This window comes from Styela clava, chromosome 1, assembly GCF_964204865.1.
Source record: "Styela clava chromosome 1, kaStyClav1.hap1.2, whole genome shotgun sequence".
Classification (NCBI taxonomy): domain Eukaryota; kingdom Metazoa; phylum Chordata; class Ascidiacea; order Stolidobranchia; family Styelidae; genus Styela; species Styela clava.
In genome coordinates this window covers 31,780,554-32,006,941 of record NC_135250.1, presented here as the reverse complement: position 1 = coordinate 32,006,941, position 226,388 = coordinate 31,780,554, and the positions used below count along the sequence as shown (strand labels likewise).

Sequence of the window (226,388 nt, the reverse complement as noted above, 5' to 3'; positions counted from 1 at the left end):
ACCAAGTGACTCACGTAGTATTCGTATCTGAAATTATGGCCTAACTTGGTGCACATACTTCTTTCCGCTGTCCGCCATTTACTTCGGGAGTACCAACGTAGTTATACTTTTCTCAAGATACTAATTCCAACATCAATCCTCATCTCAGTGGTTCGTTGCCAGACTTTTCCCTACATTCGTCTCCCTTTGGCCATTTCGAGATTTTTAATTCCCCCTCACTCGACATAAAAGCTAAATTCGGTTCATTGTTCAATATTCAACAGACCATTAGCTGATAGTTCTCAGGGGTAGCAGTTTCCTGCTACCCGGGACGAGTTTCTGATAATGCTTCCCCTTAAACCTAACTTCAAAAATAATTCGAGGGATAAACAAAATATAGATGTTGTTATACACGAGAATGAATAAATTAAATGTCAATTAAGAGTGAAATGTTCGTAATATTATTATTTAAAAAACAAATCCACCCATACAACGTGCTCCCCTTTGTCCCGCTTTCACTAACCCCCTCAAAAAAATCATAATTCTTCCCGTGTGAGGAAACGCTCGGTTACCTGCATTTGTCTAACTAAGTGAAATGAGCTGTCACTCACAGGCTTATGACGTAACAAACGTTTTTTTCAATCAACGCCGTCAACAAACACACTGTGAAAAAGATAGTTCACCTAACTGGAATTTTACAGTTACTAATTATATTTGCAATTTAAAGTCGTCTTGAGATATTTTTGCCAATGATTTGAATCACAGTAAAATTCGTTTATATCGACGATTCTTTACATAAGCAAATGCTTATTTATAACTAATATAATGTTTTTTAGGTATGGCCAAGCTTGGTAGACGATAAAACAGAAAACAGACATTATCTAAGATTCATGTAAGGCCGACGCTAAAATTCACGTTGCGGAATAACGCTTTTTGATTGGCCAATTGGAATTTGATATCAGGCCGCTCGAATTCGCTGTCGCTCACAAGCTTAGAACGGAAACTCCCGTGGGATCCATATCAGGATACCTCTAATATAGCAATGCCCACTTCGAAAAAGAATTTTGATGTTTGTTGATCGCCAGTCGAAAACTGATGATGCTTAAATGCCACATTTCCTATTCCAGGGCTACTCAACTATTTCCACCAAAAGTCCGTTTACAAAACTTCAAAATTACTGGGGTCCGGACATTTCATAAAATTTATTTCATCAAATAAACGAAACTTCAAATGCAATATCAAATTAAATACAAGACCAATGTATGGCTCGCAAATATGGACACAAATGTCGCACAACGGTACAAGTACAACAAACTGTATAGCTGTATATTTAAATTGTATCAAAAATCATCTAATCATCATGAGACAGGTTAGTTTTACCCTACTGATGTAGTGTTGTTGCGATAGTAATTCTGCTCAGTACGAGAGGAACCGCAGATTCAGACATTTGGTTCATGTGCTTGGCTGATAAGCCAATGGTGTGAAGCTAATAGGCTCTAATTTGGGGAATGAAATGGTCTCGCCCACCTCTTCATGCACCCAATTCTGACAAGTTTGGTTGGGCAACTTGGCATTTGACTCCAACTATAATCAGCTTGGCAATATGTTTTCAATAGAATCTTCCTTTTATATCTTAATTAACGATTAGAAGATCGATCAATTTGGCAATGGCAACCATTACAAAAATATCAATATGGTGTGGCAGATAATTTTTTTCTTTTCTAGTATTTATTTTTGTTTACTGTATAGTATACCCTAAATTTATGGCGTTTTATTCTTACTTAAATAAGTTCTCAGTGGTTGTGTGTGTGTGTGGCTGGTGGGTGCATGTGAGCGTGTGTGAAATAACTTAATAATTTTAGGTGAGTAAACACGTACCACTTCCTCTTGGCAAAACCTTCCTTCTTATATTTTGTACGTTATAATCTGTCAAATGTATCGTTATGCTGATTATGGAGTCGAAATAAACTTATACTTATACATCATCAGAAAATCATCTGCCAAAATAAACAAGCAGATGCGGAAACAAATTGAATGGTCGAAAGGTCCGAATTCGAACCGCGGTTGGCCAGTTAAGTAGCTTTGCCCCAGACCAGAGTTTCTCAGACTGTATTCCGCAAAACACTGCTATACTGCGAGCTCCTTCGTTCCACAGAACAGGAATCAAAATTGCGACTAAATTGGTCGCCATGGCGATCTCGGTCGTACTGCGTCGACTCTGGGTCGTGAATTTGTCTCCAAACAGGCGGACAAACTCTGTTATCTGAACGGGGTGACAGGCCTCGTGCCAGTATGGAAACATGGTCAACCGTTCAATATCGTTTACCGTTGGCCTAATTTTTTAATCGTAAAGTCTACAGCAAACTTTTTAATTTCACCATAGGCTAAACTTTTTGCTAACAACTCGTCAATTTTACCTTCTAATTTCTTGGTGTTCTACAAGGCGAGATATAAAGCGTAGGCCTTCCGGGGCAAAAAAGTTTGGGAAACGCTGAACTGGACTATCTCAAATCTAACTCGAAAATACAAAAAAAAAATGAATAGAGCACAAAATGATTTCAGATTTTCATACTTCATGAACGATAATCGCCGTATCTTATGTTTTCTTCCATCATAATGCCTATGCAGGAACATACAAATTCCCAAGAGTGAACTTTGAACCTTGGGTCAAAAGTCATGTGAAAGTTGACAACAACAAGAAGCGAATAATTGTGTAACTACATCGAACTTCTTTAACAAGGTGCGAAATGAACATGGATATCGCGTTTTCGAAAAAAAATTACAAACTAAAAAATGAAAACTAAAAACTAAAGAAGGACATATAAAGTTAACAGTTTAGAGCAGCGGTGGGCACGTATTTTGGACAAGGGGTCAAACGTTTTACTCGCCGACTACTGGCGGGCTATGTAAGCGTGACGTAAAAAGTAACACGTGACGCACAGATCAAGCACACGAGGCAAAAGAAAGAGGTGTAAAAATCACGCCGTCGAATCGATTGAGCGAAAAAATTTGAAGATTTGTTAAAGTCCCCATAAAGTGAAAATCTGTGGCAACCTAAAATACGAGAATATCGGTCAGAGACCGAAGACTTATCGATCGAGAGTTAGGGGATCCCTAAAACAGCGCCCTTCCTCCATAGTGACACCTTGTGTCCCATCACTAATTAATTAATAACTCGCTAATTATACTACATAATTCATCCAAAATCAATGGGCTTCTGGTACGACATATGATGAATGCACATGCAAAATCTGGAGCAGATTCAACCACGCCTTCGTGAGATATCGCGTGCACCTAACAGACAAACAGATACCTATCAACATACTTACCCATTAAACTCGATAAGTAACAACTTACACAGACTGCGATCATAATCTAGCAAGTCTAGTGCGAGGCCAGATTGAAAAACCAAAGGGCCAATATAAGCCCGCGGGCCCTAGCTTGGCCGCGTGAGTTTTAGAGTCTGAACTGCAAAAGCGAGTCAATGAATTCACCGAATCAAAACCGAATATTTATTTAAGTGTTTCGAACAAACGTAGCAAACTGTGGACACGTCAGTCAAACTTATTTGCACCACAGAGGCGACCACAGATATTTGCGACCATAGAATTCTCAGGAGAGGTTCCTAAGTGATTCTAAAGTCTTTGAGGTTAAAGGTTAAATGAAATCTGACACCTCAAAACCGGAGATGATATTTATAGACTCCGTCATTCTAAAGATGACTCAAACCAACGCAATGGGAAAACTGGACCGCAAAAATTTGGTGCCTAGGACAACAGTGTGCAACTTTTTTAGCTTGCGGACCGGTAAACCTTCAGAAATTTCCCACATAAGTAAGTTGGACAAAAAATCAACAGTAATTTAATGGTTTTGTCACTGAGGTCAGGATATTCTTTTCAAGCGATATCCAAAACTGTCACAATGTCAAGTAGTCTTCATGCTTCGTGCCTGGGGTGTGCAACCTTCAACACAGGAGGGCCAGATCAAATAACTGTATTTAACATGGGCTTTCTTGTAGTTGCAGGCAGAAAATATTGGTTATCAATCTTATGACATGCGGCGTACACTTATACACGCATAAGCTAGCTGTTATAGATAACATTGTAACGTCATAGGCATAGATTGAAAAATTATCCAAAAGAAGATTATTTTCTTAAAGTTGTTTTAATGCAGGTTGGAGGGTTATAAATATCTTGACTGGGTTGAGGAACATTTTTCAGAGATGAAACCTTTCGGCGATGAGTTTTCTGGGTGCATCATTTTGAATATTTATCAACGAGATCTGTCTGTTAGCTACCCAGTTGTATATAGAAACAGTGGCCTTCGTTATATTCATCGTTCTGGTGAAGTTTGTCTGTATAGACCAGCGGCTAAGAAAAATTATTTTCTTAATATTCCTACGAAACGGAAATGAAACGACAATTACGTTGCATTCGAATTTACCAAAGTTAGTCTATAATGTTCGCAATGCGTGCATTTCTCGTATTATTAAAGTGGTGAATAGAGGGGCCACTAGAGCTAAAAGCCACAAGCCATAGACGATTGGAAACCACTGGTATGAACATTCGAAACGTTGGCCAAACCTACGTTGCTTCCTACGAGTTGCGCATGTCATGCTACGAATATCCCTGACAGCAATCACTCGATATATTCTTGTAGCCCGTAGTTTTTACTATTCTTTCACGTTGAGACATTTTTTACCTACTCCCCAGACACGGTTCAGTGGTTTTGGTTTATTGCAGGAAGAGAAAATCACTAAAAACCAGACTACCTGAGTCGCAGTAATATATAGGGTGTCCGTCAAGTCCTAAATTGTTTTAAAATTGCAAAGAAAAATTCATCAATACCATACATTGTTTTGGCCCTCACAGATGTATTGAATAAAGTGAAAATACTTGTTGAAAATAATTATTGATTAAAAAACAGTAAACCTGATCAATATATAATTAGAACTGACTTTATTACAAAATTGAAAATTGTAAAGAGACTTTATGAACATCTCGTTCATCCAACCCCTTGCGCCAATCTCCTCATTCTAATACTCATGTACACTTAACGCATCAAGGCAGCATTGGCCCAATTTTTTTTCTGCATGTATCCACAATTTGTCTAAAACTGCAAGTTTCTATTTATGCAAATGTAAAGAATAGTGTTGATTTTCCTAATTTCCTCCTAACGAGATTATGGTACGTCACTGTTCATGTACTATTAAAATGAATCTACCCTGTTACGCATAGCAAGTTTAACACAAGAATACAACAATACCAACAAAATAAGGATGACCAATGACTAACAAAATCGAAACGAAAATTTAGAACGCTACTGAACCTTCACGCTAATCTTACAAACAGAAAAAATACAAAATAAACTGAAAATACAAAAAAATCAAAAATATCGGACTCAAGATAGGTAACACCAAATATCCATACAACTCCAGTAATGTAAACCAGGGTTGTGCAACCGGCGACACGCGGGTCAAATGCGGCCTTCAAGAATAATTCATCCGACCCACGGAAAAGCGCCAATTTTGAAATATGTGCGAACCGCGAGACGAGTTATCTATTCAATTTGGTACTGGCGAGTAATTGCAATCTCTTCGCTTTGCGGAGCCTGTATACCTGAGTTTGATTTATCTATGCCTATGACGTCACAATGCCCTAACAACTAGCTTGTGCGAAGCGAAAAACGCATGCCACGAGATCTTCTTTTTTTGTCTGCAACTACTAGAAAGCCTATGTTAAATACATGTGCGGGCCGCGGTTTCACTAAGTTATTTGTATCTGGCACTTCTGTATTAAAGTTTGCACACCCCCTGTAAACTAATAATCAAAATAAAAGCGGTTTGTACGTTTAGTGAAGGTGCTTCGTAAGAAAGCGCACTACCCTTTGACAAATACCTAGCGCCGTATGACTTCATAAGACGACGCCTTCTTCCGTATTGAGCTACTAATTCCCTAAGGTGACCTCTGAACTTTGCGGTCAAAGGTCACGTGAAAGATGACACCAACAACGAGCGTCATTTCTATCCCGGAACGTATTCGCAAAAGCATTGGCCATTGTAGGTCTTTAACGCAATGCTCTGCTCAGAACAAGACTCTGTATAAGAATCACTTGATATGTAATGAGTAGGTAATGAGTAGACCAGTTAATCGGTTAACCGATTTCAGATGGTTAACGGTTACGATTTATTTTAACCGTTAACTGATATCTCGGGTACAAATCATCTTCATAATGTATAATTTGTTCAAAAATGATTGCGTCATCGCAAATTTATCTCCTGTGGCGTTTAATTTAAAAGAATATCACTAACTGTATTGGTAAGGACGCAATAAATGTGAAAAATAATTATCTCAGAGAAGAATTTGCACTTCAAACACTGAAAATTTGTCGCATAAATGATATTTAATAACGGATTCGGGTTCTACTAAATTACTTCCATATGTCCGAAACACTATCTTCATTCGTGAATAATTTTGAGCGATACCGGGATAAGATCACCCGAAATTGCTTTGTGACCATGAGTGACGTAACAAGCTAAAATTTTTTAATTATTACGTCAAACGTCACGCTGCAATTAACCGGTTAATTTTACCCGGTTAACGATTAAAGTGTTTCCCTGAAATTCCCAGCTCTACACATACTACTATAGTTCGGAAGTGCGGGATCTATCCCATCCGACAGGTGCTCCCGAAGTATGCGAACCAAGATGGCGGACATCGGAACGTAACATGGGTAACAGGTTAGGGTTAGGCGATAATTTTTTTTCCAATTTTTCCCTATTTTAGTCCTATTATCAGTTCGAAGACTAGCCAAGAGCCTCCCGTAGTATTTATACCTAAAATTATGGCCTAACCCTAACCTAGTACACATATTACATTCCGATGTCCGCCATCTTGGTTCGCATACTTCGGGAGCCCCACCCGACATTATTACAATGCGGGTGAAGACAGGGGCGTGGCCAAGTTTTTCAAAAGGGGCGCGGTGAAAATTACCAAGTTAGATCGTAGCAGCTTGCGGGTCCGCGAAAACGTGAGATTTCGGACTCTTGAGCGTCCGAAGCTACTAAAAATTGCTATGTGTGATACATTTTTTTTTACATTTAAAAAGGGGGGGGGGGGGTTCCAATTCACCCAAATAGTGTTAACTGTATTATTACTTATCAATCTTAAGATCGGTAAGTATGTTGATAGGTATTTGTCTGTTTGTATGTCTGTTACATGAACGCGATATCTCAAGAAGGCGAGGTTGAATCTGCTCCAAATTTTGCATGTGCATTCATCATATTTCGGACCAGAAGCCTATTTTGGATGAATTATGTCGTATAATTAGCACATTATTAATAAGTTAGTGATGGGACACGCGGTGTCACTATAGAGTCATGAATCGAAACCGCAGTTTCGATCGATAAGTCTTCGGTTCCGACCGATATTCTCGTTTATTTTCTTACAAAAAATTTATTCCTTCCTTTATCCGAACTTGTAAGTGAACTAAAATATGAAAAATCGGAATAAAATTATGCCCTAACCCTAACCTGGTACACTAACTACTGAAGTACTCAATATATTACTCCCTCTGTGTGGGTTACCTCGAAATTGCCAATAATTTTGATTAATTTTTTAACAGGTTCATACGGTCGTGGGAAGAATTCCAAAACATTTTGGGGGAATTCGACCTTTGACCCTGTTTTGGGGGATTAAATTGTTTGTGGTAGTTTGTCACGTGATAATATTACATCATCTCCATGGCGACACTTCATGAAAATACGCGAAAGTTTAACGGTTCGAAGGTCTGTACTGCGTATCTGAAAGCGCAACAAGGTCAACTCTAATATTAGTTTACACCAGTAGTTCTCAAACCTTTCAAGCCACGCCCCCTTTTTTAGAATTTGTCAAATCTCGTGCCCATCCTCAAAAATAACTATGGCTAACAATAAGCTACAAATGCAACGTTAAAATACGTAGATGGGACGTAAATAATGAATGAAAAATTTTGAAACAAGCAAAACTTATCACAACAGCTAGCTCTCTGCAATCTCTAAACAACAAAGAAATGTAAATACCCAAAATAAGGCTGGCAAGATCAAATCTAGCAAATATTTTAGTTTTATTTCTCTTCACGGCTCTTCAAACAATTGTATACGCCCTTTTGAAGCGTGCCCTGCCGTTTGAGAACAACTGCTTTAAACTTTGCTCAGAAGTAAAGAACCCATGCCTGACCAAAATTACAAAGTATTCAAGCGGTTACTATTAGAAAAAGTACCGACAACTATTTAACAGCTTTTTAGAGGCATTTGTCGTTGAGCAAAAATAAACTAAAAATTTTTTGAACATAAAATGGACATTGAGTTATTTGTTCCAGTATATTCCCCAGTTTTTTATTTTATTTTAAGAGCGGTGTTCCTTCCCTAATTTAGAGGGTGGTGAATATTTTGGTATTAGTGATAAAACCATTTGTAACTTCGAAATCACGAATAATTACTGATAAATAGATACCAAGTTTCAAAAACAAAGTGGATGAGCGTAACTTTGCTCGAATATGAGTCTCCTTTACCTTAGAGTGAGTGTATGTTCCCTTGCTTCGAGTAAATTGAAATAAACGAAATTGGGTTTTTTGAATTCTCGCAAAACATGCTCGATAACACGCTCTCGTCTGTTTGTATCGCTTAAAAGTAATTCAATCCTCATGCACTTAAGCGGGGGCTTCACGGTTCACTGGAAGAACGCAGGCTCAAGTCCAAGTGTCTTTGCCAATATTATGTTGTGTCTGGCACAGCGCCGACACCGTTAAAATTGAGCAGCGAAAACAACTTGAATTTATGAGTAAGTGTGACTTGAAATTCTAACACGAAACGCAGTCGCGTATCTAATATCTCGGTGGATGAATTGTCCTTGATTAAAAATAAACAAATATGAAGGCACAATACTAAAAAATGACGTCATAAGTCATAATACAGTTTCGAACCATTAAAAGATTATCTTATAACGCGAACAGCTTCAGTCTCGCGTTAGACTTATTTGCTGGCGCGTGAGCCTCTTTTACTTCTGAATAAATGTGCGTAACGAGGTTTAGAGGCAAGCCTTTTATATTTGTGCGCGTGGAATCGTTTTGAACCCTTTTCCTTTCGAAAACTGAGATAAATTATTGGGCACGCCAAAGACACTAATTCCAAACCAATAGCATTACAGAATAGGTGAAGTAAAGACAGAACGTAGTTTTTAATACGGCCTTTGATACTCGCTGAAGCATGGATAGAACGCGTCTCGCGGAGGCACGATGTCACGTTTGAAAATTCGAAAAGTCCAAGATCTCACGGTAGCAACAATCGCGGTAATCGTTATTTTCTCCAGCTTTTAGGGGGGGGGGGGGGGTATTTCCAATTTTAGGGGGAGGTAGATATTATGTTATTCGTGGTAAAACTGTTTGTAACGGTGACCGTACATTTGAACCCATGTACATTTGAACCCATGCGTATATCCACGGGTTCAATCTATATGCGGGTGCTAAAACCCATGGGTTAGTATGGGTTTAACTATCTGTGGAACAAAAAAAATTCCATAGGTGCAATAGCATACAGGTGCAATTGCCATGGGTTCAAATGTACGTGGGTTCAAATGTAATGGAACCGTTTGTAGCTTATGAAAACGTGTTATGTATTGGACTGATTATTTTCACCGTCATATGACCAACTTTCTTCTGGATATTCAAATACATTTTTATCTACGTTAAGAATTGAAGTATGGTGTCACACCTAAATATTAGTGGGGTGCTTAAAATTTTAGGGGGGTAGGGAAATCACTGACGATAGCCCATCGAAAAATAGGGGATCAAAAGCCCCCTTTCATATCTAAGCCCGAGTGCAAGAAGATGAACCTTATTTCGCATTCGGTAAACGTAATAGGACTAAAACCATGAGCCTTGCAGCGGGTGTTATTAATTGGTTGGCAATGCTGGCCCGAAAAGATATCAGTCCTCACAAAAATAGCATCTACGCCTTATATAGAGCCTAGTTCGGAGTGAGGGCGCATCATAAAAAAAAACATCCGTCGAAGAATCCGATTCTTTAGATCTACCTACACAGGCACATTCATTTTCGCTCTTCTTGATAATTACCGTACCTTCTGATTTCTATTAGCAGAACGATAGCTCCCGGAAATAAATTACCTTATAATTACACTATAAATCAGGGAAAGAATACTGGTTTGTCACAGTTAGACCAACTGTATCTGCCTTTTTTTTTTTTATCTGCGATACAAGGCTAGCACAGCAGCGCCTTTGCTTTTACATGCTGCAATATACTGCGATGACCTTTCCGGACATTTTCCAGTTAACCCCCACTCATATCCATAATTCTTTTATTTTTGCTCAATAATGCGGAAATGCTCAATAATGTGGAAATTTTCAAAAATCTGGTCAAACAAAAAGAAGAATGGGCCCCATAAATAAAATACTTCCATTGGTGAGTGTGGGTGTTCATATGTTAGTGCGTGAATGACTGGAAAAAGTCCCGTTTCCCAATCAGTCATGAAATGCCAGTCTAATTGCCATGGCTACCATGAAGCATTTGCCAACTTTAAGTTGACTAGCTTCCAGTAGAAATCTTCCAAACTTGCTGGCTATAAAATTGCCTATTATGTACAAACACTACATTGTCACTGTCGTACACTGTTTTTCTGGTGTTTTCCTGGTGTTTTTCCTGCTTTAGCCTCAAAAATAAGTTCAAAATTTTCAATAAAACGCAAAAATTGTTTGGAAATTTGCCCATTTTGCGGCTAAACTCACTCTATTCTTTGGCATCAGCGACGCTGAATTGATTGAACTTGTCTGGCAGACAACCAAGTGATTGTGCATTATTGCCGCACAACCGCACACACAATTGCTTATCGTAGCCAGTTATGACGAAATAGACGGCAGACGAAAATCCCGTATGATACGGCGAGATGGATCAGACGATAAAATTGCTGCTAAGGTTCACGAGGGTTGAGTTTGTCGAAATATCTTCAGCATTTATTAGTTAAACATAAGCATTTATTAAACATAAGCTTTCGGATTCTTCCTATAACTTAACTTAACATAGCAAAATTTTGGATGCCTATTTCGCAAGTGTTTTGGAGAGTTGACGCTCACAAACTGATTTACATGCTCAAAACTATTATTTTTATTATCATATACAACCACGTGGCTAATGTTAGCCCAGTCTATCGTAGCTTTTCCGGAGTGATTCTTTGGTATTGCAACTAAACTAAAGCTCATCGGAAGACATAATGACAATCTTTTACAACTATTTTTCGAAACATAACTGAAAACTGACAAATAACTCGCAAAACTACGTAAACAATTCCATGTTTACAACCAAGCTTGAATATCTGTCTGAGCGAACAAAGTGTCTTAGCGGCTGCAAAAATTCTAATTGTAATGTCATCGTTGACTTTTGTTGATTGGTCATTGTTACAAAAATAAACAAGTAAATCGATGCTCGGGAAACATCCATCACTCGAGAAAACATCTATATATATATGTTGAAGCGAACCGACATCGCCCATCCCGTTTAGTTCATAATCATATGGTGACGGGATTAAGGATAACAAGCAAGAAAAGTCAAATTTCAGTAAATAGTTTAAGAATAGAGCGAAATGGTGTTGGAGAAAGCGTACGAATTTGTGTGTCTCTGTGAATGCCGCAAAATCTCTTTTCAAAAAAAAGTTGCAAATTCCAGGGCTGGCCTATGGAATAGTAGTCTTATCCGACTGTCTTCTCCTCCAGCCAAATATCCTAAATTACCAAAGAATTGACGGTACACAAGCTGTAATCGTTGAAGCAAACTAAAAAGACTACAAAATCATATAGTCAGTTTGAGCCTCCAACCGCACTCTTGATGTTCTAAATTAGGGGTTCTTAAACTTTTGGTGTTACGGAGCCCGTGAAGCGGAAGATTACTATTTATGGAGTCCCGCAAATTTGACACTTGACAAACATATTGATGAAGTAGTGTCGAAATGTGGCAACAAGGCTGTAATTGAAATATGGCGTTATCAATTGAAACTTATAGATAATCATATCCGAAAGACCGCTTCGTTGCCATATTTCGACGCTACCGTTGTCACATTTTATTAATGCCGTTATTTATTTTTATGTTAGACTACAATTTTTCAGTATTTTAATAAGTGAACGAATAGCTCGCGGAACCCCACGAAGATTTTTCTCACAGAGCCCGGAGGCTTTGAGAACTTTCTAAACAGCCATGGTCACTTCCCCTTTCCAAGAACAATAAAACAGCTTTACTCTCTCCCCGGGAAAACCTATGCAGTTGGTTGAGGCTTCCGTCATCATCAAGTCCATGCATTCGAAAACTAATAACTTGCTGACAAATCCCATACCCGACATGGAAAGGTAACTGGACGAGATACTGTGGTTCGTCATATGATTGAGCCGTCCTATCGGCTTTCCTCTCCCCCGGGATGAATATGTAAATCCTATCCGAACATTGGCATCAAAGATGCAATATTTTGCGGGTTACAAAAAACATACCATATTGTGATCAAATAATATATTTTGCTTATGATGTCACATCAGGATGAACGAACAAAAATAAACGCTTATACAATACATGCATTCACTGGCCACATACGGCCCGGGCATAAAACAAACTAGGTTAAGAATTCATCGTATTTTTCCGGAATGGTAATTGTATTTCCAAACTCCTAAGAATTGAACGAAATATTTTTGATTCTCTGAGCCAGAAAACGTTCATTTTATTAGAACATTTGTATTTGCTTGAAGCAAGGTTGATCGTTCTCCCTCAGAAGTCAAGAAAACGCATCTCCGTGCATAAGTTGCAGGAGGCCATTGAAAAACCAAGAGCTTCTGAAACTATGGGTGTGCCAGAAATTGCGAATTGACATGACACTAGCGGTTAAGAAGGTTGAACTGGGTTTGAATTTTGTTAAAATGAAGCCAAGGGACTGTTTCCTTAAAGGTTCAGAGTATGGGATCAAAATCTAGAAAAAAAATGGTAATTTTCTAATTTTGGGCTTATTTTCAAGTATTTTATTTGAAAATATGCAATTCTTCGCATTTTTGTAACACATATGGCCGTAGGATAATGCAAGCTTATTAGACTAAATAATAATAAAATGATTTGATCATACGTAAATAAGCATGGTCTTTAGATAACACGAGCCATTATACAGTGATATAACAAGCATGGACCTAATATAAATCAAGCTAAATGTAAGCTAGGCAACTGTAATATAAAATTTGGTAGTCCCATAGTATGTGTACCAGGTTAGGGTTAGGCCATAATTTTATTCAGCTTTTCCTTATTTTAGTTCTATTACGAGTTCAGAGACTGCCTGTGTTGGCCAAGTTTATATACCCCCTGCCCATAGGCTTCAGTTCCTTTACACAACTTGATGTAAAGTAGGCAAACAGAATTAGTTATCTCCATATTGGTACACACACTTCTGGAGTGCCCAAAATCGTGCTTGGGCCAGACATCAATATACAATAATAATTCATAGAAAGAAAAGTACCAGTGAGATGGGATAGTTGAAATATATCAAGGAAAGGTTCCATCAAGAATATTTACATTCAAAATTAATTCTAGCTGATCTCTTCCAAACGAAGTACTAGGATTTATTAACACTAGGGGCATAGCCAGGAATTTTCAAAGGGGGGAGGGAGGTTATAAAATTTGTGAAAATAAAGTTAGACCTTACAAGTAAGGGTCCTGTCAGAGTGCTAAAATCGTGGGTTCCCAAGAGTCTGAGAGTCCGAAAAACATTTCAAGCTATGAAATAAACTTCTACGTATGATATAGAAAAATGCTTTTTTTACATATCAAAAAGGGGGGTTTCGACCCTCAAACCCCCTAATGGCCACACCCCTTATTAGAACCCCTAGTAACGATGTGGGGTAATTTACAATGGCGCATCCCCCTCCCCCAAGGTTGTCAAACCCAAAGCATGATTGGCATGTTCTTATTTAAATCTGGTGTTACATTTCCCAAAGTCTTTAATAGTGATAAAAAAAATTTCTCAACTCTTGACTTGATTGTAAATTTTTTACTCCCCAAATAAAAAAAAAGTTCTCAATGGAATAAAAGCGAGCATGGAAAATAGCTAGATTATATTTTTCTTCAAATTTGCCATGTTTTAAATGATTATCTACTTTGGGCATCGATAACCAGAATCAACGAAGCATGACTAGTCAGAATAAATCACTCATGAAAGAAGTGTACCAATTCCGCCAGGTCACACTTCATTAATTTTTGAAACTAGGATAGAATCCTAAATCATGTGCGACTGGCCAGAATATAGTGCCAGTGCTGTCAGGTCACGCTCCATTGATTCTGCAATTAAGTTGAGCTGTACAAAGGTATCCTACTAACTAACAATATAAATACAACTGCAAATGAATTGATAAGATAAAAGAGTTTGTCTGAAACAAACATGTCAAAGCCCACAATCTGGACCGAATAACTGTTTAATACGAGAAATAGGCTGGTACGTGCCAGTCTACTATTCTCCATCAAGACATAGGCTAGGAACCGGGTAAGAAATGGCGTTTGCCATAGTATTTATTACTACCTTTCCATACTCCAAGACAGTGTTTACCAATTTATGGATCGCTTGAAATTTCTTTTGGGTCACTTGTTTTTGAACAAAAACAAGTGTTGCTGGAGAGTAATTGTATATATGTGAGAATATCACAGCATAAAAATTTTGATTGAAGCAACACCACATGAAGGCGAACAATTGCAGCTTAGTCATTTAATTTTGCGACTATAAAAGTATTACATGTCATTTAGCATATCCTTGCACCGCAAGATTTTACAAAAATTTTTTTTTAGAAAATTTGGGTTGCTTGAAAAAAGGATTGGATACCACTACCTTTATGCCAATATGGTCTGGATAGATGTGTATCAGTATGTGTACCAGGTTAAGGTTAGGCCATAATTTTATTCCGATTTCCCTTATATTAGTTCTATTAGGAGTTCGGGGACTGTCTGTGTTAGCGAATTGAATAAACACCTGCTCATAGGTTTCAATCACTTTACACAACTAGATGTAGAATTTAAGGCAGTCAGATTTGGGATAAAAAATATTCCGGTAGTCTAAGTTTCCGTGACAGCAATGACTTGAAATACCTCCAAGTCTAGTATCATTCAGTACATACAGGCATCTCTACCAAAACCTTGAACAAAACTCTAAAGAGTGCTTTCTTCAATATACCTATTTAACTCATTTTTGTTCAAGTTGTTTCAGAGTTTGACTTAATATTGTTGGCATTGGAGGTTAAGAATTCGAGGATCCAAGCCAGTGATTCTCAACCGCGTTTCCTCACCATTCTCCAGCGGTTCTCATTATCCTTAAAAAATGGGGGCTCCCGAAGTATGCGAACCAAGATGGCGGACATCGGAACGTAACATTGGCAACAGGTTAGGCGATAATTTTTTTCCAATTTTCCTTTTTTAGTCGTATTATCAGTTCGAAGACTAGCCAAGAGCCTCCCGTAGTATTTATACCTAAAATTATGGCCTAACCCTAACCTAGTACACATATTACATTTCGATGTCCGCCATCTTGGTTCGCATACTTCGGGAGCCCCAAAAAATGTAACTTTTCCCCGACGATCCTCCTACTTCCAATAGAGAGTTTAGGACCTTGCTTCGAACTGACTTGCATAAGAATTATTTCCAAAACAACAATTATAAATGTGTAATGGCTGTAAACAAATTTTACAGAATAAAATTTTTATTTTGCAACGAAGGGCAGCAGATTTTAGATTGATGGGCCCCAAAGTTGATTGACTGGGCCACCAAATTTAGAAGCGGAAGGATATTCGCGGGTCGGAAGGGAGAATTGCCATCAAGGGGCCTGTACATAAAATACCGGTATAAATGAATTGTTACTGCTGATGGAAACGTTAGAAACAGTCAAAACTAACTATTTTCAAATCAAATCTTTTCCAGTGAGAACTTCCAAGTAGATAAAGACTGACAAAACATTCAATTGCACAATTTCAAAAACTGTATAAATCAGGGAATTTAAAAGATGGAATTTTTTATTTTTTGAGGTGAAAAACCAACATTTTTCAAACAGATATCCAGATCATACAACACCATATAAAATTAACGCTAATAATAAATACAAGGGGGTGTTAAAAAACTCTCTCACCCCAGCTTGAGGTGACTAGCAGATAGCTTATTTGCTTCAAGTTTATATATTATTATAATATTTATTTTTATGCTTCGCCATTTTGCTGGAGAGGAGCGGCAACTTCAGTTGGGGCTTGGGGCTCGGAAACCGCAGGTTGGGGCAAAAGTGGGGTCATTTTCGGAAGGGCTGCATTCAGACTGTCCAGAGATGGCAGGGTGACCTGGCCCGCAGCTGGCATTGGGGTGATATTAATTGGGTCAGTTGCAATGGGGTTTGATAGGGTTGGCATTGCGTAACTTGTGGGTAAAAGTGGGACTTGGCTAACTCCTACAAGTGGGGGTAAATTCAGGGGTGGGATGGTTAAATTAGGGGGCATTGTCAGGTTAGGGAGTTGTGGCATAGGGGGGAGGCCCGCGGGGAGTGAAATAGGGGGAATCCCCGGTATAGAACTCGTAGCCGGTTGTAGTGGTGCTTGCATCTGTGCAAGTGTTGGTACGTTGAGATCAATGTTGTTGCCGGGTAACATTGAAGCGGTCGTTGCCATAGGAACAGACACTAGAGGTGGCACTGAGGCATAGTGAGCCGTGGACTGCCCAGGCAAGGAGGAACTGAGAGAAACCTGTAAAATAGAGTTAGACTTTCTGTTCGAGATATTTATCTGTAAAATAAATGGGGCATGTTGCCATATACCCAGGAATTTTATTTGAACATAATTCGAATTAATGCTATCTGAAAAAGCCTTGGTCTGTCACATAATTCAGCAAAGTAGTTTTCTCCCACCCTGAGAATGTCAAAATTAAAGCCTAATGATTCAAATATGAGTAATTAGAGTAATTATTTGCCCTCCGTACATCGATGACCAAAGTCTAAAACTAAAAAAATTTGGTACTCCTGAAGTATGCACACCAAGATGTCGCATAACCTGAACCTTAACCTGGTACATAACCTGAGTTCAGGTTGTGCGCCATCTTGGTGCGCATACTTCAGGAGGTCAAAAAAATTTATTATTCCATATACATACGAAGATTCAATTTAACAACATGGAATATCAAATATTCTAAAATCGGGCCATGCTCAGCAGATCAATTTCGACTGAGAAGTGAGAACTTCAGAATATCAGAAGCTGAAAAAACTAATTTTTCTGTCAATTTTAAACAATTCAAATTATTCCGAAATCTGGAAAACCAACTATATCGAATAGAATATAGTCAATTTTAAATGTATACGATTATATACATAAGGCGTATCGGGTTATAAAACACAACGGTTTTTAAAAGCAATTATCAGATTTTGAGAGAAGGTGATAAAGCACTACCAGATCCATACATTAGACTTATAAGGCCACAATCAATTTTTGAGAAAAATAAAGGATTTTAAGTGAGCCGTAATGTCCATAAAATATGGCACTATATACTCGAATTATTGATCGTCCATCACTAATGTTAACTGTATATTTATTGTATTTCTGGCAACTTGCATTTTACCAGATGGCCGAGCATGACCTGTGATGTCATTAAGTCACAGATGACTGATTATGACCAACCAGCTGTGAAGGTGAAGTAGCCATATGCTTGAGGGCACATTCCTGTTTGTGTATCTTGGGGGTTACTTTGGTTATGTTTTGGGCATTTATTAGTTATTATACGCAGGGATGGCCAATACCGTTACCGAATAGTCCACTATTTTGAATACAGTTGAAATTATTATTTTTGAAAATGAAATTTCGAATAGGAATTTAATTATAACCGGGCAGTTTACCACACATTGCCGTGCTATGTTAGAGTATAAATACTTTTATTATTTTGTAAACACAAAAATATGAATCATAAATTATTGATAATCAGGCAATTTACCACACATTTTATGTCCACAGATTGTTGATGCAACCATGAGTAACATTGGACAAAATTAAATTAATAAAATTAATAATAATTTTGAATGATGGCATCGGATACGGATATGAATACTTTGACTAATGACTTTCACTATCATCATCAAAATTATTAGCCAAAAAGCCGACTTGCGACAATTAATTGGTATCATAACAATTTCAACACTAAATAATTTTCACGTAAGAGAAATGAATGTGTAAATTAGAAGCCTTATATGGAAAGGGCGGCAATGTCCACCATGCGACTATGCAAATGTGTCGCAACAATATGCGTGATGAAGCGCAAAAATTCTGTATCATTCGGAATTATTTGAAAATCAGCCTTTAATTTGATACTTCAATATTCGAATATTTGATTCGTTTTGGACAACCCTGATTATAGTTTATACTGAGTTAACACTGATGACTCACCTCTGAGAACCCGTCCACTGGTTGTACTAACTGCTGGGCTGGTACAGCAGGGGCCACAGCTACTGAGCTGAGAGTGCCAGGATCTGTCTGTTGAGATGGATCTATAGGTGAAAAAATAGTTTGATTTAGTATAAGGTAGGACAACGTTTCCCAGGAAGAGAGGAATTTTCCTGCCCAAGGAGGCTTTTGATGTTCGTGGGGAGGAAATATGATAGAAAAAAATCATCTACTGAATATACAATTGCAATGGATGTTAGCTTGAAATGATCGGAGTCAATACTTTTCAATATGACATTTACTGCATCTTAAAACAACCCCTTCTAGGTAAAAAGCAACCGTTATTTGAAACGACAAGATTTTTTTTTTAATTCAGCATTACCTGTCCAATTTATAACACCAGTGAAGTGGGGGCCGTGGAATTTGAGCCCAAAATTCATGACCTATAATGCCAACTTATTTGAGAGTTCATAGCTTTGACAACGTTTCCCAACCAGTAAGAACTTTACCCTAAGGAAGAATTTGAATGTTTTTACTTTCTATACATTAGTTTGCATCTAGCATTACTAATATTTTATACCTTTCAGTATCATCGAAATGCATATAGAAGCAGACATCGTAAACCATTGAAAATGTACAAAAATTGTTAAGTTGCACGTATTGCAAGGCAAAGTCTCAGATAAAGATAGCATAACAATTGAAAACAATGTTTTTATGCATAGCTTGGGGGATCAGGAAATTAATAGTAGACAAGGGAGGAACGTTTCAAAAAATGTTTGTTTCAAAAAACCACTTTGCAATCTCACTTATGCTGTACAGAGAACTACCTATCCTGAATTCAATTCAAAAATTTTGAAGGAAAGACAAACCTCTTGCAACCGTCGGTATCCTATGCAGATATCCGTAGCCAATTCCACAACCAAGGTTGCCTTCCCCTCCCCACGCACTATTGGGAGTTATAACAACTTCTCTGAAACAAGAAGGCGAAGTTAATATCCAAAAAAGCACATAAATTATTCTAAAACCCCTTGGTTTCGCATAGGATTAACCTACTCAAAGCAAGTCAATGGCACTCATTCAGAAGTAAAGTAGACTCATCTCTGAGCAAAGTCAGGGACTCGCTCGAAGAAGATTTAACTTTGAGCAAAGTAACTGGCACTCGCTCAGAAGTAAAGGAGACTCATCTCTGAGCAAAGTTATGGGCACTCACTCAGAAGTAAAGAAGACTCATCTCTGAGCAAAGTCACGAGCACTCACTCAAAAGAGTAAAGGAGGCTCATTTCTGAGCAAATTTACGGCCACTCATTCCAATGGAGTGGACTCATCTCTGAGCAAAAGTACCTGCCACTACTGGAATGTCGAGATTTACACAAAAAATATAGATCTTTGGTGGTGCATTACGCAACAGTGAATGTCTCAAATTTTGACTTTATTAATAACTCAAAGCTCAACATTTAGTCCTGCTTTCAAACTCCAAAATTCAAAAACGTGACGGCAACTCGAATAAAACAGTTAATTACCGGCAATCATAAAATGTTTTTTCAGAATAAAAATTCGAAAAATTGTGATACCTTGAACTGTCTGTGTCACTATTATAAACGTATAACTTCAATTGCTTTCCATCATGCGACTCGATCAGTGAAAATAAATCGTCCTGTTCGTTCAGAAGAGAATCTGCTCCAATGATGTAGTCAGAATAAGGACGAAGTCCTGGATAAAAAGAGAGACTAGGATTAATTTAAGGTTCTGAAACTGAGCACCCCGAGCGGTTTTCTTAGGGCCACGAGCCCTTCACAGGATATTCGTTGCGACTACATCAATTTAATAAAGTAAAGTGACAATAATTTATTCATTCTTTGCTTTCGTTTGTTGGTTTTTTTAATATTTAATGTGGTGCATTGAATAACTGATGAAACGTATCATTAAAAGCAAAGCTGAGTGTTTTTATAGAATTATGTAGTGACGCAAGCGTTTATAGTTTGGAAGGTGGCAAAAAATCACCAAAGGTTCCTGAACATTACAAACTTATGACATATTTACTTGGTGTAATGAAAATCACAAACAAATTGAAATAAAAATTTGACTTTGTTAACACTGAATTATGAAAAGAAAAGGATCTATCCATACTTTATGTGAATTTTGTCAATGCCATCCCATATTATGTGAGCTTGTTTTTGTGCACAAACGACCACATAAGTTGGCATATTCACAAATTTAAATTTAAAATCGGGGCTGAGTCAGATACTTAATTTTGAAGCTAATTTCATTTCCTATGAAACAATATAAGAGCGGGCTTTATACGACACTGAGAAGTACAAAACTTTGTGCACATTTCAGGCTTATAACTTTTGAGCTGCTATGGCTAAAAATCCAGAAAATGCCAATATTCGAATAGTAAAATCCGTATGCAATGACTGCAAGAATATTGTAGACAACCTGCCCACATTATTGGGCCGACCAATGTCTAAAAAACTGACAGAATTAAAACACTCTATTAATAATAGGATTATTCTGTCAACTTTTTTGATGCTTCAGAAGTGTGTGTACCAATATGGAGATAACTAATTTTGTTCGCCTACTTTACATCAAGTTGTGTAAAGGGACTGAAACCTACTGGCAAGGGGTATGTATATTCACTTAGCTAATATAGACAGGCCCCGGAACTCGTAATAGAACTAAAATAAGAAAAATCGGAACAAAATTATGGCCTAACTTGGTACACAAACTACAGGAGTACCATTTTTTGCACTACATTTATATAAAAATCTCACCAGCTAAATAAGCAGGTGAATTCGGTTCAACATCCAAGATATGCCAGACGTTCTCGTTTGCTCCTTCAAACGAGCAAAACCTAATTGATACTCCGAGTAGACCCTGTCCTCCCCAAACACTACTAGGAGTGAGAGTGACTTCCCTCAATTGTAAACTTTTACTGCTGTAAACGAGCATTTTTATCGGTTTCTCAACGTTCGCTCGCAAAATGTCTTTCAATCTGTCATCGTCTTGATTTAATCTTGTGTTTCCGATCATTACGATAAAATCGAAGAACGGTTCCAAACCAGCACGATGGCCGGGTGAATTTTCTTGGACACGTAAGACATGGTAACCTTCGGTGCCTCCACCAGGGATTTCAATACTACTCCCCGCTCCCATTATTATTTAAAGTATTTGAAGTTCTATAAACAAAACGAAAATAATAATAATTAAATCATAGAATTCAGTATAATCATGAGGGGGCTGATAAAATGACATCATCATAAGATGTCATTTTTTATATTTCTCTTGGGAGAGAGGAAGCTAGTAAGATGATTCATTCACATTATATGATATTGTATGTTCAGTTATCATTCCTTGTCGATATGGGAATAAAGTTGTGAGAAATTAAATTTCTATAAAAATAGGTTGGCATTCGGTGCAATGTAACAAACACTTGATTTGTTTCCGAAACATGACAGCATGCGTGTCAGATCGCGACATGCTTGTCTCAATAATTATCTTAATCAATCGCAGTGTGCGCCGATCGTTACGTGGCCAAAACTGTGTTTTTTGTTGGTAAAGCGGATTATTTTTTTCAGTGAAATTCAGGACGACGTTTTTAGATTGCGCTCTCTTTTGTCTTGCGCATGCGCAATATCGGTTTACCAATTATTGTCCATATACAGATACAACTGTATAAAGACCCAGACATCTCATAGAGGAAGGGTTAGAATTCACTGTTATAATTGATGTCTTTCAATATGGGGCCTTCTATTCTTGGAATTGGAGAACTGTGCCCCACTGCAAGTGTAATCAAGCTCGACTAGTCAGAAGGGTCATTATGGCAGTACCGGTATGGTTGAGCTGTATTACAGTATAGCCGTACGGTACGCTATATAAATAAGCTGCCTTATCCTCTCCCCCAGGATAAATATGTAAATCCTATCTTATAGTCCTAGGTCTGTAGGTTGACTAGACCAGTTCTTTGATGTTACATATTTCAGCTTTTAAAAGATCAGAAGATAGGCACTCGACTACAGACTAAAAGAGCTCACTTGCAATATTTGTAAAATTCTCGACTTGACTGTTACAGTCATTAAAATTAATGTACATAACATTCTAATACATAATTCCATAACCCGCCGGAGGCAATCTCCAATTCGCGATCCGTGAAAAGCCACGCGGCAACAGAAACAAGAAAGCGAGACGTGTAGGCTACAAAGAAGCCGAAAACAGGTTTCGAGAAACTTACCACCAAAAATCCATGCATTATCCGATACCTAAAAATGATTTTTAGCACTTTGACGTAATAAAAAGTCCTAAAAAAGAATGAATTCGCTCAAAATATTTCCGAAAACTTGAAAAACCGTTGTCGAAAACCTGAAATTAACTTGAAAATTGTTTTCGCTACTGACGTGGCTGTTCGCTCATGCGACGCGACCTATTTTATATCCGGTTAAAACCGGATTACCGTAGTTGACTCATTTGCGAAGGTATTCTTATAATACCAACGACTAACTATAATACGGAGGAGAAGATTTGAGAAACCAATTTTTGATTGAATAAATTATAAGACAGAATTTTGAAAAAAAGTTATACGCTTATACCTTTTTCAAGTCTATACAAATGGGGCAATACCCGATTCGGTATTTTCATACCCGACACGTTTCCGGACGAGAGGTTGTGATTCCATATGTAATTAAGCCGTCTTAATGCCTTTCTTTTCCCTCTGTATAACTATTAAAAATACTGCTGCATTGTATTAAATTGAAATTTAAAATACTCTAAACGTTGGAATGCATCATTGTTCACTTGTTTACAAACAACGGTAGGGTTAAATTTCTCAAAGAAACAAGTCAGCTTGTGGGTTTATTGAGAAAATGCGTCTTTCGCAGCTTACATGTAGTGAAGTCGGGGTTGCGCGCGGCTAATTAGCTATCATTTTTCAATGCTTTTGGACTTGTGGATCCGTATCCTCAAATTGTAGGTTGTTGTAGCAAGAGTAAAGATTACAATTCCAAAATGTTAGTCAGTTATTTGTTTTTAGTTTAGATGCAGGAACTTGATTGTGGAGGAATCAGGTTTATTTGCCCAAAAATTCAACAACATCTGCGTGATAAATAAGCATCAAACCAGATTCAATAGCCTCACTAAATACCAACACAAATATTTTTATGTAACATTACTCCTGGCCAAATTTGACAAAGCTTAAAAGCTAATGTTATCTTCGCCATGTCCTAGATTCCTTTATCGAAGCTTGGTATGTAAACGATAAGCTGCTTCGCTTGATCTTGTTTGCGTTGTGTCGCTTGTATTCATCAGTTGCCCCCAGCATCAGCAGTAGATCTCAGAAGTATCTCGTCATCTCCCCTTCCACTTAACACTTCCCAATACCTGTTTTCCTAATGCTTTTTGCACTCGCCGTTTTCATGTCTTCATCCCGATAAAAGGTGACTATTCTCAAAATCAGACTCTTTAAGACAAGCAGAACGCGAGTACTGCTTGTCTGAGGAAGTCTGATTTTGGTCAGACGGAACGTTACAGAAATAAATTTGTGTTAGTGTGCAGCAGAACTCTTGAATTGTATAGTAAAATATTTTTATTCCTGCTACAGCATCCTTGTATTATACGCATATTGGATCCACTAACGAAAATACATAGCCCGTAGAGTGAGGATTGGGAGTTATTCTCGCGTAACATCTACTGATAGTTATTCTAAGTATGTTCGTATGTATGTATTTACCCAAAATTGTAAAGCAAAAAAACACTATAACATATTTGAGAGCCTTGCTGCGTACACTTATATTTATATAGCGTTTTTTCTGACCGACAACATACAAAGCATAAATACAAATAATCTTTTCGCTACGGCCTAGATTCTTTTATCTAGACTTGGAATGTAAATAATATCGCCAACAACAGCGTTCTGAGTCGTTGGTGCGTCGCTTGGTCTTGTTTGCGTTGTTCCGCTGATCTTCATCCGTTGTCCGTTATTACAGACACTTAATTAGTAATTCGATCCAGATATATGAACTTGGATGTTAGAGGGAGCCATAACAGACCAACGGCGGTTACGTGAACCAGGAATTAAGCATTCATCTTATTAACACCGCCGTGGGCAGGACTATCGTCTTTTTCGACACTATTTTGCTCTATTTGTGAGCGATTCACTGATAACCCGGTGTTTTTGGCTTTTAATATCAATCTCTCTTCCAATTGAGATATATGAAATTGCTCTTGTATATGGCTTGGATAACCTCGGCGGCGAGATAAGTCTGTGAAGAGCCTATTACTCATCGATTTCGATCGGTAAGTATGTTGTTAGGTATTTGTCTGTTTGTCTGTCTGTCTGTATGTCTGTCTGTCTGTCTGTTAGATGCACGCGATATCTCACGAGAGCGAGATCTGCTCCAGATTTTGCATGTGCATTCATCACATCTCGGACCAGAAGCATATTGATTTTGGGCGAATTATGTCGTATAATTAGCGAGTTATTAATTAATTAGTGATGGGAAACAAGGTGTCACTATGGAGTAAGAGCGCTGTTTTGGGGGATCCCCTAACTTTCGATCGATAAGTCTTGGGTCTCTGACCGATATTCTCGTTTGTCTGCCTTTCTATTAAACACTTTCGTATGTTACGCGATATCTCACGAAAGCGAGGTTGAATCTGCTTCAAATTTTGCATGTGCATTCATCATATCTCGGATCATAAGCCCAACTTCCGATCGATAAGTCGTCGATCTCCGACAGATATGCTCGTTAAAGGTATTATTAGATATCAGTGGCTTCTTGTATCTTTTGTACCTTGGCTTCTGGGGCGAAAGACGCGAGTAAGCGTCGTATTAAAATGTTGTTGAGCTGGTTACCGTCTGGCTTGAATATAATTCTTTAACAGAATTCAACCTTCAACCTATGAGCGTATTAATCAAGTCGCGAACACGGCCTCTCGCTCAGTTGTTGAAGGTACAATAGGGCGGGATTACTCATAAATTATACTGTATATAATGAATTATTTTAGCAGTGAGCCCACACGGGCATTTCTGGCGCCATCATTCTACTAATCAGTATCAGTAGTAACTTGCCATTTCATTGGTTGCCCGTGATTTGCCAAGAGATGAGAAGAGAATATTTTAGAATGAGTCACAAGATCCAATTTTCTGAACATTTAACCCGTATTTAGCACTTGACATAAAATAAGTGAATCTGTTCTAATTAACGTTGAGAGAGAAAGTACGACTTGCGATATGGAGCACTCAGTCACTTGCTTCATTATCGTCTCGCTCTATTATCTCATATTGATTAAACGTGTGTATATTTCTTTTAAAATTTTCTTCTATCGTAATTTAATGTTAATAAAGTAAAATTTTCGGAGCTTTTTGTACACTAATGCAAAAATGTGATATTTGAGAAAAACATCCCCGCCACGTTTTAAAATAACAAACGAGAATATCGGTCAGAGACCGAAGACTTATCGATCGAAAGTTAGGGGATTCCCCAAAACAGTGCTCTTACTCCATAGTGACACATTGTGTCCCATCATTAATTAATTAATAACTCGCTAATAATACGACATAATTCATTCAAAATCAATAGGCTTCTGGTCCGACTTATGATGAATGCACATGCAAAATCTGGAGCAGATTCAATCTCGCTTTCGTGAGATATCGCGTGCATCTAACAGACAGACAGACCTATTCATAACTTACCGATTAAAATTGATAAATAATTAGTAAATATCCAGTCAGGGTCAGAGTTAGAAATGAGTTAAAAATTTGAATCACAGCCCAATCTGCTATACTAACCCCAACTGGATAATTATTGATTCTCTTATTTTGAGCATTGGCGGGGGTGTTGTTTTTGGCGGGTGGCTTTGATCATAAAAATCCAAATTTTCTTTTATTACGTCGTTACTTGCATCACAGAAAGTGAATCAGTCGTGAGTTAGATAACTTAGGGAAACCCCTTGATCTGAGTAATCATTGATTAACTTTTAAATTTACTGAATAATCTTAAAAGCGCCATTAAAAGCAATCAGCATTATGACATTTTCTTCTGATAAATAATTTGCGAGGTCTGTGGAGCGTCAAAGCCACGTTTTTACGACGCTATTAAAAATAAAATCATTAACTGTTATTTCACGGTATAAACATTCACGAAGAATTATCCCACTTTCCAAATTTACTAACTAACTAGATTAGCAACCAAACGAGAGGCCGTGGTTTGTCATACGATTAGGACGTCTCGTCGGCTTTGCTTTCCGAGAAAAATACAAGAAATTCACTGATAAGAGTGCCAACACAATAGGCCATCCGTTACGTCTCTGAACAAGATGGCACATTGAAGGTACAAAAGGGCGGGATTACTCATAAATTCTACTGTATATACTGAATTATTTTAACAGTGAACCCACACGGGTAATTTCACTTCAATGGGCGCAAATTCGCCCGTTTTGCGGCTTCAATCGTTTAGTGTGGTAATATTGTTGCGTATGAATGCGTCGGTCTTATCCAATTATGACGACGTAAATGATTTGATTTTAAACTTTTGTCGCGTCACAAAGCTTGTTTGTGCTCCATCGGGAATAAATATTTTGTCATCAGACGAAAGTTTGAGCGAGTCGCTAGTTAGTCTCAGAGAATTCAGGGAAGAATATGAAAGGTACAGGAAGCCCTTTGGTGATATAAATAAACTTTCAGTTTAGCGCAGGAGTGGGCAGGGTTTTTGAACCAGGGATTTAAAATTTTGCTCACCTAGACTGGCGGGCCGTGTAAGCGTGACGCAAAAAGTTACAATATATAAACAATATTTACAGTGTTTCAAAAATCAAAAGTAGAAAACAATGAGCATCATGCCAAAACTAAATTTTATCGCAATTTCAACAAATTCCTTCATTCCTATTTTATAGCTAAAACATTGGAATTTGGGTTTAGTTTGGCTGGCCGTGTCAGTGTCAGGCGAGACAGATTGAAGTACCCAACGGGCCAGATTTAGCCCGCCGGGCCGTAGTTTGCTCATTTCAGATGTAACGTCCTTTCTTATGGGCATCTTCGTAGTGTTTAAAAATTAGTTTTGCTAGTCCAATCTGAATGTGACAAATAAACAGTACAAACGGACGGAATACTCTTGCTCCTTCATTGCTCCGCGACTCTATCGCTTCGTGATATCACATAATATGTTCCAGAATCCCTAGTTTTGTTACAATGCTTGTCTGGCAATTTTTGCATAACATATACATGCGCTGAGCGCTCGCTGTTTAACTGTTGGCAAATTTTCTGCCAATTTTGGTTATAAAAGAGAAACCTGGTAACAATAGTGAACTTAGCCTTAGAATATTGTATTTTTCTGGGAGCCATATGCCGTCACCAAAAGGGCCATATATGGTTCCCGTCTAGTCCAAAGTAATATTGGAGGAGTGACATTTAAGGAATTCCACCACTCAATCAGATTGTGACGTAATATTTCACATTGCTCATGAAGTCACGTAGTCATATAACTGGATTTCTCTGAAATACATATTACATCATACCCCGTATGTTAGGTTATAAGCATCCAAAAATTTTTCTATATAGGTAAAGTATAGGAAGAATTTTCTGGGGTCAAGGGTCAAGGAAATATCTTCACGATCAAGGAAACATCTATGAAATAGTGAATTCCGCATAACCAAAGTTTTTTGAAACACCTATTACATCATATCCCGTATATTAGGTTAACAATCCGAATGCTTCGACCTCAATACCTTTGATGAGTTAGGTCGTTTATGGAAATGGCTTTCTCGCATTTTCAAATGCGTTCGCCATTTATTTAGAGGAATTTGTGGTTATTGAGTGGCTCATAATGCAATTTGAAACGATTTTTTATTCGTTTCCAAGAATTTAAGGTTTCCAAAATTGATTAGGGTGCAGATTATACCGCCTGTCATGTATAATGTATTATTGCAGTACGTGAGATCTCCAACTGTTTCCGTAAGAGGATATATTTATATTTTTCAAGTCTCTTCTTAATCGGTGTCTCACCTCATATTTCCATGGAGTTCCAATATATTGTGGTATTTTAGTGAATGTCCTTATCCGTTATATTATTTAGAAAGGAGCGTCTTCTGGCACAGACACAGGAGTGAAACTTATTCTCGTTCTCGTTGATAGAAGTGTTATCGTCTTGTTCAGGTTTTGTTTTAGGAGGCCCGCGATAGAATTAAAAATGAATTTTTAGGCATTTCCTAAGCTTAGGTTTCGCATTGAGTAAAATTCCGTCTTTTTTTTTGTGTGTTGGTTGTTCGACTTATTTTCGACAACTCGACTTATTTTACCCTCTGAAAAAAACGTTAATAAATGTGAACTTAACGAACTTAACACTTCTAACCCCTGACGCAAGCATAGACAAAGTCACTAGCTTCCTGTGAGGCAAAAATACACAAAAAACCTCGCTTATCGAAGTTACCTCAAAATGCATGTGATGGATTAGAATTACAGCAGTATCAGACAGTAATTATACTCTCGCCATGTTGAAAATGTACATACGTGCCCATCAACAACGTATTTTAGTCTTCATGCAAGCTTGATCGAATATAAATGGGTATAATTCTAATTCATGAGCTACTAACGAGACATGCGATTAATTAAACGATTGCGGAGGGCTTAGATCCCCATGATCGAATTGTAAAACTTCAAGAAGAGACAAAGTTTCGACATGGTTACCGCCATTGCAGGGTAGAGTCGGTTTCGATCATAAGCAGCATGTGTCGCAGTTTTCATGGATAGTCTTTATTTGATCTACGGTCATTACGAACCAATGGACATCACTCAGCCTGGGTTTAGAAAAAAATTTACATATTTATCCAGCGAGAAAGAAAATCCGACTAGACGATAATACTATCAAAGTAGATTATGTCATAGACTTTATTTGATTCTTATGAACCAAGGGCCATTCTGGGTTAAAAAAGGATATGATAGCGAACCACGGCCTCTCGTCCGGTTACCAATTCATGGTGGGAATGGGATTAGTTAGCCAGTTATTCGTTTCAGATATATAAACGTGTTGGTGGAGGAAACAGATTTTGCTCTATTGTTACCATAGTTCTTCGTAAAAATGACTGTTAACTGCAACTATCAGTAATTATGCTATGGGTGTGTAATAAAACGTTCCCTAAAATTGAACCAAAATAACGTAAAACGTTCTCAATATATTTCTATCAACGTGCGCAATACTCTTCAATTGCATAGAATAGTTATCTTCACCTTGCCACTGCCACCTTGTATTATATGCATACGAATCCGCTTGCGCAAAGGTATAGAAGAAGGAGTTAGTTCCGCAGAAATAATCTATGTTATGCAGCAAGACTCTTGAATCGCTCAATATAATCGTGTTCACTCATTTAATTTGGCAGCATGGTTTAGATTCCAAGTGATTTACTATAGATGAAGCTTGTATGAGGAAGTCTGACTCTGTGCAGACAAAAACGTTATAGAAATATATCTGTGTTAATAAGCAACAAGGCAGTTAAGTAACCCATTCTTGCTATAACATACTTTGGGTGAGCATCCAATGATTCCTAAGATAATGACGTTCAATTTATTACAAGCCTTGAGAAGGGCGGAGGCACTAAGGCTGAAAAGAATTCTGGAATACAGGGGTGCATTTCGTGTTGGGAAAAATATTAATTTATTTTTATTTTCTCAGCTTATGTATACTTATACAGTAAATGCCCCAATATGTCTCAGCCGAATGAAAACTCACAAGTGTTGCCTCAATTCCGGGTTAGTATATTCATCTTTCTCTGTTTTTGTCGAAACGTTTAACTCAGTAATTGGGATGCGAGTCACCGTTATAAAATCGAATTTAACGATTCATTTTTCTTCTCCATACCTTCTCCTCAATATAGCTTTAAACGACAGACACTGATACGTAAGCGTGTCAGTACTTCATGCTTGTAAATTAGATTCTATTCAACTCGTATTGGGGTCCACATAGCTTAGACCAGGGGCTCTCAACCTTTTTTTATTCGTGGCCCACTTTCTCTGCACAAAAATTCCGTGGTCCACTAACATTTTCATGCGGAGGAAAAACTTCAAGAAAAAAATAGAATTCTTTCTGCAAAAATAGACATTTTTAATATTAATTGGAAGAAAATTATCACCCTGTCACAAAAAAACTGCATTATCCACTACTGTTACCACCAAATTTAACTAACTCGACAACTCTAGAAATTTTAATACGTCTGTGGCCCACTTAAAAATGCTCCTGTGGCCCAGCAGTGGGCCATGGCCCACTTGTTGAGAACCAGTGGCTTAGAGAAGGGGTCGGCAACCTACGGCCTGCGGGCCGGATCCGGCTCGCGTAACAATATAATCCGGCCCGCGACGCTTCACTAAATTATAGCAACCAATTATAGCTGTTTTGTCGATTATATTCTTTACGCAGAAGAATTTACGTGTAGACTAAATTATATTATAACGTGACAAGTATATAATTCACAATTACTCGTTTAATGAGATTATAATTTAAATATAATTTAGACCAGGGGTCTCAAACTCGCGGCCCGCGGGCCAGTTGCGGCCCGCAGGACGATAGTTTGCGGCCCCCGCCTGGGTATGAAAGTTTAATGTTAGTGCGGCCCGCAAATCACTCAACTCAGTTAGAATGATTGACGCATTTAATATATGATCAGGACAAGTAGAGCGAAACAAAATATTTTATAATCTATCCCCCGAAAGGAATATGCGGTACGGTAACCTACTAGTACCGTACCTGTGGGCATGATATTTGATGGACCTTTGACCCCGAAGAAAACTTCTTATCCTTACCATTGCAAATTCTTGGTGCTTATTTTAGAGGTGGCTTCGCGAGTTAAACCCTATAAACTGGGTTATATGTTTCACGACATCATTTTGATTCAAAACATTCAACTACCTGTTTTTTCAACAGTACGGTACCGGTAGAAAAGTTTAGCCTAGTCTATTACAGCTATTTCTAAACTAATTTTTGATTACAGCTATTAAGCTACGACGCCCAAGCAATCAGAATGATCATTGAGTTCTTTGATTCATACTTGAATTTCTGAAACACAACCCAAAACTAACAAATAGCATGCAAAAACGAGGTAATGTTTACAAACAAACATGCCTGAAAATCTTTCTGAGTGAAAAGTGTCTGAGCGTTTGCGAAAAATTCTATTGTTACGTCACTTTTTGCACCTTGCTGATTAGCCCATGTTATGGAATAAACAAGGAAGTAGATGCTCGGGGAAAGGTCCGTCTCGGCGCCCCCCAGGTAAATTGAGTTTGTGACCCCTGATTTAGACAAAAGACAACAAAACAAAGAAAAGTTGATGCTAAGTGCAAATGGTTTAATTAATGGCGCAAAAAATATTCAAATGGTCAGTCTTCACGCGCTGATTTACATCTAACTACTGATCTGTGTGATATAATGTGATTCATCGGCCATCCATTCGATTTTTAACATTCTAAAAATATGTGAAACCCGCCAATGACTTGCATCCTTTAATTTTGGCCCGCGAGCGACAAAAGGTTGCCGACCCCTGGCTTAGAGACTTAGGGTGATCCAAGGTTATTTTTTCATTGTTTGCGGGCCACAATAGTGCCAAGAATAGGTGAACGATGCAATACAAAACAAACACTTTTATTTTGCAAACACATAGTTATCAGACATAGCCATCACAGGCTAATAGAATCCGCATTTGATTTTTCTATGATGCCTATATTGTTAGCATATATTCCCGACCAAAAAGATAGAAAGCCATATTATAATTTAGACTAGCCAAGCACATCATTCAACTTCGCTATATGCCTCGGCTAGCCATAACACTAGTCCTGGGGTGTGCAAACTGCGGCCCGCGGGCCAAATGCGGCCCGCAAGAAGAAGTTGTGCGGCCCGCGGAGAAATAACAATTTCGAATGGTGTACCCGCAAAACGAGTATTTATTCTTTTTCGTCGCAAAGCCCATACCAGTTATATTAGCAAAACAAGCTAGCAAAACTCTGTTGCAAAATACACGATTTATATTACAAAAACGTGTTTCTCACTGCATTCGTTTGAAGTCGGTGTGACAAAAAATTTAAATAGCAGTTTCTTCAGAAGTTTATGCGCTTTAAATCTACTATTTCTGCAAGAACCCCTAATAATGCCGTAAGATCAATAGCAAATATAGGCAATTTTTGTGCTTGCAACTACCAGAAAGCCTGAATTTAATAAAGGTGCGGCCCGCGGCTTCACCCAGTTAATTGTATTTGACCCGCCAATAATAAAAGGTTGCACACCCCTGCACTAGTCAATTCAGTGACATTAGTGATGTAACAATATGTCAGAAGATTTTTCTTATTAATTTCATTACGAAACAACACGGAATGTGATTTATTGATTACTCGCCGAATGTGACGCGGGCCACAGATAATGAAGCGGCGGGCCACATGTGGCCCGCGGGCTTGGGTTTGGACCATCCTGGCTTAGACCAGTAGGTTCATCAAACTTTCATGTTATCTCTTCCAAAGACTTTTAACACCGCTTTGTGATTCTGTATGAATGCTCCGTTTTGGTTTAATATGTTTCGGTCTGTTTTTTTATTCTCTAATTATTCTAAAAAAAAACGACAAACGAAATAAAAACAACAAACTCATTACAGTCAAAGAACTGAACAACTCACAGTTAATTTAATGCAGACATCGCGAATCGTACATTGTGAAGGTTTTTTCTTGTTACCCCCAGAATATTTCTGCTACGGTTTCCATCTGACACGGGCAAATCCGGCCCGTTGGATAATTTAATCTGGCCCGCCTGATGTTGTCGCAACCAAACTAAAACCAAATTTAGATGTTTTTGTTAAAAAAAAAAGCTTAAGAAATTTGTTTACATTGTGATTAAATTTAGTATTAGCACGAAGCTTATTGTTTTCCACTTTTGCTTTTGTAACACTGTGAATATTGTTTATGAAATGTAACTTTTACGTCACACTTATATGGCCCGCCAGTCTGGGTGGGCAAAAATCTTGGCCCCTGGTCCGAAAACCTTGCCCACCCCTGGTTTCCATGGTTACTCGCATATTGGCGCTTGAAGTCGCTATCCAGTTCCGTTTGGATCGTGCGTCTTCTAGGTATAGCCAGGTCGCCTCGACGTCGTATTTTGACGTAAACTTCTTTTAATAAGCATTGTTTGATTTATTCATTACTGTTAGATTTAAATAAGGGTGTCGCTGCTTGATAACCAGTATTGTTTTCTCTCGCCTTCTTGCACCCAAAAATACCGGCGTCGCAGAAGTGCGTGTAGCAATATGGAGGTAACTAGTTTTGTTCGCCTACTTTACATCAAGGTATGTAAAGCGACGGAAACCTATGGGTAGCGGTATATTCACTTGGCAAACACAGACAGTCTCGAACTTGTGATAAAACTAAAACAAGGAAGATCTGAATAAAATTATGGCCTAATCCAAACCTGGTACGCATACTATACGGAAGTACCAAAACCCCCTTTTTTAGAATTTATATATATTCTGTTAAATATAATACAGGACACAAAACTCGGTAAATTTCGCATCGGGAAGTCCAGCAGCGGAGGCGGCTTCTACCTTCAATATGATTGGAAGATTATCGTTCTATATCTGGCTGTGAATCTCGCCTTCCTTACAATGAGTCTGATTTTACTTATTGGGGTGAAAGTGTATGTACCCGGATGGGTTGTATTGGGTGAGTGTATTTTGCTTTACAGAATGTTGGGGCGTTATGACCTATAGCGCAGCGGTTCACAAACTTTTTTATCAATGCGGCGTCAAATTATAAGGGAATCAACTCATGGCGCACTTACGCGAAAAAAAAGTGCTTTCAAACATGTTCCCCTGAGGAATAAAGGCAAAAGGAATAGATTTTCAATCGACAATGCCCTTCATTCTCAAGTGCCATATTTGGACACAAAATGTGGTGCACTTGCTAAATTGTTATTTTAGTTTTCTTATTGTTGTTGTTTTAAAAATTTGTTTTTCTCCGCAACTATTGCGCCAATTGATTATGAGTATTGGTATTTAAAGTAGGGCGCTCTGGAAGTATGTGCACCAAAGTGACACACATCCTGAATACACATATTATGTTCAGGTGTTGCGCCATCTTGGTGCACATACTTTGGGATCACCTAAAGAAGAAAAAAGAGACAATTATGATTTTAATCTAAATTTGTCCATATTTCCAGGCATCTGGGTTGTCCTCACAATTTGCGGAATCATTTGTGTCGTCATAGAATACTATAGGTCGAGGAAACACGCTTCAAAATCGAGTAAACAAGAAAGGATCGAGATGGAACTGAAGGTAAGAACAATCTAAAGTAATAGAAAACATTTCACTCACTTGGTGGAGAAGCCCTAACAGACCAGCGTTTACCTAAAACAGGGGTGTGCAACCTTTAATACAGGAGGGAAAGATACAAATAACTGGGTGAACCGGGCCGCAACTTTATTTAACATAGACTTTCTAGTTTCGGCACAAAAATTAGGTTTATTTATCTTATGACATGCGTTGTTTGCTTCGCACTAGCTGCTATGGCATTGTAACGTCATAGATAATAAATTGGACTCAGCTACAGGCTTTGCAAGTTGCAATGCAAAGGGATTGGAATTATATATTCACACATACTTTATCCAACTAAATTCAAAACTTATTTCGGGCCGTAAATCATTCAAAATTGGCCCTTCTACGCGGGCCGCACTGTTTTTCTTGTGGGCCGCAGGTTGTATGCATGACGTAAACTATTCACAGCGAGTAATGCAGCAATTCTATCCTTGTCACACATAATTATCTTCCAGTGGGATTCGAACCAGCACAGGGCAATCAGAGGTGCGATGGCAAGCAAATTTCTAAGGATTAGCACGATGCGACAGTAATTAGTTTTCTTTTTTCACAATCATGTAAATACACTTTGTACAAACACAACGTAAAAATGGTATCTGAGGTTTAAGGGTCGCGCGAAAAACCAGTACTGATTATCAAGCAGTGGCACTCGTAAGAAAGTCAAGCATTGTATCACTAAAAAAAGCGTTCGAGCTTAACTTGATTCCTTTTGATATGTATATCTTATCTCATTAGTGGTTGCTTACAGCTTACTTTGTGCAATCTCACACAGAAATAAATAAAGTATTCTTTTCACAGGCAACACAGAAAGAGAGTCTCTCCAATTTTCCGTGCGATCCAGTGATGAATCGGGCGATAACAAATCTAGTGTTCCATGGACAGGGTGACTGCGATGAATGCAGGTGTGTACGCCAGTTATTGGGGAATTGTCATTTGTAAGATTGAAAAATGTAGGTTTTCTTACATTCCATATGTGCATACCTTACATATGTGCTACTCAACTGGCGGACCGTTGTCCGAATCCGGACCTTTCGAGTATTTGAGTCGGATCGCACCACGATCTTTATTTTCGATCATTAGCGCCACTTTTGAAGTTTCATCTCATAAAAATAACTTTTATAGTTTTGATTACAATATGAAAAGAACTATAACACCATAATAAAAAATCTTGATTAGCTGATAATCCTTAGCCGGTCGATGAAGTGTGCTTTTAAGGATGCCGAAATATAATTTCTGGAAAGACCGGACCCAAATAATTTTGAAGTTTTGTATGCGGATCTTCGGTAAAAATTGTTGAATAGCCTTGTCTTACACCAGTGATTCCCAACCTCTTTGACACGTTCTTTCTTCGCCTCCATTTTAAGCTCATAATTCCTCCTCCACTATGCATTAAAAACCCTATTTGCATTTGTTACGATTACGATACGCACATTTGCTTGCGATAACTGATATATCTCATATACTCTGGATTTTGTACATTTTGAATAGTTCACAATGCACATTCAAATATAACCAATGCAACATAGGTTCCCAAATCTCTCCGTACTAACCCAGTGCCGCGAGCTATCCGTTTACTCATAAGAATACAAATTATTTTTTAAATACAAAGCAGCAAGTACATTCTAGTCAATAAATAGAGAAATTTTAATTTACTCAGGGAAATTAGCCACTGATCAACAATGCGGGTTTTTATTTTTATAAACTCATTATGGGGCTCCGTAAATAACAAGAGAGCTATGCTCAAGTATATGGACACGTAGAGCCACATAATTTTGATGACGTCATAGCGAAAAAAAGTAATAGTCTTTTAGAGAAAAATTCTATCTTCAACCACTAAAAATTTTAAAGAAATTGGTCCAGTAATCAAAGAGAGAAACGATTTTTTCAAAACGTGTCAAAGAAGAACAAGACTAGGAACAACATAACAACAAAACGATTGCTGTGTCCACTACGTGTCCAATAAATAACCTCTTCACGGGCTCTGTAACACCAAAAGTTTGAGAACCCTTTCTTTACAACAATAAGTGAAAAATAGTAATATTACACGAAAATACAAAGTGAAATTACTTCCTCCAAAATTTTTAAATTCTCCAGGGATTGGGAAACGTTTCCCTAGGTCATATATGCCACGGCGATAAAAATTGCTGTAGCGAATTGGTAAATTAAATGCTTAGTGTTTATGTTTTCACTTCATGTACATCAGAATAGTCCTCCTCTGAGGAGTTTTCGAAAATTCAATTTTATAGTATTTTCAGAAAATTACAAATTAATGTTCAGGTTATTACGTCACAGAGAAGATTACAATGCAACTCAGAGAATGACGAGTTATCCGAGCCCGACACCAAGCACAGGTAAATAAAGTCATTACTGTAGTTTATTGGACACGTCAGTGGACATAACAATCGTTTCGCATTTTATGCTGGCACTCTTCTTCTTCTTGTCTTGTTCTTTGATACGTTTTTAAAGTCGCTTTTCTCTTTGATTACTGGACTAATCTCTTTAAAATTTTCAATGCTTGTAGATTAAATTTTTCGCTAGGAGGCTATTACTTTTATTTATTTCAAATATTTCGGTAAACTGTAAGGAATTCGTTTTTTTGTGTGTGTGCTATGACGTCACCCGAGTTTGACACTAGGTCGCGCTACGTGTCCATATATTTGAGCGTAGCTTTCTTGTTTCATTGAGCCCCTTCCCGGCTATTTCTGATACCATTACGTTTTATTACTTTTTGAGCTTTTTTAATTGTATTCAATATATTGTGACGTCATAAATTTCCACATTTTACAACCGAATGCTAACGTACGCCACTGACAGGATTGGTTACTACATATATACGAATCGGGGATTCTACAACATGCTTATATCATCCAATTTAAGACACACTAACACGAATGTATTTCTGTAACGTTTCGTCCGACCAAAGTCATACTTGCTCAGACAAGCAGTTGGACTCTTTAATTGGATAGAATAGTCATGTTTATTGCGGCTACAGCATTCTTGCAGTATACGAATGAGGATCCAACTTTTCTGCGTTTTGTTGCCATTTGTCTAATTATTTTTAAATTATATGCTCAATAAACGAGCAATTGTGAATTTTATATTTGTTAGGTTATAAGGTAATTTAGTCTGCACGTGTCTAACAATAAATTCTGTTACGTAAAGAATATAATCGTCAAAAGAGCTGTTTTGTTACTATGTTTCAGTAGAGCGTCGCGGGCCGGATTCGGTCCGCGGGCCGTAGGTTGCCGACTCCTGCACTAGCATGAAGGCATATAGGTGAGATAGAGGGTTAGTCTCACGCAGCCCAATTCAAAGATACATATCTCACTCGGTTTTCCCTCTCCTATAATTACTTGAAATCATTTCCCATCATAACAAGCCTGATTTACATTTCAGGCAAAGTGTTTCCAAAGCTTTCAACTCCGATCCTCGCATCAGGAAGTATCAATACCAGCTATCAAACTTCTCCTGCACATTCAGGTCAAGCGCATCTACATGGGTTCCAACGACCGATGCCAGGTACTGGTGTGCTGGCGTCGAGCAAAGCTGGTCATACTTTTTAGAGCCCTAAGCCAGGGACCAAGGGCCAAAAAATTTGCCCACCTAGACTGGCGGGCCATGTATGTGCGACGTGAGAAGTTTTATGACCAATATTTACAGTGTTAGCAAAAGCAAATAACAATAAGCCTCGTGCCAGAACTAAATTTGATCGCAATCTCAACAAATTCCTTGAGGGGCTCACGAAGTATGCGAACCAAGATGGCGGACATCGGAATGTAATATGTGAACTAGGTTAGGGTTAGGCCATAATTTTAGGTATAAATACTGCGGGAGGCTCTTGGCTAGTCTTCGAACTGATAATAAGACTAAAATAGGGAAAATTGGAAAAAAATTATCGCCTAACCCTAACCTGTTACCCATGTTACGTTCCGTTGTCCGCCATCTTGGTTCGCATACTTCACCTTCCTTGAGCTATTTTTTACCTAAAACATCTAAAATTTGGTTTTGCTTTGGTTGTGGCAACATCAGGCGGGCCAAATTGAATTACCCAACGGGCCTGTAGCAAAAAATAATATTAACAAAACTGGTGTTCTATGTTATCTGAAATTGAATAAGTAAGTTTCAATATATTCATTACTAATCGAGGGCAATTTACGAATAATTTACAACATTTCTCATACTTACAAACATTGATAAAGAGGTTTAGGATGATAAGCTACTTGAGAACTTTATTTCAACCAGGCCAATATTGAGGTAGCCTATGTCACTTATGTGTTTTAATCAACACTGCAGAACAATTGAAAATTATCTATGAAAATTTTAATGTTACCCCCATTTTAGAAATATAGGTTAAACAATGTCTTTCAGGCCAGGATAGTTTCTTTCGCTATTCATTACGATTTAAACTTGGATGAAATGGGTGCGGTTTATAGAGTATGACCAGACATCTGATGCTGTATTACTTTCTGCATTTTTCGACAAAAGTCGAAAAGTCGCTTACATTTTTGAAAAATTACGTAGCCATGGCGTCATCTATTTACACCTACATCACACACAAAATCAGTCAAAATAAAGTCAAAATAAGTCGATTATTTTGGATCCCCATCAGGATTCAAACCCTAAATTTTTACTTTTTTTTTATACTGTACCCTCATTTTTACACTACAGGTCCCAGCAAGATTGAAGTTCGTGCTGTTGTTGAACGAAGTCGCTTCAGTGAGACGCAGACGAATTTTTCAAGTGATTATTATGACGAAATAGACGATGATGATGATGTTTTTTATAACGCAAACAATAATAATAATAACAACAGAAAAACTAAAGTAAACACGAAAATTTTAATCGAAAACGAGAAAATTTCTACTAATTCAAGAAGCAAATTTACTGGAATCAAAACAAACACTGAAAATTCTTTTTTATCCAGTACTTTCGGTACAAGAACCGCCATTGATCGCGTTCCACTAGTCTACGAATCTCTTTCGAACGATTCATTTGTGTCACGTGGTACGAATAGCAGACGACAACAGCATAGTGACGTAACTATCGGAAGACGACAATCTAAAAAACGACGAAAGACTAGCCGTAGGAGCGTGGTTGTTAGAAAATATTCGAGCAATTCAATAAGAAGAAACGATAATAGACGTAAAAAGAAAACTCCTCCTCGCCAGAAAGCGAAAGATTCGACGAGTTCTTCAGCTCAAAACTACGGATCAATGGACAACCGATCTGGCATTAATGACAGACGAACCAACCAAGGAACAAACGACATTATGATGTCACTACATTCGACGGCACAATGACGTAATTATTTTGTCACTTTTTATTTGCCAATAAAACAAATACAAAAATTTCTTTCCGTCTAGCGTGCACGGCGGCCAACGGTTAAAAACTATGTTGGCGTAGAAAACTAAAGTATAGGATTCCAATTTCATGCCCAACGTCTCACTCACCGTGTAATAAACTGGATAGGCCAGCGGTTCTCAAACTTTTTGTTTCTAGGCGTACCCACACAAAAAAATCGCAAATTGGGCATCGAAATCCGCCAACAAAGCAGCAATTCAACAATGACGTTATCTATAAGTTCCGACAGATAATTTTTACAAACTTCATTGATAATTGTCAACCTCTTCAGGGGCTCCATAACGCCGAAAGTTTGAGAACACTCGTCGTAGACCAGTGGTTGGCAACGTTTTTTAAGTGAGGCCCAAATAGTAAAATGAAAAAGGTTTCAAGGCACAATTTAAACCAGGGGCGTGTAACCTTAATAGACGAGGATAGAAATAACTGGGTGAAACCGCGGGTTGCACCTTTATTCAACATGGGCTTACTAAGTAGTTTCATCCTACAGGCACAAAAAGTTGGTTATTGATCTTATGACGTGTTGTTCGCTTCGCACAAGTTAGCTGTTAGGGCATTATAACATCATAGGCATAGATCAGGGGTCGGCAACCTACGGCCCGCGGGCCGGATCCGTAACAAGTATATAATTCACAATTACTCGTTTAATAAGCCTATAATTTGAATATAATTTAGACAAATGACAACAAAACGCAGTAAAGTTGATGCTAAGTGCAAATGGTTTAATAGCGCAAAAAACATTCAAATGGTCAGTCTTCGCGCGCTGCTTAAATATTAACTTCTGATCTGTGACTCATCCATTCGATTTTAAACATTCTAAAAATATGTGCGGCTAGTCAATGACTTGCAACCTTTAATTTTGGCCGCGAGCGACAAAGGGTTGCCGACCTCTGGCATAGATAATAAATTGGACTCAGGTACCGGTATAAGTTTCCTAACCAAATGGGTTTGAAATTATCGCGCGTACCAAACGAAATTAAAATCTTATTTCGTGGACCGCACATCGTTCAAAATTGGCACTTCTCCATGGGCCGCACAAGTTTTTTGTGAGGGCCGCATTCGGCCCGTGGGCCACAGGTTGCACACCATGATTTAAACACGGCGGGGCGGTGTGGCTCAACGGGCTAAGCGTTGGGAATACGCTCGCCACCGCACCTCTAACTACTCTGCGTGGGTTCGCAGGTTCGAATCCCATGCAGGGATGGTTATGTGCGAGAGGATTGCTGGACTCCTCGCCGTCGTTGGGTAGTTCACGTATCCGCTGGTCGGTTACGGCTTCCTCCACCACCAAGTCCATGCTTCCGAAAACAAACAATACAGTAAAACTAATCCCATACCCGACTTGAAATGGTAACCGGACGAGAGGCCGTGGTTCGCCATATGGATAAGCCGTCTTATCGGCTTTCCTCTCCCCCGGGATAAATATGTAAATCCTATCCTATCCTAACACATAACTTGTCAAGGGACATTTTAGTTGAAATGAACGTAATGTATGACCGGTTTGATGTATGAAGAAAAATCATTCGGAAGAAAATTTAAATGTAATGTCGGATATATTTTGGGTACTCCCGTAGTATGTGTACCAGGTTAGGGTTAGGCCATACTTTTATTACGATTTTTCTTATTTTATTTCTATTACGAGTTCGGGGACTGTCTGTGTTGGCCAAGTGAATATAACCCCCTGCCCATAGGCTTCAGACCCTTTACACAACTTGATGTAGCGTAGGCGAACAAGGGGTGTATGCTGCACATTTGTTTTTTAGGCCAATATGGTCTTGTGCATACATCCCGTCTTCAGTATTTATAATTACTTACTCTTTTACATTGCTTCTACGAGACGAATAAACATACATACATACATACAAAATTAGTTACCTCCATATTAGTGCACATACTTCTGTTGCGCCCTTTTTTGTGTAAAGCCGTGGTTCTACTAGTAATCTACCAAATCATCTTATCGGCTTTCCTCAATAGACCTCAAAAATTTTCAAAGACGCAAAACTCATATATTAAGAATTTCGCACCAACGTTCGAACAAAATCAGAAAAAAATAGAAATATAGACCAATGCTCAAAGGTTTATTACGAATGAAAGTAATATAAATAAATAAGTCAAGTTTATTTTTTCCAACCAGTAAAAAAATTATCACAAGCCCAAATTATGACAAAATGATAATTTACAGTTTTACTGGGGAAGGGAACTTGTGGGGAACCAAAGCTGGTCATCGAGCGGCGACACCTGAGGCTCGAATATCTAATTCAAAAATTTAGAACTCTAGAGCAGGGCTACTCAACTGGCGGACCGCGGTCCGAATCCGGACCTTTCGAGTATTGGATTTGGACCGCACCTAATTATTTATTTTGGATCATTAGCCCCACTTTTTGAATTTCCTATCATAAAATGACTTTCATAGTTTTGAATATATACGAAAAGAAATATAACACTATAATAAACAATTTTAATATGCTACTAATCATTAGTCGGTCGAGGAAATGCTCGTTTAAGGATGCCGAAATATCAGTTCTGGAAAGACCGGACCCAAATAATTTTGAAGTTTTGTTTGCGGACCTTCGATAAAAATAGTTGAGTAGCCCTGCTCCAGAGTTAGAGACTGCTGATATTGATGGTTAGTACCGTATGGATTATCTAACTAACACTGCTTACCAGATATTGTATAGCAGAGATCAATGCAGTTTGCTTTCTATCATACAAAGTCTATGCAAATGGTTGAAAATATGTGGGCTGATAGACATATTTGTATTAGTCCCCCCCCTTCCCCCTTTTGAAAAGTAAAAAAAAAATACACAAAAAGTCATTTTTCAGTTCAATACCTAGCAATTTTTTTGTGACTTGAAATGCTTTTAGACCCTCAATACTTTTCTAAATCCAGGAAACGCCATCTGTTGCTATCTAACTTGGCAATTAAAAATTTTAGAACTTCCCCTTTTGAAAATTTCTGGGAACACCCCTGGTATGATAGTAAACTAAATAGTGAAATGGGTCTGTGGTCATTTGTCAGCGTAACACAGGTGACCGTACATTTGAACTCTCGTACATTTAAACCCATGTGTATATCCGCGGGTTCAATCTATATGTGGGTGCTAAAACCCATGGGTTAGGGTTAGTATGGGTTCAAATATCCTTAAAACAAAATAAAATTCCATAGGTACAATAGTATGCAGGTGCAATTATCGTGAGTTCAAATGTAATAGGTTTAAATGTACACGGGTTCAAATGTAATGGAACTCGTAACACAATATCTCATTTATAGAATAAGGAAAAACAACAATACATCGTCCATACATTTAGGTAGCTGTCCATGTACCAAGGCTCTCAAGTGCCCTATACGGAGCCCAAAGGCTCTGTGAGAGAAACCTAGGGGGGCTATCCGTTTACTTATTGAAATACTGAATGTTTTTTAAATACAAAGAAGAAAACGAGAAGATCTGTCAGAGACCGAAGACTGATTAATCGAAAGTTACGGGATCCCCTGAAACAGCGCTTTTACTCCATAGTGACACCTCGTGTCCCATCACTAATTAATTAATAACTCGCTAATTTTCGACATATTTCGCCCAAAATCATTGGGTTTCTGATCAGCGATATGATGAATGCACATGCAAAATCTGGAGCAGATTCAATCTCGCTTCCATGAGACATCGCGTGCATCTAACAGACAGACAAATCAACATGCTTACTGATTCTAATCGATAAGTAAAAAAGATTGAATAAAGTAATTTTATTCTACCATTATACATTAAACGATAAATAAAAATAAAAAAAATTTTCTTCAATACAGTATATTTATTTTGGGGCTCCTAAATGAGGGATCCATAACACCAAAATGTTGGAAACCCCTAAAATAGAGAATACTTGGTTTCCTACTTGCTAGGAACGTTAAAAATAATGCTGATGGCAGTTGGTACTTCATTGGATGGCAGTGTAATGACCAATTTTCAACATAGTTGAGTCACAGACTGATTTGTTTGAGTGCATGCGGTAAAAATTACATATTCAAATTAGATGTGGACGTTCGCCACAGCGTAACACGAGGTCTTCTTTATAGGATAAAAAAAACGGCAGTCACTGATATGCTAAAGCTTGGGTGCTCCTGTAGTATTCGTACCAAGATGGCGCACAACCTGAACATAGTATGTGTACCAAGGTTAGGGTTATCAGGTTGTGCGCCATCCTGGTACAAATACTATGCGAGCGCAAAAGATTGTTTTGAATAGAAAAGCATAGATTGGCAGTTTTTTGTTTAACTGTACATAATATTGAACATTTAAAATATTGCTGATGGCAGTTGGTCATACCTTGAATGGCAGTGTATTTTCAACTCAAGTCGAGGACGTGAGCGCCTCTAACACTTGTCTCGATTGGAGGCAGTCGATCGACTAATTTTCTCATGTATTCAAAAAAAACTAACAGATTTTGAAATAAAGTTAGTTAAAAATTAAATGAAGTCTATTTTGTGTCTGAATATCAGTTAAAATAATCAAGAAAAAAAATTGTGAATGAAAATATTTGTAATTATTAATAAAATCATAAATTTACTATATCAGATGTGAAAAAGCAGGTGAATAATTCCACATAATTGAAGTTCTTCTAAATTATTTTTGTCTAGAGAGAGTACACTGACAATAAACAAATGTGAATGTACAACCAATTGAGTACGAAAGCCTACACTTGTGTTGTATTTGTATTCAAAAACAAATGAATGGTGAAATATTCCCATACCCGACATGGACTGGTAAGCGAATAAGACATAATGTGGTTTGCCATAAAGTCGTCTTATTGGACATGTTTAGTGGACATAACGATCGTTTTGTTGTTATGTTGTTCTTGTTGTTTTTCGACACTTTTTGGACACCTAGTGGAAATATTAAAAAACCGCTTTTCTCTTCGATCACTGGACCAAGTGCTTTGAAATTTGTAGTGGTTAAAGATGAAATTTTGCTCCAGAAGGCTATTACTTTTATTTATTTCAAATATTTCTGTTAGCTTTGTAAGATTGTTTTTGTTTGCTTTGACGTCACCAAACGTTCTGCGGACATCGGACGCCATTTTGTGTCCTACTGTACTGCTTCGCTTGGTGTGAATATATTTGTAGACTGTGATCTGACGGTACGGTAAATCGTACTGTACTGCAAACAGACGTGTCCATATACTTGGGCGTAGCTCTCTTGTCATCTTTCTTTTACCCCAGGATAAATATGAAAATCCCATTATGTGTTCCATGTGTACAAACTATTATTCAATGTAACTTGGTTTAAGCATTCAAAATCTGCTGAGTCAGCATTTTTGAATTGAAGCAAACAAGTATCAGATAACCCAAAATTTTCAGATTTGGACAATAATTGGGGATTTTCAGAAATTTTATTCCCGAATACTTTTTTTGGGGAGCTATTGCATGGATTAAATGAAGTCTGGCTGTTTTCATCATGTTCCTGCTGAAATTCAGTACTTTCAGCAATCATTCCTTTCTTTCCATTCTCTAAATTCTTTTTTTCAGTAATACAAGAGTTGAAAGGCATCGTAAACATTGACGAACTAAACGCTGCTTGGAATCCTGACGGACTTTGCGTTTTTTTTAACAATTCCAGAATTCCTATACGACTATGCGGTAGAAGCGGTCCAGTTATGTCCAATGAAAATTTATTTTGTCCGTCGTTTGAACCTTGACCCCTGTTTGATGACCCTTGACCCCGGTTCAAGGAAGCTTCAGTGAAAGTGCGAGCAATTCCGCTACGAATGCTCAATTTCTGTAAGCTCGCACCTTGGAAGGCCACAGGGGATAAAATAGTAGGGGGAACGTGGGACTGAACCCCTGAACTTTGAATACTGCTCTTCGAGTTTAGAAGATAATTGAAAAGCAGTTGCGTATTAGTGTTTCCTTTGACATAAACTACGTTACGAACTGACGTTTCCGTGTGAGCGTTTTGTCGTAAATCTTTCGTCGTGCTCATTTGTATATTTTCACTTATCATATCCCAAGTTGCATCATCCTCTGATTGCGACTCCTTGGTTCGATCTTCGATTTTATCAGTTTCGTTTATACCACTAGTTGTGGTGGTTTGTTCATTTTCTTTATTTTCATTCTGTTCAGTCGTATTTTCCACTTTTTTAGTTTTTAGAAGCGGCAACGTAAACTCGATTCCCTCCTTTTCTAAAGACAGTCTCAAACCAGTCGTAGTCGGTGTCAATAAACAGCTGATCTCATTTTCCCCCGAAACAGACGCCGCTCGAAACAACGCAGTATATTGTTGCGCGCAAACGTAGAAATATGGACAACTTTTTTCTCGTACGAGCTGGTACGCTGATCTGAACGATGTTACCCAGTTTTCGTAGAATGATTTTGTAACATCTTCGGTTTGCGGAATCGCTGGCATTGCAGAGTTATGGAGTTTCTGCTGCTGGCCATATCTAGGAAAAAATATATTTTATGCAAACAATTTCTGATATTGGAAATAAATATTAATTTAAATCAATATACTTTAAATTATTTGTTGCAGGCTCACATGATAATAAATGGAAGGCTTTTGGGTCATGGCTGTGGGCATGTGGCACATCGTGCTAAGCATTAGGAATGCGCTTGTCACCAAACAATGGTTCACGAAACCGCTGATTGGTTACGACTTTCTCCATTATCAAGTCCATGCTTCCAAAAACAAATATCTAACTAGTCCCATACCGGACATGGAATGGTAACCGGACGAGAGGCCGTGGTTCGCCATAATGATTAAGCCGTCTTATCGGCTTACCTCTCCCCTTTAAATGAATATGTAGATCCTATTCTAATGAGAGACATTGTTGGGGAGGATTGGGTCAGCTCTAGTTGGAATCCCCATTTACCAAGACTAACTCAGTAACTCACAGAGTGACTTTGGATTCCGATGACCCGTGACTAGAGTTGACTCACGGCTCGTAGTTCAGGCACTTCCACTCAACAATGCTGAGACAGAGACTCCAATAATAATAAATTTTCAAATAAAACTGGGGCTCCCGAAGTATGCGAACCAAGATGGCGGACATCGGAATGTAATATGTGTACTAGGTTAGGGTTAGGCCATAATTTTAGGTATAAATACTACAGGAGGCTCTTGGCTAGTCTTCGAACTGATAATAGGACTAAAATAAGGAAAATTGGAAAAAAATTATCGCCTAACCTGTTACCCATGTTACGTTCTGATGTTCGCCATCTTGGTTCTCATACTTCGGGAGCACCATAAAACTTTTATAAATTATTCCGCAAATCATTAATGCAAACTTTGTATCCGTGACCTTTCTGCAACATCATGATAAGTGTGAAAATCCTATTCTATCCTGCACCACATAAATCCCTGTTTCTATTACGAGTTCAGGGACTAGCCAAATGACTACCTTAGTTCTATTACGAGTTTGCTAAGTGACTCCTGGAGTTTTTGTACCTGAAATAATGGCCTAACCCTAACCTGGTACACACACTACGTTTGGGTGTCCGACATCTTTATTCACAATTCACATACTTCAGGAGTACCGATAATGGAATCGAAATAAACTTGCCCTTTATTAAATCCTCCCTTACCTTGGATACAATGTGAGCCATGGTACACATGGTTGTTGCCAATAAGTGATGCTTTTCATCAATTCCATTCTCCAAGATTTCTGCAGGCTATCGGGAACTGGACCGAAGTAGGGTTTACTTTCGATGACCTTATGGTGACATCTAGTGGCTTGTGTGATCGCATTTGCTTCTTCGGCCCCTGGGGAGGAAAAAAATTAATTATTTTAAATGTTTGTCTCACATCTCTCATAGAAAACAAGATTCCAGACCAATGGTCTCAACCTGTTTTCAAACAACCAAAATTGTTTTTAAAAACTAATTTTGTCATACGCTTATTACTTATCGATTTTAATCGGTAAGTATGTTGATAGGTATTTGTCTGTCTGTATGTCTGTTAGATGCACGCGATATCTCATGAAAGCGAGATTGAATCTGCTCCAGATTTTGCATGTGCATTCATCGTATCTCGGACCAGAAGCCTATTGAATTTGGGCGAATTATGTCATATAATTAGCGAGTTATTAATTAATTAGTGATGGGACACAAGATGTCACTATGGAGTAAGAGCGCTGTTTTAGGGGAACCCCTAACTTTCGATCGATAAGTCTTCGGTCTCTGACCGAAATTCTCGTTTATCTGTCAATTCATTATCTATATATTTTTGCATATTTGCTTGTTTCATGGTTTGACGAAAGGAATGAACTTTCTCACTCTCTTGTAGAATCTCGCGACCCAAGAATATGCTCTGATACTGAACAACATGCTGTTGATCACAAAAATAATGTAATAACGTTATAAATTTAAAAATATGATGTGGCAAGTAATTTTTATTTATTCCCTTTTTTTAACTACCCGTATGTAATTTATAACTTCTGTATGGTTGTGTGTGTGGGTGCGTGTGTGAAATATTTCAATTATTTTAGGTGAGTGAACACGTACCACATCTTCTTGGCAAAACCTTCCATCTTGTATACACTCTGTACGTTTTAAACCTTATCTAAGGTTTCGTTAACTCTCCCGATTCCATAATCAGTTTTCAATTATTTTTTTTTACCAATCATTTTATTGTTATGCTGATTATGGAGTCGAAATAAACTTATACTTATAATACAAAACAATCATTTGACATCATCATAAATTACATACCGGTAGTTGCAATAATGTTTGCCATTAGCAAGTTTTAAAAATTGAGGCATGGTAAAATAGGCACTGCCAAGTTTCCCACATACAGTAGAAACTTCACTTACAAAACGGTTTCCGAAACGAATTGATTTGGTAACACAATTCTACTGTACACAATTCGGTACCAAGATGGCGGACATCGGAACGTTGCGAACGTAGTATGGGTACCAGGTTAGGGTTAGGCCATAATTTTAGTTACAAATACTACAGGAGTCACTTGGCTAGTCCTGGAACTCGTAATAGAACTAAAATAAGGAAAATTGGAATAAAATTATGGCCTAATCCCAACCTGGTACACATTCTGGCGTCTGCCATCTTGTTTCACATACTTCGGGAGTGCCCACAATTATAATCAATTGAGAGTTCAATATTCAAAAAAATTCTTACTCAAAAATAAAACTTAGAGCCAAGACAACATGTGGTACATACCTTTTATCCTACTGCACCAAGCGAACGTTGACTTTGACAGGAATCTAGCTTTACGTTTGATTGTCCAATCCATTGGTAAAGTCTCTGATCCGACCAGCGTATTCGCTTCGGTTCTTGTGTTAGTAAATATGCCTTGGATCGAGTCTTCTTCCAAATATACAAACGGCATTGCCGGATCTTTGGCTTCGGTTTGGTTGGAATTGTGGTGGTTGGAGTCTGAGATGATGTGACTGGAGTTTGAATTGTTGGTATTGCTTTGATATGTGCCTGAATGTGGTTGGAATATAAATTTGGTAAGTTAAGAGGATATGGTTTATATATTTATCCATCCCCAATAAGACAGTTCAATCATATGGCGACTTGTGGCCTCTCGTCCGGTTACCAGTCAGGAATAGAATTAGTTAGTCAGTCGTTTGTTCTCATAACATGAACTTGATAGTGGAAGGATCTATAACTAACCAGCGTTTATGTGAACCACCCTACAACGGCGAGGAGTCCAAGAATCCTCTCCAGCTTATTTGTTTCAGACACATGGACCTGATGGCGAAAGAATCTGTAACCGACCAGCGGTTGTATGAACCACCCTACGGCAACAAGGAGTCCAGCAAACCTCTCGCACATGAATATCCCCGCATGAGATTCGGACCTGCCGCAGTGGCGAGCGTATTCCTCAACTAAGATAGGTATTACATCCTTGTATGTTTATGAAACAACATACAGACCTTCATTGGTTTTCAAAATTTCATCTGACTGATTCAGCGGTATTTTCTGAGGAATATTTTCAACATTTCGTTCGTATTCTGAAGAAGATAAAATTCTCTTCTTGATTGCCTGAAAGTTGTGAAATAAATATGAATAAACTAATGATTATTTTAATTCAGGGAAAAACCATGTTTATCAACAAAAGTTATTGGATAATAAATTAGTAAATGTTTAGGTTTTTGTTAAAAAAACAAGCGACCCAAGAAAATTTGCAGGTGACCCAATTGCGATAGGTTGATAAACACTTGTTAAAACCACATATTGTGAAACTTAAAATACTCATATAGACTATAACACACACTCACATCTGCGCTTTCGGAAGCCGGCCTTTTTTTTGCAAATGGGTTCTGACGTTTAACTGAAGAAGTTTCTGAATCATTTTTCTTCATGAGCAATGGACTAGCGTTAGAGGTTTCTGAAAAAAATTTAAAAATATTTCAATATAGTCCATTTTAGTGTAATGGATGCCGCTGAGTCAATTTTCGTCAAACATTATTCTGTTTTGATTTGTAATTTCAACATACTGACATATCAGATTCGCTAGTGCCGAGCCTTGTTCAGAGAAATTGTAGGTCAAGAAATACTAACCTTGGTTGTTTAGAGATAGGTTTGACAACGATGCTCTTCTCACGTTTTGACTTTGTAATTTCCTGAGTCGTATTCTTCTCATTACACCATCCGGTGTCCGCCATTGCACAGGCTTGTCAGAAGCCATTATATACACGTAGCCTATTGCTGTTATTCAAGTATAAATAATCGAAGAAAGCTATACCGCACCAAGTGCAGAAGTGATAAGTTAACTCAAACCTACAAATTGAAAATAAAATGGGCAGCTTTAGATTTAGCCATTAAATATTGAAATAAGAGTCAATTGAAGCTTAATAACTGCTGTAGTCTAACTGGCTAATTTTGCTATTGAGCTGTTGATATTGATGCTTTATTTCTGTATTCTGTGAGACTCCTAGCTTAATAGTTTTTTTTTTGGCTAAATGCGGCAAATTCCTTCGCCTGTGAATACAGAAATAACAATGTTCTTCAAATTTATCTTTAATTTTCACATGTCTGCATGGTGATGAATACTGGAATAAGTTTTAGTCTGCTTGTTTGCTATTCTACATGACCTTCTGCATTTCAAATGGCGCGGCGGTGTGGCTCAACGGGCTAAGCGTTAGGAATACGCTCGCCACCGCACCTCTAATTACTCTGCGAGGGTTCGCAGGTTCAAATCCCATGCAGGGATGATTATGTGCGAGAGGATTGCTGGACTCCTCGCCGTCGTTGGGTGGTTCACGTAACCGCTGGTCGGTTACGGCTTCCTCCACCACCAAGTCCATGCTTCCGAAAACAAACCATATACCGATAACTAATCCCATACTTTCCTCTCCTCCGGGATAAATATGTAAATCCTATCCTATCGGATCTATCCTAAATTGCATGGCCCTTCTCAGATCAGCGGTGCTGTTTTATTCCCAAAATTTAATCTCTAATGAGGGGTTGTTTGTACATAATTAAGCAGTTAGCCTAACTTATGGCAGTACTGCAGTATGGTGCCGCTATTCTTCCTGACTCAGTAACTCTTTATAGCCCCAGCTGCCTGGACAAAAATGAAATACTTCAATTTTTGAGAAATAAATGTCAGGGGATTTCCCTATATTGGTCTAAATTTTGGCGCCCTAAATTTTGACCACTAAGTGTCAGAAGTGAGCCGCATGAATTTATCCGCGCTTTTCACCGGTTCTCTCAACAGCGTACCGTATGTTGGGTTATGAATTTCATATTTATCCCGGGGAGAGAAAAGGCCGATAATACCGCTTAATTGATCATATGGTGAACCACGGTCTTCCGTTCAGGTGGATATGGAAATAGTTGAACATTTATTCATTTCACATCTTGATGACAAATAATTTTTTCATATATCCTGCGACAAGGGTCGGCAACCTACGGCCCGCGGAGTGAAATAATCCTGCCCGCGTAGCCTCACTGAATTATAGCGACAAAACAGCCGTTTTCACGATTATATTATTCACGTAACAGTATTTATTGCGAGAAACGTGTAAATTAAATTATAACCTAACAAGTTAGTTTGTTTAATGAGCTTACAATGTACCGTAATTATGGGATAGGATTTACATATTTATCCCGGGGAGAGGAAAACCGATAAGACGGCGTAATCATATGGCGAACCACGGCTTCTCGTCTGGTTACTATCCTATGTCGGGTATGCGGTTAGTTAGCTAGTTATTTGTTTCCGAAAGCATGGACTTGATGGTAGAGGAAGCCGTAACCGACAGGCGATTACGTGAACCACCCTACGGCGGCGAGGAGTCCAGCAATCCTCTCACACATAACCTGCGAACCCACGCAGGGTAATCAAAGGGGGAAGTGGCGAAGGTATTCCTAACGCTTAGCACGATGCAGCACACTGCCGAGCCTATTGAATACAACAGATTGGAAAATAATAAATGCTCGGGCAATAACATGGAGGAAAATACTTTTGCATATATAACTCAAACAATAAGTAGCAGATGGATGGGATTTTCACATTTATCTCTGGTAGAAAAAAGCCGACGAGACGGTTTAACTTTAATTCATATGGCGAACCGCGGCATCTCGTCCGGCTACCGGTCCACGTTGGTTATAGGAATAGTCAGTCAGTTATTCGTTTCAGATGCATGAACTCAGTTTCGGTACCGGCATTAACATTTTGAAATTCCCCGTTAGGATGAGATAATTCGAATCTAGTTCCATTGATTCCCGGTAGCGAATAAGTCCGAACGGTACTAAAGTAGACCATACCTGTTTTATATCTAAGTTTTAAGCTTAATATAGATAAACTAATTGGCTAAACTAAACTAAGCATACGAAGCTTATCGCCACATTCGAAAGCAGCACCGGTAAACTTGAACATTTCGATGCGTAAAATACCAAATGATTTTATAAAGTTGCCAGGAATGAGAGGAGTAAGTAAGTTCTTATAAGGCTGCGCCGTCTCCGAAAAAAGCGAGTATGTCAAGTGTTTTTATTCAACTTAGCAATCCGCTCTGTGGAGAAAATGTTGATATATGAATATGTGTATATTTTATGAGGAATTCAATCAAAGCAAGGCCGTGCGCCCTCATTCAGAAGTAAAGGAGACTCATTTCTGACTCACGTTACGGCCGACCACTAAAATCTCAAGATCTACTGGAGGTATTTAGATTTCTGATAGCGAGTTCAAGATAACTAATATTTATATAAATATCCACTAGTATCTTCAATATTGAAGTTCATTCAATTAATTCTTAAGAAAAATTGCAAATCAAAGTTTTTTGAATATACGTTGTATTGGTGCTGTATACCTGGCAACTACGTCAGAACTACAAGTGCAGTTGAAGATTAACCTCTAATAAACTGGCGATACAGGAAGATCAGCTCGGTGGCTCGGGGGTTAAGATTAAGGTCTCGTAAACGGAAACACCAGGGTTCGAACCCTGAGTCATCGATTCTGGTGGTGGAGTCGTTATCGGCTGAGTGTAGTATGTTAGATTGGTTAAAAAAATCTGCAGTTGCATGGACTCTTGTGGGAAAACAGAATCTAGTAAAATGAAAAGTCGAGGCGAGGCGCGAGGATAAAATAATATGAACAAGTGGGTGAATAACTGCTCCTCGTTAGACCCGTGCTATACCGTACTGTGCCTAATTCGTATCATCGATGCGTCGGAACTCGGAGTGGCTCAGGCAGTGGCGTATCTAGGTAAAATGGTGCCCATGGCTAAGGTTTAAAAATGCGCCCCTTTCATAGGGATAGGATAGGATTTATATATTTATCCCGGGGGAGAGGAAATCCGATAAGACGGCTTATCCATGTGGCGAACCACGGCCTCTCGTCCGGTTACCATTCCAAGTCGGGTATGGGATTAGTTATATTGTTTGTTTTCGGAAGCATGGACTTGGTGGTGGAGGAAGCCGTAACCGACCAGCGGTTACGTGAACCACCCAACGACGGCGAGGAGTCCAGCAATTCTCTTGCACATAACCATCCCTGCATGGGATTCGAGCCTGCGAACCCACGCAGAGTAATTTTCGCCGTTTTTGCGCCCATGTTCAAACGCCACCATGGCTGCCACACCCTAGGGCAGGGATGGCGAACCTTTTTCGATGAATGGGTCGAAAATAATATTTTTATCGCGTAAAAGAAGAGAGTGGGTCACAGATATTTAATCAATGTTTGTATCTATGAGTTTCTGTTGGTGTTGGTGTAGTTTTGGGCTTTACTTATGCAGTACTTCTATCAGGGACTTTTTATGGCATTCGATTTTATGAAATAGGAGTACGAAAACACGTATATGAATTACCAAAAACGTTTATGACGATGCGGCAAACTATTTCACTGTTCCAAAGCGTTTGGAGGAAATTCCACTCTGATAGTGTTATATTTTTTGATCAGTTTTCAACCACATTAAGGCACTTCTACACTGCCCCGTTGTTATTTCAGATTTCTAGGTTTTTATTTGAAGTCTGAAATTTTTTTTTTTTCAACGGCATTGTAGGCGATAAACTAATAAAAATCAAAGTGGCATCTAGTTCTCGTATTATCTCGACGCTGCGAGAAATAAACAGATAAATTGCATTGTTATGTCATAAACGATATCAGAGCCAATAGCTGAATAACGGTACACGGCGGTGCAGACTTGCGTCTAAGATTAGGGGTTTTGAAAATATCCATACCGGTTCAAAAATTAACAATTTGAGAATAAGCGATCGCGGCCCCGACGGTACATTATAATAGTTTAGTTATTGTTAGATTAATTTATGACCGGTTTATCAATTTTTATTACTAATATGTTAGCAATTTATTTTTATTTTATTCGTGCCTTGGCGGGTCACGAATAAAACGCGGTGGGTCACTTTGTGACCCGTGGGTCAGTGGTTCGCCATCCCTGCCCTAGGGATACCACTGGACTCAGGTATTGTGCACCGACCGTGTATTCAGTTTTACTTATTTTTATCAATGAACTTGTGCTCATTTATTAGTAGTGTGGTGCATCTTGCTAAGCGTTAGGAATATACTCGCCGTTGCACCTCCCACTGCTCTGCGAGAGGATTGCTGGACTCCTCGCCGCCGTAGGATGGTTCATGTAACTGCTGGTCGTTTACGACTTCCTCCACCATCAAGTCCATGCTTCCGAAAACAAATAACTAACCTCATACCCGAGTTGGACTGGTAACAGGACGAGAGACCGGGGTTCGCCATATGGTTAAGCAGTGTCCTCGGATGAATACGAAAAGTAAGACCTCCTGAAGTATACGCACCAAGATGGCGCACAACCTGAACTCAGGTTACCCTGAGATACGTTTAGTTTCTCCATTTTCGGTGTTAAGCTCAATGTCAGAGTGAAAATGCGAATTTGGGCCACCTGAAACAGTCGGCTTGCGTCCTCGCATTAACATTTCGGATGATGAAGACCATCATTACACAGAGGCTTACATGATTTCGGCAGGCTCGAATATGGAGTCACGTTTATCAACAACACACCTAGTAAGCCAAGGAAGGAACTTTAAAAAAAGACTGGGAACCGCTGACGTGACAATAATCTCAAGCAAACCCAGTACGCAACACTCAAGATATTTTTATCTGGATTGAGTGGAAAACATTTATTCACTCGTTGACGAAATTTGTTAAGACTCTGCACTCAGAAGTTATACACAATGTTTCAACTCCGCGTCCGTGGCATCCTACCTAACACTGTCATAGCGAAATTCGGTGTTCCAGAAACGTGTGCACCAAGATGTCTCACAACTTGAATCCTAACCGGTGCTCACATACTATGTTCAGGTTGTGCGCCATCTTGGTACACATACTTCTGGAGCTCCAAAAATTCTGGTTTGGTATACGTCAAAGAGCATTGCTATTCACAGATCATCGTACCTATTTAGAATAGTGGTCCCAACCTTTTTTTGCGACCTAAATATTGTTAAATCACGTGACCCAAGGATATGAGCAAATACTAAACGGCATGCATATTATATATACGGCCACAAATTAAAATATTATAAAACAATCATTTTTACCTAAAATTTATTTCAACATTGATACTTGTTTGTCATCACCGATTTTTCTAAAATCGTGGTGAGGCTTTATTTAGGCAAAATGGATGATTCCAAGTTTTTACGCTGCGATACTTCCAAAATATACAATTACTATTGAGCAACACTTCAATATCAAATACAAAATAAAATGCACAAAAATGAGAAATCGGAAAGAACTTTCAGGTGACCCATAGGTTGTAAATCACTGTGTTCTGGATAGGAAATTATTCGGTGCTCCAGAAGTATGCGCACCAAGATGTCGCACAACCTGAACCTAACCAGTACACACATACTATGTTCAGGTTGTGCGTCATCTTGGTGCGCATACTTCTGGAGGTCCAATTATTCATATATTTGGGCTAATCAGGTATACTCAGATCATCCCCTCTCCAATCGGTTCATTCGGGTTGTCAAACTCGATTCTTAACGATGAACCTGAAAAATAAATTTGGGAGTAAGAGTTGTAATACAGATTAAGGCAGGGGTGCAGACAGGGATGGGATGTGTTGAGGGTCAGACCACCCCAATCGAAATCTACAGATAACTTTTTCAGTACCATGCACACCAAATTTTGTAGCTTAAAATGTATTTTACTTAAAGCCCATGTATTCCGAGCAGACCCGTTAAATCAGTAGTCGGCAACCACCAGTCCGCGGCCCATCGCCGGTCCGCGGAAAGGTCACTATCGGTCCGCGGAAACATGGCACAAAAGACGGACAATGTCCTAATAACATGTTTAGTTGATTAACAACTCAACAATAATTAGTCGAAAAGAGTCTTTGCGATTTATAGGGTACTTCGGCAGTCTTTTGGGCAATACTACTAACTGAATATTGCAGTTAGTAGAAAAGCTTTACAGGCATTTTTACATTTATGTGAAGTCGGGTTTTTAAAATTGACAACTACAAAATCGCAGTAGGCTAAACGTAAGAAACACATTACTTGAATAACATCACCTTTATTCTCTGAATTTAATATCAACCTATTTATCCTACATATAATTTATTACATAAGCTCATTCCGTCCGTACCAGGTGGTCCGCCAAAAGGTCAGGCTCTACTGGTCCCTCACCGAAAAAGGTTGCCGACCACTGCGTTAAATGATACAATCTAACTTGTCAATTAGAATTTAGACCCCTTTTGAAATCCTTGGCTTCGACCCTGGATGGAAAAGTTTTAGAAATTTAATATTTGTAACAGGGTTTAAAAAAGATTTCTATCTAAGACTACATCTCCAAATTCAGAGAAAATCAAATCTTAATAACGAGAAAATTTTGATGCCTTTTATCAAAATTAAAAGGCTCAGAATATTTTAAATTCCCACCAGAGGTCGAAGCCGATATTCTGAGATCCTATCCTCATGAAATAGCAAAACAAGATTTGCCGAAAGGATTCTACGAGGAAGAGCCGAAGAGGATGGGATTGTCTCAAGATAAAAAGGTTTGAAATTTTATTATTTTCACACTTTTAGTAAAAAAGAAGGCGCTCCAGAGGTGTGTGTACCAACTAACTAATTTAAGGTAACTAATTTTGTTTACCTACTTTACAAATTGTGTAAAAGGACGAAAGCCTATGGGCGGTATATTCAGTCGGTTAACGCAGACATGCCCCGCACTCGTAATAGAACTAAAATAAGGAAAATCGGAATAAAATTATGGCCTAATCCAAACCTTTGTGCACATAAGCAATTGTGAAGCCAAATTTAGGATTATCGTTCCAAATGCATGAATTCTGATCTCATAAGTGCTTCACTCTATCAAACTAATACCAAAAACTCAAACATTCAAGTTTTAGAAATAAGGTTTTGTGTTCATCAATGAATTGATGATGTTCGATGGCCTGCAATGATTGCTGCTTCAAACCGCAATATTCGTTTGTATTTATGTATACAAAAAAGGCTTGGCTGGCCGCTATTCACTTTTGACCCATAAAAATCGATGCAAGAAACGATTAACATATACCTGACCCTCTATAAATCAAACATACAGGCAAGATCGATTGCCGAGGCTAATGGGCTCTGAAATTACCATATACTGTATTTGCTCGTTTTGTAGCCAGGGTCCATATTTTTTTCAACCAACTCATTAACCGGGCCCTTATTCAAACCGACCCTTATTCAAGCACGGACGCTTGTTAATTAATTATTCCAGTTCCCAAGTATGATTTAAACGAGAATAACGAAAATTTTGACTTTTTCTACGCACCGCAGGTACAAATCCACAAAAGAAGAAAAGTTTTGCAACACCCTATCAATATCGAAACGACGCCCAGTTCGAGAACCATGGTGTTACGTAATCAATGCTATCTGTTATGTAATTGGACGCCTAAGACTCGAGTGTTATCTACCAGCGCTTAAAATTCAACAGCGTTGTGACAAAAGCGCTTCTTATTTCCTATTGTTCTCTACCACTGAATAATCAGCTTCTACATCGGACGGGTATTCAAGCACCGGCCCTTATTTATTTCTATGTTCTGTTCACACGGGCGGCTATTCAAACGGTCCCTTAATCAAGATCGGGCGGTAAAACGAGCATATACGGTAATAGTCAATCATGTGACCACTAGAGGCAGCCCTCCTCTTATTATACTAAGACCCCCAGAATTGATGAAATGTAAAATCTTCTCAGACGCATACCATACAGTGTTAGAGATTTCATATCCAATCCAACGTCTATGTGGAATGCTGCATGAGTAGAAATAATGAACAACGACCGCCCTACTAGCGAACATCTTGGGTGCGAGTTGACATATAATCAGAAAAACATTTATCATTGATGCAAAACCAAATATTTCACTATTTCAAATACATTTTGAGAAAATATTTTAGAATATAAAGGCCAGTTTATGCGGAAAATCTCAGAAAACACTGATCACCATAGAAAAGTAAGAACGGCGAGTGATTGTTTTCATCATTGTATTTGGGTGAAAGAGGGGAAATAAAGATGGGGGGCGGAGGGGAAGTAAAAATTTTCAAGAAAGTGCCGGATATTGAAGTGGGGGGAAAGGAGGGAGTAAATTTTTTCCAGAAATTAACGGATATTGAAGTGGGGGGAAGGGGGGAAGTGAAAATTTTCAAGAAATTACCGGATATTGAAGAACTTCTTACATCGAAGAAAACATCCTCACACCGTTTGCAGAATCATCATCATAGCCTGAAAAATTTGAAATAATTTTTGATAAAATGCTAATACACCGTTTCTCAACTAATCCAGTTTTGCGTCACAGAAACATCGGACCTCCTGAAGTATGCGCACCAAGATGACGCACAACCGGAAGTCAGGTTTGGGTTCAGGTTGTGCAACATCTTGGTGCGCATACTTCAGGAGTACCGAAACATCTCCCGGAGTCGCAAAAATGTTACAAAAACATTACATATAAATTTTTGCTGACCACGGCAGCGCTAGGCCAAGTTATCAATTGAACAGCTGTCAAGCATTTCTAAATCTCCACACTGCATCCCTTTTATCCTTGATAACAATCTCAGAAAACACTGATCACCATAAAAAGTAAGAACGGCGAGTGATTGTTTTCATCATTGAAGTCGGGGGGAGAGGGGGGTAAAATTTATAAAAAAAAATTACCAGATATTGAAGAACTTCTTCTGGCAAAGAGGGCATTGTTGAATAACCACCAGGACCTGAGAAAAATTCAAAATAATTTGTAAAAAAAGCAGCAAAGGGGTTGGTTAGAAAAACTACTCAAGCGCTGACAAAGTTGATTAGACTCGGGGTGAAACGAAATCCAGGAATCGTTTACAGAACCAAGAAAACGAACATTATTTGAAAAAATGCCAACTCTCGACTTTACAGCGGTGAATTAGACTCAAGAAATAGGTATCTTGAATATGTAAATTTCTTACAGCCAAATGAAAAACATAATTTACAAATTCATAAAATTGAATTTGCTATTTTATTTTCCTCATAAATTTTGATTTGTTTGATTCTAATGTATCTGCGGTGCTAACATAGTTGATGGCAGGGTGTCCATGAAGTCACTTTACAATTTCAATTTGAAGTCAATTCTCAATATATCTTAACCAAGTTTGTTTTTTATTCAGTAATTGTTCAAGTATTTTTATTTCATTTAATACATCTGTGAGGGCCAAAACAATACAGGGAGTGCTCGGGTTACGACGGTCGCGACTTACGCTGTTTTGAGGTTACGAACGCGCACCCCATAACGCTGTTTTGAGGTTCCAAAGCACTCCATAAAAATATATATAAAAGATAATACTGTACTAAGCCCACAAACTGGATCATTGTGATCAAGAAAATCAGTGCTCTGGGCTCATTGGTTTTCGTTATTTACATCGTAAATGACGTGACCAATTGCGAACTATTACGATTATGAACGAATAATCACTAATCTTCAGTCATATGGTACACAGTTTCAGTGATACTGTACGTCATTTTGATTGTTCCGACATACACTGAAATTCGGGTTATAACTGTCTTAAGAACGGAACAACGAGGACTCCCTGTATATAGCATCGATAAATTCCTTTAGCATTTTTAAAATTTTTCAGACTTCATGTACACCTTATACTGATTACCATGGAAAGTAAGAACGGCGAGTGATTGTTTTCATCATTGAAATGGGGGGAGAAGATGAATAAAAATATCTTTACCAGGATATGAACATTGTTTCTTCTTCTGCCAGAGTAAGCTTTAGTCTGTTTCATGAAATATCTGCCAGTATCTGTAAATTTAAAAAGTAAGTAGTCTAATAATGCAAAAAAAAATATTATTTGTTTGGGGTGTTTCTATATGTTCTAACTTTGAAAAAAGGCTTTTTGAGCAGTCACTGGGGTTAAATTAGCTAATATTATCAGAAGGATCGTCATCATGCTGACTCGGCATTGGTTTCTCAATTCATCAAACTGGTACAACGATCAAAATACTAGGCAGTGGTTCCAAAACTGGTGATAAATTGGCAGTTTTCAGTGGGTAATCCAGATGTTTTGAAAATTCTTATTTTGATTCCGCTACCTTTGGCTAGTCTAGGGGGAAAAGCTGGGCATGTAATGCTCGCATCTAGATAATGATCCTTTAATCTGGTCACATGCTTCGAAGGATGCTGAGGAAGTTTGGGATTAGATGAAAGCCTGGGATCTTATAGTCCGATCAGAACATGCGAAACATGTTAGTATTATCATTTTTGGTCAAAGTAAACGTGATAACGATATGACTGCTGTATTTTTATTAAATGGATAATTGAGCTTTTAGTGATTCGGGTAGCGATATTAGAAAGTTTGGGAACCACTGTAATAGGCCAATTTATCAGTTAAAAACTGTTGCTAAGCAGGAAGCGCCACTAATCACACAGAATATTGAATATCACAGAAACTCAGAAAACACTGATCACCACAGAAAAGTAAGAACGGCGAGTGATTGCTTTCATCATTGTATTAGGAGGGGGGGGGGGGGATGCAAGGCTTGAAAGTAAAAATTATTTTTACCAAGTTTTGAGCATTTCTTCCTCTCCTCCAAGTGATCCTTCACTGCTTCATCAAACGTTACCTGAAAAATTAATGAATTAGGGTTAGATATATTTTGTTGATTTAGAGGTCTCTTGCCTTTTACTCTAAACAAGACCACAAACTGGAATTTGGTTGGAAACCGAAGACTTATCGATCGAAAGTTAGGGGATCCCCCAAAACAGTGGTCTTACTCCATAGTGACACCGTGTGTCCCATCACTAATTAATAACTCGCTAATTATACACATAATCCATCCAAAATCCATACGCTTCTGATCCGAGCTAAGATGAATGCACATGCAAAATTTGGAGCAGATTGAACCTCGCTTTCATGAGATATCGCGTGCATCTAACAGACGGACAGACAGACAAATACCTATCAACATACTTACTGATCAAGATCGATAAGTAATATGGAGTCAATGCATAAGGAAAATTAGTTGTTTTTATGCACTTTTATTTGAATTATGAACGGTACATTTGCCAGTAACCATGGCCCTTCCCCGCACAGGGGGGGGGGGGGGGGGCAAAAACAGAATGTTAGGAATTTCTAAATTTTCACTCAGAACAAGGCTCTAATCTACTGATTTGTAAACAGCCAATATTTTGGGGAGGACCAGAATCTGGTTTGGTATTGCATGCACCAGCGTTTCTCAAACTGTGTTCCGCAGGCTTCCTTGTAGTGGACCGTAGGCAGGGATCAAAATTGCCACTAAATTTGTCGCCATGGCGATCTCTGCACCTCTGAGCCGTAAATTTGTCTCCCAACTGGCGAACGGGCCTCGTGCCAGACTGGAAACTTAAAAGCCATGGCATTTTCATCAACTGTTCAATATCCTTAACCGCGGATATAAATGTTAGTTACGGCGAACTCTTTTATTTTTCGGATTGTTGGCTGAAATCTGAAAGCCTCGAAAGATGTTGTGATAAGCTGGTTGTGAGAATTTTATCTTCAAGTCTCTTGGTTATTCGCAAGGCGAGTTAAAAAGGCGTAGATGTTATGTGGGTCGAGACAAAGAAAAGTTCGAGAAGCGCTGGCCTGATTCGTTACACCCAAGGTGATGTGATCACAAAGGGGCCAGTCTCTGAGATCTTTACTGTATCACCGACATATTTACTAACAAGGTGCCTAGTGTAGGTCATTGCCCCCAGATAACCCCTCTATAGGGGTTACCCCTAACCCTAACCCCTCTCTTCAGATAGGGCAAATGCCCAGTTTAAGAACAACTATTTCAGATAAATATTTCTTTGGTTGATTTTCATCTTTCTCAGTGAAAATAGTTAGATGAAATAAACCCTGCTGGTAACATATTCTCAGCATTCCTCTCCTCCCTAGGACGCAGAAAGTGCAGAAGTGGCTTCATCTTACAAAGCAGTATTAGCTAATATTGACAATGTAGGCAAATACTGCGGAGTAAAACGATGTCACTTCTGTATGTGAAAAGGATGAGTTGGAGAAATTGGATCACAAGGTATGATAAACTGAGTGAGTTCTGAACTGTTCTCAGAAACAGTAGGTGATCAGGTATCAGTATCTCCATTACAGCCCTGATCTAAGAAAATCACAAAACTTTATATATTGGAAAGTTCTTGGCTTGGGGGCCTAACTCAAGCTCGCAGATAGGGCAGACCTTGGCAGGTTGTTCTTTGAGTAGTGTGCTTACACAGCGTGATATCGTTAGGCTGGTTAGCTCGGCGATACCCAGTATTTTAAATATTATAAATACAGACTTGATAAAGCGCAGAATACGCACATCATTAAAAGTTGAATTTGTATTATACTTTGGTTTTATTTAAATGTACAATAAAATATAATTAAAGCACGCGAAGTAGATTGATATTACTTAGTCCGGCCCATCACTACATGTTGAATTTGCAATGTGTCCCAATAGAAAAATAATCGGTGTAGAGCGTAGTGAACCAAAAAAGCGATACCGAACCTGAAAGACTTTGATTCTGCCAAAACCTCATGCATTCAGAATCCCCCCCCCCCCCAAAAAAAAATTATGGTGTGAATGAGGCTCAATTAACATCATACCAAACAGTATTATCAACGTATGCAAGATAAATACTGAACTAGGATGACGAGAAATGAGACTCAGAAATTAAAAACAGACATTAAACCACAAAATTCAAGCTTTTAAATAATATTAAAAATGAAACATAATTTCATTTTTAAAAACTATTTTTTGTTTTAACATTCAAATTCAATCTCCGAAATCCAAATACAGAAAACCATGCCCAGCAGAGCAAACTGCTGACTTTCCAAGCTTTCAATAGAATAAGATTGAATTTAGATTCTTATCCTGGGAGAGAGGAAAACCGATAAGACAGCTTAATCATATGGCAAACTATGACCTCTCGTCTGGTTGCTATTACATGTCATGTATTAGTTAGCCAACTATTTGTTTTCGGAAGCATGGACTTAATATATATAACAGAAGACCAAATTCATTATAATTATAAATTCTCAATTTCAGAAAGCATTTGAAATAGTTTTATTTGAACATTAATCATTTAAAAAAATTGGAAGTCTAAAATTATGATAAAAGGGCCTAATTTAATTGTGAAACACTGAAGAATCGATGTTGAAAGTGCAGGCCGCTAACATCATACCATCTGACAGTATTAGTTATTCCTGTTCATCACTTATACTGAGAGGTATGATAGCAGAGGAGTACAGAAATATTGCTTGTTCGCTATGAAAATAGTTCCAGACAAGCATGCAAGGGATGTTCGTAACCAGGAATTTTTAAAGGGGGGATCTGATTTTTCTAATTGCCAAGTTGCACTGTAACAGCTAGCAGGTCCGGTCAGAGGCTTGGAGAAGTCGGGTTGGGTTGCAAGAGTCTTTGGGGTCTAAAAACATTTCTAGCCACAAAAAATCACATGTGTGATTCAGAAAAATGCTTTTTTTAATTACATTTCAAAAGGGGTTCCCCCCCCAACATGACTACCAACCTAGGCGAGGTCCGAGTCTAAATGATACACGGAGGGCTTTGATTATTTCAGTTTTTAAAAAAAATGGCCATTCAATCCAGGACTTGACCGGAGGTCTTGCACTCAAGTTAGCTTTGAACTTTAGCCAATATTGAGACAACATTTTTGGGCCACCATAATAATGTTAAACTTACCTATCTCATATGGATTTCTCTTTCATACTTCAGAGCTGAATTCATTCCCGTAACATCAATTCTTTGTCGCTTCATTTGATTATTCACCAAACAGTCACAATAGTAAAAATATTAGCTGGAATTGAAAACAAAAAATATAAGATTGGTGTCGTATATAAAGCATCACAACTTTTCAAAGATAAGATATACAAACGAAGGCTGCAATCTAACTTCTCTCAAAGTAAGATGAGCAGAGTCAAAGAAAACAGATTATACATTTAAGTGCAGGTGCAATAACAGCACAATACCAGACATGTTACCAGCTTTCAGAGATGGCCAATTCGTATATCTTTTTTCCTGTTTATAAGAATCTTTGGCTGATAGAAATTTGGCAATCGGGTTCATTTATTTGATTATGACGATGATCGCGTAATAACATTCGCACATTTTTCTCAATCAGCGAACTGTTTTGTGATCAAAATAAAAATGGAAGCCTGTGGTAAGGGTAACACAATAATTAATTCTTGTGTAGAGAGATAATTGTGTGGAATATAGCTTAACAATGTCGATGGACTAAATAACACTTGCGCTGATGATAAACAAACAGAATTTATAACATAAACTAGCCAATCGAAAAAACTGTGTGCTGTTATTAAGGACTTTGATATTCCAGTAGAATTTAAAACATTTTACTGAGCATAATTGGTCTCTTTTCTGTGCTTGCCGAAATATCCCACAACTCATAGGTGCGAATACCGTATGTTTATAAAGTCTCTTGTCTTAGAAGCAAAAAAACAACTAATTTCAATCTTATACCACATGCCATTTGTATTTATAGCTGCTTTACAATGATAATATTATTAGGCTTAATTGCTATGTCCTTGTATTTTAGTGAAGTGAATAAATTTAGATTCAAATTTTTTTTTTTAAAATATTCAAAATAGTCAAGTATTCAGTTATGGCCAGCCATCTCTGCCACCTTTCCTCTCTCTGCTCATACATTCAATTTTCAGAACAGCTTTACTTACAACTGCCAGTACAACTACCTAATCGCCACATTTTAACTTCGAAAATTACCTTTTTCATCAAAATAATTTCAAAACTTTCACATTTGAAGATTAAATCATTTTCATATGATCAAGAATGGGCTGAACATAATAAGTATAAATTATCAGCTATACAAGACCGAAACAGGCATGTTTATATTATAATGAAATTTTATGAAAAAATGAATATTTTTAGGAAAACAGGTTAATCAAATTAGCAAGGTGTAACTTATAATATTTAACAGGTGCGTCTCAGGCACGCTTAGCGTTTGTAAAAAAATTTTCTGGAATGATTTCGAAAAGAAAGCCATTAGTTGACAGGAAACAGGGGCTTTAGTTTTATGAATGTTATTTGGGTTGGGTGAACAGGTGAAAGTCTTTAGAAAACCGGTGACCATGGGGATATGGTTACGTGGCTCGTTGTTGGCTGAATTGAAGAAAATAGCTTAGCTGTTTCATTTACACAAAGATTTTTCATGTCTTCTCTCGGAACACGGCCGTATTCAAGCCGTCAACAATATCTAACAATATGTTCCAATCTACTATTTTTGGAATAATTCGGCCGTGAGGCACATCATCCTAAGTGTTGGGTTTCGTGGCTCAAAGGAGCGAATTTCTTAACTGGTCTAAAATTTATTTATTGAAACAATATACAAAAACTACTGTAGTCACGTAGCGTATGAAAATAGTCTTGCGGGAATGGCATCACTCTTTTTTTATTTCTTACAATTTTCTACATGTGACTAATGACTATTACTTTGAAACTAAAATTTGATGAAACGTTGCTTATTCATTGGCTGAGCTAAATGAAGGAATTAGCGGACTGTTCATTTTCTCTTTACACAATTTTTGTGTTTCAGCATTTGCTTATTAACCAATCTATTACACCCTGGACTTGATGGTGGACATGGGGAGGTTGAAAAGGCGCCTTGATAGCTTTTTTGGCCATACCGGAATAGATTTGGATATCCAATTGGTTTTCGCTATGATCGGGGCTGAGGAGCCGTAGCAACCAGGAGCAACTAATATTTTTCTAATACTTATCCATACCATCCAAATAATAATAATATGTATCAATCGTAAATTCTCGCTCGTAAGCTCGTAAATTTTTATAAAATTAAATTTACAATATAATTCAAAATCTAAAATTGAATTCATATATTTAAAACTTTCATTTCTTCCTAAATTTAAAACTCTTTTATCATAGTTTTGAGTCGCTTCCACTAAACCGCTTGGGCAATTATTTTATGACAGTGGTCACACTTAAAAACCTCGATAGATATGGAGCTGGAACCCAGCTCTGATGTGAGAAAATAAAGCTCCAGAGCCAAAAGTCAAATATACTGTCACTCCATCGCTGGAGCCACTGTGACTTCGAACCAGCCCCTCAGCCCGGGCTGTAATTATATATATTCATAAAATAATGAAGTTGACTGTGATGGCGAATGAAAATTAGTTGCCATGAACGACTCTTAGAACAGGCCCACACTTCTATGGCATTTGTGAATTGAGCTAATTATGAAGTTCATGGCAACTGTAAACTTAATTACTTCCCTCATAATTATTAACAAGTAATAAACTGCATGAAAGAAAATTGGTAGCCATGAAACTAATAATCAAATTTATAAACATAATGGGAATGGAAAAATAATTCGCTTGCCAACTCATAAGAGAAATTTTGGTTAATGTAACATAATTTGCCAAATGTTGTAGCTAGGATACATTAGCAATTAATATAAAGCAAAGAAAGTAACTCATTAAAAACGTCAAGTTAACATGAGTCCCATTTCAATCAGCATTTACTAACGGCCAATATATAGTATAATTCTTAATAGCTTTCCTCAATCACCCATACATGTGCTCAGAGTTTGGTACTCCCGTAGTGTGTGTACCAGGGCCATAATTTCATTGCAATTTTCTTTATTTTAGCACCATTACGAGTTCGGAGACTGTCTGTGTTAGCCAAGTGACCATACCCCCTGCCCATAGGCTTCTGTCTCTTTACACAACTTGATGTAAAATGGGCGAACAAAATTAGTTACCTTCAAATTGTTACACATACTTCTAGAGCGCCCAGGGTTGAGCTTTATTCACCTACGAGTGCAAACTTCTTTGTTTTGAGTGCAGATTTCTAAAAAAAAGAAAAATACTTCACAGAGCCAAACTTTATATTAATCAATTTTTCATATTTGAGTCTATAAAATTTAATTTGTAGTCACATGAACCGTCAAAATATAATTAACAAAACCCATTTTTGATTGTTAATCATTTGATACAAAAAGGCTAATTAATCACAGGTGCAATGTCATAATAGAGCGTATGTTACGTATTTTGATGTAACAATAGTTTTGGAACAGGCTGGCAGGTGCGACGTAAACTACGCAGGTGTGGACGACTTGGTTGCCTGGGACTTTCAAAAATTGATTGTATTTAAGGGCATGCAAAGTAGGCACTTAGGGGGGATGTTATTAAAAATTTGAGTGGTGGCAGTAGGGGATATAAATGTTCTAATATGGAATTTGAAATTGTAAAACTGAAAAATGCCTAATTATTAACACACATATATAAACTTGTATACCCTATGACCTCATTAGCCTAGTAAGCCACACTCATAAGATTTTATTTAAATTTTCAGGGGGGAATCAAATACATATCCAAGTTTTAATAACACATTAATTCATAGGCAATGTACGACCTTGCGGGCCAATCCTGGCCTGCTAGGTAATGCAATCTGACCCGCTTGATGCTGCTACAACTAAACTGAAACTAAAACCAAATTTTGATGATTCAGTTAAAAATAGCTCAAAGAGGTTGTTGAGAATAAATTCAGTTTTGGCATACGGCTTACTGTTTCCCACTGTTGCTTTTGTAAAACTCTTCATAAAATGCGACTTTCTAGGTCACACTTACATGGCCCCCAGTAGGCTTGCACGTAATTGACAAAAATCAATTCCGTAATTACGGCAAAATCAATTACGTAATGACCCCGTAATTGCGATATTTTTCCACGCATTTAAACCTATCATAACAACCAATTGAATCCACTTCTTTTCCGAATGGGACATTGAAGTTGGGTTTTCATATTCTTGGCAGTACTACACGCCGTCGACAGATGTTAAAGACAAATACCAAGGAGTGAATTCAAATAAATTTTATTCTGATTTTTATCTTTTGTGTTAGCTTTGGTTTTCCTTTATCACCTTCGCAAATTAACCGTCCCATTTTTATGCGATCAATTTTATTTTATCATTACCGACACTGGTATACGGATATTTATGGAAACGATAGTTTTTTAAAACCACCTTAATACTGAATAAAAATTACGGGTTTCTAATTTATTAACCAACGACGAGCGTATTCACTCGTTTGACTATACTTGCGATTTCCTCGCGACGAAGACTTGTTTTTGCAGCGTCTTCTGCATTATCCGACATTACTGCCTTGTTAAGCATTTTATAATAATAATTATTGATGTCGACTTATTGACGATATTCCGATTACCATGCTTCATTTTACATTTAATCATCTCGCGGACTGAATGTTTATAACATTATTTGCGATAAATTTAGATCAAATATTATTTATTTGAGTATAATTAAAATATCGAGCTTATATGATATGCCTTCTCCGAAAATACAAAAGTTATATCGCAAAACAATGCATTTTGTGACATTTATTTTACACTCACGACATTTATTTGCTAACTCAAGTCGGCGATCCTATCGGCCAAGATTGACACAAGTTTGGTCGAGTGCCGGTGGTATTCAAGTCGACGATAAATCAAAATAAGTTGGCGCATTTGGTAAGACAGTTAATCATATATGGCCGAAATATTGAGAGGAATTGTGAAAAACATCATGCGGACTGATATATAACATCACCCGGACTGATATATAACGATAAAACCGTTAACAGAACATCAAGATTTTGTAATAGAAAATGGATCTCGCACAGAATAAACACACTGGCTCATATTTGATTCTATATGATAGCAGTTAAATTTTTTGCGGTCCGCGAGGAATCCGTCGTTTTGCTGTTTCTCTGCCGTCTCAATCGCTTTACCGATGCCGAGAAGACGAAGTTGCGTTAGTTCATTACGCAATCTCTCTTTTGTCGTCATATTGATATTTGATAAGCGCGACATTAATTATCACGGCGAGGTATTGGCGCGAGTGATCAATCGCTCTTTTCGCTTATTTGGTTCCAATTCGTCGCGAAAGCTCTTCGTTAAATTTCACAAGATCGTCGTGTTGAAAGGTTATGGATATTTTCCTGTTTATACCCCAAGTCTGAAATAAAACAGCCAAAAACAGTATGATATTCCATGTTCATATATCAAGTGTTGATATTAACAATAAAGAATGGTTAAGCATTGCTAATCCACACTTGGTGGGGAATTCATACTATTTAAACGCGTGACTATAAAATAGAATAAAATAGAAACGGAACATATACACCATAAGTAACGGAAAACTGGAACAAGTAAATAATAAATAAAAGTAAAATGGATACAAATGTTTGATAGACCATGTTTGAAAGATTGATCTCCTGCGTTCATTAGTCATTTCACCCGAAGAAGTTGAAACCGGGCGTGTTAGCGTCCATCGGTCTTAACACAATTCTTCCCCCTATCCACGGTTATTATGTACATTGGCCATGGCCAAGCTAGATAAGATGCGAGAGAAGTTGAAACCAGGTGTGTTGGCGTCAATCGGTCTCAACGTAATTCTATCCCTTATCTACGGTTAAGTTACGGGAGAAGTTAAAACCAGGTGTGTTGGCGTCAAACGGCCCTACTCAGTTCTTCCCCCTTAACTACGTTAATAATTTACATTGGCCATGCCAGAGAAGTTGATAATAGGTTAGTGAATGGCAACGCGTCATGCCCTCCTTCACCTACGTAACAAGAGAGAGAAAAACGGCTGCGAATACCGGAACTCTAACTTCTACTTGTTGAGCTTTCATTTTTCGCAATCGACGAAATTGACTGCTTTGAAGAAAGCTCGTTTCAATGCAATAATTACGACTTTACGTAATTCGTAACTTCCCTTCCGTAACTCAAAATAATTACGTAATTACGTAAATCCGTAAATTACGTGCAAGCCTAGCCCCCAGTAAAGATGGGCAAAATTTTTGGCCCTTGATCCAAGAACCGTGCTCAGCCTGATCTATAGTCTAATATAGAATAACGTGAGTTCTTTTGCAAGTTTAGAAGTTTCAGAACTAAGCACCTGCCACGAGGGAAATATTTTGTTTAAAATTAAATTAAAAATCAATACCAATTGAAAGATTGCCCGGAACAATTTTTTTTTTCAGAATTGATTGAATATTCATTGGCCAGTCTGGATTTCATGGCCTTTTCGAACGAGAAATCGGGCAAGAAATTTCGACCTAAGATACCTCTCAATACATCCGCGTAAAATTACCAGTATTGGATAAAAAATAAGTTGAATCATAGCAAAAATGGACGTTTGACCTTAGACCCCCAAACATCATTTCTATATTTTGTCACTAATTTTGAGAGTGTTTGTGCGACTTTAGATACCGGTACTGTTCAGTACATCCGTGTAAATTGATTGTATTAAAAATACGCTGAATCAGAGCCATAACTGGCCAGCGTCGGCGAGGAGGCGATTTTTCTCACGGGATTCCTATCATTCAACACGATATGGTGTTTTTTGGTTCGCATTTTTCGATCAGACCAAATCTTGCAAGCAAGTATTAGTCGACAATTGTAAAGTTATAATTTTTTGGCATCTTTATATTACTAGATTATTGATTTAAAAACTATTTAAACCGATTTACATTGGTGAGCAATTGCAAATTTTCGGCGTGCAAAATTGAATTCGCTCGCGTGCATTTTTGTGGAGCGCTAGCGCCCTCGGGCGTGCACCTGCCATGGAATCCAGTCTGGGCTGAAGGGGTGAAAGCTAATGACCACCTCATTATGTCATTAGCTTGCAATGGAAATAAAATGTTCTAAAAAGTTAAGTGGAGAATAAAATTCGAAAGTGGAGAAAATTTCCCCCCGCATATTTATAGCTGTATAAACGCTTCGAGTCTGGTATAGTTTAGTACAGGGATGTCCAACCAGCGGCACGCGGGCCGCATATGGCCCACGGGAAGAATTCGTGCGGCCCACTTAAAGTTTTCATAAATATTGCGATGAAGTCGCAAAGTCGTTGAAATCATTTAAAAAAGATTCGCTAACTTACAAAAATTCGACAATCTTTTGTGTGTTTATTTTACATTCGAGAAGATGCCCCAGAATACATGCAACTTGAATTGATCCAGCCAAAAACGGAACAGAAATGCTTGTTTCAAAGAAATAGAAAACTTGAATTCTACAGTCAGTATATCGATGGAGATAAGTTTCCCATCCTGAAACAAACGGCGATGCGTATTGCGGCGAAAATAGGAACTGCGTATTGCGGCGAAAATAGGAACAACCTATTTGTGCAAATCTTTCTTTTCTAAATTGAAAATTATGAAGTCGAAGAATAGGAGTAAGCTGACGAATGACAATACGACCAGATACGTTGTGTGGTATCAAAAGTATCTGTTGATATTAAACAGTTGCGCAATGACATACAAAAGCAAGTTTCGTACTATCTGAAAAAATATTGCTGACATTTTTTATTTTGAGATTTTATGCCAATGTATATTATTGCTTAAAAATTTTGCTTAAAAGTTGAGTTGAACTTTATGGTTCATGGTCCTTGTGTGCATGTTGTGTTCAGAAATCCGCAAAAACGTTATGCAATCCAGGCGTTCGATTTAGCGACGTTCAAATTCTAACGTAAATCAGAACTGGGATGGTATTTTGAGTTTGGCAAAAACGTTTGCGGCCCGCAATGAAGTTCCTCACATGAAAGTGGCCCGCGACACTTAAAAGGTTGAACATGCCTGGTTTAGTACCACAAGTACTTTCATTGGGCGTAGCATAACAAATTTTGCATATGTTATTCCTAACCCCCACCTGACTATGCCATCCAAAAATTACATCACTACGACGTCATCATCACGTCATACAGTACGGCACACTATCCAAATTCCAAGAATTTCCCACCATTCGGCTCAATAAAACAAACACTCCATGTGTCTCACAAACGAGGGGCGTCTGGCACCACACCAGATGCTTCATATTGCGCCATGCTTGTCTCAATAATAATCTGAATTAATCGCGGCTGTCACATGACCAAACTTGTCGTTTTTTGCTAAAAACTCTCGCATGCCACGGTAACATTTTTTTTCCTTCGGTGAATCGGATTATTTTTTCACAAGGAATTCAATGATGATGTTATTATATTGCGCTTTTTTGTAGTATTTTGCGCAACTTCAATATACTGTATTATTACCGATATTGAGGGACATCAATGTGCAGACTTTACCCGAAAGAGGGGGGGGGTCTGATCATCAGTAAAATAGGTTTCTCTGAAACGAGACAATGTCACCCGATCTATACAGTGTGCCGTACTGTCATAGGGCTTGTCAAAGTATAATGACCTAATCTTTCGGTGACGTAGTCAGGTAGGGGTTAGGATTGACATATGCAAAAATAGTTGAGCCAGGCCAACTAGAAGTGCATGTGGTACTAAACTATACCAGACCCAACGCTTCTTGTTGTAGGTGCATTGCTGAAATCTTTTAGAAATAAAACTTGAAAAAAAAATAGAAATTATTTTCAAAACTGAACTCCAATTCAATGCTATTCAGATTTTTTTTATATTATGAAATATAATCTGCCCCAGTCTGCCAGTATCGGGCACGAGAACAATCCAGAAATGATTGATTTATAATAAAAACAAATTTTCAGAAAAATTAAAATTACTAAATCAGTAAATTGAGTAGCCAATAAATTCACTGTTTACAAAATTAAGCAACTATTTTTATTTTACAGCCACTCATGTTTTATTCTACATTCTAAGTTAGTTATTCCCGATTCTATATTCAGTTACTTTTATTTTCGTTTTTATCTACTATTTTATCGTCTATTGCTGATTATGGAGTCGAAATAAACTTATGCTTAGCAACATCAGAATGAAATTAAAATGTACTGTATTTAAAAGTAGAAAAACAATAATAATTAAGTTTCCATGAAAGTATGAAAAAAAGAAATAAACAAACCTATCGTCCATATGCTTCCAGTTGTCCGATCTTCGAAGTGCAGGCTCAAAATCATCTCGAGATCCGCGGAAGTTTTAACATGGAGAAGTTCGCGTGGAAAAATCACCTTGCAAAGCGCTGTCGCTCAACGAGAAGCAAAAAACTCGAATTATCCAATTCGTATTTTTCGAATATACTCAATTCGAACACGAATATAATCTATTTTTGATATAGCTTGTAGCAATTAGCTGTAATCACGTAAAATCAGCCGAGCAGAAATTGACAACACGCTCAAAATATTCCCACGAGGTCAGAAAATGGCGCGTGAATTGCAATGACGTCATTTGATGCAAATTTGGGGTATTTTTGCGTTTTTATTGAATTAAAAAATATTATTTTTGCATAAAATGATTCTAAATTTTTGACTCAATTAATATCAAGCGAATTTTAGGTCAAAAACGCGATATCTGCGATTTTGCAAAGGTGTAAAAATATTGCCGGTCCACGTGGTTAATGACACGCTTGAAAGGTTCGCATGAGATCAGGTAACACGGAACCACAAAAATGAAAAATATTATACTGCATTCATGCGCTCTAATTTTATGTAAAAACCAAAATAAATATTCGAATTATTGTGCAATATAAATTGCAAAACTTTGAATCAAATTAGCAATTTAAAATGGACGACGGACCAACAATGCCGTATTTCTAGAACACGAATGTTGCAAGGTATTCTAATTAATATTTCATGAAACCATAATAATCGTATTATTTATGAATACTTTTATCATCAGCTCTCCTCTCCTCTCAGTTTCGAATATTCTAGTTTAAAAATATATTTTCACTATTTGGCACTATTGAGCAAAACACGTGTTAGCGGAGGTGTGTAATAGGCGGGGTTTCCCGCGGATTTTCCAACGCTGTACCTGTTCAGCATATCGCCAAAGCATATACTGTATGACCCTATCAATGGCGTTTTAAAGTTTGTTTACTGCAACTAATGGAAATACGAGACGAGTTTCCGTAGTGTAGTGGTTATCACGTTCGCCTAACACACACACAAAAAAAAAATAATAACACGCGAAAGGTCCCCGGTTCGTGCCCGGGCGGAAACAAACCCATCTAATTGAGTTGGTCATAATTCTTTCGTATCGGCAACCATCTCATTTCAAATGGAACCCCATGCATAACTGAAATACGAGACTAAATGTCTTTTGCAAAACTGATATATGCTTTTCGTAGAAACGTTAATAACATTTATGGTTTCCATGTTACAGTGTGAATTAGGATAGAATTTTGGAGAGAAAATGGAGAATTCTGGAGTGCAAGCAAAATCTTTAAAGAAGTTTAAAACATGAGAAAAATCACGTGCCTTCCCACCAGCACGCACACAAAAACACCAACTCAATTAAATTAGGCTTGGGCTAGAATTAAACAAACAATATACGCGATAGGATTAAACTTTCGGGCAGTTGTCCGGTAACCAGTCTATGTTGAGTTATTAATAGTTAACCAGTTAATCTTTTCAGATGCATGAACTTTGGCGGATAGGCTGGAATACATAACCCACGGTGCTGCTGCCATACTGACACAATTTCCACTAGAACATACTTAAGATATATTTATTCCATATACGTCGATGCACTCTACATTCCAAGCGTTCAATTAGCCGGCAAAATGAAACAAGTAAACTACCCTTGCTTTATACACAAGCCCTCTCGGTTTAGTAGTCGTCGCCCGGCTAGCTCAGTCGGTAGAGCGTTGGACTCTTAATCCAACGGTCGTGGGTTCGAGCCCCACGTTGGGCGCAGTTTTAGCCCTATTTATCTGCCCGGTCTAATGACAAGTCGACTTTGCGTGATCATACATATGTGCAATGGTTTGATTATTGAGTGCGGAAAGAATGCTGGACGCCTCCCCGCCGTAGAGTGCTTCACATAACAGCTGTCAGCTGGTCCGTTGTGGCTTCCTCCACTATCAAGTCCATGCTGCTGAAAACAAATAACGGGCTTAACAAATTAGAGGCGGTTTTTCGCCATATGATTCAGCCTTCTTATCTCTTTTTCTCTACCACTCCACAATCTTATTATCGGACAAGAAACGAACGATAGCGAATTAGTCGGCTGACATAACTATTGCGGCTTGTATAAATACTTGGGATCAACTGAAGAATATTCCCCAGGCTACCCAACTGAAGAATCTTCACCTCAAGTTAGACCAACTGTAGTATCTCCACCCCAACTAAGACCATCTAATCTTAACCAAATAATTAGTCCAGGTCAAATAAAGGATCAGCTGGTATTGTCGGCTTAGGTGGGTTGGGGGAGAGGGATATTCTTCAATTGGGAAACGGGATCAACTGAAGAATCTCCACCCCAACTAAAGAATTTTCTGTAATGTCCGGACTTCAGTAATTTTGAAGTTTCGTAAACGGAACTTTTGTGAAAATATTTAAGTAGTTCTGGTCTAAGACAACGGTATTTATGCAGTTCCCATCAGTAAGTGTGACAGCTTCGACAAAAGGCACGAGTAAGCTTCGTATTACGTCACTATACAAAAAAATTGCAGCGCTCCAGTAGTATATTCACTTGACTAACACGGTGTTAGGGTAACACAGACAGTCCCGAACTCGTAATAGAACTAAAATAGAAAAAATCGGAATAAAATGATGGCCCAACCCTAACCTGGCACACATACTACGGGAGTACCAAAATTGCCTCCCTAAAAACTAAAAATTTGAGACTTTTTCAGATTGCTCGGACTGATCTTGCTCGGAAAAACCTCGACTTGCGGTTAAAGGACTTCTGCTCAACTCTGCCTAATGGTGAAAAATTTGTCCAGTATTTTTCAAATATTTATTATTGGCGTATATTTTCAATTATTCGGTTAATAAAATCGACCATTTAAAAATTCTAATTGAAACAAAAAAGCACTGGAGACTTTGAAACATTTCGAGACAATCGCCAGGTACAGAAAGATTTATTGAAATTAGAAAGTAGTTGCCAGATTACACAAGAAAATGATGGAGCCAGGTTTGCATGCACGGACTTGGTTGGCGGCAGTCCAGAGGCGTAGCCCTAGGGGTATGAGGTTCGATGAGGGCCCTCTTTTTTAGAATGTGAAAAAAGGATTTTTCTGTATCATATACATAGCAATTTTCGTAGCTTGAAACGTTCAAAACTCAGCCCAAAACTCTTGAAACCCCGGAAACTAGCTAATAGAGGTCAAACTCAGCAATTAGAAATATCAAAATCCCCCTACCTTCCTCCCGTCATTAAGAATTACTCGCTACGCTTCTGGGTGGCATTCTAGTCTACATTTGTCAAAATTTCTTCCAATTACAGCAAAATTACAGTAGTTTTTACAGTGCGAGTCCGTCATAAATATTTCGTGACAACTACAGTAATCAAACCCCACCCCCAAAAAAATACGGAGATGGGGCTTCGATCAGTGGCGTATCTAGGTTATGGCAGCCATAAATCGTACCGGGGGTGCAAAATGGGTAAAACTTTTCAATCAAATAATTTCATATCGAAATTAGTAGGAACTTGTATTTTTTCTCAAATAATAACGTACAAGTATCTCGATTCGGCGCTCCGGAGAATTCGTACCAAGATGATGCACAACCTGAACAACCTCAACCTGGTACGCATACTATGTTCAGGTTGTGCGCCATCTTGCTACGAATACTTCGGGAGAATCCTCAATTCAACAACAGTCGTTATAAAATGTCAGTCAACGATCAAGGGGTGCATTTTTCAACTTTACCATCGGCGCCATTTTACGTAGATACGGCACTGGTTTCGATATATACAAGACAGTTGGACCGAAGACTGCCTTTTTTATTAATAATTAGTCAGCATTTTTTAGCTCCTTAAAGCCGGGATTTCGTTAATGTAAATTGAAAGTAAGCAAAATCACTAATTCGGGAAATGTTTATCAGTCGTTCTCAAATTGTGGGGCGCGTACCACCACGTAGGGGCGTAGACAATTCTTAAGGGGGCGTGAAGCCAATTAAAATATAAAGCATTTTTAGATTTGATCTTGCCTGCCTTCTTTTGGTAAATTACATTTCTTCATTTCGGATATTTACGTTCTATACACGCATTTTCAACGTATATTTCGAATAAAACATATTTCCGCCTTAATATCGGTTATTTATAACTTTTTTTTAGATAATTAGTTTTTTTGAGGTGGGGCGCAAGACTAATTCTAGAAAAGGGGGGAGGGGGGGGGGCTTAAAAAGTTTTGAGAACCACTGAGTATAAAGTTGAATTCATTCCTTTTTCTACAGCTTCGATGACATGTTGGAAACCACCGAACCATCATAGTCGTCTGACAAGAGTTTCTTTATCTTTTTCCTGTAAGGAATGAAGCGTTTTACGTGGATGAAACAAGAAAGTTCAGCAACCACAAAATAATCCAGATACATTTCGTGCCAATAAAATACTCACTTCATTTTATTGCTTTGCCAGCAGGAGAAGATAAACATGAACAACAAAACGGCCGTCAAGCAGATGAAGGTTATCAGCAAGGCACCTGCTACGTCATTCGACATGTCGACGCCTGGATAAAAATAAGAGGTTTTCTGTTGTGAGAGCTGAATAAATCGGAGTCTAATCTATCATTAGTGAATGCAAGTAGTCGGGGTTTCTATTAGCTCGATCAGTTCGAATTCTAATATCAGCGGTCCGTGTTCAATTGCTAACTGGAGGCCTGACTGCGTTGGCAATGCAAGCAAGAGCTTAACCAGGTTTTCAGATATGTAAGGTTTGGCACCCCTGCTTTTGGAATGTTTTGTGTCATACACGGCAATTTTTCGTAGCTTGAAACGCATTTTAGACTTTCGAGGCTGGACCACTCTATTAGCAGTGCGCTTTCTAAAGTGCTCCCGTCATATGTGTACCAAGATGGCGCACAACCTGAACATAGTATAGGCCTGATTACATGTCCGCTGGAACCGGTCTAGCAGACCACATATTCACGCTTCAGTGGATCGCCTGCGATTCGAATCCGTGCTATCGGTCCAGAACATCAGACCTCCTATTTAGGAGGTCTGGGAGTGAGCCAACCGGTCTTGCTCAGTTGCTTCGCCGTGCTACTCGAGAAATCGTGAATCACCGTGATTGAAGGAGGTACGGAAGTTTTTTTTTTTCATATCTGGTAGGTGAGTTGCTTTTTTAAACTAATAAAAATTCAGCTAGATAGGGCAAGTTTAATTTAAACATCTTCTGCATCTATTGTGTCGCTGCTGAACACAAATTTAAAATACCGGTACTGGTGGGATCTCGATGCGGCATATTGGCATGATAGGTTGTTGTTTTGAAACAGAGAATTAAATCTTGATGTCTAAAGATTTATTGGTATAAACTGAGCGCAGTACGACTTCAGTTTGCATTGAGAATTCTTTTGGAATTGCACCATACAGCCATACCGCATCCTAGCTGGTACCGGTACCCTTACTGTACATACCGGTACCAGCATAAATACAAAGCTTCAGTGTCGGTAACGTCGCAGTAGTAGGGCGATATTAAATAATGAAAGTGCTTCTGTTTACATATGATGAGCCCACTTCACACAAGTGTTTGGTTGATAAAATGTAATTGTTTTAATTTAGTTGCCAGTAGACTACTGGTAACTGTAGGCCTACTGTGATTTTTGAATGGATCGTGTGGCGTAAGGTGCCAGTAGTCTGCAGCGTTGAACGCTGGATGGTCGGCCAAAATGATCTAAAATTTCTAGATTCTAAATCGTCTATCTTTTATGCCCCCAATAAATTTGTCGTTTTGCTTCCTAGATTGTGGGCAAATTTCAACGGGAAAGCAACCCCTCATAATATTCTGCAAATAACTTCAAAGAATTTAAATCAAGAACGTGCATTCAATTTTGATACCCTTATTAACATTTGTATTCAATTTATGAATTTATTGGAAATAAAATATATGCAGTGTTTGCAAATCATGACTTATTTGATTTAATCCGGCCAATCCAAAACTGTTCTCAGCTTGTTGGTTTGGACATGTAATCGAGGGCACTAAGTAGTCTCCGAGACCCCTTTGACCGAACCGGTTCGCTGGACTGATTTTGATGGACATGTAATCATGCCTTATGTGTACTAGCTTAGAATTATCAGGTTGTGCGCCATCTTGGCACACATACTACGGGAGCACCCTTCTTAGTGTACTTTTCAACTTGCTCTTCCGCCTACTGACATAACCTTTGAACCGTGATTCAAATTTTTGAGGTGATAAAACTTCTTTCGTTCGAAGTCAACATTGGGTATAATTGAAAGCCACCATTTATGTGTGAGACCATACCTGCGTCAGACCAAACTCCTGCTTCACAGATTTTATCTCCACCAGTATCCGGATTGCTTGGACTATGCGGATCTTCGGTACCCGGTTCGCTTGGATCTTGTGAGCACGAAAGACCTGCAGGAAAATGAGGTAAATAGGATGAATCGGGCTTATTAGTAGTTGGCTCCGGACAAATATTTTAGATGTAAGTTCCTAAATCGAGAGTCCTTGGAATCTGGGTACAGAGTCGAGTCAATCATTGAGTCAACTTTACTGTGTTGGGTGGGAGACCCTAAATCGAGAGACAAATAGAGTCATGAGTCAAGTCGAGTCAGAGTCCGGCTTCTATGTCGAGTCAATCAGTGGGATAATACCTTATAGTGTTGGATCCAAAATCGCGAGTCAGAATCATCGAAGTCCGAGCCGAGTCGAGTCGATCACTGAGTTAGGTCTCACTGTATAGGATGAATCCCGAAATCGCGAGTCACAAATCAAGTCGAGTCTAAGCTCATCATCCGAGTCCGGGTCCTAATTCGAGTCAATCAGTGAGGTAAATCTTACAGTATTGGGTAGAGGTCTTTAAATCGCGAGTCATGAAACATCTCCAGTCGAGTGAATAATTGAGTTAAATTACACTGGCGCTTTGTTTAGTACATGTCACAGGATCCGTAGTAGAGCCAATCTAAGTTAAGTCTCACAAGCGATTAGGTGAGTCCTCAAGTCCAGCAGTGTTTTGCTCCGGTTGAAATTAAAAAAAAAAAACGATCTAAATTCGATTAAACTTTGATATTTAAGGGGCTTTATATTACAACTTATACAAAGCCTTTACTTATATTACAAGTTTGATATTTATACAAGACTTTAGGCAAGCTATTGCCAATGTACAAAATCATGGTAGAAAGAATCCAAATAACATTTTAAATACTATGACTATATCGTATTGCGAAGAAATAAACATGCACTAGGATGCGGTTATTTATTTAATTTATGATATATTAAATTAGTAATTAGAATAGTTATGACGTCATATTATACCCATTGTTAAATAATAATGTTCCCAAAATTCCCAGTTCCTGGGTGTTTCCAAGTCGTTGTCATTGGTTACGCCGTCATTGCCGTCGTTTAGGACAACCGTATTTCTACAAGTTCCATCACCGGAAGAGGAGTAAGGTGTAAACGGATCTGACGTCATATCACTGGAGAAGGTCCTGTGAACATTCGAATGAGTTTATAAGATCGTCGAATTATGGGTGACAGATTTGCAAAGTTTGGAAAATGCGATGGGGCTGATAGCGTAGCTATATGAGATCTCATTTATGAGGTTTACCATATGAGAACTCGTTTTCCCCATGGTGAGGAAAGCCGATATGTCGAACTACGGGCTATTGTTGACTACCGGGCCATGTCGGGTATGGGATTAGTTAGTCAGATATTTGATTTTCATATGCATGGACTTGATGGTGAAGGAAACGACGATAATGAATTGAGCAGATAATGCTGAACCTGGACAATTTCTGTTTTCCAAAAAGATGTTGCTTTTGAGGTCTTAATGGATACAGAGCCATGTTTAGAGTGAAGGACGAGAATACGCTTAAAAATACTTCCACAAACCCGGATTTAGCGAACTCCGACCACATCCTCATCATTTCATTTGAGAGCGTCTCGTCAGCGGAACTTGAGAGACCGAACAAGTAGGGAAGCTCTTCGCCGTTAGCTGCTCCCTGGGCAATAAAAAATTCACATTCGAATTACGTTGCAGCATTGTCATATTTCGTTTACCATATAAAATATTCTGACTGGCTATGCTCTATTGATTGCTAGATTATAAAGAAGGCGACTTTTCTTTGAGCAAACTTATCACATAAAATGTTTCAAAATTTCAGAACAACCTGCGAATCCGCGAACTGCAGGGACTTCGCAACGATATGGAAAGAGTTTGATTGACATCTAATGATTGATTTCAATCAAAAAGCCAATGCACCTCTTTGTTTGAGCGTTGCGGACAAATACCCATTGTTGTCAGAAAAGGCAATTAAAATTTTATTCCCTCATGCATCAAACCTATAGATGTGTGAGGCAGCAACTGTTTTCAGGAACTGAAATTTTGAACTAAAATGATCGATTAGTTGCACAGAAAAGCAATTATTCAACTTACCATTCGGCTACCACCTCCGCTTACCCTGAAGGAATATTTATATATTGATCTGGCATGCTGCGTCATTGCAATCTAAAAAATAATTTATGTGATTATTTTGATACGTTTGAATACAAAGACTCATTCCCTCACGACTTGTAACCCCCTTTTTCGTCTGAGACTCGAGGTTTGAGCGCTCCAGAAGTGTGTGTACCACTATGAAGGTAACTAATGCTGTTCGCCTACTTTACATCTAGTTGTGTGAATCGACTGAAACCTGTGGGCAGGGGGTATATTCACGTGGCTAACACAGACAGTCTCCGAACTCGTAATGGAACTAAACATGGAAAATTAACGTATTGTACACAGACTACGGGAGTGCCGAGGTTTGTTGTGTTTTTCTGACTTCAAGATGCCAAAATGAGGTCGTATTTTTTATATTCACCGCACTCGGAGTTTCATATTTGTATTGGTGGTGATCGGAGTCATTAAGGATTGGCATTCCCTAAAACCAGATGATCAAAGAATCGAATCAAATTATTTTTTTTTTTGAGTCGAATTTCGAATACTTGGTTGTTAAATAATTGCACGTGACTTTCTATTGTAACGATTCCTTCAGACACACAAATTACTAAAATCATGAATTCCCTCAGACAGACTTTTTGCTGAGTTGCCACACACAATAAGAAACATGTTTCATGATTACCTCACTATAAAGGAACAAGAGAGTTGTGCTCAAATATATGGACACGTAGAGCCACATAGTTTTGATGACGTCATAGCAAAAAAAGCAATAGCCTTCTGGAGAAAAATTCTAACTACTGAAAATTTCAAAGCAATTGGTTCAGTAATCAAAGTAAAAGGCGATTTCTTCAAAACGTGTCAGAGAACAACACGAGAATATCGGTCAGAGTCCGAAGACTTATCGATCAAAAGTTAGGGGATCCCCAAAACAACGCTCTTACTCCATAGTGACACCTTGTGTCCCTTTACTAATTAATTATTAACTCTCTAATTATACGACATAATTTGCCCAAAATCAATAGGATTTTGGGCCGAGATATGATGAATGCACATGCACAATTTGGAACAGATTCAACCTCGCTTTCGTGAGATATCGCGTGCATCTAACAGACATACACACAGACAAATACCTATCAACATACTTACCGATTAAAATCAATAAGTAATAACAACAAATCATCGCTGTCCACTACGTGTCCAAAAAGCCATATGTAAGTATTGACTTTACCTGAACATAGCATGTGAACCAGGTTGGGGTTGTTCAGGCTGTGCGTCATTTAAAACGAATATGGCGACGATTCAAAATTTTCATTTGAACCGATTCGAATGATTTACAATTCAATTTGATTCGAATGTTCAATTCGAAATGTTTTTGTTGCAAAAAAGTAAACTTTCTCGGAGTTTAAGTCAAAAATGTTCAACGCAGATGCGGGAGCCGAACTCGTTTTTCAATTGATTCGAAGTTGAAGAAATGATATAAAACAAAATCAATTGTATTCCATCATTGACATTTATGAATCACAATAAAAAAAGTCATACACAAGGGAATATCTGTCCTATATCCAGTCCTAGCCACGAGCCTTAAAAGGGAACCACTGTTATAGAACAACGTTGGGGTTAAAGGTCAAATACCATTGACACAGCACTGCTTTGTGCACAACAGTTTTAACACAAATACCTCTTGAGCCCAAGTCTCGTATAGTTGGTCGCTGTAGATCACCGTGCTCAATGCATTCTTCAACCGAGGTAACGAAGCGTTGAAATCTCCATAGAAACCGCCGTAGAATAGTTTGAACATCTGAAAAGGATGAAATATGTTGAATGATCAAAATACAATTGTTGAATATTAGTGACTGATTGTATGGAGCGTTATTTGGGAAAGGCGTGATTATGAGTCGCATATAGTAGTATTGGCGTTTGAGAGCGCGCGCGAGAGAGAGCTTTATTCTTTCGTCAACCAAAATACAGTCATCTATAAAATGGCAACAGCAATTGAAATTGTTTTGGCATGGGCAGGAGGGAGCGATACGACTTTTCGTTCATCGAGGTCAACTCCCACAAAGTATGAAAAACATAAAAAGGTGACGATAGCACTCCTTTATAGCAGCGTTTCCCAGTCGAGAAGGAATTATTTTATCAGAGAAGAATTTTATTGTTTTTTACACGCCAAGGTATAACCTACTTTCATTCTTTTTCCAACGTCACTTTCATCCCAATCATTAAATTCTGACGTACGAGATGTGACGTCACGTACAACGTCATAGTACCACGTTTCACTGTCCACGTCCACGGCTGATGACGCAATTTGTGAGCCGTCCAAGTTGTTGGAACCGACCACCATATCAATATCTGTGTTAAAAGATAAGAAAATCGATTGTAAACTTGGAGATAAAAGATAAACAATTGCATTTGATACGAACTGCGATTCCTACTTTTGTAGTTGAATCTGATGAATGGTCGAATATGTTTTCACAAATTGAAGTTCTTGTCGCCGGCCAAAGGGGTGATTTTTGTTGGCTAGGCAAGGGCTACTCAACTGGCGGACCGCGGTACGAATCTGATCTTCCGAGTATTTGGTTTGGACCGCACCTAATTCTTTATTTTGAATCATCAGCCCCACTTTTAAAGTTTTCTTTTATAAAATGACTTTTACAGTTTTGAATATATATAAAAAGAACTAAATCGCCATAATAATCTTGATTAGCTAATAATCATTAGCAGGCCGAGGAAGTGTGCGTTAAAGGATGCCAAAATATAATTTCTGGAAAGGCCGGACCCAAATAATTTTGAAGTTTTGTATGCGGATCTTCGGTAAAAATAGTTAAGTAGCCCTGGGCTAGGCCACATTTTGTCGTATATATTTAATAGACACATGTTAGGTGCATTTTGCTGTGCGTTAGAAATAAGTACGTCGGTATAGAACCAGCCTATAGCGGTGAGGAGTCCAGCAATCTTCTTGTACATAATTATCATCCTATGAGATTTGAACCTGTGACTTCATGCCGCGTAAAAGCTATGGAATGGCAAGTTTTTATTTAGATCCCAGCATGACTGTCAAGCCAAGCCGATGGTTTAACAACTACTAGCATTCTTCTGCAAAGAGACTTGTTCAGATCGATAGTGTGAAAATATCAATAGTTATCGACTTACAACGGTCCTGGTTGACGGTCTCGCTCTTCATCGCCTCTCGTGGTTGAACGGGTATTAGGTTGCTGATTACCGGTTGCCAGACTCCCTGGAAAATATAAAGATGTTAGAAGTCGCAGAACTTAGTATCCGAATCCGACTGATACTCCGGTGATTTTTATAAATCTAATTCTGGCTCCGACTACGGAGTGACAAACAATTTTGACTTTTATGGAAGAAAAAATCGAGACATGAATCCTAATATCTGACTCTGGCCACCTTTTTTTTAAATGTCGAATATTTCTGTATCAAACATATCATTTTTCGTGGTACTCCCGTAGTATGTGAACCAAGATGGCGGACACCGGAACGTAGTGTGTACCAGGTTAGGATTAGGCCATAATTCCAGGTACAATAACCACGTTAGTCACTTGGCTAGTACCCGAACTCGTAATGGAGATAAAATGAGAAAATTGGAATAAAATTATGTCCTAATCCTAACCTGGTACACATACGCTACTACATTCCGGTGTCCGCCATCTTGGTTCACATACTTCGGGAGTATTTTTGTCGTAGCTCAAAGAGCTTATTAGGCCCTCAAGATAAATAACTAAATAAATGTAAATGTTATGACATTATGTTGTTTTGTTGACATTGCCTTTATTCCTTAGGTCTACATGTTTGCAAACTTTAAAATGCATAAAGTACACATTAACGATCACAAAGTTGAATTTTATTTGAAGGCATCAATTTTTTTTTTCGCGTAAGCGCGCTTTGAGTATTTTCTCTCGATAATTTGACGCTGTACAAAGAAAAATTTGGCAAACGCTGCCGTATTATAGAAATACTACTCAAAGCGCAAATAATAAGAAACGGCAACTTACAATTTCTTCTGAGGCTGCTAAAATCTCCTCTGCAGTTGCTTCGTTACGTAGGTAACTCATTACGTCATTCATTGCGCCAATACCGAAAATTGCCAGAAATGCTGGAACAAAATCATAAGGATGGGATAACATTTTCCTATTATCCCGGGGGAGAGCCGATATGACGACTTAGTCATATGACGGCCTCTCGTCCATTTACAAGTCCATGTCGGGCATGGGATTAGTTAGTTATTTGTTTCTGATGCATGGACTTCATGATGGAGGAAGCCGCAATCGACCAGCGGTTACGTGAATCATCCTGTAGCGGCGAGAAGGATAGGATTTATATATTTATCCCGGGGGAAAGGAAAGCCAATATGGCGAACCACGGCCTCTCGTCCGGTTACCATTCCAAGTCGGGTATGGGATTAGTTATATTGTTTGTTTTCGGAAGCATGTACTTGGTGGTGGAGGAAGCCGTAACCGACCAGCGGTTACGTGAACCACCCAACGACGGCGAGGAGCCCAGCAATTCTCTCTTTGAATCTTTATTCGGACCTCCTGAAGTATGCGCACCAAGATGGCGCACAACCTGAACTGAGGTTGTGTACCAAGTTAGGGTTCAGGCTATGCGACATCTTGGTGCGCATGCTTCAGGGGTACCCTCTATTCAATACATATCGTCGTAGTTTTCTTTAGCTGTTGATCTGACCCACACGGCACTATGATACGTCATACCTAGACCTTTCTAGGCATTGATCTGGCATGGCAGTGATGGGATTGGAACCTGAGACTTTATTTCTCTTTTAGTACATACCGTCGTAGTTCTCCTTGGCTGATGAACTATCCCAGACCGCATCATTATATGTTGCGCTCTGAACAACCGCCCTGGAGAAGAGAGATCGACTACTTTCTATGATCGTGTGCAGATGAACGGACGACCCTCCTGAGCCGCTGCCGAAGATCGTGATCCGCTCCGGGTCTCCATAAAAAAACTAGAAAAATAGACGAAAATGAGAGATATAGGGGAGACGTCATAGTTTGAAATGATACAGTATATTACCCATATTTTTAGTTCATGGGAGGGGAAGGTTTCCAAGTTTAGAGGGTGGTAGATATTTTGTTATTAGTGATAAAACTATTAAAACTTACAAGAGAACAATGCTCAAATATGTGGACACGTTAATCAGAGCAATGCAGTCCTTACCTTTTACGCTACCGGCACTCTCAAAAAATTTCCGAGTTTCGCGTAGCAAGAATTTACAGAATCAAACCGGACAGCCAGTGTTCCCATGGATGAAATAATACAGCGAAAATTTGGACGAAATATCAAACTTCATAGAATTCATACAAAATTTAGAAATAAAAAAGAGTAATAGCCTTCTGAAGAAAAATTCCATCTTTAACCACTAAAAAGTTTAAAGCAATTGGTCCAGTAAACGTGTCCAATAACAAGAACAACAACATAATATTGCAAGGATCGTTATGTCCACTAATGTGCCCAATAAAAACGTGTTATGTATTTGATCGATCATCTGCATCGGTATCTAACCCAGTTTCCGAAGATTCAAATACAATTTTGTCTTCACGTCATCTCTCACCATAATGTTTTCGTTGATCCATTTCAGCGCCATCTGCTGGTCCATGAGTCCAAAATTACTTGGCATTGAGTCACTTCCATTTGATAAAAATCCTAGCGCCCCCAGACGGTAGTTCACAGTAACTACGATGACGTCATGCTCTGACGCAAGCACCGATCCGCTGTATGCCATTCCTAAAAAAAGAAGAAAGCAGTGTCAAAATTTATGCGACTGAAACGAACAACTGGCTAACTAATCCCACACCCACCATGTACTGCAAATCGAACTATGGTAACTTACGAAGTATGTGAACCCAGATGGCAGACACCGGAACGTAGTATGTGTACCAGGTTAGGATTAGGTCATATTTTTATTCTAATTTTCCTTATTTTATTTCTATTACGAGTTCAGGGACTAGCCAAGTGACTCCCGTAGTAGTTGTACCTGAAATTATGGTTTAACCCTAACCTGGTACCTGGTACACACACTACGTTCCGGTGTCCGCCATCTTGGTTTACATACTTCGGGAGTAACAAAACTATAAATAAAAACAATTTACTCAAAGCTATACTCGTCATTTCAACAGATGCAAGTGGGCCGTATTTGCCCGCCCCTGATTTAGAACGTTTTATGCAATTTCCTTTCCCCCGGGATAAATAATCCTACCCTATTTTAGAATTAGGTCTCACTTTACCTGACCCGCTGACGAAATCGCCTCCGTGGAAGAAGACCATGACAGCTTTGGTTTCTGACGTCACATTGGGTTGGGACGTCACATTGGGTTGAGACGTCACATTTGATTGTGGCGTCACATTATCTTGTGACGTTGACATTGTCGTGGACGTCATATCTGTACCAGCCGGCTGATAAATATTAAGGTAGAGGCAATCTTCTTCACTCATCACAATACCGGAGAAAGCTGAAATATAGAAACTTTAGGCTCCATGGTGTTTGTGCTAACACGATCTTGGAATGTCGTGATAATTATAAAATATAAGGCGTGGAGAGCTAAGCGATAGGAATACGCTCGCCACCGCACCTGTGATTACTCTGCGTGTGTTCGCAGGTTCTATCCCATGCGAATATAGTTATGTGCGAAAGGATTTCTGGACTTCTCGCCGCCGTAAGGTGGTTTGCTTGAAATTTGAACAAATTTCTTGAGCTATTTTTTTAGCTAAAACATCCAAATTTGTTTTTAGTTTGGCTGTGGCAGCATCAGACGAGCCAGACTGAATACCGAGCGGTACGGATTTGGCCCGCGGGCAGTAGTTTGTCATGCCAGATGTAAACAAATGAGCAAAATATTAAGAAGTCCTCTTACCCGTGTCTGTGGTTTGAGCCCCAACAAGAGACGTACTTAGCTCAAGGTCATTCTGCAGGCAAGCTGAGCCGAACTCAAACGCGTCCAACGTTCGATTCCACGGCCTGACTGGAACCGGGCCCCGAAATCTGTTGTCTCCGGTGGGTGGTTCAGCGTAGGGGATTCCCAAATATTCAGTAATGTCGCCTCTGTTCGCAAATCCTGACCTCTGGGGGGAAAAAAATTAGATATGATATCCGAGTTGACAGGTATGAGATTTATAATCGGTCGATAACAAAATAATTTATTACCTGGCCACGTATAGGTCCTGACGTAGTTTCGATGACGTTATCTTGAGCTGATGATGTATGCAATGTAAGAAAAATAATAAACGGAACAACAGATAACATCATACACGTTTATTTGTAAAAAGGCACTAAAAATGGAAAAAAATTTTTTTTAATAAAAAAGTAATGCAAGTATTAAAAGCTAATCCAGGGGTGGGCAGTTACTCTCCTACGTGGGTTGTTACGCATGATATAATTGGCTACTGGACCGGAGGCTTAAAACTCAATGAGAAAAACTTTGAATAAAAACAGTTTATTTATAACAGCTGAGCTAAGAAGCACAATGTCACAATTGGGGTCATTATTTCGCGACTGTCATCGATATTTTCAACGGAAATTTATATCCAATATAGTCTTACTACCAGCAGACACAAGTGGTCCTAATGAAGTACTTAGGTGGCCGGATCCGAACCGTAATTTTCCCAACCCTTATAACTGGTGTATTCGTTAGTTGATATTAATGGGTTTGGGTCAAGGTCGGTTTATTTGTAGGGGTTACCTTTGTTTGTTTCTAGCATGACGGTCGGAACAACGGCCATATGCGCAGAGTCGGGCCCAGGTGAGTGCCTTAGGGGCAGAGCAGAACATTACAAGGGACAGCAGGTCTATCTGTAGAGTTTGCTTTAATTCACATGTTTGGTCTTATACATGCGAGTTTGGTGTGATGGATCAATTAATATTACAAGCATTCACTCTTACTTGACCTCTAATTTATCCATTCTCGTGTATAACAACGTCTACATTTCTATCAGAAGACTCAACTACGTTTCTTTTCGAATTACAGTGAAATAGCACTGAAGTATGCAGAATTTTCTAATTTATGCTGAATAGGAGATGAGCCAGGGGCTCCCGAAGTATGCGAACCAAGATGGCGGACATCGGAATGTAATATGTGTACTAGGTTAGGGTTAGGCCATAATTTTAGGTATAAATACTACGGGAGGCTCTTGGCTAGTCTTCGAACTGATAATAGGACTAAAATAAAGAAAATTGGAAAAAAATTATCGCCTAACCTGTTACCCATGTTACGTTCCGATGTCCGCCATCTTGGTTCGCATACTTCGGGAGCACCGATAAGCCTATAATACGACGCAGTCATATAGCGCAGTTGCTCCCAACGTTTGTTCTAAGCGCCACAAAATTAAAAACAAAATAAATTTCGGGAACATCTCGCGACCAAAAGATTTGCAAATAAACTCGTGTAGCGCTTTTATGGCCGCAAAATTAAATTACTATCATAAAACCATTTGTATATGACATTTATTTCTCAAAAATTACCGCAAAATGGAAAAGCTGTACTTGAGTGCAAACAGCAAGACGCTGCCAAGTTTTTACGCAGTTATACTTCCCATATATGAAATTACTAGTAAGCAGCACTTGAAATATCCAATAACATTTACCAGAAAATGAAATCCTTAACATTTAAGTTTTTGTTGAAAAAAGAAGCGACCCAAGAAGATCTTCATGCGACCCAGTTTCGGTTTGCGACTAGGGGTGGCCATTTTGAATCGAATATTCGAGTTGAATCGAATGGTAAATTATTCGAATCGGTTCACACGGAAATTTCAATCGCCGCCATCTTGTTTTTTGCTCATCCGCAGATCGACATGAATCTCTAATTTTTTTTTATTCATGTCAAATCTTTGTAATGCAACTCTGACATATGACTTTTCATCCGAGTGAGTTATTTATGAAACATGTTTCTCACTGCGTGGGAACTCTCAGCGAACTGTGCGAGTGATAGATAATACGTGTTTTCACTTATTTATGTGACTGAAGGACTCATTACAATAAAACAGTCAATACACTACATATCTTCCAAGTATTCAAGATTCGATTCGAAAAAAATCCATATTTCTGAAAACTGCTATATAGCGCACCACGATTCATCGCCCGCTTTCCATTTCTGGCAACCAGTACGCAACTAGTCTAAGCTAAAGTAACTGAATGAAAAACCGCGCCCTGTTCTTGTACAAGCTGACGTCGAACGCTTTTACATGGGTTTCTACTTACGCACTCACACTGTTAAAAACTTGCAGAAAAGTAACAAAAATATGAAATACATTCGGGCGCATACCTAGTGCAGGGGTTCATAATTCCTGGTTTCTTTTTTGAAGACTCGCAAGTTTTTCGATCGTCCTGGGAGCCGAGTGTCCACTTTGAAAAAACCCGGACTAGTGATATCCAGGCCGGCAATTCTGAACCGAACAGACTCCTGTCAGATCGTAGGCAGCCCAAATTGAGGGGGTGGGGGGTTGTATAATGACGTAATATCGTAATGTGACGCCCACCGATAGCTTTTGCTCCGAACAAAGCCAGATAAAAAACGCCACTGATATCTAAAAAATTCATAAAAAAATCGCTTTACAAACGTCCTTGTTCCCCCAGACACACTCTAAATGTACCGTGTGCCCCTTTCCCCTTGGCTACTAGCTGCGTTGGAATTCTGGTATTGGGAATTTCCTGGCTAGCAACGCAATAATGATTCGGTGTGAGATTATAATGATACTAAAGCAAAAATAGGAACTTTTTGAAATTGAAAATGTGAAACCGTTGTATAAAAAATTCAAAATAATTTTTTGTAAATTTATAAATTTTTAAACAGTCATTTATCATTTGCACGCGACCATAATGGAATTACAGATAATTCGTGATTTATCTTCGATATATGCATGTACCATGCTTGGTAATTTGTTAAAAGTAGAAGCAACTTCGACTACATATAAGGTCGATAAACTGGGGCGGACGCCCCCGAAACACATGTTTTACATCAGTGAGAAATTTAGAATTGTTTACTTTGGTGTACTAAAACACGGAAACACCGACCGAACGTACGTAGGAGAAACATGTTTTTAAAGATGGGTTTAGACACGGCCATATTTGATGGCTTAAAAAAAGTTTTCATTTGAATAAATTTGCGCCTAGAATAGTTTCGATCAACAAAATGTGTTGTGGGGGTATGTGACTTAATTTAAATGTTACGTAATTCGATGACGTCATTTGGTGTCTATTAGCAATAGCTATTTGTAATTGTACGCTAGTTCATATGAAGTCTGGGTGAAATGGTTGCCATGGGATTAAAACCTTAGATTTTGAACTTGATGGAAAAAACCATCGATTTGCGCTTTAGACTAGAGTATAATCGACTAATTGCCCATATCATTAAATTATATAGAATACGCGCAAATACTAAACGACATGTAGTGCTCCCATATCAAAAGAATTGAATTACTAATGGAAAACAAGAATTTCTACATAACATTTATTTCATTATTTCAGCATTATTATTTGTCCGCCATCAGCGATTTTTCGAAATTGAAGCGTGGCTTTACTTAATTAATCAGATACTTCTGAGTTTATACGCCGTGATACTTTCCAAGTATGCAATTACTATTAATGTATCATGAAACGTTTCTATTAACCAAGTCCAAATAACTGGCTTACTAATCCCATACTCGACATGGACTGGTAACCGGACGAGAGACCGTGGTTCGCAATGATTAAACCGTCTTATCGGCTTTCCTTTCCCTTGGGGGAATATGTAAATCCTACCTAATGTAAATTTTATCATCGCAACGTAGATATAGGCCTACAAACTTCCACATTTGAACAACTAATAAAATGGCTTAGCTGTGTGTATCTTCGAGCAGATATTAGTTTTAGTGGATCTGTCAATGACTCTTCTATCCTAAATTTCAGTGCACTCCATTGAAAACTCATATCGACACAGATGTCGTACGCAAGGGTGTACTTGCCATTTGCTTTGTTACGAATATTTTGTGCGTATTGTTCGTTTTCCTTTGTTTTTAGTTTTACATTTGCCAAATTTGCATTCTTTTTAAGTTTTTCTTTATTTTTTCTTGTTATCCTCCCATTTTCTCTATTCAGTGCATTCTCTCGTGATAGTTATATATTTATTTTGTTAAATAATCTGAACAGTAGCCTCAATTATGTATACTGCCGCAACTACTGGTATTCAGTAGTTGTGTCTCATTTAGTTACTTTTTTATACTAACCTGCATCAGCTAGGTGTCGCTGCTTGAAGACCTCTATAGGTCCCTCGCGACTCCAGTCACACAATTAACATGATCAGTATATTTCGTTTGTTGTAACAGTTTTCTATATGCTTGTTTTTTGTGTTGACAAATAAAAGATTGATTGATTTATTGAACGATTTGAATTGGCTTGCTATGGACCTTTCCCCGACCTTTGACCCTCGGAAAATTCTCCCTATGCTTTACCATTGCAAAATTGTCGAGGCTATTTTAAGAGTGCTTTTGCGAGTTGGCGTCTGTAAAATGGGGTATGTGTTTCAAACCATCATTATGATTCATCGCATACAACAATCTGTTTTTTAAAAGTACCGGTAAAGAATTTCAGGCTAGTCTATCCCAGCTATTTCTACACTAATTTTTATTACTGCAATTAAATTAAAATTCATAGAAAGACAGAGTGATCATTGAATTATCTGATTTTTATTAAAGTTCCCAAAACACAACTGAAAACTAACGAATAGAGTTCAGAAACGCGAAAACGAGGTAATAGTTACAATCACGCTTGAAAATCTGTCTGAGTGAGAAAAGTGTCTGAGCGGATGCGAAAAGGGGGCATTGTTTCGTCACTTTTTGCATCTTGCTGATTGGCCAATGTCACGAAGTAAACAAGGAAGTCGATGCTCGGGGAAAGGTCCATCAATAATCCTTTCACCTGACGAACTAAACGAGTTAGATGAAAATGCGCGGTATATGCCTTGCATAACGTCGACAACAAAGGAAGTCTGTAGAGCTATTATTTTAAGATATTGTTAGATAACAGTGGATAATTTATTTGGCTTTGTTCGGAGCATAGTATTTACTTCATTATAAAACAAAAATGGTGTTCCCGAAGTATGCGAACCAAGATGGCGGACATCGGAACGTAACATGGGTAACAGGTTAGGGTTAGGCGATCATTTTTTTCCAATTTTCCCTATTTTAGTCCTATTATCAGTTCGAAGACTAGCCAAGAGCCTCCCGTAGTATTTATACCTAAAATTATGGCCTAACCCTAACCTAGTACACATATTACATTCCGATGTCCGCCATCTTGGTTCGCATACTTCGGGAGCCCCAAAAAAATTATCCTCCCCCCCAACATTTTGGGCTGGCTACGCATGGGCACGAATTATCTTAGGTTGTTATGACCATTCCCGCGTTTTATACTTGACCATTTCCGCGTTTTATAGTATGTGGTATCATCACTCAATGGTGTTGTACATTCATCAGAATTCTCATTTTTTTTTCATTACTATATTCATACGCAGTGTGTTTCATGTTGTGTTGTGTCTCTATTTATAGATGTTGTTTTGTCTAACAAACTCCTTTGTACAAACAGTTTTGTACACTCCACCCATATCCCTGTTGCCGCATCCACCCACCCTCCTTGCACAACTGCCTGTATAAAGGACCATATTGTACATATTTGATTTACCCTATTATAATTTATATAAATCAAAAGGGATGTATGCCGCACATTTGTGTTTTAGGCCAATATGGTCTTGTGCATACATCCCGTCTTCAGTATTTATAATTATTTACTCTTTTATATTGCTTTTACGAGACGAATAAACATACATACATACATACATACATACATACATGGCAAACCTTGGGGCTTTGAGCTTTTATTTGCGTGAGCAACACCTTATTCGTAATCTAGTGTTAAAACTAAAGTTAGTTTAACGGGCAAGTAGAAGTTAGGAAGTAAGTGAACATATAGAAATGCAACATGCTTGAACTTGACTAAGTGAGAAAAATGGGTGACAAATAATATTTCATTGCAGAGCTTTACGTATAACTATCATCATCGTTTGTTCTGGCAACCTTGCACTGAGTCATATCGTATCTCTATTTCTGTAATAATGGAAAAACGCTTTTACCGAAAGAAATAAAAGCGACAAAGCGGCTTAATCATCTGGCGAACCACGGCTTCTCGTCCGTTTACCAGTTCATGTCGGTATTGAATTAGTTATCCAGTTATTTGTTTTTGGAAGTATGGAGGAAAGTGGAGGAAGCCGTAACCGTCCAGCGGTTACGTGACCCTTCCCACGACAGGGAGTCCAGCAATCCTCTTGTACATAAATATTCTCGCAGTTTGATAGTTGAGGAACGAATGACTTGAGCTACCAGCGCCTTGAGGCATCATATTATCTGAATGCTGAATAGCGTAGGAGCTCACGGTAGTCTCGCAAGGGTTGAGAACCACTGGTGCGAGTATAAAATTTATGTAACCGGCGAGAATTTTTTGACTCCTTGCACTTATCGGAAACGTCTGCAAAACACATGCTGGACGCTTCAAAATTCGTTTGCAACGCTTATTGATCTGTAAGTTTACCGGAAATATAGAAAATAATATGTCTGCGCAAGTTGAAAGGCAGTGGACTGATGAGCAATTACATGGTGATGACGTCAGTAAAAAAGAATTGATATCTTTTCTTCAAACTCACTCAACATCAGAGTTTTTAGCTGAGCATAAACTTCTGGGGAGTTTGAAAAATGTCACCAAAACTTCGAAAAGAGATGCCTTAGTGATTGCTTACAATGCTTTGTTTGAAACTTGTGCTTTTGGAACTGGTGCAGGTGAAATTTTATTGTTTATAACTAAAGTCAACTGATAAATAATAGCTAATGGCTGAATGGAGACTCCGAGACTGGGGTTTCGTGTAGTTTCGTACCTCTTACTAACGTAGCCTACTTCTAGTAGGCGTAGCATAACAATTTTTTGGCATGTCAATCCTAACCCTCTTCTGACTACGCCATCCAAAAATAGTTCGTATAGTTTGGAGGGCTCTATTACTAGGCTTACCATACGTCCCGGTTTAGCCGGGACAGTCCCGGTTTTGACGAGCTGTCCCGGCCGGTCGACTCAAATGTCCCGGTTTGTCAGCACGGCTGTCATGGGTGAAAAATTCATATTTCTTATTGTTACAATTTTTTAACGGTGGCAGCCCATTTACCACTGTTTTGCGACACACTTCGCTAATTCGGAGAGTAAAAATTTGCTCTATTGTTATGTCACAATCGGTATATGTTTTAATGCGTTTTCTGGCGTTAACTACAATGCCGTTAAGTTGTCGAAATGCCATAAGAAAAAGTACAAATTTTCTAATGAGTTGAAAGGAGATTTTCCTTATTTTGCGCAAACTGAAGGAGGAAAGGTCACTGTACGCATTGCAGATCTGTTTTTCTATTAGTCAAGAATAAGATGGTCGTTCTGATGTCAACGATCTTATCCAAAGCAGGAAGCACAAAACATTAATTGAGGCATCGACTCGACTGACCAATTTTTTGCGATAACAAATTCGGATGATTGTTTGTCGTTGACAGCCGACATTTGCCTATCACACAAAGTTTTGACTGCACCTCTGAATTATTTTTGATTTTTTTAGCCTAAATTTGCATTAACTTGTAAATATACACAGTTAGAATTTCTGATGTCCGCTGTCTGATAAGCGGATTCGCTGATTTTGCACGTTTAGCCAGAAATAAATGAGAGTCGGTGATTTTTAATTGAATTGCTCCGCTGTTCTCCTCTGAACCTAATGATGATTTACTTTAAACCAGTTTCGTATCAGTAACCTTCGATGCATCAAACAGAAAGAATTTAAAGCTTGTTCCAGTCGTGGTTCGTTATTTTTTTACCTGATGTTGGTGTGAAGATAAAACTATTAGAATTCAAATCTTTACCCAGGGAAACCGCCAAAACTTTTACTGAATACTTGCTCTCTTTTCTCGGAAAAGTTGTTGGATTCTGTGCGGATAATTGCAACATCAACTTTGGAGGCGTAAAAAGACGAAAAACAAATAATGCTTTTTTCAAACTAAAAGAAGTATAACCGGTATAGATTGTGCATACTATGTAGTTCAACTGTGCACTGCGATGCCATTTTCAACATGCCGTAGATACTTTGCCTGTTTGTGTTGTTGTCAAAATGTATAAATATTATTACATATACACTGTCCGAGTAACAGAAGAGAAATCATTCTGCGATTTTGTTGATAGTATCAACGGCTATTACAGCATGGCAACACTCGGGTTTTCCCTTTATTACCTGCTTTGCAAAGGATTACTGAACTGTTTGAAAGCTTGATAAGTTATTCAAATTATCAAGAAGGATGTCCTACTCTTATGCTTAAATGTTCCAGCGTACGAACTTCACTTGAAATTTGTCCTTTGCCAGCTCACCTACTCCAACAAAATTATTTTAATTTTGAAAAAAGATAATACTAATGCCGTAGATCAGGGGTCGGCAACTTACGGTTCCAGGGTCGGATCCGGCCTGCAGAATATTATAATCCGGCTCGTGACGCTTCACTAAATTATAGTAACAAAACAGCCGTTTTGACGATTATATTTTTTAAACTAAATTATATTATAACCTAACAAGTATATAATTCACAACTACTAGTTTAATGAGCCTATAATTTAATTATAATTAGACAAATGGCAACAAAACGCAGAAAAATGATGCGAAGTGCAAAGGGTTCAATGGCGCTGAAAATATTCAAATGCAATTTTTTGCGATGCAATGAGGAAGTAAATCTATATTCTATTCGAAAGATGTATTACTGCTTGATTTTTATTATAAAAAGTATCATTCGTTCGGTTTCAGCTTTCTAAAAATATGTACGGCCCGCCAATGACTCGCAGCCCTTAATTTTGTCCCGCGAGCGACAAAAGGTTGCCAAGCCCTGCCGTAGATGTCAGAGGTGAAGCTAAATTTGAAGGAAAAAGGGTGAAGACTGTTAATTCCGTCGCAATCACTTATACTTCTGGAATCCTTGGAACGCTCTGGCGAAATCGATGTAACTGTATTTAAAAAGAATGTTTGCGGTATATAGAGCTGCATGATGAAGCCTAAAATGCTCCCCAGGCCCCACATATGGACAAATTATGGGTGATTTAAACTGGACTAAAGTGTTTGGTTTGCAAAATTGATAAATGATATGTTCGGTTAGCTAGTCAGGTTTTGAATAGAGATGCACTTTTCGACGAATACTGATAAGGAGATATTTGTCTGAGCATGGTTCAAATGCAATTTGGCTTACTTTGCGGTTGAATTTAAGTGGACAGAGATGTTTAACGTTTTTTCTAACAGAAATATTAGCATTTCGAATTTGCAGAAACTCGTTGATTTTGTTTGCCGGAACATCGGCATCTGTTGAACAGATTTTTTCTCCATTGTTAAAACTTTCTGGTCTGGAAGCAGGTTCAGAATGCCAGAAGAAAATATAAAAGCACTCGTAACCTGCAAATTTAATGGTGATGTCTCTTGTTATCAGTTTTATGACAAAATCAAAACAAGAATTTTTGAGAAGGGTTCCATCTGCAAACAAATACTTTTGGTCTAAATAAATAATACAAACTATTTTTTTGTGTTTTTTCTAATTCAATGATCAGTATAGAGATTTAGAGCCGTATATACCCGCAATGGCTTGGTAGACGTTTCAATATTACAAAGACTGGCAATCAACCGAATGTTTGCCAAATCGCACCGTCCCGGTTTTTTGTTTCAGATTTATGGTAAGCCTATCTATTACATCACTGTGACGTCGTAGTGATGTAAATTTTGGATGGTGTAGTCAGATGAGGGTTAGGATTGACACATGAAAAAATTGTTATGCTACGCCTACTAGAAGTACGATAGGTACGAAACTACATGAGACCCCTCGAGACTGTTGGGCTGGTCTGATAGAAATATGATGCTCTGTTGCCGGAAACATTCTGGTTGGTGAGAGTAGAGAGGGACTGGACCATTGCGACATTTTGTGTTCGAAACATACTTGCCATATCACAGTAACACCTGAACACTGCTTCTACCATCCAGCCATCAGGTACATACAATTACGGCTTCCTCCACTATCAAGTCCATGCTTCCGTAAACAAGTAACTGATTCCCTACCCGACATGAAATGGTAATTGGACGAGAGGCCGTGCTTTTCTATATGGTTAAGCTGTCTTATCGGCTCTTCTCTCCCGCTGGATTAATATATAAATCCTATCCAATCCTACATGAATATGAAATGATTAAATGTCCGCCCACCACTGATAAGGAAAGGCTTTGGTTCGCCAATAAACTAAATTGTCAAATTGGCATTCCTCTCTTTCTTGAGATAATTGTGAAAAATTGTACAGGTATTGACACTATTACGAGAGCCCATGAATCATACATGGTGAAAAGAGATAAGAGGTCGTGGTTTACCTCGTTATTTAGCCATCTATTATCGTTTGAAATAAATGTCTATTTTGAATTTACAGGAGACAAGCCTGTCGCTGATTTGACTAAAAAGGTCGAGACATTGTCCACTAGTGAATCGAAGGCAAAAAAAACTACAGAAGATGACACTGGCCCACCCAAGTTCAAGAAAACCAATGTCTTGAAAAAGGGGGACAAAACAAATTTCCCCAAACCAGGGGACAAAGTGAAATGCTATTATGTGGGTAAACTAGAAGATGGGACTGTGTTTGACAGTCTTACACAGGGAACTAAAAAGAAGAAAAATCAGCCTTTACAATTTAAAGTCGGCAAGAGTGAGGTGATCATTGGTTGGGACCAGGCTGTCATGGCGATGTCGGTTGGAGAAAAGTGTGAGGTCACAATTGAGCCTCAATATGCTTATGGGAAGGCGGGAAAGCCAGAAGCGAAGATTCCTTCCAATGCTACGTTGTATTTTGAGATCGAACTTTTATCCATTGACTGATAAGAGTCGCCTGCTGTTTTGACAATATATTACATTTTTAAAGTCCATACATCTGAAATGAATCAGCGGTAACTGTTCCTATTCCTGGCAACATGACAAGAGGCCGTGGTTTGAGATGGGATTGAGTTATCCTTATGAGCTCCTCTCCTCTGGGATAAATATAAGAATCCTTTCTCTATTTTAAGCCCATTATATAACATTCCTTAAAGGAAAACTGGCAACTGTAATGTCCCTTTTTCCCAATTTTTTTCAATGCGAATGCTTTTTCCAACCCAATGCTTTATATCAGTGGTTTCCAAAGTTAATTGACTGGAGGCCAAAATTAGAAGTGAAAGGATATTGGCAGGCCAGGAGAGGGGAGCGCCCGCAACAGTCCGTTTGTTTGCTGCTGTGTAAAGAAGATTTCACCTAAGAAAATTCCTTCATAGAGTATTTTCTGATAATCGAACAAGGGACAGTTGTTCCCACTTTACCTGCTTTCCTATTCACTGGGTTCAATAAAAAGCATTCCATTGGACTGTTAGTGAAAAATTGGAATCTGGATTGCTTTATGCTTGCAGAATGTTATGTTTTTGAAAGATCAGAATTATTCCAGTTTGCTATTGCCTAACCAATTATTATTATTTTGGCAAGGGGTGCGTATTTCTGACATTTTGTATAAAATGAATTTTGGTTCCAGAACAAGTCGTCATAAACCCTGATATTTCAACTTTGATGTTAATTAACAAGGGTGTCTTTGCTTATAACCAGTTATGATATTCGTGTCTCTCTATATTCCAAAATGGGTGCTCCCGAAGTATGCGAACCAAGATGGCGGACATCGGAACGTAACATGGGTAACAGGTTAGGGTTAGGCGATAATTTTTTTTCTAATTTTCCTTATTTTAGTCCTATTATCAGTTCGAAGACTAGCCAAAAGCCTCCCGTAGTATTTATACCTAAAATTATGGCCTAACCCTAACCTAGTACACATATTACATTCCAATGTCCGCCATCTTGGTTCGCATACTTCGGGAGCCCCCCAAAATGCTATTGTTTGATTTCGTTTTTACATTCTGTATGCACAGTGTGTATTTTTAGTTAGGTGGAAAATAATGTATTAATTTTAAAATAACTTTTTGTTTTAAAATATTCGACCAGGTTTTAATAGAAATAGTGACAATTACTTTTAGTGTATTCTTTTTCAAAACTCTAGAGCTGTGATAACTGACAAACTATTCGAATTATAGGAACAAGACTATGTTCTGGGTAATTGTCCATTGTGTGTACATTGCATATGATTCAACAAAATATGGAAGTAAATAAGGAAATTTATTCTGGGGTCATGGGGTCGTTGCATTGTTTTATTTCTGATTTGTTCATTGTGTTACTGCCTGAAAGATTTAAACAAGTTCATGCTATTGTTTGTATTTTCTTATTACACTGGGTTGACCAAAACTGAATAATCTACTTTTCTTATGTATCTGTCACGATATATCAATTATATTCTATATTGATAGACATTGAATATCGAACTATTCCAAAGCATTCTAAAGTAATATTTTTAAACATGGAATATCGGACTTATTCTGAATTGGGTCGTGTTGTCAATTTATATTTAATGAGTTGAATTTGGAAATGCAGGAAAATTATCTTCGCTCCGGAAGTATGTGTACCATTATGGGGGTAACTAATTTTGTTCGCCTACTTTACATCAAGTTGTGTAAAGGGACTGAAACCTATGGGCAGGGGGTACATTCACTTGGCTAACACAGAGAGTCTCAGAACTCGTAATAGAACTAAAATAAGGAAAATCGAAATAAAATTATGGCCTAACCCTAACCTGGCACACACTACGGGAGTACCGAATTAACAGTTTTTTTATTTTTTTCAGAAATTAAACGCTTTTCTGGTCATACCGTGAGACTCGATTTTTCAAATTAAAATATTATTCCTAAATTCGAAATCTGATATCATTCATTTTGAATTGATTTGAATCATTTTGGACATTCCTGGTCATATTATTTAACAATGTCGGTGTTAGTTTGGTGATTTTTTTTAGAGGTGTTTTTAACTTTTAATTGGATCAGGAAATCTAAAACGAGTCGGATACAGTGATATTTATTACTTTAAATTCTCGATTCTATAATTCAAAATAATATCATTATTTTATTTCGTCATTTTATAGTGATTGTCATTATATTTGCCATTTAAGTTTTTCAACCTGATATTAGATACATTCTATATTCTAAAATATAATTTTGGAATGTATCCCTCTAATTTTTCTGGTGTGCACGACTCAAATATATGATGAACATGTGCTAATTAAAAATATATCCAATATTTTAAAATATAAGTTTTCATAATTTCTATCAACTCATAATGATTTGTGCAAATTTCTTCGTCCAAAATAACCAAGCTAGAATATATTCAGATTCAGATATTTAATTTTGTAGTTTCACATGCAAAATATTCTACATTTGAACAAAAAATAAATTAGATACATTCATTGACAATAAAATGCGATAGTTAAACTGAAATGTACGAGGGGTCACATAAGAGATTTGGGGGCTCCCGAAGTATGCGAACCAAGATGGTGGACATCGGAATGTAATATGTGTACTAGGTTAGGGTTAGGCCATAATTTTAGGTATAAATACTACGGGAGGCTCTTGGCTAGTCTTCGAACTGATAATAGGACTAAAATAAGGAAAATTGGAAAAAAATTATCGCCTAACCTGTTACCCATGTTACGTTCCGATGTCCGCCATCTTGGTTCGCATACTTCGGGAGCACCCATATTTAAATTTACTTAGTATATGGTGTTTGGAGAAATCCATATATGAGAAACATGTCCTAATTAAGAGAATATCATTGATAGTACATTATTCAATTTCTATCAATTTATAAAGCTTTGTGCAAGATTTTCTGCCGACATAACTAAAGCTAGAATACATTCAATGTTTGCATTTAAATTTTTTTGGTGTTTGGTAAAAATCAACATGTTTTATTAAGAGTATGAATGGTACATTATTCAATTTCTATCAATTTATAATGCTTTGTGCGGATTTATTTGATGAACTAGACAAAAATAATAATACATGGTATTCATAAAGTTCCGTTACAATTTCATTTTTGTTATGATGTCAGTTCTGAATGTATCTTAACCAGGTTTATTTTAATTTTATTCAGTGTTTATTAAGTATTTTTACTTCATTCAATACATCTGTGAGGTAACAAACTATATATAGTTTCGATAAATCCATTTGCAGTTTTGAAAATTTAAGGCTTCATGAATGCCCTGTATATTCAGTATTTTGAATAGTATGTTATTCAGTCTTGGTCGTCCCTACTGCTTTAAATTTAATTTTTTGTGTTGGTTAGCTTATTTAGGATAGAGTAGGTTTAAACTTTGCCTTTGGTTGGTTGAATTTGTTCATTCGTTCAGCAATGGGAAGTGGGGAGTCCACACCAGTGGTGGAACAGAAGCCAACAGCTGCAGGTAACTTTTTTTTTAAAGTGATGTCCATTCAAGCCTTTTGCTCTGAACAAGGCTTCAAACAAGAGGCTACTGATATTTATCAAGATGTAAGGAGATAGTGTATGGGATTACGTATTCTTCTTGGGGGAGAGGAAAGCCGATAAGATGGCTTAATAATATGGCGAACCACGGTCACTCGTCCGGATACCATTCCATGTTGGGTATGGGATTAGTAGTTAGTCAGTTATTTGATTTCGAAGCATGGACTGGGCTTAGTGCTGGAGGAAGCCGTAGAAGACAAGCGGTTACGTGAACCTCTCTGCCTCCTCATGGAGTACAGCAATCCTCTCGCACATAACTATCCCCGCATAGGATTAATACCTGCGAACCCACGCAGAGTATTCAAAGGTGTGCTTCCAATTCCTAACGCTTAGCACGATGCAGCACTACCCATTTTATCAAATCATAGGCGAAGTGGAGGAGAGTATAGCGATCCTCTCACAAATAATTCCAGTTCAAACCTTTGCAAGATACCAGAGCTAGCCATCAAGCCTGACTATTATTTATTACTGTTCTCTTTATTTAGCCGCTGGGCCTCCATCAGAATGTCCAATGCACAACAAGACAACTGACCAACAATATCCCAGCGAATGTCCGATGAGTGGAGGTCAGAGTTCAGAGATTGACCCTACAAATATGGTAAAGTTTCTGATCTTTTTTTACTTTGTAACATGGCACGGACTCATGTTTTACTGAATTCTCGTTGAAAAATTTTTTTTTCGTTGTGGCTAATCAACCAATCAATTCAAAATTTCGATAACTTAAAGATGAAAGGGGCAGCCCCCTTCCAGAAGAATTTTAGCAATCATGTCCCACTCCTTCCCTGTTGTTGTCACGGTAATATGTACAGTGTTATATTATTGGTCGATTCCGAATCCCATTAGGGTCAAGCAATGAAACTGAGATAAACGGAGTTTTCTTGCACTGTGCTAAAACATGATGTTTTCTGATCAAAATTTTTGATTCAAATCCATGCATGGAGAGATAGGTATAAATAAATATTTTTTGTTGATAAGTGAAAATATTCATAAATTCCTTTTCCTCGCAGATGCCGCCCCCTAATCAACAGCCGTCACCAGATCAGCCTTTTCCTCTGTCAACAGACAGAATTGTGTCATCAATTCCTAAAGGAGAAGCAAAGGAAGGTATGTCAAGCGTCCTTTTTTTGAACGGGGGGGGGGGGGGGGGTGAAAACTTAAAACCGATGACTATAGCTATAAAACTAAAAAACAAGATAATATCAGCAGTTGTATTTGTATCTAGAGGGCGCTCTTCGCAGTGAAAAAGTTATAAAATGAGCAGCCAGCAAGTAGGCAAGTCAAAACCGAGGAAATTCTGTTTTTTGCTGCCATAATATCGATACCCCCATTGTGTGTTTACCAGGTTAGGGCTAGGCCATAATTTTATTTTGATTTTCCCATTTGAGTTCTATTACGACTACGATTTCGAATTTGTCTGTGTTAGCCAAGTGAATATCCCCCTGTCCATAGGTTTCAGTCCCTTTACACAACTTGAAGTATAGTAGGCGAACAACATTAGTTACCTCCATATTGGTACACACATTTCTGGAGCGCTATTAAAAGCGATAGATCGTTTATGCAGCGCCTTGATTTGAGTGAACACCTCAAAGACAACTTGATGTTTTCACAGGTGAAAGATGGGTTTACCCCTCGGAACAAATGTTTTGGAACGCGATGTTACGTAAAGGCTGGCGTTGGAAGGATGATGACCCTCAGGAAGGAGATATGACCAATATCATTTCAATACATAACGCTAATAATGAACAAGCCTGGATGGAAGTCTTGAAATGGGAGGCCTTCCATGCCAAGTAGGTGACGGAGTTTTGAAATTTTCATTTTCATCTCGAGGGAGAGAAAATTACCAGTCCATGTTGTTCATGCAAATTGTTAATTAAACAGTCATTTGTTTAGGATCCATGCGCTCCACTTTCCCTGACCAGTGTGATATTTTTTCGTTCTTGGGGAATAATTTTGTTTTGTATTTGCTGTATTACTACTAAACATTCTTTAGTTGGATAATATTACCATAATACTTATGTATGTATATTGTAAACTACTCAAACTTTACAAAAGAGGAGTTTTGCTTATCCTTTGCTGTAGTACAAATACAGATATTCTCGCTTATTATTACATCTAAAATACTAATGTGTGCACACAATATAAACTACTTAAATGTACAAAAACGGAAATGCAACTTGTGCATAAAACTAGCTGAAGATCCATTAAAGATTGAACGAGAATAGACTTATCGATGGAAAGTTAGGGGATCCCCCAAAACAGCGTTCTTACTCCATAGTGACACCTTGTGTCCCATCGCTAATTAATTATTAACTCGCTAATTATACGACATAATTCATCCAAAATCAATAGGCTTCTGGTACGACATATGATGAATGCACATGCAAAATCTGGAGCAGATTCAATCTCGCTTTCGTGAGATATCGCGTGCATCTAACAGACAGACAAACAGACAAATACCTATCAACATACTTACCGATTGAAATCGATAAGTATTAAATAAATAGTTTTGATACGTGGAGACGTAGAAAGAATAGTTCTGAAATAGGCGAAGGGTGAAATTTAACTGAAAATGTTTGTTAATACTTCCGTAACCAATTTCCTTAGATGTGTTTTTTTTCTTTTACAGAGAATGCCCCTGTGGCCCAAAATTATTAAAATTTGGGGGAAAAGCGAAAGAATTTTCTCCGAGAGCAAGAATAAGGAGTTGGATGGGGTAAGTGCTGCAGCCGAGGTTTACAAATTTGGAACTTGGCCCCTCTGGTCTAGTATAGTACCACAAAGACTTTTGAGACAAAAAAATTTGGCATATGTTATTTCTAACGCCCACCTGACTATGTCTTCCAAAAAATGACGTCACTACGACATCACAATCACGCCATAGAGGTTGCCAAAGTACGATCACCAGAAATAGCTTCTGCGCCAACGATCTTTCTCATATCAGGATCATTGCGACGAAAAACGTGAGAAATTGCGACCATCTTTATATTTTGTAGGGTCTTATTACACCAACTGTGACAGTGGTCAAATGGGGGTTGAGAATGACGCCAAAATTCTTGAGCCAGGCCAACTAAAAGTGCATGTGGGGCTAAACTATACCAGACTCGGCCCCTCTAGGCGGCCATGAGCAAATACCTTGTTAGGTGTCTCATTAGACCTTATTCATTAAAAACCCATCCTCCGCGCTAAAAGAAAAGTGATCTGAACAAAACAATTTTAACATTAGCTCTTATGGGGAATGTGATCACCAGAGCAGAAATTTGCATATTCTGTAATTTTCTAGACATCTTTCATTATATACGTGAGCAGTTTTGAGGATAGAATATTTTTCACATTTTTTTGATATTTTTAGAATGATGGGTTTTTAATGACTAAAGCCTATTGGGTTATGACATTCCTCTCATCCTGTCTCAAACAGGCTTTGTGTTATTTTATATTTAACTGATTGAAATATTTACCGGTAGTTGTATTAAGATTTTTCAAATAGTTAGACTTACTTATATTAGGTTAAATGTGTTATGATTCATTTGCAAACATTGGATTCATACCAGGACACTCAATTTGATAATCTGTAAAGAATCTGCTCATACAACAAAGTCCCTATCTGAGATTTGTCCAATTTTTTTTGACTGTAATCTCCTCTAATATTTGACTTTTCATTAATAAAATTCGATACATGAAGTAACTCTATTATGACTTCGGTTACGTGAGGTACTTCCATAGTGTGTGTACCAGGTTAGGGTTAGGCCATAATTTTATTCTAAATTTCCTTATTTAGTTCTATTACGAGTTCGGGGACTGTCTGGGTTAGCCAAGTGAATATACCCCTGCCCATAGGTTTCAGTCCCTTAATGCAACTTGAAGTAGGAAAAAAAAATTAGTTACCTCCATATTGGTACACACTTCTGGACCGCTCAAATTAAAGCCTCATAACAAATTCTGAACTTTTCTTTTCAGCTACGAACTTCCGTTTGATCGTCACGACTGGGTGATTGACAGGTGTGGAAAGAAAGTCCGCTACATCATTGATTATTACGATGGAGGGGCTGTTAACCCGGAAACGTTTCAATTCACAATTTTGGTGAGTTTTATAAACAAAGCTAAAGCTGTAAATAGCTAGCCCAGGGTAGTCCAAACCCAGGACTGGCGGCCACATGTGGCCCGTTGATTCATTATCTGTGGCCCGCGTCGTATTCGGAGAAGAATCAAAAATCGCATTTCGTGTTGTTTCGTCATAAAATTGAACAAAAAATCTTTTGACATATTGTTGCATCATTAATTTCACTGAATTGACTAGTGTTATGGCTTGCTGAAGCAACTAAACGAGCGAAGTTCTTGGCACTATTGTGGCCCGCAAACAATGCAAGGGTAATTTTGTGGCCCGCGGAGCTGCCAATCTTGGACCACCCTGAGCTAGCAAATGAGCCATTATTGTTGGTTGAAGACTAGGAGTAGAATCTTTTTGGTCCGACACTATCTACCCCATTTATTACACCTCAGGGAAATATGGTGGACATGGGGTTCAAAAGCGAAATTCTTATTGTCAAATGCCTTTAACCCAGGCCTGCGCAGTGTATGACCTGTGGGCAGCATGTGGCCCGTAAAAATTTTTATGCGCCCTACAAAAAGATTTAAAAAAAATTTGTTTATCCAAAAATTGAGTACCGGTAATTGTTTTTCTATGTTGTAACCCTCTCGTTCTTTTGTGTCGTGCAGGTCTCTGACCACCTAGCGATCGACTCCTTTGCATATTCGCTAAACGCTGAATATTAAATATGAAAGTGTCAGTATCTGACTCAGATGACCATAAATGGTCGTATCATTACCTCACAGTCATACCGAAAACTTTTGTTTCACTCATTTTCTTATTGTTATATATCATATTATGCGTTTTTTGGTTGACAAAATGAAGAATTCTATCTCTCTCTGATGGAAACAGGGTGGTCCTATCGAATTGAATGTAAGTGATGTGTAATAAATCATGGTCACTACCAGCTAACACCCGCATTGCAAGTATAGATATATCAGTAGTAAGTCTGGAAATATCCGGTCTTTTTAAACATATTTATGCCAATGTCAGTATTTTGGCGTCCGACTCCTCACTTTAGTACTATATATTTAGTTCGATTTTTGTTCTTGTATGACCCAATGTTAGACTATTCTTAGGTGTCGCTGCTCGATAACCAATGCTGGTTTACCGCGTCCCCTTTCACCATGAAATGCATTATTTTCCTCTCTTCCTTCTCGTTCTGTATGTACAGTATTTCTTATATGGTGATAAAATAAATTACTGATTACAGTGGTGTTTGCGAACCCCTTATTATTACTTATCGATTTTAATCGGTAAGTATGTTGATAGGTATTCGTCTGTCTGTATGTCTGTTAGATGCACGTGATATCTCACGAAAGCGAGATTGAATCTGCTCCAGATTTTGCATGTGCATTCATCTTATCTCAGACCAGAAGCCTATTGATTTTGGGCGAATTATGTCGTATAATTAGCGAGTTATCAATCAATTATTGATGAAGTGATCTAAATTTTTGTAAAACGAGAGAATTTTGAGACCCACCGAGTGTGTGTGATGCGCAGTGCGCAAGTTACAAGAGCGGATGAATCAAAACCGCAGTTTCTGTTTTGGGGGATCCCCTAACTCTCGATCGATAAGTCTTCGGTTTCCAACCGATATTCTCGTTTTACTCTTTGCACCATGAGGGCTAGAAACCTTTCTTGAAGCAAACTTATACGAAAAGTTTTTCTTTCAGGATGTAAGACCAGCGCTGGATTCCTTCGGAGCTGTTTGGGATCGTTCTAAAGCTTGGTACATGAGGTTGACGAATTTTGGGGGAGGAGACGCAGATTCTACAATCGAAAAAAACAAGAAAGTCATCCACAATGGAATTCCGCAAGCATCTGATTCGAATACGCAACGCATGACTGCACAGATGACATCACAATCAGACATTCCGGCAGAATGCCCAATGCATACCTCTAAATCATAGTGATCTCATAATATATCTACAGTGATGTCACAATTGCTGTAAAGTTTGAATACTGTGATGTAATTGACCATATTTTTTATACGCTTCCTATTTATTGACTTTGTTCGGTTAGAAAGTGGTTATGGATAAAGTAGCGAGTTATTATCGTCTTGTGGGAAGGCACCCAAAGTACTTGTAGAAATGACTGACGACATCTGTTTATTTCAAGTTTCCCTCATTTCCAAATCTTAACTCTTTGACGTCGATGTGTAATTTATTAAATATGACCGATGTAAAATACAGGGTGTCCATAAAGTCCCTTTACAATTTTGTTATGAAGTCAATTCTCGCTATATATCTTAACCAGGTTTGTTGTTTTTCAATCAGTAAATATTTTACCTCATTCAATACATCTGTAAGCGCCAAAACAATATATGATATCAATAAATTCCCTTTGCAATTTAAAATTTTTTTCAAGACTTTATTGACACCCTGTATATTCCATATTTTACATTCAGAATCATAGATAATGACTGGGTTCTGACCATCTTCAGTTCCAATCCTTACAGTGTAGCGTTTGTTATCTTTTCATATTGCCAAGTTTTCCTTATAAGTTGTTTTGTCTGTGTGGTTGAATAAAAAATTAACCTCCAAATGCCTTTTGATTTCAAAATTTATCACTAGACTCTCTGGGAAAGTGATCTCCAACGGCAGCACACGAATGGAGAAATACCTGGGAATATGGCAGTTCACAGACTGTATTCCGGCACCAAAATTTCAAAATCTATTTTTAAATTTCATACAGAAGTTGTGAGAACCATGACTAACATGATATGCAATGTAATAACACGCTTTTGAGGCAGGTGGGGAACATAGATAACTCTATGAATAGTAGAAAAAATTTTCCTTAACCGCTGGCCCGTTAGACTCTTTCCACCATCAAGTCTATGCATCTGAAACAAAGAACTGGCTAACTAATCCCATATCTCGGCATGGACATGCACTTTTTTCTGTGCTCCAGAAGTATGCGCACCAAGATGTCGCACAACCGAATCCTAACCGGTACACACATACTATGTTCAGGTCGTGGGCCATGTTGATGCGCATATTTCTAGAGGTCCCTTTTTTCTCCCCTGGGATAAATATTTACATCCTATATGTGTAGAAGAGGTATTTGGTTTTAATTCCCCTTCCATAGCCACAATACAAGAATATTGGCGCCATGACTTGTTACATATCAATCTTTAGATCAGTAAGTATGTTGATAGGTATTTGTTTGTTCGTCTGTCTGTTAGATGCACGCGATATCTCACGAAGGCGTGGTTGAATCTGCTTTAAATGCATGTTAAATTGCATGTGCATTCATCATATCTCGGACCAGAAGCCTATTGATTTTGGATGAATTATGTCGTATAATTAGCGAGTTATTAATTAATTAGTGATGGGACACGCGGTGTCACTATAAAGTCATGAATCGAAACTGCAGTCTTCGGTCTCCCGTTTTATCTTTTAAGGCTTCAGAATTCGGTATTGGCCGTCCCTAATCATGATTGAAGTGGCCAATACAAAATTATCCAATATTCCGAATATTTTCTGATTTTTAAATGCAGACAAATAAATGGAAGTGCACAATGTGCATAATTTTAAAAGACTTCGGTTGGTCAAAATGATAAATTTTTTAAATGAAGATTGAAAGTTTAAAATACTGAATGTAATTAACTTTTGAATCAATTTGGATATCTGTGTTGTATATCACCTCATTCCACTCACGAAGAAGAATATTACATGACAAGCAGAGCATGTACCATTCATTGACACAGATTTTGTAGAGATAAGAATAATTTTTTCATTCACCATCTTTCCAGTACAAAATCATGATTAAATAAATTTATCAGAGAGATACGAGTCTGATTGAATTTGGTAAGTTACACCTAGAATAGGCATGTGAGTCCATTTCATTCTGTTGTATATGATTTTTACTTTGGAGGCTCTGCCAGGTTAGGTATTATCATAGTTCTTTTGACTGTTTGTGGTTGACGGGCACGTACTTGGATGTTTTTAACTTTTCTATTTTGAATTATGCCCGCCCCCGGTGCTCCCGAAGTATGCGAACCAAGATGGCGGACATCGGAACGTAACATGGGTAACAGGTAGCCAAGAGCCTCCCGTAGTATTTATACCTAAAATTATGGCCTAACTCTAACCTAGTACACATATTACATTACGATGTCCACCATCTTGGTTTGCATACTTCGGGAGCCCCCTCTGTATTTTGTTTCTGAGAGACCAAAATAAAATTGAGTTTGGAAGAATCTTTCCGGTCTGGACTGTCAATCTAATTTATTGCACCTGGGATTCAAACCAGAACTGTCTCATCTGCAATGTCTACATGGTTAGGTACAATGCTCTGACTGGCTTTCAACTAGAGATGTACCGATACCACTTTTGTCGCCGATACCGATACCGATACTACAGAAGGGCCGATATTACCGATACCGATACTATGTAAATATTACTTAATTAGGTGTGCTGTGTAGGGCAGACGGGTTAAAACAATGGTCTTTGAGCGTTGTTCATAGTACACATTATTTCAGATCGAAATAAAGATATATCACATAATATGAAATTAATGTTTGGTGTTTGCTTTAACTGATTAAGATACACTGTACAGTAACGCTAGTAATCTCGGTGTTCAATTAGAAAACTCATAAGCCGGGATGTCCAATTTGAATTTAATGTTAATATCGCGACCTTCGAATATCGTTATTCGTGTTTAAAAGAATATCGAATATCACCCACACATTCCAGAGCCGCCGTCCTACGTTCAAATTAAAAGCATTTTTCAAATATTTTATTTCGTGGCTAATCGTAATCGTCGACGCAATAAGTCAAAGCCAACATGAAAGAATATCAATCAGCACCGACCAAAAGAAGGCCTACATATACCCGTCGAGGATGTTTTTTCACTTTACTATTTTATATTATTATACAATTGCCATCATATATTTTGAGACAGTCTAGGACTCTAGGCCCTCTGGGGCTAGGCGGTCATGTCAATATATCTATAAAGAAATTGTGTAGTTAAACAAAATTAATATCTGCGTAGAGGGATAATTGTGTCGGAGTTTAGTTTATCGATGTCGTCGGACTAAATGACACTCGTACTTGACGACAAACAGTCAGAATTTATACCCGTGCCAAAAGTCCATGTGCCGTTAATAAGGACCCCAATTCCACTGTATGATTTAAAACTGGGCGCCTAATTGCTTTTTGTTATGTGCCGTGTTGATATGTTTCTTCATAATTACTATGTAATATTAAAAATGTCAATATAAAAATTTGACAGCGAAAATAGCTAAAAATACGTGAATCCTATTCTCTCGCGGGGGTAGGGACATGTATGGCCTATAGCTCACGATCTCTCCAGACAAAAAATAAATTGAAAAGTAGTATTCCAACTTATCTTTTAAAACATTCTGGACCATATCAAAAAGGTAAATATATCGGAAATATCGGCCTTAATCTAACCGATACCGATAAAATGGCCGATATTGCCGATACCGATACATCTCTACTTTCAACCAGGGTTTCGTCAGAACAGTCTAGGAGCCAAACCTGAGAATGGTATTGATACACCACTATGTAACCAAAACTTGTACCCAGCTTTTTACCTAGATTTCCAGGCCGCCAATGGCCAAATACGGCGCCAATGTCGCATTCATAAATTGCTTTTTTGGCACACTGGAATGCTTCATTTGATTCCGCGCCACCAAATAGATTGTTTCAATAGGCCACATCAACGCACACACTATTTAAAAAGGATATTATTAAGACTTTTGTTGATGCCCACACACCATTAATTTGAAAACTCTGATCATTGAGAAACAGTGAGAAGAGAAAACATATTTTATTTTTAGATATATAAACAAAAAATTCAAATGAGTTTATTTATTGTGCTGCGGCCGCTGCTTCTCTCGCCTCCCGTCTTGCTCGCTCCTTGTCACGCTTCATTAGGCGCTTAGTTCTCTCATATTCTTTTCTTCGAATAATTTGGCTGAAAAATCAAAGACATAAAGCTCTTTAAAATGGCTGCTAATGAGTGTTTGGAGAATACCATTGTAAATTCAAAAAAAAAGTCCCTTATTAGAAATCACATTTATACTGGTATATACTGCTAATTTTGTTGATCAGATCGAGGGACCATACGAAGTGTTATGGAAACATTTGATACAACATCTCTAATTACCCTGCATAGGTTCTAAAGTTCAAATCTCATAGGAATAATTATGTGCGAGAGGATTGCTGGACTCCTCAATGCCGTAGGGTGGTTCATGTGTGATCGCTAGTTGGTTACAGCTTCCTCCACCATCAAGTCCACGCATCTGAAACTCAATTGGCTGACTAATTCCGTCCAGACTTTAACTGGGAAAGGAGGTTGTAGTTTGCCATATGACAAAGCCGTTTTTCCTCTCCCCCGGCATAAACATGTAAGTCAGGGGTTCCCAAGCTTTTTCCAGGACGACCCCAATAACAACTTTCGAGTGTCCAGTGCGACCCCAGGTCAATGAATATATTTTTCATGGGACTTTAGAGCTTCTTTCATTTGACTTATGAGTTTGGTCATGTGGTGGTATAGGACAGGTAAAGTAAGCTAAAACCAAACAGTGATGTCACAATAAGCACCTACATTTTCTATAGCATAAGCATAGAGTGATGCCTATAGGCCTGTTTTACAGTAAGCCATGGTGCAAGCTGCTAAATTTAACATGGTATGTCAAATTTCAGATGTTTTGTACATCCATCATCTACCATAACTCAGCGACCCCGCCGATCCCATGACCTGTTTGCGAACCTACCTACTTATCACTCCGACACAATTTGGGGTCATGACCCCTGGTTTGGGGACCGACACTGACAAATCCGACACTGATTAGTAACAAGAAGAGGTTGTTATATTAATTGCAGTCTATATTCCTTTAACTCACTCTTCTATCTCGCAATCATGGTAATGGTGAAGTTGATGCATGCACTTCCGATACTGCGGCATCCACTCTCTAATGCATTTCTTGTACGCCATGAAATGTTGGGCGCAGTAGTCACGGCTTTCACGAGGTATTTGTCCCAGATTCATTTCTTCTCTTGTAACTGCCATTTCTGAAATGATTGTTAAAAATAGGTGACTTGATAAGAGCAGAACCTTAATATTTTAAATCTTTCAAAGTATTGGGGTTTACTAGCAGGGATGATCAAAATTTTTTTTATAATAACTAAGCGAAAAACAAATTTCATTAGGCACAATCAATTAGAAGATTTGTTCAATTAAATCAATAAGAATTTTTCAATATAAGAATTTGATTTTTACAGGAGTTCAGAAATGGAAAATATTTTCTCAACTTAAATGTAAATTTTACGCAGCTCTGATTGCCTCAGATATTGAAAAGTGGCAGGACACGGCTTTCTCCACCATCTTGGGGGATGTAATACAACAAACATAACTGGCTAAACTAGAACAGCCGGGATGTCATTGTACATTGGTTGGTGCATCTTGCTAAGCGTTAGGCATGGCATCTTCTGATATTTTTGTGTGAAGGTCTATAGCAGGGGTCGGCAACCTTTTGTCGCTCGCGGGCCAAAATTAAAGGTTGCAAGTCATTGACGGGCCGCACATATTTTTGGAAAGTTAAAAATCGAATGGATGACCGATGAATCACATTTTATCACACAGATCAGAAGTTAAATTTTAAGCAGCGCGCGAAGACTGACCATTTGAATATTTTTGCGCCATTAAACCATTTGCACTTAGCATCAACTTTTCTGCGTTTTGTTGCCCTTTGTCTAAATTATAATTAGATTATAGGCTCATTAGACAAGTTATTGTGAATTATATACTTGTTACGTTATAATATAATTTAGTCTACACGTAAATTCTTTTGCGTAAAGAAGATAATCGACGAAACAGCTATAATTTTTTACTATAATTCAGTGAAGCGTCCCGGGCCGGATCATATTGCTCCGCGGGCCGGATCCGGGCCGTAGGTTGCCGACCCCTGGTCTATAGGTTCAAACCAAGACTACTTACTTACTACCTTATAATGGTTAGCTATTTCCATACAGACCAGAGTTGGTAACCAGCTGTGAGGATGTGGTTTGCCGCCTAATCAACTTTCCTTTACATACATACCCACATGATTGAGGAAACTAACCACCTTTCCTCTCGTTAAAAAATAAACACATTTTAGTAATCATGTCCCACTCACTTCTGACAGGCCTATCCTCTGCGCCATACTCCTTGTATTTAGCAAACATTTCTGGTTTGTCGATCGGCTCATCCTCCAAATGAATGCTCTTCATTACACCTTGCCCCATGGTGGTCGTATCTGACACCTATGGGCTCAACTAACTGGAAAAACATCAAATTAAACATTTATTATTAAACAGTGTGATATGCAGGGAGTGTTCTGATTACTTAATTAAAAAATATATTAGAAAAATCGAGGGATTTTTACGTGTACAATGCTCATTTTCAAATTCCAAGTTAAAAATTGAAGGAAGGGGGGAGGGGGGGAACTCACGTTGTGTACCAGGTCAGGGTTCAGGTTGTGTGACATCTTGATGCGCCTACTTCGGGAGCACCAATAAAACAGATAGGGGATACCTAAGAATTAAAAGCAATTCGTAAACTATCGAAGGTATTTATATGCTTACAATACAAATTTTAAACTAAAATTGAACGCATTGAAAAATAAATTTGTCATGTGCCCTTGATTAATTGGAAAAACTTGAATATTTTATATGCTAAAAATCTATAGTTTTCGTATCTAATGCAACATGATAGACCAACAAAAACAGTGAAAGGTCAAATGGTATTCAAAGCAGTGAGATTCCTTCAGAACTTGTCTTATCTATAGTGACCTTCTGGTATATATCAGGATTTGATAGTTGAGTGGCATTTCACCATTTCCAAAAGGAAATTGATACACAAAAGACATCCAATTATGTGGACGTTTGGAACCCTCTCCTTTGGAACAAAAAAAAAGCTTTCTACATAGTGATTTTCATAGCTTTAAACACTTAAGATATCTCTTATCAATATCTCTTTTATAGGCATTATTAATTCCAAATTTTGTTCAAACCAAATTCTTCTGGCATGACACAGTTATTTCAACATCTGCACAATAAAACTGTAAGAAACAAAATACTTGAAATCATAGAATAAATCATAAAATGAAGAAATATCGTCTTTAATCATAAAATTTACTAATTCATTCCATTTATAGTACGTAAGAAAACCTTAAAAATATTTCCATTTTTATAATATTATCTTAAAGTAAAGGTTACGATTGTCCTCTTTAAACTCTGACTCAATTATACTTTATTGTCTATTTTTTAGCTAACAAAATCAAACAAAACAAAATCAGTGGGAAGGAGATAATAACCTATTTAAACCAGCCCCTCAATCAGCATAATTTTTTCTTTGGATTTGACTTAGACTCTGCTTCAGTAATCTTCTCAGCTAAAAGAGGATTCAAGTTTGAGTCAGGGTTAGTTCCATTTTCATCGCTTAACGAGATAGATAGAAAAGGGAAGATTTTAAAATAGCAAATCCACCATGAGAATATCCCAAAACCTGCCCCAAGCATTTTACTTAGAAATACATGGAAATATAGACAGGTGGCTATTAAAGAAATACCCCAAATAAAGATTAAAACGAGGTTTAATCCATAAAAAAATGGCAATAAAATGTCCATTGCAGCTTTTGAATGTAACCCAACATAACCCTCTGATCTCTCTGATGTTTTCCAATATTGCTTTTGTAGTTCTGAAGATATCATCAGTATCGTAAGGGTTAAAATAAAAGCATGTCCCGAAATATCAAAACCAATCCAGTAATGCTTTCCCGCCAATTTCATGCATGATCGCTCATCCGTGACATTTTCAATTATTTTACCGTCATAGTTAACACAGTCTGGGTAAGTAATTCTACTTACAGCTCCAAACAGAGTGATGGTAAATAGAAACCAAAAGATGGTAAGTATGACGCTTCGAGCAAGTGCATTGAAAAGTTTCCGCTTGTATTGTTTGTAATAATTCACTGTCCCAGTGAGTACGTACAGTGCTGAGAGGGCCAATGTCCACGCCCATCCAAACTTCACAAAATATTGGTTTAAAATATTTCTTTTGCTCGAAAAGTACGTTTCTGGAATGTCGAAAAACTCACGAAAAGCTGACAAAATAATAACTCCGACAAATAGAGCAACTGCCTCCAAATACAACCAGGGCCAACTTTTGTGTGCATTCAACATCTTATTTAATAATAGATTATCAGTTTTTAACTGAGAAGAAAAAACATTACGATTATTGCAAGTTTGCTTCACAGAGCAGGGAGTTGAAACTTAACTTAAATCTACTGTGAAAGTTTGCAAAAAGAATAAACAACATTTGCAGATAAATATTTAGGTAATGTATCAAATATTGATCAGTGTTGGCATATAAAAGATCTATTTCGACAAATGCCATTGATGTATGTTTGTTTACTGCTGTGGTTCCAAAAGCTGATTCACCAGAAAATGAGAAAAATGAGATATTCGCGGGCAGTAAAGTGGAGCGCTCACAAGGGACAGATATCGATAACAGTACGAAAAATTAAGAAACTGGTGTGATTGAATTGTTTATGAATATACAGAACTTTAACTGTGATAACGACGTAATAACTGGCTGTGTCTAGAACGCAAAAAGAAAACAAAACATAAAGTGTTATTAAACTATTTCACTCAATAACCATTGGGTTTGGAAACCACTATATAATGAAATAACATATAAGGTAGCTGTGGTGGTAAGCAGACGCACACAGATGGCACTACAATTTGAGGTTAAAAGAACTGTGTCAGGATGAAAATGAACAATAATGCACTTTCATAAATCATGCCTAGCTTAGTGGTTTAAATTCCCGACTTTACTGATACATAGTATAACCTCATAGGTTATTAATTTTTCCCTAAGAAAAAGAATACTATGATTGTAGGAAGCTTGCTTCACAGAGATGGGAGTGAAAAATTTCAGTCAAAAATAATCTGAAATATTTGTTTTCATCTTCGGCCACAATTTTGAGGTCACAAAGCATTTTGAAATTAAACAGTAATGCACTTTAGCTCTCTTAAACCCTGCTAGGATGAGTTGTTAAATTTACTTTTCCCATATATATAGTAGCACATCACATATAATTCTCTTATTTACCAAGAAAAAGAAACAATATGATTGTAAATAACGAGTTTGCTACACAGAGCTGAGAGTGGAATAGTAACAAAAATTATGGCAACGTTTAAGTTGCAAAGAGTTTTGCCAGAATGAAATTGAAAAAATATTGCACACTAGTGCTTACGAACCCATCCAAGGTAAGTTGTTTAAATTTCCGATTTGCCAGATACATAGTAGCACCATACATATAATTCCCAGTACTTAGAAAACGAAACAATATGATTGTTACAAGTTGCTTTACAGAGCTGGGAGTGAAATAGTAACAAAAATTATGGGAACGTTTAAGGTAGCAAAGAGTTCTGTCGGAACAAAATTAAAAATACTGCACTCTGGCTTATTCAAACCGGTTCAAACAAGTTGTTTAAATTCCCAGATTTTTCGATACATCGTAGCACACAACATATTATTTCATACTCCTATAAAAACCTAAATCAGACACTGAATTTCAAAGTTTTGAATAAATTTTTGGCTTCCAACTTCCACAAATACAAAAATTTGATTCTTATCTATAGAATTTAGTTACAACATATTAAATCAATTATTAGGCTTCCCGCTGCTTGTCAGCAGGGAACCTATTGTATTCCTGTGTTTTATTATTATTATTTTTTTTTCAAATTGGTCCTACAAACTTGAAATTAAAACCTCAAATGTGCAGAAGTTCTCAGCTAGCAATAAAATGCAAATTTTATGCATGACTGACCACGCTTTCACGCTCCAGTGAGCAAAACGCGTCTTCAGTTTTTTTACGATTTCTCAAAATTGATACATGGTATTGGGTTGAAATTCCTAACAATGATTAATGGACATGTTCTGGATACAATATGTCAAGGATACGCATGAGTGACCTCGGCGATACGCTCCAGTGAGCAATATAGGATTTTACATTTTCATCTTCTTCTCGAGAACGACACTACTTAGAGACTTGAAATTTACATCACATGCAGATAATAAGTCCCCCATCATAAATTGCAAATTTTATGCATGACTGACCACGCTTTCATGCTCCAGTGAGCAAAACGCGTCTTCAGTTTTTTTTACGCGGGAAGCCTGTTAAAGCTGCACGCAGCTCTAGTTTATAGTTATACTCCTTTCACACATTTTTTACTTTGAGCAAACCTCTATGATAGCAATGATTGCTAATAATTACAAAATAAAAATCTAAAATATTGAACTATTTGGATACTATGGACAACACCCAATAAAAAATGCAAAAATTTTTCCAACCCAAGGTCGATGGGGGCATTGCGGGTTGGAACCCCTCATTTCTTAATGTAAAAAAAGTATTTTCTGTATCACAAATAGCAATTCTTCGTATCTTGAACGCATTTTAGACCGTTAGGACTAAATGTCAAAATCCCTGTTTTTTGGCCTGCAAGATGCTATGGCCTAATTTGACAATTCAAAATTTTGAAGTTTCCTCTAATAAAAAACGACTATTCTTTCTTTTTATCCACCCCATTCCTGTTCTCCTTAGCCGGCGTGTGGGTGATCAAAGACTTTAGATGGCCGTAACCAGGATAAATAGGGAAAGAGCGGTTACGGAATAATTCTAAATATGCAACCATCCATGACAAAATTCCGAAAGCAGCACCTAACGCTTTAGTGATAAAACCATGAGAATACAGACAGGTACAAATTAGGGAAAATTCCCAAAAAATGCTCAAAATTGAACAGAAAATAAATAAATAGTTTATTGTTGTTTTCGTTGTTTTATGCCTCGCTTTTAGCCTGATAAGGGACTTTGATCCGATAGCTAAACACGGTGAAGTCTCTGCTGCGTGGGTTGAGATGTATTTCCAGTATTTTTGGATTTGTAGCTCCGAGGCTATCACCAGTGCTGAAAGGGTTAATGTGAAAGCTTGATTTGAAATTTCAAAACTTCGCCAGCGATTGGTTCCCGCCAATTTCATACATGACTGCTTATCTGTGATGTCTAACAGTGGATTTCTGGCAGAATCAAAGCATAGCCCAGTTAGGTTGCTGATTCCGTCGAAAACAATTGTCCAAAAGTAAAAAAGTCCAGTGAGAAATAGCCATCTCAGCCCAGTAGCGACAGAACCTCGTTTCCAATGGTCGCAGGAATAAACAAAACTTGTTATAAATGCATATGGGGTTACAAGCCAAACGGTCCAAATCCAATTGTACTTGACGATGTAAATGTTGAAAAAATTCGTTGAATCGGAAAAATACGAGTCAGGAATGAAGACAAATTCTTTTAGACCAGATAATGCTAAAACGCCAATCCATATGAATAGAACTCTAAATTGAGGTCTGATTAGATAATACTTAATTAAGAAATCCAACATTATGTCCTATAAGAGATAAAATGAAAAATTTTTTCATTATTAAAAAGTCACATGCACATAAATTGGGTAATCGCCATAATAAAAGGAAAAATGGAAGCTAGGTTGCGTAATAGCTTAGTGCCGGAGGAGTTGTCTTAGCTATGTTGGCATAGAGCAGGGGTGTTCAACCTGGGGTTCGCGAACTCCCAGGGGTTCACGAGAAGATTTCCAGGGGTACTTGGATGGCAGTGGAGTTTTCGTGTGATGATCTTTTTCAATATCCTTTATTACTACCCTAGGAAAATGCATGCCCATTGAAACTAGATGCCAGTTGAATGGTAGATTTTCCCTGATGTTGCGTTGTTGTGATTATGGCGCAACAATGTGAAATTCAAAGTTTTGCATGCAAACTGTGAAATCTCTAAAGACAGCGTGCTGCGAGCATTGGAGAAGTGATTTTGCTTATTGTAACTTGGGAGAGATTTTAAGAATTCATTAGTTAGGCAGAAGACAAGGGCAATAATATCAACAAGACAATTTAATTAAGTTACATAAGGTCAATAAATTGGTGTTGCAACAAATTGTTAGTCAATATATTACAACTTTGTTCGCTGTATGATTTCCGGGGGTTCGCATTGATTGTTTCGTGACTCGGGGGGGTACTTGACAGAAAAAAGGTTGAGAACCCCTGGGCCATAGTGGGTGAAAGATCTCGGGGTTCGAATGCCACCGCCACACCTAGGGGGTAATAAATTGGGTACACAATGTCGAACTAGAAGAATTTGGGTTGTTTCGTTTCAAACTATAGCAGCATATGACATATCGGTGACTAGGTGACCGTACATTTGAACCCACATACATTTGAACCCATGCCTATATCCACGGGTTCAATCTATATGCGGGTGCTAAAACCCATGGGTTAGGGTTAGTATGGGTTTAACTATCCGTGAAACAAAAAAAATTCCATAGGAGCAATAGCATACAGGTGCAATTGTCATGGGTTCAAATGTACGTGGGTTCAAATGTAATGGAACCAGGTGACTATAGTACAGAACCTTGTCTGGAGTAAAAAGCAACATCATTAAAAATACATGAACTCTTGCTCTATTTCACACAATTCTGAAAATATACATTGTATATAGAAGAAATTGAAATTGGGAGACATGAAGAAATACCGGTAATTGCGCAATCATACCCTTAGGCAAGTAAATTGAGGAGACAATGCCGATTTGAAAAAATTCGAGTTCTTTCAAACTGTAGCTCTTACATATCGGCGACTGCTAGTACAAAGCTTTGGTAAGAAGATTCGGCGCTCCTGAAGTATGTGTACCAATATGGGTATATCTACACATGGACATGGAATGTAAAAATAAATAAGATATAAATTCACGATGAAGGAAGGATTGGGAAACAATATCATAACCCTTAAAACAAATTGCCAAAGGTTCAATTACCCCTTTCAAAATAACACAGTAGTCAAATTGTTATCTCATTTTTTGGGGCTCCCGAAGTATGCGAACCAAGATGGCGGACATCAGAATGTAATATGTGTATCAGGTTAGGGTTAGGCCATAATTTTAGGTATAAATACTACGAGAGGCTCTTGGCTAGTCTTCGAACTGATATTAGGACTAAAATAAGGAAAATTGGAAAAAAAATTATCGCCTAACCCTAACCTGTTACCCATGTTACGTTCCGATGTCCGCCATCTTGGTTCGCATATTTCGGGAGCACCCATTTTTTTTTACTAAAAATTGCAATAATACTATCACCTATTGCATCTTTCCATCCAACTTCGATGAAATGCTAAAATTGCGCCAGCTCAACACTTTAGCCTGCAATTTGTATGGCAAGGTATTGTTAACATGTCCCTATCAACCATATGACTAAGCGAGATGCAAGCATTGTATGTCCAGCTTTCCCGCAGACTAGTCCAAAGGAGGGGGATTACAAAAGAAACTATTTAAACTGTGAGCACTCGAATTATCATCGAAAAATTGCTAAATTATTCTTTTGGGGCTGATTACCCCCAGTTTGTGACCCCTGGTATAGTTGAAAGAAATGTAGTTTGTCCCACACGAACTCAATTAATAGAAAATATAGCTATACACTACTATACAGGGTGTCTATAAAGTCCATTTACAATTTCAATTTTGTTATGAAGTCAGTTCCCAATATATCTTAACCAGGTTTGTTGTTTTTTAATCAGTAATTGTTCAAATATTTTCACTTCATTTAATATATCTATGAGGGCCAAAAGAATATATGGTATCTATAAATTCCCTTTGCAATTTAAAAAAATTTAACGACTTTATGGACACCCTATATATATCATAGCACACTCTGTAAAAATAACACTATCGGTGTTTCGATAAACATGATGAAAATATGAACTTCAAACTCAAACAAATTAATCAATCAAAATTCACAATTGTTTTAAGTTCAAAACAGAATAAAATTCTGACATCTTAGAAAAATCAAAAAAGTAAATCATGATTTAGTCTATTTTTAGCTAATACAACGATTGGCAGCAACTGCAAATATATTTTACTATAAGAATATTCTGACCAGTCACACTTCAATGACTTATAATCACACTAGAGTAGGTCCATGTATATTTACTTCAGTACAAATTGACTCTAAGAAAAAGGGCAGCAATGGTAGTTTCCAGTTACTATTAGATTATTCCGACCAGTTACACTTCAATGATTTACAGTGGTTATTTAAACTTTTATTTCACAGCCACTCTGTAGAATGGTAGAATCAAAGTAGGGTGTGGCATTTTTCAGTGCAATTACGGTAAATATTGAACTGAAAGTGTTGCAATGACAAGCGTCAGTTATTATTAGATTTTTCCATCGAGTCACATACAATTTAATCTCACACAAAAAGTGCAGCACTGGCACTAGGAAATGATTCGAAATAGCTCACTTTAACGATTTACAGTGGTCATTTAGCCCCACCGTTCCCAATGTTTGTATCAAGATCTGTTTCAGAAGAATCAGAGTCAATTTGTATCGTTTTTGAATCATTGGATTCATCACTTTCGGAATCGTCACTTTCATCGTCGAGTTTTCCGTTGTCTTCATTCTGTTGCGACCGCTCACCCATATCATTTTGTAGTTTGGAATATTTGTCGATTACCGTCTTCATATTATCTTTCGCCAGAGTCCGATTTTCTGTTAATTTTTTCCCCAAAATTTCGTCTGAAAGCGCAGGATCTGGGTTATTTTTATTATCATCAATAGATGAGCACCCAAATTCAAAAACAAAATCTTTTTCGCGACGTTTTTGTAATCTTTCACCAACTTCCTTGAAAACTTCTTTTGCATTAATTTCAATATGACATTCCGTAAGGCACAAATTATTTTTTATATTCGCTTGTTCCACAAGATGATAAATATCTCCATAATCTGGAAATTCGTTCCCTCTTCTAGGGTTATTTATATATCGTGCAACTTTTTGATTTATTTCCACAAATCTTGAAGATTGTACTTTGATTTTTTTTTCGATGACTCTCCCAGTTTGTACAGGGGCCTTGTTTATTTTACATAACTGTGTATAGATTTGCATAAATCGTTTTTTAAGTTTTGATTCGACAATATAACTTGTGTCGCTTTTTTCAAGGTCATCCAAGGACAACTCAGTGTTTTGTAATCGTATAATTTCATTTGAAATTCTTTTCAACAAATTTTCAAGGTTTTTTATCTTTTTTTTACGTTTCCGTCTTAAATGAGAAGTCCGTTCATCCTCTGTGGAGCTCGTACCTGCTTCCGTATTATTAGAAGGTTCTTTTGATTTAACATCAACACCGCTACTAGAGGAAGACACAGTGCTTTTTATCTCACACCTCAATCCATCATCTGATACCACTTTTTCTGATAAATCTTTACAAATAGATTCAATATTTACTCTTCGTTTTTTTGACGCAAGATCGTTTTTATTAAATCCTTTTTCAGATGGTTTTCTTTTAGGAAATTCTTTTTTGATTTCACTCCCCGCTTTATTACTTTTATCGAGCATCGAGACAACGTCATGGACAAGAACAAAAACGTCTTTTGAACCGTTATCCAATTTTAAAATATATCGTTGAAGTAATTTCCGAAATTCCCTTGAATTCTTATAATCCAATGATGATTCTTCATATTTTTTATTCAAAAATAAAATTATTTTTCGTCCTTCCTCTTTCTCGCCAACAACTTTATTGCACAGATCAACAAATTGTAAAAAAAATTCGTCATGATTGTTTAATTTTTCGACAGTTTTATCTTTGCCATTTTTTATGATTTCCGCAGCAGGTTTTTTAACATCTTCATTATTTTTTGTTAGTGGTTTATCATCTTCATCAGAGCTGTCTATCACAATAATTTGACTCATATCTGAGCCAATTAATTATCTTTAAAATTGTTATTAGAACTATAAAAATTATCACAATTGATTAAATATCGAAATATATAATATAAGACATAGATCAATAGATTTTATTTTAATATTCGCGATCGACCTGTCTGGAGGACAATGGTTGACAAGAAAATTGCTAATCTTTTTCGTACGGTATGCTGTTACCGGTATTGCAGCTTTTGGAAAATTTCGTTTCGTTTACGACTTACGTTTAACTATGGCCCTCTATCGGGGACCGAGAGTTTGTATTGTCAAATATTTCAATAAATAATAACAAATAATTCCAAGCAAAAGTATAAAATAATGGACAATACTTACAGATAAACGCGCTTTTCGGTGCAAAATAACAGAAACCGGCCAAGCGCAGCTGATAATTCCGATTATAATATTTCGGCAGATTAGGATTCCAAATATAACTTCAAAATTACTATTTGAAAATTAAAAATATAATTCATTCTTGGTAAATTCTGATAGGATTGATTTCATAATTTATTAAATTTTTGAATAGCATTATAAATCTGCGTTTCTAACTCAATATTAGATATCTATTTAGGATGTCATTACTTTCTGTATTATTTCTGTATTTCTTCTGTAATAGAAAATTTTTTTTTTTTTTTCAATTTTCAAGAATTCTCATATGCATAATTAAAATAGTGAATATGGGGGGAGCTGACTCTGATGACCGTATGGTCGTATCGCTCCTCCCAGTCTATACCGAAAAACTATACATTTTTATTGTTGGTATTGTTTCAGTGTTTTTTTTTTTCTGGTTGACGAAAATAAATCTCTCTCTCTCTTTTTATGGATTTGAGAAATCTGTAAAAATTCTGGCAACACTGAATACATCGACTTTGGTCGGTTCCGAGATAGAGGTTGTCGTTTGATTGTTGTTTGTTGATTTTGCATTTCTTTACGTTGAGTTTCGTGGAATACTGGGGAAGCCATGTTGCAACAAGGTCTACGAAAATCATTGGGGACATTTTCCCGTCAAATGTCAACTTTACGTTCCATGAACAAAAAACCATTGCTAGCGAATGCGACGCAAAACACTGGCCGTAGAACGATGGCTGGACACGGACCTGACATTTCTGTTGCTGAAGGAATCGCCTATATTGTCGTAGGAGGGGGTGGGATTGCTGCCTGGGGAGTTTACAAAACTATTCAAATGAGAGAAAGAATTGAAGCCTTCGAGACGGGGAAAGTAGTCCAATTTCAAAGCCCTTCTGATGAAGAGTTCTTCAAATATCGTGAAATATTCGCAGAACGATACGGACCTGAAGAGGAAGAATGATTTTGAAGAATGAAGACTTGAGTTAGACTTTATTTATTGTGTGTCTTTATAGCGTTATATAGTTCTACCAACTGGAAATTTGTTAACTTGGAAAAATTGCATCATTTACTGACTTAATGTGTCTTTATATCATTTTACAAATTGGTACCTGGATAGATTGGTTGGGGCATTATGCTAAGCATTAGGAAGTGATCTGTACATGCACAAATCCAATAACTAACTTATTAATTCCAAACTCAACATGCACTGCAACATGCACGGTCAAGTCCATGCTTCCGAAAACAAATAACTGGCTAACTAATCCCATACCCGACCTGGACTGGTAACCGGACAAGAGGCCGTGGTTCGCCATATGATTAAGCCGTCTTATCGGATTTCCTCTCCCCCGGGATAAATATGTAAATCCTATCCACTGGGAACTGGGTGAGAGCTTGTAACCCATCTCATCGGATTTCTTTCCCCGAGATGAAAATAAAAAATCTACCCCTATTACCTCCATGGAATGCTAACCTGATATAAGAACCATAGTAACTCATGTGATTAATCTGTCACCTTGTCAATCTTACAGGATAAATATGAAAATATTATTATAAATCAGTAATTTGGAAAAGGTCTACCTTCTGGTATTCCAGTATCGATCAAACTTCATATCCTAAAGTGAAAACGATGAAGTGACCCTTTTTTCCTTGCCCATATGGTTACGAATCTCACACAATTATTCTAATGATTATGCCCAATGATTTAAGCAGGAGATTGCCCGTTGCAGAGTTTCCTTTTATGTCACAAACCTAAATGACTGATATCATTGTTAGGTTTTGAAAACTTAATCAAAATCAGTTTCTAGAGTTTACGTTTTTGTCTCTACTGGGTGGGTGAACATTTCGATAGTCAAGTCTATGCTTCTGAAAACAAATAACTGACAAACTAATCTCATACACGACATAGACTGGAAACCCAATGAGAGAGCGTGGTTTGTCATAGTATTAAGCCGTCTTACCGACTTTTCTCAACCCATATATATATATGTAAATCCCATCTTCTCTTAGTTAATCAACTTTCTCAAACCTGTGATCATGGTTGCATAAAGAATGATCTAACTTGTAATGTGCAGTAGCTATTAATATATTAGCGTGTCAGCGGCGATTGCAACACTTCCCACAAGGACATGTTTGCAGATGAGTTTATCCCGAGCTCTTTCGTTAATAAAACAATCATTTTAATTGAATCCTTTTCAAAAGTCGCAAGCTGGGGTCCTTGTTCTCAAATCCAATTTTCAGCTTGTTTGACGAGTACAAAATATTCTAGTCCTGCAGGGACGCTGTAGCATTCTACTTTTATCAATACGTCATTGCTCATGTTCCTTAATTGTTCACTTTTAATGAGACTCTAGGCAAGCAATTACCAGTACTTATAGAGCAGGGGGGGGCAAATTACAGTCCACCGAAGTGTTTCATCATTCTGCCACTTTTGTCTGCGGAAATTAAGACTACAGATAAACAGACTATGGATATAAATTTCTGTTGAAAATAACGTCATCATGACTCCAATTGTTACATCGTGCTTCATATTATTGTATGTACATCAGCCTGGCTGTTGGACTAGCTTTAGATAAAACTGTTTTCTATTCATACTTTAGAGCCTCTGGCCCACTCAGAAAAGTAATTGACCACCCATGTTATAGAAACTTTGAAGGAGGTCACTGATAAGCCAAAGAGTTCTTTTTTGAAGTAACGAAATCTTCAAGGCCTTTTTCCCCAAATATACTAGACCATTTTCATGGACAAAACAACTATATTAAGAAGCAGGACATATAGATTTCAGCAATAATAGGTGCGCAACACAGTTGATAGATTGATCAGGCAAAATTAGGCTTCAAAAGCAAATAATTAGGCAGTTGCCAGAAATACAGAAGTCATACTTTGAGTTTGGACTGAGTCCAGAAGTGGGAAGTTAAAATTCTGAATTTCCCGGGATTGGAGTTTAAGATCTTCAATAGTGACACAAAGAAGTAAATACTTCCTGCTAAGCGTAACAGTCTAATAAAAAACGCTTGAATATGCCAAAGTTTTCGTTCATTCGTAAAAAAAATCTGTTTTGAGGAAAGGAAAAAAAATGTATATACTTGATGTTTAAACTCCTGTATTATCATTGAAACACTTTGGGGTGAATATTGCTTCAAACTTGGCTTAGAACATATTTTTAAGTTAACTTTTTTTCTGGAAGCCCTCATTATAAAGTCAAATCATGTTTTTCTTCGATAAGATACAGATTATATATATGAATATAGTAATGGCCGCACAACTGCAGAATATGAATTTACTTAAAAGTTAAATACTGCATTAAAAAACTTCAAAATGATTCTCTTTTGCAACATAATTTCAATGTATAAAATGGTTTATAACAGAGGCACAACTGGTATGAAGCAAGAATACAAGTTCTGCTCATGTTTCGAATGTTTATACTGACAGTGTTCAACCAGGGCCCGCGGCCAATAACACTATAAATACCACTGGAATGGTAAACAGGGATGCCACAGGTGCTAAAAGCCTCCGGAGGGAGGTCACGAGCAATAAAAGGTTGGGAGGTCACGAGCAATAAAAGGTTGGGAAGTACTGGTCTACACAAACGAAACTTCATCAGGACCATGGATGGAAAATACACAATTACTTGCTTCATACTTTTCATATTTACTGCAAATATAAAAAAATTATTCAAAAATCAATTTGCTCTTTTAGAGTTTGGCACTTAGCAATTGTACAGAAATAGCACAAGTTATAATATTACAATTATACAAAATATAGGGGACCATTTTTGATTCTAGGAAACCTAAAAATACAGAACCCTGGTCATGTGGAACATATTCTAGACCTGGAGAAAGGGATTGCTAGTGGGAGCGTCCTAGATTACAGAAACTTTAAGGGAGTGCTCAGTGTGTGTACCAGGTTAGGGTTAGGCCTTATTCTTTTTTTTTCCTTATTCTATTTCGAGTTCGGGGACTCTGTGTTAGCCAAGAGAACATACCACCCCTGCCCATAGTTTTCAGTCCCTTCAAACAATTTGATGTAAAGTAGGCAAACAAAATTATTTACCTCCATATTAGTACACCACCCTTTTGGAGCGCTCTTTTGGGTTTAATCATACACAATTTTTTCCTCTTTCCATGAAAGTATTTAAGAAATTTGTGGGATCGTTTTTTGGGCACCCCGTTTATTAATTCCCATAAGAAACTCAAAGTGGTACACAAAAATAGTAACGGCTTTGCTACAAATCATACAACAACTTTTACTGCATGAGAATGAAAAAAATCTCAGTATACGATTTGAATAGAATAGTGTAATATAAAATATGGAAACATAGAAAGTTTTTGGTCCGTCAATGAGTTCTGGTATTTTCTGCAAGGTTTTCAATAAACTCAATTAGTTTTATAAACATTGATATTTTTGGGATAATTGTTTCAACCAGAGCTCAAAATGGGGCATGAACATCATAGCCACTACGCTACAAATGCAAGCAGTTACTCAACTGGAAAATTCCAAAGAAGATGAAATGGGAGATTTTTTGGCGATAATTTAATACAACACCTACTTTATCAATTTATTTGATTAACTTAAAGAGTAATAATGTTTTGAACAACAAACTTGGGATCTTTTTGCTAACAAAACAAACTTGATAGCCGCTACAAATACAAGCAACAACTCACTAGAAAATTCCAATGAAAATAAAAACAGATTTTGTTGTCAACTATTTAACACAGAGCTTTATTTATTTGATCAACTTTAATGAGTAATAAAGTTTTTGAACAGCAAACTTAGTTGGGATCCTTTACTTACAGGAGAACATGACAACCTCTATGAGAGCGAAAGTTGAAAAATTAACGAAAATGTCCTATTTTGTCATATTATAATGTAGTAACACTAATCTAAATAGCACCAGTTTCATAGTTTTCAGCAAACATTTCAAATAAATAAAATAATATCACAAATTTTTGATCATCAAATTTTATGAATTATCAATTTTTCTGCAATCACACATAGAAAATTGCTTTCAAACAAGGAAATTACAACAGACAGAGAATTTGCTTGAGTTTTTGAAGCAAACTGTTTGGTAGTTCGTGGTCCACAAGATGGTGACAAAGAACTTTTTAGCTGTGGGGTAAGTGTTCACAAAGGAGCAAAGCATAAACAAACACAAAACAGAGAAAAATACTAATTGCTACATAATATTGTCTAATTTTTTCCGCAATTACGAATTAAAAATGTTGCAGACAAGGAATTACAACAAACAGAAAAATTTGCCTGAATTCTTAAAGCAAATGAATTTGTAGTTTGTGGTCCAAAAGACGGTGACAAAAAACTTTTAAGCTGTGGCGGTAAGTGGTCACGAAAAAGCAAAAACAGAAAAGATACAATTGCTACATAAAATTGTCTATTTTTTCAATCACATATAAAAAAAATTGCTTACAGACACACAAAATTATAACAAAATAGAAGACTTTCACTTAAGGATGGTCCAAATTTGAATAACTCTAGGATTCCTTACAGATTGGGCCAAATTCCACTAGAGGGCTAAGAATATTTTTATTAGGGGGGGAAGACGTAGCAGTTAAAATTGTTGAAACACTCTCAGTCATATTCTCAATATTTCCAAATATTTTCTCCACCCAAAAGCATCTTTCTCAGCTTAAAAGCGGATTGAACTAAAATTTTCTTGTTTGGGGGGAGGGGGGGGGGTTCCTAATAAAATTTGGCAAAAATTGAAATATCATTGCAAATGCGTCGAACATCCCCAGGCTTTATTGAACTCCAATTATTCTTTTTGCCCCTCTGGTTCCGCAGGTTGAGGAATCGGGTCTTTAGTTCCCGTTCGAACTTCATCAACACGAGATTCTAATATACCTGTAACAGTGTTATTGCAGATTAAAAGGGGGAGAGGAAAGCTTATCAGCAGACATAATGGACCCTTGCAAGGCTTCCCAAACCGGACCCTAGATCAGGGTTGGCCAATTATTTTTTTGAGTGGGCCGGTTACAGATGGTAGTCTTCGTTACTGGGCCGGAGGCTCGAATCAAAAAACTATGGATAAAAACAACTTAGCTAGGCTAATGTTTATATATAATAATAAGAAGCACAATGCAAGGGTCATTATGACGCTAGTTTCATCGACATATTTTCAACGTAAATTTATATCCATAAAAAACCAGTACACCTGAGTGTAATATTAGTTGCACGTTCTATAAATTTTTAGTTAACAAAATCAGGATCTACTCACGAGCCGTAGTTTTTACTCCGTTTAATTCATTGTTGATCTTCGTGACCTGCTTTGTCAACTCTTCCAACTTATCTTCGGTCACTGCTGCCTCGTTCATGATCTCAATCACTCGGTACGTAAGCTTCTCTACAGATTCAACCTGGGGCGAGATTTTATCATGGTCAAATCGGTACTCCCGTAGTACGTGTACCAGGTTATGGTTGAGTCATATTTTCATTCCAATTTTCCTTATTTTAGTTCTATTACGAGTTCGGGACTGTCTGTGTTAGCCAAGTGGATATACCCCTTGCCCATAAGATTCAGCCATTTACACAACTTGATGTGAACTAGGCGAACAGAATCAGTCACCTCCATATTGGTACACTTCTGGAGCGCCGTTAAACTAGAGTCAGGAAAATACAGATTTTATTTTTTTAAGCATTGCATTTTAGTATCAGAGGATACAAATAAATGGTCACTATCTAACGCTATTCAACTATTTTTAAAAAGACAATAGATGTTTCCCATAGCATCGATTTCTTACCGTAAGTTTATTTTTGAAGTTCATTTCTGTAACAATGTCCAATAAGCAAAGGGCAACAATGACGTGACAATTGCAATTTCATCAGACATAATTTCACTTCGGGTGTGATAAAATCGTATAGAATATTTTTTTCGAACAACAATGCCAAATGTATACCAGCTGATGAGGAATTTTATCATTTTTGGAGAATTTTATCATTTTTGGGGAGAAATTTCATTTTGTATTTGTTAATTTTCTTTAGTTCCTCATTATTACTTATTTATGAACACCTTAAATATCAATACTCACTTCATCCGCATCTGCCTGTTGTTTTGACTTCTGATATTTAACGACTCCAGCCAATGTTTTGTTTAATTTTGTGACAGTTTGACTGATGCCAGATATTTCTGAAAGAAAAAAAGAAAAATTTGTTGGAATTAGCATTTCAATTGACTTTTTCAATTTACTCATGCATAATACACAGCAGCTTTCACCGGTCTCATTAGTCTACTTCTGAGTATGTTGGCAACGGGAATACAGGATACAAAAGACAGACTACAATGTAGCAAAACATTAAAAAAACAAAACAAAAAAATTTGGAAAAACTAAAATCAAGAACATACTTGTGTCTAATGTGGCAACAGAGTTGATCAGACTTTCATTCTCAGTTGCCTGAGCTGGTTCTTTGATTTGAACCTGAAATATTAAAGGAAAATGTATATCAAAAATGTTGATTTTAATGGTATCACGAGGCCAGCTAGAAACAATGTCTTATCGAATCTGCACTGCCTTGAATCTGAAGGACAATATATATAAATAGAAGACCCATCCAAACATTCCTCTCACAGAGGAGATACCTAAAAACCAACAGTATCAAATATTTCATTGAATACAACAATTGTATTTATTCGACAAAATTACCGGCCGACACAACTTTGATTCAATGGCCGTTTCTATTTTCTGGTTAACATTTTTCGTATGTCAAGCTCCATAATGCCCTAAGTCAGAAATATTCAGATTCTCCCTACTAAATAGTATCTGCGCTACTGCCTCGACTTTGAAGGATGACACATATATATAAGACTCATGGCTCATTCAGAAATTCTCACATAGATGAGATATCCCAGAACCCACAGTGTTAAATGTTACATTTAAGCTAACAAATTGACAGTATCTAATAGATCAGGGCTACTCAACTGGCGGACCGCGGTCCGAATCCGGACCTTTCGAGTATTGTATTTGGACCGCACCTAATTATTTATTTTGGATCATTAGCCCCACTTTTTTTTGAATTTCCTATTAAAAAATGACTTTCATAGTTTTGAATATATACGAAAAGAACTATAACACCATAATGAACAATTTTAATTTGCTACTAATCATTAGTCGGTCGAGGAAGTGCTCGTTTAAGGATGCCGGAATATCATTTCTGGAAAGATACCGGACCCAAATAATTTTGAAGTTTTGTTTGCGAACCTTCGATAAAAATAGTTGAGTAGCCCTGTAATAGAGAACCAGAAATATTCATATTCAAATTAAATAGCAACTCCTTATATATCATCAGATATCAATAGCTCTTTGTTTAAGGCCTTGCCCAGGGTAAAAAAGTGCCACCGCTCCGACCAATCAACATAGGTATATTGGTTCCTGATACACTCCAGTGTTCTTGCAGTCGGTGCATCCATTAACACAAAGCAGAGAGAATAGATTGAGCTATTTAAGCCACCTGTGACGGTTGCTACTAGCAACACCATAATTTTCAAGAACCCAGTCCAATATAAATAGTTTTACAAGCAATTTAATCTCTCCCTTCCCGCCCCCAGTTTTTATACTACAATCTTACTCACCTTAACTTCATTGAATTGCTTCGTCAAATCCTCGACAGTTTGTTGACATTTTTTACTGATTTGATCAGTTGATTGCTGAAGCCATTGCGCTGAGTTTTCCGATGTTTCCTGGAGGTGTAAATAAAATGTTAAAGAGGGAATTAAAATAACTTTATTCCTGGCAGGTCTGTAGAGAACTTCAGTTTGAGAAAAACTTTGACTTTAATTCCTGAAATTAGGAAATTTTAAATCGTTTCCAGCTCTAACTCAGAGAAAACCAAATTTAGATGAGGAAAAATCAGTGAAATCAATTTTTCAGCGCCAACCCCAAACTCCTGGTTGGCAATATATTATTGACTCTAGCTCCTGACAATATGAATATGATGGAGGAAATTTCAACTTTAAACTCTTAAAGAAAACTGTTTTTGAAAGCAAAAACTTTGGCATATGCAAGCACTCGTCAAGTAATTGTCTGTTCAGAATGCTTAATGCCTTTCAAGTTCAGTCGGAAAGTTTGACTTAGATATTTATCATCATTAGGAGAAGTCTGCAATTCTGCCCCCAACTCAAGAGAATTAAATTTCTAATTTCTATGAGTTTGAAAAACTTTTCTAGAAAGTTTTCTGGGTCAAATTTTCCATGTTTAAGAAAAACATCTCATTAAGAAGTCGAGACTGACTTACCGACACTTGTCTTGACAGCTTTGCAATCTCAGCAGTAGTTCTGGTGTCAAGTTCTTTAAGCTAAAAAAATAATATGCGTTAGTAGAGTAGGATGCAGTTTAGGTGTTGGAGGGCTAATTTGTAGAAGCATATATTTCGACAAAAACAGACAAAACGTTACATAAATACATTAGTGCGTTGTAATTGTTAGTGTGCAGTAGGACTCTTGAATTGAAGAGTATAGACATGTTTATTCCTGCTACAGCATCCTTGCGTTATAGGCATACAGATCAACTAACACAAAAATGAAGGATTGGGAGTTAGTCTCTGGTAACCCAACTCATAATCAATAAATTATTATTTGTCTATAAATTGTATTGTATTACGAAGCTTTTGCCTTTGGAAAAACGATATATAATGTGTTAAACAAATAGTTGCCATAATTTGAGATTCTATGTCCATTAACTCACCAATGGGGTAATTAAATTAAGTTAGCTATGGCGGACTGATAGTGGTACCACCTCATTTAGCAGTGCCTGCAAACACAGTGTGAATATGTAAAAAGCTTCATAACAATCATACTGTTCTTGAGTAGAATTTCAAGTACTCCCGAAATATGTGAACTAAGATGGTGGACACCGGAACGTAGTATGTGTACCAGGTTAGGGTTACAGGAACAAATACTATGAGTGTCACTTACCTAGTCCCCGTAATAGAACTAAAATAAGGAAAATTTGAAAAATTATATTTTACTAATCTGTTTCTACAGCGCTAACTCACCGTTGCTTCTATTGTTGCTGTGTCGCCCTCTTGTGTGCTCACTGGACCTTGACTCTCCAATTTCTCTAAATTTTCTCGAATATTAACGACTGTGGTTTTGATTGATTCAATAGCAGAACCCATCGCTAATTTATCTGCCGTCAGGTTGATGACTTCTTTCTGGATTGAGTTTGTCTGAAAAATGAAGAGAATTTTTTATTTCGGGAAGAAAAAACAAAATGAAAGAATTTTTTCATGATTATCCTTGAGGAGGGTAGTAAAACTAAATTGATTAGGGCCAATAGTTCTCAACATTTTCTTTTTCGTGGCCCATTTCAATACACAAAAATTGTGTGGTCCATTGACGATTTTATGCAAAAAAAAACCTACAAGAAAATAACATAGCCTTTCCGCAAAAATGGACAATTTTACTTTAATAATAATTAGAATGAAAACTAGAACTCTACAACAAAAACAATATCCTAATTCATTGCTACTACAATCAAAGTTCTACTAATTCAACAACTCTAGCAATTATTAACAGGTACAAAGCCCAACTCAAAAAGTTTCTGTTGGGACGGTTGGGACCGATGGTTTAGGCATATTGTGACTAGGGCTGGGCATTTTGAATCGAATATTCGAATCGAATAGTAAATTATTCGAATCGGTTCAGAGCTAAATTTCGAATCGCCGCCATCTTGTTTTCATCTTTCCGCCAATGGTCGAGGTGAATTCCCCAATTTTATTTTCATTGGAGTCATATTTTTTCAACGAAATTCTAACATATGACTATTTTCTGTAGTGAGTTACTGATAAAACGTGTTTGTTATTCTGTGTGAGCGCTCAGTAATCTATCTGGGTGATTTATTCTATGTCTTCAGTAATTCATTTGTTGAGAGGACCAATTACTATAATAAAATCGCTTACAATTATATATTTTCAAGTATTCAAATTCGATTCGATTCGAGAAATATATTATTCGATTCGATTCTGAAATCACAAGGTATTCGAAAATGCCCAGCCCTAATTGTGACCCATGTCCATTTACTGGTCCATGGAAGAATAGTTATTCAGTTATTTGTTTCAGATGCAAGAACTTAATGCCTAACCGACCAGTAATTACGCGAACCACCCTACAATAGTGATGAGTCCAGCAGTCCTTTTTCATTCAATAGTCCTTTACAGGTGTTGAACCTGCAAAACACATCATAACCGGAACCGGAAGAACCAAATCCATGAACATGCTGATGTGCCGACCATCAGACAAGCCGTGGGTTCGTCAGCGCACAGCCCTCAGTCCGATCAGTTATCTTATCTGTTTCCCTCAATCCAGATAAATATGAATATCCTATCGCATTTCTCAGTGAGTCGTTTATGATGGAAAATTACAAACCAATCAAAACTTACTTGTTCGAAGTAATCTCGTAATCTCTTATCAAGCCTTATCGCCTCGTCTGATAGATAAGCAATATTAGTGTTCGATACTTTGATAAGATCATCCAGTTTCTTTAGTTCTGCACTTTCACTTTGAGTAGATTTCTGATAAAAAAAGAAATCAAAACAAGTCAAATTCATGCGCCTAAAACGAATGATTGGTTGATTTTTCCAAACCAAGAAACAGACATATAGCCTGTATTGATTAGACGTTTCTGAACCTGAGTCGCTGGTCATCAAAGTCAGAAGTCTGGTCAATCAGTGAATTATGTCTCAATGTGTTGGATGAAAGTCCCAAAACTTAGAGAGTTCGAAAGTTTTGAACCATGAGTCAATGACTCAGGCTTTTTGTGTACTTGAAATTGATTGGAGGCCTAATATAAAATGTCTGACATCCCACGATTGGCTCAAAGTTTTACAACCACTGCTCTAGTCAGACTTGATTCGGGTCAATGAGCTGCCCCAACACTTCTAGTAACGATGGGAAGCCTTGATTCAACCGATCATTAACAAGTGTAATCCACTGTAAACTACTTGTTAAAAGTATAGGGTGTGGGCATAGAAGCCACTGGCGATTGTTTCTATAAAGCAATATTTCTCAAACTCTGAGTCAATTGCGGGCCCACATAATGATTTAATAATCTCTACCCCTTAAGTGAAAAAGTTTACCACTTTATATGTTTTTACCTTTTTGTGTTTTAGATAGCGCCAATTGTTACGTCATTATCACAGTTCAAGCACATGTATATTCATAACAATTTAATTATACGTAACAATATTAGGATTTCATACAACGGCCGCCCGCAAATATCTTTCCACTCTAATTTTGACTTTTGACCCTCTATCAATCACTTCTATTGAGCCTTGTCTAGAGTGAAGGCATGAATACACCACAATATATACACCCACTTACCATAGATTTAAGAGCTTCCACCTCAACCTCCAAACTTTCAATCTTGCTAGAAGAATCTTCAACCTGAGATGCCAAATCTGCAAACCCAGTTTGTGAATTCTTCATTTGAAGTGTAAGATGATTAACAGTAGAACCCCTTGAGGCTTCCTAAAGAAAAGACAATTTTATGTTTAATTTGAACCCTGCTGCTGTTTTGTTTGAGAGTAAATTGCCTATTATCTGATTTTGAAGTGCCTGAATGTTAACTCACAGTCTATATTTATTTGCTTTGAGTTTGTTTTCGCTGGGTGAACGCGTTTAATATTTTTTAAACTAATTATTAGGTTTTGTTCTCTCCCAAATGTTCATTTACGCAAATTAATCGAACTAAATCTATTTCATCTTCAACTGTGTATGATTTCATGAAAATTGTATACAGTGATACCTCTGTAATCAAACATAATTTGTTCTGAATCGGTGCATTTTGGACTAGAATCTTTTGGTCGACCGACTAATTGTTAAAGTATCAACTAAGCTATGGTATCACTGTATATATACTATTCCATGTTATGAATACTAGGGAGTTATTTCGAATAGCAAATCACTCAATTTCAGCCATGTTTTGTTCAAATACTTACGTCAGTATTCTAAGATAATTTATCGGGAACCACTGAAGAGACTATGAAGAATTATATTAACCTAGACTTACTTTGTTATTCAAATTTGTTATTTCTTCCTGTAACTGCTCCATGGTTTCCAGTTTTAACATGATCACTTTGATTTGACCTTTGAACTCCCCAACAGCTGAAGATTCTGATCGTAATTGATTGAGTTCTTTTAGTAGAGCACGATTTGTCAAAGTCATCTGAGAATAAGAAAGCAATGATCAAATATAAAAATATTAAAGTCAGATGTCATATTAAGTGTTCCCATGGAATAAATTGAAACGCCAAAATTTTTGGTAGAATATTTGGTCCCATATAACTTTGGGGAATTTAAAAAAGGGAAATATTTGCCTACTAGTGGTTCCAACCATCTTTAGATACAAGTTTAAAAGTGATGCAAAAAACAAGAGAGCAATGCACAAATATATGGCAAAAAAGGTCACATTACATAAAAGTGTTCACATGAATTGTTTTGCAAAAGTTTGGGTTAAATAACAGGTTCTATAGTGCTCTTCAGATAAATTTGAAAAAATAAGTAGCCTTCTACTTCCATTTAAAAGCTTTGAAAATTTAAGATCGATTGGTCCATTAGTTGCAAAGAAAATATGTATAAGCAGATGGTATTATCTGGAAGAAACAGAATCTTCCCGGTTCGACATTGGCTAGGGCTATTCAATTTATTACACCCTGAGTGAGGTGGACTGTATAGGTAGAAATCTGAGATATTTATTAACGAATGACGCCAACATGGTTGAGTCAAACAATTTCACGATTTTTTGAAAGACTCAATTTTTGACTAATTTTTTTTCACCCAGACAGCACTGTGGCGCATCGTGGTTAGTGATAGGAAGACGCTCGCTATCGTGCGGATCCCATGCAGGAATGATCATGTGCAAGAGGATTGCTGGACTCCTCACTGCTGTAGGGTGGGTCACGTAACCGCTGGTTTGTTACGGCTTTCTCCACCATCAAGTCCATGCTTCCGAAAACAAATAACTAGCTAACTAATCCCAAACCCGACATGCACATGGTAACCGAACAAGAGGCCGTAGTTCGCCATATTGTTAAGCCGTGTTATCGGCTTTTCCCTCCGCCGAAATAAATATGTAAATCCTATCCTTTCTCACCTCATTATAAACAAAGAAAGATGCTCCTCCACTGGCAGCAATTATGAAGAAAAGTACGACAAACCAATTTAAGCATGTCATTCCGCCAGAAGATTGCTGTTGTTGAGGTTTTGATGTCGTCTGAAAGTTATTAAGATAGATGAAATTTTAGACATTTCCAGTTACCCAGCCACAAATTCAATTGTGAATGATTTGAAATTTGTATTTTCATCCTTCCCTAACTGGATAATGCGGGTCATATATTAGTGGGGGGTGACTGGAAAAGATCCATACACTATATATGACAGAAATTCAAGAAATTCCTAAAATGATAAACACAAGATACAATAGTACTCCAGAGGCATTGTAATAATATTAGACTGAATGATGGAAAGCCCCCATAACTTTGAAACATGAGATTTGAGTACATGGGCAATCTCACCTTTTGGGATAGAATATAAGTGGCAAAATGAAAATGATCGAATAGTCTCTAATAGAGCTTCAAGCTCATGATGCTTCGACTCAATAAAAGTAAGGAAGCTTGTTTATATGATGATATGAAAGGCCAAAGGCCATAAAAAGTGTTCCTATGAACTACAGTAAAACGACTAAACTTTGGGTGGGATAAGGGGTCATGTATGACTCAATAAAAGGCAATTTATCACCACAACAATAAAATCCTGCAAAACATTTTCTATTTCAGATCTTTTTACCTTTGGAGCAGCTTTTGCATCTCCTTCCCCATTTTCATTCTTTTTTCTTTGTCGTACTCCATCCTTATTTGCAGACTTTGCCATTCTTATGCTTTGAAATTATCCTACTACGACTATCATATAATACAAACTTTCTGAAAAAAAAAAAAAATGAAATTTTTGAGTTAGTGAGGTTGGGAATGTATCATGCCTTTCAGACATTATCACAATACTGAAATAAGGAATGGAATTTTTATTTATTTTTTTATATGAGTTCCACTCTGTACAAGGTTCTGTACAGACATTACTGGGTTAGCTGTCATACAGCCATGGGCTCGATTGTGTGGTGCATTGTAGCATTGTGCTGAGCGTTAGGAATACGCCAGCCATCTCACCTCTGAATACCCTGTACGAGATAGCGCTGGGGATAGGAATGGATTTACATATTTATCCTGGGGGAGAAGAAAGCCGATAACACGGCTTAATCATATGGCGAACGATGACCTCTTGTCCGGTTCCAAGTCGGGTATGGGATTAGTTAGCCAGTTATTTGTTCTCAGAGGCATGGACTTGATGGTGGAGAAAGCCGTAACCGACCAGCAGTTACGTAAACCACACTACGGCGGCGAGGAGTCCAGCAATCCTCTCGCACATGATCATCCCCGCATGGGATTCGAACCTGCGATCCCACGAAGGGTAATCAGAGATGCGGTGGTGAGCGTATTCCTAACTCTTAGCAAGATGTGCCACACCGCCCAGCCAAAGGGTGGGCAACATACGGCGCGGCCACCACAAGATTTGGAGCGGCCCGATGACCGTGTCCAACCACACTCTGTAATGTGGTCCAACGCATCATTCCTGAAAGTTTCGAACGCTCTACTCTCACCACACTGTCAGTGCGAGCTGGTGAAATAAACAATTGCCTTAGTGAACAAACAATTGCGTTAGCACACTTGTTAAACAATATAAGGTCAAAGCAGAGAGTGTTGTGAACATTCCCACTACTGTTATCAGTTATATTTAGATTCTATATATTTAGATTCTATATAAATAGATTTTAGAAATGCGATTTTATATTAAGTTTTATTAACCATGAAATATCCCAAGAAACATAAAGTTGACAGAGTGTCGAGCATTTGACAAAGATTGGACATCAAAGTATTTTTTGTAATAATCCGGCCCACCGAGGACTTCATTTTCCTGACTGGCTAACTTATCCTATATCCAACACCAATGGACAGGTAACCGGACAGGAGGCAGTGATTCGCCTTATGCCGTTACCGTATATTACCGTACTTTCCTTCTACCCGGAAAAATATCATACCGGTACCGGTAATGCTGTAATGTCGCTTGGCTCACTTCCAGTTGCATTATAACTTGGTACGAATTTTTTTTATCTTTTTAATATCCATGTCGCTTATTTCAATAATATCAATCCAACAAAATAAATAAAAAAAATTATGAAAATCACTAAAAAAACACAAAACTTACCAAAACACCTCATCAAAGGCCACGTCGCAATAAGAAGTTTCGGAAACGCCGCAAATTTCAGATCGCTGAAGTGTGACCTTCCCTGCAAAAAGATAATAACCGTGTTGTTTTCCTGGTTTATATCCGTAACATTCACCAATCAGCAAGAGTTTTGATTTTCTTTAGGTTAAATTGAGGGAGTTGCTACGAAACTTTTTTCACGCCGATATTCGAGCAAGGTGATCAATAGTTTGATTTACAACCATAGAGAAAATGCGCTTCGTACGTACAGTATGCATAAATGGATGAAATTTCGGGTAGAATATGAGTGAACATTGGTTCCTTTGCATTCTTTTTGCTACCTTATATTATATTAGTTATTTATCATTTTTTACTTGTTTTATAGTGATAGCCGAATAATCATCAAATCACCAAAATTTTTCCAACATTAAAGTGTATGTGAGAGGGTGAGAAATCAAGTTGTAGACAGACAGTTGATGTTTTAAAATATAGTCTATAGTCCATACTCATACTGTCATAGGGCATTTCAGACTGTGATATATCAAAATTTAGTGTAGATATAGTCTAGCACTGGTATGCAAACACTGCTGGACTGTAGTACATGCAATGAGCATATATACGCTCATTGAGTACATCAGATAATATGCATTATGTATCCAAGGTATTAGTTGGTATTTAGTGGTATTATTACACTCATGCTGTTCCAAATATGATTTTCTTCCTCATTTTAGATACTGTACTACAAAAGAAAACGGCAATGTTCGCCCAATCCGACCTAACGCAGGCTCTAATCCCTGCTGCTATCAGTGCTATAAAATGGATTAAACAAGAAGTCTTGAAGCGTAAAGGTATATGAGAATCATAATAGTTGCAAACAGCTTAGATGGGCTATTCATATTGAAATACTTAAGCACTTTTCTGCAATTGGAACTGCCCATCAAACTCATGTTGGAGACTTCATTGAGGTTTTCAATTCATTTCTTTCTCAACTATGAAGATCTTTTGAGGTTAACGAGGCATTAATAAATAAAGCTGAGGAATTTGTTTGTTCACTGTATGAAGAGGATATGAAGAAGGTAAATGATACCAGGGCACGTCTATTTAACACTGGCAAACATAACTCTCTCTATACTCTCTCCACCCAACAATGATTCACTGAAGAAGCATGTGGCCCTCAAATCAGTTCTTGAGTTGGCAAACTGCAAGTGTAAGAAAAATAGTCAAATTAATTTATGCAAGTGTGCCAAAATCAACTCAAATTGCACAGATTTTTGTTTTTGTATTGACTGCAAAAATCACAGTACACTTATAGAGGAAAAGTCGATTTTCGATTCAGATTCAGATTCAGATTCAGATATTTATTTTCGTCATGCAAAAAAAACAATGCGCGATATGAAAAATGAATAAATAATATAATGTAACAAAATGTCAAATGGATATCGGCTTGTTGCAGTTGACGCGGAGTCGCGAAAAGACTCATAGAGTCATCTAGTCAGCGACACCTTGTAGCTGAAATTAAGCAGCAAATATAAGAAACGGGACACTCAATATTACACATTAACTTAATAAATTAACACGATCATACAAAAAGACAAAAAAATAAATAGAACTCAATATTACACATTGGCTTAATTGGACACAATCATTCGAAAAATGAAAAACAACAAGAAAAAAACCTGAGTAACTACGGGATGTCACAATCCCCGTGGAATGATTAACAAACATGAAATAGGCTATAATCATACAAGAAAAAGAACGGCAAAACATGCGAAATAAACCACGGAATGCCACAATGACTTTGGAATAAAAAAAGATTACTTTTAAATAAAACACAAGACAGATAAAAAACATCAACAAATCGAAAATACACCACGGAATGTCATGACCGACGCAACAGCGACATCTATAAAATGGTTATGCCTCGTTGAGTACGGAGCACAGCGAAATAGCGTTATGACTCAGCGTTCAGTCTACACCAAGATGGCGTACCCAGCAACGGGAGTTTGCTGCTAGGGTTGAATTTGTGGCTATTTTCTGTTAAAGCGATTGCTAGTAAATTATTGGCTCTACAGATTCGAGATAGTGGATTTCGAAAACAATTCAGAAGAAAGTGAATTAGATATTGCAGTTGATTCAATAAGTATCATTTATTTGTTTTTCTGACATTTGCTAGTGTCGTAGTCCTGTTTCTAGAAATAATATTGCCTTTTTTCAAATACTTAACCACATAAACTAAAAAAAGACTAATTGTAATATTTCTGTTCACTATGTTATGTACATATTGTACATTCATTTAATTTTCTTGACTTTTCCGGTAAATTTCTAAGTGAGAAATAACTGATTTATTTGTGTTTACGTGCTCACGATGTTAATTTGTGACTTCATTGCTTAAAAATAAATACGTTTGATAGCTTCTATAAAATGAATGTAGCTTTTTATGCTGTTCTTGTTGTAAACTGCTTGTTAGGCCGCGAGCCGAGGCCATTTATCTTTCAGTTTCGTAGCGCACATAAGGTAACTACCAGAAAATGATTTTAAAATGTTCCTTAAAAATTTAGTAACAAATATTGCCTTGTTCCCACTTACAAAAGTTGCACGTTTTACAGAAAATACACTTTTACTACAATAAATATGTGTTACCATCTGTCCTACTTTCTCTGCTTTTTCGGTATCATGGGCCAATGAACGCAGACATCTGCATGACGTAACAATCGAATTAGTCAGCTGTAGGTGAATCCCCAGTGGTCGGATGAATATCAGATGTACTACTACTGCTTACTTTTGCGTTGAGTAGCCTTTCCATAGTTTTTTTTTTTTCCGTTATTATTAGTTCAGTTATTCTAAGGAGGTGTTGAAAAGTATAAGTAAGATATTAAACACTTGTATATCCTTACCATAAATAGCAATTTTAGTTGAGCACTAGCTCATAAGACGTTGTTGAATAGGTACGGTGCGGTAATTCCAAGGAAGGCTAGACCTAGAATGATATGTCACAAACAACGATATTTTCTGGCTTGCATGAAATGTTTATGATTAATTTAATGACTAAGACTCTTCTTGACTATTCAGCAGACTTATACTACTATATAGGCCACAGCATATTTGGAAATAGAAATTAATGGCTGTTTCTGTAATGCACGGTTGTGTGAAAGAGAAGAAAATAATCAATTTTACTAATGTCAGTTGGTCTAAATCTAAATTCATAGAATCGACAAGAACCTGGGAAGCAATGATACGGTAAGTTATGCCGGAGTGGAAAGAAAGTAGCATTGGAAACGATTGAGAGGTGAGAAATCGAGTTGTAGACAGACAGTTGATGTTTTAAAATATAGTCTAGGCCTATAGTCCATACTCATACTGTCATAGGGCATTTCAGTCTGTGATATATCAAAATTTAGTGTAGATATAGTCTAGTAATGGTATGCAAACACTGCTGGACTGTAGTACATACGCTCATTGAGTACATCAGATAAAATGCATTATGTATTCAAGGTATTAGTTAGTATTTAGTGGTATTTTTACACTCATGCTGTTCCAAATATGATTTTCTTCCTCATTTTAGATACTGTACTACAAAAGAAGACGGCAATGTTCCACCAATCCGACCTAATGCAGGCTCTAATCCCTGCTGCTATAAAATAAATTAAACAAGAAGTCTTGAAGCGTAAAGGTATATGAGAATCATAATAGTTGCAAACAGCTTAGATGGGCTATTCATATTGAAATACTTTAGCACCTTTCTGCAATTGGAACTGCCCATCAAACTCATGTTGGAGACTTCATTGAGGTTTTCAATTCATTTCTTTCTCAACTATGAAGATCTTTTGAGGTTAACGAGGCATTAATAAATAAAGCTGAGGAATTTGTTTGTTCACTGTATGAAGAGGATATGAAGAATGTAAATGATACCAAGGCACGTCTATTTAACACTGGCAAACATAGGGATTATATCCAACAATGATTCACTGAAGAAGCATGTGGCCCTCAAATCAGTTCTTGAGTTGGCAAACGCAAGTGTAAAAAAAATAGTCAAAATAATTTATGCAAGTGTGCCAAAATCAACTTAAATTGCACAGATTTTTGTATTGACTGCAAAATCACAGTACACTTATAGAGGAAAAGTCGATTTTCAAGATAGTGGATTTCGAAAACAATTCAGAAGAAAGTGAATTAGATATTGCAGTTGATTTTTAATAGGTATCATTTATTTGTTTTTTTTTTTCAAACATTTGTTAGTGTCGTAGTCCTGTTCCTAGAAATAATATTGCCTTTGTTCAAATACATAACCACATAAACTAAAAAAAGACTAATTGTAATATTTCTGTTCACTATGTTATGTACATATTATACAATTTTCTTGACTTTTCTGGTAAATTTCTAAGTGAGAAATAACTGATTTATTTGTGTTTTCGTGCTCACGATGTTATTTGTGACTTCATTGCTTAAAAATAAATCCGTTTGATAGCTTCTATAAAATGGATGTAGCTTTTTATGCTCTTCTTGTTGTAAACTGCTTGTGGTTATTACATAAAATTTATTCGCCAATGTGAATCAGCGTTGTTCGTGTCCCTGCTTTCGAGGTCACTCGCCACTCCTGTCACACAATTAAAGTATTTTTTGTTGTTGGTTACACGTATGCCATATTTTTCATAATCTACCTAATAAATTATGATTGACTGAGGAAGTCCGATTTTGGTCAGGCAAAACATTACAGGAATACATTTGTGTTAGTGTGCTGTAGGGCTCTCGAATTGCATAGTTCTTATGAATGTGTTGTGAACTTATGGTTATTGAATTTCCGGGAACCTCTTATATTCAATTTCGCATCAGGATTGTGGAACAAGCTGTAATGCGTTCAGTATGTTCATTTTCACACTAAACTGAAGAATTTATTCAGTTACCAGATGTGCGCTACGAAACTCATTTTCTGGGCGTTTTCAAGGCTTCGTCTCACGGCCCATATCCGTTGTAAGGATCTACAAGTGTTTAATAACTTACTTATACATTTTTCAACAACGTCTTAGCATAACTTAACTAATAATAACTAAACAGGGCTGTGGAAAGGCTGCCCAACTCAACGCAAGGTCGAGCAGTAATAACTAATATTCATCCGCTCGCTAACAGCTGATTCGATTCAATTGTTACGTCATGCAGAAGTCATTGTTCATTGTCGAAAATGTAGAGAATATAGGACAGATCGTAGCACAGATTTCTTGTAGTAAAAGCGTCTTTTTCGTAAAACGTGCAACTTTTGGAAGTGGGAACAAGGCAATATTTGTTACTACATTTTTAAGGAACATTTTAAAATCATTTTCAGGTAGTTACCTGATGTGCGCTACGAAACTCACTTTCTAGGCGTTTTTCATGGCCTCGGCTCGCGGCCTATGTGGTTATTACATAAAATCTATTCGCTAATGTGAATCAGCGTTGTTGGTGTCGCTGCTTTCGAGGTCACTCGCGACTCCTGTCACACAATTAAAGTATTTTTTGTTGTTGGTTACATGTATGCCATATTTTTCGTAATCTACCTAATAAATTATGATTGACTGAGGAAGTTCGATTTTGGTCAGGCAAAACATTACAGGAATACATTTGTGTTAGTGTGCTGTAGGGCTCTCGAATTGCATAGTTCTTATGTATGTGTTGTGAACTTATGGTTATTGAATTTCCGGGAACCTCTTATATTCAATTTCGCATCAGGATTGTGGAACAAGCTGTAATGCGTTCAGTATGTTCATTTTCACACAAAACTGAAGAATTTATTTAGTTACCATATGTGCGCTACGAAACTCATTTTCTGGGCGTTTTCAAGGCCTCGTCTCACGGCCCATATCCGTGGTGAGGATCTACAAGTGTTTAATAACTTACTTATACATTTTTCAACAACGTCTTAGCATAACTTAACCAATAATAACTCAACAGGGCTATGGAAAGGCTGCTTTATTCAACGCAAGGTCGAGCAGTAATAACTAATATTCATCCGCTCGCTAACAGCTGATTCGATTCAATTGTTACGTCATGCAGAAGTCATTGTTCATTGCCGAAAATGTAGAGAATATTCCGTAAAACGTGCAATTTTTGGAAGTGGGAACAAGGCAATATTTGTTACTAAATTTTTAAGTAACATCATCAACATTAAATCATTTTCAGGTAGTTACCTGATGTGCGCTACGAAAATCACTTTCTGGGCGTTTTTCAGGGCCTCGGCTCGCGGCCTATCGCGTTTCCTCGAAAAAGACCTAACCTGAATTTTAAAATTGATTTTAATACAAGCCCCCCACTTAAAATAGACTTTGTCGACAACGCCAAATGTTTTGACCTAGTCGATAGCAAGAAATCTCTCCTACACGTTTTGAATGATTATTACGGTAGCCTATTTATAAGTAAATGGATATTGGTTTTCATATTTTTTATATTTAATAATCTCTGACTGTAATTTTCGTAAGAAAATCAAATAAGACCCCTTTTTACGCTTTTGAATCCTTTCGTCCATCGATTCTTGCATGATGAAAATAATTATTTGACTTCAAATCTGTGGAAAGGATTATTGTGGAGTCAAAGGTCATGGACATTCATTTTAAAATTGAAATAAATAAGTAAATTATGTTGAGTATCTAATCATAAAACTGGATACCGATGGCAGAGCGCCGACTTATCGATCTGCGGTTTCGATTTCTTCGCCCTGACTCAATAGCGACACCGCGTGTCCTATCACTAATTAATCGATAACTCACTAAATAAACGACATAATTCATCAGTGAGGTATCGTGTAACATACAAAAGTGTCTAACAGACAGTCAGACAGACAGACAGACAAATATCTATTAACATACTTTTCGATCGAAATCGTTGTGTAATAAATTTTTCTCCTTTTTTCAAAATTGGAATGTAAGATATTTCCATTGATTACAATGTACCTAGCAGTCAACTTTGTATTTGGACTGGTACAATACGATATCTACGGTCATATGCAGTTACCACCCAATACAACACATGAATAAATACATAAATTGACACAGGTTCTTTTTTTGAACTCTCGGTTTCTGAAGAGCTATTACGATGATTATTGAGTTCAAATAAACTTGCCCAAGCAGATATCAAAAGTGATTTTTTAACGATCATTCTCGACGGCAAAGATATCTTTTATTTTCATTATTAAAAACAAAATTACAAAGTATAAAAGTATGAGTTTTTAAAATATGCAAAATATAAAAAATGATATCCATCCACTTATAATTAATACTTTTTTTTATTTTTAAATTTGCGCCATCGACCAGGTCCTTTTTTTAATGGAAGGGCTTATATTAAAATCATTTTTCAGATTCAGGCTAGATCCCAATTTTGGGTGAACACGGTATTAATTATTGTTAGAATTTTTGTCATTTTTTTTTATCCTACAAATTTATTTTTTGCAAAATAAAAAAGATTTTTTATTACTTAATTCACCCTGCACGTATTTCATGCGTGACCATATTCACTGGTTCATTTTTGACTGTTTTGCAAGCTCCTGTGAATTTTTGAGGGGAATTTTTCGTTTTATTTTGGACTATTTTTTGAATTACTCAAATTCCGGATACAACAACATTTGATCGAGTTTTTTTAGGAAAGATTCCTACAGGTTTGTAACACTTGTGTGATACCGGTACTGGGAGATGGTTTTGTGGTATGACTGTAATGACAAAATAAATTGGTCGCCAGGGCATACTGATAAGATAATTTATTTGAAAATCCTGTTACAATACACAAATGGGTGCAGTCTGCAGAGGCAAACAGACTTGAGCACAGGAGCAGGGCAGACTGCTGGGCTGACAGAAGGACGGCAATTCAGAAAAATTTGTAATAATGAATAGCCTACTTTGAACAATGTTTAAAATTAAGACTTAAAATTACATGAATTATAAGGCAGCCATGGCTATGTATGACCTCAAGAAATAAAATTTAGGTTTCAGGCCTGTTAACCTGGACTATGTTAGTTATTAGTTGATAGCTGTTTGTCTCAAAAACGAGGAAGTCTGACCTTTTGCAATGGCAGACCGGCAGATGCACTGGAATGTGCCATGCTTCTCTCGATAACAATTTGAATCAATTGAGACGTGTGTCGTCCTTCTCATGGCAAAAATGATTTTTCATATAGCTATTATTATAGCTATTACTGTGTCAATTATTTCTTTGTAATCTTTCATCGTGCAAAAGATAAAAATTCACAAATTTTCATTTAGGGACTGGTGATGGAAAAATCATCGGTTTGTAAGAAAGAAACTCAGGTCTCTCATCGTCCGAAATTAAATCTTGTTCTTGATGATGAAAGTGTGAAGAAAAAAGTTCTGCATGCGTTCCAGAATGGATCTGATTATGATGGTATGGGAGAGTTTTATTTATTTCAGTAGGCGAGTTGGCATTTTAGCTAGAGCTTGACATTTCGAATATTCTAATCCAGGGGTTCTCAACCTGGGGGTTCGCGAGCCCCCAGGGGTTCACGAGATGATTTCCAGAGGTACTTGGACGGCAGTCGAGTTTTTGTGTGTTGCTGTTTTTTAATAGCGTTTATTACTACCAGAGGAAAATGCGTGTCGATTGAAACTAGATGCCCATTGGGACGTAGATTTTCTCTGGTGTTGCGTTGTTGTGATTGTGACGCAACAATGTGAAAGCCACGGCTTTGCAGGCAAATTGGGAAATCTCAAAAGACAGCATGCTACGAGCATTGGAGGAAGTGATTATGCTTATTAAAACTTGGGAGAAATTTTAAGAATTCATTAGTTAGGCAGACGACAAGGGCAATAATATCAACACGAGGATTTAATTTAGTTACATCTGGTCAATAAATTGTTGTTTCAACAAATCGTTAGTCAATATATCACAACTTTGTACGATGTCTGATTACCGGGGGTTCGCGTTGATTGTTTCATGACTCGGGGGGGTACTTGACAGAAAAAAGGTTTAGAATCGAATCAAATAGTAAATTATTCAAATTGATTTAGGTGAAAATTCTGAATTGCCGTCTCTTTACTTTTTATTCGAACGTCAAAAGTCGGGGTGACTTGAAGCCATATTTTTATAATGCAACACATGACTCTTTTTTCCTAGTGAGTTATTGAAAAAACTTGTCTCCTATTGTGCGTGAACGTTCAGTGAATTTATGTGCATGGAGGATCGATCCATCACAATAAAAAGTCACATACGATTGAATATCTGGACCTCCAGAAGTATGTGCACCAAGATGGCGCACAACCTGAACATAGTATGTGTACCATGTTAGGGTTCAGGTTGTGCGCCATCTTGGTGCACTTACTTCGGGAGCGCCGAATATCTTTCAAGTATTTGAGATTCGATTGAAAGAAAATATTCGATTTGTTTCTGAAATCATGAGGTAATGCAGAATGCCCAGCCCTAGTCGAAGATTACACATCTTTCAAATCTCATCCCTCCAACTCACCCAGGGTATAATAAATCGGAAAGGCAATGCTGATTCTTCCAGACTATAATAGCTTTTTAAATATTATTTATTTAGATGGTCATACAGGGCCTTGTCGGAGCAAGGTATAAGAGTCGTTTAATGAAAAATTAAAAACAATGAAGTGTAAACTGGCAAATTCGGCACCACCTACTTAGATTGAGATCATCGAGAATTTTCATATAAATCCCATTGGGATAGGATTGGATTATTAATTGGCTTAATAAACTCATATCAATCCATGTCTCTTGCCCGGTTACCATTCCAAGTTGGGTATGGGTTCAGTTATCCAGTTATTTATTTCAGACGCATTGACTGGCGGAAGCCCCAGCTGTCCACATTTTGACGATGAATCCAGCAATCTTCTTGCCCATATATACCCTCCAAAGGGCCTGATCTGTAAACAGAGGCTCAGTATATACCTGGTATTATACCTGGAAATCCATGCCTACATTACCATATACTTATGCTTATTCTGCAGATTCAACAATATCCATTTCTGGTTACCCGTTCACCCATGGAGTTATCAAGAATTTTGTGACAGATGGAACGAGCAAAGCAACAAAAAGTAGGTTTTTGTTGACATTTCCACTCATTGGAGGTTTTTTGTACACTATATTTGAGATTTGTTTCAATATTGTCTGTGTATAGTCTCAGTAGCTCTGGCACTTCATCGGTCCCCAGTAACTTTGCTCAGAGACCAATTTTTATTCATCTATGAGTGGGTGGGTATATGGGCTTGCAAATACTAATTTCACTATGTTAAATGACAATCCACTGAAAAACAAGGTGGCCCACTTAGTTACTTGTGTGTCAATGGTTCCCAATCCTTGCTCTAGGTAAGACTTTTTCTTCAAGCGACCCACATTTTTCAAAAATTAAATTTGTAAAATCTCGCAACCCAAGGATATGCTCTAATACTAGGTTGTATGTAATGCTCAATTCTGATATGATCATAGAATTAACTGTCTGACTAATAACAGCAGATGTCAAGTTTTCACGCTGTGATATTTCCCATATATATATATATGTACAATTACTATTGAGCAATACTTCAATACCAAATATGAAAATAAGTATTAACTAGAAAATAAAATCTGTAACTTTTATATTTTTGTTGAAGCAACCCAAAAAAAATTAAAGGTGACCCAATTTTGAGTTGCGGCCCATAGGCTCTAGGTCATCGCTCCAAAAAATGAAATGGATGTTTATCCAGTGCCACGTCCAGAGCAAGATATCCACCTATTCATTTAAATTCTATTTTTTCAGACCCACAAACTACAGATTCAAAGTTTCTCCAGTCACTGAAATCTGAGTTACTGAATCTGGAATTCAATGAAAAATCAAACGATTTGTTTAAGTTTGTTCAGAGCAATGAGCTGATGCTGGACAATGAAGGTTGGTAGAATTACTAGACAGGAGGTTTTGATAAAATATCGTTGGTGTGAAAAAAATGCTTTCCTTTGCAACCAGTGGGCAAATTGAGATTAGTTTTGAGCATATTTGGTGTTAAATTTTGCTTCATTAATGAAGAAACTCCAATCATAAGTTAACTCCAGACCTAAATTTTAAGTTTTTTAATTTTTAAAATCAACAAAGAACAATAGTTAGGGGTTCCCAAACGTTTTTTCAAGTGACCGAAAACTTCAAGTGATCGCGACCCAAGGATATACTCTTAAAGCCTACTAAACGGCATGTAATGCTTTTATGGCCGCAAAATTATATGTCTACTACAAAACAGTCATTTCTAAATAATATTTATTTCAACAGAAATTAATTCAAAGTTGCCCTAGTTAGAAAGTGACTTGTGGGTTCACTTTTAAGCAAAATAGAGGCTGCCAAATATAAAATAAGCAAGAAAATTGACTCGGAAATATTTTTGTCGGAAAGTCAGGAAAGCCAGGAAAACTTTCAGGCGACCCGGTTTTGGGTTGTGACCCATAGGTTGGGAAAACTAGTTCAGGTTCTTAATTCACCTTTTAATTCAATTTGACAAACTTTTGCAGACCCTGCAGATTCTTCAATATTCCAGCCACGTAAAAATGTCAATCAGCTATGTTCACTCTTCCGTGACTCTATGTTGCCATGGATACGTGAAATCACTGGAGTGGAACTAAATGACACCATAGATATGTTTTGTGCTCAATATAAAAAAACAGGTTAGAGTTTTATTTGTATGATGATAGTTTTTTTACAAGGACTCACTGCTTCTTAAGCAGGTACTAAATTTAGGAAGGATTGTATTTCTTCCGGTTTGGAATTGCCTTCCTGATTAAACCCTGGAAGTTTTCGGCACCAGTACGAACTCTTGGACTACGGTGATGAGCGGGGCCTAATTATAAAAAGATTGCATTTGCAGTAGGTGGGCAATGCTCGACCAAAAAGATTTCTATATTCATAGTCAATATCAGTGGCTGTGATGCAGTGTTAACTTTAAGGAAATTATGAGTGCGAAAGTGCTTCGCAATTGAAAAAAAAAAGTGCGAAAATGCTTTTGTCGATTTTAGCAAATTAGGTTCCCTAGTTCTGCTTAAATTCTTTTCAAACAGCGTAGATACTCGAAAAAGCGCTTCTTCGGTTAATATTGCGAATTAAAGAAGTGCCTTTCTGTTAACGAGGTTCGTTAAATCCTTGTTTAAAACAAGCGAATTCATCAGTAACAAAGGACACCTGCTAAGCACGCCTGTCGTGAACGAAACTAGCGGAATCCGTGTGCTTGTATAATAATCATATTATAAACAAGAATTTTGCCGTTAATGCGAAAGCTTTATCTCAAATGTATGCACCACATAGGTTAGAATTCCAGCAAATATCATTATGTAATGCAAAATTGGGTTACAAAAGTACTAGTAGGCAACTTATTTGTCAACTTCATACTCGCACGAAAATAATTGTCAACTTTGAATTTTTGCCGTGATTCTTGCTGTGATGGTCTTGCACGGGGTTTCCCAAACTTCTTGGGTCATGGATCCTTGTTCATACTAACTAACCTTAAATACTTGCAGACTAACGGCAAATCGGTAAGATTATGTTTCAAACTCTTTTCATATCTTTGCGGACCCCCTGTAAAGTCATCATGAACCCCCAATTGGTCTGCGGATTCCAGTTTGGGAAATCCTGTTCTAGCACAGCAATCCCAATCATGCGCTGCTGAGCATTTTTTCCAATAAGGTTCAATTATGGCAGTCGTGCACAAAAAAGTTCTAAAAATCAAACATGACATATCAATGTTTTGCCAAATGGTTTTTATTCTCATATCAAACAATCATTCATTACTTATCGATTTTAATCGGTAAGTATGTTGATAGGTATTTGTCTGTCTGTCTGTATGTCTGTTTGTCTGTTAGATGCACGCGATATCTCACGAAAGCGAAATTGAATCTGCTTCAGATTTTGCATGTGCATTCATCTTATCTCGGACCATAAGCCTATTGATTTTGGGCGAATTATGTCGTATAATTAGCGAGTTATTAATTGATTAGTGATGGGACACAAGGTGTCACTAAGGAGTAAGAGCGCTGTTTTGGGGGATCCCCCAACTTTCGATCGATAAGTCTTCGGTCTCTGACTGATATTCTCGGTATTACATTTATTTCAATTAAACAAATTAAATCCTCCTTAATAACGAGTTTATTATGTGATTGAATTTAATATTTCCAACAATATTGTTGGGCCTTCGGAAATCTTTTCCATTACACTATTTGGGCTTCACTTAAAAACTTTGCTGACCACTGGTTAGACTGCCGTAGTATGTGTACCAGGTTAGGGTTAGGCGATAATTTTATTCCAATTTTTCTTATTTTAGTTGTATTACGAGTTCGTGACTATCTGTGTTAGCCAAGTAGATATACTCCCTGCCCATAAGCTTCCGTCTTTTTACAGTACTTGTGTTAAAGTTGGCGAACAAAATTAGTTATCTCCATATTGTTACACACACATCTGGAGTGCGACTTAACTGTGTTGGCAATACAGGTTCAAATCCAATGTGCCCTGCCCCACCCGAGTATTGCCATACCAGGAGCATTTGATCCCGAAAACATTGCAGCTCATTATATATCAGTGGCTAATTTACAGAGGCTTGTTTCGACTTAAAAGCTTACAAATACGTCGAATGAAAAATGATTTTGGTACTTCCTAAATGGGGTATCTTCTGATATATCAATGAGTATTTATCGCAGTGGACATCTGTTTACAAATAAATTATAACATAACAAAACAATCATATCAAAACAATCACCCTCACTACAATGACAAGGCTACTTGTTTGAGAACTTTCTCATAAAACCTTGTTTTCACAGATGTTCTTCTCTGTCACGATGATGAACTTGAAGACAGAAGAATCGCTTATATATTTTATTTAACTGATGATTGGTCTGAAAAAGACGGGGGAACACTGGATTTATTCAGCGTGGATGGTAAATGAAATTAATTCTACGCATGTATAAATCATATTCGAATTTAAATTCTGTGAATAGCAATGTTCGTATCTGAATACTTGTTTATTTGCAATTCTGCTAGCCGCATTTGTGGTTGGTGCATCGTGCTAAGCGTTAGGAATATGCCCGCCATCGCCCCTCTGAATAAGCGGCCCATGTTCGCAGAATCTAATACTGCGGGGGATAATCATTTGTGGGATTAATAATGAACTTCATGTTGTCATAGAGCAGTTCTCGTAACTGAACAGTTACTTTTGCGGCTTCTTTCACCATCCTATACAATAAATATAAAAAATCGACTCCTATCCGAATGTGTAATGGTACGGGAAATTGCCAGAAAATTACTATGGAACGATTTTTCATAATAAGCATTTTATTGAAACCAATTGCCATATATCTTAAAAGCTTTACTCTCCTACAGGAAAATGGATGAAAGTGAAAAATCAAATCAATCCTTATTTGCTAAGTCTTCGTTCGTTTTCATTCTGCTTGACTTTGTTTTTGGTTCTTTATCTTAACAGAATCTGGCGACCCTGACATGATCATGAAATCTCTCGTACCTTCTTTCAACACTTTAGTTTTCTTTGACGTTTCACCGATCTCATATCACCAGGTAAGTGAGCGTTATTTTTACTAAACTATCGTATATACTCGCCGATAGGTCGCGCCGTCGTTCAGGTCACACTATCAGTTTTGTGTTAAAAAAGTTTAATTTACAGTTGACTCGCACATAAGTCGCACTGAAAATCTAGAGATTTAAAACGTACTTTGAACTTATCCAGTGATTCCCAGCCCTTCTTGATATTTTTTGCTTATCTTGGACCTTTTTATTCCCCCTCGCTATGCATAAACACTCTGTTTCTGTTTTTTAAATTTTTCCAATATTTAATGGATACGCTCAACTCATGTTTGTCCCTTTATTCTTGTTTGTCTGTATGTCGAAAATGTAGCGTGTTGACAGCTGGACTAATCTCTATGAAATTCACACACCGGTATCTTGTCACCCTAGTAATGTGCGTTATAACGAAAGTCTGGATGAAAATGAGAATGAAAAAAAGACGAAGAATTTGTTTTATGTTTATGAATTCTCTTTCAGGTTTCAGAAATTTTAGCTGAAAACAAAGTTCGTCTTTCACTAAGTGGTTGGTTTCACGGTTCACCTCTACCACGACCTATACGACCTTTGACCTCAAAGTGTCCGGCGATAACTTTCCTTCCTGCTCAACAGGTAAGAGGGAAGTGTAGAAAAAAATAAATATTTTGAATTGCAAAGAGTATGTGTATGTAGTTGCATGTAGTATGTGTATCAGGTTAGGGTTAGGCCATAATTTCAGGTACAAATACTACAGGAGTCACTTGGCTAGTCCCTGAACTCGTAATAGAACTAAAATTGGCAAATTGGAATAAAATTATGGCCTAACCCTAACCTAGTGCACATACTACATTCCGGTGTCCACCATCTTGGTTCACATATTTCGGGATTACCCCTTTTTCAATGACAGCGGTGAAAAATTTTATTTCCATTGCCGAAAGGAAACTCTTCGAATCATTTCGAGTCTTTGAAAAATTTTGGCTTGAGTCTAGTCAAAGATTGGAGCTCTCCTGGTCCGAAGTCGAGTCTGTCTTTGATGTAAGTCTCATGAGTCACGAGCAGTGTTCCCTCTAAAAAAATTTTACAGTTTTTAAAGTTTTTTTTAACTAAGAGTCCAAAATGATTTATGAACATTGTGAAAAATCTCAAAAGTATAATATTTTATCAGAATGTAAACGAAGTACACGTTTAACTTGAAAACATGAAATAAGCATTCTAGCTAGCATTCTAACGAGCCACACTTTGAAAAAATAATGTCGCAAATGCGTGAGAATGGGATTTTACTGCGCAAATGGTCTGGTGATATTGCGAAATGGTGCAATTGTACTCCTTAGAGCAGGGGTTTCAAATCAATTTACTTGGAGGGTTGCATCAGGTTTTCCACAATAAAAGCTTAGTTTAAAAAATTCAAATCTTTTCTTTCTTTATTTTATTCAATCAAGCATTTTGCCGATGGACAATCATGCCTCACAACATGGTTATAAATGTACCAATATAAATCTAAGCGTTAGTGATTGTGATGGCGAAAAATCCTATATTATATGTATTAATCATGCGAACTGAGCTAAGTGACATTCGGGTCACACTAACATTAAACTTTTATACTAAGGCGAGGGCTACAAACTATCTTTCTGCGGGCAGCAATTGGCCTCGGGCCACGAGTTTAGACCCTGCCTTAGAGGGAACCTTGGTTCCGAGTCATTTAAATTAGAAAACTCGAATCTTTTATGAATACGTCTCGAACACTGTGTATCCATCTAACCAGCTTTCGTCTCTCTTGTGAAAATATAAAAATTCGATTTTAGTCTGAGCTTTTATTTCCACTAGGACTTAGACCTCTTGTCACAGTGGATCAACCCTGGATACCTGAGCATAGAGACGCAGGGTACGATACAGGAACAGTTTGAAGGGAGCTCAGAAATACAACTGCCTGGATTTCTGGTGGTGAGTAGGACTTGCTTGACAATTTAAAATTTCAGAAATTTATAATTCCTGGCCTGAACAACTTATTGTGGCATTAACCTGATTCAGACGCTCAATCGAGCCCAATTTTGAATACATTTTTATTAATGTCATACGACCCCCAAAATTTACCCAGTATACAATAATTATATACCATTGGAAAGGTATTTTAGAGTACTATACGCTAGATGTCACTGGAGGACCGTAAACTAAAACACCTCTTTCAAGAGGTCTCTCGTAACGTCAAAAAATAACAAAAATATTTACACTCTCTCATTCTATCAGCTGTTGGACGGCTACAGCTATTGTAAAGCTGAAATGTAACTATACAGTTGACTGCACATTGGTTTTCTCTTTCATATGATACTAAACGCTTTTCCATAGCGCGCGTTGTTCAACCCTTTTGGAAATTTTCCGTTTGAGAAGTCACCACATCGAATCAGGCCAGGCTAAGCTTGATAGATCGATCGGTTGTTTGTTTGTGCTTTATCGCGTTGAAAGCTTTTGTGAGTCATAATAAAACAATTATTATGAATCATAAAAGCTTATAATCGTCAGACAAGGAGAATTTGCGAGATAAAACGCCTAACTTTTTTTCGGTGAGGCAGCTGCGATCAAACTTCCTGACGTTGTGAGATGTCCACTCTCCTATGTTATGTAGCATATAAAATGACCTTCAAAATAAGACCTTATCATACTAGCTTTTGTTATTGGTTAGCGCGCAACGCCAAGGTTTATGGGATCATTTTCTTGTTGTGCGACGTTTTTATATCGCAGCGGGAAGTACACGCGTGATATGTAAGCGAAATTTTATCACTTCTAAATGTCATATAAGGTTCGTTCTTATATCGTTGTGTGGGGAATAAGATTTCCTTTCAAGCAAGGCCATAACAAACATTCCAGACCTCATGGTATACACACAGCATTGCAAAACGTCTGAAACGTCGCGCATGCGTCAAACCGGGAGGATTAGGTTAAGACATGGGTTCCAGGTCTTTTTTGATACATTCATCTCTCCGCAAATTTTGAAACTCCTCATTCTGAACTACAAAATGACTAAGTAATTGCATTGGGGGGAGAGAGCTCTGAAAATATTTCGTTTTTCATTAACTACTGGAACTTTCATTTTAGTCTGACAAGTACAAAGAACTCAGCGAATCAATGCTACATCTATCCAAATATGATCAATTCTGGACGAGTCACGGTCCACCGAACAGACGTAAATACGAAGCAATAAAGTTTGATCAAGATTTTGAAATCTCGGAAAACGATGTTGTTTACTCCCCAGAAAAGCCCGAAAATTCTTCAGCCGGAGCAGACATCGACGAATCTAAAAAACTTCAAATTTCTGTAAAAACGATGGAAGCCTATAATTTGATAAATGATTTTATTCGCTTGTTCTGCTCTGAAGAAATGTTTCTTTATTTATCTAATATAACAGGTAAGTGGCTACTAAAGGTACGGTTAGCTAAACAATTTAAAAATCTGACAATTGATGATCTTAGGAATAATTTAAAATGCTTCACTCTGACAAATTCGAAATTTATACTTCTCACTCTTAGATTTTTCAATTAGTTATGAAAAGAATTCAAGAAGACATTTTTCCCAACAAACACAGGAATCCAGAAAAACAATGTTCCATTTTGTGTCCAAAAATGCTAAATCTGGACTTCAACTTCATAGCACTTATCCTACCACTCTCCTGTTTATACTTCCAGGTCTGTATTTTCATCCAATGGCCGCCAATATTGATGACACGGGTAGTGATGTCACTGATGATGTCACAGATCCAATTCCAGCTAAAAGAACTAAAAGTTCTGACAAGAAATCTGAGAATGTTGCCGGTTTGAATTCAAAGTGCAGGTAGGAATATATACATTTATTACAAATAACTATTCTCGCTTTTGCTTTGTACAAGGACAGGTACTCCCGTAGTATGTGTACCAGGTTAGGGTTGGGCCATAATTTTATTCCTTTTCCACGCTTGGAGTATGTGAACCGAGATGGCGAACACCGGAACGTAGTATGTTTACCGGGTTGGGCCATAATTTTATTCAGATTTTCTTAATTTCAGTTCTATTACGAATTTGGGGACTGTCTGTGCTAGCCAAGTGAATATATATACACCCTAGGTTTCAGTCCCTTTATACAACCTGATGTAAAATAGGCGAACAAAATTATTTACCTCCATATTGGTACACATACTTCTGGAGCCCAAGGACCTGTACAAGCAGGCTTTTTTAACTGATAACAAGCTTACCTTTTAGAATCGTTATATTTGAAGTGGGGTGCTGATTTTTCCGCGAGCCCGAAACTCAGCTAAGATCGAATTGGATTCAATGCACAACCTTCTTGTTCATATATTCCGCATAACTCCCATTCAGAACTAATGCTACCGAATTTTGCATCAAGGCTTCAATCGATAGCAAGCTCACTTTTTAAATTGTTCATTACCCAGATATGAAGTAAGATGCTGGTCAAAAGGTTGCTACACATTGCTGAGAGACACAGACTCAGAACGAGGAGAGTTTGCGTTGGATGTTAATCTGCATTGCTGTGCTGAAGGTGTGTGTTTGCTCTTTATTCATATACGATGCTCTTTCCATGTCAATCACTCTTAATAAGACTTCATACAACCTGGTTAATGTTGGACTAATACTTTACTGTTACCGCTTCGTGGCTGGCAAACAACAGCATAATATTGCTGTAGCAATTTCGTGATCTAACTCAAAATACTTTGGTAGATGGAAGGGATAATATGTCTTTTATTACCACCCAAAAAACACCGAAATTTGCATAAATTTCAAAAACACTCCCTCGTTCCGCCGCAAATAAAATTCCCGTCGTAAACGAAAACGAGATTTACCGTCGCTTATGTTAATCTCGAAAAAGACTTCTTATTAATAAACTAAAACCCGGAAAAACTAGACCAACAGTTTGCGACCGATTGCTAAATAAAACAGTGGAGTGCATCAACGTACCCGCCGCAATCTAGCGACTTTTGTCGTGGGTACGTTTACGTGCCCACCGCACGGAAAGGGTTAACCTGTGATGTTCGCATAGTTCAGTCTGGCGTTCTAATCCTGTCATGGACTAACTACGACTTGTGGGCCTGACCCATTCCGGTGGATAATTTGGTCTGACCCGCCTGATGCTGCCACAACCAAACTAAAACCAAATTTTGATGTTTTAGCTAGAACAGGGTGGTCCAAGATGGGCAGCTCCGCGGGCCACAAAATTACTTTTGCATTGTGCGCGGGCCACAATAGTGTCAAGAACTTCGCTAGTTGCCTCAGCAAGCCATAACACTAGTCGATTCAGTGATATTAGTGATGCAACAATATGTCAAAAGATTTTTTGGTTAATTTTATGACGAAACAACACGAAATGCGATTTTTTGATTCCTCTCCGAATGCGACGCGGGCCAAAGATAATGAAGTGACGGGCCACATTTGGCCCGCGGGCCTGGGTTTGGACCACCCTGAGCTAGAACATAGGTTAAGAAATTTCTTGAGATTTAATTTAGTTTTGGCACGAGGCTTATTCTTTTCACTTTTGCTTTTCTAACACTGTAAATATTTTTCATAACATGTAACCTTTTACGTCTCACTTATATGGCCTGCCAGTCTAGATGGGCACAATTTTTCACCCCTGGTCAAGCTATCAGCCCACTGGTTCCCAATCTCACATCTACTCTGGAAACACCTTTATTCATCCTTCCTGTTTTAATTTGTTGTTCAACGTTTAACACAACTGAGCTTATGATACAAGCATCTTTCGTTCTGGCTTTTGCAAAGTTTGAATAGTTTATATAATTCACATATTTAGGTATAACAATAATACTAAATAACTAAACAATATTAGTAAAACTAAACCAGATAAAAGGAAATATTTCTGTATTTTCTCTCCGGAAATGACAAAATTCCTCCCTGGCAAGTACCCTTAACTTCGCTCAGAGAGGAATAATTTTGCTTTAGAGAGTGCCTGCAACTTTGCTGCAATACGAGTCCTTTTCACCTTTTAGTAAGAGCAACCTTGCTTTCAGCTAACACTCTTAAAAATGAATCTCATTATTTCTGTCAGGTTGGCAACAGGACTACGGTGGTTACACTACTTACATAGCACAAGGCGAAGACACAGAGGTGAGTGTTTGCTTTAGATATTGGATCGATTTTCATATTTATCCTGGGGTGGAGTAAAGCCAATATCATGCCCCAATCAGAACTAGGATTTTCATGTTTAGCATGGTAGAGAAAAGTTGATGAGGTGGATTTATCAAAGAATACTATTTTCATATTTATTCTGGTGGGCAAAATGCGTTAGACTTAACTAAAATATGCGATTCAAGAGTCATGCTGCACAAATATATTTATACAACGTTGTGAATCCTATCTAAAGCTGAAACTGCCTCTCAGCACTGGACAAATACCTCCATCTTTTTTCAGCTTTTGACTGTGTTGCCGTCAAGCAATTGCCTCTCTCTGGCGTACCGAGATAGTGAAGCTCTCCGATTCGTTAAGCACGTCAACCATAAAGCACCGAAACCATATTTTGATATTTCGTTTGTATATTGCGAATAACTTCTGGAACTACGAATAGCTTTCAAAAATGACTGAAAAGGTCTTTTATCTTTGTAGTCTTGTGCAAGATAGCAGAGATTGGGGGTATGAGGTCAGGGACATTTGTAATTGACTCCCGTATCCCGAAAAATATGACTCTTACTTTGAGTCCAGGCTGTAAAAGATTTCGACTACAGCTTCTAACTTTGAGAACATTTTAAATTTCTAAATTTAGAAATTGTGGAGTATACTAGATTTCTTTAATACTGTTCAAAGCGTATTTTCTTACGCTTAGTATACCATATTTTTTCGGATTTCTGTAAGAAATATTTTAACTTTTATAACTATTGACAGTACGAAAGTTACTCTTGATTGAGGAGAATCAAAAGTTTTGATTACTATTCTGAGGAGTTCAAAAATACAAGTCGAACTTCGGTGACAATGCGTCAAACTTTGACTCGTGGTCAGACTGTTTCTTCTGATTTTGATCTCTTTTATTAAACTGACTTTCATTGATCGATATCCCAAAACAGGCTCCTTCTCCTCCTGACTTTAAGAAGTAGTTTATTGGTTTTTCATACAGAGAATACACTTTGTACTCACAAAATATATAGAATGGACTGTCAGTGTGAGGGAAGACTGAGAAAACAATACTAATTATTCAGCAGTTGCCCTTAATTGAGCTTAACTTTAATTAATGTAAAGTTAAATTAAAAATGTTCTTTGGCTGCTTTTCGGTCGTGTTTCATGCCAGTCCAACAGCATTTTATCATTAAATCTTCCTTACCAATTTCTTCCCCAGAGTATCGAAAAATTTCTGGAAAAAAAAGCTTCAATATTTTCTTGTTCAATACGACAATTTTTTAATCTAAAAAAATGAAGTTAATTTTTGAATTTTCTGAGTAAAGTTTGAAGTCGAGTCAATCACTTACAGTTAGACTCGAGTCACTCTGAATCCCGAGCCATTTACTCATTCCCCCCCCCCCCTCTGTTTTCAGTGTTTTTATTTATTTTATTCCTTTTATCTCACTGTAGTAGTATTGTTTATTCTACTAATTGGGAATATTTATTTTATAGTGTTTCGGAATGTTTGCTGTTAACAGGGCTCTAGCCAAGCAGCCACTGATATATGAGGATCTGTTATATTTTTTAAAGAACTGTCTTTTTCTAGTTTTATCATTCATAAGCCTACTTGATTTCAATACCGTATTTTGCGGACCATAAGGTGCCTTAAATAATTTTTTCCTTTAAAATTAGTCGTGCGCCTTACAAACCGACGTGTCTAATATATCAGGTTGTGCTTTATTGTCTACACCAGAAGTTCCCATAATTTTTGTTCGACGGCGCCATTTTACCAAGGAAAAAACTCACGGCGAACTTACCAAAAAAAACTCTTTTCAAACAAAACTTAAATTTGTGATAGTCAGTGTGTACCTAATGCCTTTTAAAGCCTGTAAACATGTAGGTCTATGCAATAATGGCAAAAGCCTGATTGTAATTTGAAATCCAAAAAAATCACTCATGTTCGCTAAACTCGATTCAGCAGATAAATTGACTGCAGATCACGAAATTCAAGCAAATAGTGGTTACCTACCTGCCGGTGCGTTTTACGTATGGATCAGGTTTCATTGCCTACGCTCAACCAGTACTCGTCTCATAGCATGGTGTGCCCTGCTGAATAAAAACCTAATCCAATCTTAGCGATTTAATCACAGCGAGCCTTATGGTCCGTGAAATACGGTACTCTCTATTCTTCCTAAATGTTTTCGTGTCTATGAATAAGGCTCTCTTTCTATAAGGCTCAAGACAAGGAGTTAGATTTTTTAAAAAAACTGGAACTTTTTGATTCTGTTTTGTTGTGTTTCACATTGCTGCTCTGCATCGAACACTAGGCAAGCATTGATATGGAAGAAAGTACTATTTTTTGGGGGCTACAATCTGTCATGTTCAGCAATCTTACCCGATTTAAAATAAAAGTTGATTGAAGTGGTCGGCATATAGTTTGAAACTGATTGTGCTAAAAAGGGGGCAAAATGAGACCAGTGTGCTAAAAAGGGTCAAATGGGGCTCTATATTTTATAGATACGACCAGTTCGGTCATTTGATGCTGTTCACGATTACCCATTAAGGGAAAAATCTACACTTTTCAAGATTATTGAGAAGTAGGAACGAACACTTGCAAATCCTATGTAATGTGCTGATTGCTTTTACCAATTATACTATTGTATGTATCGATTTCGTTTGCTTTTCAATAAATTTTTCATTGAATAAAGTGATGATTTATAGGGCCCTTAGTAATCCTAAGGCTTTTTGAGTTACTGCACCGAGCCGAGATCTTACCCTCCCGGTACCATTGTTCCTTGCGTTCGACCTTCGTACTAATATTTAGGCACTATATTCGTACTAATATTATAATTTAGCATTGGTAGTTCATCAATCGACAATACAACGATATTTTGCACGTTTAAAAGGCTTTTGTGGTTCGGAATGCTGACTTGGGCAAACTTTTGGTAACCCGGACAGGCGCTCGGCTTTGACCATTGCGACCCCATGCAAAACTGTTGTCGTGGTCCAGGAAGGATTATTTATTACAATATTTAATAACTCTTTCTAAAGTCACGAAACACTAAATCACGATAAGAGTAATTTTGCGAGCCTTGCATGAAGTCATACAAGCATGTTATCATAATTACATATGATTACAATTTAAATTGTTAAATTTAGTAATTTACGGGGTGTACTAGGCCTAGGCCAGGGATGGCGAACCTTTTTCAATGAATGGGTCAAAAATTACATTTTTAACGCGAAACAGAAGAGAGTGGGTCACAGATATTTAATCAATGTTAGTATCTATATAAAAAAACAAACTTCTAAACTTCTAAACAAATCTTCTAAGCTTCTGTTGGTGTTGGTATAGTTTTGGGCTTTACTTGTGCCGCACTTATATCAAGGACTTATTATGGCACTCGATTTTATGAAATTAGAGTACGAAAACACGCATATGAATTACTCTGATAGTGTTATATTTTCCGATCAGCTTTCAACCACATTAAGGCACTTTTACACTGCCCAATTGTTATTTCTAGGTCTTTATTTCAAGTCTGAAAGATTTTGTTTTTTCAACGGCACTGTAGGCGAGAAACTAATCAAATGCAAAGTAGCATCTAGTTGTCGTATAACCCCTAAAACAGTCAAACTTCTAAACAAATCTTCCAAGCTTCTGTTGGTGTTGGTATAGTTTTGGGCTTTACTTGTGCCGCACTTATATCAAAGACTTATTATGGCACTCGATTTTATGAAATTAGAGTACGAAAACACGCATATGAATTACTCTGATAGTGTTATATTTTCCGATCAGCTTTCAACCACATTAAGGCACTTTTACACTGCCCAATTGTTATTTCTAGGTCTTTATTTCAAGTCTGAAAGATTTTGTTTTTTCAACGGCACTGTAGGCGAGAAACTAATCAAATGTAAAGTAGCATCTAGTTGTCGTATAACCCCTAAAACAGTCTGCAAAAGTACATCCGAAAGAGACAAGACGTTCCGAGAAACGAACAGATCTATTGCATTGTTATGCCATAAACAATGTCAGAGCCGCTAGCTGAATAACGGTACACAGCAGTGCAGACGTGCGTCCACGATTAGGGGTTTTGAAAATTACCGGCCCGAAAATTACCAATTTGAATATGAGCGATCGCAGCCCTGACTGCGCAACTGACGGTACATTATAATAGTTTAGTTATTGTTAGATCAATTCAAGGCCGGTTTTATCAATTTTTATCACTGATATGTCAGCAATTTTTTTTATTTTATTCGTGCCTTGGGCGGGTCACCAATAAAACGCGGTGGGTCACTTTGTGACCCGCGGGTCAGTGGTTCGCCATCCCTGGTCTAGAGTATTGTGTATTGAACTGTAGGTCCTTTCTCCTTGTTTACTTTCTATTCCGGATTCGTATGTGGCTGCGTGACTGAGATTTACACCGATGATTAGGATCGTCAAGGCCAGCCCGGAACGCAGACATGACTTGGACTCTCACACAGAAATACCGAAACGAATCTGATATTGCCGTAAATTACCGTTCATTTGTTTTATTTAAACTTTTCAAAAAAAACACATAATCAAATCGCCGTTTATGTTATCTTACTTTCATTACTAATTCAAATTCTGCCAATACACACCGGCTTCTATGCATTCATGTTGAACATGATCCAAAATAGAATATATTTGATATTCAAATATCAGAATTGGAGCTAAGATCTGTAGCCCGAGACCGACCCGGTTCGAAATTTCGGGTCGGGCCTGAAATGACAATCATTACGTTCGGGCCGGGCTTCTCTATCACCGACTTTTTTTAAAAATAAATGTTTAAAAAAATATATATATATTAAAACTATGTTTGGATACTAAACTAAGGAATACTTGTTTTAAAAGAAATAATTTGAATAAAACAGAGAAGAAGCTATAATGGACCTTTCCCGACCTTTGACCTCCGAAAATATTTTTCCTAATCTATCACAGCTATTTCTACACTAATTTTTTATTACTGCAATTAAATTAAAACTCCTAGGAAGACAAAGTGATATTTGAATTAGGTGATATATATTTAAATTTCCGAAACACAAGAGAAAACTAACGAATAGAGTTCAAACAAGAGAGCTATGCTCAAATATATGGACACGTAGCGCCACCCAATGGCAATAATTTTGATGACGTCATAGCGAAAAAAAAGGAATAGCCTTCTGGAGAAAATTTTTATCTTCAACCACTGAAAATTTCAAAGCAATTGGTCCAGTATTCGAAGAGAAAAGCGACTTTTTAAAAACGTGTCAAAGAACAACAACAACAACAACAACATAATATTGAAACGATCGTTATGTCCACTACGTGTCCAAAAACGCAAAAACGAAGTAAGGTTTACGACCACGCCCAAAAATCTGTCTTTAGTGAGAAAAGTGTGTGCAAATCCAAATAATTAGTCGGGTTCGTGTCGGGTTTTATACCCACGGGCCCGGGTCGGGTCAGACTAGAATTTTTGGATCCGATCTTACCTCTAATCAAAATGTATTGAGGATGGTAGATTACTTGGTTTTGGCTTTCTATTATAGATTCGAAATAACGATTATTCGGTTTTGGCCAACGCTGTTCTCTGCGTAACAATATCAATAATTGCAAAATAAAAATCAAGATTTTAGACCATATTAAACCGTGTTCATGCATATTCTAAGAAAGATTCGCTTTCGTTCAAGCTTGAACAAGCAGATGACATTTCCAAAGTTCTTTAGTGACGTCACAGTATGGTTGGAGAAGGAGAAAAACAGGAAGTTGTTACTGACGAAATAATGCATCAATGAGTCGTGTAATTCCATATAAGGAATATTCGTCCAGTCAAACCCGATTCATGCATGCCAGATTTATTCTACTCTTCCACCGTTATCGTTTGACCGTTATGAAGGATGTTCATAAAGTGTCATTACAATGTTGATTTTGTTATGGAATCAGTTCTCAATGAATCTTAACCGGATTTGTTTTATTTGAGCAGTTTTTACTTCATTTAATACACATGTTGGGGTCGATATACTATATTCGGTGGTGGGATTCAGCCGGTTCGCACCGGTTCTATAGAACCGTCTCAAAGAATATTATGGGATCAGCGAACCGGCTAGCTTTACTGATTACCGTCAATGTTCTGTTTGTAACAGAACCGGCTGAAAAATTTGACTTTTTTGATGGAACCGGCTGACAAAATATTTGAATCTCACCACTGACTATATTCGGTATCGATAAATTCTCCTTGTAGATTTGAAAATTTGAAAACTTCCGGGGAACCCCGTATTTCAAATATTGTACAAATACCTGACGAATATCGCAAGACTTCGAATATCCAGTTACTGCCATTGATCCGTCTCTCGATAAGGTGTTGATCGAGATACCGTTCCGTACGCACAAAACGCGTCGATGACATTTTGAACTATTTCTTATTTCCATAATAAAGCCTCCCGCTTGGGAGATAGTATTGGCGGGCACAGGTCACAGCCAGTCCCAGGCAGCACGTTGGAGAGATGAGTTTGTTTCTTGGTTTGACGATTTAAATAATATTAATTCGAACATTTCACGCCTAATTGACTTTTAATTATTCATTCATGAGGGGCATTATTATCAGAAACTCGCCCCGGGCCGCAGAAAAACTTGGCACTCCCTCGGGCTTTGTGCTGAAAACTAACTTCTTCAAACTTAACCCAAGATGAACGTAGTTAAAGAAAAACCAAAAAATATTGTGGCAACGACGGGATAGTAACCATGTATTATATAATTAAATTGAGTCAAGTTTTTCTCTTTTTATTTTTATTTTGTTTTAAACTTTTCTAATGGATGCCGCTGTTCGATAACCAGTATTGGTTTCCGCGTCAGCCTTCAACCTGAAATGCAATGTCTTAAAATATTATTTATGGTAATTTGTATGCTAATAGTGCCTTTTCAGCACGGCGAAAAAATTAACTACTGAGTTGGAATAAATTAGGTTTGATGTTGTCCCAGCTTCAAACAGAATCAGAAAAAAACAAATCAATGGTGAAATGAAATATATCTGGAATCGCAAATCTCGCTATTTGAAATAAATTTTGGCTTGGACAACAGATCGTGCTGTTCCTGATGTAGAAGATTGAGACCATTTACGGCTCGACAATGTCACTATCCACAAATCGTCACTGTTTCTGAATAATCAAAGTTTCACAACGTCATAGTTCTCATTTATCATTGTCTCGTGTATTTGTTTTGATGAAACTTTCGGAATTCATTGTAAAGTACTTTGCCAAAAAAGTTGTTATTATGATAGTAGCCCTCGATCAGTAAAATGCTTTTTGAAAATCCGTAAATTTATTTGCTTTTTAGCGTTATTCACGACGAGATTCATGATAAGACACTGCCAAATTACACCAAGTATTGTATTGGCTACTTTATTGTACCGTGTTTTGCTGAGAATAAAACCTAGCCTGAATTTCAAAAATGATGATGATTTCAAGTACTGCCATCAAAATAAGACCTAGTCATATTTTTCATATTTTGTATATTTTAAATTTTGTTTTTAATAAATGAAAATAAAGACATTCTCCAAAATAAACCCTATTGTTATTTTCCGAAAGAAAGTTGAATTTAGACTCGGTCTTATTTTCCGAGAAACACAGTAAATATGGCTTAGGACTCAATTCGTCCTTATTTTGTATTATTTGCACCAATGAGATATTTACAACAATGAAATGTTGGAGAATGCTTGTTCTATCTTTGTTATTGTGAATGTCCGTCCAAATATATGATCAATTTTGCTTATTTTTGTTTTGTGAAGGTACTCCTGAAGTATGCGTATCAAGATGACGGACACCGGAACGTAGTATTATGTAACAGGTGAGTGTTAGGCAATAATTTCAGGTACAATTACTACGGGAGTCACTTGGCTAGTCCCCGAACTAGTAATAGAACTAAGATAAGGAAAATTGGAATTAAATTTATGGCCTAACCTTAACCTGGTACACATATTATGTTCCGGTGCCCGCTGTCTCGGTACGCATACTTCAGGAGATGGATGGAACCAACACTGAATTTAAATGTTGCGAATTTTTTTTAATTTTACAACTCCTAATAACTGCAAAATCAAGTAAACATAACATATATTTCAATAGTATCTGTGTCGAAATCCCATTCCAGACCCGGCAAAGGCTTTCGGCTTAATCATTTCCTGAATGTGTGTGTTTTCGACTTTTTTCATCACGTTTTATAAAAGTTTACCAAAATCAGAGAAAGGTTATTGTGCGAATGGTATTTGGGATTTATGAGTCACAATGCAAAAGGCGAGGCTGAGGGCTTAGTTACTAGTTACTATTGCATGTGAAGGGCCGTATATGTCGTTTACGCGTAAATAATCGAGTGAATTGAATGAAGAGTTATACAGTGTGCCCATAATTCCTATTTCGTTATGAAATCAGTCCTCAATATATCTTAACCAGGTTTGTTGTTTTTTAGTCAGTAATTGTTTAGGTATTTTTTACCTAATACATCTGTGAGAGCCAAAACAATATATTGTATCAATGAATTCCTTATGCAATTTTAAAAAGTTTTAAGACTTTATGGAACCTTATACTTGAATGAAAGTAAGTTTATCTAAAAGAATAGATTGCGTAGGAATGATAGCTTGTCTAGAGCCGTATTGAGAGCAAAAATCTGAATTGGCTGTACAATTCAAAATGACTCCGCGAACCGTCATACCCAAAAGTCACTAATTCTATTTTTTAGATTATATTGTTTATTATATATTTGGTATTGAAGGGCTGTAATGATAGTAATTGTATATGTGGAAAGTAACACAGTGGAAAAACTTTGTAGCATTTATTTTGTTGTGCCTAAGTAAAGCCACACCACGATTTCAAAATCCGTTGAGGGCAACATAGGGTAGCTTTCTCACTTTCTTTTATATTAGGTATTTAGTTTTGCGATCATATAAATACTACGTGCACTTTAGTATTTGCACATATCTTTGGGTGACGAGATTTTACAAAATTATTGATTTTTTAGAAAATTTGGGTGACTTAACAAAATGATATGCAGGTGTACACGCATAAGTTATTGGTCGGGTGAATTAAAATAAGATTTATACTCGAATAAAAGTAAATTGATGGCTAAACAAGAGAGCTGTGCTCAAATATATGGACACGTCACAAGTTGTCGCTATTTTTTATTCCGACACACGAAAAACGAATCTCTTGAAATTTTTAAAATAAGTAAAAGTAATAGCCTTCTGGCAAAAAAATCAATCTTCAACCACTAAAAATTTCGGAGCAAATAGTCCAGTATTCGAAGAGAAAGCGATTTCATCATGACGAAAGAGAAGAATAATACTAACAAGAACGATAACATAATATTGAAACGATCGTTATGTACACTGACGTGTCCAAAATAGACGATCTGCGTGGTGAGGTAGCTTGTCTAGAGCAGTGGTTCCCAACCTTTTATGGCTCGTGGCCCCCTTCCTGAGGGTTTCATAACTCATGGCCCCCCTGTTTATCATTCCAGTGGTATTTAGAGTGTATTTTTTGATTGATAGATTCCAAATCCCATTATGTTCAAACAATTCATGCTCAATAAAGTGAAACCACTCCGTGAAATAATCTTGTCAAGCAATGAAACTGGGAAGAACGATGAGTTTTACCGCCAAAGGAAAGCTGAAATCAGTTTTGCGCTTGGCGTTGAGGTCCTTCTCTAACTGCTCTGCGGCCTTTGAAAAGCCACGGGGCCCCAGTTGGGAACTGATACTCTAGACTTAGAGCCTTATTAAACAATCTGAATTGGTTTTGAAATCCGTTAGAGCCGTTAGATTAAAGTTGTTATCGCGAAATATATATATCTGAAACCGGGCCCTCGATGTACACTGTTATGGTTATAGGTGAGATGTGGGTTACGGCTAGCGCTAAATTATTTGAATATTTAAAATAGAATCGGATCCTATCCTAGACTATTATTAATACTGTCAAAGTAGACTCATCACAAAGGGCCAAAAATACCTGTTTTTGGAGAAGCCCGAACCACTGACTCGAATCGAGCTGGACTCTATTCACCATTTACTGAAATACTCGAAGTGATTTGGATCATCTAAATTCTGAATCAATGAAAAATTTTATTTCTTTTTTTTTATGCTGTGTTAGACCCATTTAGGAGTCGCTGCTCGATAACCAGTAGTGGTTTCGAGCGTCTCCATCCACTCTGAAATGCTATTCTTATTTTATTCTACATCGTTTATGTAAGTTGCGCATTTTCAGCATTAGTGGAAAAATAAATTACTGGTTACTGATTACAGTGTTTTCCAACCTATTGGTCGCCTGAGAATTTTTTGGGTAGCTTGTCTTTTTGACAAAAATCTAGAGTTACTGATTTTATTTTCTAGTAAATTTTATTGTTAATTATAATTGAGTATTGCTCAATAGTAATTTTATACGTGGGAAGTATCACAGCGTAAAAACTTTGCTGAGGGCGGACAAGCGCAGCTTTTTCACTTTGAGATAATTTAATTAAGGGGAAATAAATGTCATGTAAAAATGGTTGTTTTAGATTAGTCATATAATATTGCGCCATAAAAGTAGTTTATATAATTGAGTATTTGAGCATCCTTTGTGTATCCTTGGGTCGCGAGATTCAAAAAATATATTTTCAGAAAGTTTGGGTCGTTTGAACCAAAAAGATGGCAACCGCTGATCTAATTGAAATGACTCGGTCTTTCCAGCAACTGACTCGAACCGAGTTTACTCGATTCCTCATTTATTAGTGACTCGAAGATACGAAGTTTCCGAATAAAATAACGGGGATTCGCCAGCATCCAATCCCAGTGAGATATAACTCAGTGATTGACTCGAGGTTGGGATGACTCGTGACTCGGCGTTTAGCGGCATTTACTTAACACTTTTGAATACGCACGCCTATTAGAAACCCATGAATAGCTGCGGTCTACGTAATGATTCTATTTGATTCGTCTTCTAAATCACGATATGTTCGATATGGTTCGAGTTTTGTTCTGACTGAGAAAAAGTTATTATTACCGGACATTGAGATTCGGTGCTCCACAAGTGTGTGTACCAAGGAGGTAACTAGTTTTGTGCGCCTACTTTACATCAAGTTGTGTAAAAGGACGGAAGCCTATAGGCAGGGGGTATATTAACTTGTCAGCGCTCGAACTCGTAATAGAACTAAAATAAGGAAAATCGAAACAGAATTATGGCCTAACCTTAACCTGGTACACACACCACGGGAGTAGCTGAGAATCAGTTTTGTGGGGATATAGTTCCCGACCGAGATAAGTAATTTGTGTATAAATTTGTCAATGGCTTGGTGGGTCGTATTGCCTATTGCAGTAGCTTCAAATGTTTATTATTAGATTCCTTTTTTCGCCTATTATCGAACTCTTCATTCCTCACTTCGCATAAAACTACTTTATTTATTCAATCTTTAATGGATCATTTGCTCATTTTTTGTGCAAGTCGCACTCAGGCTTTGGTACAGTTCAAGTGATTTATAATGTTCGTGTAAATAATTACTAGAGTAATAATAATGTGGAATATCCGCAGCAAATAACCTACTGAGCTAAATTCCGCTTCAAGAGAGACAAAATTTCTACATAGAGGGAAAGTACTCCCCAACTGGGAAACGTTGGCCTAGTGCAGGAATGGGCAAATTACGTCCCGCGTAATCCAACAATCTATAACTACAACTCAATAATTTATTTCAGCCAAGTTTGGTTACATCATATGAACATATTGTAAACATATAAACAATAGAAACAGAGAATAAACTTACAGACACGGGATTAGAATGGCAATCTATCGAAAATGGATTACTATACTGGTGATTTTATTGGGAATACAATTCGGTGAGTATAGCACGTTTCGTATTCATAACTGCATGAGTTGAAAAAATATCATAAAGGCTACCTATGTTTTTTCGGCGCTCCAGAAGTATGTGTACCAATATAGAAGTAACTAATTTTGTTCGCCTATTTTACATCAAATTGTGTAAAAGAACTGAAACCTATGGGCAGGGGGTATATTCACTTGGCTAACACAGACAGTCCCCGAACTCGTACTGGAACTAAAATAAGGAAAATCGGAATAAAATTATTACCTGGTACACATACTACGGGAGCACCGATTTTTCGATCTCAAGCCAGGAAATTTGGTGTATGAATAGTTTTCATATAATGTCAGTCAGTCTCAAACTTTTTAAGTCGCCCTTTTTAGAATTTGTCAAGTCTCGCGCGCCAACTCAAAAATAAGTAGCTAACAATAAGCTACAAATAACCGATAGTAAGGCGAAAGTATGTTTTATTCGAAAATTTATGGATGCAATAGCAAGCTCCAAACAACAAAAAATGTAAATATCCAAAATTAAGGCGGACAAGACCAAATCTAGCAAATTTTTAATATTTTTTATTAGCTTCACGCCTGCTTGAAAACTTGTCTACGACTCCTTTGTGGCGCGCCCCATCGTGTAAAAACCACGGCCTTAGAGAATAGTATGGGGTTGACACGATGACAGGGCTGCTATACAAATACTAACAGTCAAGAACAATGTTTATGTGAATAGCCTACATATATTTTTGTTAATGTGTTCAATGTCTTTTGCATAACTCAAATATGGCGATAAATGCGTAAAGTTTCTTCATAAGACTTCCGAAAAAAAGTTATTAGCTTCAGCCTGCTTGAAAACTTGTCTACGACTCTTTTGGGGAGCACCCCACCGTTTGAAAACCACGGCCTTAGAGAATAGTTTGGGGTGGATACGATGACAGGGCTGCTATACAAGTACTAACAATCAAGAACAATGTTTAAGTGAATACTTATATATATTTTTGTTAATGTGCTCAATGTCTTTTGCATAACTCAAATATGCCGATAAATGCGTAAAGTTTCTTAATAAGACTTCCGAAAAAAGTGTAAAAAGTATCAAACTGTAAACACAATCGAATCGGTAAAGCCAAAGACTTTTGTGCTCTTCGTATAAATAATATTAATAAGGAAAGTAGCGTATCTGACTCTTCCTGGGGTTACGTGTATCTAACTATTCTTTCTCTCCCGCTGACTTGTTAGTAGTTCCATATGCAATAACTGCAAGGATACTTTATAATACACCATTTTATTATACAAGTTTGCTCAAAGCAAGATATCGAGGCCTTTTCTTAAACAAAGAAAACACTGGTGGCACAATTTCAAGAGACCAATGGGCTTGATTCTTGCAATAGATATTTCCCTGGATAGCGTGGACGAAGTAATTTAAACAGTTCAAGTCAGAAGTAGGGTTGGGCATTTTCGAATACCTGATGATTTCGGAATCAAATCGAATATTTCTCGTGATTACATGTGACTTTTTATTGTGATGGGTCCTGCAGACACATAAATTACTGAAAACATAAAATATCTCTCCCAATTATTTCGCTGTGCGTTCAGATACAATGAGAAACATGTTCAGAAATAATCAACTAGGAAAAACGAGTCTTGTATCAGAAGTGCATTGTAAAAATATGGTTTCAATAGCGAATATTGGGGATTTTCAACTTGACCTCAGGCGAACAGAGAAAAAACACGATGGCGGCAATTTGAAATTCTTGTCTGGACAGATTCAAAATATTTATTATTCGATTCGATTTGTATATTTCATTCGAAATGCCCAGCCCTTCTCAGGAGTTAGGAGAAAACCGCAAAGTAAATCGGAAGTTATTGCGAAAAGCATTTAGCAAAGAAAATTGTTGACAAGGGAGGGCTTCTGCAATGATTTTATGAAGCTTACCCTATAATTTACCCGATTATTAACCGCGTGTATTTAATAGGTTGTCGTCGCGCGTTTTCAGAGTTCTTATGACGTCATAAAAGCTATTCTGAGGTTCAAAAACATGTTTTGGCGGGATTTCAAAGTGATTTATGAAAGCACCGAATTGGGTGCAATCATATCGAGCCGGAAACGAGCCAATCTTAACTTCCGGGTTGTATTTGAACTATGGTTCCGTTTTGTGCTATTTCAGACAATCAGACATTGTGATTTAAAATTTTGGTGTCCGATTGGTCATTTCGTTTTGATGTAGTCTAACTCTAGAAAGTTTAACAGACTTAAAGAATAAACCTGCGGGCTTTATTTGGTTCTCCTGAAGTATTTGCACCAAGATGGCGCACAACCTGAATATAGTATGCGTACCATGTTGGGGTTCAGGATGTGCGCCATCTTAGTGCACATACTTCCGGAGCGCCCTTTATTTTAGTATTTTGTTCTCATATTTGGCTTGCAAAACCTATGAACCGTCTAAAATATTTCTTCGCACTCTTGGGGTCCGTGGCCACCTATCCAAAGGGGTGTCTGTGTTGGATAGAAGTTCCCAAATCCAGGGTCGCAAGCCATGCCACAGGGTTATCACAGTCTCGAGTCCAAGTCAATCACTGAGTTAAGTCTCACCGTCCCAAGTATTACTTTGGACCCCTGGGTTCCATGGCCACCCAATCAATCGCGTATCTTTGTTGGATAGAATTTCCTTAATCCCGAGTTGCGAGTCATTAGAAGGGTTATAACAGTCTCAAGTCCGAAGTAGATTCAAGGTCTGTAGCCCTGACATGAGCAAACTACGGCCCTTGGGCCAAATCCGACACATTGGGTAATTCAATATGGCCCGCTCGATGCTGCCACAACCAAACTAAAACCAAATTTTGATGTTTTAGCTCAAGGAATTTGTTGAGATTGCTATTTAATTTAGTTTTGCCAAGAAGATTATTGTTTTCCATTTTTGCTAAAACTATGAAATGTAACTTTTGATGTCACATTTACATGGCCCGCCGGTCTAGATGGGCAAAAATTTTGGCCCCTGGTCCGAAAACCTTTCCCACCCGTGTCTAGCCTCTCGAACACTGCAAATAAATCTTCTTCAAATCATTTATTTCAGCCTCATCTCAACACATAGCACTACTAAGCCACACACCTATCGTTCACGATTCCCAAACCTCGACTTTGACCTGCGCCGATTTGTCTGAGAATTCAACGAAAGTTTCTCTCTTCATTCGTAGAGAATTTACATGGAGTGGGAGCAGAACTTCCGAGGTAACGTTGATATTGTTAGGGAAAGGAGAAAGCTGATAATCTGGCTAAATCGTATGAAAAATCACGGTATCTCCTCTAGTTATCAGTCCATATACGGTATTGGATTGGTTAGTTAGCCAGTTAGTTGTTTTTGGAAGATTGGACTTAATGGTGGAGAAAGCTGTAACCATGCTCCACTTACGTGACCCACTTTTGATGGTCAGTATTCTTCTCACACATAACTATTCTCGCGGGATTCGAACCTGCAAACATATGCAAGATAATCAGATCTGCAATGGCAAGCATATTTCTAGGATTAAATAGCTTCGATAAAAAAATATATCTATTTTCTGAAAAAGAATGCTTCAAAATACATTTTCAGTCGACATACACAAGACAAGTCTTGAAACGCAGAGGTATGTTGAACACTTGGACGGGAGAGAGAGTGAGAAAAGCGATCGGTGCGTTTGGATGCGGGAGAGGCAAAGATGCGGTTTCAGCTGTTAAAATGCATGCAAACGGTCAGTCAAATTTTGTTCGGTAATTCAATTTTAATAAGTAAATGCGCCACGCACTTTCAAGTATCAAAACGGTATTACAATACCCTGTTTTAGTATATTGACATCTAACTCACTTTTCGTTTTGAGCCGTTTTCGTTTTGACTCATGGACGCCGAGCAAACAGTCTCGTGACAACTCTGTTTTGGTTAAAACTACCAACTGAGAATATATGCAAAAAAATTAATATTTTAAAGGCTATGCAATTGGCTGGTGTCTTTAAAATGCTGCGTCCCATTTGTCCAACGTGTATAAAAATTACTTCTTTTTACTCGTTTGTACTGCAATATATCCTGACTCAAAACACAGAGAGAAATGGTATACGTGTGCGACAACTATGCTTAAGAGGCAGAGCAAAGGAAAAGTGTGCTAAAAGCGGACACGTACCTACTCTTTCTCCACACACACCGCTTGCTCCTGCTTTTCAAACGTAAAAGAAAAGTTTTTTCTTGTTTTATTACAGGAAGCCTTATACCACATGCATTCACTAAACTAGTCATATCGGGGTCAAAGGTTGTCATCAAAATGAAACTCACTTCCGCGAATACCGGAAGTTCACAGGTCGGCTTAAGGAAAGTCACGTGGTACAAAGATGGCCATATCTTAGATACGAGATCAATTTCCAGGATTTGGGAGGTTTGTACCTGAAAGCTTTCAAACTATAATTTTCTTTACTAATGTTTGAGTTGTGACATTGAACCTAAGAGAGAAATGGTCGGTATTTTTAAACTGACGGAGACCGGAGTTGAAAGTTCACGCCGTCGGAAGCCGGCATTGTGAATTTTCAACTGTGATAAAAGTAATCAAAACTTTCCACTAAAACCTAAAAAGCACTGAGTTGATAAACGTTATTATAACATTCTATCGAAGAAGACTTGCATAGGCCAAAGTTCGCCTATGCCAAATCTGATTTTTTTAAGAGAGATTGGGTCGGAGTCGAAATTTTTTGGACGGACTCGGAAATTTGGATTTTTCCTAACCAGGAGTCGGAGTCAAAAATTTTCCAATCCGGAATAAATTATATTTTCGTTTCAGGCTGAAGGAGGGCGAGCTCTGGTCATCAGCTCTGTCAAGGAATCGGATGCGGGGATATACATGGCCCATCATACAGACGAGGATAAAATAAACGCTGCTGGGACGATTCTGATAGTCAGAAGTAAGTTATAATTACCTGACCAACAAGCTTAAAGAAGGTTGCGAGTCTTTATGTTACTATTTTGTATTTTGGTTTCGTTTTTTTTATGCTGAGTTAGACCCCATCTAGGTGTCGCTGTTCGATAACCAGTACTGGTTTTCAGTGTCTTCATCCACTATGTAAATACTATCCTTATCTTATTATGCTCGTATATGTATGTTGCGTATTTTCAGTATTGATGAAAAAATGAATTACTGATTATTGATTTAAAAGTAAATATAGTATCGGTCGAGGTCTACCTGCACATGGGTTTTTAGAGCAGTGGTTCCCAATGTAGATTGCCCGTGGCTCCCTGTTTGTTATTCCAGTGGCAATTATAGTGTTATTTTGATTGGTACAACTCAAATCCAGTTGTGTTCAAACAATTCGTTCTCAACAAAGTGAAAACACCATGTGAATAACCTTTTTAAGTAATGAAACTAGGAAGAACTGGGAGTTTACTTGTAACGGGAAAGTGAAATCAGTTTTGCGCCCAGCATCTAGCCCCCCCCCCCCCCCCCAACTGCTCTATGGCCCCCTTGCGGACCACGGGCCTCCGGTTCGGAACCGCTGTGATAGAGATCAGATTTCCAAATTCCAGCTTTGGACGAGTTGATTCCATTCTTAACTGTAACTACAAGGGGCTGTGGTTGAAGATACGAAATTTGTTCGAGCCTGTATTTCGCATTAGATTTTTTTTTTTTTACAGCTCTGAATTGAAAGCGTTGTGGAGAATTATGTGCGAGAGGGTTGCTGGACTTCTCGCCACCATAAGGTGGTTCACGTAATTGTTGGCTGATACGGCTTCCTCCCCCATCAAGTCCATCCTTACGAAAACAAATAAGTGGCTAACTAATCCATACCCGACCTGGACTGGGTAACGGACGAGGGGGCCATATGATTAAGCCGTCTTGTCGGCTATATATATATATATGTGAATGTAAATCTTATTCTATACTTAACTTTATTCATCGCATAATTCTATATATACTTTATGTACTTAATTCACAGGTTGTCCATTGGACAAATGGGGATCATCTTGCGATAGAAAATGTCCGATCTGTCTTCATGGAGGGGTTTGTAATGAAGGTACTGGGTTATGCATATGTTCAGCAGGTTTCAGTGGAAGATTGTGTGACCAAGGTAAGTTTACGTGCTTTAGTAAGTTTGCTCAACACACCACATTTAACCTAAATACAGGAAAAAAAATCAACATAACTGAAATGAGTTGTATGTCACTGTCAGTCTGTCACATTCATATATATCGAGTTAAGTGTCATGAATCATACATTATTATATTCCAAGGATGGCGAACCACTGACCCGCGGGTCACAAAGTGACCCACCGCGTTCTATTCGTGACCCGCCAAGGCACGAATAAGATTTAAAATGGTAACATATGGCCTTAAATTAATCTAAAAATAACTAAACTAATATAATGTACCGTCAGTTGGGCAGTCAGGGCTTCAATCGCTCATATTCAAATTGTTAATTTTTGGCCCGGTATGGTAATTTTCAAAACCCCCAATCTTGGGCGCATGCCACTTTCGAAAGTGCATCTGCAAACTGTTCTAGGATTATACGAGAACTCTATGCTACTTTGCCTTTTATTAGTTTCTCGCCTACAATGCCGCTGAAAATACAAAATCTTTCAGACTTGAAATAAAACCTAGAAATCTGAAATAACAATGGGGCAGTGTGAAAGTGCCTTAATGTGGTTGAAAGCTGAATAAAAAATATAAAACTATCAGAGTGGAATTTCCTCCAAACTTTTTGGATACGGAAAAGAATTTGCCGCATCATCCTAAACGTAATTCATATGCGTGTTTTCGTACTCTAATTTCATAAAATCGAGTGCCATAATAAGTCTCTGATAGAAGTGCAACATAAGTAAACAGCAACAGAAGTTGATAAGACTTGTTTCAAAAGTTTCTAATAGATACAAACATTGATTAAATATCTGTGACCCACTCTCTTCTGTTCCGCGATAAAAATATAATTTTTGACCCATTCATTGAAAAAGGTTCGCCATTCCTGTATATTCCATCTGGTGTGAAACCAATAAAAATTCCGAAAGGTTATTCAGCACCGCACCTGCGTTGCGAGTAAAAGTATTGAGCCGACCAACAACCGATCGTGTGATAAAGGTTCAATCTTGATTTATTCCCAGTTTTATGTATACGGTGTTTTTTGGTGGTTTTTCATCATTTATAAGCAACAGCACCCCAGCGCACCTTCCTTCAATCTTTTCAATACCAATCTTCCACGATTTCGTGGCACCAGCCTACCAGCCCACAAGAAAAAATTATTAAATACACATCAAATAACTAAACTGTACAAAATTTGGAGTTAGACTTGCGCATAGCATGAGCTGAGTACCTATCAAAGATTGAATAAATAACGTACTGTTTATGCGTATTGAAGAAAAACTGACGAAGCGAGCAATTTAACGAAAAAGGTTGCAAAACAATTAATAATTTTTTTTTAATGTATCAATTCTCAGCATGTGAACCTTCCTTCTTTGGCGGCAACTGCCAGCATAACTGTGCATCTCTGGAAAGTGAAGAAACTTCGTGCCAAGGTTTTCAACTATGTTCTGTGGTTGGATGTGCCTGCATGAGTGGATGGATGGGGCTCGAGTGTGAAAAGGGTAGGTTAATTTATTGATAGTATTATTTCATTTCAATGTGGAACTGTCAGCGTAAGAAATTCAAGTGTGTCTGACCAGAATAATCTCATAGCCAAAAAAAAGCGTTGCTGCCACTTTGTGCATCAACTTAAAAGAGAATAAATCGAAGATAAATATTAGATTTTTTCTAGCCCTTCCAAAGTGATTTCATATTTCTCATTATGAGGCCTTAAACTTCGAATCTTCAGCATTAATTATTACGTCAAATTTCTCACTCGTGGCTTATTATCGTCATATATCTCCTCCGAGTCTCAGAGTATTTAGCAATATTCATGACCTCCTGTTTTTACTGATGGCGTCATATAACGCCTCTGAGTCTTTGGCAATATTCATGACGTCATATTTTTCACTGATGATGTCATAAAACCCCGCCGATTCTTTAGCAACAATATTGGAGTTAAATTTTCCATTGGGGACGTCACATAACTCAACCGAATCTCTAGCAGTAATCATGATGTCATATTTCCCAATGATAACATTATATGAATCCCCGAGTTTTTGACAATAGTCATGATGTCATATTTTCCATTGATGACATCATATGGCTCTTCCGATTCTTTAGTAAAAATCATGGTGTCATACTCCCCATTGATATAACTACTCCGATTATTCAGCAATAATTATGGCGTCATGTTTCTCACTGATGGACATCATATATCTTCTTCGAGTTTTAAGCAATAATCATGTGTCTTGTTTTTCAACGTTGGCATAATATAACTCCCCGGGCTTTTAGCATTATGAAGACTTCATATAACTTTTCTCAGTCTCTAAAACTAATAACCACTTATTTGTCATTGATGACGTCATGTAACTCCTCCTAGTCTCTAGAACTAATCAAGCTGACTCATTTGCCATTGGTGACGTCATATAACTTTTACGAGTCTCTAGAACTAATCATACCCACACATACCTCATTGATGAAGGCATAGAACTACTCCTAGTCCCTAGAATTAATCGTACCGTAACATTTGTCATTAGTGACCTCATATATCTCCTAGTCCAGGGGTTCTCAAACTTTTGATGTTACGGAGCCCTTGAAGAGGTTGACTATTCTTCACGGAGCCCCACAAATTAATTTTTAAAACAAAGCAGACAAAAAACACATGTTGATATTTACTGATTAATATTCTTAGTAAGTTAAAAATACCTTACCTAATTTAAATGCTAAAACTTTTTATTCTAAATTGCACGGTTAAATTATATATATTAGGCCTGTAAATTTGACACACATATTGACTCTTTGAACTCTGACGTCTCTGAGCGAAGTTACTCGCTCACCCTGAAGGTTCGCGGCGCCGTATTTGTAGAACAATGAAATAAGTCTAAATACTGGCTATTTGGCACGCTTATAACTTTTTACCAATTATAGGTAGCACGTTGTGTGACATTTCAATCGAAAGGAAATTTTATCGTGCATTCAGAATGTATTTTTCATTTCGAAATATATTTTGTCAAAATTTATAAAATTGACTCTAATCTAAAAGTGATTTTTCTGCATGTAAGTGAGTTATGACTCCAAATTTTGTTATTTTGGTACAAAATATACTGCCAATAATTGATGTTCATAAAGAGTTTCTTAGAAGCTTTTTGTTGATATTGGAATTATTATTGTGACTGTCGTATAACCAATTTTATATTAAAATATCCAATTGTGTATCAGTGTGCCGGGTGAACAACTTCGATAAGCGGCCATTACGCAGCTACGCAAAAGCCGATCACGTGACCAACGTCATGAGGATGTTGATACGTACGTTCGAAACGTATTGCGTGGCAAAATGCGCAAGATAACTTTCACGACGACGTTCTCAGCGGGACATCGGTCGCCGAGTTTCGATATGATATTAACCCTGTATGGATTGAAGCACCGACGAAATACACGAAATAACATGCCCAGCAGCAGTGAAAGCTTATAATTCGTTCATGGGAGGTACTGATAAAAACGACCAGTTGACACGCTTACAAAAAAAAAAGAGCAGGAGGCATTATAAATGGCCAAGACGTTTAGTTATGAAGTATTCCATGCGGGCGACGTACAATTCCTACGTCCTAATGAATTTCGTCAAACCTCACAATATGAGAGGGAAAAGGGTCTTCTCAATCCCCAATTTTCTAGAACAACTATTTGAAGATCCCACTGGAAAAGGCAAGATGTTGACGAAAAAATGCAAGATTGTGCAACCACAAGAAGATTTAACAGATATTAAAAGACTGCAACTAAACGTACGACACGAAATATATAAACTGCGAAACGCCAGTTCTAATATTAGATGCGTCGTATGCAGCAAAATTTACAGCATTGCTAAAAAAGCCAATCCAGCTGCTAAAGACAAAGACTTGCCGAAACGATGAAAGACAGTATATAAATGCAAATATGCATAGGTAACGAAACCAACAACCATTGGTATGATTGGCACAACAAAGTGCAATATTGGATTAAGAATGTGTCTTTTATTTGCATAATATTTTCATGTTCTTCGCGTAGAGCGAATTTTGAATGCGTATAATCGGGTTAATTGATTACTTTCTGCGGACATTTAAATAATAACATCTCGACGTAACGTTATTGCGGACAACGTCACGCTTTGTTGCATTTCCGTAATATACGTAAAGTTGTGCGTGACGAGACGTAGCCTCGCTTCAATGAGAACGTCATTTTGACGCAGCGTCGCTGTTAAACCTACAGAAAATCAAACGTATTTGGCCATGAAATTTGAATGGCTTATCGTAAAATCGTTTTGGATACGCCTTTAAAAAGCTATTTAAATTCTCTAGATATATTATCGATTGTATATTAGGTTATTTAGGCAGGAAATAATCAATTTCTGATATTTAATTTTCGTTTCCATCAAACAATTTTACACACTCTTTTTTTGCCAATTATTCTCAGATAATTGGAAAATATAGCAGCGATATTCAAAGTGTAGATAGTTCTAATGACCAGCTTTCATACAGTATAAAACTTACTCAAATACCTATTGTGGTTCTTGAGATATGAGGGAATAAAGTTGATTGATTTTCACGCGATAAACTGGCCGGTAAACCGGCCAGCAGGGTGAGAGAGCAAACTCGGGCTGGCCGGTAAACCGGCCAGCAGGGTTCAAGAGGTTAATGAACTCCCTTTTGATATTTTGGAAGAATGAAGAAGTCGCTCATAACATGCGCGATAGCATTTTGCTGCAATCACCGATTGTTTTCGTAGCGATGCGTGTTTTTTAGTTAGACCCTAACATCTATATGTGGGTGTTTATTCTCCCTAATCACACATTTTTCTTGCTTGTTCCGCGAATACGATAATTACGTTTTTGTCTTTGTTCGTAATTGTGAGTTTAGTATGGAAAACAAGTTAATACACTATAAACATCAGCGACGAGTTGCTAACAATAATTAATAAGGAGGTGAATCAGCAACCCAAATTTCTTGATTGAAAAGCGTCATTATAAAATACTAAAACAGAAGAAAACATGATAATTTTTGTTTAGCGGATTCGCGACAGATTAAAAACGCTTTTTTAGACATTGTGAATCACAAACTTTGGTGTTATGTTAGGTTATCAATGGGTGTTGTACCGTAGTTACTGAAATCAATACAATAATTGTGCGCTCGATCGCCTCGATGTACCTTTTTTATCCATTCTGAAACTACCGACGGAGCAAAATGCGACTTTTTTCGATATGTGACGATATACAAGATAATTATAGATTGTATCAATTAATTTGTTACTGAAAACAAAATAAATTTCCATGCTTCCTTTTTTCGTTTACTTGACTTTATTGTCTCTCCTTTGAGGTCCGCGGATTGGCGTGGTAATCGTGGGTGATAATGATTTTATATTGTCGTAAGTCAACTCATCCGCAGGTCGAATTGAACACAGTGAACCAATAAACAAGGCATTTGAACATGCGCGCATCAGTCAAGGATTCCGCAATTGTGAATTGTATTCATTGAGATGTGAGAACAACTCAAATTTGATGAATCCCAAGATAGCAAAAACACGATTCCAATCTAATTATAGTTGGCAGTTTAGCACTTATTTTAATTTATTTTAGGTCGGGCCTGAAATGTCAATCATTACCTACGGGTCGGGCTTCTCTATCGCTGACTTTTTTTTTCAAATGAGGCGTTTTGGCCACGGTCTACAAAAAAACAGAAGTTGCCTTATAAACACGACACATACTGTACTAAACTCTTGCAATGACAATTCAAAGAACTCCTAAATAAAATATGAAAATTTCGGGTTTGCTTCGGTCTCGGGCCTGCAAATCCAGTCGGGCTTGATACCCACGGGCCTGGTTGCTGGAATTTTTGTGTCCGATCTTACTTCTGACTTATCCACTGAAAAAGTTTATTTTAAACGAGTGGCCTAATCGCGAATAATGTTGCCCGGGAATTTCCAATTTCAATTTTGAACCCTCTCCCCTCTCATAAAAAAATCCTGACTGCGCTTCTGCTTCTAGATTCTGTCAAATTTAAATTACCACCTCGTTGCCATATTTCGACTCTACCGTCGTCAAATTTTATTATTGGTGTTTTTGCTTATTAACAGTTACAGAATAACCAAGTCCGTATTTTGATCGAATATCCCGCGGAGCCCCTAGGTTTCTCCTGCGGAGCCCTGGGGCTCCGTACGGAGCACTTTGAGAACCTATGTCCTAGTCCATAGAACTAAGCATACCGACTCATTTGTTATTGATGACGTCATATAACTCTTCCTAGTCTCTAGAACTAATCAAACTGATTCATTTGTTATTGACGAAGTCATATAACTCCTCTTAGTTTCTGGAATAGATCATACCATACATTTGTCATTGATGACGTCATAAAATTCCTACTCTATAGAACTAATCATAGCTACACATTTTTCAGATTCTTCAGCAATAATCATGACCTTATTTTTCTTACTGGTGATGTCATAAATTTCGAAATACGACGCCATCATATCGAGATATGATGTTATTTCTAATCTATAACGTCTTATAACTCTTGCGCGTCTTTAGCAATATTCATGACGTAATTTTCCCCCATGATGACATCGAATAAATCTCTTGATTCTGTAACAATGTTCATTATGTCATATTTTCTATTGATGACATCATATAACGCCCATATACCTCTTTCAAATCTTTTGCAATGATCATGACGTCATGTTTCGAATTGATAACAACATATAATTCCGAATTCTTAAGTATAATGATGTCATATTTCTCACTTATGACGTCATACCCCAGTGTCTTTAGCTATGATGAAGAGGTCATATTTATGACTGGTTGTGATGACGCCATAGAACGTATCCGAGTCTTTAATAATAATCACGATGCCATATTTCTTATCACTGAAATCATATTCTAATATCGTTACATTGGGTTTATTTCATCTGTGCCTTATTCTTTTAGCTTGTCCTCCTGGGTTATACGGAGCAGATTGCAGTCAATCATGTCGGTGTTATCATGGTGGAGTGTGTAATAGATACAAAGGATGCATTTGCACTGATCAATGGACCGGACCTTCATGTCAAGTTGCAAAACGTGACGTCATCAATTCTGATGAGGTCATTCCAGTAGAGGATTCCGGGTATCTATATCATTTGAAAAATCTCAAAATATTTTGTCTTTTGTTATCAATCGGGTTTCTATTAGACTATGTTTATCCTTCTTCTAAGCTTTTGTAATGAAGGCTTTCTAATACAGTGAAGCTGTCGCCACAGTTAAATTCAATATTTTGTGTAATTCAAAAGTTTAACTGCGCATTGACATAAATATATTATTGTAACATATATGTGTAAACGATGACTATTCCAAATGATTTAGTATGACAAGTGTAATGACAAGTAGACTGATATAAAAGTATTTGTGCGAGACTAAGGCTGAAATATTATTAACAAATGTTATCAATCGGGTTTCAGCGAGCCAACTACTCATCCTTCTTTTGTGCTGATGGCTGTAAAATGCATGGATACAATAGCAAGAGTAGAGATGACTCTTCTAAAACAAAGTTATAGAATTGTGTTTGATTGAGAGTGTCTGACTTTGGTATATATCAGGGGTTCCCAAACCGCGGCCCGCGGGCCTAATCCGGCCCGCGTAACGATTTAAAATGGCCCGCCGAGCTTACGTGAAATAGTGTTCAACAGATTTTATTTCTACCTTTTTGCGATCTAGATAGCGCTAATTTATGTCATTATCAGAGTTCAAGCACGTGTTTATCGTAACAATTCAATTATACCAGTATATCAATTATGGGTACCGGTGTTAGGATTACATAGAGCAGTAATTTAGTTATCAGCCAAATAGGAAAGCTTAAAGATGTCAAAAATCAAACGAAAACTAGACTCAGAAAACTGACGTTTCTTGAATAAATGGCAGTGTTCATATTTCTCCATTAAAAAGTATCAAACTTTAGAGATTTGTCTACTTTGCCAACGATCTATTCCAGTTCTGAAGGAATACAACATTGAGCGCTATTATGAGTCAAACGAGCATGCTTCAAAAAAATGTCAAATGAAAGTTTTGGGCGCTATATTCTTCTGGCCCGCGAACATCTTTCCGATTCCAATTTTGGCCCGCGGCCAATAAAGTTTGGGAACCCCTGGTATATATTCAACGAATCTGTCCCAAAATTATTCCTGCAGTGACCCTTTCATTAAGTACTTTTTTTTCAACTTTCTAGCTTTTTAAAACAACATACTCACACTTTATTTCCGACACTCGCCATGAATTTCAATGCGAGTCCAAATAATATTTTAATTTTCTTAACAGGAATAATGACCGACTGCCTTCCACAACGGTGGAAAAGAAACCGAACATCACAGCAGTATTGGCGGATCCTTCATTCAAGGTATGATTCAGAGTCGATACTTGAATCAGATTAGGAATGTGACCAGTGAATCCGAAAAAGTTGAGGAAAGATTCTCTTTCATGTCAAATCCATTAATAACAGGTTTTCTTATTTCAGAAAATGTATGTATATCGCCACGTAAGTCACATCAGCATGAAACGTTTTACATAAACCTAATACATAACTTTCGAAACAACGAATATAACGCAAGTCGTCAGCTGCAGTGCACTTTACGTCCAAGACAGTCTAGAATTGCGTGGATTCGTCGCGTGAATTCGACTCGAAGTGGTTCCGAATAACTGAATCTATTACCTGGCAAAATAAAATTGTTTGTGAACCATATTTCTGCTGCTTTGTTATAGCCATAGCATGACGGGACTTTCAAATTATTATCTGATGCTTACTCAAGGCCTTGTACAAACAGCCCTCAGTATATCAAGTGCTATTGTTTTTTGACGGTTCTGAAATTTCCCGTTTCGATTATGCAATCCCAATTTCAATTAAATTTTGAAGAATTGGTAAGTATGGGTGCTTAAACCTGCCTTGCGAACATAGTTGAGCCTAACACCATCTATATAGACCTTAAGTCAGTAGTTTCCAACCTTTTATATCTCGTGACCTCCTTCTGGAGGCTTTTAGCCCTCATGGTCCGCTGTTTATTATTCCAGTGGTATTTATAGTGTTACTTTGATCGGAAGATCCCAAATTCAATAATGTTCAAACAATTCATGCTCAACAAAGGAAAAACAACCCGTGAAAAGCAATGAAACTTAGAAGAACGATGACTTTTTTTTTAGTAAAAATAAAATCAGCTTTGCACCCCTCAGCTGCTGATGTCACTCATCCAACTGCTCTGTGGCCTCCTTGGCTGGAAACCACTGCATTAAGTACTGTATTCATTGGCAAACGATCATACTGGCACTGATTTTTTCTAAGAAGTATACGCCTTTCATCTTGTTCAAAAAGAAGAATCATCGTATAAAGATTTACGGTAAATATGTATAACGTCTGTTTTATTTTGAAGGTGAATCAAGGTCAGAATGTGGAAGTGCAATGTGCGGTGACTGGAATTCCTTCCCCACAGCACGGAGAAATTATCTTGAAGGTGGGTGTTGATAAAATGATCAGAAATAGAGCTGAGTTTGAGTCTGTCGTGTTTACACTGATATTGGAATAAGAGTCGTTTTTTTAAACGCTACGGCATCGCGAGTTAATGTCGGAATCGCAAATTCTCGCTCGACTAGATTATCTTATTTTCATTCTCCTATCTACGGTGATGTGACTTCTCGCTTTTCAACAATATATATACCAACTCGGGAAGTTTTGCTTATAACCTGTGTTTCGTGGAATTCCCTTTCACCTAGCTGTTTTCCTAATAGTATTGACTTGAATTGTTTCAAACAGTATGTCAACGGCTATCTAGTTTCATTTAGTATGGAACTAAATATATCACTATAAGCGCGGTAACTCTTCATCATTACTCTTTCTATTTTAGTCAGGGCCTCAGAATCTTGCTTTGAGCAAACTTGTATACCGGCAATGAATAGCTAGCTTTACTGAAAAATCTTACAAACTAATCGTTTTTGTTACCATTTAAAGCGCAAGAATCAGATTGAAATCGCCCCGACCGAAACAAAGATGACTGAAACGGTGACAACCTCATTCTTTGAGTTGACAATGGGTTCGTACCCTGGACCGTTCTGGTGCGTTGCAACAACGAGTGCTGGTTTTGCTCAAAAACAATTCAATTTTACAATCCCAGGTGAGAAATGGCTTTAATAATTTTATACCACACTTTTCATAGGTTTTGATGATTGATGTTGGGAAGCTTCGGAAATATAACTATCTTAGTACCGCGAGATTTTTTATGTACAACTTTTATTCGACCATTCCGCTCTAAGCAAGACGCCGCACAACAGCAACTGTTATATATAGAGTTTCTATTTCTAAAAGAACCAAAATCTTTTCGGTTGAGCTTTGCCTACCCATTTTATTACACTCTATTAGAGGTTGTGAGGAAGAAGGTTTCGTATTGCTTGTCTACCGACCATTCCCGCAAACTCGTTGTTCTAAGCTCAAAACTCGTTGTTCTAAGCTCAGGCGTAATCTTAATAGGAGCGACTTAAAAACTCTCGTTCTCATTTTGCTATCTTGTTTCTTCATGCTACAAATATACCCGGTATCTTCCCTCTATATAAGTATCTATATTTTTATCATTTAGTTCTTCCAACACCAAGTAATCCACCCGAACTAGTCATCAAAGGCGCAACATTCTTGAAACTTAAGCTGAACAGTCATCCGTTTATTGGCGACGGACCGATTAAAAAAACGATTCTACTCATGAAGCAATCTGGTCAAGGAAGAAGTTTCAACACTTATGAAAGGTAGAATCGCTATCACCGGGACATTGACGTTATCTCTTAAACTTGTTGTTCTTCTAAGACTCCTCAACATTATCAAATACGAAGTGGACTCGTGAATTTGAGGGCTGTAACCCAAAAAAGCAAAACTTGATAAAGTCGCTTGAAAAAAATGAGAAAAATGTATATTTTGAATTTTAAATACCATAAAAATTTTCTCAAATGCTTTTTGAATATTGCTTTAAACTATGGTCAGATAGATACATTCTCAAAAAAAAGAGCCTACTTAGTATTTTTTGAATACGCATGTCTTGAAACCTTTAAATCGAGTCACAGGTCATCCGATTCTCGAGTCAAAGCAGGTTTCAAATTTCAAGGCCAAATACTAGTCGAGTCACTGCAATGCCAAGTCACATGTTCTGTCGAGTCGCTACTTTCCGAGTCACAAGTCAAGTACACATTAATTTCAAAGAGAAGGATAAAAAACAGTTAAATTGCTACTGAGGCTTCTTCAATTTTGTGTTACACCAACAATATTTTGAAAGTCAATAAACTAGTATTGAATCATGCATTGACAACATTTAAATTGGCATCAACGCATCTTATTTTAATTTCCCATTTTTTTTTTCTAATACAACATTAATTTACGCGGTAAGTTTCATTCACCAAATATTCACTTCGTTACTTGTTTTTCCTATTGTTATTGTTGTTAAAATAAATTCTTATTCTCGGCAACTAATGATTTCAAATTTCTAGTAATCAAAGTTAAAACCGCTGGTGGGCTATCACTATTTTTTTTTAAATTTCCTGTGAGTCCCAGGGGCCTCGCTACTTCACCCAAAATATTGCTGTTTTATTTTAACTCACGGGAACAATTTTCTGATATTGATTTCACCTATGGAAACATATTTGATCATTGCTGTCTCGTTTATTTTTTCCTAGGAACATCGTCAACGATACAGCCGAAGTCAGGGATCTTCTTCCTTACACCGATTACACATTCCGAGTTCTTCTTTACAGAGAAGGGGGTTTTAGTGGGCGTGGCCATCCAGGGCCGACAGCCGTGATTAAGACGGATTGTGGTTGTAAGTTGTTGGTATATGTTAATTGTTTCCTTGTGATCTGCTTGTCTTCTTGGTCGAATTCACACCAGAGGGACGGCCAAAGAGTTTAGACTGAATAAATATTTTTCGAAAAGATTAGTTTAAATTAATGTACCCCAATGAGAAGTGGAGGGGACACATCTCGAAGCAAAGTTAGACCGCTAAAATTTTTAAAACTAAGTGGAATTATTATGCATTAGTGGTGCGTTATAAATTACTGGCTGATGCGAGATTTAAAAAAGTTCAATTAAATCCACATGATCAGTAGCACAGCTATGATGTAGTGAATCCCATGTAACTAAATTTTTGTAAAAACTCCTGGTAATCAAAGTTTTTAGAGATTCAAATAATAAAATTATTTTTGTGATATTTTGTTAGGCGGACTATATATAAACACCATTACGTTTTGCTTGGATTATGTTAAGATTTGGTATGGGGAGAAGTCCATCACCTCAAATTCTTGTTCGTTCACTCAAATACTTGAATATTAGACAATTTAGTTTCATTAAACTTTTACCAAACTTTTGTTCTTGATTAGACCCATCCTCTGGCCCATCTATCAAGAACATTCACTCAAAAAACAACAGCATTCTATACTTATCATGGAGATTGCCTCCGCCAAGCGAAATTAAAGGAGAAGTTCTCGGGTACAAGATATATTACAGAGCATTAGGTGAGTGATGTAGAATTTCAACTGCGATTAGTTCTGAGGGGGGGGGGGGGGGATAAGGCGGCCTAAGCATAAGTCTCACTACGGCCTCTCATCCAGTTACCAGTCCAGGTCGGACATGAAAAAAAAGTTCATCATTCAATCGTTCCAGATTTGAGCAGAATGTGACTAGGTTGAAATCTACCTATCACAAGAAAAGCCATTACATTGTAAATGGTTTCCTGCTACTTTTTATCTGTCTACAAATGCAATGCAACAATTATGTTGAAGTTGAGATATTTTCCCCCGCGCTGTCAACATGGGTAAAACCACGTAAGTTATAGCAGCATCTAACGATCCTCATTCTGTTTTCAGGGGAAACATCGCCTTCTTGGACGAAAGTCATTTTTGCTTACAGCAGCACAACTTCAGCTACTTTGAAAAATATGAAGCCGTTGGCAGTTTACAGCGTTAAAATAAGATTGTACAACTGTGCGGGAGATAGTCCGGATTCCAAAGAAGTTAGAGTCACTATGGGACGACTAAGTAAGTCTTCAATATGGCAAATACTCGTAATAATATTGCTCATTTCCGTCGTGTATCAAACTGTCTTAAACGGGCCCAAAGCTGACTTTTCACCAATCAAATTCGACATATTCAATCGGTTCAAAATAACAATCCCGACAGATTTAGAATGAACAATGGCCTAAATCTTAGCTTGTTCCATTGGGAAACAATTTATTATCAACTGCAAAGAGCTGTAAATTTGCATTTAATAGTAAGAATTGGTTAGGGAATAGAACTCCCATTTTTTTCAGTCCAAATGATCTATAAATGTTTTTCGAAATTTTCAAATGTTGTCGTTGTATTTTCCATATACATATATATATTATAAAACCATAACAGTTTAACAGTTCAACTTTAAGATCTTTTAATAGACTACGTTTTTGTCAAACACATCATCAGATGTACATACAAAATTTTACCATAAATAAATCAAAAATTTCTAAATGTTTCCAATTTTTTGTAGAAAAACCAGACGGACCAAATGTAAATCTTGTAAATCAAACCTCAAGATGTCTTGGATTCACTTGGAAACCGCCTACGAATGCTAAGCCATACACGATATCTGGATACGAGGTAGGGAGTATGTTATCATGTTTGACATAAAAATCAATTAAACGAGTGGTTCCCAACTTGGGAATGGGAGGTATTTGACCCTGGGAAGGAATTTAATTGCTCCTTTTTTTGTATTTGCATGTAGTAAAACTAATATTCCTTACTTTTGTAGTATTGAAATGAATAATTATGCACACACTATAAACATCCAATCTAATCGATGAAAGGTGATTCCAAATGTCTTTCAATACATTCTTCTCTTCTGGATCTCTACAATTCTTCCTCACTATACTTGAAAATATTTTGCTTTTCCATTCTTCAAAGAATCATTGGTGATATGATGACCTTGACTTTCTAACATCTCTAACATCTGAATAGTTTATATTAGGTATAGATAAGTGTAGAATGGTAATAGTAGCCCCTTCAAGTGTTTGAACTCTTACGGGAGAATCGAAATTGTGCATTAAAATTAAATCAGAAATAAAAAACAATAGGTTGGGTGTACAACCAGCGTTGGTGCCTCGCGGCTTCCATTCCCCAGTTGAAATGTTTGATTTTCGTTTTTACTGGTTGAGGAAAATAAACCTGACTGACAATCTTGGCGATTTGAAATTTAAGCTCCCGACTCAGATTTAAATAAAAAACTTTAACGCTTCGAATAAGCTGAAGCTATGATTCCGGTATTCCAACTTTGACTACAAACTTCGATAAATTACTCTCCAACACAAAAAAGTTCCAAAATCTATGTCTTTTTAGATCTATGTATAAAAATGTATAATTTGATATCTTGCAGGTATTATTTGAGGAAACAACGAATCCTTCTGCAGACAGACTGAACATCTTGCAAAACGTATCTGGAATGGTTTTCACTCGCAATTCACTCACTCCATACACAACATACAAATTCCGAGTCAGAGCTTACAATCATGAAGGCCCTGGTAATTTCAGCGATGAAATGAATGTTACTACAAACGAGGAAGGTGTGTATTCAACTGTTTTCTTTCACTATTTCAGAATAGTAAGACGTCGAGTAAATTGTCATGTTTCGCCCGGGTCAGAGCAAAATTAACACAAAGATACACTCCGTCATGTTACAAAATATAAAAATAACACACATGATGGAAATTCTATGAGTTTGACAAAATTTGAAAAGGTAGTTTAAGACATGCGACATAAAAATAGGCAACCTCACTTCGTCACATGGAAAATGAGTAAAAACCATGATGGGATCTCTTTATTAATTAAACTTTAAGCTTGTGTAGAACATTCTTGTGGATGAAACTTGTTCGGTTGTCCTGTTCGAGTATAGCGGCCAGTTTAATGAGCCACTTTCACCGATAATTGATGACGTAATTCATAACCAACAGTTACATGAAGCCTATTTGGTAGAAACTTATTGTTTTCTTTCTCGACAATCAAGTCTTGTACTATAGAATTTATTTTTTAACCAGTTAAAAAATCTGGCAAAAATTTCAAAAAAATGATAATAATAGTTTTACTGAGAACGTTGCGGGGAACCTAAAGTGGTTTTGAGTAACGACACCCCAGGTTCCTATATTTAATTACACCGATTTAGAAATCATGGGCGTCACTGATCGATAACCAGTTTAGGTAAATTCTAGGGTATTGTACTAGTGAAGAACACCGTCTGTTTAATAACATTTTAACAATATTTTACTGTTTCAGCACCTGGGCAACCATCCAATTTTCACGTTGAAAGTCGAACACCGTTTCAAATAGAGTTGTCATGGGATGTTCCTTTGCAACCGAACGGCATCATAACACAATATATCATCAATAGTTCGAGAGATGGCGAGATTTGGAAACAAAAAACAACTCCAGGGGATGAAAGAAGTGTTTCCATTCTGGTAAGTTTAAACCAGAGTGGTCCAAGGTTGTCGGCTCCGCGGGCCACAAAATTATTTTTGCATTGTTCGCGGGCCACAATAGTGCCAAGAATAGGTAAACAATGCAATACAAAACAAACACTTTTATTGTGCAAACACATAGTTATCAGACATAGCCATTCCAGGCTAATAGAATCCGCATTCGATTTTTAGTTTTCTATGATGCCCATATTGTAAGCATATATTCCCGACCCAAAAAAAAGAAAGCCAAATAATAATTTAGACTGCCAAGCACATCATTCAACTTCGCTAGTTGCCTCAGATAGCCATAACACTAGTCAATTCAGTGACATTATTGATGTAACAATATGTCAAAACATTTTTCTGATTAATTTCATTACGGAACAACACGAAATGCGATTTTTTGACCACTTTCGGAATGTGACGCGGGTCACAGATAATGAAGCGGCGGGCCACATGTGGCCCGTGGGCCTTAGTTTGGACCACCCAGGCTTTAAACTATGATTGTGAATATTGTTTAGAATGGAGAGCTGAATTTTAAAATGAGTTTGTTATATGGTTTTATAATATACATAGAGTATATCCACCTCTTTTCATGGTGATCCATGGCGTCGGCCAAGGGTGACTCTAACTACTTTCGCTATCACTCGCACATTTGTTATTGTTAATCGGGCATTGAAAAAAACAATGTTAGAAAACAAGTACAAAAATGAGTCAAAGGAATGTGTTTGTGAATCATATAAACAGCAAAAGTTGAGGTAAAAATATCAAATATCGTCGTGCTCAGCAACATTTAGCGAGATAGGAGTATGGCTTTTTTGTGACCTATTCCATCTTTAAGTACCGAATATCTGAGCTCTATTTGTGCGGAGAAAAGCGATTTTTCGCAACAATACTGACAACAATAATTTAGCTAATGGTCGATTTTGTGTTTATTGAGGAGCTGCATACTTCTACATTATGAAAAATTTGAGTTTTATAACACGTTTTCATATTTATATTTTTGAATGATTGCATTCTGACACCCCAAAAAAACAGAATACATAAATTTCCTAATTATTTATTACAGAAATACAGAAATTTGTTCAACACTTGATCTTCTATTTGTGTATAAATGTATCCAAAAGTTTTAGTAATCTAAGATGCTCTGCACAAAAGTTGTGTTCTATCTAAAATATGTTCCAAACGACCAGTGTTCTATTTTTTTTGGTAACCATGTATTCAAAATAATCAGTATCAATTTCATTTGTCGTTTCTAAATATTTATGTATTTCCAGGGATTAGCAGAGTACACAAAATATTTGTTCCAAATACAAGCAGTTACCATTGAACCTGGTGCTTGGTCTGTTGTATTGGAAGCAAGAACTATGAGTTTAGGTAAGCACTTGCTTCAACTGTTAAAAACTTCTTTGTGTCCTCGACTCCGACCTCGAGAAAATTGTGAATTCTTACTTGAATTCTTTTTCTGCTCTTCAATTGTCAATAGTTTTATTTTTCTCTATTGAAAACAAACTCAACAATTGAATACCATTTTCTAAGTGCATCTTATCGCTTTTCATGTGTTAGTTAAATACGCTAGTCTGAAGGAGTCTAACCTCGGACCGACGAAAATACGTTGCGTTGCAATATATGCACAGTATTTTTATTGGAGTAGTCATTCCCGCAGAAATACAATTCTGAGCTGCGACACAACTCTTAATTACAGGGTGTGTAATACAGTGGTTCTGAACCTTTTTTATTTCGTGACTATCGCTGCACAAAAATTCTGTGGCCTATTAACTTGTTCATCAAAAGGAAAACAGAAATTCTTTCCACAAAGATAGACACTTTCACTTTGAAAATCAAAATGTAAATTACCACTCAGTAGCAAAAACAGCATGATCATCAATTGCTATTACAATCAAGGTTTAACTAATTTATCAATACCAACTCTAGCAAATTTAATAGGTCTGTGGCACATCTCAAAATGTCTCTGTAGACTATCAGTGAGCCATAGCCCACTGGTAGAAAACCGGTGGTATAATACAATGTATATCTTACACATAATCTTGAAGTAAAAGTCAAGGTGAGTTTTGTTTCTAGGTCCCTTGGAGCCCCCACAAAGCATTGACGTGAATTCGCCGTCGCCACAATCTGTGTCCTTGTCCTGGTTGCCGCCACCTGCATCGATATACGTGCACAAGGTCAAACAATATAAAATCATTTACACTGATGATTTGAGACAGCGGATGGAGCATTGGAAAGAGAGGGTAATAGGTCTACATAACTGTGAATATTTAATCGGTTATTTGTTCTCAGCTGGCTAACTTCATTAAGCCACGAAATTAGGGAGAACGGGAGGTTTTCATGTCAGAGGAAAATTAAAATCTTTTTTTTTTGCCCAGCACTGTGGCTCTCTCCAAGTGCTCAGTAGCCCCATTGGGGGCACGGGACCATGTTCGGGAACCACCGAACTAGGCCAATAATCCCGAAGGGCCGATTATGTTATACTACACTTCTGATGAAATTTTGTAAGAACAAACAGTGATTTTAAGCAACAATACTGAATAAATACTCATTTTATCTCTCTATTGCATTACAGCTCGTTGACGGCATAAAGAGGAGCGAAGAGATTATGAATTTGCGTTCCGATACGGTTTATCTGTTTGCAATGGCTGCTGTCACCCAAAGGCCAGGTAGGACGTTAGTTGAATTATTACAAGGGATGAAGGAGAAACAATATGATGTTCCAAATGTCTTTATCAATATAATTACCATTTTGCTTTGTCCATTAAAATATTGACTAGACCGCTACATGTCAAGGTTACTGCAAAACTAATTTCAGAAATTTGTTTCCATGGCGTCAAACAAGCTCCTGGCGGCATTGAGTTGAATTGATTCAATTACCGTCTTTGCCAGCGCTTATCCACTGATTGAAAGAAATGTGTTACAATTTCTATGCAAATTTGTCTAAAATTGTCACCCTTTTTGCTTTTTGATTTGTCCACTGAAATAAAGGCTAGCTCCTGCACAGATCAAAGGTTTCTCCAAAATATTCTTATTTTTCGAATCTATCCCACCAACTAAGCTGCTTTCCTGACAGTATTGAGTTGGATAGTTTCAAGTTTCGTCCTAACCAGCAATTACCCATTCCTGTTTCATGAGACAATTTAGCTCGTATAATATCGCAAGAGTTTTAGTTTGCCTCTTCTCGCATAAAGGTTGTAACAGAAATCTTGATTCAAAGTCAATAATTTTGCAGTGTGACCCCGAAAAATTATTCCTAATTCATTTGGAACAGGCTCTGTGATTTTATGCGAAGCGTCCTAGATTACTAGAAATGTTGGGTACAAACATCCACAAACAAAAGATCGAGTGTTGAATAAACTTTATTTTCGCGGAAGAAATCAGGAAATTATGGGTTCTGTGGCTTGGGTCAACCCTGCACATTAATTCTCATAAAAACAAAAATAGGTAAAAACTCAACGTTCTGTATTCTGACTATTTCCTATTTTTAGGACCTTTCTCAGAAAGGAAGACAATTCGCACACGAAGATTGGGGGTTCCTCCTCCTCCAAAGAATGTTTATTTAACAAACGTTACATCGAACAGTGCTATTATACATTGGAAAGTGGAGAATGGCTATTCAATCACGAATGTTAGAATAAGGTAAGTGTTTAACTCTATAATAATATTTTCAAAGAGGGCGTGGTATGGCTCCCATTGTTTTTCATGTATAAGTGACTTTGGTTTTCTGCTTCGCTATGATTTTTGTTATTGCTTAAGTTGATGAATGTGTGTTTCTTGTAATACGTTTTAATTATCTACAAACATCGTCTATTCTCTGAGTTCACGACACAACAGATGAGTTGAATAAACCTTACTTTATCGCGTTTTGTTGTTTTCTCACATGTTAATCTTTGGGCCCACATGTCTGTGCTGTTTCACTGGTGTCACCGATCTGTTCTGTTAATGTCTGTTCCTACGTTGTGTATATATATTTTTTTATGTTTACATATTATTATGCAGACATTATTCAATGTATTTTCATCGAATCTGGTCATTGTGAGAACATTCTACTTTGCATTGTGAGACTCCGATCTCTTTCGATGCGCGAATAGAAATACATTTCTCTTCATTGTTTGTCCGCTGGTTTTGGCCGCTTTTTGTTTCTCGTACATGCCATAACGCATTTGCACCTTAAACATTGCTTCACCTGTAACATTTTCATTATAGAACCATATTCACCGCCTTTACAAATCGCACCGTACTTGTACCAAAAGTAACATTTTCACTAATTTGACTACAGTTGCACTACATTTTCGCCCGTTATAAATAAGAGCCACATGCACAACTTAAATCAGGGGTTCCCAAACCGCGGCCCGCGCGCCAAATCCGGCCCGCGTAAAGATTTAAAATGGCCCGCCGAGCGTGAGTGAAGTAGTGTGCAAGTTAGTGCAACAGATTTTGTTTCACCTTTTTGCATTCTAGATAGATAGCCATTATCACACTTTAGGCACGTGTTTTTATCGTAACAATTCAATTAAAGCGTTATCTCAATTATTCGTACCGGTATTATAATTACATAGGGCATTAATTTAGTTATGAATCATAAGAGCTTAGACATGTCACGCACTTTCAGGCGCTACACTCTTCCGGCCCGCGAACATCCCTTCGATTCAAATTTTGGCCCGCAGCCAATTAAGTTTGGGAACCCCTGACTTAAATCATGTCATTCCAACTGTAACATTTGCAGCATATGTACCATATTTACCAATTGTACAAATCGCGCAGCACTTGTACCACAAGTAACATTTCCAACATTTATACTATAGTTGCACGTCATTTTCCACCTGCACGCGCGGTTCACTTTAATGAAGACTGTTTTGTGTTGACAAGCGTCACTATTGTATTTACTTTAAAGTTTTTATGAAGCGTGCTGGTATAGTTTTGTGTTAATCAATTATTTGGTTCATAAAATATAAATGCGTCAGATAATTTTACCGTTCTTAGTGCAGAAACCTAAGATTTATCAAGCATTTTTGATATATTTTCAGAATAAAGAGTGGCAACACACTTGAATGGCAAGATTTGTTGTATCTTGCGAGTAGTGAGCGGGCGATGCTTGAACAACTGGACTCTGGTACAAGATACAGCATTGAACTAACAGCTGGAAACCACAATGGAGAAAGTTCAGGAAATCCAATCAAAAATTTTCAAACATTGGAAGCGAGTGAGTTGTTGCATCCGGGTTGTAAATACCAATACTACCAATACTTTTGCGCATGCTAGCCTTCTGTAAAAGACTGTCGAAAGCTCAATAACCTTAACGTAAATCAGAATTTCCACCCCGAAGAGTTTAAAAACACGACTCGGACTCCAGTATAAAGTAAACTAGCCAAACTCCGACTCGCTACTACGACTTGTATCGCTGGATGTTTCCGACAAACTCAAACACCCTATTTCAAAAAATACAATACTTTGCACTCCTAAACTTTGGTTCTGTATACTAAATAAGATTGTCACGGTTCAGAGAATTTCCACATCATGCCCCATGTTCCCATGAAAAAGGAGATCCTTTTAACTAGCTTAGTTCATTCTATATATTGCTGCTTGTTGGCGATTGGTATACAAAGTATCTTCAATCTGTGATACCAAAATAGTGCAGCGCAAGACGTTAAATCCATACCCTATCGTCCTAACGGAGTACTCACTTTTTTCTCGAATGTCATCAACATGAACTATTGTATTACAGGTGTCATAGGAGAAGGCATTATTCTACAAGTACTGGTTCCAGTGCTAGTGGCTGTGGTAGCCATCTTGTTCGGAATCATCGTCTATTGCAAGTAAGTGTTGTTTTCCCTAAGAATGGTATGTCTTCTCTCTTCTCTTTGAACCCAGCCCAGAAAATAATTTTGAAAATTTTTTTTTGTTATAATGCCGGTTATAAAAGTGGACTCCGATGGTAGCTCCCGACCCTAAAACAACACAATCCCAGCAATGGTGGCACTTCTCCGCTTTTGTTTAAAATTTCGACTCCTGCCTTTGAAAATATGACTCCGCCTCTTTTTCAAATTGAAAAAAAAAAATGAAGCCCAATTACACAGTCCTGCTTTTTCCATCAGGTCAAATTAATATTTATTATTCATTTGCCAGTCAGAGGTTCAAAGTAATTATGCTTAAATGTGTAAAGACCTCTCCACACATCTTACACTAATTGTTTTAGATATTAGAATTATTTTATTTGTCTAACGACACATTTAACACATAACACACATTTCACACATTTAACAATTTGACACATTTAACAAGTTTAGTCATATTCCCTTCGATGTGATACTCTTAAAAAAAATTACGAATATTTTCCCCTAAATAGGGCGTTTAAACAATGTAAATGCTGCCTATTTTTTTTGTGCTTTTCGAATATCCCCCGAATGACCTTTTAATTTCATAATCTCGATCAGCTTTCCACATATAATCTTATTTATAGATGCCGTGGTCGTTCTGACTCAGATTCAATGAGCACAGCCCCATTGGAGATGGATTCGATATCGAACCATATGAGGGTTTCCACAATTGGATCATCGTTTCTCAGCGGCGCAACAATCAATTCAAGATCCGGAACTTTACTTTCAAGTCATTCTGTTCATTCTGGCAATTCTAGAGCGCCTTCTACTCATTCTGGACAAGTAAGGAAATTAAATATAATTGTGAGCCACCACTTCTTTTGAAAACAGGTTTTAACCTAAAGTCTGTAACAATAAACTTTATTAAACGTTTTGTTCGCTCTGCCGATTCTATAATCAGTTTTATTTATTTTGTTTTTATCAATCATTCTATCGTCTTTTATGTTGATTATGGAGTCAAAATAAACTTATACCAAACTACCATCATGCTAAGCGTTAGGAATTTCTTTCCCCCCTTTTGATTACCGTGAGTCGGTTCGCAGGTTTGAATCGTGGATGATTTTTATGAGCGGGGTCGGCTGTTGGACTCCTCATTGTCGTATTGTGGTTTACGTAACCGCTGGTCGATTAGAGCTGAGGAATTTTTACACAAACTCTGAATTTCATGAAAATCAAACATCGATTTCCATTCTGATCATCGTTTCAGCTTCTGCTTGCAGAAAGTCTCATAATTTGTTGGGAAAATATTTTGTTTGAAGACATCGCTCTTGGTGAAGGAAATTTTGGTCAAGTTGTCAAAGCCGTCGTGCAGAGAGAAGACAAACTAATCCAAGTAGCTGTGAAAATGTTGAAAGGTAATTCTTGAATATGGCTAGTTGAAAATAAGTTACGTGAAGCATGCAAATACGGTAGACCTACAAGGATTAAGCGTGCTGAGCGTACTTATCTCTTTGTTCACTTCTTATTTTGGATATTTATGTGACCATTGCCGCAAGGATGCTTGAACAAAAGAGTATTAATAAATTAGAATAACACAATCTTTATCCATGATTACATTTAAACTCTTAAAATTAGGAACTGTTTGAAGTTTGAAAGCCGTTTTGCAGAACCCTTATAATTATCATATATCTAAAAAAATTCATATTTTTACTCCGGACGTTGGCATATACATGTTAGTATATGTTATAACCGATAACCACAAATGCATGGTTAAACGATAAATTAACAACCGTGCTCTTTCTGCTTGTTTTTTTTCAGACGGGTGTTCAGTAGACGATCGGAAGGACTTCTTGGCCGAATTGGACATGATGGCTCGTCTGGGGAATCATAAAAACATCATCTCACTCGTCGGTGCCTGTGAGAACGACTCAAGTCTTTATCTATGCACTGAATATGCACCGAACGGAAATTTACTACAATTTCTGCGTAAAAGCCGTCACTCTGGTATTGATGGAACTTATACGACACTTACACAAAACCAGCTGCTTCAATTTGCACTTGATGTTTGCGAAGGGATGGCGTATCTGAGCGATAAACAGGTGAAAACAAATCTGTCATTCTATGACTGTTAAGAATAGAACAATTGAACATTCAAGAACGGGTTCAGTCAAAAATAAAATAACACGCTAGAGGGCTACTACCGTATTTATTTGAGTGTAACGCTCATTCAGTTCCACGCGCTGTATTACTTTTTGATTGAAAGTTGATATAAATATTTTTTACTTTACTGTATATTTATTATTCGTGTATATCACGAACCGAATAAATACGGTACTTCAATTTTTGTCGTGGAAATTGGCAGGATTGCTACTAGATCTGCGGGGTAAGATACTTCACCGAAAATACTTTCATTTATTCAATATAATTCAGTAGAACTCTTTCTTATTCCGCCACGCTTGAACGTGAATCTTTTAAGCAAGCCCTGTGCTCAACCTTGTTGTGCCACTACCGATGCGCCATCTTTTTGTCCGTATATTTAAGCATTGCTTTTTTGTTTTCTATAGCTCATACATCGAGACTTGGCCGCAAGAAACGTTTTGCTATCTGGCAATCTCACATGCAAAGTAGCTGATTTCGGTCTGTCCCGGGGAGAAGGAGTTTATGTTAAGAAAACAGTTGCTAGGTTACCAATACGATGGATGGCGATAGAGAGCCTCAACTACAACGTATACACCACGAAAAGTGACGTGTAAGTTTTATCCCGGGCAGAGGAAAACTCGAAGTTGGTTTATCCCTATGGCAAACCACGACCTCTCGCCCGTTTATGAGTCCACGTCGGGTTTGGGATTTAAATAGCCAGTTATTTGTTTCAGATGCATGGACTTGATGTTGGTAGAAGTCGTTACTCGTTACTTAAACCACATACGAAGTATGCAATTTCTAGCATGCGCCTAACGCTTTGCATGAAGAGTCGAGAATATAGGATTCAATAAAATATGATTGTCAAAAGTATAATTAATAAACTAAATGAATTGTATAAGATATTCATAAAATGTTTTTATAATCATTATAAAATGCATTTAATCGTGTTACTCATATAGCGAGAGAGTTATTATTTTTTCAGAGGTATTATTTTTTCATATAATCATCTTCTTCTATTTACTTAGATGGTCATTTGGAGTCCTGCTTTGGGAGATAGTCAGCTTAGGAGGGACACCGTACTATGGAATGTCTTGTGCTGAGCTGTATGAGAAGTTGCCTCAAGGATATAGAATGGAACAACCTCTCAACTGCGACAGTGAAGTGTGAGATAAGTTTGAATACATTGAAGGCTGCCTATGACATTATTTCACTACGGCTCGGTGGCGTAGCGCATTTAGCTAAGCGTTATGATTATGAATACGCTCGCCACCGCACGTCTGATTACTCTACGTGGGTTGGCAAGTTCGAATCCCATTCGGGGATGGTTATGTGTTAGAAGATTGCTGGACTCCTCGCCGTCGCAGAATGGTTCACGTAACCACTGGTCGGTTACGGCTTCCCCAACCATCAAGCTCAAGTTTCCGGGACCGATAACTAACTCTATACCCGACATGAACTGATAACCGGACGAGAGGCCGTGGTTTGCCATATGACCAAGCCGTCATATCAGCCCTCCTTTACCCGGGATAAACATTCTGTGAATCCATACCAAGTCTCACAAAGCGATCGCTAGCCGATACTTCTTATTCTTGACGTCTATAAGAGAGTTTCGTTTGTTTAAAAGTTTTCTGCATTGTTCAAATTTGATCCACTAAAATTTCTGGCAACTTTGTCTTCGACTTCATCTATCTTGTGTCCGGCTCCAGCATAGAATCATGGCTCAAAGCAACGTGATTATCAACACTAGGTGACGGTCATGCGCTACACTGTCCAAGAAAAATCCGAAAATCATTTTCCCGAATTGTCGAGTAGAATCCTAAACAGCTTTTTTTTAGATTGTTGCATAATTGCAACCAACTGCATATTCGAATTTTACCGATTTTGTGCTGTGGTTGGAAAATTAGATTCCAAGAGTGCAAGTCAGGATAGAGAAAAATATTTGCGATTGGCGAAATTTCGGTATACAAAATACTTCCAATATTTACAGCAATGGAACAATTTTGTTAACCGATAATTAGAATGTCATTGAGTTGGAAATAGGATGAACCCTAAGAATATTAGATTAAGTTTAGGGCTATTCTGCCCTAAAATATTTTTTATCACCTGATTGTAATAATTTGAAGACCTGATTTCGGAATCTGTTTAGAAAAATACATTTTTACCCCAGTAGAAGCTTCAAATAACTATATTACTTGACCATTTTTGTCCAATCGTAATACAATTTTGAAGGTTACACGAGCAATCCAAAAAGTGATCGAATTATAGGAATGAACGAAGGGTTTCGGAAAATCTGATATAAACCATAATGTATTTTTCAATCTGTTTCAGATACAAATTAATGTCGCAATGTTGGAAAAATCGTCCTTATGATCGGCCTTCATTTTCACAACTCTGTGTTGCTTTAAGAAGAATGATTGATGCCAGAAGTAGCAGGGTATGTAGGCTTGACTAGTATTAAGTTAATTTTAATCTCTATTAAAGAGATTAAAAGCATTTTTGGTATGTAGGCTTGTTTCAATATTAATTTCATCCAATGTGCAATAAAGTGTTTCTCAATCGAGTGTTAGCGTACCATTGAGCGTCCCAATAGTATTTTCACGGGGCCTCGAGAACTGAATTTTGGGGTCACAAACACAAAAATGGTAAAGAAATTGTTTTCCTGATTTGAATAAGGAAGTTCTGGAAATCTAATTTCCAATATGACAGACTATAAAATGTCGTTCGTTGGGCTTATCGACTGTTCTATATGGAATTCAAAATGATTTTTAGATATAAAAAAGGACTTTACTCTGGCTCACTAAAAGTGCCTGGCTTGCAAAATGCTATGGTATTGCTTGTGCCTACTAAAACCTGTGTGGCGCACTGAACTGGAAATACATGGAACGCTCTTTTCTCTCGTTTTACGTTGTCGCAGCGCGGGACAACTTGATCGCCGCCATCTTGGCATTTATGCTTTCAAAGTTTTTTTATGTTGTATTTGTTTTGGCCAGTTTTTGGTCCATTTTAGTACCCAGCGCACCACATATGGATGTATATGTGACTTTTTCTCGGTATTCAAACACAAATATACTAGAGTTGGGAATTTATAGCCTGATGTGGAAAAATTTGGTTGTTCAGGCGATTATACAATAAATATAAGTGAAAACAATTGTTTTTGCCTCACATCACAAAAATGCAATAACCTCCACGTGGAAGATTTCACCTAAGCAGTTTAGTTGGTACTCCCGTAGTCTGTGTACCAGATTGGGGTTAGGCCATAACTTTATTCCGACTTTCCTAATTCTAGTTCTATTACGAGTTCGGGGGTTGTGTGTGTGTTAGCAAAGTGAATATATCCTGTGCCTATTGGTTTCTGTCTCTTTATACAACTTGATGTAGAGTAGGCAAACAATATTAGTTACCTCCATATTGGTATATGCACTTATGGAGCGCTCTTCAGTTCTATTTATATGTACAGCTCGGATACTTCGGAACCACGCTACGCAATGATATTGAGATCGCTACGCAAAATACTTAAGGCGATAAAACAAAGCCAAATACAGGAAAACGGGGAAGCGTCGTTTTGATACATTGGCCATATTATTAACCACAATTTTCGCCAAATCATAAACTGCCAAAATTAGCGCCGTAGGGTGGGCTGGGATACACTAGCGTTTGATACATAATGAGAAGCGAATCAAGATCAGGCGAATATGCGAGAAAAATCGACGCAAATGATTGATTTCTGCCAAATCCCATAAGAAATGCACTACGCGCTTCGGAAAAGTTGGATGTCTATCGTCAAAACGAGAGAGCCTTCAAATGGTCCCACGGAAACGTGAGAGAAGCGCATTCTATTTATATATCTCTGTGGTGTGGCGTTGTTGATGATTTTAATATTTCAAGTTTTCGTTTAGAATTACGTCAACACATCGGTTTTCGAGAACTTCATGTTCGCAACGATTGATGCAAATGAAGAGGAAGGATGATTGACAGATTTCATCGACAGTGAAGACAAAATTAATTTTCAATCCTTTGTTCATTTTGTTCCGCACCACGGTTGCGGAAAATTCCCACACGCAAATATGTTCCGGGAATCATCGATTTGAGTTACTGGACCTCATATCCAGTTCTGATGTACATTTTGTGTTATAAAAACCAGTTTATGAACTTCAAATAATATTTGTGAAAATCAGTCGTGGAGTGGTTCACGTGACTGCCGGTTGGTTAGGAGTCCCTCATTAACAATAATCTTAATTTATATTCGACTTTAAATATAACTGAATTAGAATATGTGATTTGTTATTATATTGAAGTGGTTTTCATACTTTTTAAGCCGAGTCCTTCTTTGTCAAGTCTCGCGCCCTATCTCAACAGTAACTGACAAACAGGATGTTACAAATAACAGATAATATGGCGAAAGTATGTTTTATTCAATAAGTCGTTGAAAATACATGGATGGGTTGGTCTTAACAAAGAAAAAAAATGTAAATGTCCAAAATAAGGCTGGCAAAATCAAATCAAACAAATCTTTTTATTTCTGATTAGCATAATGTCTCTTTAAAAATTGTCTACGCATCCTTGTGGGGCGCGCCCCACTGTTCGAGAACCACAGGTATATTCGTTTTCTTGACCCAAGTAGCATTCAAATTTAGGTCGATATATTGGTACTCTCGAAGTATGTGAACCAAGATGGCGAATACCGGAACGTAGTATGTGTACCAGGTTATGGTTAGGCCATAATTCCAGGTACAAATACGGGAGTCACGTGGCTAGTCCCCGAACTCGTAATAGGGATAAAATATGGAAAATTGGAATAAATTATGGCCTAACCCTAACCTGGTACACATACTACGTTCCGGTGTCCACCATCTTGGTTCACATACTTCGGTAGTACGGATTTCTCTTTATTCCTTTCATATTTTTACGTCATTAAATCAAAGCACGGGTGTGATTTTCTAACGTTTTATGAATATTCGGGATTTTCCATTTAGAGATATTATTGATCTTTTTGATAGTGGCGATCGTCTGAAAATCATAAATCCATTGCATTTGATTGATTTTCATGCTACTTTGACATTTATTCATTGGTTGGTTCTGGTCAAAATCGTCGAATATGCAACATAAAAAATTTTCAACTTATGAATATTTTGCTCTTAATTTGAAACTACGGATACTGCTGGTCAGACCGTAGAAGACTGATCGTGATTGAATGGACTTGATTCATTTACCTGCAATGTTATTTCAAATAGAATCATCCTTATCACCTTTGCTTTGTTTCCTCATTTTTCTCCAAAGTTTGCAAATAAAAATGTTTGTCTCAGTTTGCTCGTATTCCAGAACATTACCGTAGATCATAGCATAAGACTTACAAATAGTAGTTATGCAAATAGTAGTTATGCCTGGTATAAGATCCCCACTTCAGAGCGTAAGAATTGTTCAAGACAAAAATATATTCTCATGGCAACGAACAAGAGTACCGTGTTGAAGCTGAGAGTAGAATATGCCCTAAACAAGGGTTTTAGGAATGCTTAGAGTGAACATCAAACTTATGTGGTTCGCTGTAAAGCAGGTGTCGCAACCTTTTGTCGCTCGCGGGCTAAAATTAAGAGTAGCAAGTCATTGGCTGGCCGCCAATATTTTTAAGAAGCTAAAAACCGAACGAATGGCTGAAGGATCACATTTTCCCCACAGATCAGAAGATAAATTTAAAGCAACGCCCGCTCCTTGACTCAACTTGATCGTCTTACTTGTAGAAAAAACGTACAAATGACATTTATTGTGACACTTTTTGTTGCATCATGCTTTCTTAATAGGACACTGGATGAAGCCAAAAATAAAACATTTTCGAAATGGGAATCATTAATCCGAGTTCACAACTTGTTCTTTTTAATGTTCATTTTCGAAAACAATAGATCCCATGCATATGTACTTCAAAATATCGAAGTGAATTTTTTTCGCATGACTTGCCAAATTTGAATAGAGTTTTATATGAAGAAGGTACTTTTTATAATAAAAATCAAGCAGCGATAAATCTTTCAAATGAAATATATTTATTTTATTTTTATTTCCACATTGCATTGCATATCAAAATATTCTATTTGAATATTTTCTGCGCCATTGAACCCTTTGCACTTAGCATAAACTTTTCTGCGTTTTGTTGCCATTTGTGTAATTATAATTAAGTTATAGGACCATGAAACGAGTAGTTATGAATTATATACATGTTAGGACCAGTTATAATATAATTTAGTCTACACGTATCTAACAATAAATTCTGTTACGTAAAAAATATAACCGTAAAAACAGGTACTGCTCTAAAATACCACGGCAATTAGTTGACATTAAAATATGAGATGAACTGGTTGTTATTTAGTTTAGATACGTATTTTAGCGACATTGCGTATTTGTTATCGCCGTGAGAAAAATCTCAAGATCTGATATAAAAATTATATAATATATTTATATAGAAAATATATTCTTGAACCTAATTTGCCCCCCCCCCCCTTTTTAAATATTTTGAAAGAATAAATAAAAGGCTACTAACGAACATGTTTGCACTTTCTTTTTAAAAATCGCTCGATTGTTTTCGCCGGCATCAAATGTTATTTAGCCGTCAGAGCCGTCAACGTCTAAAACCAACAACAATAGAACTGGGGGGGGCAAAAATTAGAAAAAACTGTGACTTAAGCTTAGTTTTGACCCCGGATCATTCAAATTCTCTGGTCGTTATTTTATTTTGGATATACTATATCACAAATTGGCTTTTAAATAAATTTCTTGGATCAAGCGCCAAGTTGATGGTATTAAATCTCAACAATCCCGGTAATACCATCTAATGGGTAAAGGGAATGATGAGATGAAGTTTACCACAGAACATAGTATAAACAATGGTGATCTCTTTTAAAAAGAAAAAATAAATCAAATTTCCGTCGACATAGTCTGGGCATGAAGGCATTGTGCTGAATCCCAGTTATGTTGTCCTGGTCCGTGAAATAAAAAAAATAAAAATAAAATGAAAAAAGGCTTATGGAATAGGCCTACTGAAATCACAAATTGATATTCATTCTACTCACAGTCATACAGACACGCTGCAGGCATCGTACAGATGAATAATATCAATATGCGGAACTCTAAAAATAATGTAACCAAACAAATTGAACACTTGATAGTTACAAATAATTTTGATTGTTAAATGTATGGGGCAGGATTGTCAGAAAAATTGAATCATCGGTCAAAATTTTTAAATAGTTGAAAAGTCTTGAAGAAATCAGACTGCGGCGCACAATCTGAATCCTAACCTGGTTCAACATACTATGTTCAGATTGTGCGCCATCTTGGTGCACATACTTCAGGAGGTTCCAAATTTTACCCTCTAGTTTCCTTGGTGTTCCGCGAGAAGAGATAAAATAAGTAGGTGTTTGTTTGAGTTTAAGAAACAGGAATCTATGTTATTCAAGAGTCTTGCTGCACTCTGACACAAATGCATTTCTATATTTCAGCCAAGACCGACTACTTATTTATCTACGATCTTGCTCTGGTGCATTCGTATGCGTAATACTCGAATTCTAAAAAAAGTCGCGGAACTTATAATAACCATGCATTGTTTTTACAGTATTTACTTTGTATCTAAGCATTTAGTTGCGTTGTCAAATCTTTCTAGAAACAAACATGGACTTCGTCAAAATAATTCTCTTTATATCTCTCATCTGTGGCTTGTTTGCGGAACAATCAGTAGGCTACCGGGTAAGATTTGATTCGAATACGATTAATCTCTAAATCATGGGTCGACAACCTACGGCCCGCGGAGTAATATAATCCGGCCAGCGACGCTTTATTCAATTATAGTAACAAAATAGCTGTTTTGGGGATTATATACTTTACGTAACATAATTTATTGTGAGACACGTGTAGACTAAACTATATTGTAACCTAACTAGTATATAATTCATAATTACCGTTTAATAAACCTATGATTTAATTATAATTAGAAATGGCAACAAAACGCAGAAAAGTTGATGCTAAGTGAAAAGGGTTCAATGGCGCCGAAAATATTCATATGGAATTTTTTTGTGATGCAATGCAATGAGAAAATAAATATGTATTCTATTCGACGGATTTATCACCGTTTGATTTTTATTATAAAAAGTATCATCCGTTTAGTTTTCAACTGTCTAAAAGTATGTGCGGCCCGCAAATGACTAGAAGCCTTGACTAGAATGACTCGAGTACAAAATCGAGTCAGTTATTACTCCGTTAAGATCTACTGGCTGTTGGCTAATTACGAGTAATTCACTTCAGTCGCTTCGGATGTGCAAGAAATATTGGGTCGAGTCTCAAGCCAAGTCGAATCGTGAGAATCTTGAGTCAAGTTAGGGTCGGATGACGAGTCAGCTAGGATTTCGAGTTAAGTTCGAGTTGTTTCAGTCAAATTATTCAAGTCAATTCGAGCCTAAGACAAATGGCGAGTCAAGTCACGCGGGTACCCGAGTCGGATCACGTATGATCACGCATGATCGAGTCAAGTTTAGTCCGATGTCGAGTCACGCAGGGAATCAAGTCAAGTTCATGTTATTGAAATCAGTTTACTCGAGTCCATGTCATGACTCGAGCTCCTTCAATGCTGACGTGTCCATGTATTTAGGCATTCATCTTTTGTTTTCAGATGAATGTGGCATCACATACAATCCTACCAAATGCTTCCGAGGAGTTGTGTATGATGCGAATAACATCACTTTCAGCGTTGCAGAATCAATCTGCAAGTCAATAAACGGAAAAACCGGCGAAAATTTACGACCTCGATCATTGCCAAGAGTTGCAGTCTCATATTCGCTCACTCATACCTGCTAGTCGATCGTTCCTTTCCGTCTGGACAGGGATGGAGTATAAGGTCAGTTTGAAATTTAGCAATCTTAAATCCTGCCGTACTTTGTCAATGGTCATTAGCAAAAATTTTCATTTTCACCTAAAACAGTGGTTCTAAATCTTTTTTCGAAACTCATTGTTCTCCCCTCCCTATGCATAAAAATACGTTATTTGTTCAATTCTCGATGAATACTTTGCTAGTGTTATTCGAAAGTCACACTCTCGTTTTTGTGCAGTCTAAGTAGTTTATTATGTGTTCGTAGAGAAGTATTATAATAGACTCGGGTTTCAAATAGCGATTGTCATAATGGCGACTTCAAAATAGCGACGTAATCAAGTGAGCGACTGTCAAAACAGCGATTGTCATAATGGCGACCGCATTAAAAAAGCGACTGTTGTGATAGCGTTAGGGTTAGTCCAAATAAATGTTGTGTTCGTAAAGACGTATTATAATAGGCTCGGGTTCCAAATAGCGATTGTCATAATGGCGACTACAAAATAGCGACGTAATCAAGTGAGCGACTGTCAAAACAGCGACTATCATAATGGCGACCGCATTAAAACAGCGACTGTTATGATAGCGTTAGGGTTAGTCCAAATAAATGTTGTTTTAAAGTCTCTTTTGGTTTCAATCATTCACTACGCAGTGTTTGCCTGTTTGTGCGTACATACATGTGTAGAGAGGTCCCTAACCCTAACTCTAACACGAGTTAAGTCGCTATCATAACAGTCGCTGTTTTAATGTGGGCGCCATTAGGACAGTCGCTGTTTTGACATTAGTTCACTTGATTACGTCGCTTTTATGAAGTCGCCATTATGGCAGTCGCTGATTTGACAGTCGCTATCAGACCTGGATACCAATATAATAGTATTGAAAAACTAAAAATATTAGTAAAACTACAGAGAAATCAAAGCAAAATTCCTCCCTGGCTTGGAAACGTTGATCCGATATGACAGTTGCATTTTGAGCAACAAATTTTGAAAATGTTTTTTTTTATTGTTACAGAACAATCAGCTTTTGCTGTCCAATGGTGAAGTGAGCAATATAGACAATTGGCTTTGGAGTTTTCCGTACGACGAACCATCCCGCACAAACGTTGCTTTTCGTGTCGAAAAAGATCTTACGTATCAGGGGGGAATAGGCAATGATCCTTCATTCATGCCATTAAGCGGTGTCATTTGTGAAATATAAAACGAGCTCCAAACCTGACAGAACTTCGTTGACGGACTGAATGATATGAACGACAAAGAGTTGAATTCTTACTTTATTATCGTATTTTAGGGCTCTTGTGGCACATCGTCAGCAAATTTCTTAGATTCGGGTTTTGTTCATACATCATCGAACTATGGCTGTTTCCCCGACCTTCGACCCCTCAAAAACTCTCGATTTACTTTATTATTGCAAAATTTTCAACGCGGATTTTGAGAGTGTTTTTTCAAACTGCCTCACATGTTCAAAACCACCATTTTTATTTAATAAACCATGTGCTGATAGCCATTCTCAATACCCTTTATCGCAACTTTTGCGGTATAAATTTTTGATTGTTGCAACTAAACTAAGGAAGACATGATGACAATTAAGTTACTATTTTTTTGGTACACAATTAACTAAAAACCAACAAATAACTCGCACTCTACCAAAAAGAGGCAATGTTTGCTACCACATTTGACGTCATCGTTGACCTTTTGTTGATTGGTCATTGTTACAAAAATAAAAAAAATAAATCGATGCTCGGAGAACGGATCGGTTTCTAAGGAATATCGGTTACCGTACAAACCTTATTTAACCAAATTCCTCAATATTTTTATGGCGGTTTTATTCAAAGAAAATCTAAAACGGTTGTTTGTTCATGAAACAATAGTACTGGTTCTGGTTTTGAGTTTAGATAATAAAGCACTGCCTGATCCATACATTAGGCGCACCCACTTGTAAGACGAACGATCATTTTTTGTTTCAAAGAGTGCTTATGATCTGTAAAATAAGGTAGTTATATTATTTCTTTACTATCATCAACCATGTAACCCATTACTTGAATTGGTCCTGTTGTGTATTGAAACTTTTGCTCATAAAATAAAATGCATAGATGTCTCCATGTGATTTCTGTATATAACCAAGATTGATAATAAACATTGATTCGATAATTTGTGAGTTTTTGTTGTTATTGCTTGTCAGTTTATGGGAATCAGACAAAATAGGCAGTCAACCGTGAAATATAAATTACTCATGCGTGAAAGTGACCACGCCTACCATATGTATGATTATCTAGGGTTAGAGCTGGTATATTACTGAGAGTATAAAAATTGATTCGATAATTTGTAGGTTTTTTTTGGGTATTGCTTCGTCAGTTGATGGGAAGCAGACAAAAAGGCAGTCGATCGTGAAATAGAAATTACTCATGCGTGAAAGTGACCACGCCTACCATATGTATGATTATCTCGGGCTGGTATATTACTGAGAGAATGAAAATTGATTCGATAATTTGTGATTTTTTTGGGTATTGCTTCGTCAGTTGATGGAAAGCAGACAAAAAGGCAGTCAATCGTGAAATAGAAATTACTCATGCGTGAAAGTGACCACGCCTACCATTTGTAATTTTTTTGGGGGTTTTGCTAGGTCAGTTTATGCCTACCATATGTATGATTATCTCGGGTCATTGGCGCAGCCATTGAGGGGAGTCGGGGTCGAAACCCTCATTTTGAGTTTTTTTGAAAACTGAAAAAGTCGCCAATAACGCGTGCAATTGCCTTCTGCTAAAATCGCCGAATTTTATCATCTGACGTGATTTTTAGAATGTAAACGCCTTTTTATTGGTGCTTATTGTCTCTAAATCACAAATTTTCCACAAATTTGTGCCACGATAACGATGATAATTTTTTTTGTACTCGCATGGAATTGTGCATATACTCTCATCGACGGCGAGATTCTAAGGACAAATTAAGGAGTAAATCCGCGACCAAATTTATTTGATTGAAAAGCCGCAATATACCATACTGGAAATAAAACCGTGAACAATATAAGTTTTGTTGAGGCCCGCAACAGACTAAAAATTATTTTCTAGGCATTAAAAATCGCAAAATTTCATGTGCCTACGGCATTCTTCACGTTTGGTCGGTGTTTAGAAACATATCGTCACTAAAATCGAAACAAGGTGAATTGTGGGCGGGAATTACCTTTCCTATCCATTACTTTAAAATTGCCGTCAAAATGTTCCTGTTAACCTTAAACAAGGTTTAGAACGCGCAGATTTCTTATGATGTATAAGATAATTAATCTAAAGTATATTCAACCAATTTTTATTGTGCTGGAATAAAATTTACACGTGAGATTTTACAGCAGATTTACGAATTTTTTGAAACGTTTTATCTTTAAAAATAATCGGAGTGGCAGCATTGCGATTGAGCGGAGTCAGTGTTAAAAGTACATCTCAAATTTTTCGAATTCGCAAGAAAGAAAAAAAAACACGGATCAAAACAATATATAATAGGGCAGTTTACCACACATTTTAAGTCCGCGGAATGCCGTGGCATTTTAGAGTGGCCCTTGTTTTGTCGACGCAACCGCAGTTTAAATTGAAGACAATTAAATTAACAAAGCAAGACATTTTAAATATCCCCATACCGGTCATGGATTGATTACTTTGCACAGCAGAAAAATCATTTTTCGTTGAAAAAGTCGTCTTTTTTAACAAGTGACGTATCGCGGCGACTGTTCGGCGTGGATTTCGAGTCGGTGAACATGTATTTTTGATTTACTGATATAACCTACTTTATATGTATTTTCATTGTATGAAGTAAAATTGTTGGAATTTTATATCAGATATTGAGATTTTTTTAACGGCGATGACGAGTTTGCAAGATTGCGAAAATACGTATAAAAATTAAATACATCAGGCAGCGTATCTCATATTTTCATGTCAACAGATCGCCATTGTTATTTTATTGTAGGGATGTTTTTATTTAGACGCAAGAAGTCGCAACCGCTAGATACTTTGGACACAATTAAATTAATATATAATAGAAATGTTTTTATTATGACTTAAGAAGTCGCAACGGCGAGTTTCGTTGGACACAATAAATTAATATAGAGGGACATTTCATAAATCTCGTAATTGTCAAGGATTGAATATTTTACACGACAGAAAATTATCATACACTAAAAAGGCGGCTCTTTTCGCGAGCGCGTAATCGCCGTGACTGTTACAGACGGCAATGAGAATTTCCGATTTTGACCCCCCCCCCCCCCCTTTTTAAAAATCTGACTGACTGCGCGCCTGTCTTGGGTTGTGGCTGGGTATATTACTGAGAAAATCTCAAATTTCCTTGCATTAGTGACGGAGGCTTTGTAAAAAAGATCCCACATTTTGACACTGTTTATTTCAGTTGTTCTCAAACTGTAGGGCCGACCGACAAAGGGGCGTAGACAATTTTTTGATGGGGTGTGAAGCTAATTGAAAATGAAAATATTGTTAGATCTTGCCCGCCTTATTTTGGATACTTACATTTCTTTATTGTTTAAAGATCGCGATTCCATCCACGTATTTTCAACGTGTTTTTTTTCTAGTCTAGTCTAGTTCGCCTATATAGCCTAGTTAAATTCGCCTAGCTTTTTTCGATATTACACCCTTGGATGCCGCTGCTCGGGAACCAGCTTTGGTTTTCCACAGCTTCCCTTCCCCAATTGAAATGTGTAATTTTTTTCTTTTCGTATTTTGTGTAAAACTCGCCTTTTTTCCGACTGGACTTGCCTTGGAGATCCCAAGAAAAAACTTAAGATAATATTGAATCTTCCACCATCCTGAAAAAGAAATCCTGGTGTCAACTGTGAAATATGAAAACCAGCTCAAAATCTCACAGAACTTCTACGACGAATTTAAAACTTTCTCTTTCTGTGGCGGTTCTGTGATCGCGATTTGGTGGTGACGCGAAGTCGTGTGCTGTCTAATGTAAAAGATCAGATACCCGTACTAGTAAGCTTTAGAGTATTGGAGTATTTGGTTGTATTAAGTTTGCAGATATAACTGAATAATGTTAAATTAATAGCTGTAATATAATACTCTTATGTGGAATGTAAAATCGTGTAAAACGGTAGATGCTCAATTGATCCCAGAACATCGGGTTCGATCTGCTACTTTGGGACTCTAAAGATGTCGACAACAAGGTCCAGCGCTGTTCCTCCTGAACCCCCTAAGCGCAAGAGTCCGACTGAGCGTCAAGCTACTGGCTCTTCTGCTGTAGCCAAAGCAACATCTCTGACTTGGTCACTGTACTAGAGAGCACAATTCTCAAAACCCTAAGACTCGAAATACCGGCAATAATCGAACAACACCTGGAAAAACTTGCTTTTGATATCTCCTCAACTACTCCTACCAGCATTGGCATCCAGGAATCCTTATCATCCTTGGATGAATCATTGAAGGAAGTAAAAACTCAATTATCCTCTTTCGGTCTGATCAAAGATGAAATAGCTGAGATAAAAAAAGGCCAAGATTTTATTTCGAAACAATTTGACGAACTGAATGCTAATTACAAAGAACTAAACAAAATCACATCTAAGAGCAATAAAAAAATTCGAGAACTTGAACAAATAGTCGACGAGTTAGAAGATGAACTGGATATACTGACAGAGCGACAACAAGATCAGGAACGCATTTCCAGGCTTGTTAACCTAGAATTTCACAGCATCCCGTACTCATCAGATGAAGTCTGTGAAGATATAATAACAAAGGTAACAGCAAAGATCAATATACAACTGCAACCATATGACATTTCTAATTGCCATCGGATGTCAAAAAAACAACAAGTTGAAACCTTCACCAATTATAGTACAATTCATCAATAGAAAAACCAGGTTTCAAATATTAAAAAATCGACGTCACATCAGAACTGCCAACCTTCGAGAGATTTTTCCTCGATATTGTCCATCAACAAAAATTTTCGTGGTTGAAAACCTGACAGATGCAAACAAGGATTTATTTTTTAAAGCTAAAGACCTCAAGAACAATTGTGGTTACAAATATTTGTGGACCCACAATGGAAAAGTACTAATAAAAAAGAACGAAATGACAAGCAACATTCCTATTATAACTGAAGATGACCTTTCACTAATCAAGTAGGTCACTCAATTGTATGTTTTATACATCTACATTGTAAGGTACAACTAATATGTATTGTCCTTATGTGTACTAATCTATTTATACTTTCTATAATCACACATTTCACTTATACTCTCTTGCTAATAATTTTCAATTCCGATCATGGCCAAGGGTGACCCTTAATTAGTACCTTCTATTGACACTGCTGCTTGCTTCGATATAGAAGTTCCAAATTTGAATTCCATTCAGTCCTTATCTGATTTATTTATTTTTCACATGAATATTCGTTCCCTGGAAAAAATATTGACCATTTGATCACACTTTTATCAAATTTAACATCCTCTCCACATATAATTGCAATAACCGAATCAAAGTTATCCAATAACTATGTTTCTAACATTGCAAGTGATGGCTATAGTTTTATTCATATGCCATCTTTCACTAAAGCAGGTGGTGTTGGTGCATTTTTTAGGAATGACCTAGCATTTACTGAAATTTCGAATTACAACCTTAACTATCCTAATTGTGAAAATATATGATTGGAGATTAGTTTGGCCAACACTGTCAAAAGATTAGTCATCGGCATAATCTATAAACACCCCCGTAATGATATTCCTTGCTTTACTGACATATTTGAATCAACTCTGTCTAAATTGGCTAATAAACATTTTTTGATATTAGGAGATTTTAATATCAATTTACTTTCAACATCAACTAATATCCAAATTGGAAATTATGTCAATATTGTGGCGAACCACTTACCTAATAATAGCCGTTATGAGTCACAATTGTTTTGTTTATGTTTTTGTCACGCATGATTACTTACGTGCTTTTCTTACGATAACTTGTCATTCTGTTTTCTGTTCGCTTGTCGTTAACATTGCTTCGTTATGAATTAAACATCAACATAATTGAAAGTCTTTTCTTGTTAGAAAGAAGTTAGTTCGCTTCAAATGGTGACCCCGACCTCAAAAGCATACTTTTGAGTAAAGAATACGCACATAACGAAGAATATGAGTGAAGACAACAAAGTAGGCCTAACAGCGGTATCATTAAAGCTGCCGATTTTCTGGACTAAAAATCCTGCCGTTTGGTTCCACCAAGTCGAAGCGCAGTTCGCTGTTCGAAATATCACAACAGATGAAACAAAATACCACTACGTGGTTGCCACTCTGGATGACAATACCGCTGCCAGCATTCTTAATGTTCTCAATAACCCGCCGGAAACGAACAAGTACCAAGATCTCAAAGAGAAGCTCACTACTAAATGTTCGCTAACGGATCCTGAACGAGCTGCGCGCCTTTGTTCAATGCCTGGACTAGGGGATGGAACGGCAACGGAACTTATGGACAACATGCTTGCATTGTATCCAGTAGGTAAGACACCTGATTTCTTATTTCGCCATTTGTTCGTCAGTCATCTGCCACCAGACGTCCGGTCTCAACTTACAGACATTTTAACAACCACGGGCGACGATTTTCGGAAGCTGGCAAGGAAAGCAGATGATATTTTAACTGCGAAAGGCTATGAGGTGACAAACGCTGTACAAAAAACCAGTTCGTTCGAACCATCTCATGTTTTGTCTGAAATGTGTTTTTATCACAGGAAATTCGGCAAGAAAGCCAAAAAATGTCGCCCGCCATGTTCTTTTGTGGTTTCGGAAAACGCCATAGCCGACCGTCAGTAACCTCTTTGGCGGTCGGCGATTCAAACCTTTATTACGTCACAGACAAAAACTCTGGAAGCAGTTTTTTAGTTGATACGGGTGCACAAGTCAGCGTGCTGCCTGCCACCGGTCATGACCGTCGTTACGGGCGACCAGGACAAGCACTTTTGGCAGCTAATGGCACCTCAATTACGACATATGGCACACGAAAAGTGCCGTTGACTATATGCGGTAGAAATTTTACCTGGAAATTCACATTAGCCAATGTTTCACGGGCAATTATCGGGGGAGATTTTTTGCGCTCTCACGGACTTTTGGTTGACATCAGGGGCAAACGACTTATCGAGGCAAGCACATACGCTTGTATTCCAACCAGAACGATTACTGGCACCCCGCCTTGCCTTCACTACGTAGCCGAAAACGATTTTGCCAAAATTCTGAACGAATTTCCTGATTTAACGCGCCCCACATTCAGCAACCCGACCACTGCACACGCGGTAAAGCATCATATTGTTACAGAAGGCCCCCCGGTGCACGCAAGGGCTCGAAGATTGCACCCCGATAAGCTAGCCGCGGCAAAGGCAGAGTTTGATAACATGATTGAACTCGGAATCATCCGACCCTCAAATAGCCCCTGGGCGTCTGCGCTTCACATCGTACCTAAACAGGACGGCGGGTGGCGCCCATGTGGAGACTACAGACGTCTCAATGATATGACCGTGCCTGACCGCTACCCAGTCCCAAACATACAAGATTTTACGGCTCGTCTTGCGGGAAGGACAATTTTCTCTAAAGTGGATCTTGTTCGCGGTTATCATCAAATACCTATTCATGAACAAGATATCCCCAAAACTGCCATTATTACACCGTTTGGCCTATTTGAATTTCTCCGCATGCCGTTTGGGCTTAAAAACGTCGCCCAGGTATTCCAGCGTTTAATGGATACCATCTGTCGAGGTTTGCCTTTCGTATTTGTCTATCTTGACGACATCCTTATCGCCAGTACGTCTAAAGATCAACACAAAAAGGACTTGCGAAATCTTTTCCAAAGGCTAAAAAGTCACGGTATGGTTATCAATCCTGCCAAATGTAAATTCGGTTTAGGCGAATTAGAGTTCCTGGGACATACTGTTACAAAAGAGGGTGTTTTTCTTCTCCCCAATAAAGTGAAGGCGATAACTAATTTCCCTCGCCCTTCATCTGTAAAAGGCCTTCAAGAGTTTCTTGGCATGGTTAATTTCTATCATCGGTTTTTGCCCAAAGCTGCCCAAATAATGCAACCACTATTCGCAGCACTTTCCGGCCTGCCCAAGAAGTCGAAGGTTTTGCCCGAATGGACTGACAGTATGATATGTGCTTTTGAAAAAACCAAGAAAGTACTGGCAAATGCAGTTATGCTTACACATCCACAACCAAACGCACCAACTGCCCTCACAGTCGACGCTTCGGACGTTGCCTTAGGGGGTGTTCTCGAGCAAAAGTTAAATGGATCTTGGAAGCCAATTGCATTTTATAGTAGACAGCTACGCAAACCCGAGACGAAATACAGTGCATTCGACAAGGAACTTTTGGCCGTTTACTTAGGAATACGACATTTTCGTTATTTTCTCGAAGCACGACCCTTCACGGTTTTTACAGATCACAAACCCCTCACTTTTGCTATGGCAAAAGTCTCTGAGCCATGGTCAGCGCGACAACAGCGTCACCTCAATTTCATATCTGAATACACAACAGATATACAACATATTTCCGGTAAGGATAATACTGTCGCCGACGCCCTGTCGCGCGCGGTCATCAACGACATCAATGACGGCATCGATTATGAAATTATGGCCACAGATCAACTAAACGACAAGGATACACAGGCTTACCGCACTGCTATCACCGGCATTCGTGTCGAAGATGTCCCTTTTTGCAACGGCAAATTTACATTGCTGTGTGACGTATCTACGGGTAGACCACGACCTATAGTGCCTGCCAGCTGGCGCAGAAAAATTTTTGATGCGGTTCACGGGCTCTCGCGTCCAGGCATACGTACCACTCGCAAACTGATCTCACAAAAATTTGTGTGGCATGGTCTTTCCAAACAAATTGGACAATGGGCCAAAACATGCCTGGAATGCCAAAAGTCTAAAATAAATCGTCATATACGCGCCCCTTTAGAAGATTTCAAAATGCCAGACAAACGTTTTGACCATATCAACATTGACTTAGTTGGTCCTTTACCACCATCACAAGGATACAATTACCTTCTTACAATAGTAGATCGTTTCACAAGGTGGCCAGAAGCCATTCCCCTCAAAGACATATCAACTATGTCTTGTGCCCGAGCTTTCCTGTCAAATTGGGTTGCCCGTTTTGGTGTTCCACTTCACATTTCTTCTGACCGAGGATCACAGTTCATTTCAGGCCTTTGGTCTGCTGTTGCCGAATTATTGGGAACAAAAATTCATCACACTACAGCCTACCACCCACAGGCAAATGGTTTGGTAGAACGTTTTCATCGAACAATGAAATCTGCCATTGAGGCACGACTCAATGATTCAAACTGGTTGGACGTGCTTCCATGGGTTTTATTGGGAATCCGCACAGCTCCGAAAGAAGATCTTACGGCATCGTCAGCTGAGCTTGTTTATGGCGCTCCCCTCACTGTCCCCGGTGATTTCATATCAGACTCTAAAGACAATAGCTGCCCGACCACAAATCTTCGGCTTCTCAGAGAAAGAGTAGGATCATTGGCTCCAATTCCTACGTCGCACCATGGTCCTTTCAGAGCAAGAATGCCAGCCGCACTCAATCAAGCCAAGTTCGTGTTTATTCGTCGTGACGCACACCGATCTCCTCTACAAAGACCTTATGAAGGACCATTCGAAGTTTTGCAACATGGGAATAAAACTTTCAAAGTACAGATTGGAAACCGAAACGAAACTATTTCTGTTGACAGGTTAAAGCCAGCTCATCTTGATCTCGACCATCCTGTTTCTGTATTCATTCCTAAACCAAGAGGACGTCCTCCAATCCCTAAAACAACAACGAACAATCAGCGTTCTACAGACGATCGTTCATCCGAACCTACAACCGGTTATGATTACAGAACCAAATTTGGTAGAAAAACTCGTAAACCCACTAGATTTTTATAACTCATTCCGTCTGGGGGGGTAGTGTGGCGAACCACTTAACTAATAATAGCCGTTATGAGTCACAATTGTTTTGTTTATGTTTTTGTCACGCATGATTACTTACGTGCTTTTCTTACGATAACTTGTCATTCTGTTTTCTGTTCGCTTGTCGTTAACATTGCTTTGTTATGGATTAAACATCAACATAATTGAAAGTCTTTTCTTGTTAGAAAGAAGTTAGTTCGCTTCAATATGCTTAATTCCCATAATGCTATTTCTCTAATAAACAAGCCAAGCCAATAAACTTAACAAGAGTTAGTAATACATCAGCAACTCTTATTGACCATATATATAATAATATGACAAATTTACAATTCAATTCCTATGTTATACTGTCAGATATCTCTGACCATTTCCCAATCATGTGCTGTATTAATGGCATAAAACCAACTTACTCAAATGACTGCATAATGTTAAGGGATATGTCCTCTTTTTCGACCGACTCCTTTCGTATAGATGCACAGTGCATTAATAACCAGTTTACCAGAATGCAACTAAATACTCAAAACTTTGATATTTTGTTTGATGAATTCATTCAGTCACTTGTTGACTTGATTGACCGCCATGTCCCTCTACGTCCACTCTCACGACGTCAGAAAAGATTACACCTAAAACCATGGATAACTAAAGGGATAACTAAATCCCACTTTTTGGAGGGTACCAATTCCCAGCGCTCATATTTCAGAAAATACAGAAATATTTTGACGAAAGCTGTAGATAAATCCAAACAAATTTATTACCAAAATTTGATTGCCCAAAACAGAGGTGATCCTAGGTCATCTTGGAAAATTGTCAACCAAATTACCCATACTAAAAATACATCTAAACAAAAAATCGAGGAAATTCTTTCTGCAAACGGCCGAACCCTTAAAGATGGTCATTTGATTGCAACTGAATTTAACAAATATATCTCCACAATTGGCTCTAGCCTCTCAGACAAATTTTCAAGTGAAATGAACAGCTATAAGTCTTTCCTCCGCAATCGTGTGAGCCAGTCTATTTCCATGAGTTTGTCCACTACTAATGAAATGATGATAGAATTATCAAATTTGAAAGACAGGAAGGCAGTAGGTCCTGATAACATTCCAGCACGCTTCCTTAAATTAGTTTCTGATCTCATCTCACCTTGTTTGGCAGAATTTTTTAATTGCTCCCTGTCATTGGGCTTCTTTCCATCATCTCTCAAAGTTGCTCGGGTGATCCCACTGTTCAAATCTGGCAATAAAAAGAATGTGTCAAATCATAGACCAATATCAATCCTTTCAGCAATTGATAAAATATTCAGCGCTTGATCCATAAAATCTTGTGGATTTTTTAACCAAACATGATGTAATAAATAAATTTCAATTCGGTTTTCAGAACAATCATTCCACATAGCATGCCATTTTGGATACAATCTCATATATTTTTGATAAATTAGAAAGAAAAGAGTTCATTAGTGCAACTCTTCTAGATCTAAAGAAGGCCTTCGATACCGTAAATCATAACATTCTGGTTTTTAAGCTGAGTCATTACGGTATTAGGGGTATAGCAAATAAACTCATTTCTAGCTATTAAAGTGGAAGATCACAGTATGTTCAAGTAGGAACATATTGTTCGCTTCCCTTACCAGTGACTCTCGGAGTTCCTCAGGGCAGCTGTTTGGGCCCGTTACTATTTTTAGTTTACATTAACGACATAACACATTGCTCTTCGCTATTTTTAAAATTGTTTGCCGATGACACCAATCTCCTAGACAGTGATAAATCCTGCGCAGCCCTCCAATTAAGGGTGAACACTGAAATTTCAAAAGTAGCATATTGGATGAGGGCCAACAAATTAACAATAAACATTAATAAATCAAAGACAATGTTAATATCTCCATATAGAAGCAACTCTCAAAATGATCTGACCATCAGAATTGATGGTATGATACTTGAAAATGTCAACTCCTATAAATATCTGGGTTTATATATAGACAACAAATTGAAGTGGGATATTCAAATAGGCAATCTAGCTGTTAAATTATCCAAATCAGTTGGAATATTATATAAGCTTCGACATTTTACATCCCTAACCACTTTACGTATGATATACTACTCTTTATTTCAATCCCATATTGAATATGGCTTGTGGCATGGGGTTCAGCGAATAAGACCTTATTGCAACGCATCGAAATTTTACAGAATCGAGCAATCCGCGCCATTTCAAATGTTGGTTACCGCACTCATCTTAGTCCAATTTACCATAGCCTTCATATCATTAAAATAGTAGATGTATATAAAATCGAAGTGTGGAAATTAATGCACCAACACCACAACAAAAAACTTCCTCTAGCATTCACCAACTATTTCGCGAAGCAGAGTAATGTGCACTCATATGGTACACGGTCCTCT

General features: G+C 37.5%; 14 protein-coding genes, 4 long non-coding RNA genes and 1 other non-coding gene across 23 annotated transcripts; 9 read left to right on the top strand and 10 right to left on the bottom strand.

Moving 5' to 3' along the window:
* Positions 1-12,508: 12,508 nt before the first annotated feature.
* LOC120334877 (Golgi reassembly-stacking protein 2-like) lies at positions 12,509-21,626 on the bottom strand. The gene is made up of 5 exons (XM_039402392.2): positions 21,207-21,626; positions 20,007-20,145; positions 19,305-19,405; positions 18,439-18,539; positions 12,509-16,755 (listed from the first exon to the last, which is right to left on the bottom strand). The coding sequence occupies exons 1-5, from the start codon at positions 21,586-21,588 to the stop codon at positions 16,222-16,224; spliced, it is 1,257 nt and encodes a 418-aa protein (XP_039258326.2). The 5' UTR covers positions 21,589-21,626; the 3' UTR covers positions 12,509-16,221.
* An 8,467-nt stretch (positions 21,627-30,093) lies between these two features.
* Positions 30,094-40,105, top strand: LOC120331898 (uncharacterized). The gene is made up of 7 exons (XM_039399072.2): positions 30,094-30,166; positions 33,931-34,105; positions 34,602-34,717; positions 35,555-35,658; positions 37,034-37,107; positions 38,153-38,275; positions 39,425-40,105. Exons 1-7 carry the CDS (start codon positions 30,122-30,124, stop codon positions 40,054-40,056), a joined length of 1,269 nt encoding a protein of 422 aa, XP_039255006.2. The 5' UTR covers positions 30,094-30,121; the 3' UTR covers positions 40,057-40,105.
* A 3,733-nt stretch (positions 40,106-43,838) lies between these two features.
* LOC120334872 (protein downstream neighbor of Son-like) lies at positions 43,839-50,836 on the bottom strand. The gene is made up of 6 exons (XM_039402387.2): positions 50,622-50,836; positions 50,339-50,448; positions 49,994-50,102; positions 49,272-49,538; positions 47,682-47,859; positions 43,839-46,540 (listed from the first exon to the last, which is right to left on the bottom strand). Exons 1-6 carry the CDS (start codon positions 50,746-50,748, stop codon positions 45,343-45,345), a joined length of 1,989 nt encoding a protein of 662 aa, XP_039258321.2. The 5' UTR covers positions 50,749-50,836; the 3' UTR covers positions 43,839-45,342.
* Positions 50,837-55,265: 4,429 nt separating this feature from the next.
* On the bottom strand, positions 55,266-74,499 carry LOC144424353 (uncharacterized). 2 transcript variants are annotated; one of them, XR_013476647.1, is made up of 8 exons: positions 73,866-74,499; positions 67,801-67,869; positions 64,714-64,828; positions 61,560-61,620; positions 60,729-60,799; positions 59,683-59,738; positions 59,186-59,253; positions 55,266-56,537 (listed from the first exon to the last, which is right to left on the bottom strand). It is a non-coding gene; the product is annotated as an uncharacterized LOC144424353 (long non-coding RNA). The 2 variants fall into 2 exon arrangements; XR_013476645.1 differs by having other exon boundaries at positions 55,268-56,537; positions 67,781-67,869; positions 73,866-74,494.
* A 1,080-nt stretch (positions 74,500-75,579) lies between these two features.
* On the top strand, positions 75,580-75,652 carry Trnak-cuu (transfer RNA lysine (anticodon CUU)). The gene has a single exon. It is a non-coding gene; the product is annotated as a tRNA-Lys (tRNA).
* Positions 75,653-76,698: 1,046 nt separating this feature from the next.
* Positions 76,699-89,608, bottom strand: LOC120335120 (neuroligin-4, X-linked-like). The gene is made up of 15 exons (XM_039402615.2): positions 89,479-89,608; positions 89,189-89,396; positions 88,562-88,786; positions 87,889-88,061; positions 87,105-87,282; positions 86,309-86,409; positions 85,449-85,533; positions 84,481-84,647; positions 83,977-84,096; positions 82,296-82,367; positions 81,752-81,861; positions 81,176-81,348; positions 80,162-80,275; positions 78,299-78,410; positions 76,699-78,205 (listed from the first exon to the last, which is right to left on the bottom strand). The coding sequence occupies exons 1-15, from the start codon at positions 89,578-89,580 to the stop codon at positions 78,133-78,135; spliced, it is 2,013 nt and encodes a 670-aa protein (XP_039258549.2). The 5' UTR covers positions 89,581-89,608; the 3' UTR covers positions 76,699-78,132.
* LOC120334854 (holocytochrome c-type synthase-like) lies at positions 80,924-110,418 on the top strand. Of its 2 annotated transcripts, XM_078113577.1 has the most exons (8): positions 80,924-80,927; positions 103,648-103,734; positions 104,300-104,412; positions 104,822-104,918; positions 105,424-105,601; positions 106,441-106,527; positions 107,769-107,892; positions 109,575-110,418. In XM_078113577.1, exons 2-8 carry the CDS (start codon positions 103,683-103,685, stop codon positions 109,809-109,811), a joined length of 888 nt encoding a protein of 295 aa, XP_077969703.1. In that variant the 5' UTR covers positions 80,924-80,927; positions 103,648-103,682; the 3' UTR covers positions 109,812-110,418. The 2 variants fall into 2 exon arrangements, with proteins under 2 accessions (XP_077969703.1, XP_039258301.2); XM_039402367.2 differs by lacking the exon at positions 80,924-80,927 and having other exon boundaries at positions 101,134-103,734.
* LOC120334855 (peptidyl-prolyl cis-trans isomerase FKBP3-like) lies at positions 95,777-100,804 on the top strand. Its single transcript, XM_039402368.2, has 2 exons — positions 95,777-96,131; positions 99,811-100,804. The coding sequence occupies exons 1-2, from the start codon at positions 95,906-95,908 to the stop codon at positions 100,251-100,253; spliced, it is 669 nt and encodes a 222-aa protein (XP_039258302.1). The 5' UTR covers positions 95,777-95,905; the 3' UTR covers positions 100,254-100,804.
* Positions 110,419-113,681: 3,263 nt separating the features above from the next.
* On the bottom strand, positions 113,682-116,192 carry LOC120335205 (NADH dehydrogenase [ubiquinone] 1 beta subcomplex subunit 7-like). Its single transcript, XM_039402689.2, has 3 exons — positions 116,048-116,192; positions 114,776-114,944; positions 113,682-113,844 (listed from the first exon to the last, which is right to left on the bottom strand). Exons 1-3 carry the CDS (start codon positions 116,154-116,156, stop codon positions 113,739-113,741), a joined length of 384 nt encoding a protein of 127 aa, XP_039258623.1. The 5' UTR covers positions 116,157-116,192; the 3' UTR covers positions 113,682-113,738.
* A 1-nt stretch (position 116,193) lies between these two features.
* On the bottom strand, positions 116,194-118,214 carry LOC120335203 (acyl-coenzyme A diphosphatase FITM2-like). Its single transcript, XM_039402688.2, has one exon. It carries the CDS (start codon positions 118,091-118,093, stop codon positions 117,248-117,250), a length of 846 nt encoding a protein of 281 aa, XP_039258622.2. The 5' UTR covers positions 118,094-118,214; the 3' UTR covers positions 116,194-117,247.
* On the bottom strand, positions 118,117-121,351 carry LOC120335206 (acyl-coenzyme A diphosphatase FITM2-like). Its single transcript, XM_039402690.2, has one exon. The coding sequence runs from the start codon at positions 121,349-121,351 to the stop codon at positions 120,479-120,481; it is 873 nt and encodes a 290-aa protein (XP_039258624.2). The 3' UTR covers positions 118,117-120,478.
* Positions 121,352-121,357: 6 nt separating this feature from the next.
* Positions 121,358-126,099, bottom strand: LOC120335195 (death domain-associated protein 6-like). Its single transcript, XM_078113547.1, has 2 exons — positions 126,050-126,099; positions 121,358-125,746 (listed from the first exon to the last, which is right to left on the bottom strand). Exon 2 carries the CDS (start codon positions 125,705-125,707, stop codon positions 124,280-124,282), a length of 1,428 nt encoding a protein of 475 aa, XP_077969673.1. The 5' UTR covers positions 125,708-125,746; positions 126,050-126,099; the 3' UTR covers positions 121,358-124,279.
* A 461-nt stretch (positions 126,100-126,560) lies between these two features.
* LOC144424347 (uncharacterized) lies at positions 126,561-127,135 on the top strand. Its single transcript, XM_078113545.1, has one exon. It carries the CDS (start codon positions 126,675-126,677, stop codon positions 127,020-127,022), a length of 348 nt encoding a protein of 115 aa, XP_077969671.1. The 5' UTR covers positions 126,561-126,674; the 3' UTR covers positions 127,023-127,135.
* A 1,658-nt stretch (positions 127,136-128,793) lies between these two features.
* On the bottom strand, positions 128,794-142,458 carry LOC120335196 (uncharacterized). Its single transcript, XM_039402682.2, has 13 exons — positions 142,320-142,458; positions 140,850-140,983; positions 140,158-140,277; positions 139,075-139,230; positions 138,387-138,533; positions 137,447-137,578; positions 136,061-136,234; positions 135,302-135,361; positions 134,640-134,747; positions 133,416-133,488; positions 133,102-133,199; positions 132,291-132,429; positions 128,794-131,917 (listed from the first exon to the last, which is right to left on the bottom strand). Exons 2-13 carry the CDS (start codon positions 140,931-140,933, stop codon positions 131,829-131,831), a joined length of 1,380 nt encoding a protein of 459 aa, XP_039258616.2. The 5' UTR covers positions 140,934-140,983; positions 142,320-142,458; the 3' UTR covers positions 128,794-131,828.
* A 2,941-nt stretch (positions 142,459-145,399) lies between these two features.
* LOC144428036 (uncharacterized) lies at positions 145,400-146,953 on the top strand. Of its 2 annotated transcripts, none has more exons than XR_013478017.1 (2): positions 145,400-145,556; positions 145,882-146,953. It is a non-coding gene; the product is annotated as an uncharacterized LOC144428036 (long non-coding RNA). The 2 variants fall into 2 exon arrangements; XR_013478018.1 differs by having other exon boundaries at positions 145,400-145,605.
* A 2,824-nt stretch (positions 146,954-149,777) lies between these two features.
* Positions 149,778-165,594, top strand: LOC120335193 (prolyl 3-hydroxylase OGFOD1-like). Of its 2 annotated transcripts, none has more exons than XM_039402679.2 (14): positions 149,778-149,937; positions 150,539-150,677; positions 152,255-152,341; positions 153,043-153,171; positions 153,780-153,932; positions 156,072-156,188; positions 156,731-156,822; positions 157,306-157,437; positions 158,629-158,745; positions 159,895-160,204; positions 160,482-160,626; positions 161,222-161,328; positions 162,847-162,905; positions 163,209-165,594. In XM_039402679.2, exons 2-14 carry the CDS (start codon positions 150,548-150,550, stop codon positions 163,341-163,343), a joined length of 1,713 nt encoding a protein of 570 aa, XP_039258613.2. In that variant the 5' UTR covers positions 149,778-149,937; positions 150,539-150,547; the 3' UTR covers positions 163,344-165,594. The 2 variants fall into 2 exon arrangements, with proteins under 2 accessions (XP_039258613.2, XP_039258614.2); XM_039402680.2 differs by lacking the exon at positions 149,778-149,937 and adding an exon at positions 149,982-150,155.
* A 9,000-nt stretch (positions 165,595-174,594) lies between these two features.
* LOC120335191 (angiopoietin-1 receptor-like) lies at positions 174,595-209,533 on the top strand. Its single transcript, XM_078113529.1, has 31 exons — positions 174,595-174,730; positions 177,782-177,936; positions 178,298-178,436; positions 178,936-179,108; positions 179,508-179,628; positions 180,658-180,789; positions 182,149-182,295; positions 187,725-187,902; positions 189,087-189,165; positions 190,190-190,270; positions 190,765-190,927; positions 191,387-191,549; positions 192,468-192,610; positions 193,167-193,301; positions 193,653-193,823; positions 194,308-194,417; positions 195,190-195,376; positions 196,083-196,264; positions 197,542-197,641; positions 198,347-198,513; positions 198,846-198,939; positions 199,762-199,912; positions 201,301-201,476; positions 201,999-202,089; positions 202,734-202,932; positions 203,357-203,504; positions 203,908-204,188; positions 204,654-204,838; positions 205,257-205,394; positions 206,560-206,665; positions 208,128-209,533. Exons 1-31 carry the CDS (start codon positions 174,673-174,675, stop codon positions 208,197-208,199), a joined length of 4,425 nt encoding a protein of 1,474 aa, XP_077969655.1. The 5' UTR covers positions 174,595-174,672; the 3' UTR covers positions 208,200-209,533.
* Positions 209,534-212,857: 3,324 nt separating this feature from the next.
* On the top strand, positions 212,858-214,739 carry LOC120335202 (uncharacterized). The gene is made up of 2 exons (XR_005568644.2): positions 212,858-213,100; positions 214,082-214,739. It is a non-coding gene; the product is annotated as an uncharacterized LOC120335202 (long non-coding RNA).
* A 9,679-nt stretch (positions 214,740-224,418) lies between these two features.
* LOC144420835 (uncharacterized) lies at positions 224,419-226,041 on the bottom strand. Its single transcript, XR_013474752.1, has 3 exons — positions 225,623-226,041; positions 225,139-225,228; positions 224,419-224,621 (listed from the first exon to the last, which is right to left on the bottom strand). It is a non-coding gene; the product is annotated as an uncharacterized LOC144420835 (long non-coding RNA).
* Between the last annotated feature and the right edge of the window lie 347 nt (positions 226,042-226,388).

Bases quoted from the DNA above. Each gene is read 5' to 3' on its own strand.
- LOC120335205 (XM_039402689.2), bottom strand. From the start codon at position 116,156: ATGGGGCAAGGTGTAATGAAGAGCATTCATTTGGAGGATGAGCCGATC. The intron at 114,945-116,047 runs GTGAGTGGGACA...CAATCATTTCAG, and splicing joins AGAGGATAGGCCTGTCAGAA to AAATGGCAGTTACAAGAGAA. The intron at 113,845-114,775 runs GTGAGTTAAAGG...TTGATTTTTCAG, and splicing joins CATGATTGCGAGATAGAAGA to CCAAATTATTCGAAGAAAAG.
- LOC144424347 (XM_078113545.1), top strand. From the start codon at position 126,675: ATGTTGCAACAAGGTCTACGAAAATCATTGGGGACATTTTCCCGTCAA.
- LOC120335120 (XM_039402615.2), bottom strand. From the start codon at position 89,580: ATGATGTTATCTGTTGTTCCGTTTATTATTTTTCTTACATTGCATACA. The intron at 88,787-89,188 runs GTAAGAGGACTT...TCTATATTTCAG, and splicing joins GGCTCAAACCACAGACACGG to CTTTCTCCGGTATTGTGATG. The intron at 87,283-87,888 runs GTGAGAGATGAC...CTATTTTTCTAG, and splicing joins GGATCAACGAAAACATTATG to TTTTTTTATGGAGACCCGGA.
- LOC120331898 (XM_039399072.2), top strand. From the start codon at position 30,122: ATGTCTCAGCCGAATGAAAACTCACAAGTGTTGCCTCAATTCCGG. The intron at 30,167-33,930 runs GTTAGTATATTC...AATATAATACAG, and splicing joins AAGTGTTGCCTCAATTCCGG to GACACAAAACTCGGTAAATT. The intron at 34,106-34,601 runs GTGAGTGTATTT...CCATATTTCCAG, and splicing joins ACCCGGATGGGTTGTATTGG to GCATCTGGGTTGTCCTCACA.
- LOC120335191 (XM_078113529.1), top strand. From the start codon at position 174,673: ATGGCAATCTATCGAAAATGGATTACTATACTGGTGATTTTATTGGGA. The intron at 182,296-187,724 runs GTAGGTTAATTT...TTATTCTTTTAG, and splicing joins GGGGCTCGAGTGTGAAAAGG to CTTGTCCTCCTGGGTTATAC. The intron at 191,550-192,467 runs GTAGAATCGCTA...ATTTTTTCCTAG, and splicing joins AGTTTCAACACTTATGAAAG to GAACATCGTCAACGATACAG.
- LOC120334854 (XM_078113577.1), top strand. From the start codon at position 103,683: ATGGGAAGTGGGGAGTCCACACCAGTGGTGGAACAGAAGCCAACAGCT. The intron at 103,735-104,299 runs GTAACTTTTTTT...CTCTTTATTTAG, and splicing joins ACAGAAGCCAACAGCTGCAG to CCGCTGGGCCTCCATCAGAA. The intron at 104,919-105,423 runs GTATGTCAAGCG...ATGTTTTCACAG, and splicing joins TAAAGGAGAAGCAAAGGAAG to GTGAAAGATGGGTTTACCCC.
- LOC120334855 (XM_039402368.2), top strand. From the start codon at position 95,906: ATGTCTGCGCAAGTTGAAAGGCAGTGGACTGATGAGCAATTACATGGT. The intron at 96,132-99,810 runs GTGAAATTTTAT...TTGAATTTACAG, and splicing joins TGCTTTTGGAACTGGTGCAG to GAGACAAGCCTGTCGCTGAT.
- LOC120334872 (XM_039402387.2), bottom strand. From the start codon at position 50,748: ATGGCTTCTGACAAGCCTGTGCAATGGCGGACACCGGATGGTGTAATG. The intron at 49,539-49,993 runs GTCTGTATGTTG...AACCACATTCAG, and splicing joins AATTTTGAAAACCAATGAAG to GCACATATCAAAGCAATACC. The intron at 47,860-49,271 runs GTATGTACCACA...TTTCCTCCCCAG, and splicing joins TTGGTGCAGTAGGATAAAAG to GGGCCGAAGAAGCAAATGCG.
- LOC120335206 (XM_039402690.2), bottom strand. From the start codon at position 121,351: ATGTTGGATTTCTTAATTAAGTATTATCTAATCAGACCTCAATTTAGA.
- LOC120334877 (XM_039402392.2), bottom strand. From the start codon at position 21,588: ATGGGAGCGGGGAGTAGTATTGAAATCCCTGGTGGAGGCACCGAAGGT. The intron at 19,406-20,006 runs GTATCACAATTT...TTCTTGTTTCAG, and splicing joins AGTGACACAGACAGTTCAAG to AGAAGTTGTTATAACTCCCA. The intron at 16,756-18,438 runs GTGAGTCATCAG...TCTATTTTACAG, and splicing joins CAGTGGACGGGTTCTCAGAG to GTTTCTCTCAGTTCCTCCTT.
- LOC120335203 (XM_039402688.2), bottom strand. From the start codon at position 118,093: ATGTTGAATGCACACAAAAGTTGGCCCTGGTTGTATTTGGAGGCAGTT.
- LOC120335193 (XM_039402679.2), top strand. From the start codon at position 150,548: ATGGAAAAATCATCGGTTTGTAAGAAAGAAACTCAGGTCTCTCATCGT. The intron at 160,627-161,221 runs GTAGGAATATAT...TTCATTACCCAG, and splicing joins GGTTTGAATTCAAAGTGCAG to ATATGAAGTAAGATGCTGGT. The intron at 161,329-162,846 runs GTGTGTGTTTGC...TATTTCTGTCAG, and splicing joins TCTGCATTGCTGTGCTGAAG to GTTGGCAACAGGACTACGGT.
- LOC120335195 (XM_078113547.1), bottom strand. From the start codon at position 125,707: ATGAGTCAAATTATTGTGATAGACAGCTCTGATGAAGATGATAAACCA.
- LOC120335196 (XM_039402682.2), bottom strand. From the start codon at position 140,933: ATGGCAAAGTCTGCAAATAAGGATGGAGTACGACAAAGAAAAAAGAAT. The intron at 136,235-137,446 runs GTAAGTTTTGAT...TTCATTTTTCAG, and splicing joins TACGAGATTACTTCGAACAA to ACAAACTCAATCCAGAAAGA. The intron at 131,918-132,290 runs GTGAGTAGATCC...ACACTGTTACAG, and splicing joins CGGAGTAAAAACTACGGCTC to GTATATTAGAATCTCGTGTT.